Source organism: Cydia pomonella, chromosome 2 (assembly GCF_033807575.1).
Source record: "Cydia pomonella isolate Wapato2018A chromosome 2, ilCydPomo1, whole genome shotgun sequence".
NCBI lineage: Eukaryota > Metazoa > Arthropoda > Insecta > Lepidoptera > Tortricidae > Cydia > Cydia pomonella.
Genome location: NC_084704.1, coordinates 11,815,921 through 12,056,718, shown reverse-complemented (window position 1 = coordinate 12,056,718; position 240,798 = coordinate 11,815,921). Strand labels below are relative to the sequence as shown.

The 240,798-nt window shown below is 35.7% G+C and overlaps 1 protein-coding gene and 1 non-coding gene across 6 annotated transcripts; both read right to left on the bottom strand.

Moving 5' to 3' along the window:
* Window positions 1–1,052: 1,052 nt before the first annotated feature.
* On the bottom strand, window positions 1,053–207,839 carry LOC133534363 (protein trachealess). 5 transcript variants are annotated; one of them, XM_061873468.1, is made up of 13 exons: window positions 206,983–207,839; window positions 159,094–159,126; window positions 127,730–127,777; window positions 94,897–94,917; window positions 36,426–36,664; window positions 21,249–21,325; window positions 18,077–18,166; window positions 14,827–14,992; window positions 10,759–10,883; window positions 7,933–8,126; window positions 7,614–7,720; window positions 4,419–4,566; window positions 1,053–3,990 (listed from the first exon to the last, which is right to left on the bottom strand). In XM_061873468.1, exons 1-13 carry the CDS (start codon window positions 207,114–207,116, stop codon window positions 2,790–2,792), a joined length of 2,583 nt encoding a protein of 860 aa, XP_061729452.1. In that variant the 5' UTR covers window positions 207,117–207,839; the 3' UTR covers window positions 1,053–2,789. The 5 variants fall into 5 exon arrangements, with proteins under 5 accessions (XP_061729452.1, XP_061729453.1, XP_061729449.1 ...); XM_061873469.1 differs by having other exon boundaries at window positions 7,614–7,723; window positions 36,441–36,664; XM_061873465.1 differs by having other exon boundaries at window positions 7,614–7,723; window positions 206,983–207,838.
* Window positions 85,352–85,490, bottom strand: LOC133515658 (U4 spliceosomal RNA). Its single transcript, XR_009799057.1, has one exon. It is a non-coding gene; the product is annotated as a U4 spliceosomal RNA (small nuclear RNA).
* Window positions 207,840–240,798: the final 32,959 nt, after the last annotated feature.

The following is a 240,798-nucleotide window of genomic DNA, read 5'->3' as shown; positions in this document are numbered from 1 at the left end:
CCAAGGGGTTATTTATATAGATTATTTAGAGAAAGGTAAAACAATAAATGGCCCTTATTATGCTACTTTGTTGGAAAAATTTAACGCAGAAGTTGTGAAAAAACGGCCACATCTGGCAAAGAAGAAAATCCTTTTTCGCCACGACAATGCCTAGGGGCATTGGGGCACTCGTCAGCAGTCGCAACAGCCAAATTAGTAGAATTGCGTTACGAAATACTGCCCCACCCACCTTATTCTCCAGATTTGGCCCCATGTGATTTTACTTGCTATAATGGGGAAGGAAACTAAAATCCCTACAAAAACAGTACCATCGTCGAGCACGCAATGTATATGTAGCTTTTACCGGCTTTTCCCGATAGCAGCGGAACCATGTCAACCATTTTAAAAATGCGCGCTCCTAAAGTACATCATAAATCCAGTAATGAAACAAGACATTGGCTTGTTTTCCGAACACACTTTTTGGTCGCAGCCATATATAGAGGGGTGGGTGGTCAAACCCGATAACTCGAGCAAAAGGGTTTTTGAAATTGGAACTACATAATATATATGTGACATACGTGGAGCTCTGATTTAAATGAAAAAATCTCTTAATTTATCGGGTTTGACATCCCTAGAACGTAGTGATTATATTCTCTTTGGACATCCCAGCCCTCGATATAGTCGTCCACGAGGCCGATTCTGATTTAAGAATTTGTTACGGTTTCAACCTTAACGATAGCCCACGCTGATTGGTGCGATGCGAGCGAAACGCACTTATTGCAGTTATTGGTGCCCTTGAGACGTACTGCGAGGTCTCACGCTTTGGATTTTGGAAATTTGTCCGCTGTAGGTACATTACATATCTAAAATGACCTTTTGAGATTGATAACTGTTCTCTCTTTAAAATATGTCTGACGATTATTCAAAGAGACTGAAATACTATTTTAGTTTAGAATATTAATACAAAATTGCGACCATAAATTCGAAAGTGCTAATGAAAATGGGGCAATTGGACGTAATTTACGAAGCACCTTCTTCATTTTGATGAAAGAGTTATAAATAACACAACATAATTAAAAATCTTAATCATTTAATCAGAGAAATAAAATCCTCCATTTTTTGTTCATGTTACAAATAAAATAAACATAAAAATTGTACACGAGAAGAGGCTTAAGTCGAGGTACAACTGAAAACAATCGAATTACAAGCCAAATTCCATGTAAATTACAACTTTGATACAATATTATGATAATTACCTTATTATTACGATACATTAACGAAGCCGTATAAAAATCGAAAGAATAACTTTTGCCACTCGTATTGCACTGTTAATAATAGCATAAATATTACCAATTTTATTTATAACTGTTACACCTATTAAATTAAATAATTCTCTATTTTTGTTCAATTAAATATAAAAAAGTATAATTTGGTTTTAAAGTGTTTACTGGAATGTGTTGAGTATTTTTATTTGTATATTTTGTCATGATGATGTTGATGGCGTTTTATTTACGTAGGTATTAGAAGCATTTTCAGAATAAAGTATACTATTTACTTTTGTTAGAAAAAACATGAACTTTTGGGTTATTTCTACGCATTACGAGGACCCGACAAAAATGTAATTCTTGTGAGGCATTTTCACATACACTGTTTGTATGGATCGTCACAAAACTGACACCCAAAATTTGTATGAAAAACTGGGCACGCATTTCTTCTTTGTTTTAATCAACAGTTCTCGAGATTCTGAGTTGTAAAGTAAATGGTACATATTTTTTTTTTTCTAGAAAATCCCCATTAATGGAGAGTACGTTAGGCATTTTATTCATATTTTAACGTTGAATTTTCGATAATGCAATGTAGTAGTTTTATTACATTGCTGAACATTCACAGTTTGATCGAAATTTTTGTAGAGCAGTTGAGGTATAAACATTTTTGTATACAATTATTATTGCTTTTTGAACGAACTTACGTTGTAACATTTCAATTCAAATACAACTAAAACGTTTTTTTAACAAAATTTGAGCACTGCCAAAATGAACAACTTTACTAAAACACTTACCCTACAATGATATAAGTAGTATGTACAATGAAATCTTATTTCCGACTAAAATAATATACAGTGTTTATTACCTACAATTTACAGTTATCGAGTCGTACAGTAGCCTAAGTACAGTCGTGTAATTATGGTACAATAATTTACAAAAGCATTAACTAGACACTTAAGTTAAAATGATATGCAATAAGCTATGGGTAGCTCACAGATGTCCAAATTCCTAGCTAAGATCTTAGAACCTCGTCGCTTTAAGATTCAGCCGCCAATAGTAACGGCAGCTTCAGTTCACAATAAAACTTAACAGCGACGAAGTTATTAAATCCTTAAAGATAATGGAATAAAATCGTAACGGTTTGGAATGTTTCTGTAAATGCGTCGTTAAGTGCTCAGCACCTAGTTTTTGGCACAGTTTTACCTTACATTTAGAGTATTAATAATTGGGGTCATATAAAAAGAAATTGCCTTTCAAGCTTTGAGTATTAAAATGTGTTAATTAGTTTAGCATTGACATTAGAGTATCCGTATACAATTTTTGAAGTATACATTTTCAAATCAATGTATTTACAGTCTGTCAAATAAGTCGGTTACAACAGATAACGTTTGTTGAAGACAGTTAAAGGACAATTAACTATAACAAAAAAAAACTAAACTTAACAACCAACTTAACACGATTGACACACATTTGAACGCACTATTGAACACACAACGCAATTGCTCACTCCAAGCAATACACATTCCCAAACTAATGTCTATGTGGCTATGAGCCTGACGAGTACCAGTTCGTATTGGGAGGGGCAGATTTATCTACGGACTGGTGAGAGTGAGGTGTGTGGGCCGAATGAGCCTGAGGGTGATAAAGATGGAAGGAGGAAGGGGGATGGAAGAACTGACTCTGATCTAACGAAGACGTGTAGTCCAAAGCGCTAGGGACAGCGGAGTATGCTTGTGGCTTCAGCGGTAACGGCGCTTCACCCAAATAAGAGTGCCTTAATGCCTCGGAATAAGCGCTGTTATCGTAGGACAAAGCGTATTGCTGTTTGTCCCTAGGAGATACGGATCCAGGAGGAGTCATCGCAGAATGGTAATCTGCGTAACCACCATAGGCCAGTGAACCAATATCAGTGCTTTTGTGACCTAGTTGTTCACCATAGCCTGATCCCTCGCTGCCAGGAGGAGTGGGTAGCGGGCCTGACTGACCGTCACTCGAATAATAGCCACCAGTCCTGCCATCACCAAGGAAATTACTTCTAATGACACTCTCCCTGTTAGCATAAAGCTGCCGTAGCAGCGCTGAGGCGGGTGTTGAAGTATGGTTTCCAGGAATCTGCCTGTTTAAATGATTTAGGTGATGATTTTGAGTCCCTATCCACTGTATAGTCGATTTTTGTTGCTGTTGCTTCAAGAGGGCGTCTGTTGAAAAGTCCGTTGGCCTATGTGAGATTTCTTTACCGTCTAATGCAGGTAAGTGCTTCGACATGGCGTTTTCTAGATCTCTAACAGAAGTTGCGTCCGAAGAGCCCTCGGGGATAGACAAGTTCGTTTTATTGATATCTCTTTCAGCAGGTGATATCGCTGCGCCAGGATTGGATGAGCTCTTTCGTCTATCTTCGTCTCTTTCTTCATCATCACATTCCGCATGTTTTCTCTTTTTCATTCTTCTCGCCGGCATGGGGGAGGTTCTTTCCGGGTTGGTGTGCAGCGGCAGCGGTTGAGAGTCGCTGAGCCTAGTGAGATGTGTCACATCGGATGTAGGTACTGGGGCTGTTGAGGCAGATTCGGCGTTATTTGTAGCTTCAGTTCTCTCCGCGGGGTGTCGTGAAGGAGGCGGCGGATTACCAGAGTTGTCGGCGTCCGGGGGCCCGTTTTCAGGGTCTCCCGTCGTCTCTTCTCGCTTCACGCCTTGCACACTTTCCTCTAATTGGCAGCAATCCATTACAGTGTTAGGGTATTCACGCCCGCTGCAACAAACATTTTTATTTATTAATAAAAGCAATTTTATTCGGGTGTTGTTAGTTCAAAACGGAAGCTTATATATGCAAATATTTGTTTCTTGTGAAATAAACAGTTAATTATATCATGCACTTGCACATGTTTTTCCCCCTGACCATAATGCGTATTTCATTTTGTATGCAAATTTACCACATATTACCAGAGGATCGTGTCATTCACACGACATTGTCAATCAGGAAAATACGGAAAAAAAGTCGCGATCAGACAAGGATACAATAAAAGTATTCTAAGACCCCTAAGTGAATATTACGCTACTGCGAATACGCTAATTGTAAGTTGTAATTGTGTGTTCAGTAAGTACCTATGTTTTGTGAAGAACTTAAATATTTTGTATTTGGCGTTGAGGGTCGGAACTCGTAAGATGGTTGAATTTTACCTTATAACATAGTTGACGCAGATGATGTTCTGCTCCTCCGCGTTCTTGGACGAGCAGACGACGGTGGCGCAGGTCTGCATCCAGGTGTAGCCGCCGAGCTTGTTCATAACGCGGTAGTAGTGCGTCAACACTTGACCTTTGTTCATTACTGCAACAAAGAAGAAAAATGTTTATTATGACTTTCACGATTAAACGAACCGTGTTGAGGTGTTCAACTTAACTGCAGTTTTCAAAATACAGACACGTTGAAAATTAGACCGAATGGAATGAGAAAAAAACATTCGACACCATCGGTTCTTAAGGAAAACATGAATAAGTAATAATTGGATCTGAAGACTTGACAAAAGATCTTTACTCCTATGTCCAGAGACAATCGCCGCAGAAGGCAGAGCTGCACCAGCATATTTTACAAATAAACGGCGATGGCTTTCATTATTACGATGTTACATGAAAACTTCAGACTAGATGAAATATTACGTAGTCTAAATTAAAACAAATAATAAATGGAAGGTCTTCTTTTATAGATGTGTCCACTCATAAGGAGACGATTTCATTGTACAAAAACTTAGGCTTGCAACTATCAGCATTAACTTCTGGTGTTGACATTGTTATCCAAAGGCACAGTCCATACCAGCGCGACCTTGCTGACACATGACGTAAAACAAGCAGTCGTATTATATTCAAACCCATACAAATCATACGAGCTAAAGGTAGTAAGACACGTGTATTGTTGTACGTGAGTCATTAAGGTTCTGACGCTTTTTGGTTAAGTCCATGCATTGTGTATTGTCAGTTTTGTAATTATCAATGCGCTTGGGCGTGAGCCAAAGAGTGAAACCGATACTGACGTTTTCAATATAACGTTGGTTTTATAAAGATCTTGTTTTGACTGATTTTCATATTCTTCATTGTCTTGTCAGTAGCGTTATATTGTGGTTCGTGCTCAATCCATAAATATTCGTCTTTGTTTTCACTTTAAACGTTAATGAAGGACGTTTTAACAGTTATTGACAATAATCAACAGCAAATTGAGTAATATTCAACTCTGATTTAAAAATAATTCCTTTTCAGTCAACAAATGACGCATGCCATAAAAATGTCGGAAGTCTTCAACATTAATTTACAACCGAATAAAGCTGTGAGCATCAACAGCCTGCCAACGTACATTGCTAACCAAATTACCCGCTTTCTAGCAAACCGACGGACTTTTATGTTAATAAAACAATTGGTATTCACGGCCCGATATGTCCACATTTGACCGGCATCTATACGTGCATACATACATACGGATTGTATGTTTTAAACGCTATCGTAAAGCTATCAACAGTTTAGGTGCTAGAGAAAAACCATGCTGGACTGATGCGTGATTGGAGTTTTGATAGGCTATTTGGGAATTTTATTGCAGCATACGGTGGGGTGCTTGACGTAATGTAAACTTAGTTACTTACCTAAGGTTTAGTTTAAAATGTAGTTTATGAGTGACAAGAAAATTCAAAATACCTGTGTAATCAAAGAGTAAAATAAGTATATTCGTTTTGTAATTAATCAAAATATAATTTAGGTCTCTTCTCATCTTTGCAATTGCCTACTTAAACCTATTTTAAAAAACTTTTTCTAAATTGCGGATATGTGCAGTACTTATTTATACAAAGGATAAAGATATTGTAGCTAAAATAGACGCAACAATAGCTATCTCAAAGGACATTAAGGCTGACGTTTCCCACGATAGCTGGAGAGAGGAAACCGAAATGCTGGCATAAAAATTATTATTCAAATCACAACCGACAAAGACAGCCGGCGTAGATACGGCGCTAGCTAAATTGTACAAACGGCCACAAACCTCATAGACCTTATATTCAAAGCTACAAAGAATAAATTACAAAATGATTCTTATATACATAATGGGAAACCGGCCTGGCACACTGAGCTTTCTGACGAAAGCGTAAAAAATGTAATAACACTCGCATATGAGAGTCATATTATATTATTTGAATGCATATTTCCTCTTGATGTTAGAATTATCGGTGTGACTGAAATATTAAGGCGCAGAGCCTGAAATTACGTACGTGTTGAATCTACATAAATTAATATGAAGTGATACGTGCTTACTCACTTTTTCAAAATATGTATCTGGAAAATTTTCATTTATATATCATAACCAGTAAATTCAAAGAATTGAACTGTTTTGAGGTTCTAGATTAACCGTAATTCTGACCTTTGAGTCAAACAGGACAGTTTTGAAATCAAATTCTAACCTAGAACAAATTCCGCACTGCACTAGTCATAAATTTTCCTTGTAACAGCGCCTTGAGTGCCGTCTTGACATGGATTTCTACTATCCCCTCTGAATACAAAGTGCGTTACGACACAAGGATTTCACCACATTATTGGGTCGGCGATCGTTACAATTGATGAGTCCAGCAAGGTTAATGAAAACAGGACTTTTATAGAGCCAAGGATGGTGTGTGGTCATCCGTTTCCTATCAACTATGAAACCATCCTGTATGTACATACAGTTTGAAATGGTAATGGCTTTCCGGCCGCTATTGTTGTTTATCAGTCGTCGTTTTAAAAAGAGCTAGCTCTAGCATTTTTTCCAAATGTCTCTAAAGATTTCCGGCATAGTTTTTCATTATTATCATCAGTATTTGATTTCATCTTTACATTTAGTGCCTACAATAAACGTTAAAGTCGTTGAAAATGGTAGGTTAATATAGTTCCTTTGTTTTTCATTTTACAGTCACGAGTTCAAGTGACACAAACTGAAAACAATCTCAAGGAATTGGGTACGATAATTGGGTATGTGTGGTCATAAATAGTAATAATGTAGCAGATTTATGTATTTTCTAATATATTAAATGTGGGAAACTGGAAAAATAACAGTTAAATCTAGAATTTTTTACTTTAAATGTTCTTCTTATGTCCATACTAAAATCGTTCATGCATATATTATTGGTATTGCTATTCGAAAAATAATCTTTAACCCGCATACCTATCAGCGCGGTTCAGTGAAGGGGACGGACTGAAGCGCTGCGCGGTCATATTGTAGTGAAATGGCTAAGCTTATGCTGCGCCCGTTCTTTTTGTCACGCATGCTAATTGTTTACAATATTTTCATATATTTTGTAACTCGTACCATATTTTTTGTGTGAAAATAAATGGTTCTTTATTCTTAAATTTAAGACATGTACTTACAATCTACGTGGCATTTCCTAAGTTTATTTGCATCTTCTCCGTGACAGAGCGCGTAGAGGTTCTTCCCCGTAAGCTCCTCTGCCGTGTAGCCTAGTAGTTCTGACACCCTGCTGAAAGAAATACAACGATGTATCAAATTCAATATTATATACTTGCTTCAATCTAATAATTATCCTTTCCTGTATCTAGTATCTACAATAAATATGAAATAGGTTAGTAGGTAAATATCACTAAGTTTAAGCAAGGGATAATAGGCCTCTTTCGTTATTTTCGGATCCATTACCATTTATAACCTATTAAAACAAACTATTCCAAATACCTGGGCTCGCAGTGCGCGATCCTGAAGTCGAAGTTGATCCTAGTGACGAACATGTCTGACTCGAGCCGGATCTCGTGCACCGAGGGCGGCGGCAGCGCGATGGCCAGCGCCACCATGCCCAGCAGCGCCGGCGGTGACTTCCGGCTGTGCGAGAACGTGTACTGTGGCCGCAGACGGCATAACATTAACACTACCTGGAAAGAAGAGAACACTATTGTTAGGAACATATGCTGGTTGCCATTAAGTTATGGTAGGAAAATGAACAGGGCAGATGTCAAATAGATTAGGTACGAGTATAACAAGCCCAGGATAAAAAAATATTGGTTGATTTAAACCTAACGTTAATAAAATGACATTACCTAAAATTACATAGGTCGATCTAGTATATTCACGATATTGAACGACACGTTAAAATATGTGCCCGGAATACATTTTATCTAGTAGGTACGTTAAGTTAATAGTGCTAGTAATAGTACTAATTGCTGTTGCTCTTAAGCATGAGTTAAGCTCTACAGATCTCTACAGAGGTAGATCTTCCAGAGGTATTTTTAGAACGCCATCAACTCTGTGTATTTATATATAAATAGCTAATTGGCAGCATCGGTAGAAAACATAAGCATTTATCAGTTATCTATGCATTTTAATTAGTTATCTTCTAACATATAAATTATGCATTATCTGATGAGTAAGACAAAGTTGAAATACAGCTAACCGTTTTATACGTGGCAGATAAATTTAAATCTCAACAAGTGAGTACCTGAAGGGAAAACAGATTGTAAATACAAATACAATGCGCATAAAAACCAAAACTAATTTAACATAACTAGCCGTAGTAACATCATTTTTATTACCACATACTTTATTTGAAACAAATTTCCGAGTTCAAATTACGGACATCAACTTCTACAGGCGCCTGTGTAATAAAAACCTTGTTAAAACTTTTAGATGACTTTAAAGCACGTCGCGTGTTATTATACCAACTTTTATAGCAAATCGACAAGGACATACACAATTTTGTTGAGTCAATAGTTACATGATACGAGCACCGTGAAATGTTACAGTTTAGTAGGTATCTAAACTCAAACCCCTCATTTTCATATTCTAATAAGCACCAAATTTATAATTATCTTCCAGGTGAATTCAACTTAAGGGCGCACAACATCGCCAATAAAGCGTTATAATCTGTAAGTTGCGTCCATAACTCCACTTTATCTATATCTTAATGGCTCATACGCCGCTTCGACAGCAATTACATCGTTCATGGGACCCGTAAGCGCCAAAGGCTAACATTTATTGGGATTCCTAATTACTTTACTTGTGTCTGATTTTGTGTACTGATTAGTAGATTCGGTTCCGAACTGCAGTTTGTCTGAAGGGTTGAGGGTTTTACAACTCAGAAATTAGAATTACCTATTGATAAGTATTAACTGTTATACACTTTACTAACTTGTTTAAGTAATTTCGGGTCAGTTGCACCAAAGCGTTCGTAAAATTTGATTGTATAGGAAGTTTTATAGTTCACTATTGGGCGACGTTGATCACTTGATCAGTCAGCCAATTGTGGTTGCAACTGGCTTGTAATCTTTCTTCATAATACCATTCCTTGTCCAAATCTCTTCTCTAAATTTAGTTACAATATATGGGGACGCCTGCATCCGCGAAATGTAGCTAATTTATTTAAACTACCTAATGCTTATTAACTGCAAGGCATGATTCGTACCACTTTTTGTTGGTAAGTTTTTTCTACATTGAATAAAACGAAACAAACCTTCAAATATTAAAAGGAAATCCCAGCAAAATGCTTACAATTTACACCCTGAGAACAATCTATTACGCCGAGTTTTATGTAGTAGCTGAGAAATTCGCGGGTCGCTAGATATAATCGCGTTTTATGGAGTAACACCGAGTTAGAGCAAAAATTATGACCGAGGAGCGCGCCTTGCGGCACCCCCAGCACAGACAATAATTTTAACCAATAATATTTGTGATCTTACTAGGATAAACTGGTCGTATTATTTCATTTATAGGAGTAAACGGGGAAATAAAATTATCTCGGTTGATACGCGTGAGACCACGGCAGTAATTATGTTAACGCTGCAGATTTAGTTTAAGTAAACAATTTTCGCCAACACGTGATCTATTTTGTAAAAGATTTTTAATATGCGCATAAAGTTCACTATTATCTCATACCTAAGCATGGTTTTTCTTGTGTATAATGATTAATTCATTAAAGTACTTTAATCTACTGGTTAAGGAGGTCTTATCTCATTCAGTCTTGAACAATTCATTAATTACATGTTTTTGTATACAGTTCCATCTGAAAACATAATCTGCCATTTCCTGTGTTCCTGACGCTTATAAAATACCCACCCTCCAATTACCGCCCTCTCCTCTGGCCGGCTCTTCTCTCCTCCCAACCTAGATCGAAAACGAAAATTCAGCTTCCTTAAAATGTCTAGATAAGATAAATATCCACAAATTCACGCTAATGACTCGAGTGAATAAATCTCGTCTAGATAAGGTGCTTCCTTTCCTTCCCGGTTATCATTGAATTTATAAATAAAATTCGGTTTATCTGCAATCCAAGGAATGATTAATTCAATGCTAACTGAAGTATCAGTAGATGTAATAATAATGCTGGAATCTAAATTAAAAATACGATCACATTTTTCGAAATCTATTTTTTTTTTACATCAAAGTAAATAGGCATATATGAAAATGTTATAATAAAACACATTGATAACTTAAGTAATCCCAAAAGATATTTTGTCTTTAACGTTACTAATACTTCAATTAGCAATAGGTACTCGTGTTGTCACTGCTTACCCGGTATCCCGACGACTTGAAGTGGCAGCCCCGCTTGGTGAGGGTACTTTTCATTCTGATGCAGAAGGCGCGGTCCATACCTCGGAACAGGCTCCCGCTTGCTGCTAGACTCATTATTGACGACACTGTTAACAAAAATAGTTTAGATTAGCTTAGCTAGGTGCTAAATATGAACAAATAAGTACATTGGGCTCCCAAGTCATCTCATCTGCATATCTTGACATTTAGATTAGTACGTCTGCCTACTGACTCTAAGAACAAATAAAATTACTTTCTATGAAGATAATGTGTTTTTTACAAGTAGACACTCCCCTACCTACTAGCTATTGGTAAGACATCCAACGAAAAAATTCTGGTAGGCAACCAAATTTTCACAATATTTTGGCAAAAAAGATAAGTAGAAGTTTAGTCAATTCATTTATGTTAAACATTTAAGAATATTGGTATTTTGGTCATGATTCCACTACGTTGTCTGAGTTTTCAATCTGTGGCCGATCTGACTGACGTTCGGTTCCACCAATTTAATCGACGATGGAACCATCTCATGCCTTAATTGATTTCACCAAAGCTGAGAAATCGAGCTGAGGTTTATAAAGTATACTTCCAGTTAGGTCGTTGCATTGGGAGACGTTTAGTTGTTTGTTTAAAAATGTTGGTTATAGAATATTCCCTCTAGTTTTTTGCCTTAAAGGCAGAAGCACAAATTGTAATCGCCAGAATATATGATAGATAACGTGTATCTTTTTATTTTAAATTCTTTTTTTGTGCAGATTCTATTTTGTACTCAAAACAACAAAGGCCGATAACCATGCACATAATAGACAGTTTTTTGACAATGCGCAATGTGACACTTGTTGAGCCACAAGGTCGTAATTGTTCTGCATTGAGTCACCATGTCAACGTTGTGTATTTGGTACAGGTGATTCAACTAGCCACTACGAGTTAAGGGTTAACACAGTCACTGATATGTGGTTCTGGACAATACTAAATTCTTTGCAAACCGCAATCGATTGCAGTTGGTCATTGGTCATGTGTCATGTTCAATAAAGTGAATGTAATTTCTATGATTTTCTTGCTGCTTTCTTTGATATCTATCTGCCATAAATAAATAAATATTATAGGAACATTCTTGCACAAATTGACTAAGTCCCACGTTAAGCCAAGTAGGCTTGTGTTGTGGGTACTCAGACAACGATATATATAATATACAAATACTTAAATACTTACATAGAAAACACCCATGACTATGGAATAAAGCAATTAAATGCCCTTACCGGGATTCGAACCCAAGACCATCGGCTTCATAGGCAGGGTCACTAGGCCAGACCGGTCCATTAGCGCTAGATTGGCAATTTACCTACTGAAAGGGGACTAATTGAATTTACCTAGTCATCTCTTTCCTTAAACACTTTTGAAAAAAAAACATGTATATACACCTTTATTTAACCTTCTGTAATTTAACAACAGTAACTATTTAACTAACCCTTAAGTAAACTTTTTTGGACTTACGCTGTATTCACATCTGGCCACGCATTGTGCTTTAAAGTAGAAATTCCTCGGTTGTAAGACTTGTAAACTTAGATTAAGCGGTGGCTTTTTGCGCAATCGATCTGTGATTAGTTTATGGTAAAAAGTTTAGTAATAGATCATTGGAGTCGGGTCGATGGCGAGATAAATTGTTGTGCCAAATTAAAACTTCAGAAATAAAGAATTCGTCTCAGTTCCGTTTAAATGGAATATGTCGTAACAAAGTGTTTTTTATTTATACTTTGAACCATATGAAGGTATTTCCGAGGTCGTAGAATCATAGATACTTTCTTTCAACAAGTTCTATTCGGTAGTGCTCATCTCTTTCTTTCACCAAAGTCCTATTCCAGCCAAAGGGTGCAAGATCTTTCAATAAACTGCACTCATATTTGACAGAACTAGGTGGTCTAAAATATCTGATACAACTCTAATTGCCATGTACACGGAAAAAACAGTTATGTTAAATTTACAGATAATGTCTAAAATTTACAGAGATATGTGTTAAATTTACAGATTTCTCTGTAAATTTTACAAATTTTCTGTAAATTTTAATACATAACTATTTTTTCCGTGTATCTTACAATACAATTTTTGGGCGTATAAATTTCTTGGTGACTGTACCAACACGCAATCGAGCGTTTTAATTATCTCCTCAATCCTAAGTTTAGCCCCGTCCAGCAGCACGGTCATCAGCGCACAAAGAGCCACATCTTTCCTTGCAGCCCATTTCTCCACGCCCGTCACCCTACAATGCCGCCTGTCACATCTTTCGTTCCTGATTGATTTTTTTACACCATTTCACCAGCTTTTTTCGAACACATCGAGTAAATTGAAAGCCCTTCATGTTAGGAAATTAGTGGCAGTTAGAAAATAAACGGTTTTTAGCTGATTGGATGCGGTTGTTCGATTATTAGCTGTATTGTAATTGGCAGATTGGTTTAATTTATGTGATCAATGAAGATCTTGATGTGACCTTTCTACGAGATGTATCGGAACTGAGCAATCCGGTCATTACATTGATAAAAGAATATCGATTGTAGTAGTTAGCATCAGCAGTAGTAAAAGTACCTATGTACTTTCAAAATAACAGTTTTACTTAATGTTTTTTTTTAATTATATTGTATCTATATTTTTATCATTACAATCATTCAAAAAAGCTATCTAGCCAAAACATTAAGAAGTAACCAGTTGGCCACAATAAAACAAACGTCTGTTACTTGACCACAGATGAATATGATAACAAAGAATGCATAGCCACTGAACCGAAGTATTTATAAAGAGTTATTATAAGATTCGACGGACTTTATTTCGTTTCACTTTTTTGCTTATTTAAAACTTCTAATTGTAGTGGGCGCCATTAGTACCTTTTATTATTGCTTGCCTAAGTAGTATGTTTTCACTAAGCGATGCCTACTTGGATATACTAGAACTTATACGTATGAGTATACCTATAATATTAATGTCGGTATGTAGCAGATAATATCCTCAGCAATCGGATGTAAATCATTTGGCACATGCATTAACAACCTTTTTGGCAATATTGGACTCGATCAAATCGATATGGCTAGGATTTAAGGCGTAGGAAACTTTACTTGCAGGTATGTGTCCACTATTTTGAGGTCATCTAGTCTGGGAAGTTCACAATACATAAACGGTCCGGAAAGTTAGAATTCCTTTAGAAACTGCGCCATAAGATACGCAACGCCAACTCAATTTTGTCCCATAGCGGCGCCGTAAAATGAATCAGTGCGATACAGACACCCCATAGACCATTTCATGAGCCTTCAACACCCGTGAACATAATTCAATTTAAATTGTACTATACTTATTATTAATACTATTGAGCGATTCGACATACTGAGCAGTAGGAGCGATACTGTAGTGCTGTTGAACTCAAAAATAAAGAAAGCGTAATTGAATTTTGAAACGTTTGGAAAAAACGTTCGTTTTACTTAGTTTTCGATCTGGTAACGGTTTGTGGTACTTGTTTTATTCTTTGTGATCTACTTTAAATTTTTCTGTTATTCTTTGAATGGACTCAATTAAAACTTTTTCTGGGAGACAGCTTCAATAAAACGTTTTATTTGATCCGAGGTCGATTAAAATTTTATGTAAAATTTTGAATCTCAGGGACTTAATTAATTCTTCACACAAAGTTAATAAAATTACAAATATAATCAAAGTCAAAACAGCAAAGGTTTGTATAAGGTAAGACCGTCTAGAAGCCCTTACGCCGCTTGTAACTCTTATGTTTGTATACCTACTTATTATTACTGCACCTACAGATGGTCGGTAGAGCAGAAGGAGCGAAGTTCTTTCTTTCTGATTGTCTGAACGACGTATGTCGTATACGCGAGTGACGTAAGTTCTCTCCCTAAGTAACTGTCTTCCTTTAAAAATGTTATCGGCATGCCAGTCGTCCGTAGGGTTGATCTTTTTTCATGTTGATGGTTAACACTAAATTAAACATTTGAATGTAGGAATATTAGGTGTGTACATTACACTAAATTAAAGAATCATGTTATATTTTATGACACATACCGTCAGGGTTGTTAGTTCCATGCTGGCTGCCCTCCTCGCTGCCGGAGGCCGGACTGTTGAGCCCAGCGCCCGACCGCCCCGCGAGCGACAGCCCTAGCTGCTCCGCTATCTCAGCGTGGTCGGCCTGGTGCACGTAGTCGAATATACTGCTGCCAGTCATTTCTACCTGCCGAGGGAAAAACATTGGTTAGTTTTTGTGGTTTAGTACTTCGAACAACGTCCAAGACAACGTCCTTATAAGTATTGCTTATAAAATGTATTTAAAGAGCATAACAAATTGCATCGATCTTTAGTAGTTTCATAGATTGTACACTATGAGGTTACGGGACTAGCATGCAGATAGTCCGAAGTAATTTATGAAACCAGTAGAAATTTATTACTAATACAACTAGTTTTTTTTTTGTCGGCATGGGATGGATATCCTATTAAGAGCGCCTTTAGAGACAACTTAGAACATAGAATGTTTTCCTGGTTGTGTATTTTTACCTAGCTTGAAAAGTGTCCCAATTCCCAATGCTGGGTATAATATAAGGTACTTCTAAAATTTGTATTTCTTGAATAGTTCTATCAACTTTCCAACTTTATCGGCCCGATTCGAACAATGCTTATAAGATGTCACAGCGAAAGCGAGATGTCGAATCGGGCCGTATGTCAAAGTCTAGTATCTTCCTGCATGACTTTCTCTAATTAACCCATCCTATACCCCGATAGAGTCAACGCCGTTAGCCACAATCGCGACTCCCGCGCCGGTTCCCCGAAGCCACCTGCCAGGCGATGGCTGATAGTCGTCGTTCATTCATAGCTACGTGACACACACCATAGTTAACCTTTGCCATAGGAATTAACTCGCCAGCCTAGTGCAACTTATGAGCTTTTATGTATTGTATATGTAATGTAGCCTTCAACTCTTCATTTTATATCTCAGCGTTTATTCTCGAATGGCACTGATAACTTGAGATTGGATTGGGTATTGGTTTGTTTGCATGCTCTTATGCGTAATATATACCTACCTAATGTGTGTGTCTAACTCCGAATTAAGATTACGCTAACTAAACGCTGTTGTTTTTGTAGAAAACATTTATTTATGATTGATATAAACAAAATCTGAAACACATAATCACTACTACACTAGACGATCATCAAAGAAATTCAAAAGACGGTTAATAAAAAAATATGCATTTTGAAATAAGATGTCACTACGAGTAATACTTGTAGGCATAGCTATGTGTGAACGTGAATATTTTTGCGAGGAATTTATATTGCGGTAAAACATGCACAAACATTATTAACCTTAGCACAATCAAGGAAGCTAGATCAAATGAATCATCGCCTTTCACGCAGTATGCAAATCGGTATATAAATAAATTTATCAAATATAATTGTGGGACCCTATTACCGATTCAGTCGGTGCGTATCCGCCGCGCGGCCGCGCATGAGAATCGTTACAGACAATGGTGGTCGGTTCTAAGAATGGTCTTTTGGATTTTATGATGTTTGTCGATAAATTTGTCGCCGTGGATGTTGGTGACGTGATTGGTGGAGATATGATGTAAGCTGACAGTAAAGTTAGTGTGGTGGTGGTAGGCACGACGTGTAGCTATACTTAAAAATTAAGAAGTGTCTTTTCACTCAATAAAACAGGATGTATACAGTACAAGACCATGTGTAAAATCGTTGAGGCGTTTCCTTTGGTTAGCTACTACTGCTGCTGATTATAATACTTTTGGGAAATGGAAATATTTTCTTTGTTACTTTTCTTGCACACCAATAACTCTGTAAGAAGTCAGCATCCCGGAGACTATCAGCGCTTTATTTATTCCAGAACAAAAAGCTACACGTAAATAATCCTCTTCAACGAAATCCATTTCCATTTTCGTCTATAAAAGGAAAATACGATTTCCCATTGTCGGCATCATCACCAAAAAACTTGGCAGAATTTAATATAGCTACGGGTTGCTCTTATTTACCGGGAACTTTATGTATTTTTACGCACACCTATATGTAAGTTTATAAGTGTGTGTCAGGAAAGTGTTTAGCTGTTTGACATTAGTGTATATGTATGTATAGTTAGTTATGTGTATGTGTGTGTACGACTCCAGCATTAGGATGGCGAGCACGCGCGAGCCTCGCCAGCTACGTGACCAGCATAGCGCATCGTCCCTTTCCCCCCACGCGCTCTCTTTCACACCACCCCCGAACACGGATCCCCCACGAAACGGCCATGTTGAATTTCCCAGTTTTCGGATCTTTTCAGACGGCCTTTTAATTTTGTTATGTTATTTAATTTCTTTTTTCACATTAATCCACGTCAGGGTTGTTTTCGCTTTATTACTTTTTGTATTATACCTAACTTTTGTTTCCTGGCCAGCTGCCACAAGACTTACGGATAGTGTGTTTGACATGGACTAGCAAGCTGATAATATACTCGAAAGTATACGTGGACAAGAGACCTTCCTTGTAACTATTTCTAAGTAATCAGTGTACAGATTATTGGAAGTAATAAGGGCTAATATAACTTGAGATTGTAAGGTAAGGCGAATGGTTACAATGGTTCAATATTTAGCGAGGTTAATTCACAGCCTACTAGAGAGCACATGTACGTGTCCTAACGTTTTATAGTCTTTTTTTCACATTTTACTATTTATATTTCTCGACAACTTTCGAGCCTGCCATTGACAAAATCTCAAATGTCTCCTATTTTTCCTCTTTTTTTAAATCTTCCCTCGGAACCCGAGACACGTACAGGCCATAACACGACACGTGTATTTATCTGCTATCTGTACATCACCGGATGTCTGTAGCGCCGCCGAAATATGATTTTATCTGCTGACTGCACATGCGTAGGTGTGCTGAAGACGTTGACGTTATTGTTGATAGGGGTTACAACAATCGTTTACTGAGCGTAGCCGAGTCGACTGTGTACTCGAACCATTGTACGGACGGTTCAATTACATCTACATAGCTTGGCACTTGGGGTCGCTTTTATATTGGTTCATTTGAGGCGATGCGCTTGGTAAGTCTGAACTGAAAACTCAATTCACAAATACCCTGTAAGAGAGGTAAAGCGTAACATTTACCTCATTGTTTCTAAATAGATCTAATGAATCACTTCGTCTGGTCTACACGCTATTTACTATGCTGAAGGACGAGTAAGTTCGTAAAAGTTTCAGATTTGGCATTTTATAAATATATTAAAAAACTAATTTAACTTGGTTGCATTTATTTTTAATGTTATCATATAATAACTTACTTGTGATAATCCTAAATATATAGAAACAGTTTCAGATATGTACAGGAACCTCCCATCTGCCGCCACCGACAGCGCGAAACCGTCCAGCGACTGTCAACAAACAAAAAAAAAAAATTAGGTAAGTACATGTCCTTAGTAAATGAACTAGTTGAAAGCAAAAAGTGAAAATAACACAAGGTAAGTAATTGATGAACGATATTCGGATGTCTTAAAGGTCAAAATTTCACCAAAAACATTATATGCAAAAATATGTTGCCAAGACTAAGAATTTTCTTGACCAGCAGAAAATTTCAGCAGATTAAAATGACAAAGTCAAAAAGGCGGAATAATAATCAGACGGCAGAATCCAAATAATCTGCCATGAGTAAGAGGAGAAAAAATAAGCTATAATAACAAAAAAAAACGAATATTTTTTAAAATAGAAGAAGTCAATAAGGAAAATCGTGTGTCTGATCATAATTCGGAAAAAAGCAATAGTTAGTGTCATCTGTTTTTATGTTTAGCTATTTAGTTGATACAAAAAGATCTAAAATGGTAAATGTTACGGTCGGCGCGCGCGCTCTCGCGTGTAATATCTATCTATTGATATTCCAGTACAGTCTACATAAATGAGATTTGATCTCGTTCACAAAAACATTAAAAATTACAATTTAAAATGTCATGATTGTCAAAAGATATTTTATTAAAATATAAATAGATAAATTGAACATATTAGTCAATCTAAAAATTTAACTTCGCGAAAACTTAGTACCTTATAATTATTATACTTGATACACCCTAAACAAACAAGAAGTAAAAAGAAAATAATATAAAACTAAACTACTAGACCCATAAAACTCTAATCATGATGGTTAAAATAATTTAAAAAACAGTTTCTGTCACGGGTCCATCTATCCTTCGATCGCGACTGTTACAGAAACTGTGTTGCATTGGCGATCAAAGGATAGGATATGATACGATTAACAGATTTAATGTAGCTAATTGAATACTTGATGTAGTGAAAGAAAAACGTTGGTATTGGTATATACATAAAATTACACTAACGATATAAAACAGCTCTGTATTGATTCAATTAGTTTTCAGCTAATTGTTTATAAGTCACTACTCTTCAATCATTATGATTAATTACGAGCTCCCAACATGCATCATAATCGATTATTAGTCATACATATTTTGTTTGCTGACGGTCCACTGAAAGTAAAACCGACTCTACATCTAATAGCAATTCCGCGGCGGCGCAAAAAAGCTAAACAAACAACAGATGATGACCAAAAACGATCACCACGAGCCAAAATGACCCACTGATTGAAGAAATACTGGATGAGGCTGATACTTCTGTTGTTACGTGGAACTGTGAAACGGTTACCGAGTACATATTAGAGTTCAATATCGTTCAAACTTTGTTCTATAAGGAGAACTACCTAAGATTAGGCCATGAGATAACAAATTGCGATTGTAACACAGCGCATCAAATTTACATGATTAGTTAGTGATCGCTAATCATCTTCTTTTGACATTTTATGAAAATTGGAGAGCGTTCGATATAAGTGAGTTTCCCAGAATGTATGGGTAGTAACGTTTACTTATTTGTATTTTAGCCAGCATAATATGTCGAATTACCGCACCTATACACCAATTTATTTAGCATTATGCAAAATAGAGTGAAAAACAGAATTATGATAGCCACCGTCAATAAAATATTTTTTCTCATCCTATAAAGCCAACGTCGCTTCTAGTTAAAGTTTGAATCTATTTATAAACTTACCATTTAATGAGATGCACGGTTGACGATAAAGTTTTTTAAAAGATGAATCAAGGTTTTTTGTATGAAATCTGCGTTAAAACGGTAGTAGATGATAGTCAAAAATAACAATAAAAGTTTGGATTATTCATCGTTAATAGTTTCTGTGCGTTAACAAAGCTAACGGTTAACGGTGCACTCCAGGCAGAGGCACCTAATAGATAAAGAACTTACCTATGCAAGTCAACATTATGAGCAACCAATACTAGCGTAATTTGCCTTTTTAATGCAGTTATAAATATATATTTTTTTTTGCATTGGGTATGTAAATAATTATTAAAAGGAAATAAGCACAAAGAAACCACACAATATAAACTTATATGACCTACGCCACTGCACCCATCTATTTATTATATACTAACTACCGATTTCATCTACTCAATCAACAGAGATAAATATCGCGAGACAAATCAATCCGTACTCAATAACTTAGTAATTAAAATCAACAATGCCTTAGGAGCTTTCATCACAACAAAAAAACATTTCGAATTGACAACCTTTCATATACGAACTTGACATCTTGCGCCACTGGCCGCATTACAATTCGTTTTACCAACACAATACCACACATTTACGAAAACTAATTTGATATTTGCTCGATTTCACTCAATTTCATAACAAAATTAATAGAATATATTCTATAGGGCTTGCACTTGTCAAGTAGTCACGTAAATTATCGATTTGTGCAATTTTACTGTCATTATGTTTAGTGGGTGCTGCGGTTTTCTACTTTGCTGAAACGGCTGAATACGTGATTCCTTGATCGGTTTTTTAGCTTAAGAAAAACAAAGACGTGCGTGGGTCAGGTTATTGTTGGCTGCACCGTTGTAATATTGTGGTGTGTTTTTTTTTGTTGTTTTGATTAGAATTGTTCTGCTTGTTTTGTAAAATGGTAATTGGGTCAATTGAGTCCTTGATTATGAAAAGAACTAAGAAATAATCGCTAAATCGCACCCGTTGAATTAACTATTAATTACCTACTCGTGATAGCGCTGCCTCAAGATTGGCTCTCTATGTATAATTGTATATCATTGGCCTGTAAATATGCTTGACCCTTGCTAAAGACCCTAGAAAAGGCTATTTTTAATAGTATCTCTTGCTTGCTTGACAATTAATCGGACAGAAAACCGTAATACGTAAGTTAATTATAATTAATTAATTTTCTACGCTAAGGGAAGGTTCAGAGTTAATAACATAGTTACCGAATGGCCCAGATAGACAAGGCCGTCGACAAAGTGGACCAATGATCTAGTAAAGTTTGATCGCAATCGATAGACGTAGGGAACGTAAGAAGTTGTGTTGGATATCCTTGTTGGAGGCTCATGCCCAGCAGTAGACGTTTTTCTGCATGGGAGATGTAAGCTTGCTTACCTGGAGTATGTGTGTGCCCTGATGCTGCTCGAACAGCTCCAGCGCGAGCCCAATCGCCGTCCGCCGGTTCTGGGCTCCTGCAACAACAAAAATACATTCTTTATTGTTTTCATGTAATACTGATGTCCAAATTGTCAAAGATCTTGCCGGCTATCCTGCTAAAGAAGGCAACGTTGCGAGTTGAAAGTAGCTATTAGGTATAAGCAGTTTCGGTAACCCATACAACGTACGTGTACATAGTTAGAAAATTAAAATTTTATAAAACCAAAAAAGTCTAAGTTACTAAAAATTACAGACTTAACAGGCCTACTTTTTTCAACATGTTTATTAATTTTGGTGACGCAATTACCTAAGCGTATTACAAACATGCTTAGTCTTTCAGCAGTTGCAATTGTCTTTCAGTCAAATTAAGACCATTTACGAGCTGAGCTACATTTAAAGCCTGATATATTATGATCACGCAAGCGGTGGTGGCCGAGTGGATATGACGTCCGACTTTCAATCCGGAGGTCGTGGGTTCAAATCCTGGCTCGTACCAATGAGTTTTTCGGAACTTATGTACGAAATATCATTTGATGAGGTGGTAAATACCACTAGTTTTTCGGTGAAGGAAAGCATCGTGAGGAAACCTGCATACATCTGCGAAGAAATTCAAAGGTGTATGTGAAGTCCCCAATCCGCATTGGGCTAGCGTGGGGACTATAGCCCGAGCCCTCTCGCGCATGAGAGGAGGCCTGTGCGCAGCAGTGGGACGTGTATAGGCTGAATTATTATTATTATTATTTATATGATCACGCGCCATATTGCGGAATTTCATTGGACCTACTTTTTTGGAACGAATCTGAAGTACCACCCTATACATAAGAATAACAGCGCCCTCTTGACAATGATCATATATTTCTGGTCGGGCTTTACGAACCAGCGCACAGTCATAGGCTTTTTAAAGGGATACATTTCCACGTAAATAAGAACTGTCATGACACATGTCATCGCCGCTAGGCTACCCTCTCCAGCGCGATCCGTCAGCTACTGTCGGCCACGAAGATCCTATCGGGCGGTGTCGGGTTGCGCTCGCGACGGATTTACGACAACACGCGGTTCCCGAGTTATTGTTTCTGATATGATGCGCAGAGTTAAGGCTGGAAGTCTTGTCTATTTATTATGAGTGTTTAAATATTTGTTATATATGTTTATTATACGATGCCTTGGCGCTAACATACACGTTTTAAAATCATGTATGAGATGCAAACTAATAGACCGGTATTGATGCCATGCCCATGACCGTTACTAGTCATTCTTCTTCTTCTTTATTTGCCATACCCTAACAACGGACGTCGGCGACCACCTTTGCCATCTCTCTACTGCTCTTGGCCATTCTTGCCAGTATGGCTGCGTTATTCACGATCATCCATTTCTTAATGTTGTCAAGCCAGATGAACTTACCTTCTTCTTACTTCTTAAGATGAGATGATGACTAGTCATTAAAAAATGTAAAACTGGCACGTAAACCCCACTTTCATATTGTTTTTCGATATAAAATAGTTAAATTAAACAAAAAAGCTTTTATTATGAAGGTAGTTACAGTCAGCCTCAATCTACTTAAATACATTTCCAAATCGCAATTTAGCTCTACGATTCGCGTTGAAAGGAATCTGCCACAGACTAATTGTCCTACACATAGATTAAATAATGGTACTATTGACGCGTGATCCGCTACTTTTGTTTTGATGTTGACTGTACACGTACAGCATGTCTAAATAATTTAAATATTTAATGCGTCTTCTTGCTTTAAATGTAGTTCAATATTTTATAATGTTTGTGCTTTTGACATTAGGTGGATGAAAGTGATATGAGGCAAATTTTGTTTCTTTAGAAAAGTACCTACGGTTTGCCACGCTCGCCTATTTGTTGTCGGAGGTTAAAGTGAGATAAACCAATTTATAGATTCATAAATAGGTACTAGTTTTGTAGGCAACTTCTCATGAAGAAATATTAGGTAGCCAGAACACCAACTCAATGTTTTTCTAAGGGTATAAAACCAGCTCGTTCTGCTCGTTTCTCTAAAACCTTACGATGTTGGAAGCGTGAACACGGGAATCTCTTGTCAACAGACCGACCATTCACAAGGACACAGCGGTCGTGCGGCACACTCGTGACGTAGCGCGCTCGCACGACACGTTTGTCGTTCACGTTCGTTCCATCATTAGCTTTGGGAGCGAAATGTGACTTCACGCCGGCGCGGCGGGGTCTTCGATAGTAAGAACTTCGTTGTCCTAGCGTTTGAAAGCCACGTGACAGTGAAAATCACCTCTAACTTAGACCAAGCCAAATAAAAAAAAAACAAATAGTTTTCACATTATTAATTGGAATATTCACAAAGATATATTAAAAAAAAAATAGAAAAATACAACATATTAACAATGCTAGCTTCATAGATAAGTTATCAATAAGAGCAAGAACTTAGCATGATTGAAATTTATCACCACATTTGTACCGCTAACTTTTATCATGGTCTTCCACCTGCGAAAAAATACCTACTAAATAAATACAAGAAAATGCATTTTTTAAAACGCGCTGCACTTTTAATTCTGTCGTTATCTAGATCCTTAACTAACCTTTGCAACAAAGTAAAATAAACAGTTTAAGCGAAATAATATAAATATGATTGTCGTACGCCAGGCCGTAAAGCTTTCAAAAGAGAACAAAACATAGTCCACTATGACTTTATACACGAGCGGGGACACCATGATTCAGGTAGTCGAAGGATAGTTTCTTTTATTTCTTGATAATTAAAATATTATTGAACTTTTGTTTTGTAAAAAATTAAAGGGACGGAAAAATAATGAAGGGAGGGAAAATAAACGTGAAATATGTATTTGACGTGAAATATGTATTTCATACAATTTTTTTATTTTTTTAATTCTTTGACATTTGGAGAACCTTTACACCTCCAAATCTTATTATTGTGTATTATTATTTTTCTCAGACCGTGGGGACCTTATACATCTCCAGATTTAATGTGTTTTAAACCATAGAGACTATACATCTCTATTGTATTGTAGTAATTATTTATTTTAAGATTATTATAATGTAATGTTTACCCAGGTATTGGCTGTTGTATTTATAAAATGTTGTTATGTATTTTTCATGTCACTATATGATGTTACTATAAATGTTGTATTGAATTGTAAAAGAGCCCTTGAGGCCTACTTGCAGAAAAAATGTTTGAATTTTGAATTTTTGAAATATTAAAGGGACATTCTTAAACAAATTGATCAAGTCCCGCGGTAAGCTCAAAAAGCTTGGATTGTGGGTATTCAGATAAAGATATATGTATACAATATACAAATACCCAAATACATAGAAAACATCCATGACTCAGGAACAAATATCTATGCTCATCACAAAAATAAATGCTCTTATGTGCCCTTAATTTAAGTGAATAAAGTGCCAGTTTCTATAAGATTCAAGCTTCATGTGCCTACTTGATTTCACACATTGGATTTGGTGACTGGCTACATCTATGACGGGACTACAGCTAGAAAGTCTCTTAAATAAATAATACTTAATGTACCGTATGGTTACCCTGTGCAGCTTGCAGTCGGCATATCAAAGGCGGTGTCGTTGAATTAAATCGTCATAAAGCACTGCTATCGCGGCATCGGGCCCAATTCGCGTGTGAACCTCACTTGAACTAACCGTGAAACACATGACACACATTGTCCATGTTCATTTTTGTCACTGTCTCTTACTTAGTAAACTGAGAATAAATAAAATAAATATTCAAGGACAAGCCAAAAACTGTGCTTTCAGTATATAGGTAAGTGTATAGTATAAGTAATATAGGTAGCTAGGTACTTATTACTGATGTATCTGTCTCAGTAACTCGCTTAATACATGCAAACGCGTTTCGTTAATTTTGGACTTACGCCCCGATCGATACGGACTATAAGATACTAATACGTCAAACATTTGCTACATATATTGATTAGATATGTCAGCGTCAAAAGTAACGCTTTTTTTAAAAAAAACATCATCTTTGGCACTGACATATCCAATCCATATTGTATCTTCGTAAAGTTTTTGAAGTATCATAAAGTTCGAATCCGAAATATTAGAAAATTAAAATTTATAGGTAATAACGGAAAGGTTTCTCCTTGCTATTTCTTCGTTATAGCATAAATTTTTCACATATTTATACAATTCTTATGAGCGAAGGATTATTCGCAGCAACAAATTAAGTGCAAATAGGGCCATTCCGGCGTTAATAAAGGCAGATGAACAAATTTTTAGTAAGCCCGCTAAGTCTCCGTATAATTTCGTCATTACCGACAGCGCCCGGCTCGGCGTAGTTACGGTCGTCTGCGGAAGGAACTTCCCAAATGTGGGTATTAATCTCTGCCTTATTAATGGTATTTCTGTGTACACCCATCTTCATCTGCAATAATATATTATGACGTGAAAGAATATATGACTCGACACGCTCATATGGAAACAAGGTCCTGTCACTGTCAAGTATCTATTTTTGCACGCTTCGGAATTGCTTATGTATTTTTGCAGGTCTTTACGTCATTTAATGTCATATAGAATCAACGACAACTCCTCTAGCCAGAGCCTATATTCCCCTAGGATATTATATCCAACAGTTGTACCGTGTTTTACAATTCCTAACTTTTAGTTTAAATTTAAATTTTGTGTTTGTGATCGAATCACGGAGTTTAGTTTTACTGTGTTCTTTTTTGTTTTTGTTTCAAATAACCAATGAAGGAAACATGTTTAAGAAAAAAAATCCTTCATTCACACAAACTGAGATATAAAAAAAGCTATGGCAATTCTTTTTACACAAAACTGTCAATTTGGTATAATTGTGCGATTTTGATAGCCCCCTGCGATGGCCGGTTAAACGATCGATTTGACACGAAATAAAGAGGCTTTCACACCTAACTGTAATGCACTCGCATGAAATGAGATGAAGGTTGTTACAAGGCGTTATTTCGGTGAATCTTATGATACTTATTTCGGAAAACTTAAGTCCTATAACGTTATTTTAATATATTCCCCAAATCTTCAATAGGAGATATTGTGCAAATTGTAGATTCAAACTATGAGACATTTTGGCAATCTTTACATTCTTACCTACCTACTGCTACGACTGCAACTTTGTAAACAAAGTACTTGTTTGCATATTATTTGCATATATTTGTACTATATTTTTGATTTCTGACATTAAATTTGAAATAATATGGCTTTACAACGATAACAGTCCGGTGTGACACGAGCCCATATTTGAACGGCCAGCATTTAGTGGGCGAGCAATAATTCGCTCGTATTTGCTCGCTCAGAGCTAACATTTGCGGGGCGCGAAATTAAATAAACGCAGGGGTCAGCGGCGAAGGAAAACCTACGAGAAATCACCATTTGAGGGTACTTTTTAATATAAATGAATAAGCCGAACGAATAGGAAAGATTTGCTCAAGTGAAGTCAGCCGAACAAGTTCAAAAGTGCAATTATTGCCGAGGTGCGTAAGTAGTAGGTACTCAATTATAATACCAGTAATTCAGGAGAGCTATTATATAGATTAATTAAAGGAATCTCTTTGTTTCTACTTCCACTTTGCCAAGTGATGACAACTGAAAACAAAAACTTTTATAAAACAAAATGCTCTTTTAGAAAAGCGCACCCCACGCAAGCGAACAATTGTACCATGGAAGATCTTGCCCTAAGTGACCTTAATGTTCAGAAAAATCATATTTAACCAGGCTAACCAAGCTGTTATAGTCTATGTAATTTCTTACTAATGTCGTTATTTCTTACCATTAATTCAGTATTGAACACATAACAGTACGAAGTATATATTGTCAAATACATGTATATACCGTCCTGTTAGTTCATTATTAGGTACCTACTACATTATATACTACCTGTTCTTTTGGGTAGCTGTCATTACCTAAGAGCCTTATTTACCCACTCCACGATTCATTACTCTGGACTCCAAAGGAAAACGGTATAACCGCAGCTTGAAACTTTTCCCGCCCTCAAAAACAACATAAGTGCGTTGATTACCAACCCCCAGGGCCCTTGACCGGAACCCTAATGAAGAATTACTGCCCTTTGTGGCTCCAAGGGCTATTGATTGGCGCCTTTTAAAATAAGAATACGGAGTTATGGGCTTTTGGAGAAGTGTGAGCCTTTTATCTGTGAATCTTCTTGATTGGTGGAATTTACTACAATTACTTTTTTTCTTTCTGGTTATAAAATAGTACATTACGATACAAGTGCGAAAAATAGGAAATTCGAAACGAGTGGCGATAAATTAAAACACGACCGAAGGGAGTGTTTTAAATCGACACGAGTTCCGAATTACCTATTCGCACATGTATCGTACAACGTTTTACAGTACATATGGCCCTTTAAATGTTCGACACAGTAACATAATATGCTACTTCTCGCACTAGTGCTATAAAGTAGCCCCATATGTACTGTAATATTCTTTAATCTCTATATGCAGAAAATTTAAACGGAAGACTTTTAATTTGATTGAAACAATAAAGCTCGTATATATTCTCCACACGTTGGGTACTAGACATATGTTGAATATTATAACAAAATTTATCTAAATGGATAGAAAATGAGCTATCCATTATAAAAAGGTGGAATTTAAAAAGGCATATTGATATTATAGAATAATATATAAGGCTCCAAAGTCTCAAAAAAATATAATATTAACTTTCAGAAAGAAAAAAGAAAATGGTTTCATTCAATTCCTTGCATTTTATTGAAAAATAAATTGTATGCCAACTGTATACATATACGCAATAGTTAAGGGTCAAAATAACAATTTCCTTGATCTATCATACATTTAGGACAGACTAACGTAATGTGACGTCACCTTACAATATCATTTTGTTAGAGGCGTTTCAATCGTCGAGTGCGAGCGTCAGGCTTTAACTCTCATTTCTGACCTTTGTGTTGCTTAAATGCCATGAGTCCTATATAGACATTTGATCCTGACGGAAAATCAAGATCGATTGACATTATTTACAAAAAACTGTCAAGTAGCCAATTGCGAATATGTGTATAAATTAGTTTTATTGCCAATGAATTTTAGTACTAATTCCCAAAACTATTAAAATTTAAAAATCATCATCAAGCTTGAACACAGGCAACTCATCTATTTGCTTCTTGTGAAATCAAGAAGTCTAAATAATATACAATTATCTTCAAGTTTTTTCAACTAGGTATTCGTGCAAGAAGAAAGAAAGACTATAGCCGTCAATAAGTGATAATACTGCTTATTAGTTAATAAATAATTCTGAAAGGTAACTATGCCTATCTATAGAAGATTCGTCAGCAGAACTGAGAGAAATAGCGGAAAAATCACAGTAGTCCGGTGGTAATGAATTGTAACTAGCCAATTACACACCCGGATAACCCTTCTGGCGCCGGTGCCCGGAGCGGGCCGGCTGACTGAACGTGGGTTCCGTATCGGGAATGTATACTGATGTGTAAAGGAAATGTATTAATTATTTAAAAAGTAGATGGCATTTCTAGTTATTTAAAAAAATACCGATATCAATACATTTTAGGATTATACAAGTACTTAGCCTTCCTGATCACCACTTAAATATAGATAGTTCATGATCAAGACGTGGGAGAATGATTATACCAAAAGATAATTTTGATTATTAGGTACCAAAATGAATTATTTTTCTGCCATTGGATGGTGTCGAAACATATTCTAAAAATAAAACTTTTCCCAAATGAAACATATTATGACATTTATGACTTATAAGTATGTAAATGTAAAAGATATTTTAAGCAATCATTTTTCCAACTCTTTTTACAGCGTCCGGAACCCGATGCCCCACCGAGCAAGGGCCCCTAGTCGGACCTCATCCATTCCACACACGTCCTGTCAATACGCCAATTGTGCAGGGGCTATTGATTGAAACCTTCACTTTATTATGCTATATTAAGCTTTTTTCCAGTTGCACTTGTATTTCTGTCACTATTCGCCAATTGTTGATTGAGTTTTTATTACTTTCCGCCGTGGATAAGACATCACGGTATAAGTGTGAGAGAAAGGAAGTTATTATGCGACTATATTTACGAGTAAATAAGTTAAGCCATAGCATAACTACAGACTCATAGGGTGTGCCTATCATTTTGGTTAATCTTATCTATGTACCTATTATCTCTGCTATTTAATAGAGACTAACCTAAACGTAAGGCAGACTATTTATACCTTAAATAGACAAATACTAATATGTTAGGTAAGTATCCCGATGGTTAATGCCGATACCCAAGATAGGCACCAATACCGATACCTCTTTAATACGCCGGGGTCACGGTTCATTATACCCGGGAATGTGGCCGAGTTCCGTGCCGGAGCAGGGTTACCCTTATCTTTGGATTAGCTTTTGAACTTGCCAATAAGAGACTATTGGCATTTTAACAATATATATTGACAGTTAAAAGAAATTGAGCCAGTAGCTTGAAGTTTACTTATAGTTATAAAATTCTAAAATATTAGGAAATCAACTTTCAACCGAGAATGTTATAAATGTTATAATACTGCCTGTGAGTAGTGCGAAGGTATACTACTAACTTTTTTCAATAACCTGCAATCCTACTTTTTGTAATAAATTTGTGTGTGATTTTTAATCATATTTTTTGTTTTAATATAATATGATTACGAGTATATGAGTAGGTACATAGCTACAATTTTTCATATATTTTTTTTATAAATACACCTAAATCACTTCGCAACGTAAAACCGCATAAGTCAAAAAGACAATAATTCTCAATACAATAACGGAAGACAAGCCAGATAAATTCGACAAATTAACTTCGGGGTAAACACATGTTTTGTTCCCTATATTGCCGGTAGGTGGCAGCACGTGATTTATCGTAGAAGGGTGTCGGCGTTGGCAGAAAACGGACGTTTGGGGCAGATTTTGATGTTGTTTTATGTGTGTGAATTATTCAAAATTCGATTTCGTTTGAGATTAGACATGGAATTGGATCTTTGTACGTTAAATAACCTTCTTATGAAATAATATCCGTCATAAAATATATTATACCTACAAAATATCTTAAATTCTGTTGCTAGCGATTAATTTTTACTTATAAATAAAACAAATTAAAAAAAGCTGTCAAGTGCGAGTCAGACTCAGGCCAGACAGGGGGGGGACACACATTTTACCACTTTGGAAGGGTCTCTCGCGCAAACTATTCAGTTTAGAAAAAAATTATATTAGATCTCAATATCATTTTTGAAGACCTATCCATAGATACCCCACACATATGAGTTTTATGAAAAAAAAAAGATTGAGTTTCAGTTCTAAGTATGGAGAAAAAATATTTTTTTTCTATTTTTGTGTGAAAATCTTAATGCGGTTATCAGAATACATCTACTTACCAAGTTTTAACAGTTTAGTTCTTATAGTTTCGGAAAAAAGTGGCTGTGACATAAACGGACGGACAGACGGACATGACGAATCTATAAGGGTTCCGTTTTTTGGCATTTGGCTACGGGACCCTAAAAAGATCTGTATTAAGAAATCAAAAGTACTTTTACAGAAAACGTAGCATAAAATAAGTAAAGATATATAGCTATGAAAATATAATGAAAAAACATATTTTTATTTTGTAATAGACGGCTAACTTCTATTATTTCTAAGCATTCTCATACCTAACGCCATATTTTAAACATCCCTTGACCGAGCCCGATAACGTTCCTTAATACATTGTACCCGTAAATCATGAGCGGCACATCTGCCGGCGAAATAGAAAAATAACAATAAATAAAGATGGCGACATACGGCGGGAATATTGGAAACTTGGGTTGTGTGCTTTTGCTGTGGAACCATTGCCTGAAAAATAGGATAAACAAGAAAATGGGGTTTACAACTTATTGGTAGATATAGCTATAGTCTATAACTGTATTGGGTTTGCCTTGGGATTACTGGGGTAAAACCCGGATAAATGCCATGCTTTATGAAAAAGCCCTATAACTTCGAAAGTTTTGATCTTACGTGAATACTTTCAGTTAGATTAGCTAGTCTAATCTTTTGTCTTACTCTGAGACTCATCTCTTCTATTCTATAGTAACTACAGTTTATGCAGAATTTTCGTTTTTCTAGAAGATGTTTTTAAGGATAGGTGCCTCGTCATGAAATTGGTAAGCCGGATAAAATAATTAATTTATATCAATATATATTTAATAAGTATAGCCTCTAAGATATTATTATATTATGAGTATCATAACCATTAAGAATTGATATTATTTATTTATTTCTTAGCCAAAAACTATAAAATGGCGTCTAAGACTGCTCGCACTACTCTCACAGGCTCTACAGGCTTTTAAGACCATATTCCACTAACTCTAGCTATGCACATAGTAAACTGATTACACTAACCCACCAGTAGGCCTGTTCCAGTTAGATGGTTATCATTCAATTATGCTATTACAGCGCCGGTTAATTTGACGTTTGTGACGTTCGTAACTCACTTACGGCGGAAAATGTCCAGTTATTTTAATTGTGTAGGGTGTGGCAGGTTTAATATGATTAAAATTGGATTCAAATGCAATGTGGACACTAGTGAAGATCACTTATAAAGAATTCTAAGAAATAAGGATTCCTCATACGATTTTTAATTTTCTTTGCATTTTTTTAACTGATTTCTTATTTAGGTACTTATATTAATTAGCCTTTAATTACACCATACAATAATCAATTTGTCAGGCTAATAACTTTTAAATTTAAATTCAAAAACTTCAAACAAGTCAAACCAAACTTGAACTGTTAATGAAAAATAAAAGGTACGCTGTTTTGAAAACAACTTACTTTCCCAAAATTAAACGAAGACGCACAGTGGTTCATCCAATTAAATGCTCCAGACAAAATCGTCAAACGAACCCCACGGCGATTTGAATAACCACGTCACGTTCGCCAAATAAGCAGTACTAACAAGCGGTATATCGTTTGCACTGATTGTTAATTGATTAGATTAAAAATTTCATCCCAATTCACGGCGTATTGTTACACTGGGGGGGATTAATTAGGTTTTTAATGGCGGTGTCCCTTACGACATATTTGCAGATGTTGGGATCATCTCGCTAATTTTATTTGGATATTTCTTTTAACATTATTGGTGTCTCTTTGTTGCTTTATTTGCAAGAAATTCGCAACTTAGTAACCATAGTATTGCACTGCAACTAAAATCCTAATTAAATAATTAATTTCCGGTTTATGCATGCCTGTTTACCTAAGTGTAAATTATGTTAACAACTTTGTAAAGTACCTGACAACTTACTTTAATAAAACTTACATAAATTTGTATAATCAGTACAAGATTTTCTACGTTGTAAGTTAATAAACACTTTACATAATTGTTTAATAGGTTTTCTCACTTAGTTCAATCTAAACCGTATATACTAGATGACCTAACGTGGTTATGTTTAGTATTGAAATTATATTTAAATAATACAATATTTCATTAAAGCAAATTTGTTCATGATTTCAAAAAAAATTATATATGTCTGGCAGAGTATTGTTAAATGTACAGTAAGATTACAATAAATAAAGCAAGAAACTTGAATACTGTATAGCAAGTATACCAAAACAAGACCGAGAAAGACAATGCCGTTTATTTAAATTGATTGCCTCAGATGTACAATTGTAAATCGAACCCCACTGCACATGAGTTTCAGGGTTTTTTTTTACAAGCGGAGTACATTTAACAAAGTACCCCAATACCTTTATTGCATACGTGAGTATATTTGAAACTAGAAAATTTGCCCTCGAATATTTTGTGAGACAATTTTGACACCCCTAAACGCTCATGTTTTATTGCAAGTTTTGGGATTCCGCATACTTTTTGTGAACCATTTAATATGATAAAACGTTCTGATTTTCTTTATTTGCGAACTTTAAAAAGAAGTAGTTTATTTTTTTATAAGTTAAGACAAAAGAATATTTAAATTATATATGTGAACTTCATTAAATGACTTCTTAATGTGGCCAATAATTTGTATAGCAATGTTAGATAGTTCTAGAATTTACGAATACTAAAAGTTCAGATTGTAATGTTTAATAGCAGGAACACGTATGTGGTAACGCATTCAAAATTTCAATATATACAAAGAAAATCCTGCTTGAAAATTGAGTTAAAATGACAGTGGCGTATGTAGTGATTCGCGCGGCGGTTGCATTAAGCGCATTAGGGGGCTAAATTGGATTTGAGGGTGTTTTATTGGTACACTTGTTACGAATTTAAGACCACCGTGCGGTAAAAAAATATTGGAAAATACACGAAGCATTTGACAAATGTGTGACTGTATTATCATTTTATTTATTTATTAAAGGCGTATAGCACAGTAAAAGTTGTACAAAAGGAAAAGTTAATACCGGAGAGCATTCTCTACCAGTTAACCTAGTACAAATAGAGATCAAAAATAGTAATAAGTGCGGGAAATATTTACAATAGGTATATGAGAAATTTACCGTATTTTAAATATGTGTTGTGGATGTTATATCTGGTTCACTGGAAGAACTGGCAATAATATTGGGTAAATAAAGTTGATATTTCCACATAACGAAGCATAAAAAATCATAAAACGGCTAAATAACTAACATCATTATTTTCTAAGACAATTATATTTTGCAATTAGTATCACTAAAATATTTTAAAATACATTACTTGTATATTTCGGTACCTTCTTAAATTGTTAGGTGTTATACCGAGCGATAAATTCGCTAAAAATATATTTATTAATGCGTCCCCTTCCAATAATCAGGACTCATGTGTAATGTTGGCCTTGAACAAACACCGGTGTTTTTTCCCAACAAACGAATAGGTAATATTTATTTGACGTATTGCGGAGAATCAGCGTCCCTAAGGCGTATTTATTTGCCTGCACGCTTCGACTGACAATTTTATGTGATTTACCCCATTGTTTAGTGGTTTTGTGCGGGAAAAAGCCGGCAGCATCACTGTGTGCTTTTTGGAAATTGTTTTTATTAAGTATATCCCTAAAGATATTTTGCTCGTAAACGTATTTAAGTAGTTGCAATATAGTCCCTTAATATAATCAACATTATACCTACTTTCCTACGTTTCAATGTAAATTACACCTACACATTGGAAAGATGTCTTACTGAAGGAGGTACAATGGAATCACAGTTTGTAGCTGTATTATCAGATTTGGATTGCAAGTATCTACTGAAACTACACCTTAACTATAAAACAACAGACACCTCAACTGTCGGCACTTTAACTACAAAGAGACAGACAGCAATAAACTTGTTTTGCCGACGCTACAGGGGCGGGTAACGTGGTTAGCGCGACAATGACTTGACGAAGGCAAATCTGATTTGCAGACCCTCCCGCTGTTTTAAACCGAGTCCATTTTGAACGTTAGGGCTGTCGCGCCCGGCTGGGGCATATGGTTTTGTGATGATGTAGCACGGCTCGTAATGGCGGTTTTTGGTGACCCTAAATTATTTTAATACTATTGCATTGAATGCGTTATTATAGGATTCGAGTAACTCAATAACTCAAGTGCATGTATGTACACCCAGCTACATAAGTGCATGCACACTTTATGTTTCATAAATTTTGGCTGGTCTGACGTTGAAATTTTCTATGGGGGAGTCAAGTTTTTTCGCAATTTCGGGATTGGCCCCATAATAAAAGTTGCTCAGTATGACCTAAACATGGGTTTAAGTTAATGGTTTGAGACATACTCTGTAAGTGTATAGTATGTTCTCGTCTAGTTAGGCCATTTGGTTAGGCCATCTGTGGTTCTCCTATTTGTAAAAAATAATATTTTAGGTAAAAAAAAAAAAAACGCATTTAAGGGTCCCCCAAGCTCGGCCGAATTTCACCTTCCCATACAAACGGAGTTTCATTCTCATTTTAAAACTACGTGTTGGATTGTAAAGGAAACTTTGCACATACAATTACATGAGGAGAGATATCTAGTCCTGTAATTAGTTTATATAGCTTCAGTTTATAAAACAAACGAAATGGAGCAAAAACAAGTTTTGTATGAGAAACTTAAATTCGCTGTCTTTTTTTTAACTATGGTATCTCAAATGGTATGGTATGGTATGGTATGGTATGGTATCTTATGGAGAATAACTGGACAAGCACCCGTACATAAGGAGATCCAAACGCGCAAATGGCATTGGATTGGGCATATCCTCAGGAAGCCTGACACCCACCTATCCAAGGTGGTCCTGACCTGGAAGATGCCCGGAAAACGGAAACATGGTCGCCCTAAATCTACTTGGCGCCGTTCCGTGGAGCAAGAGTTGCCCAGGACCAGAGTCAGTGGAAGAAAATGGTTCGAGCCCTACACCCCAGCAGGGGGTAACAGGATGAAAAGAAGAAGAAGGTATCTCAAGCTATATACACTAATTGGAGGACTAGATACACCTTATCCTATTGTAAGTACAAAGTTTCAGAGCAATCTAGTTAGGTAGTGGTTTTAAAATGAGAGCTTAACTGCGTTTGTTTGTACGAAGAACCGAGCTTGCTGATGGGGATTTTTAACCGATTTGCAAGACCGAAATGTTCCCAGAAATTCTTCGTGAACAAAGTTTTGTACTTACAGCATTAAAAATCAACAATGTTTAAGATAATATTAATTTACTTAGTTCAATTTCAAATCCTGGAAATATTCTGCAATAAAATTTTGATACAAGAAACACCAATTGTACGAAGATAAAAATTGTTTTTTTTTTTTTTCAAATTATACGGGTTGGAATTTAACAGATCTAGAAATGGCAATCATTAGGGAAAGCAACACGTTTCTGCCAATATACTGACAAATTAGCTTTGAGTTGACACATGCAGAAGTGCAGTAGGAGACGACAATAGGTATGATTCGAACAACGTTTTTTAAAAGTCAAATGCAATTTTATTATGCGATCAAAATAAGCAGCATTAAACATTATTTTTATTGATCCTATTACTGAGTCGTTTGATCTATATATGTAAAAAATATTTATATAAAATTTTTTATTTTGTTTTTTATTAAGACGAATTCCACTGCATCGGGGCTAGTAGCTGATAGCGAGCCGATGGACACCTTGCCCCTTGTTTTGCGTAGGCAGCTGGCATAGAAATTCTCTACATCTTAATGAATGTGTCAACACAACACTAACCTTTAAGCGTCTTACTAGTCGGCGGCGGATCTCTACTCCACGGCGGGTCCCCGTGCCCGGAGAAGTCTCTTAACTTCAGGTAGCTAATGGTGAGCCTGATGATGGATGCCTTGTCTAGCTGGCTGGTGATGGCAGCAGGCAACGGGAGCATCTTCGCTAACTCGTAGAACTCGTAGTTCTCCTTTCCACGGCGAGATCTCGCCGCGTCTCGGCTTTTTTCTTTCCGCAGCTCGAGAATGCTGGAAAGAAAAGGGTAGATTAGATTTGGATGTCCACATATTAATAATTATGTTGTGAGGGTAATTCCCACTGGTTGTGATGGAATCGTAAAATAATTAACATGTAATCTGTTATAGATTTCATAATATTAAAGCAAAACTTATCATTTCATGAAACTACTGGGATGTTTTTGTATAGTAATGATAGGATAATTAAACCTAAAACCTCGCAACCTCACATTTGTATCTTCAGTTTTTCTGATATTGTAATTTACAGAAAACTAAACCCATTCTGAAATACAATCTTTCAGTTTTAAGACCCTCTGTAAATAACATGAATAAAATACAGAATCCTGAATCTTTAGTTATCTAGAAATTGAGTTGATGAAAAATTGTAATGTAATTTTTTATGTTTTTTGCCACGCCACATCCCTCGGGGTTCATGTATTATTATACTATGTATTCTGCAAAACTATGTCATCTAATTATGAAAATAAAAATCATCATAGAGGAGGACTTCATGTCCGGCTGCATCTAGGTATCTAACCAATGTTCTTGTAGGTTTTTAGACTCGAGTAAAGTTAATTTATAAATAAATGCCCAGTGCATCCTTAGTTGTAGGTATACCTGCTGTAACTTCTCAACTAATAATGAACGTTTTTACTCATCTAAGCTAACTTTGCACTACCTTTAATATAACAAAGTGATGGAGTGTCATTATAAACGTCACATTTTCATAGAAATTTGACATTAATGACGTTACTTTGTACCTACGACCGGTTACGTAATGCAACGTAAACAACGGTCTCGGAGCTGCGTCCTATATATTCCCACATAGGAACATTTTTATTTGACAAGTTAATGGGCCTAATTCCGCGTGTCACTCCTGTCACCGTGGTCCTGAAACTCCTCCACTCCTCCAGGTGGGAGTGGCCGCGCGCTCCTCCCACTAATGATCACCGCCATAGCTGCGTATAAATAACATTTGCATTTTTATACCGACTTGATGGAATTCCTCGGGCGCGCCGGTTTAATTTGCGTTTTATGAAGTTTGAGGTTAACGTTCGTTAAAACAAAGAGTTTGGATTTAGAGCTGGTCGTAAATTGTACGATAATATTACCAGACTACTTTATGCTGAGATTAAGGACAACTATATTTTAACCTAGTACTTAATTTGTGGTAGTAGATGACTTACGTAGAATTACTTATTGAGAGTACCTATGGAAAGTTTGAGAACGATTGTGGAATTGTTTTTTTTTCCAAACACTGATGATTGGCGATGATTATTGCGACGACTATCTTCTTAAAGGTCATTAATTGTACTTCAAATCATACCAATGATAACCCAAAACCTATATCAAATGATACCAATATTGATAGGGCGCAAAGACTAAGATAAGAGCTATATTTGCTTTAAACGATTTTTTTGCGAGGTGCGATTTTTATGACGCCGAATGTATACTATAGTCCTAACCACAGGTCTCCTCTCTCTCCTCTGACTCAGTCTGACAAAACTCCTGTGGTCAGCAGCGGAACATAGGCTAGAAAGCCTAGAAACACAGGATGTACATAAGCATTAATCTGGTCATGATAATGACGATGCATAAAAAATAGCTAAGTAACAGCGATAATGCATATGTACTAATTTACTACCTCCATTTAAACGTTATCTAATTTCAAAATCAAGCACCTCCTTAATTAAAATCAAGTTCAGATTATTTTTCGTTCTAATGCAGCTGCTCGTAATGTTTTAGTAAAAAAATAACAAACAAAATCTCAAGAAACAACACGAAGGTGATTTTACATTTTCAGCGTATTATCATTCAACAGTCTCATCACACATTTCACTCCAGATATCCTATTTGGTTCCAAGACGACATAAAACCGTCCATTCACGAATGACCTGAGTAAGGTCAATAAAGCTGGCTACGTAATGGCGTTTGATCGTAAACGGGGGACCAACGGTTAGCACCCCTGTAAACTTTCAGCTGATGCGGTCTAATGTTAAGTCCCGTTGATTGTGTGCTGTAAAAGGTAATTCTGTGAAAGTGCTAGACTCTATGAAAAGTATTTTTACCACAGTTAGGTATCCTTGTCTATGACTATAGACGAGAATGGAGAATGGAGTGTAATGTATATTTGTAGAACTCGCTAAAATTCTTTGTAAAAAACGCTCATAAATACTAATACTTCAATTAGAAAGCATTGTACTTATCTATTTATAAGTCAAAAACTTAAATAGTCCCCTGATCGATGTAAGAGTAACATTGTAGGCAATATATTATATTAATAGGACAGCTTAATATAAGTAGACATCCAGGCCACGCAGCCAACCGATCGCGTCCGATGTCAAATTGGTAAAGAGGTCCTCCGGGCTGCCTTGGAAACGTCTCTTGATAATAAAATAAATTCCATAAAAGACTGTAGATAATAACATAGACAAGGGACATTTCTTAAGTTTTTACCATTTCGCATGTAATTGTTTGTTGTTTCCTCATTTTATCAGCAATTCTAGAGTACTAAATTCGCTTATCAGAGCGGAAGTGCTGCTCTGGGACTAATAACTCTTTAAAGTAAAGAGCCTTTTCCGGCAAGATGGCCGATAACCGAACATCGGTTGTGCTTGATTTAATGATGAGATCGAATGGCCAGTAAGGGCGTGTGCACACGGACGAATGTAATTTTGGTTTTAAGTTAAATTTAGCGCTAATCGTGAGGCTGAGGTGCTTGATATCGTCCACACTGAACTGACACCAAAAAGTCTATCGATGGACTAGTGGTTGAGGCGGCGTAGCGCTACGAGATTTGCTTAAAGGTTAACTTTAACTGAAGGTCTGACACTGAACCCATAATTTTATTCTAAAAATTTATGAAACATTTTTTTAGAAAATATACTTACCTTAGGAAAATAAAATCGAAGAAGATATAATTTCTATTTAAGTACAGTCGCCGTTAGATATATTATATTACGGCCAAGATCCTCACAAATACCTGAACACGCATCTCCCTTATTTCGCTAGATTGCGCGTTCAGATATTTTTGAGCACCTCGGCAGCTCCGATATATCTGATGGCCACTGTAGCTATACAATAAGATAAATAATGACTAAGAGACGCCAAAATTATGTAAGGACACCATTTTAGCATCAATATTTCTGAAACATTGTTTATCGGTCGGTTGTGTGCACCCGCCCTAGCCATACCAATACCATAAGGGTAACAGCATTAGATTGTTTAAAATAACTTTAAACTGACCGAGGGTTGACCGCCCCTGGCCCGAGGGGGACTTATCCTTAATTCCCTTAAATGGAGCTTAATCCCTTTACAATAAAAAATGCAATAGCAATAAAACGTTTTTCTTTCAATATTTCCTTATTGGACGATTTTAACTGTTATTTCATCTGATAGATAAATGACTATTTAGGCAGTTAAGATGATTTTACAGTAAACGTAGAAAAATATAAGTAATACGGAAAAAATTTAAATTCAAGGAAAAGTAAGTTAAAAAAAGCGGCCATGTGCGAGTCGGACTCGCCCATGAAGGGTTCCGTACCATTTATGACGTATTAAAAAAACTACTTACTAGATCTCGTTCAAACCAATTTTCGGTGGAAGTTTGCATAGTAATGTATATCATATATTTTTTTTTAATTTTTCATTCTGTTATTTTAGAAGTTACAGGGGGGGGGACACACTTTTTTTCACTTTGGAAGTGTCTCTCGCGCAAACTATTCAGTTTAGAAAAAAATGATATTAGGAACCTACATATCATTTTTGAAGACCTATCCATAGATACCCCACACGTAAGGGTTTGATGAAAAAAAAATTTTTTTTTTTACTTTTATGAAGTATTAAAAAAAACTACTTACTAGATCTCGTTCAAACCAATTTTCGGTGGAAGTTTGCGAGGTAATGTATATCATATATTTTTTTTAGATTTTTCATTCTGTTATTTTAGAAGTTAGAGGGGGGGGGGACACAATTTTTTTCACTTTGGAAGTGTCTCTCGCGCAAACTATTCAGTTTAGAAAAAAATGATATTAGAAACCTCAATATCATTTTTAAAGACCTATCCATAGATACCCCACACGTATGGGTTTGATGAAAAAAGATTTTTCGAGTTTCAGTTCTAAGTATGGGGAACCCCCAAAATTTATTGTTTTTTTTCTATGTTTGTGTAAAAATCCTAATGCGGTTCATAGAATACATCTACTTACCAAGTTTGAACAGTATAGCTCTTATAGTTTCGGAAAAAAGTGGCGGTGACATAATCGGACAGACAGACGGACATGACGAATCTATAAGGGTTCCGTTTTTTGCCATTTGGCTACGGAACCCTAAAAACTGTGACTAAAATACTGAGAACTTCAAGGCAGAATGCACGTTCGAAAATGGAATGAATAGAACAGTGATTTCGTTTTCCAGTCCGGCAGTAACGGCTTTTATGACGCATTCTGCCCGTTTACTGTGAAATCAGCTAAATGGATAAGTAGTCCCGCCGTAAGGAACACCTCCATTTTCAAAGTCTTGTTTCATTTTCTGACCATTTTTTAGGAAAACGAATCCATACTCATTACGCAAACAATAAAGAAAAATATTCAAATGTGGCATTAATTCCGAATAATCTCTACTAGCCAATCATAACAATGACAATGACTTTGACATGAGGTAGGTAGTGGAAATCTTCCTCAGGTTTAATTTGACTGCAGATGAAGAATGTTTTGTTCCTAATTGAAATATGTAAGTACGTATTTCAAATATATTAGTCGAGAAGTAGGTATTTTACTGCTGTCTTCGACGTCGTCATCTTCCTATGAAACTCTTAAGGGTTGGTGGGTCTAGAAACTTTAGATCCTAGTCCCGAATTTAAGGCCCATAATGTGCTTTGAGTACTTAATATCCTATTAAAGTTTAGCATTGTTCTGATAGGTAAGTAAGATATATCAATGTTGTATTTGGTTTTAGGTAAGCTAGACCTGGACGTAAAAATAAATCAAGCCCAAATAGCTTCTCCTTTATTTTTGTTCCGTCCAATTTTTATGACGGACCTCCCTTCATCTTAGATGTGTCTGTCTTTAAGTGTGCACGTACGTGTCCCGACGCCCGGTACACCTGGGAATCGAACCCGCAATACTACACTAACGCCTTGACCCCCTACTAAAACTTACCCCTAAACCTCACAAACAGAAATCAACCATACGCGCTCGGCTCAAGGTTCATTTAACAAAGGTTCATATGCTCGGAACCGGTCAGTGATGATTGGTAGCCTCTGATAATAAAATAACCTAAAGGAGAAACAGTTGCAAAAGAAATGAAACTCCCACTCATCGCAACAGAGTTGAAATTCGTTAAACAGGAGCCACTAAAAGAATTTTCTTTTGCAAATTGAAAATGGAAAGGAAAAATTCGAACGCACGGGCATCGTAAAAAGCCGGGACTCCGGCATAGTGTCGCTACGGTTAATGTGTCCGGGCAAATTGAGTTCCCGGGAATTAGCGTTCCCGGGAGACCTACGTATGCACTTATGACGATTGGCGATGACGGTTACATTATACCTATTTATGAATACATATATTGTATTGAAAACTCACATTTAATTATTGACAAAATGGCCCTCGGACGATGCTACCGAAAAAGTATCTTAATAGTATGCTGATGTAAAAAAATACGTAGACGAAAATAAAATATATATCACATTATAAAAGTATAGTTGAATAAATGTGTGTATGTCATTGAAGCGAAATTCAACAACCCGCATCTGCCACACATAATACTTTCAAACATCTCATTACAAGAGATTAGCGGTACGACACACTAAAATGTCACATGTGCACTAAAAGAACATTAAAACTTACGTCCATTTTAACCAAGGTAACACAGGTAGCAAAGATTAACTATCAATGCGCTTATTATAAGGGCTAGAAAGGTCACACCTTTGCGGTGGCATTACGAAGTATTAGGGTGTTTTCGTCCCTGGGAATTTCAGCGTATTTGCCGCTTGAATGAGTCGCAATCAAAACATTGTGCCGCTGTGGTTGCATTTTATTGGTATAAATGGATGGTGATAAAAAGGTAGGTACCATTTTTAAAGGATTATTGACGAAGTGTTTGAGATTATTGAATAGTAAAAGGGTTTTTAAAAAGACGACATCATTTTCTATATCGTCTTGGTTATTAACCTGGGGGCAATACAGCAGGAACAACAAGTAGGTATATTAGCGGCAACTTAGTACCAGTCATAATAACAAATGCTTAGCATTTATATAGGTAAATATAGCGCGCGTTAAGTTTTTTAAGTAGCTACGATACACATATAAATAAATTAGGAATAACAAAATATGCATTGGTCTAAAATTACCATAATAATTGTTTTATGATCATTGTGGTTCGAACTAGGTTCTCTATTAATAACTAAGTGAAACTTATAATATGGTTTTATTCACATTAATATCTTCACATGTCATAAAAAGTTTTTTTTTTTCATGATTTTTATTTTTCATTTTATTATAAACGCTGAGAAACGGCTTCGCCAAGCATGATATAAAGTTGTCGGTGTCACCCCATACCCCTTTTGTAACGAGACAAATATGACACGTCACATTGTCTACTCAAGTGGTTATGTCACCAATAAGTACCCACTTATCCGTACAAGGACTCGGTAATAATGCATTTAATAATTCTTTCATATTAATAATAGGGCTATAAGACCGTTTTATATTTTTAGAAGTCTTAGTGTTGAGAATAATAGTAAGACTTTATCGATCTCGTTCTTGAAGTGCGTCTTTTACAAGGTAATACCAGTTTATCATTCTTAGCTCATATCATGCTTAGGGACATTCAGTCGTGTTGATGGCTACGATACTAATGGCTATAATTTAGAATTAACAATAGTTGATAATAATGATGATAATATTAATTCACAATGTATGATGGAACTTTTGTTTAACTTATGGTAACCTTTTTGCTTACAGACCAGCAATTTACCTTTTGTGAGACCTGATAGTCAAACCAAGATACGTTTGCAGCGATTTTGATGGCCCTGACGGTGCACGAGTTATTTTAAACGTCAAACTTCTATGAAATTATGACATTTACTTGACACTTGCACCGTCTGGGCTATCAGGTTCGCTGCCAACTTATCTTTGTCCGGCTCTAGAAACCTAGCTGTAGCAGTGTCCTTGCTCAGTTAAAATAAAATAGAATGTTATATTTAATTCTGTTAATGAATGTACTTAAGAGTTGTGAGGTTTCGATATATTTTTTCAAAGTACACTTATAAGTTCAGATTCGATTTGTCTTTGTAATACATTCCAGACTCATTCACAGATCTTCACCAAAAGAAGGTGTTAAACAAGTTTAAAAGTCCGTCACGGGACGCGGGTCCTCAAAGAGGAATGGACCCTCGGAGGGTAGTTGTAAACCCCTGTTTAGTCAGGCGTCGGCCCCCGGGGGCCACGGTCAGTGCCGGTGAATCAAATCATCTGCATGCACTTTTACACTATCATCGTGCGAGAAGGAGATACTTTTCGTGTTTTAAAGCTATAAGAATACATGATGTTACTAGGCAGAAGCTAAAAAGATCAGTACTTTTGTCATAGTGGCTAATATCATTAATGATGATACCTAAAGAAATTCCAGTAGTTACCACTGATAACCACTTGGTGGTAACTTGTGGGAATAACCCTTCGAGACTGGCTGGAGGGCATTAGCATCGATGTCATCTATTATGAGATAATTATTAAAAGTATTGTTTGGATTTCCTATAGGATGATAAGGACCAATCCAGACCAATCAAGAAATAGCGAAAAAAAAAAACATTCCGAATGATTAACTTTTTTTCATTTCGTTCTTGGTTGTGAAGGGAATCAATTGGGAAATAAATGAGGAAATCAATTATTAAATACAATTCAATTAAAATCTACTTTGAATATTAGGTACCTACTTCCAAAAAAATTCCGCCAATTTTCCATCACAAAAGCTTTCTCACATTAGCTCCAAATATCGCATATAAATACAAAGGGGTCATAAAGAGGGCGACTACGGAAATGAAACGTCATCGCCTTATTACTGATTATTGATACAAGCATTGTCCGCCATGATGAGACGTGTCGCAGGAGATGGGCCAACACGGCCCGCTTATTAACTCTTAATGTGTGAGGCTATTGCAGAAATATGGATATTTCATTAGAGCGGTAGAGGAGGGATTTACCGAGTTATATTATATATTTTTGTTTGGTTTATGGTTTAGTGTTTGATCCCAGTAATATTATTACTCAAACGATATTAATGATCTATTTGGTTATGTTTAAAACCATAGGGATGAGTCCTGTATTTAAAATAAACTCTTTCACACCATGCATGAAATAAAGCACCAGATAATTATTAGAAAAACGTAGACAGCAGTTAAGTTTTGACACAATTCTATTTAATGAATCGAATAGAAAGAACTAAAAAACTTGTGCTATTTTCATATAAATTCCATAAGTAGAGGCTAAAGTGGCTTATCGTTTTGACATTGAAAAGAAACTGATTTGACTAGCAGGAAAGTACCTAATTGGTTATTATAAATAAGCAAAACCATGTAAAGTTGAAGGATTTTCTCTGATTGATACTACGATGTTATTTCAAAAGAAACTAACCAAATGAAATACGATTATAATATTAACTAAAAAATAATAAAAAATCTGTTAACGCCTCGGACAATAACCGTTTCAAGACGACCCCATAGAATAGACCATTCGGGTGGGTCCGCGTCACTTCGGGAAGCTCCGACGCCCTCTAGAATTCGCCGAGTCATATTAAGCTCATCTCGAGTAAACCGTCCCGAGAGACTACTGATTATTTCCGTCTAGGATCCTAAAGGGTCTTAGTACTTTGTGTCAAATGTAAACCAAATTAGGTATTACCTGAATCTAGAAATGTACGCAGGAAAATGCAAAAAATTAAACAAGCGAACTTGACTAACGTACTATAACGAGTTCATCTTTAAATAAACGATTCTTAATATCTGAATGAACGGTAAATATTTTGTTTAAAAGTATCATAACATTGTAGTTTGTCATCTCAGTGATGTAGTCAAGTAATGTACCTACCTAGTTAAGAATTCATGGCTCTCATGAAATGAATTTAAAAAATGCCCAATACATACATATATCCCTATTCACGTCGAACATCAGTGACTAAACTCTATCACCACCTATTATGACTTGCGAAAATAAGATTGAACTGAAAGTATCAAAATCACCCAGTCATCATTACACCTCCGTCGTGGACATCTTGCGTTACACCAAGTCATAATGATGGTCTAGCCATTCGATAATAACCTCTACCCATATAAGATAAGGCTCTCGAAGATTACTATCTAAAATTGGAAGTGGTCATCTTATAGTCGACATTTGACATTAGCTGAAGTCGTGACCTTTACTTAGATTCGGTTCAAATGTACACGGAATTTAGCGTTTTTGTCCCTGGTTTCAACTTTTCATTAAAATTTAATCTGGGGTTGCTATTTGACGATTGTAATAATTCATAATAACATTTTCTTTTTTATCTCAACCTAACCCTATATTAATCTAACCAAACTCTACATAATATGTAATTTTTCTCGCATTAAATTGATTATACTTGTGAAAATGACGCACATTTTCTCCTGTTTTCTCTAATAGTTCCAATAGAAAAATCATGATTTACTGCCCAGTGGTGTAGCGCGCGCCGCCCTGGACAAAATTCTGGACAAAAATAAATAACGCAGTGTGCCCGAGGGACGGGCGATTGGGCAAATTGCGCTCTTTAGGCGGACGCTAATAATCACGTCATATCCAATTTTCGTTTCAAACGGGAGAGGAATACCAATGGGCGTTGATTGAATGAGTTTGTCTTAGACTAAGGTAGTTTCGATGAATAAAGATAGTAGCATTTATGCAGTATTTTGATTGATTTAATTAAGCTGGATCGTCACTCGTCGTTTTTCAAGCAATAGTTTTTGTATATTTTTGTCTTAACTATTTTATTATTTTATTTTGTCAACCATATAATTTTTATTACAAATACAAAAAAAGTATTCTTTGATTCAAGTATGTACATGTCTAAAATCGCAAAAATAAAATACAAAAAATATTAAACAATTCATAATACAATCACAATCCAGAGATTCAAGAGTAAGCAACTCGTTAATTATTATTTTTATATGCTAATACATCCATGTTATAATTAACGCCGTTAAAATAATTGTATGAAGTGTCGAATAGTCACACATTCCATTCATACAAATACGGCAATTAATGAGTAATCATGACTACATACATTACTAACACGCAGTAATTAATTTGCATTAACTGCATGTTTAGCGCCTCCGTGGAATGTCCATTTAATAAGACGACACAAAACACCCTCTTGTAAAAACGAATTATGCAAACAATTGACATATCATTTCATAACATTACTTTGTTAAACTCATGCTATATATGTGAGGTATTAGTAATAAAAACCTTATTCCATACAAATAAAGTTTGTATTATGTATAATACCAGACTAATGTTTTGTTCAGTCAACCCTTGATGAACACACCCCAGTGGGCAGCGATCCAACTTTACGGACAAAAAATGACCAATCTGCTAGACGCGTCGATACGGCTATGACTAATGATGCCCGCAAATTGCCTGGCTCGCAACTGGAAAATTGTTTCATTCATAAAGATTGCCCGGCTTTAAGGATGGAGATTTGATGAATAAAATAGTGGCCCCTTACGCTGTCAGACGGACAAATGTTTGTATTAACATTATCGTGCACGGATTGGATACCATTTTTCTTTGATATCCCTTTTTTGGGGATCGTTAGAATCATTTGACATTGTCTGTGGTAACATCTGCAGTGTCATTTTTAGTATAATGATCTGTAGGATAACTTAATACTTAAGTTATTTTTTGATAGCCAGCTCTAAAAACATTTTGGTTGTACCTAACGTATAAAACGAGTTATCCGTTCTAATATGTAGGTGTCAAAAATAAATAGGTATCTTATAAGCATTATAAATAAAAAATGTAGTCGAGAAAAAATAAATTAAGTGATAATCATGTAACACATAAAACCTAGTAATACATATGTATTTACACTACAAAACATTGCCCGACTCAACTCTATATGACTCAGTTACCAGTCAAAATACTCCTTACGTTTCGATCCCAGACAGTCACAGGCACATTCGCAACTAAACAAAACTAGTCGAATTAGCAATACAAAGGCTGCATTGAGCGGCAATTGAAAGGCGAAGAAAATAATAGTTATTTGCAATAATCGGAGGGACGCTTGATTGCGCCCCGGGCGGACATTTTTGCCAATTTTTGTCTAGTTGTTGCTTTAGTTAAACCAATGGGATTTCGGTGTATTTTGTTCGTTTAAAATTTATTTTAAACGTTGACCAATATAAAGTTTTATCTTTATAAAAAAAAAAAAAGCATTTATTTCGGACAATATCCATAGGTAATATGTGTTTATGTGTAATGTGTGCTTTTAATAACTCAAATGTACATATTATAGGAGGACTACTGTAGCCGTATTACATATCAAACGTGACATACAATAAATGCATTTCAGAGGATATACATATAATAGTCGCCTGTTTTATTGCATACCTATATCATTCTGAGGGCCTACCGCGAATACCGAAGTTTCGCAAGTTGCGAGCATCTTTCTCCTTTACCACAATTAAGGCGTAATTAGAGTGACAGAGAAAAATGCCTGCAATTTGCGAACTTCGGTCTTCGCGATAGACTCTCGGATTTTGAAAAAATATAAAGTCCTACAACAACGTACCATTTTCGCTCCCATTAAGCTTTAACCTATTATTCTTTCAACGTTTCCACACACATCTTAAGTCTCAAATAACCCTGATCTGATCACCCTCAACCCTAAAAGAAAGAATTAAACAAGTCGGGGTCAGCCTGATGAGGTAAAGGGGAAATAATTGATCATTTTCGGGACACTTGTCCCGCTGTTAATCCCACTGTCCAGTGTGATCGATCGGCTCTGAGTAAGGAATGTCTATTAAATTGAAGAAAGACTTGTGTTTTTGCGAAAGTTAAGTTTTGATCAAGATTATAGGTATCTTACGTGGTCCATGTCGTGACATTGCTGAAGTCTAGGATTACTTAAGTAGGTACAAATAAATAAATAAAAATAATAAACTGTATATAGCGATCTAATTAATTTTAGTTAGGTGTATATTACGGTGTAATAGATATTATAAGACAACCCTACAATTTTAAAAACTTGTCGGATGAGTGAATTTAAAGTTTTAAACTGTCGTGACTTTTTTTTGTAGTTTTAAGCAGTTTATCTTGTGTTTGACTCATGTAAAATTAGCTTCATGGATGAGGTTTGTAATCGTAGGTAGGGACCTAAATTAATTTTAATAGCTTGATAAGGCATTGGTATGTCATACCTGTTTTTGCTGTTTTTGTCAATATTTTTAATACGCTTTACATACGCATGTAGGATTTTTTCTGTCAAAATCCAGTCGAGTGCAACGATTGGTATCAGAACATTAATTTTACGTTACAAAAATAGCCCGCAACGCAATAAAATTATCTTAAACCGCAGACGGTTGTCTGGTTTTTTAAAATCGAATGTTTTTTTTATACTTTTGTTCATTTCCAAATAACAGTTAATAATCGATTTGGTTCTGGAAAAAAACTTTTATTCAAAATGAGGTTCGATTGTGACGTTTTTATTTTAGTGCAATTGAAGAGAAATCGTTGACGATTTGGATATCTTTTTAATTTCATTGTAAATATTTTTGCTATGTGCTTTTCGTATACGATATTTATCCAGCGCTTTGTTTTTTTATGTTATATGAATGAACCTTTTCCTCGCCAGAGCATATAAATTTTAGGTTACAAGTATTACTAGGTTGCTAATTGAAAACAAATCACGATTTTTCTGTTTGTCTGTCCGAGTTGTATGTTCGAAGATACAAGGTCCCCATGCAGGACAAGCTTCGGGTGAAGGAAATTCGGAAAATAGCCGGCGTACTTACATTTCCGGCGTATGGTATGAATCATGTGAATATTGTATCAGTTATCATGGAATAGATAGTAGGTGTTTTTTCGGTCGGTTGGTAAAAAGCGGCCGTACGGCGGCGCGGCGCGACGAATCGCAGTGACTTGCCGGTTGCTGATTGAGCTCGGCTTCTGTGCCACTACAGGGTGTTATATAGTCGATAATTCTGCTGGTTGAGTGGTATATAAAAACTGAAACAGTAAAAATGTCCTTCCTATACCCGAAAGTAAGGACACTCACCAGCCACATCATGCCAGACAATAGCTTAGACTATACTTGTACCTGGCTGTTCTTGCTAGTAGAAAAGTAATACAAATGAATAGGAAATTTATCATAATTAAAATATTTATAGTTACAATTAAATAATAAATATTGAACATTCTTACACAAAACTAAGCCCCACAGTAAGCTCAAGAAGGCTAGTGTTGTGGGTACTCATACAACGATAAATATAATATATAAATACTCAAATACATAGAAAACACCCATGACTCAGGAAAAAATATCCGTGCACACCACACGAATAAATGCCCTTACTGGGATTCGAACTCAGCACCATCGGCTTTACTACTTACTTACTTACTACCTGTAGTAAGTAAGTAAGTAAGTAGTAAAGCCCCTGTGGTCACTACCCACTAAGGCCAGACCAGAACCGACGAAAAAGTAATTTACGGACCTAATTAATCAGTTTGTTATTGAATCTTACCTGCAAGTTTAAATAAGGATAGGTCCTTACTTTAGATGGACAGAATTACATTTTTAATCTTTGGTCTATTTTTGATTTAGGTTGAATGAATCATCAACATACTTATTTTTGTTTGGAGTTAGGCAGTTTTGAAAAAGCAAACCAATTCATTATATCATTTAAATAGTGCCGAAGCAATCAATATTAAACAAATATTGGAAAAGCAAAGAAGTTCATTACACGTCAGTCAAGTGGCACCATAAACCAGGTAGAATCTGAGTTAATAAATTTGGGATCAACCTGTACGCATCCGATAAAAAGTAACACTAGACAAAACGTAATAGATCCATATATTTATAAAAAGGGCTAGCTATAATATCTTCCAAAGCATAGGTAACAAATATTTTTATTTTAATGTGTATCTCAACAGGACAGGGTCTATTATTACATGAAACGAATCGTTTTTATGAACTCGATGAATCAAATAATTATGTCTTTGATAGAGTTTGAGATCTGATGTCGTAGTTTGCAAATCAAAATAGTTTGAAGGAAACCATAAAGAAGTCTCAACTAATAGAAATTAAAAAAAAAGTGGCTGTGACATAATCGGACAGACAGACGGACATGACGAATCTATAAGGGTTCCTTTTTTTGCCATTTGGCTACGGAACCCTAATATAAGTAGATGGGTGTCTTTTAAAACATTTGTTTTTGGAGTTTTATAAAGTAACAATTGATATAAGTAAGTACCTAATATGTAGCTACTACATGATTGGTACTCATATTTACTTTTATACATTATTCTCCTGTCACCCATATAGCTAATAATTTAACACAAGAATCTACGGTCATGATATTCATACACAATTGAACATATGACTATTATGGCCGTATTATCTATAGTAACCTATTTCCTATAGTAATTACAAGCCTGTTCAGTCCAACGGGGCCTAGGCAAGTGACAAAATTCCAATTCTTAGTCAAAAGTGGCTGTTCGTTGGTTGAAATGGTTGATTACTATTTTCTTGCAATAAATCTTTACTCTCACCAATAAATCCTGTTTTTACTCCAACATTTTGATCCCTTTCAGTACTTAAACCCCACTAACGGTTGCGTTATTCGTTATAATGTCCCTTAATTGTGGTTACGAGGGCTCCCGAGATTTCTCGATTGCGGTCGAAACACTTTTTGCTGGAATCGATTGAATTCGATTTTCGTCGGAAACGTCGTGATTTGGTTACTGTTTATTGGATAAAATTAAATTGTAATGTTTTTTTGGTTTGAAATTTCAACGTGTTATGAAATAATCGTTTAAATAAATTCTGCAAGTTACCTGAACAAAATGTACAACACGTTTTTTGTGATTTAATAATTAAATACTTTCAATTATAAAAACCTTTGCACTTCTTTCATTGTCAATGACTAGTCTACAAGGACTTAAGAGTTATTTTAACTTGATTTATGTAGTGTATCTGGAGTCAAAACTTCAATGACAATCTAATGAAGTTAGTTTCATAAAAACACTTTTTAATCTAGTTTCTTACATTTTCAAATATTACCTACTTAAATGTGATGGTGAATATGTTGGTCCAGTTTTTTACGCAGAATGCATGCTTCAAAAGCATTTCTTTATGATTTAGACACGGTCTTTATTTTTCAATCAAAATATCTTAGACAACGGATATGGTGTTTTTGTATGAAATTCTATCGGTTTGGAGCGTTTAGAAATTTTGATGAGGTGTGAAAGGGTTTTTATTCAGTGATTGAGTCAAAATGTTTTTGTTTTCAATATAATAGAATTTAAATGAGGTCCTGTTACATTAAGTAGTTTCATGAGTTTTTGTTATTATACATGTGTATATCGATGTTTTTGTTTCAATTAATAAATAAATAATTCAGCCTATATACGTCCCACTGCTGGGCTCGGGCATCGTCTCATGTACGAGAGAGATTGGTTAATAATCTCAATGCTTGTCGAAAGCAGGTTAGAAACTCCACTTTGAATTCCTTGCGGGTGTTTCGTTTCCAACCCGTGTGAAGTCTAAAAGAGGAGTTATAAAATGTTTATAAGTTATAGGTACGTTTAATAAATATATGTCTTTTAACTAATCATTATGTTTTCTCTACATTCTTCGTTACATCATTGTATCTAATTTCAAATACGTGTCTGTCAGTTGGTCCATTCAAGTCTCCAACCCGTTCAGTTTAGTTGGAAATGACGCGTGTTTCAAGTTTATTACTCGCGTGTCCGTCAATGAAACCGGACCGGCGCAGGCGCATGATCTTGATTAAGCTTATGTAACTCTGTGGGTAGACGATTTTGATACTTGGTTAGTGGAACCTTGTTACCTAGTGCCTGAGTGAGCTCAAAATCAAGCTGACGACAATTTTTTTTTTTATGTAGGTACCAAACTTGTTTTGTAGTAATTTTGTAAAGCGTGTTTCGTTTGTCGAAGATCGGAGTAATAAAGTGTGTAGGTACTAGTAATTAAAATATGTACAAAAAGAAAGAAGAAAGACTGAATCGATGAAGCGTATTATGTATTAGCGTAATATAAATATAAAAGAGCCTTCTTCCTAGCATTATTCGCGTCCATTGCTGGTCATTATGCCTCTTTCATAGATTTCCGTGTTGTTCTAAATGCAGCGGTTCTATGCGCGATTCGGTTCGGCGGCCTTTCCGTCTTTTTAATATCGTTCGACCGTCTGGCTCGTGGCTTTCCGTCATTTCAGCATCCCAATCGATGTCTCCTATAACAGGGGGCCTACCGCGAAAACCGAAATTCGTTTCCGAAAAAAAAAAAGAGTTACCAAATTAGAGTGACAAAGAAAAATGCCCGCAATTGACGAACTTCGATTTTCGCGGTAGGCCCCCAGTACTTAGCTGGCCACATCGGTCGTCATCCTGCGACAAATATGGCCGCTTCAATTGCGCAATTCTTATGGTGATTAATCATAACTAGATGTCAAAATGTACGTTCTAATTGGCCTCCATGTCTCACAGGCGTAGACCATAGCTGGGAGGACGCATTGGTTGTAAACCCTGGTTTTCAGTTAGGTATAGCTTCCGTGGTTTCCAGTTATTGTTTCCCTGGTTTTCTATTTCTAGGTGATCCAAATTCAAAATTAGATCCAAAATTAGAAGTTGCAACAGAAATGCCATTTTAAAGGACCGCTGAAGACCCATTGTATAAAGTGCAGTTTTACCCAAGATACATAACCCGCATCTAGTAAAAATCTGTAAATAATTTAGTAGTAAAAAGAAGAGAAAAATAACTACAAAGTTTATCCTCGTCGTCATAGACTACCCACATTTTGTACTAAATGGGTAAAATTCTCAGCCCAATTAACATTTGACTTTAGTCTTTATATTTTGTCATCGGATCTCATTATAATTTACGACTGCTTATTACTTGCCGAGAACAAGGGAACATAGAGGCTCAATTCTCGTTTATTTTGCCGCACAAAACGAATATCAAGATCGTATCTTACTGTTATACTTAAGTTTTGAACAATAATTGGGAGTTACGTAGTTTTGTTTTGCTCTGTCTTTAATACCGTCAAATGTGCATTTGTAGCTATAGCAATATTTCACGTCTCCTGGAAATTATTTTATAAAGCATTTATCGATCTTCTAGCATAGTAGTGACAAAGAGCCTGGGTTCTGTCCCGGGAAGATTTATTCGTTCCTGAGTTATGGACGATTGTTCCTCGTGTAAGCTATGGCGATAGAGATATCCGAGTCCATAACTTTAGTAACCGCTAAAGATGTGTCTGTTTGTATAGGTAAATCCAGCCACATTTGGAGCCATGGCGAAGGTAAGCGGAGTCACGAGGAAGATAACATCTTTATTTCCAGGTCGTATACAACTTGTTATTGTACTTATACAGCCTTTGTTCGCATTGTTGTAGGTACTTACCAAGAAATTGTTTCGGATTAATTGCTTTTAAATTTTGGAAAATTGTGATAGGTAGTACATTGAAGATATTAAATGAGTTGTACAGTTCCTAAGTTTTGATGAACACTTCCTAGTAACAGGATTTTATTGGTTGGTTTTAAATAAAAGTATTATAATTAATTCGATATATGTTTAGGATATCAAATATATGGCATTGGCATCCCACAAAAAATATTCAAAAGGACCCTAAGAAGAATTAGTATGTAGCTGAAATTGGATGAATTTTAATATGTATTCCAATTAGAACGCTTCCTATTGCATCTACTTTTCTACCAAACTTACGCAGGTAAAAATATTTAGATTTTATTTTGAACTTTAAAGCAATAATATCCATTTTTTTTAAATTGTTATGATTCATGAGTGGCTGTGCTTACTTCCTGTTCACATTATTTTCTAAGTGAGGTAACAACTGTCATTAAGTTAGCACAAAATGTTTAGGAACAAGTATGACGGCTTTAGAGATACGAATCAGAATTTTAAACGTTGCTCTTGCGCAGGTTTATTGTCTTGTTAAACGTTTATTCCTTATCATTGTCAAACCTGTTAAAATGCCATTAACGTGTTTTACGGCCGTTGAGTTTTGGCGAGTTGGGGAATGTTTTTGCAATATATGTTAAATCACATCTTATATTATAATATTTGGAAGCGTCAATAAGAAGAAGCACATAAAAACATAATGCCAATTAGTGTTAAATGCAAATTAAATTATTTCTCATATTTGATGGCTTATTGTTGTTTAATAAATATTATTAATGCAGGAAATCTAACAGTTGATTAAGGTGCATTATTTAGGTATAATATGGATAAGACATCAGATATGAGAGTCTATAAAAACTTTTAACACTTCCGTGACCAAGCTTGGCGAGTCCTTGGTATCGAAGGTGTTAACTTAAAAACTAAAAAATAAGAAAAAATGAAACGTGCCCAGGTTCGAGATTGGTTGCTGGTTGCTGGCGACAGATATCCGGGCTTGTCTGTACGAACCAGGAATGGGTGAAGGCCGGGTTCAGCGCCGGGTTGAGGCCCGGGGCCGGCCCGGGCAGCCCCATCACCCCGGGCAACCCGCCCCCCCTCTGGTGGTGGTGGAACCCAGACGCCACTGCGTAGTCCATGGCCACTGCCTGATACGGCAACATCACTTAAATTCCCCGACACATCCCAACTATCAAAACTGTTCCTTGTCTATGGTCACGTAAACACTACCAGCTGTTCCGAATTTCAGTCCGATGTCACTTCAGTTATCAAACAAGCTCTATTTTGGGTGATCATTTACGGGTAGTCGCCGGGGAAATGTCACGCACAACCACCCACTTAATAAATATTCTGGGCATATATCCGTTTTTACGCGGACGTGACCCGCGCGCTACTGTCCGCTCTTCACGTACAGAGACCGATTATCGAAAACAGTTGCATGCGTCCCCCTCCTGCGGCCGCGGACGTGCAACTGAAACGAAGCACGCGCCAAACGCGACTCTATCACACAACCTAGACACCCCGATGCACCTTCGGCTCGCGGAGAGGGACGCCGCTAGCCCACCGTTAAGGATGGCGTCATCGATCGGTCGTCATCGCGAAGTTAAAAGGCTGCGTCGTTACACGGGCCGTAATAGGCGGTTACGTGATTGGGCGTGGCCTGAGCTATTAAGTTGAATAGTCGCGTTGTGATTGGTTGAAATTGGTAGTAGTCGTCTACGTGATATGTTCAGGAATACGTTTATAGCTAGCTCATAGAATATAATAAGTGAGTTGTAGTTTGGATGCGCGCCAGTCGGACCGGCGTGTTGTGGTTTCCATTCCCGTTTGTGTAATGGTTTTTAATTATTAGTTTAGGGCCGTTAATGGGTTAGTTGCGTGTTGTTCGGATGCGTTTAGGTGAATGAACGGGGGCGTGGCTAACTGATCTATTGATTGACAGGCAGTCTGCAGAAGCGATGCAAAAACTAAAGCCTACTAGACGAGTAGGAGCAATATAATTGTACCTTGCCAGTTTATTTATAGGTAGTTTCCACTTTGTTGCCATATTACGTTTTTGTGCGGTTTTGGACCAATCGCCAATCGCTAGTATACAATTCATTGACTCTACATTTAAGTACATTACCACAGTACAAAATCCCTAGAGTCCCTTCAACTTAAAAACTAAGCACTTAAGTATAAAAAAAAAGTATCGGGTTATGGTGTAAACAAAAACTACCGTATTTTGTAAAGTAGGTCTCTAACTATTAGTACCTCTGTACTAAAGGGTTCTGATTGTACAGTGTATACTTATAGGTTCTTTACCTTAATCTATTACAGTAAGGTGAAAAAATGGAAATACATATTTATGAACTCGACTGTAATAATCTAATAATAGATTATGAGTTGTTATACAAATGCATGTTACGATATGTCAGCATCAAAAGTGACATTGCTGGTTGAAGAAACGTCACTTTTGACACAGAAAGATCATATTTATAAAAAATTCAGATAAAGTTAATTACCTGTTTTTACAAACTGATTACTTCTCTAGGATATCTCGCAGTCGTGTTCTGATTTTAACAACCATTTATGACTTAGATCAGATCCATAATTAATCCAGATCTAATTCATAACATAACCTACCTACGTAACCGTTGAATATTAACATTGCATTAAGAACAACAAAAGTCCGTAGCACTGACATTAGATCTACGTGATAATTGTCCTTATCAGTGCTACGACTGCTACGCCGTTTCAGCGTAGAGCTGTAGCCAATGTCGCGAAATTACGTATTAGGAAAACTGCAAATCTTGAAAGTGAATTAAATAATTTTAGGTTCTTTTTAGTTTAACAAATGTAACAGATAGTACTCATATATTCGTCAGTAACTTCAAAATATGTATTTCACGATATGAAATCGATACAATTCACTGAACGGAGGAAAATATCTGTAAAGGCAACTAGCTATCATAGAAGAGAAAGTTGCCAGAAGCACAACTACGCCCTTAAATTTATTGATAATCAAATACAAATGCAATCCGCCACATGCTTCGTCAAAACACAAATATAATCCGCATATGCATCGTCACAAACTTGTTGTACCTTAACACTAAAACAACTTATCTTCCTTACTTAAACATCCTAAATCCTAATAACTTAAGCTGCCTGTTGAAGTGTGTAGTAAGTTATCTACAAGACGTTAGCTCCTGATAGACACATCAAATAAAGTTAATAAATATGTAAGAAATTATTATCTTTTATCTATTAGAAATTGCTCCTTTGAGCCGTGTCATTAAATATGGGACAACGCCAAAAAGATGATGATGAATCTATTGGAAAAACAACTTGTATACATATACAACGTGTTACACCAGCTACTAAAAGTCATACATACATACAGAACAACTTTTACTGTGGGACCAACCCTGAAACCGCGAAGAGCAAATGGACTCCCCCATATATTTTGGCTGGCTGATGTTGATATCTTATATGGGAGAGTAATTTTTTTTTATTGCGATTTGGGGATTGGTCTCATAGTAAAAGTTGCTCAATATGACCTACTTATACAACGTGTACCCACCCCACTTTCAGTGGCTGGTGTAACACGTTGTTTATGACCTTGGCTGTGCCTAAATCTCTGAGGTTACTGTATAGTTAGATTATAGTTAGGTCCAGGAGTTATTAAAAAGTTTACTTTACCTGACGTTAATGGGCAATTTTATATTTATTTCTTGTTGGTTTAAACTACACTTTTTTTTAATTCTTTTTTATTCTAATATGAGAAATTTTGTCTCCAATCCGTTACCATTTCTCATAGACTTTGTATGACGGTAACCGAATAGAAGAAATGAAAAATATATGGAAATGTTGGGTGACTTTTTGCTCCTATTAGGATCAAACGAGCCCACGATTCAGAGTAAAAATAACATAACAAAATCTCAAATTTAAAAGAAAAGTGTAGTATAAAATGGCCCTATTATTAAAATCCACTAAAAATTCTCCATACTAGGCAAGATTTCATCTCAGTACCCACAAGAGGTAGTCCGCAATCAATATTCAGGTTCAAGTTCGCCAGTACGCCGCGCGCCTGGCAATGGCCACGGAACGAGGGTTTTGTTCAGCAGCAACGTGACTGTCCTTAACGGGCTCGTGGACTCGGGCGCCGCCGGATCAGCTGTTTGTCTACGGATACCATCGTTTCGTGAGAAAACTTTCATCTACTGAATTGTAAAGAAGTCTTTTTTCCCTACTTTTCACCTTTGAAAAATTTTCTTTATTACATATTAATATTATTATACGAAAAGCTAAAGATACAACAACACTACCTATAAATTCCTTAAATTTTTTACTCCATTGATTTTCTGACGAGGATTTTAGGACCAAATTTGACGCTTAAACTGACTAAAACTACATTATAAACTTATAATTCGTCCAAACCCGAAACTACGTCGGAATGTGATCAATCAATTGACATAAGACACTTTCAATAACAATAATAACATGACACACTTAGATATTCTTTTAGTATTTTTACATGTGCAGAATTCTTAGGAGTTGAAAGAATGAGGCTTGAATCGTGTATTTTTAATCAGGTCCGTTAAAGGGTTAATTAACTAAATAAAACCAGGTATTCTACAATCTACTAAGCGTAAATCTGGATCTAACAGCAACACAATTATCTAATTCTAACGTGCACCGGACGCTGCGGCTTCCGGCGCGTCCTAGCGTCGGATATGTGCAGTGTTGACCCATCATTACGCCGACGTTAGGTGTGTGTTGACCCATCATTATGGCAAATCATGATCATCGGGATGTGGTAGGTAGTAGTATACCGGATTTAAGCCGCGCAGCGGATTCAAACTTGTTGAGGTTAATGATTATTAAGGCCCAATTTGGGAATAAAATAAAGACTTAGTCTGAATGTATACTAAAATTGTTTGTCTGCTGTGGGCAAATTTACTTTTGGTTGCTAAACTTTTAGGTGACTACTAAGTAGTATTTCTAAACTTGCAATGTAAAAACATTACTTGAAGTAGATTCGTGATCAGTATTTTTTTACTTCAAAAACAAGTCTTAGCCACAACAACACTTAAACAAATAAATAGTTACACAAAAACACCTTTTTTTTGTTTTTACGTGACAAATTTTCCAATATAAAGCAACTTATAAAAAGAAAAAGTTCAACGAACCCTCACACGATTGGTACATTTCAAAAATCGAATGTCAAGTTCGTGGACAGGTTCAAGCACCTGTCGCATTGGTTTAAATAGAGAAAAAATAAAATCACGAATTTAACCAATAAGAAGGCAGTTTTAACACTGGTTTGTAAATGCGGTCGACGCGTAGACAGGGATGCATAGTGTGGGAAGTAGCGGTTCTATTGATTACAAGTTTATTTTTAAATTTGCGACACAACAGAGCAGCCTTGCTATTAGCGTTCTTCAATAATTGTTCATTTTATGGGCCATTTTTCTCTTATTTATTATTATTCACTTTTTTAGATTTTTTTTTTATGTTATTTCTACTCAGAATCACTTGATCCTTCGATCCCACTTGGGGAAAAAAGGTATTACAATATTTTTATTTTCATTACATTACCATTTTTCATAGCATTACCATTTTTCATTTTTCATGTTAGTATTATGATGGAAACGAAATAGAAAAAACGAAAAATGTATGGCAATGTTGTAATATTTTTTCTATTACAATCTAAAGAGCTCGTGAATCTAAGTAGAAATAACATAAACGTTCGGAAATGTAAAAAAGTGTAGTGTACAGTTTAAAAAAATGGTGCAGGATACCTAAAAATAATTAATAATTTTTTCATTTGACCGAAGAATTCATAATATTTTCTTGTTCATATACTGAGAACAATGCAGGCTATATGCCCTATTTATAAGTTTAAAAAAATACTGAGTCATACAGTTTACGCACCTCATGTTTAGTTTACGTTGAAATAATTTAGCTATCCTTTTATGAATTTATCTAAACTAGAATACCTAACTATTATTTAGAATGATACAAATATTACCAACTCAGAAAAAAATTCTATAAAATCCCGCATCGTAGCATGATAACCGCTTATTTCAAGCATTCCGCTACCTCCACCGCTATCGCCACCACTATCATACACCCCCGCGTTTCTCCGCGTCCGTATTTCGTGACCGTGTCCATCTAAACGGTCAGTTCATTGATTATGTCCAGATTCCGCCTTTACGGTACACCTACTTACTGAACCAAAATAACTATTTCGATACTGGAAAAAATGTTTTTTTAGAGAGAGAGAGAGAGACAGAAAGAGGGACAGATAGATATTAAAATAAATATAGCCATTTGGACATTTAATTCAATCTCAGGTCCATTTGGCACCGTAAAGAATTGTCTACTCGAGTGAAGTCTGGGTGATCTTAATACTGATTCGTTTTTCAGAGTAATAGTTTCGGTAATTGATTCGATTTGAATTATACCGGTGGGATTCGTTTTCGTTTTATATTGTTGAATTACTATTTTTTCATTTTTTTCTAACATCGTAAATAGGATTTAAAACTTTCGCGTTGTCAGAGCAGACACTATCACTTGGAATGACATTATTATGACATTCCAATGTTTGACAATGACATTTCATAACATCCCTATCTCTAAACACCTTTCAATATTCTACAATGTAGAATCTACATAATTACTAGCGAAGAACAAAAATTAAATGACTGGTCCTAACTCTCCAAACTCTCGGGATGGGCAACTTGGACGTATATTTTTAGGCCGCCATTTGGTTTGGATGGCAAATTTGACAGTTGTAGCACATTTTATTTAATAGATGGGAGTTTTCAGGAAATAGCGTACCCAATTAGCGTAAGTTGTTATGAAAAGTTAATCGTTGTCAGTTTTGTAACGACAATTAAGAATGAAAACTTTATGGGGATCAACTTTTTGCCTTTTTAGGGTTCCGTAGCCAAATGGCATAAAACGGAACCCTTATAGTTTCGCCATGTCCGTCTGTCTGTCTGTCTGTCTGTCTGTCTGTCTGTCTGTCTGTCTGTCTGTCTGTCCGAGGCTTTGCTCCGTGGTCGTTAGTGCTAGAAAGCTGAAATTTGGCATGGATATATAAATCAATAAAGCCGACAAAGTCGTACAATAAAATCTAAAAATTTAATTTTTTTTAGGGTACCTCCCCTACACGTAAAGTGGGGGTAAATTTTTTTTTTCGCTTCAACCCTAGAGTGTGGGGTATCGTTGGAAAGGTCTTTCAAAACTAATAGGGGTTTTCAAGAAACATTTTTTGATAAAGTGAATATATTCGGAGATAATCGCTCCGAAAGAAAAAAAAAATGTGTCCCCCCCCCTCTAACTTTTGAACCATAGGTCCAAAAAATATGAAAAAAATCGTGGAAGTAGAGCTTAACAAAGACATTAAATGAAAACTATAGCAGACATGATCAGTTTAGCTGTTTTTGAGTTATCGCAAAAAGTTTTCCCTTCATAGTAAAAAGACTTACTTTAATTAGGTACTGATTATGCAAATTTGCCTATTTGTTTAACTCGGGTGAAAGGTACCGCTTCATCCCTTGGTTAACAATTTACTATACTTTAAGCTCCAGTTTAGCTTATTGTGACGGAAGAGTAACTACGGAACCCTACACTGAGCGTGGCCCGACATGCTCTTGGCCGGTTTTTATTTTACTTTGAAATATCGCTTATAGTTTATGAATTTTTTGTCGAAACCTAAACCAAATTTTTGTTAAACCTAATGCTTAATTTTCGTTACAGAACTGACAGTGATTAACTTTTCTTAACAACTCACGCTAATTGGGTACACTATTTTCTGAAAGCTCCGAGATACGATAATATTGTTTATGAATAGTTTTTCGCTTAAACAACGTGTTTTAATTATCAAAACATTCTACTCAACCCAATTCTGTACTGCGGAAACGCTATGAAAATTGCATTAATTTCAAAAAACTGTTTGTTTGACCACCAGGATCCCCGAATTTAACAGTTCCTGATTTTTTTCTGTGGGCCTATCTAAAAGGATGTGTCTATGCTAACAGGCCGATTAACCTTCAACAGTACCTAATTTAATTGTAATTTAATATTATTCACCTGTAATTTGACACAATTAAATATAATTTTAACTTAAATGTATAGGTATTTGTGTTATTTAATTGATTTACGTTGACTTTGTTTGTTTGGTAATATTATCTAGACAAAACTTTTGTATATCTTTAAATGTAGTTTATTTTGGCTTTCAAAATGCAATTCGTTTCCTATTTTGTTCCTTAAAAAAATATTTTAGTTTCAGATCCTAATGGATTTTCTTTCCCCCCCTTAATATTGTATGCTTTAGGTAGGCTACGTAGGTATTTGGGTTGTTTGAGCCGGGTCTAATAACGTTGTTTCAAACAAAAACATCACTTTTGACATTGACTTATCCGATCCATATCGTATCTAGAGCAAATTTTTGACGTATATTAAAATTCGAATCGGGCCGCTAGTTCATATCTGCTCGGATTAACTAACTCAGTACCTGGGCGACCGAGCTTTGCTCGGTTTTAACTATTTATTTTAATATGGTGGTGTATAGGTGATAATCTACATAAACTTAAAAAGTAAAATGTGAACTGACAATTTTATTTACAATCGATTTTAACCTTACAGCACTTCTCACAGAGTAACGCCATCTATTGTCAATTTCTCTTATTACATAGGTCATTTTTTTACTAAATTAAACTTGTCTAAAATAATAAAAATTAAAAAAAAATATATAAACTTGAACATATAAAAAAAAAACAAAAGTTAGTCACCGGGCGAGATTCGAACCCGTAACACGCGTTTCTAGCCGTCCGAGTCGTGACCCGCTGGACCAGACGGACAGTGGCCGGCAACACGAAATTAGCGACCATATTCTGCGTCGAAAGAAAAACGCATGAAAACTCGAAAACACGCGTTTTCCCAAGCATAAGACTAATCTAGATCGATTGTATACCCCCAAAAAACCCCCATATACCAAATTTCAGCGAAATCGTTAGAGCCGTTTCTGAGATCACAGAAATATATATATATATTTATATATATACAAGAATTGCTCGTTTAAAGGTATAAGATATCCCTTTAAGATCAGTCTTCTTCAATCCGTATGTGTATGCGTTCCTAAACTTAGTAGGTATATTGTACAAGTTTTAAAAATTCTAGTTCAATTTGTTTTACTTTTATCCCAGTCCACAACATGGTTTACCTGAAGCAAACTCATACCGCCTAAGCTCAATCTTCGATCCGCCCCAATGGTGGCTGGTGAATTTTAATCAGCCCGATCGATGGCCCACATCCGAGGGGTCGGGCACCGGCCTTCGGGTCACTTATGCTAGCTTCGCACGTATTAATGAACTATTTTTTTAATAGCGCGAACGTGCTAAATGTTTTCCGATATCGACGTCTGACGGGATGTTTCTATGAGGGGTCATGTTGTTTTACCTGTATACGGAAGGAAAGTGTTATTACTGTTTCATTCGTAAATCAACCTGTAATTTGGTTGATTTTTTTTAGCATACTTTCGGATTGGGGACTACGATAATTGTTATCTGAGATAGACAATTTACTGACAGGTAGAGTGTTCCTATATCGACAAATTAAATTAACGATACTTTTCCCTAATACTAGTAATCGCTTTGTGTTGAATTGAATAAGTTATATAAGTACTCCCTAGAATCTGAGGTCTATATACCAATGATACCTATTGTAATAATAGTCATCGTAAAATTTGTCTTTAAATGAGATATGTAAGTGACATACTAATTACGTGTACAACACCGCGTTCCTTGCGTACCTTTTACAATTTTTAATTATAAGTAGCGTTAGGGTGGCAGTTTTCATGAGCAAATGAACGCTTCCTTTTTTGCCACTTTTTTATGGAACCTTTTTTACCAGTTTTGTGTTATTTCTAGTCAAGCTCGCGAGCCCTTTCCATCCTTATAGGTGAAAAAAAGTTTCCCGAAATTTTCATACAATTCTAACTTTTCTTTTTCTTACCGCCATGCAAAGTATATGGAGAAATGCTAACACAATAGATATAAAACTCTGGGACATTTTTAATCCCATTGGGATCGAAAGAGCTCGTGATTCTGAGTCGAAGAACACAAAATTAATGAAAAAAATACAAAATTTATGAAATTGGTTTTTTTAAGAAACGCTCAAATAACTAAAATATTAAAAAAAATATTTAATATTATCCACAACATTGACAATTATGGTGTATGAGGGTTGTCAGTATTTTGTAAACTCTGGTGTCAGTCAAATTGAGTTGAAATTTAATAACTTAAAAAAAGAAGAAGAATAATTTTGTATACTGAAACAAGGTCAAGCATGCCTTGATCACGTCACTTATCAGAGGTAGAGAGGAAGAGGAAGAGTAGGTAGATGCTGCTCCCGCTATCATTTGTGCTCATTTTTTCACCGACACTCGAGTTTGCAAAACGATTAAAATATATTCACCTGAACGTAACACACACATGAGCAGCATGACGAATGAGATGGAACGTTTCGACTCACACATTAAACAGTTATGCAAACTTTCCCACGATACTAATTAACACTTTTACACCTCATCGAGTCATTCGCGTGGCTAATTGGTCTATTGGCAGGTAATCAATAGTCATTAAATATTAATAAAGATTAACAGTGATTAATTTACCTTCTATACGAGTTCAAGTATATACAGTATGTAACAGGACGAAAAGCAAAGAAAGAGACCCATTAATGTTTAGGTCATAATGAACTACTTTAATTAAATCACGACAAACATTTGGCTGTTTTATAGTTACATTTTGCTGGTCCGATGTTGAAATTATCCTATGGGAGAGTTCATTTTTGCGATTTCGGGGTTGGTGCCATAATAAAAGTTGCTCAGTATGACCTAAACATTAATGTGTCCCTTTCTTTGCCTTTCGTTCTGTTTACATACTGTATTTTCAAGCTTCCAATCGAATTACTCCAAGCTTGTGAGTCCCCGTAACTGATATTGTAGAAATTCCATATAAGGTATTTACAAGTATTAATATGTGCCTACCTTACCTGCTGCTCATACCTGCATTCTCATTAAATAGTCACAATTGAACCTAAGTTAAACTTACCCCGTTTCAGCAATTTAACGATAAGTTATGCGTTCAGTCCAATGTTCATTATCTTATTGTTAGTTCACTTGAGCGAAACGCAAAAGTAAATAGGTACATAAATTACAGAAAAATCGTGTGAACATCTACTAGTATATTGATTATCTGAAAAACCACAACTAATCATCTTAGGTAGTAAAAATAGCTGCTAAAATAATAGGCAAGTACTTCTATTTTTAATAAACCTAAAGTCCGGCAATATACCTAATTGCAACTATAAGATAATTGCTACTACTCTACAGTAGAAATAAGTATAACTACTCATAAAAGTAGTTAGTTAGGATTACGCTAATTCTTATATTTGAGCTATCTGACCTTAATAAAAAGCGACCAAGTGCGAGTCGGACACGCCCATGAAGGGTGCCGTACTATTTATGACGTATTCAAAAAAACTACTTATTAGATCTCGTTCAAACCAATTTTCGGTGGAAGTTTGCATAGTAATGTCCATCATATATTTTTTTCAGTTTTATCATTCTCTTATTTTAGAAGTTACAGAGGGGTGGGGGGACATATTTTATCACTTTGGAAGTGTCTCTCGCGCAAACTGTTTAGTTCAGTTTAGAAAAAAATGTTATTAGAAACCTCAATATCATTTTTGAAGACCTATCCATAGATACCCCCCACGTATGGGTTAGATGAAAATTTATTTTTTTGAGTTTCAGTATTTAGTATGGGGAACCCCAAAAATTTATTGTTTTTTTTTTCTATTTTTGTGTGAAAATCTTAATGCGGTTCACAGAATACATCTACTTACCAAGTTTCAACAGTATAGTTCTTATACTTTCGGAAAAAAGTGGCTGTGACATACGGACGGACAGACAGACAGACATGACGAATCCATAAGGGTTCCGTTTTTTGCCATTTGGCTACGGAACCCAAAAAAGGAATATAGGTCCAAACATTTGACTACTGAGTAACTAAATCAAGTATTAAACCTCATACATATCTCAGTCCATACACCAATTAATCACAAACTAACTTCCTAAATATACCAACAAGAGCTACCCAAGTAAACCATTTATCCTAATGTATACAAACACAGCATATCCACAAACAACATAAACATTCACTTACGCCGGAATAAACATGTCCAACTCGCAATCTCCATATTACCCCAGAATTAGGGAAGATCGCGCGTTAAGATGGCAACCCCGATACTTTGATATGAATTAAGATATTCTAATTTTAATTGTCCATGCGAGTGTTGCCGGGGTTCGGGGTAAACGCTTTTATTTTAGATGCGTTAATTAAAAGATATATGATGCATATTTTGTTACATTTCATATTTTTAGTTATAAATTTCAAAATGGTTATGTACAGTCAGGTAAAAAAGCCAAAAATACTTGAGTACTTGCTATTTAGTTTAAATTCTGAGACAGCAAGTTTGGTAAGACAAACTTGTGAAGTATGATCCTCAAATCCCAGAGCTCGCCTAAACTCATAATAACGAGAACTTTACACACTTTAATACTTTCGGCACCTCGGTGTCAACGAACTTGGCAGGGTTATTCTGGACTTAAGCTTAAAACGCATCACTTAATTCAAACTTAACAACAAAAAAGTATAGATCAACGACCTCGTTTTCGAAAACAGAAATAAAATGTAAAAAAAAGGAAATTATTGAAGACAATTTTTCTCATTGTTATTATTTCTCGAGTGATTCTGTAAAATTCTCCGTGATATTTATGCTTGAAATTTATGCCTTAATTCATAAGCTATTGAATGATTATTATTTTTTAAATGTGCGACTGGTAAATGGAGAGATTTTGGTACATTAACCAAGTGCAGTCGTGTTTGGCTCCATAAAACTTTGGAAGGGTGCATTTTTAAAATGGTTGAGAAAAAATATAGAAATAATAAGGGGTGATTTGTCGATAAAATTCATCGTACTATACGTGGTTATCGGCTCCACTATACGTGCCCAAACACATATAATCCACTGATCCAAAGTAAGATTTATTTATGTACCATACTTATTCGAACCTAATTAGTCAAGGAAGAAGCCATGGAGCCAAAATTACATTTTTCTTATTATTTTTGAATGCTATTTAAAAGAGGTTAACCCTTTTTCAGGCCGCACCAATCTAGAAGTTTTCCTAAAAAATAAAAAAATATATTCCAATTAGTCCAGCTTTGATGATTCATTTGAAAACAAGTCATATTTCCCGAAACTGCAATCTAATTTGAACCTTAAATCCGGAGGCTAAAGTTGAAATTCTATTGGCGCGCGTATGTGGTCAATAAATCGCACTATGCCTGCAAAAGGGTTAAAGATTTATTTTTTACTGCCATCATTGCACACCGATATGTCGTTACCATACTTGCGAAAATACTCAATTTATAAATCTAGTTAACTACGTTAAATCCTGAATAAGGGCCCTAAGAAATTTGAACCCTGATAAGATCTCAGCAAAACATAAAACTTTGCATATGGGTGTAATTAGGGTGACTTTGTGTAACTGCAGATAAACTAAATAAATTAATAAAGCAACCCTTAGCAGGGTTAAGATGAACGCGATATGTTAACCCTTTTGCGCTTATCTTGTAAAACAAAATAAAAATTTGCATTTGGTAAAGTAATTTGTTATTTTTTGAAGGTCTGTAAATTATTTTAATATTTTTTTATGTAATTAATGAATAATTAAAAATATTCCAAGTCCCACAGAAAACTTGATAAGCCTTATATTGTGGGTAATTTTTATTTTATAAGTATATGTACTATAATGATTAAGTGGACAGTCTCACGTAATGCGGTGTTCTAGAAGTACTTATATTTATTCACTTTCATATTAAAGATAGGCCTTAACCCCTTAGCACATGTAATAAAAAATATTTGTTGAAGTTTTAACTATAATGGAGTTGAATATCATATCCGCCATATATGGCTTCGTATGCGGCCGTTAATGTATTAAGTAATATACCTACGTATGTTGTAAGTATTATCCACGTAGACCAACTGAATTAAGTATCTATTGGATAATACTTACAATAGGTATGTCTTTATTACGATTAAATTAAAATTATACCACTTTACTGATATCCATTTTTGTATTAAAACTTCTCTAATTCTTAGTAGGTAGTAGTACCCATATTTTGTTCTAAGGGGTCTTACCCATTTAAATGCACGACAATATCTTTCTCATTGTTATAATCCGATACCTTACAGAATATACGTTTATCTGTAACACTTATTAAAGCTCTAAAATCTCCCGAAAACACCGGATATGAGTTTAGCAGCTCATCGCCATGCGAGGCACGGCCGCGCCCTCACCCCTAGCGAGTATACTTATACCTTACTATGTTGTGAGCCTGACGCGAGAATGGATCAAAGGCTCGGTGCACGCACGTCATGTTCCTTCTCGAAGTCATCGTTACTTACCGTCCATCATGTCAGACAGTGGATAAATGTTTGGATGCTTGTTTGGGAACCGTAACCCCTTCTGAAATAGAGTTCAAGTTCTAACATAAATTAGGTTTCAGTCCTAAGAATCGTCTCGGTAGCGGCTGTACGACCTGTTTTCTTAAACATAAAGCATTCTTCCATCTGATGCCGGAAATGCACCTGAGCCCTAGCACCGATATTATAAGGAGTGGTTCAGTAAAAAGTGGCAGTGAATTATCTAGTATATTTTTTTATTTTTTTACTAATTATGAAGTAGTTTATTTTTTTCAGTAATCTGTAGATAAAATACTATATAATAACAATAAAATCATATTGATAAATATCAGATTGTTTGAGTTTTCTCATTTTTATTGCAATGTACTTCGTAACTTTTTGTACAATACAATTTGACAATCTTCATCTGCCGTTTTCCACAATGCCACACTTGAATTTCAATTTTCACAACTAGTATGCTTTTAGGAATATCATCTTACGAATAAGTTATACCAATAAACTGGAGTTCATCTTCGGTAGCCAGGAAGTCTCTCCAATCTAACGTCTGACAGAGGTTTTTCTATGGGAGACAAATTTCTGTAAAAACGGCAAATGCACAAAAATGGAAATTCCATGTAACTACCTCAAAGTGAAGTCAAATAAAAAAAGTGCAATATCGAACATAAGACAATTTAATAATGTATTAAGTAGCTTATCAAACTTAAATAAAAAACTATGTTTATGAGGAACACCTCATGAATTCTCTCAGTAGACGCTTTTCAAAAAGTCTTAGGAGACATGTAATATAAAAGGCGAACATTTCGACATGTAATATAAAAGGCGAACATTTCAATTCGCCCTTTTATTATACTCGTAAATACTATTGTATTTAATTGTATAGAATAGTATGTACGGATTACTGCAAAAATGCGCTACTTAAAAATTATCACTGATACGTTGTGCGAGGAAGCCGCCAGCTTTTCGGTCACCATGTAAATGTGTTACACAACCTTAATATGTACCTACCTATGACATTAGGTTGTGGTGGTTGTAGGTGCTAGGTACGGTCACGTCTGAAAATATCGATACGAAAAAAGTGCCAAAAATATGTATTAACGACTTTATTGCCCATATATTAGGGTAGTGTATACATATTTTTGGCACTTATTTCGTATCGATATCTTCAGACGTGACTGTACGAGTAGATACAGTACAGTAGATAAAGTGTAGGAATGGATCGAAGCTTGATTAGCGTCGAAGGGAAAGTGAAGAATCACTCAGGTTAGGTCACGTCGTGCATGGCTACTCTTTGGTCAGTATCGGTTTCAATTTCAGTATTCCAGATACTTAACTAAGTAAACTAAGTAGGTAGGTACAAGTAACAGAATGGCACAGAAATCCCATAAAGCAGCAAATACAGGTCTTATTTTTCCCACGTAAGAGCTATGGGACATATTTTTGAGTAGGTAAGATGTGTGCACCCATATTTTTACATTTGTCTGTACAAATCTGACTCTATTTAGTGATAAGTACGTATGTAAATAAATCATAATTATAATTAAATGAATTATAATTTATCATTCATAAAATAATGTTCTTTAATTTTCAGTGTAGGACAGGCAAAAAATAAATATTTACTTATTTGCAGGGACAATACTCGCACTTTTAATACAGTTAATGTAACATTGCCTTATATGGCGGAGACTTCGTAAATTTATCCAATAACGCTGACGAATGTAAAAACAAGTAATGAGTCATTACTAATCATATTTTATTGAAGTATTACTCAAGTCAACATTTTTATTGGTAGTTACAGACTTACTACAATGACGGTGTATTTCTTTAAACGAGTGAGTTAGTATAAGGAAAGCGCCAACAGATGTATACTAATATCCACAGGCCATTCGCGAACCCCATCGAAACTTAACACATTTTTCCAACTTAATTCCCTACAAAAAGTGGACAAATTCTTTAATTCGCACAAATTGGCGCTTGCAGTTTAAAGCGCGATTACATTAACCTCCCCTCGCCGTCAAATGCCAGTACATTTTTAAAACGTTTTAAAAAGAAAAAAAGATCGGTTAAGGGTATTTTAAGAGGGATCCGTATAACGTCATGTATTGGGTAAACAAAATTAAATATCAGCCAATGTTATAGTATTGCGAATGTCAAACCGACTAAATTAACCGAAATATACTCGAATATGTTAATTTTTGGCAATTAAATAGGTAAACCCGCAATGAAAACGGTTGATTTTATATGGAGATGTCCATACAAAGTAAGTGAAATGAGACTTTAATTGCTCCTGACTGTGCGTCTAGTGCATATTCATTCATTCTGTTAGTACCATAATATTAATTAGAGAGATATCCACCTAAAAGTGTTCTAGATGGTGGTACTTTTCATTTTTTTGAGAAGACTACGTTTCTGTATGCCTGGGGAACCCCAAAGAAGGCGAGGTAAGTGCAGTTTTTGCGACGGTAAGCGCGGGCCCAATAACGCGGGGTAATTTTTCAATTGTCCGTGTTAGAATTCTCCGACGCACCTTGTTCTTGGATGGTGCTATGCAGTGAGACAACTATTCCATATAGCTGTGTATATAAGTACTCGTACGTAACATGATTATCTAAAGTGTACACACAATTTGCAACGCCTATTTGTTGTCTGAAAAAGTATTCAACTCAGTCAGAATGTAATCCTGAATCGAAACTCCCTACCGGAGCTACATTAATGTTTGGGAAAAGAATTTAAACCATCCGCAGGTACAGTAGGGTTCAAAAGTGCATGGACAGTTATGATTGAAGTCATTCATAAATTGTCCTTGCAAATTTGAACCTGATAGTACATGGGTTTTTTAATTAGGTTTTGTAACTACGTAAAAAAAGTTTTATTCTTATTTAAGTATCTAGAGTAAATATCATTATAATTTAGTAAAATCAACCAACCATTATTTACGTGTCAGTTAAAATGCTTTTTAACTAGAAGTGATGACTTGATGAAAATCGTCGCTTGACTTACTGCAATACATTTTCTTTGCAAATTTGCGTACTTGCACGCTAATATCTTAGTAGTACTTATTTTTTGGGTGTGTATCGGTTGTCTACATTACTCTATATTGCATAATCGTCCCCATCGTCCCGCTGCAAACGATTTGCATACAATTTTTCTCCAGTGTAATTTGGTTTCTTTCATTCGACCCCGTCTGACGATTTTTACAAAGTGACTGTACTTATTGAATTTACTGAAGAGCACCTTTTCCCTTTATTTGCCTTGGGAAAGATTGATAGGTACTACAAAAGGATATTTAGTAAGTAATCACTGAAGTTTCAAACTCACCTCATGAATTTGAATCCACAACCTGCGGTTTGGAATCAAATATATCTTAATAGAAACCGTAACTTGGACCCGGGTACGTCCAAAAGGTAGGTATGAGCACTGCGAATGTCATCCCGCTTTGTATGGTAGGGCACAGCACAGCGGATGTCATTCCAGATCTAGAGCTGAGCCCAACTCGGGAAGTACCTCCACCTTACAGGAAAACGGAGCCAAATAACACTAGACCCTACTCATAGTGTTGTGCCGGTGAGTAAGGTTGCCAGCCCGCGTAGCCAACGCGCAAATGTTCACGCTCCGTGGCGAAGGAAACGAACGCAACTGTCACAGTCGCACTAATATGGAAGAGTGATAGAGAGAGATGACTACGCTACGCTACGGAGCGTTAACGATTGTAACGTTGGCTACGCGGCCAGAGCTCAAGGAGGGTGCGGAGTGTTAGAATCGGCAACGCGCATGTAGCTCCTCTGGAGTTTCAGGCGTATATGGGCTACGGAGACTGCTTACCATCCGGCGGTCCGTATACTTGTTTGGCACCATATAATATAAAAAAAAACTTTAAAAGACCCTTTTAATATAACATAATTTAAAGGCATTTAATTCCCAACGAGTTATGAAATTCTTTTGTTGTTCATTTAAACCTCGATAATGCAGTAGTCGTGTCGCTGAGTTTTTTATTCCATTTCACTTGTAAGTCACCCACAAGTTCTGTGGAATGAGGGGGTGGCGGGTAGAGCTATGCATTTTGTAGACTCGAATAATTCTCCTCGTCTGCAGATGTGTAGTAAAACTGCTGAATGTTTAAGTGCTTTCATAGGCAAAGATTGGTTAACAAAAATAGAGATATGTTGGTGTAGTAATTGTTGTAATTCATAACGTAGACAGAGAGCCTATCCAAAGTTATATACTCGTAGTTATAAGTACCTTAAAGGATGACTCACGCTAGAACCGCCCGGGTCCGGGCTGAGGCGTTAGACACTTCGTTTTCTGTGACGGGTGATCGGAGGACACGTGATAAGAGAACCAATTCGGCATAATAGCCTTGCTTAAGTTACGAAACTGACACAGAACTTTTTAATTGTAATAACTGTAGGTGCATATTTTAGCTTTTGATGTTCTTAATTCGGAAACAGTTTATTTTCTACGTCCTGAATATTGTGTAGGGCAATACGGCCAAAAATACCAAATTCTTAACTCATTTTTGTGATGTCTGCTGTAGTCATTCTCATGTCTGCACGTGTGCGCCGGCGCGTGCAATCGTGGGTCCGCGCCAAACGTCACCGTCACCGGCACGCTCACACTCGCGCAAATACAATTGTACAATACAATAATACAATCGACTAGCTGTTTCCGGACTACGAGCGGAAAACTTTTTCGTGTGCATTTTAATTTTAGGAAATTGAGATATTCAGTATTTTCTTTGTTTTTATAGGTGGGCCGTTTGACCAAAATGGAATGAGGATTTGACAAAGAAAATGCTTGTGAGTCTTGCGACTTCAACGGTGTCTCAAGGGAAAGGACAAATGCAGGTCCTTCGCAACGCAGCGCACCTTTGGGAGCTCTCTGGAGTCTCCGCTATCCTTGTGAGGATACCTTGCCTATATTAGGGAGCTACAATTATTAAAATGCAGATAGAAGTGTATATTTTGAGTACTATTGCTATCTTCAGTATACCTATCCAAATACATTGTTAGATATTCAAAAATAGACTGAGCATCATAGATGATTTTTCATTCTTGTATGTATTTTCTCCTTACCAGTCGGTATTACCTACTCACAACATCAATAATAAAGTTGCAGGAAAAACTGTTTTAGGTATACAATATATTCCTACATGTCAACTCATGAACTAGTTCTAAACAAATGCGGTTAATTCGTCTAATTAGGGTTTTATATTCACATTAAGTCTCCGTACGTGACACGAAACATGGATCGCAGCCGTTATAACGACATTATACCTACTAAATGCTTCATCCATTAACGTCCACGAGTCAATACACAGTTAATGACCGAACAACAGTCTCCATTTTTTGCGCAGTTTGAGTTAAATGAGATTTTTGGATTAGGATTTTTCCTCCATGTAAGCATGGAACGGAAAGCACCAATGGACGATAAAAGGTATATATTAGCCACAACATACATAGTTACTTTTGTATTAAACGTAAACGAACAGAAAAGCTATATGACTCATAAATGTACCACCCATGTAATTAATCAAATTAATACAGTCGGTAATCGTTCGTTAGTATGCTACGTGTCAACTCCACCGTCGCTGTTTTGCAATACGAGTAGTAATCGATTACGCGACTAAAGACATCTAGGCGGCCGTTTTTATAACGCCTGTAACTCAACCGAAAGAAGTGTTGTGTTTATAGGACGGTCTCCAGAGCTCAATAGTTATTTGGACACGTTTAGCACAATGTTTTTTTAGTCACCTGCAATAATTCACGGGGTGAAAATATAGGTCACAGGTACCGAGCAACTTTTACTATGGGACCAACCCCGAAAACTCATAACTAGTATCATTCCCCACCGTTTCCCCAATCGCTTCATTGGATTCTCCAGTTTGTTTCTGACATCATAATTTCCATTTCACACGCTGCCAAACGACTCGTGTCAAAAATTTCGTAAGCCCTCCCATTCACGAGAGGCGTTAAAATCATCATTAAACACGACCGCTAGAACAATGAATGAGCCGGCCGGTATGCTAGACACTCCAGCACTTCGGTGTTATACCACGAACTTGTTTCTTGATATTTTAGGGTATCATCAAAGTCGATTGTATAACAAAGTTATTGTTTTAATAACATTGCGATTATACCTATGCATTAGCCGGAATCTGGCTTAACAATTAAAACCAAAACTTAGGTACATTCTCTTTGATTAAAACTAACAACAAAGACTAGGAAAAAAGAATCCACTAACAATACACAAGATTACTTCGTTGTGTGTATTGCATTAAACTTTCGTTTTATTCATAGTTACCTACTCATAAAAATGTGGTTTAATGACAGTAGCTTACCTACATAGATACACAGTGATACTTACGATTAAACTTACAAAAACTTTTGAAACTCTGTCAGGTGTTGCAGTTTTTATCTTCTCAGTGCTTCAAAGAAACTATCAAAACAAGTATCAAAATCAATCAAACCACAACACAAACCGGGCTCAAAAGTCACGTCCCAACGCGGTCGACACAGCACGTACACCAATCATCAGAATCGCACCCGTGACTGTCTGCTATCCCTCTTACACTCCCGAGAACCAGTATCCTCCGTCCCTGTCCAATACCACCAATCCACCGGGAAATCTCATGGTAAGAAGCTGTGGAATTAGGTACTATGACATTTCTTTAAGGTGATGGAAGATGGATTTTTGTTTACAGACATCGATCCTTTTGAGTCGAGGGATTAAGATATGGATTGAATATTGAATAGGGCTCCGATGTTTGTCTGCAAATGAAAGGATTTTGAAGCTCAAATAATAGGCAATTCGAATATATTATCCTATCATAAATAGCAAAATACTCATATATTAACAGCGCAAAGTCAAATCAAAAAGGGATACAGAATATTGTACAATGAATTGTGTACGCATTACTGGCATAAAGCTGTGTACCTCCATTAAAAAGCAGTACTCATAATTATGTTTTGAAAGTAACCTTTGGAAGTTAATTTAACCACAGCAACCCCAAAAACAGCATTGTACCTACAGGTGTTTTTAAAGGGTCAGGGCATATCCATACCATCACAATGACTGCGATGCCGCCGCTCTTACGTAGTATAAAAAAGTAAGAAGTGCATGAAGAATCTTCTTCAATTGATCTGCTGCTTGTTTTTGTATGTGGCCATTGTCTTAGACATTTTACCAAAAAAAATAATGGAATCATAGCGGCATCACTAGGGCTGCTCCTGACGTCTCCCCCGCCAATGCACGCACGACTGGCCGCTAGGGTTGCTATTTACTTTTGACTTAAAAATAGTTTCGAGATGACACGAGCACAAAAATATTTATTTATTGAATGTATTTTACATCAAATAAATTATTTAGCTATTAAACTATCGATTATACTAGTAAAATAAATAAAAATATGCTAAATAATATTAAAAATGTATCATCTACTTTGTATTTCCATACACAGGCCATGCGATGCCCGTATTTTACATAGGTATACGAATACGATGTGTGTCCAATTCAGATGATTTCCCCTATTAATACTGAAGTATTATTTCATCCGTTGTGACAGTCCCTTGAAATGTACCAAAATATTACACCTATGGTGCGCATCGGAATACTTACTCGAAACAGTTTGCGTGCTTTTCAAGTGGTAGACAAGTACTGTGCTGTGGTACTTTTAAAAATGACTAAAGTTTGTAGTGTTGAATAAAACTAAAAATAATTAGGTACCTTCATATTTCATCCTCCATAACTTGCATGCCTGGTTTAACTGTTTATGTAAGTTGGTGACCAATTAAATAAATAAATAATAGAATTTGGCGATCATTATTTTATTTTCTTAATAGTAAATAATCATGTCATATCGCACGTCGAAGTCCGCATTTGAATTTCCGGTCCGTTCGTCCCCGCAGAAGAGGTTAATAAAGCTCAGGCGAACGTCACTTTGACGATGGACCCAATCCTTCCCACACGGAAGCGCTTTACAGAAAATTCCTTTTCCGTCGTCCCAAATACTTTATGCAGTAACTCTTTGTCGCGTGCCCCTCCGTTTCAATACGTCTAAGAATACCACGTACCCCGATTTTTCTGGTCAAACGAGCGCTGAACGAACGTTCTGAGTCGGTCGGCCATCACCGATCTATCAACGGTCGCGCGCGGAATTCTAAATTCGAAATCACCAATCACGCCCTCGATTTCAAATGGTCTTACGGTCATCTGGCTGAATATTGAAAATCGAACGAATGTTGAACTGATTTAGATTCGTTTCTTACTTGCCAGTTGTGTTTAGATTAGAAAAGTATTGTAAAACCCTAATGCATTTGTTTTAAGGTTTCGAAAGTTGTAAAAGACAGCAACGAATGATTCAACTGTTTTTTGTACCAACATAGCCCTTTTGTTTTAATGCAATGACATCACTTTTCAAGCGAATCATAAATTGGTTGTATAAAAATTTCCTTTTGTCTTCGAGGAGTCATCACGGAAGACAGTAAACTAACGTATTTGATATAAGATAAGCTAATACGTAATGCTGTGCGAATTGACAATGAAGTTGGATACCGCACAATATAAAATATCAGATATGCCTCAAAACAAATGTTTCACGGTAGGTAAAAAAAGAATCAGCAGTAAACGATAAATCTAAGCAACCCTTCACTGCAGGTGGAAAATAATTTATTCAAATAAATCTCCGGGAAATTTCGCAGCGTCTGAAATAGCCCCCTGGGCGCACTTGGCTGCTAACTGCACAGAGTTTTTCGACATTTTTAATGAAATAGGTGACGATGGCGGAAAATTTGAATAGAGGGCTACACGTAGAATGCTATAAAACTGTTGAAAATCCTATCGTTTTTAGTATGTCAATGTCAGTCGTCGTACACACTACAGATGAAGATAACGGATATTTAACTTTACATGAACAGGAACAAGAATAGAGAACTGTTTGGGAGCAACGACAAATAATTAAATTTATTTATATTCAAGCAATGTATGAGAGCGGAATGAATGTTTCTGTTTTCATAGTAACTGTTTATTGTGCCTGTGGTTGCACTTACATAGATACTAACGTATTTTGGGGAATTGTAAAGAGACGCCATCAAATCTTAGCCCCATTTGTGCCGTGCCCGTAAATAAGCGAGATAAAAACATTATCGCTCTCATTTTAATTTGAGCTCGCATTAATCATCGCGCCGCGCGGGGGACATTTATTTTGTAAGAAGCGTTTGCAGGGTTGACTTTTTAAAATACGGAAAATATTAAGTCTTGGAAGAACATTCCTTCATTATTTATGACATGACTGAAATGGTACTTTATCGAAGCTTGTTTATTGTAGTAAACCTACTTTTTATTTATCAACAATATTTTAAGTAATCTAGATGTTAGACACAATGCATTATTTCTAGAATAAACAATCATATGGATAAAATCTCTCATATTTTCTTAGAAATATCAAATACCAACCAAGAATATAATAGCGTAATAGAGCTACCGTTCTCATGGGCTGGGCTCATAAAACCACCATATAATGTGTATCAATAAGATGTTTTGTCCACAGTGCATAGGTAATAAACAAATACCACAATGCAGTTCTATTTTTTGTCAAAATCAGGACAGGAATAGTGTGGATTTGCTAAAACTAGCGGTAGGTAGGTAACTAATGTAACTTCATTGATTTAAAAGGTAGGTTTATATGTTAGTTTTTATTACGATTTAAATTCGAAATATTTTACTGTTCAAAGTAAATTTGTCAAGTGAACATGTTAGTTATTGTTTTGTTACATCAAATTAGACAGTTAAGTAAATAAATAGTGAAATACGTGTATAATAGTACATAACGATACATGTGCGAAAAATAGGAAATTCGAAACGAGTGGCGATAAATTCAAAACACGACCGAAGGAAGTGTTTTTTATATCGAAACGAGTTGCGAAAGACCAATTCGCACATATATCGTACAACGTTTTACAGTACATATGGCCCTTTAGATTTTCGACATAGTGACGTAATGTAGCAATTATCGCACTAGTGCGGTAAAGTAGCACCATATGTACTGTAAATATATTAAATATACACCAAGGACTAAGTAGATATTTTTTCGGTACGTGTAAAAGTACTAACCTTTTAACAACATTTTACGATCATTTACGTTAAAATAAATATCATAAGTCCCTATGTCATTTTTTACCTCTGAGAACATCCATATAATTCTAGCCGTATTAGCGCCATTGCTATAAATCTGCGCCTCACCCGCGATCGCTACAGGTGCGCTACCTGCGCCGGCGCTTGTTCGAAGCAGCATTCGAAATTCAAACTTTAATAATTTTAAATTGATTTGACATCTATTTAAAATTACTTCCAGTGTCCTTTTTTGTATATCAATATATAATTACGAGCGAGATGAACCAATGTAAGTGCTTGAGATGAGTAATGTGAAATCAATATCATGTCTAGTTAAGATTTTTAAATTTCGGATACGGCTCCCGCTCATTAGCCAATGGAATGCATTGATGGCAATATCGGCATTATAAAAAAATTTGGGGGCGTTTACAGATTTTTTGGTGACATTTTATTACTTGCCGTCTCAAGAATTGAGTGACAGTTTCTACTTATAAAGTACTTTTATAAATTCGTAGTATGGAATGCGAAAGTAAGAATTATTATTACTTTTATTAATGGAATGAAATGATTGGAATTTTTAACTTGAAATTCTTTTCTTTTTTTTATTGAATAGGATTTAAGTGCAAACTGTCATCATGATTGATAAGAAATTGGAAAGGAGTATAATTCTTAACGAAGGGTTAACGCAGAGGTGGGCAAACTTTCTTCATAGAGGGGCCAGAAAAAATCCGAGGAGGGCCGGCACTGCAGACTAAATGCATTTTGTATGAAACCGTTATGTCGCGAACCATATACTAATTATTACGAAGGACCGGCGGCGGGCGGGATGAAACCCTTGCGCGGGCCTGTTTCATCGAACGAGCCAGCGAAGCGAAGTTCTTACATTCGACTTGGAACACACAGCTGGCTAAGGGTACGTCCCGGCAATTCCTTGTTTTTAAACTGAGCTATCAGAGGATAGTTTGATGGATAATAACTTGAGTAAATTTGTTCTAAATTAAATGAAATTGGGTAAATGTGTAGTTGAAGGTATTATATTTTAGTCATTAAATTATGAGTAGGCTAGATCAAGGGGTTATGGAACTAGAAGAGCCGAGAAGACCAAAAAGCTATTTGTGAGGGGTCTTGCTATTTTGGTCATGTTATTTCCAAGAAAGTATGGTCGAGTTTGGTATCAAATGAAAGTGCACGGTTTACAATTTTTTTTTAAATTTACGATTTTAAAATAATCAGCAAGATAAAAACTAAATTAAATAAACAAAATATAGGTATTTGTTTATTTTAATCTCTATGATGACAAATCTATCAGTTAAGGGCTCCACAGACCTTACAATAAATCGCAAGCGGTTTTCGATCTCTTGCCGGCTAAGTGTGGATTCAATTGATCTATCGTTTTGGCGAACCGCAAGTTCTCAGTTCGGGGCGAACTACTAGTACTAAGATTGCAGATGTTTTAAGTAGATCCCTCTCAACTCTCAAACAATAACAAATAAAGCAAACCTACACACGTAATGTTGTAAAGATGGTCACAAAGGTTCCTACAACAATCATATACACGATTACACACCTACACCATTCATAAAAGTGACCAAATGCTTTATCCGACGATCTAAACGGTAACATCCTACACGAAATGTAATGAGCCATTATAATAAATGTCAATTGGAGAATAACTTTTGGAGATAATTGGGGATATACAGAGTGTTTTTGTTATGTTTGATCATACTCTAAGGGGTGAATATGTAGGTCATACTGAATAAATTTTAATATGGGGCCAACCCTGAAATAGCAAAAAAACTCACAAACAGCTGATTTTCTTATGATTTTGGGGTTGGCACCATAAGTTGTTCAGTATGACCTACATATTCACACTTCAGAGTATGGTCCGACATTACACAATCAACCCTCTTCATATTAATATGTTTACATAAAATACTAAATTTATCTTACAAACTGCAACAAAATAACACAAGGTGTACATTGTGTATTCTTCGTATTGAATAGTACATAACTGCGGGTACTTAATAACCCATATCCAGCGATAATCATGACTCATTGTTGTTAAATACGACTTTACGAAGCATATTGGGAAAACTATGTTATCGGCCGCGACGTGGCTCTACACACGTAGCTTAGCAGAGAATCATTTAAGAGGATGTACACGACAGCACCTTCATACAAACGTAGCCCCCACTTTCCTCCCTGAAGAGTGAGGAGCGAAAAAGAAACTCTTGTCTTATTTTTAAAGCTTCTACAAGTAAATCTTATAATATTTAATTAATCCGAAAAAAAGTCGAAGTGATACAGCTGTGGTTAATAATTATACTTACATCAAATAGCGTAACTTTTTTTCTATAATGCTAATATCAAGCAAAATGGGGACCAAGTTATTATGCAGAGCGGTCATGTGACCTTGTCCTCTTTTGTCTAAAAAAACTAGATATTTTCGCGATGTACCCTTGGTTGAAGTGTTAACTTTCACGTAATTACACCACTTACACTTCAAAACCGCACGCACAGGGCCGCACATTCTCACTAACCCTTCGAATGTCTACCGAGAAATTACGTAAGCAGATACTTTTTAGATCTTCATCTAGGATTTTTCTTTGAAGTCAAAGTTTTGGGGTAAAATTGAATATTAATAGCAAAATTATTCCCGCCAGTCCCTTTTTGAGTTTTTATTACTTTATTAACGTTTTTTTGTTGTTAATGCGATATAAACAAATCGTTGTGGGCTTTTATATGTTCGGGGAAGGGTGTCAAAAAACAGTAGCATTTTTATAGCTTAATCGTGTGTTTGTTTTATAAAATTTATTAATATTAGCACTTGTTTTTGTTGGTCGCCATAAAAGTTTTTTGTTCAGTTGACTTTCTAGAAAGGTTGGCAATAAATGTAGGTGTAAAGTGCCATTAGGTTTTTTGCCTCCCTACCCTTTGAATATTTTTGTCCTTTAGATTAAGTTCTTACTTAGGTACCTACTAACTCATATGACTCTTCAGTACTAATTCTTCGATTATTGACAATTAGAGATATATTATCGTTAATTTAAAAAAAAATATATATTATAAGGTTTGGTACAAATAATTAGAATTATTGACGATATACTTTGACCTCGCCACAAATTTTCATCTCAATTCAAGGTACCTAAAAGGCAAGGATTGACTATAATCTATTTTATATAAGTATAAACACTATAAGCAGTATTCGTAAACAAAGTTTCTCAGAAAATATACGGTACTAATGAGTATAAAACATTGTTTATATACCTGGTTTATAACATGGTTTATGGACATGGTCCGAAATAAAAATAAATTGAATTGAATTGAATTGAATAAACAAAAATGTTTTTAAAGAATACGTGGCTTAACAATAACCCACTTACTTGATGTTTCTCATTGAACTCTAATACATAATATCTCCCTTATTTATTAGGTAAGGCCATACATACGTAATAAATATGGGAGACGATTGGTAAGACTGACTTAAGCTACCAAAGGCAATACTGGTTCAATAACCAGAAAAAAAGACAATATAATACCTAACCCATATATAAATTATAAACATTATGGTTTGTCAAAACAGTGTCAAAATTAATCACAAAACATAAAACAAATCGGCAATAAAATGAACGGTAAAATGATTTAGACTTTTTTTGTCATAAAAATCGGCTCGCCTATTCACGCATCTCTCAAAACACAGTGGATTAAGTCATAAATTTGTGAAAATTGCCATCGATAAACATCGCGAGTGTAGCATTTCAAAACATTTGAGTTTTTTTTTTCGTTTTGGCGATCAGGTAAGAAAGACAAAGGTCAAGATGACAAATATTGCGTTTAGTATAGGATGAGGATGACGTTTATACTCATATTTTCAGAATTTTTAAAATAAAACTTTTCAACACATTGGAACAAACAATGTAAATCTTTCAAGTTTTATGTTTTAACATACTTGAAATAGTCGTATCATTTTGATAGTTTGCAAGTGTATATGTCGGCGGCCGATCGTAAGATCAGGCAGATCGTAATGTTCCCGAGTAATGTTTTGACGGTAGTTAAACCAATAGATAGGTAGGATAGGTTCGTTAGGTTGCTTCAGATGCCCAAAGGGCTAACTGACCAGATATAGGAGCCCCGCGGGGCTCCGTCGACTCAGGAAACGAGACAAAGATTTTAACGCTTCACGGTTTGCCTAGGAATTTCACGATCTGCCTGATCTTACGATCGGCCGCCGACATATAATACATATAACAGTACGATAATGTGGTAGGTCCCAAGTACAGCTGTTAGCAGACATTTATTTAAAATCTGAAATAATATATGCAGTTTTGGTTGTAAGTAATATTTACTGAGTTTACACTACAGAATCCTAAGGGAGTAAACAGTAAAAAGATAAAAGGAAATACACTTGGAATTCAGTTAGAACTGTAAAGTAAAATTCCACTTAGTGTCGGAATCCGGCCGGTGGCTACAGAGCGGGGACATTTGTCGCTAAACAAATTGTGTGCTAGGTTATGCGGGGCACGGACTAGGCGACCTCCACCGGCGTAAGAAAGGGTGTAAGCGTGAATTTTTGCTTTTTCAGTTTCTGTAATAAAAGAGGAAGTCGCTTCTTTAGTTTAGTGTAGTTATTAAATTTAGTATATAATTAAATTTCGTTGCCATTTAAAAAAACATAATGGGTATGTAACGCCAATTAATGAACATACGTTAACAGTAACGTATGTTCATTAATTGGCGTTAAAATGTATGAGTATTAGGTTACCTATGTAATTACAGAATTACATAGGTAACCTAATACTCTATATTGTAAGTAAGTATCTTCTCTTTATAATTCGTAACATGTAACATCAAAGCAAAAAAAACGCAAGATAGATATTAAGTACGTCAAAAAAACATCTTATAAATATTGTTTAGGTAGATCACAAATATTGTTAACTCAAAAAAATCTAAAACGCAAAAACGTGAACCAGCGAGTTCAGTCGCTTTCCTCCAGGCGTTAGGGTTGGATGAAAAACGAGGCACCAGAAATTAAGTCTCTGCGTGAAAAATGGTTTTCTTGGACACTGTTGATGGCGAGGGCGCGGGGCTATTACCGTCCGTTGTTTAAGGTTTAAACTTAAAGCTCATGTGGGTCGCATCAAGGGGTTTATTCGCTTAGGCGCTTAGCACACTGGATCCGATTCGCACTAGCACAATCGGATTAGCACCAACCTCGAAATCTCTGGAACAGTCATGAAATTTGGTATGTATATAAATTAAAGTCCCCTTTTTCATGCCCACACCATTTGACATTTGGGGACCTCGAGGAATCGCAGCCATCTTGGAAAATGTGTACCATCCAGGAGAAATTCGTGTTTTACTCTAAATCTACATTCTTTATGAAAATATAGTGTAAGGCAACATTAAAGCTTATAAAATTCTACACAAAAAGTCCTGGATATCTTTGCGAAAAAAATACATTTTTAGAAAATACTTGCTGAATCTAAGTTTAACGCTTATACACTTCCAGGGAACATTCTCTTAATAAGAAACTCGGAAGAATATGAATTCCACTTTTAACTATACATTTATACGTGATCTACCCCAATATTAACATTTTATTCGACTGCGACTTAACCAGAAAGTAGGGTTATGGGTTTAAGTACTGACGATTCAGTACACCCTGTAGCGAGATGCACTGCAAGTATCACAATATTAAGGTACAGTAGGTTCAGCCAGCAAAGTTTTTGAGAAATAGTAGCACTTCTTTAGATCACAATACGGTTGCCAATAATTTAATTAGCAATCTCGAAGCCAATCTTTAGTAACTTCATCGGTTCGAAGCCTGAGTGCTTGGTTTTCGCTCGATAGAAAATAATCACGAACATAGGTTTAAAACGCACCTTAAATTCGTAACATTTTTTGGAACAAAGCTTAAAAAATGTGAAAATTACTTCTGAAATTGATCGGAGTCAACGATTAGGTAGGTACTTTATTTTAAACTACCAAAAATTTAAAACATGAAACAACGGGGCCTTAATAATAAATTATTGAAATCTAAATGTTAGATCAAGCAACAATGACCATAAAAAATTTGCTAAAGATATCATATGGATTAGATATGTCAGAGTAAAAAGTGAAGTTTCTTCAAACAAAAACGTCACTTTTGACACTGACATATCCAATCCATATCGTATCTTTAGGAAATTTATGACGGGCCTATATTAAAGTTCGAATCGGGCCGAATATCAAACCGGAAAGGCTATTTACGTTGTTTCGTAGGTATATGGGATATATTATACATACGTAAGGTACACCGACCCGAAAAATAGCGTATATGTAGTATAGGCACTTAATGAAATGTCCTTGCACTTTTGTAGCTCCCTCAGACGGTTTTGTAATTTTGAGGCCTTCACGGCCATTCAAAAATTGCCATAGCGGACGGTATTTCACGTCCACACGGCGGGGTATTGGTAAAGTTTTCAACTAGCAATAATCGCACCTCGGATTAACCTCATTGGTTACGATATTGCCTCTGCGCAAAGTTGACAGCTTCTTCGAACTCCGGCCACCCCATGAAACTACATCGAACAAACGATAGCGTGTTCTATTTCGACCTCAGCGCCATCTGTTGTAAGATAGCAGAACTATGCATTCGGAGCAGCTGATTCTGCGAAGAAAATTGCGACAAGTATTATAAATTTAAATACATTTAAAAAAGAGAAACGAATGCAAATAGCTTTTCCTCGGCTCTGATTGGCTGAATGTTCGAATTTCACCGAATGAGAACGTCAAAATTCAAATTGTAACGCGATCACGCTCCGCGACCGTTACTGCACGTTTCAAAAATAGAACACGCCGGCCATTTTAAGTGGATGGACGGTAGCTGCGCATGAGCGGCTTATTAATCAGTGTGTTTATTTTATCGCGCATATAAGTATGCGGGTGGACACGCATTCTTGAGAAAATGGTCATAAAACTTAAATATGCGACCTCGATGTGCCAGGGACTGCTAAGCCAAGGTTTCAATGAAGTGATAAATATTATAATGGTCATTGCCATATCTAAGTCACAAAGTTCAAGTAGGTTAAAAAATACTACACATTATGCCTTCGTCTTCTGTGAAGCGGAGCGGCGTAATTTTCAGTCAGGACAAAAATGTCCAATGTCCAATATAAAATGTTTATAAAATCATTCACATCTCAAACTTGCCGCATAATAAAATGTAAAAGTCACATCACCTCGTAAAACTGTTACGAATAAAAATGCATAATAGCCGGCGGCATATTTGCCCGCCAGAGTTTGTCAAAAGCCGTTGTTTTAGGAGTTATCCCGACCCTCCAAGTTAAACTGATCCATTTTAGCATCAATACAAAACCAATTCCTTGGGAAATTATACTTTTACAAACTTATCATTTCGGCAACCACTGATATACTTAAAGCTATTTTACCACATTTATTTAAGACTTAAATTACAACTCACAAAATTGTCAGATATGAGAATGCGAAAGTTATTATGTGAATCGAGCAAGGGATAATTCTCACAATTTGGTAACTGATCCAAAGAAATCTTTATGAAAGCAACCTTATGTGGCTCGCCAAAGGTCTAATCTCAAACGTATAAATACATACGATAAGAGCTTGATGAAGTTAATAGTTGGGGGCCAGTTTATAGCGGTTCAGGATACACCATCATTTGTTATGTCAGATCGCCTTGATACGGCGTCAGAAGATCTGATGGCCCGAGATTTGTTTAATACAAACTATGAATATATTTTCAAGGGTTTTCATTTCTTCTCTCGCTAGTAGGTCCGTACCGTGCAGTGCGAAAGATTTAAGGACGCGTATAAAGATCAACAATCCTTATGACGTAAGTAACCGAAACTTTGGTAGATACTTAAAAAAATATTTAGATAGGTAACTTACCTACTACAAAGAAAAGCCCTCAATTCATTAATATTAACCCCAGCCTCGCCAACCCCAACATAAATAATAAATATACATTAGAAAAAACCACAGATCTAAAATATTCATTCAAAAGATTCTTCAAACATCCACACCTCAGTCACTTAACACCGTAGAGAATTTTTCTTTTTTCTTGAATAAGATTTACATATTTTCTCCTTAAATTTATTTGTCGCTGAAGATTATAAGTATGGAAATTGGACGATATGCCTCCTGAGGGAGCTGAGGTTTCGTGTTTCTTTTTCTTTCCTTTGGAACATTTTTGTTTATTCAAATACGAAATATGTTTTAGAATGTTTTTTTAATTAAAGGAATGACGGTGATTGAAACATTTTTACAAAACGATATGTTTTGGACTCACCGTATAAAATAGGCTCTTGGTCGTGTCATATTTGCAATATTTTAGGGTTTTGATAGTAAATCCTCCATGACCGTGCCCTGGCACATACAAGTCCTCAATAAGTAATAATAAAATGAAAAGACTACTGCCATTTCCTATCGTTTTAATCGCTCCTCGCCAATCACTTCCTGTCTCAAATAGTCCAATTTGGTCCAAAGTCAGACCACAACGGCCATCATTTTTCCATCTAAAAAGGCTCCAACATTGCCCAACAGTGCAACAGGAAGCGGTAGTCGATTCGAGTCCTGACCGGAATATGTTATTTGATTGAAGTCTGTATGTCGTCATACATCACTGCCGTAGTTAGTGAGGAATAGTAAATCTTACATAGAGATATAGATGAGGTAGCTTTTGTTTGTTCAATGATTTTTGTTTAAAACAAAGGGAGCACGTGGAAATATGCGAGAGAAAATCGGCAAGGCGTGACCGTTAATGTGAGTCACTGTAGATGAGAATGGGATTGTGATTGAGTGATTGTAGAATACGTAGGTAATTTTTTTTAAATAGCTTTTCCTCGGCTATATATCGTAATCGATACGTAGTTAAAAAAAACCATGACATTATATACATGAAACTTTTGTTTTAAAAAGATTTTGTGTACTAGGAAAATTCTATTCCTAATCCTTACTTTAAATACTGACCATGAGAAATCAAGCTTCGGAACTCAACACACATTTACATTGTTTAGTTAAGAAAAAATAGTACCGTCAAACTAGTCATCGTCATCCATCCACCTGTACGTGAGTACTTACACCCAAAATAAGAAAATTGAGTAGAAATTTTCCTCAATGACATGAGATCCTTTTGAGTGGACCATCAAGGTCACCGAACCATCTTTGTCATCTCATACCTACCACTTAACTCACTGCCACTGTTTCATAGCTGTGCCATAATATTTATAAAGTAGCACACACACACATCAATCTTTAATACACTAATGCACACCATCGGAGTACCTTCCAGAGTAAAAATTAATAAATAAATATTGTAGGGACATTCTTACACAAATTGACTAACAATAAGTCCCACGGTAAGCTACGAAAGCTCGTGTTGTGGGGTGGGTAGAGTAAGTTTCATTTTTTTATTTTATCTACATTTCATGCAATTATTTAATACACAGTATTAGCAGCAGCCGCCAAATATTGCGAGACCGTTTAAAAACACACAAAACACCAAAAAAATCAAACATTCAAGACACATAAAAATCCCCATTACAAGTATTACAACCCCATCCTGAAGCAACAAAAGTTACAACTCTTAAGGGGCCCGGCTCACTTTAAAACGCCCCCACAGATAATAAAAACGCTTGTCTATGATTCGAGTGCCATAGACAATGAGTACCAGCCATAAAACAACAGCCAGTGTAAATCGAACCAAGTCCCGCGAGTTTTCCAGGAGCTTTTACTGGACCTGTGACATTTTTAGGGTTACAATTTTGTTGGTGGAATGAAAGACAATACTGGCGAAAGCAAATGACGCGAGGAGAGCAATTTTAAATTGTCATTACAGGGGAAACGGCGTTTTTATATTTTGTAAGGAAGGTGCTTCGCTTAACATACATTTTAGGGGTGCATGTACAGCCGGATTGTTTTTAGAAACTATGTTTAATAAAAACTTTAAAATATTTAATAAAAACCGGACTCGCCCACCGAGGGTTCCGTACTTTTTAGTATTTGTTGTTATAGCGGCAATCGAAATACATCATATATGAAAATTTCAACCATCTAACTATCACGGTTCATAAGATACAGCCTGGTGACTGATGGACAGACGGACGGACAGCAGAGTCTTAGTAATAGGGTCCCGTTTTACCCTTTGAGTACGAAACCCTAAAAATCTTTATTTGTTTATCATTGCGCCTTAATACTAAGAAATATATATATTCCAGTATTCCAGGATGCTCCTTGTCAGTAAATACTTCTTGCCAGTCCTATAAATTGTATTATATGTTATGGGTGCTACTATGGTCTGGCTTAAGATCTCGTCTGGTCTGGAAGATTGATCATCAATAAAAAAATAGGTATATAATTAAACATTTTTTGGAAGGTCAGATGCTGCTATAAATAAATAATTTAAACATCCTGTAAACAACGCCGCGGAATATTCTGGCCAATAAAAAGCATAAAGCAAGCAATCCTTTTTCCGCGTTAGGGCGACTACACATCCCTCGGGTCTCGCGAATGATTACACCTGTTTACTCTGGGTATTGCGCATCAACAATGCTAAAGACAATTGGTTTTTTTTTTTTAATAAAAACATTGTTGACAAATGAACGCATATACGGTGCACCTGATACGCGCTGGCCCCTGCACATAAAATTACGAATATATACCATACAGAAGCTTTAACACTCTGCAGGTCACACACTTGTCCTTTGCTGACCTTAAACAATTCATTTTTGTTAAATATGAAATTATGACAATAGATATTTCATTAAAACAGGATGTCTTAATATTGCCAACAAATATTTAGTTATCTACAGCAGTTCTATACAAGAAAAATAATTATATTCTGCGTGTATTCTTTTATACAACGGTAAAATAGGGCGCGAACAACGAGTATACCCCACGGGTGTTCGCAAATTACCTATCGTTATTTATGCCGATTGTTTGACACGCTTCAACAGTTGCTTTGGAAAATATAATTGTATTACAAAATCGAATGTAACATTTAATTTAATACCGGTGTCTAAATATAATTACTATTTTTGCATATTTTTTTTATTAAATTTACTTAGTATTTAAAAGAAATCTGTAGAAGAATTAAATAAATATACGTTCTCCTTAACCGTAACTAAATAAAAAATCCTCCCCCACGACCTCACCCAAGATAAATGTCCACGTGTAGATACCGGCAATTTTTCAAAATAAACACTTGATGCCACTATTTAAGCGCTTAGCATATTTTTTCTTTCGTCCCAACAATTTAAACTAATGGTCTCCAAACTTTGCTGAACAAAAATGTTACGGATACAGTAAATATTCAACGGCATTTACGTCGTTTTTGTTTACAATCTGCTCCCCTCGGATGACAGGCCGGACTTATTAACTTGCGATTTGACAGGGTGCCTGTTAAATCCTTTTTATGGTCTTTTTTAAATGGAGTGTATACTAAGTGCATATTCTTTAAGATATTTAAGTTTATTACACGCTTTTATTAATTTTTTTACGGATATTCAAAGCTGTCGTTTTATTAATTTTTTACGGATATCCAAAGCTGTCGTTGTTATCTACTTACCTATAAATACATACCTTCAGGAATAACTAGTAATAATATTTCACTGATTTTATTACTTATTTGATAATTAAAAAGGTAACTTGTCAAAAGAAATATGTAAAATTAGTCGTGAAGAGTAATATTAACCATGTATTCTCATAAATAAATAAAAAAACAATTTAAAAAAATTCGGTGTCTAATCTAACTATATACGACTAACTTACTTGTTCAAAAATCGCTTAAACAAATAAGTAGCACAGTAAGTTTTCCGGACTAATTCTGAGACGTCAAAGGGATGCGATGTGCGGTACAAGAAGCCAATTTGCATATAAATTGTGTCTTGTCGAACTTCGTCTGGTCTGGAATACCTATTTCGACTTTGATGGAGTCGTATACTGTACGTATCACGGCTATGCTTGAACTTGTTAGGAAGGGACAGAATAACTTAGAATTTATGTCGAAACTGCTGGAATATACTGCATATATGAAATAAATAAGATTTAAAATATACATCGAAATCTGTACCCAACCCCCCTACCCAGACAAGCTCTGATATGGTTTACTATGGCCAACAACTCATTGGATATAAATATCATCTTCTATTGAAAATTATGTGCCATGAAGAATCTACTAATAGGTAAAACTGGAGCTGACCCCCCATTTCCAATACAATGCCATACAATTATAATATCTAAGTAATTTTCTATTTGTTATAAAATAATATCACGCTTATGAGTTACCGTTGCGATTAGAAATCTATATAATAATAATTAATGGACTTTTATAAGAATCTCTGAAGAAATCTCCAAATCTTGTACTTTAATATGACATCCCATGAGTCACGGCCCGATTATCTGACTTAACCCTGTCGATATCTGCTCCGCCCTCACTGAAGAGGGTGCATTACAATTACAACTTGAGATCACTATTTCATATGTTATCAATACAACTATTCTAATTTATTTTGAGATTTCTAACAAAACAGACTCTCCTCATAACACACCACACTCGTATTAAAAAGTTTTCCTGTTTTACCTTTCTTTTTTGGGTAGGGGAAACTGGGGAGGGTTGATCACCCCTTTTGATTTTAGACTAAATTTTTTAAACTATTAGCAGTATTGAGAAGCTTTATATACCATACGATTCAGAATTTATCTATTTCTTAATACTTTGAATTAGAACAGAATTGTGCAACAATTTAGACCATTATTTAAAGAAATGCCATAATGTAGACTTTTACCATGTGTCCCCTGTATAAGGGAGACATGTTTACCCCTGGTTGGGAGCCTTGATCCTGGAGGATCAAGTCTCCCAGGTTCTGGGGACACATGGTAAACAGATTTTTACCGTGTCTCCCCATACCAGATTCTCACACATTATATAACCCGAATCGGAACTAGCAATGCATCTAGAATTAGGAAAACACACAACAAACATATATATACTGTATCTTCCATACTTAGCAGTTATATTTCCGCCAATAAGATGTTTTGATGCGAAGGGATCAAGTCTCCCATGCTTGGGGACACATGGTAAATAGATTTTAAGTGACAATGCCATACTTTGAGGGTTGATTTCACGTTAATATATTGAGTTGATCAAAAGGAATTTAATATATTAAGAAATCAAACACATAATGATCCGTATTCTTTCAATTTTAAAAAAGAAAGTAGTTTTATTTTCGAAAAAATAACACAAAACTGGTAATACATTTTGTACCATCAAAAAGTAAAAAAAAATTAAAAAAGTAACAAACATAAAATTTCTTCTAACAAGTACACTTGTCTGTAGAATAATAATTACAAAACGTTAAATTGTTTATAAACAAACTTCCAAATAATCATAATTATTACCGTTAATTGCTCTTATTTATCATTACCACATTTGGAGATTCAAGTAACAAGCTAACTATAATCTCAAAAGTTTTAACAGTCTAGAAATGCCTAATTTGCGAAATTAAACATCTAAGTAATAATCAACAACAATAGCTAATACTTAGCCACATTATATTAATCAGTCTTCATCAAAAAGGACTAACTATTTGGCTTTAAACATCAAACTATATAGATAAACCTTAAAGGTTATTTTAACAAGTTGACTTGTCACATTATATGCACATGCTTATCACAAATATATTCTCAAAAAGCTTGTTGCTCTTGACAAGCTCGTAGCCTCTGGTTTCCTTAGTAACAACTCTTTATGGCGTTGCATGAATCCTCAAAACCAGTCATAACTAGCCTCTTTTTTAACTTCCCAATTGTCAGGAAACTTTTTTTAATTTCTTTTGACAAATTGATAGGCGAAAGTACGAACATTCTTCGGAGTAAGGCCATGGTACAACTTACTAGCTTTCTCTAAATATTTTGCCAAATCTTTTTCTTCTTCGTCAGTTAATACTTGAGACAGCTTGTAGTTAGGTTCATATTATATTTCATCTGTCGATGCTTGTTGCTTTCTTGCATACCGTTTTAAGGTCATAAGAGGTATGCCATATTTTTTTGAAGTTCCTTTAATGGTACTACCAGGTACGAGTAATACTTCTGATACAGCATTTTCTAATCTTTCCTTTTCTATCGGTATTCTTTTTTTTAACCTTTACGAGGCATGATTTCCTAAAACAATAAAAAATTACAGCTCTACGAAACGTTTTGTTAATTACTATGTAGACTTGATCCCTTTAGGGGTGACATGATCCCGGGATCATGTCTCCCCCAAAGAAAAAGTCCAAGTCTCCCCATACATACTCAGGTTATAAAACATGCCGTGATCGAAACTAACGTTCGCGTATTTCAATGAAATCAAAGTTAATTAACACTTCAATAAACAACAAAAAGAATAAGCACACTCACTAACAGCATTTATATCACATTTTATTTAATAAATCCAGTTAAAACTTACCGAAAATTAAATACAGCACGCAGCAAATTTTTCATCGTTCGCCATTTGCAAACCACTGACTTGTTCCAAATGGCGCCATGACATAACGTGAAGTTAGGAACAAATTAATGAGTGTGGCTAGCTTAAAAAATTGTATGACGTCTGGTTAAACTTGAAATGAAGATTACCAAGTGTCCCCTAGCGATCGACCCTCCCCACCTTCCCCTACGCCTTTTTAAGTTTTACGCATTATCAGTAAAATTATGAATATAACCTGGTTTTAATATTGATAATAATCACCGGAGATATGTTTTAAACCTAAATCATAATAAATAAATTAATATTATAGGACATTGTTATACAAATTGACTGAGTCACACAGTAAACTCAATAAGCCTTGTGCTGTGCTGTAGGTACTAACAAAACGATATACAATATAATGTAGAAATATTTATAAATACATAGAAAACACCCATAACTCGGGAACAAGTATCTCACAAATAAATGCCCTTACCAGAATTTGAACCCGGGACCATCGGTTTTATAAACACTAGGCCAGACACAGGTCGTGAAGCATAATCTTTTTAAACGTATTCACTAAAAAAAGATCTCATTGATAGAATAAAATTAGATGCTTATTTTTTATTTGCACACCCTAATAAAGTCGAGAGAAACAAAACACCCAAAATGAAACAACAACAATAAAATCTATAAAAATGATTACACGGTCAATATAAGAAGGCAGTCAAATAAAGTTTCGTAGCTACGAATTAGTTTAATTGTGACGGTCACGCACTGGCTGCGACTAACGGACCACGAACTTCTTTCGTCTCTGGAAGGGTTGCCGTTGGCAGGGTGGCTTTTAAACTAAATAGCGAAGAATTAGTACGAACCACTTAAACGTCTCTTACAGACAGTGTACCTACTCGAACCTACTGATGATAATACTGCCACAAATGAATTATTGTTTTTGTGGATAATTGTATTGTGGACATTATGTTATTTTTTATTTATTAAGATCTTATTAGACATGCATCATAATAATTGCGTACGGTCTGTTGTACGGTGTGTTCCTAGATAATAAGCTAGCCTTTAGATAATACGTAGTATTATATATTTGTTTAATAAAGCTGCCTGTATATTAAATTTAGGTACCCACCACCCACCGGACATTACAAAACAGTTTTTAACGATCCCACTGGTGTATCCTAATATATGATTTATTTAATATCATTAATAAAAAAAATATGCTTACTTATGTACCTAATTAGAATTCATATGTTGTATTCGTGTAACATTACATAAAAAAATACATTAGAATTAAGTATAAACTATATTAAATTTAAACTAAACAAAGCTACAAATGAGAATTACGAGTAAGTAAGGTTAATGAACTAACATAAAGATTATAACTAGTTATGCGCTATCGAAACTGAAAAGAAAATATAAACTAACGTAATATTAATCAAGAAGATAATTAAAAGTGTTACTTAACCAGTTTTCTTGTGGATAGTATCTGAAACAAGTTATTTATGAATTAATAATCAGCATAAAGTGTAACTATATCTAATCTAGTAAGTAAATAAAGTGTGAAATAGTAAACACCAAAATTCATAAACTTTGCAGAGTCAAGGTAGCTAACGCCATCTGTTTGTAAGTAGCGGAACTATTACATACAACGCTCGGCGCTAGTATTAGTACTGCTTATTAACACCCGATGGCGCTAGTAACAGACTAACGTTTAAAATATGCGAGGATTATAAAGACAAAGAAAGGCTTATAAATTAAATTCAAGGGAATAAAGTCTATTAGGTTAGTATAATCAGTAACAAATTTGTTTTGAAAATGCATTTTAACATGTTTATCGGTTTCGATATTGAATTTTCGGTTTTGCAACTTTTATTGAAAATTAAATACTTACATAAGTATACGGCCACTGAGATGTCCTTTATAATAAAAACAATGTAAATCCCTACTTTATATTATAAATGCAACCGTAGGCAATTATGTTAAACTCTATGTATGTTACCTCTTCACGCTTTAACCGCTGAACCGATTTAGATGAAATCTAATATGGAAATAGTTTAAGCTCCCCTTCTCCTCAAATAGAGCTCTTCAAATTTACCAATTTTCATGATAAACTGACAAAAATAAAAATCAGCCCACGTACCTCTATAGGTACTTACTTTAACAATTAGGCAAACTCCCCTTCTAAATAGGTTGAAGCAATTTTTTTTCTTTAAGCCGCGTTGGTATAAAATGACATTAAATGATGTCTTTATGAGGTGACCCGTTCACATAATGCCCATAAAGCGTGTACACCGGAAATATATCGGGCGCGGAGTAAGACATCGTGCATTCGACCGTATTTCTATACAGACGAACATTGTGCGCATTCCGAGCTGCGAGCGTCGCCTTTTTTATGAGATTAAGAGGAAGCGTCTTTTTTATAGTGAATGATGATATTTTAAGATTTTGTTGTATCTTGTCTTATTTTTATATAAATATATGCGTTTTGTTCTTTTAGAATTAAATATATTTTTTTTATAAAAGTGAAAACATCTGAATACTACGTGAGGTCACCTGCCTATCCTCCATAAAAAAAAGGTGCTGAATTAAATACGTGATACTTTCACAGATTTATTTACCGATTATTTCAATGTTCAAAGCGGCCAATAAAGGGCTGATGATTCATGACCTATTCGATATACAACAAAAACGTTAGATTTGTCTTGGTAAATATTACAAACATATCAGAGTTCTATGGACGTTCACCATAGAACTCGATTCCCACTGGCTTGCCTTAATTGAGCACCTAAACCTACCGGTCTTAAGGATAAAGCAGGTCAAATCCAGCTTGTCTGATAAGTATGCTTTACGCGCCGCCACGGATAGATATGTGTGTATAACACATAACTAGCATAACAAATAAAATATAATATACAACATTCTGTTATAAAATACTGTTTAATCGAATTACTATTTTAAAATAATGTCTGTATCTATACAAAAATTTTAAGTAATTACTATAAAAATAAAGTTTAGCTCAAACTTCTTTGGTTGCGATTTGAACATAACAATAATAGCTGATCCCTAAAAGTTATCTTACCTACTTCAAGAGCTGAACGTTTTATATAGGTACGCGGGGTACGCCACTTAAGAGCACCATCGCTATTCGCCAAGATTTGATTTATATTCGACAATAATGCGACGCACTGCATGGCTAACGTCTATTAATATTTTCAACTGCAATACAAGCAAATTTCACTCCTATTTGTATATTGTTACGATTATTTTTTCTTTGAAAAGTAACGTTTAAATGAATACAGGGAAAACTGAAATTAAGACTACTATTCGTAAAATTGACATAAAAATACTTAGTAGGAACGTACAAGATATTTAATATCTGTCACGAAGATAGCGCCCGGGTGCAAATAATGATATCTAGATCTGCATATTCTGAAAATTGGCTTAAATTGCTGTCTGATCTTCTAACAAGAGGGATAAAGCCCTTGTTAGGATTTGGTCGGTTTCCTAGCGATGTTTTTCTTCACTGTCAAAGTCAAATAAAGGACCAAGATTACTACTACTCGCCTACCGTTACTCCCACCTCCCACCACGTAGAATCGAACAAACAGAACCCCTAGTGTAAATTTATTCGATAGCATGACGTGACGTACGCGTTTGCGTTAAGTCTCATTTTGTATGTGATATTGAGTTTCCAAAACGTCCCGCTTGGCGCGCTGTTTCTAAATCCCATACAAAATGAGACTTAACGCAAACGTGCACGTCACATCACGCTATGGAATAAATTTACACTAGGGGTTCTGATTTGTGGTTCACTATAGAACTTTTCACAGTAAGTGTTATAGTAATATTACTTTTTAAATCAGTGTAATGCAAATGACGAAGTTAATGTGAAAAGGTTTGGAACACAGTGGTCAGGAACCAAGTAGTTCCATAGTACCTAGTACCTACGCTACTAGTATCAGAAAATCACGGGAATCATTAGTTTACAAACAGAGTTACTATTAGAAAGTATAGCACGGTCCCACGTGGTCGTAGTTCAGGCGGGGCGTGGGAACAGACACAAGTATAATAAGCATGCGCCGGCGCCGTAATTCACGCGCTCGACGCACCGCGCCATCATACGTTTATCGCTATGGATCCGCTCACCCAACATGCTAATCATTAACGCATGGAAACGCAACTGTCACTGTCACACTAATACGGAAGAGTGATAGAGAAAGATGACTACGCTACGCTACGGAGCGTTAACAATTGGCAAATTGGGTACGCGGGCTGTAACTCTGTGAATCTCCCCCCCCCCCCCCACTTTCTGGGCGAATCATAAAAAGCCTAGAGTCTGGCTAAGCTAACTGTGCACCGTCTTGAACATAACAAAGTGAGGAGATGTCATTATAAACGTCATATTTTCATAGAAATTTGGCATAAACCACCTTATAAATTTGACATTGCCACACTTTGCTTGGTCCCACTCTAATATTGTACATTATACGCATCAAAAATTTGTTGCGAAACATCTTTATATATTCGTTATGACTGGGCACAAAAAACTTGCACTAAATATATCTAGGTACCGAAAAATTTGGTTTCTTGAAAAACGTTTTATTGTCCATTCAAATGACTGTAGGTTATCAGAAATAAAATTTAAGAGCTATGTCTAGAGACCTATTATATTCAGATAGTAGATGAAAATCAGGGAATAAAAGTAATCATAAACTGGAATAGATATGTGTATGATATCTATTCCAGTTTATGATTACTTTTATTCCCTGATTTTCATCTACTATCTGAATATAATAGGTCTCTATCAATCAGGGAATAAAAGTAATCATAAACTGGAATAGATATCATACACTAAAGAAAAAGTGACCAAGTCTACCGGTGGCCGAGGCGGGAATCGAACCCGCGTCTTCACACGTGGCTAAACAAAAAATATTTCACAAAATAATTCGATTTGTTCCCTAGTTTGAATAAAAGTAATCATCTAAGTAAACGGAACGGAAACTAAGACGTCGAATTTTATTTAAATAAAGGAATGCTCTTTTTATTATTTAAAATATATAAATAATTAATTTCAAAATTTTGATAATATATAACTCCTTCACCAATCCGCGGCATGACAAAGTAAACTATTTCGGCTTATCAAAGTAAACATCCTGAGACGAGCTCCCGATATTATGCAAATTGCTAAAATCACATTATTATTCATACTGTTTTTGCAAAGGGCACGCCACTGAGCCCTAATCTTGCACCCAGCTATTTACAAATTTATCCAATATCTTATTTAGAATATTCTATTTAAAATAAACCCTACAGCCTAGCGATAAGGTCGTGAATCTAAGTCATTTTCATATTCGAAGTAAAAGTTTACCGTGGTATTTCAGTAATGTGCGCTATCCGCTCATAGATGGCACTGGAGGCGATGCAAATTTTCGATAATGTAATTTCCTTATGAAAAACTGGGGCTCCGCGTAGATTTGATTGGAAAAACATCTGTAAGTTATTATTCTGTAATAAGATTAAGGTGTCTAATGTTTGTTTGATACGGGTTTTGCTTATCTTGAGTTATTGGGGAAGGAAATTAATTTTGACACGCGAGTGATTTTGTTTTCGAAGATACTCTCAAAAAGAGGACTTAAGTAAGTTTATTTTAATTATTTTGTGACAACATAAGAACAATATATAATATACTTAAGGTAACAAATTCAGAGACCCCATAGGAGACCGAAGAGTTGGCAGTTTTCTCACTCAATTTAACAGCCTGCAGACAATCCAATCCACCTATGCATGTAGGGGGCAGCCGGCATTTTTAGATTTACCTAATTTGGTTTTATACAATAATATTTTTAGGTCTTATCTTTGGGAAAACGCTCATTTTTGAGTTTTTATATTTGTTATTAATTTTACTATAAAAAAAAGTAAAAGGAGAAGTAGGAGTTTTACACTTGAACGGTTAAAGTTAGCAAACTTATTTATATTACCATGACGATTCAAATAAATGACATGTCATTTTATTACTTCCGGACACACGAGTTGCACCCTAAACCAGACATAGGTAAATACTGGCGTCAATAAAACTGACCGAGCTGCTGAATAAATGATTGTAATTCTTAAACTACCCCGGCAGTAAGACGCACGTGGCGAGCACTAGTTGCAGGGGGTTCAAAGGTGTTTGATACTGGACTAAAACTAAAATTAGTGATGACAAAGAAATCAGTATAGTTATGATTTTATAGTGATTACGACTTACTTAAATTGTTAAATGTTTATTTTCGAAGCCCTAAGGTCTGTTTTCACATTGTTTGAGTAGTGTTAAGTGCGAGTTTATACATTTGTCACTAAACGCAAGTTTGTATGAACTCGCACTGAACATTAACCAAACAGGTCCTAAGTCAGTAAAATTTATATAACTAACTATTGTGGCGCAGTGATCCAAAGAGGGTCTTGGCCTCCAAAATGAGAGAACGCCACCTGTCCCGATTTATATAGTAAATAAAATTTTACTTTATTATTTTTTTAGGTTTTATTAAACTTTTAGGGTTCGAAATGTTTGAAGTCATATATATATATATTAATTTCCCAGCATCTGTAGTAACTATGTACTTAATTTACAAATTGTATTCCTATTATTTGAATTTGTCCTCATTAACTATGTACACTCAGCCTAACTAGATAGACGAGGGAGGATTATAAGGGTTAAACTTTTTACCAATATGAAAATTACCAAGACGTCTTAGTCCCCGCAGCCGTAATATAGAGCTGTCCGTAATGACCAAACACTTTGCATAATTCGGCTATCGGCTGACCCCCGGCCGAATCGGCCTCGATATCTATATAAATGCTAACTCGAGCGGATCCGATGGGATATTCGTAACATTTGTTGAGCATTGTTTAGCGTAAACAATGTGGGTTTGTTCAGTATGATTTTATTTAACCAAGTGTTTGGTCAAAAACCAATGACTAAGTCCGAATTACAGCCCATTACACACGTAGGAAAGAAGACATTAATATAAAATAGTTACATGTTTTCTGGATGGGGATTCGAGTTTTCCCCATTTTATGAGAATTTCTGCAACGAAGTAAATAAGCCGGTTAATTCATGTTTTTTTTTTTACTTTCATTATTAATTAAGTATAGTATACAGTTAATTTTGAATAATATTAAGTACTTAATGCAGTTAAAAAATAAAAACAGCTCCAACATAATCGATCTGAAGTTATGGTTTTCATTTTTTCATTGACTGCTTTTACACACAAATTGTATGACATTAATTTATTAATTATTTGAAAATAATGGTACCTATCTAGCTACCATTATTTGCTAAATTATATATATAAATGAAAATGAAAAAAGTAATCGTTGCCTTTATATAATATAAAAAAAAACAAATTGTCGTTTTAATGAGTTATTTCTTACCTCTTATGGATAGTTTTTTTGTGGACTACAGCCAATTACAATTTTAGAATCTTTCGTTTTAAATTATTGATGACCGTTACAGGTCGTTGTGGTAAGATAGTTTTTCATACATTTTACTGGTTTGCGTTGATTATTTGGTAATTAACTGGAATAAGACATCGTCGAACCAAAGACGAGTTTATCTCGATGATTATTAACATTAAAATTATTCATTAGAATGCTTACGCGGGAATTGGTAAAAACCATCCTTGGAGTTAGGGTTGCCAACTTCTTAGTGCATAATATGAATCGCAACATCCTGAATCTAGTTAATGCATCGTCATTTGATAACAAAACTTACAAAGGCATACACCTACTTAAAACTACTTAAGTATTTAATTTTGGTTAGTATGCGGGGACTTATGTGACCTCCGTATTTCCACCATTTAAATAAATGTCCACATGCTATTTTGACAAGTCGAAAAGGAATAAGTTTTTGGCATAATTTCATTTTTGGTACAAGCTTGTATCGCTGACTACTTTTCTTTCCACAAGCAACTAATACTCATGGAGACAATTCTAAAAACCCCAAACACAATTAGGTTATATTGTTTTATCACAGAGTTTCTATGGCCACCTCCTGTCTCCATCATCAGACCATCTCGATGGTACCATAATATTGCATTGTCACCCGACTTATATATGTATGCAAATTTTCAGCTTCATCGGAAACCTGGGATGGGTCAAATTTAATTTGCAAGATTTGATTACAGACCGACACACATCAGACAACGGGACAGTGTGACTAAATAAAAGCTTGTAAAAAGTGACATCTTTTCTTGTGAGTTTAGAAACGAAATTAAAATTACTATTTTTTATTTAGTCCATATATATCTTTTTTATCTTATCGCTAAATACAAAACAAGAATAGAAAAACCTCCACAATAGAGTTTTGGCGGTGACGGTGTTTCTGAACGAATCCAATATTTTTGTTGCGTCCGAAGTACTATCAGTGTATGTGTGTTTTAATATCGATTATACCTATCTAATTAAAGTAGCATGGATTGGTCAGCGCGAAGAGCATAATATAATAAAGGTATGCTGCAAAATTTTACACGAATATGAAGTTACGAGGAAGATGCGTATGTATGTTCAAAAGACCATTTTTCCCACCCTTTAGTGTTAATCCACAGCGTTGCTACGACCTGGCTGTCGCTCCTCGGTACAAGTGTCAACCCTAACGCAATGACGCCCAGCAGGGAGCTGTCAGTCAAACGTCAGTGCCATACATTAAGCTGGCCTGTTCTTGCGCATCGGGCTTATTAGCAAGTACAGCTCTCCCCTATTCAAAAACCGGTTAGCGACGACTGTGAGCTCACCCCTAGCATAAGTTTGCCCATAATTTCACAATAACTGTGCGTAATCTGAGTTCGGGGTTATACTGGACAGAGGATTGCAGCTGTGGTTCGTTTTGCGAATATTATTATGCAATTCGTTGTGGGGTTTTTCTATCTTTACCTGTTTAGTGGATATTTTCTTAGGTTTACTTTAGTACTGGATAGCTTAAATCATAGAGTTGCTAGGTGGACGATAGCTGTACTACCTAAAGGACTAAACTTCAATCGTGTCTTAAAAGTGTTAAAACACAGAACCTACCAATTTTAATTTAATAATAAAAAACCGGCAAAAATTCATCAGCAATTTTTTTGTCTTAAATTTTTGATTATTTACATGAATAATGCCAAATAACTTTAACAACCCATTTAATATCGCAATAACGTTTAACGGTTTTTTTTTTAACTCAATGATAACTCAAAAACAGCTAAACAGATCACGTCCGCTATATTTTTCATTTAATGTCTTTCTTAAGCTCTACTTCCACAATTTTTTCCATATTTTTTGGACCTATGGTTAAAAAGTTAGAGGGGGGGGGGGTTTCTTTTGGAGCGATTATCTCCGCTATTTACTTTATCAAAAAATGTTTCTTGAAGACCCCTATTAGTTTTGAATGAACTTTCCAACGATACTCCACACTGTAGGGTTGAAGCAAAAAAAAAATTCACCCCCACTCTACGTATAGGGTAGGTACCCAAAAAAAATTAAATTTTATTATACGACTTTGTCGGCTTTATTGATTTATATGTCCATGCCAAATTTCATCTTTCTAGCACTAAAGACCACGGAGCAAAGCCTCGGACAGACAGACAGACGGACGGACATGGCGAAATTATAAGGGATCCTAGTTGACTACGGAACCCTAAAAATGTATCATTCGTTGAAACATCTTTACATCATCTGCAGTTTTGTTATGGCGAGGACAATTAAGAGTCTCCCCAATCCGGCTCGAAGGACCACAAAATGAAGTGGATTATGTATTAAACACATATTTTTCACTTGTTCTTTATTATGTCAAATAACTTACTTTTAGTACAAGATTCAATCAAAATGTGACATTATGTATACATGTCTTTGTAAATAATATTTAAAAAAAATTAAAAAATCGAATATAATTACAGCGCCTGAAGGTTATAACACCGAACAAAAACTTTGATCTAATAGTCCCTTTTGGTTTAAATTATGTTACTAATAAAATAACCATCAATACATTAAATAATATGATCCTATAATTTGTTGTCTTTTTTAAAAAGAATGAGCATGGTCGTTAAGTATATGAAAGTAATCGATATGCACCATGCTGCATTTACGTGCAAGTTAAGGCATGAAACAGGTTTAGGATGCAAAATGTAACAAAACAAAAGAGATCAGCCCCCATATAGGTAATAAATAAATACCCTACTATCCCTTTTATTGTAGCCGATTTCCACAATTTAAACACACGTAAAAAGCCGAAGAAAATTTACGAAACTTGACCTTTATGATAATACAAAACAATAAAATCCAATAGCCTAGTAGCGAAACCCACTAAGTGCCGTTTTCCGACTTTGGAGAGCACGTTTATCGGTTGAGGCCATTTTATGAGACATAACTGAGTATCTGATGCATTTTTAGTTGGTTCGATCTTAGGTTAAGACAATGGTTAGGGGTTGGTGTGAGTGAGGAGGTGTTGGTTCATTATGTTCACATTCGTATTCGCTTGATGCACAAATTCGTGGAATTATATCCGTATTTTTCAAATTGGAAAGCGAATCAAATGTTATAAACAAATTATTATTGATACCGTAAAACTACACAACTATAGTCCAATACTGCAACTATGGTCCACAAGTTCGAAAGGAAATTAAGTATCTATACCAATGTTCCTTTTTGTTTACTCCTAGTTTTACCTTCCATTTATAAACATACTTTGCCTTAGAACTACAAAAATATAGTAGAATACACACCTGAACGAGAAAAATTGAGTTTATTTGTGGACCATAGTTGGGAGCTTTGGACTATAGTTGGGTGGTTTTACGGTACATAAAAGTTGGCGAAAACTACGACGAATTATATAGGTTCTTAGCTAGCAAGAAGCATGAAACTTTGCATGCTTGTGCTTTAAACAGTCCCTAATAAAATACTTTTCCTCTTCCTACCTTCGCTATTGTGACTCGATTTGAACCTTTTTTAATTTTTTTATAAAAAACAACCAGAAATTTATCAAAGTAAAAAAAAGTATAATATAGATAGGAACGGTTGGTACACGTCAATATTAAGACGATCATCTCGTCACTTGGACCGCGTTATAAAAAGCAATCGGGCTTAAATTTAGAGCTCGATTAGGACGACGTCCACAGGGGCCGGGACACTTTCAATTCCTCCGCTTTGCGGAACTATCATCGAAGGTTTACAAATGGAAAGGAATTAACTTAAAACCCCTTTGTGACTGACATATACATTGATGTGTTGATTCGGCTTTGTTTTCGTTGGGGAAGTCTATGTACCTAGTCTATTTTTTTTCTATAAAGTACTACGCCATACATCTATGCAAGGGAAAAAACTATAACTTCTTTGGTAACGTTAATAGGTTTACTTGGTCCAACTAAATAAAACTATTTAAACAGGTTTTATTGCGATATTATCCGTTTAAATAAATTATTTTATTTTATGGATAACTATCGCGGTAAACAAAGACTATATTAGTCCTAAATTTAATTATTTTATGAGTGAGAACCAACCACATAAGAAACAATAAGTAGGTAATAGTAATAATTGTTTAAGAAAATTCTTACTAAACACACAATTTATTTATTAAATCTTACATCCATATCCATATAAGACCTAATCGTATCACCACCTATTTGCTAAATTATAAAAACGAGAGGCAGATGCGAAATTGCTCCAATTTCCGAAAAGTGATGTAATAAAATAAGCGGTGCGGTCTGATCAAACCCGCCAAGTCAAAAAGCCCATAAATTATGCACTCGCGCAAAATATCGGCATTATAACAAGTTATTCAGTTAGAGGCGCAGGGGCTGCTTAAGAGCAATTCCTAGCTGAGCAACTTTTCAAATCTCGAATTTTTGAAGCTATGTTTCTGTCGCGCTGCGGTGGGCGGGAGCCGGAGCTATCTAAGTGTGAGTGCGCGCACACAGACGCGAGATTCGTGCGCTCGCTCATTGCGCGCCGTTCCGTCGACATCGCCCGCGAGCCAGACGGAATTTATTCTGCGCTGCCCGACGCAAGTTGTTTTTGTTGTTACCACGTAATATTGTTTTTCATTTTTATATTATACTGTATCTATTACACCCTAATACCAAACACCCTATCACCTGTACTAAATGTATTTTATACCTATGATGACGAAATAATAAATGATTGATTGATTGATTGATATTAATTACCATATAGGTAAAAACTACAAAAAAGAATGATGTCTCAGCTTCGGTTGTCGTCGTACAGTCAAGTGCAAAAATATGTATCGAAAGAATCGTCTCATAAATATGGTACTACGCTCTTATTACACTGGAATAAGATGCTATGGGACATATTTTTGAGTAAGATGTGTACACCTATATTTTTACACTTGACTGTACCTATCCGTATCAGTAAGTTGGGAGTGATCATGGTGTGTTCTGAAATTTTGTAAGTAGGTATAATTAATATACCTATGGTTAAACTACAATCTATTTAACTTGTAGTACGATGGGGCTAAACTTGGGCCGCCTTATTGATGAACGTATCGCAATGACAATCTGGGTAAAGTATGTTGGGATAGTATGTTTTTTATAAAAAAAAATTATTATTAATTTTTAAATGTTTCTGTTTTTATTATTATATTGTGTAATAAGTAATGTATGGGTCTTGTTATCCGAAATAAATGATTAAATAAAATAATGCCGGACAATTTTGGGACCAATTGAGAGAACTCGTGAAAAAATGTTTTTTCGTAATCTCAACACGTGACAGATTCTTGAAGTACGTAGCGAATCGTTAAATAATAACCGTAGATTCGGCCTGAATTTTGGTAATCTTCAATATAGAACGGTTTTAGTTTTGTACCTGTGTAAAGATGCGACATACTTTTTTTTAGGGTAACGAGTGTTTTGCCATCAAGGGAGAACATTGGATGGTGAAAAAAAGTTGCTTCTAATGGAAAGAGAATAAGGTATCACAAAGAAATAGGTCCGGTGTCTACCCTTTTGTATCCGATCTTAACCCTGATACAAAAATTGGTAAAATTGTGGCTCTCAAACTTTGATGTCATAAGGCAATTTGATAAGTAAACAATGTGCTAAGAAACCTCTTATTGTAAGGTTTACCCGAAGTAATAAAAAAAAACCACTAAAATAATAGATACGTTGCGAAGTTTTGACAATTTAAGATTTCATGAACTGTACAGGTTTAGGGAAAGTGTAAATGTATTGTTTATTGAATGGAATGTACTGGAAGATATTAAGTACTTAAGTAGGAGGGACAAAAATCATAATAAAAAATAATCGTGCCCAGTCATTTTTAATGAAGGTCGCCAAAAAATAAGAATCAAACTTAGAAATCAAAAAGAGTAAGTATTTCTTTAACAAGGTCAAGGTCACTGAGAGCCCATCTTGAAGTATCGAAAATAATTAAAATTGCGATTTTGTTGGTTTAATTTTGCAATTATGTATATATATATATATAGTTGATATACAATCTTTTTTTTTTGATAAAATGTAAGGATCGTATGTAAAGAGTAAAGTAAATATATAGGAAAAGAGAGCCCTCTTGAAGCATTTTAAGGAAACTAATTTCGAAGCCCTATCTCTATTTTGTATCCGAAACTAGCAATGTATGTATGCGTGCACATCTACATATGCATCCGTATGTGTAGGTACTTTATTGCGAAAAATTGCTCATTTGCTATCTATTTTACTCGATTTTGTTATAAATTTCAACATGTATCATCATCCCTATACAATATAAATACTCTTTATTGCACACCTCAATAAAAGAAAACAATACAAAAGAAAACATACACATAAGCACAGGTAAACAACATGCGGTCTTATCGCTAAAAGGCAACCTTTGGGTTGCGGAAATTAAAAAAATTACATTGTCAGTAACCGTCGCGCTGGTAGTGGTACTGGATAAAAAAAATAATGGTACGAAAGTGTGATCAAGAAAACAATAAATGTGTTAAGGTCAGTAGGTAAATTGAAGAAAATTTGATGAAATCACTGCTGTTTTTTAAATAGGTAAAGATCTGATTGTTTCTGGTCCGATCTTTACCTGGAAGGGTCAAGATCGGATATCGGTCTACAGCAGTGCTAGGTCTGTTAACACAATTACAAAAACCAACACAGTTTCATCACAATACGCAAAATAAATTACAGAGCGAAGATCGGATAGAAGGAAGAATTCGCGAAATTTACCTTGCTCTCTGTGATTGCACATAGCACAAGCCCGACTCCCTGAGCGACGCGGGGACACTGACAGTAGAGGCGCAATGAAATGGCGTCTTACACAATGTTGCCAACATTAAAAAATAAAGCCAAATTAGGGGGAAATGAATGTCCTACGTTCTTCACCCGCATCCGGTATTTACCCAACATACCTTAATCGTTGAATCGCCGCATTTCAAAATGGCCCTTATTTTGATATCGGCTAGCCGTAATGTAATACGGCGGATTATACAATACGACTGCGATACTTATATATAAATCCCCTCGTCAATGTAATTTCATTAAATTTGCTATCTAGTGGCAAACATCAAAGTAGTTATATTTTACTTGTGACGCACAAGTGTGAGCAATGTAAAATACTATATTTCTAAAAAAAATGCCTACTTCGTAATAAAAGAAAATGTGAACATTAAATTATACTACGAAAGGTGGTCAAATCGCAAAATGCTGTCGTTTTATTTAAAATAATGAAATAATTAGACCAGTTCCGATAGTACCGGGAAATCCCGGTTCTTTAAAACAGTACCGGTTCTGCAATCCCTATAAGGATGTTATGCCCATCACTATTCTTTCTGTGTACGTATATTTAGAAACTGTCTCCGCCTCCAATTCGTGCGATAGGGACAACTGCAGCTCGGACCGAAATTCACTCGCAAAAAACTCAAAAATCGAGGTTTCGCTCTCGACTGTTTCCTCCTCCAAAACGCAACTAATCATTATGAAATTTTGGAAATTGCAAGACGAAGAAATAATCTATGCCGCTATGTTTTGATTTTTTGGATATTTTTTGTCATATTTGTATAATGTGCCTTTTTTTACAGCCAATTCAATTTAGCCGTTTTTGCGATTTTCGAGGCGCTGTATCTTTCTTCAAAATAAAATAATCCAAAAAAGCAAAACATAGCGGCACAGATAATGATGATATTGATCTTATTTGAAAAAATCACTGCTCTAGGTTAAAAATCCAGGGAGGAATCAGTCGATAGCGTTTGTATGGAAAAATCGCAACTAGGAATTCCTCTTAAACTTTTTCGATTTTTTATGAAACTTCATTTAATTGAAGCAACTTAGCGACAATTTTGCCTCACTACCAATAACTGTAAGCGTAATAGCAAATAAAACGAAGTTTAAAATGGGAGGGCAAAAGTATCACAGATGATAGTGACGTCATAATATTAAAAGCGTGGCGGTCGCATCAAACCCACGTAAGTCAAAGAGCCCATAAATTACGCACTTGCGCGGGCGCAGGAAAAAAGCGCAGGGCAGAATATCGGCATTTATAAGTTACTCTACTATACTCGGTGGTCCTTGGCGTACATATCTAGAGCTTGATTTCTTGCTCGGTGGACATCACTTTAACTGATGAAGACTATTTTTTGTAGCTCTGTTTATTATCATATGCTATTATGTAGCTAAGACATAATATTGGCCATGTATGCCGCTTTGCAAATAAAATAAAAATGTAAATGTATTTATTATAACGTTTAAACCGATTGAAATAATTCGAAAGCTAGATATAGTCTATGCTGTATACGCAGGGAAATTGTATCTAACTGATAAATATATTTTTTTAACAATTCCACATGGCATGAACGATTCAGTTAACGACAAGTATTAGCTACATATAGATCTACAGTACTTAAATCGTCTTTATATCGACTCTATTTATATCTAATATAAAATAATCAAGATTAAAATTCTCCACCAACGATATGTACTTACATAGATAATAAAAATTTAGTGATGTTTGCCAAGTGCTAATACTATTTTAATGTTTACACACAGTAAAAACATACTCTTAAGTTATTTCGAAAATATTCTTGAAGACGCACATTTATCTGTATTATGTACAAGAAACAGCAATACAAGTAAACCCGGTTATCGGAGTAGTTCGCCAATAAATCGAGATGCATAGCGGCGGCGGGTCGTAAAAGTGACCCCGGCCCATTCCAGGGGTCAGGCCGCACTCAAGGATATTCCTATTCAATAATTTATACAATTGATAAATAATAAATGGAGAATGACCGCGGGCGGATCTGTTTTATTTTTATATTCTTTGAGCCTTGCAATATTGAGTTCCATTGCAGCCGTATGGTCGTGTTATGCGGGAAAAGTACATTTTGTTTTGAGATGATTATGAAATTGTTGGAGATTATTAAAAGGTTTTTAAACATATTGTGAAGACTAATAAGCCTTTCAAAGCTAAATTAATTTCCTTTGGACAAATGAACATTCATTCTGACCAAATGAAGAGCATACTTATTTGAGCGAATAAACAACACATTAACTCCTCAAAACTAATGAGCATTCAACGCAAAAATCGACTCAACCGTTACTCGATTCAATAATCGATCAATTAAGCCGCCTCATCCCGCTTCGAGAATTCGAAAACGAAATAAATGAACACCTAACGCCTCAGTCCTGCCAGTTTTTCGCACCGAATCGCGCGAACAATCGGCTCTTGTATAATAATATCGGATAATACAACTTTTTGTCCGATTCGTTTTCTATATGATTGCACATTTTACTAAACAACGCGTCGACACTGACTTCCAATGGCATTCCTTTTCTCGGCTCCGCTTTTTAATTTCATCTCATGCATTGCATTCTCTATTTAATGTCAAATCAAACAAAACACATTTTCCTTTACGGTTCTACTGGTGGTCTTGATGGATCTCAGTCGGGCTTCAATTATCCTGACTAGGACGTTCGTGCCTGTTCGTTAAGAGCGATTATTGCTTGCCAGGTGTAATATTAGCGAATAGGTTGTAAGGTCATAAATGAAATACTCAAAAAGGCGTTCTATCTCATATAAGGCGGAATCAGTTCTTCATAATGGCGATGCAGCATTGTTACGGATGCCTCGCGTAGCGCGAACGGTGTTATCGGAAAATACCTTTTAGGAAAAAGGCACTTTTAGATTTCCATTACGTTTTGTTGTACACTTGATCTGATCATTGTTGGCGTCTTTTTCATGGCGTGAGGTATTTCTTTTATCTAGATGATAATATGTGCGACTCAGTACGCATTATGGGTTTTGGGGCGATATATCCGAGCTTCTTTTGATGTTTGAAACGGAATCGCACTTTGTATTTTAAGTCTGTTTTATTTGTGATTATGTGATTCCATACTTTAAGGTTTTAGATAACTACTACAAAGTGCTATTATTACTATTTAGTGTTATGAGAACAAGAATAATTGCATAATCTGGTACAAAAATAGTAAGAAATAGGACACTTTTAAATCTCCCTGTCATAAACAGATATCTATCTGTTTATTCTATCTGATTCTCTAGATAGATTTGCACTATATGAGGTACTCCAAAATTATAATAATTGTTTCAAAAATTATATAAAAAAGTACAAAACTTGGCGGACTACTTAAGAAGGCATTACCCTTTTAAAAGTTGTGAGTTAAGGCGGCGACTAGGAATCCCCAGTGAGCCGTGAGCCTCACTTCGCTCCTTCGCGGCTCGTCTTTACGGCCTGGTTAATGACACTCTTGCCTGTTTTAACGACAGTTAATGACATCGGATTGCTCTCGGTTGACTCAGGCTTAGAGAAGACATGTTTGTTTTCAGGGTTTTGGATAATTTAGATAAAGATGTTGGATTGTATAGTTTTGATTGCGAAGTCATAAGAAAATAAGTTATGCTTATGGATTGAGTAATAAAGAAGGGCGATGCGTCCGTACTTATTAACGGATACATGACCTAATCGCCGCCTATAATAATCAAATATCAATAAATTATACAACCTTTACGATTGTTGAATCGAATTATCCACTAAGCATCGGCTTAGTGTACGAAAAATTTAGTCAAAAGGAATGTAGAAACACAACACCGTACATAGCTAACATTTTTTTTCTACAATGGTCAAATCAGTAAAAAATATAAAGAGATAGATTTTAAAACATAAATTTAAAACATGGATGATATTCAATTCTTAAAAAAAAAAATAACTTGGCTGTATTTTTCCCGTACCCCCGGCCTCTATTAGCCGAAGTCGCTGAGCGGGGCAGCTCGTAAAAGCAAATTGTGTTCTCCGACTACCCTCCGAGGACGGCGTTAATTATTGTAATACTAGTCCATTACTAGTCTTATTACTAATGGAAAAACCTTTGTTCCGACTGATATTGACCCTTTGACTGACAATCTATTTCATATGCACCTAGTGTAAAATAAATAAGTAGGTTTAGTTAATTCGCTAATCTAAGTGAACATTGAGATTAAGTAAATTTTAGTTTACAAGATCCACTAAATTTAGATGCAACACAAAGAATTGGCACACTGTAATTCACCTATAGGTACAATATTTATGTCTCTTATTCTTATTTTTTGTGTCTTCTTATCTAAGTTTTCTTAATATACTACTATACAAATTTCATTCTGCAAGGCACAATTTCTAAAATTAAATCACAATATCAAGGAGTTATTAACTGATAAAATGTCATATTCAGAAATAATTTGAATGTAGCTGAGTTATAAATTTGATCAGTACCCCTAGTGTAACTTTGATCGACATTATAACGTGACGAACGCGTTTGCGTTAAGTCTCATTTTGTATAGGATTTTGAGTTTCCAGAACGTCCCGCTTGGCGCGCTCTTTCGAAATCCAATACAAAATGAGACTAAACGCAAACGCGTACGTCACGTTTGGAAATCGAATTTATTTACACTAGGGGTACCGATCTCTATTCCACGTAATCATTATAAATTACAGTGCCAATCGGATTGTCCGCTATCATTTTATCTAATTCCGCCTTCAAGGCTAATAATTATTGGCTAATATTTCCCTTAACCCATTCGCATGAATCACGCAGTTACCGCAGAATTCAATGGATAACCTTTACTTGGTTCTATACCCATCGCGATATTCATACCGCATATTTATGGAGAACCAGTGTAAAAACGTTTCCTGATTTTTAATACAGATTTCGAGTAGGTGGAGGAGGTGGAGGTTCACTGGTTCAGTGACCCAAATAGGATCTTGGCCTCTGACACAAGAGAGCGCCACTCTGCCCTATCCTGCGCCACTTCACGCCAGTTGGGTATTCCGAAGGCGAACAGGTCTTTTAGGACTTCGTCACTCCAGCGGTACGAGCGGCGGTTTCGAGTAGGTACCTACCTAATATGCTTAAAACCATTGCATTGTTTATTTTTTACACAAAATCAGCGTTATACTCGTATCCGATCCTATAAAAAATATTTAGCAATTGTTTGTAATTTCCATACAAACGTTCTAGTATGTTGAACTTTCCATACAAATATTTTAGTGTGTTGAACCTTAGACTAAAACAAATTTACCCCAAATACTTTAAATATCGAAAATACCTGGAAAACCGAATACTTAACTAAAATATTTTTCTACAAAAAGTACCTACTTGTTTAAGATTTTAAGTCACTAAAGGTACAATAGTGCTAGCTTCCCTAAGTTGAGCTTACCTTATCTGACTTTATTCCTATCTTACTCATCTTGCCTGTGATTTGTAAGCGTTGGGAATACATGGCTGATATATCAAGCTAATCATACGAATATTCGATACCATCAGTAAGTATTTAATATCAAACGTCGTGTAGTCGAAGTTCTCAATCATTATGCAAGAATGACTATTGGAGAGCTAACGTGTTTACATATATCATAATATACATATATTATTGAGTATTATCTACAATGTTTTATAAAAAGTGCGAGTGCTTGAATAAGTTTTTAAAATAGATACTTAAAAGTTGTAATTATATAATATGAACTGCACAAAACCACCAAAAATTTCAAATTCAATATTTCATATGCGCATACATGTGTCACGTAAAATTATCCTGTCTTGTTAGTTGGTACCATTTAAACTTGATTTATCACTACGCCTGTACCACTTCACTAATGAGTTGCCTATTACGAGAACATTTATTATTCACAGCGCACCTTAAACAAATCAACACTTCATCTAATTAATCACTCGTATCAGGAGTCGTCAACCCAACGCAATTAATATTGCACTCTATTCGCTCGTCTTCCTGTTCATTTCCTTTATGTAAATAAATGTTCGCCACCCCTGCCCTCTGATCTTGAGGGAAAACTGATTAAGATTTTTTTTCCAAGAACGCGTGTGTTTTGTTTTGACATATCGCAATAGACAACTTTTCTGAATATATATTAGGGGGTGGTTAGAAGCTTGGTTTGGCTTGTTTAATAACTCAGCATTCTCATCAACGTAATATTAAAACAAGAAAGTTTGATGGAAACAGTTTGGAAATATATGGATACGTATTACTTCAATTGAATATTGAACAATTATGAGTTTTGTGACACAATACACTCAGTCAAGGCATTTTTTTTTGTATTGTTTACATTACACAAAGTAACTTCTCGGCGTTTTTCTACTTCTATTTATTCTTATGCTTAAACGTAGAAGCCATGCCATGCCATGCCATGTTTCGTGCTTTCTGCCGGATGGGAACTTACCTCCATGCTGAATCGAACTAAGGAGCCGCGCTACTTACTTACAGTTTTTAGGGTTTCGTACCCAAAAAGTAAAAATGGGACCCTATTACTAAGACTCCATTGTCCGTCTGTCTGTCTGTCTGTGTATCTTATGAACCGTGACAGCTAGACAGTTGAAATTTTCACAGATTGTGTGAGTGTTTCTGTTGCAGCTATAACAGCAAATACTAAAAACAGAATACATATAACAAATATTTAAGTGAGGCTCCCATGGGCGCCGGCAGCGGGATGCAAGGGGGTGCACTTGCACCCCCCTGGCAAGAAAGAAAATATATTTTATTTAAAATACATTTTTTTTAAATATATTTTTTTATACCATTTATAGAGATGATTTTGATAGCATAACTCGGAACTATATAACACAAGGAAAATAAATATAGGTAAAAACTTAAGTAAGTCACCTGTTGTATGTAGTTGTGGCGTGTTCGAATAGACAATACAATACATGTTTAAAAGACACACACAAACAAAACAAATGTCTATTCGAACACGTCACAACTACATACAACAGGTGACTTACTTAAGTTTTTTACCTATAACTGCATCGATTCTCCTATTCTATTTATTATACACCTTCCTGAAAGTAATCCTGGCGGCGCCCATGGAGGCTCCCATACAACAAACGTGTTTTTTTTTGCAGTTTTGGATACAAATATCTAGGACATTTTTATTACCTAGTATAACCATTATTAACATCAATAATGTTTATGATAGCCAGCAAGAACAATATAAAAAAATTAAATACGTTGTCCCTACTCTTAAAGTAGGTATAAGTCGTGTAAAATATATTATAATTTCCTTATTGTCAGTGTCTTAAAGGCGTGGTGACGTAGTGCAGTGGGTTGTAAAGATGATTGTGAGCTCAACTGTACATACTTCTTATTAATGTGTAAGCATATTTTTCATGCTAAAACAAAGTTATTTGCCATTAAGCTAAGTGCCGTCATAACTTAAAGCCAAGTTGAGTTAAACGGAGCGGTAAGTCGAGCCGTTCCAGTTATGCCCGGTTTTAATCAAACTCCTAACGGCCCCATTTGCATATGGAAAACTTATTCCGTCACATTTAACTTCACTTTTAACTTATGGTCTACTTAAGTTGGCAGCATTTTTTGGGACGATAAAAGCTAAACAAAGTACGAGTATTATAAAATGCAACGAAACTTTTTTCTGAAAAAATTTTGTCCACTTCAACATTATTTATTACTTAGGAGTTCACTGTTCATAAATGGATTTAAATTGTTAAATGGGTACATAAATCATTTAAAAACATATTTTCCCCAAAATTCGTAACCCTTAAAATCAGATTCAGAATTGCGTCTATTGCTAAAAGTTACGTAAATCAGCTCAACACATGCGTATTTTAAAAACAATACCAAAATAAATCAAACAAAATCGATCTAATAAACTCAATAAACGGCAACACTGATTTATTGCAAACGGGGAAAAAACTGTTCGAGGTTCTTGACAAATAAGTCCAATAAAACACGCGTATTGGCTTAGGAGTCACTTTATCACGCGGCACGCGGGACGTCGCGCGGGGAGAGATCGAGTGACGAACTTGGCTTACCTCTACCGTGCGTAGTATCTGCCCGATAGGTTGTGGTTTAATTGGTTAGAACTTAGCCAATTTACTTGTAAGTAATAAAATTACAATGTCATTAATATATGAACCGTAAACAAATGAAATACGATTTACCAAGGTATAAACACTGACAATAATTTGAAACCATAATACGTAACAGTTTTATTGTACCTTATTATATATGTATAAAGTTTATTGATTAGTATTAGAAAATTTTAATAAAATGAATTTGACTAACATTGCATACACAAATATAATTAAAGAAATAATAAACAGAAATCAATAAAACAAATAAGAATCAGTGTATGTAAACTGGAGTAACCCGTGATTTTCAAGAAATCTTAAAACAAAAGGCAACGTCTCACTTCCTCCCAGCTAGGGGCGCCCCTCAATAAATAATTTGGCCGTATTAGCATATGTCGATTTATCTCGCTCCGAATTATTATTTATGGCTGCCAACCCTACGGTACATATGTTAACTAAATCCGTAAGGATTGCCATAGAGCATAGATAAGATTTGGTGGAGACGTTGATTTAGAAGAACCGGGACCTTGTGGAGGTTAATATTTTTACACGATTTTAATATTAAAATATTTATACTATTACTATTTTTTTGTAAAATTCAACATTTGATTCAAGGTATTTTTATTTTACAATATTATTTCACTACGCCTACGGGTTTTTCTCTACACCTTTGTAACCGCTTTGTAAACAATCTCAAATCAATTTACGAAAAACTTTAGAGGTTCATCAAATTTAGGGCTTAACCATTAGGTATATTGCATAGATACACAGCGATATTCATATGTGAAAAAATATCATCAAATATATAATCCTCGCGCTATCATTAGCATCCTTTTCTAGGATGTAGGAGAGAGGAAGTTGAATTTATAAAACCGAAAAATATTTCGCAATTCAAAATACTGATCCGCATCGCATGGTTATTTGGGATATTTCCCCCAAGATATTTATTTATAAGTATGTACCTATTCATTTTAGAATAACATTTGATATGATTTTCGATGTGTCATGTTTAGTGCCCGCGCGCCGGTGACTCCCTTTGATTATTGAAGTTTGATGTCTTAACCAACATCGGATTTGCATTATCCAATCTGTTTACATGAATACTGTGAGCGAACTGCGACGCAGATCTACTGCTTGCTATTTATAACTTTATGGGTAACCATATCTATCGGTAGTTAGGTACTTAAATCGGGTGGTGTATTCTGATTGTAATTAAAGGTTAAAAATTTGATCTGCTTTTGCTATAGATATGATCTATCAATGTCATTTGTCAGAAGTGACGTTTCTGGTTGAAGAAATGACACTTTTAACACTGACGGATCACTTCCATAACAAAACCAGATCACATTTATTTTATACCTTTTTTTATACTACGTCGGTGGCAAACAAGCATACGGCCCACCTGATGTTAAGCAGTATCCGTAGCCTATGTACGCCTGCAACTCCAGAGGAGCTACATGCGCGTTGCCGACCCTAACGCTCCGCATCCTCGTTGAGCTCTGGCAACCTTACTCACCGGCAGGAACACAACACTATGAGTAATTGAGTAGGGTCCAATGTTATTTGGCTGCGGTTTTCTGTAAGGTGGACCTTTCATACAATCAGAATACACCTCTGGTTTAAATCTTCTGAAATCTAAAATCTTTTTAAAATATTGTATTGTGAAATAAAGCGATTTCAAATAGAAATGTGCAATGATAGCAAATGCCTTAAAAATATATAACTTGACACCTACTCCTGTTTTAGTTGTGTAAGTATTATTATAATAACATGAGCTTAAAAACCGTACTACTTCAAATTCTACAGATAAAATAAATGTAAGCAACTATCCTAAAATTCATAAGTAAACCTGCCGCCGTTACCTATTTAATCTATCATCCCTTACAAGACCTGCAACACCAATCTGTCATAATATGTAACACATTTAAACGCTTGTCATCAAGCAACTTCAACCAAAAAACTTTTAAGAAGCCATTTTAAACCTTCAATACGTCGGAAACCCATACAATTAAAGGCCCACACCGACTCGAATCCGAAGCGGCAAATTCTAATAAATATTCATGTCTAGTATTGTGATTCTTTGATTAAGTGGCCCCCCGATGAATGGATGTCGCGATTGTGAGTTGACATGACACGATGTTAAGAGACGCTACCGTCTTCTGTCTTTTTTTTTCTGGGGTGGTTGTATGACGTCGATTTGTCACAAATATGGATTTGTAGTGAAACGTTCAGAAATGGAATCGTAGTTCCGTATTTCGAGAACTTTAATAGAGAAATTGAAAGTCAAAATTAAACAACTACTTATAATAGTATTTGTTATAGGAATATACGAGTACCGATTAACCTTTGTATTTTTATTCATGTTACAATACAATACAAATACTCTTTATTGCACACCTCAATAAAAACAATACAGAGCGAAAAGAACATTAGAAGTAGAGGTAAACAATAGGCGGTCTTATCGCTAAAAAGCGATCTCTTCCAGACAATCTTTAGGTAGCCGAAATCGATAAATTTACACAATGTTAGTAGGTGCTGCAAATCCAATGAAAGCAATCTATCACTAAATACACATAAAACAGTCAATCTAACATGCAAATAATATACAAACACATATATATTATATATACATATTCCTAATAGTACCAGCCATAGAAGAAGAGTAGTGAGAAAAAAAGTATTATGGTGGAGATAAAAAGTGTAGTGGTGTTAAACGTCGAAATAAACAATAAATCGTCGTAAAGAATGACGAAAGCTCATTTATATTTCCGATAGGGGGCAAGCCCCGTTGTTTGCTTTAATTAACCCCATCAAGTTATTAATAACGGCGATGTCGGCGTCGTGTCGCAGTCATGTCGCGCTAATCGCGCAATCCGTCTTGTGTCGCACTCGCACCCTTAACGAGAGCTAAATTGCTTTATGGAAATTTAATCAATTGTTCTTTTTAAATAATTTTATTTTTTAACTAAAATCCTAGTTTTAAGATAAATCGATAGAAAACCCCGTTTACAGATAAGGAAAATTAAAAATAAAAGAAGTACTATTTTTTCTGAACTTAATTGCGTTCAAGTACACTTATTCACGTTGAAAAATCTAAATCAAATAGACATTTTAAATAATAAGTAGCTATTTATAAACTCAAGGTTTTCTTATAGAAAACCTTCTTACTCTCCGCACATAAATTATTAACCTACAAACACTCGATTCTATAATTCCAATAGAAGACATACTGGTAAGTACATAAGTAGCCGAGTAAAGTCAAATTGATCCTTTTAAAACACGGATCTCGTTCACCTAACCTACGTTTAATTAAGCCAAAATCTCATTTACCCCTCAAGCCCGCAAACAGAAATGCGAATAAGTGACCAAATCCCAGTTTTAATACCGTGACGTGGTCACCCGATCGGACTCAGGCTCTAATCCAGGCCTAATAGCCCGGACACTTCATTTCACCGCGATTGTTGAAACTCGAACAAAAAACAAGCTTAAAATAAGTTCACTAAAGTTCAAGTTAACTTGCCATGAAGATTAACAGCATTTGTGCTGATAACAGAGAAGAATGAGTCTTATATGCAGAGTTTTAAGAAAGAAATCAGATTAATGATAGTTTTGGAAAATACTTTTAGGGAGGCCTCACGACTAGTGAAAGCATTTCTATGTAAGATTATGATATTAGGGAATGTGTAGTTGCTGGACATTAGTTATCGTGATGTTTATTGTGTTTTTACTGCGTTTTATGAAAAAAACGTAATGCATTTCGCTAACCATGAAGATGTGAAGCGAATTGTAACGTCGGTCGGAAAAAAATACACCCACACGTTTAAATGGCAAAGAATGCCAGTATTGAAACTTTGAAATGACTTTATTTAAGTGCCAACTTCAACTTCAGCAACAAAACGCATCCTCGTAGCAAACGCAATCCAAAGAATCTAATTAAAAGTCCGACACCTTTTAAACAAGAGGAGAAAAATGCGAATTTTCTTATTAAGAGCAAATAAATTACTCGCCCCTACTAATTGGGGAGCTTGAAAATAATTTGAAAAAAAAAACAGTCAAGTGCGAGTCGGCTTTGTTGTTAGTTACGTAATTATATGGAAAGTATGTAATATGGCATGAGGATTTAAAAAGCCTACGGGTTTTGTTAATTGCATTCAAGCGTAACGAAAGAGGCATGTGGTCGGAAAATTCAGTTCAAAATCAATATATATATATATAAATTGAGATGAGACACTCTTTCAAAACGACTTATTTCTCTATGAAAACCAAACAAAAATAAGCCCTTTTGAAAAGACACGCAATCTATGTTTTTAAATGGTCGTTCCCTTTAAAAGTTCGTAATTTAATCTGTTGTGGCATTGCTTTTTATGTAAATTTCTATAACACCAATTCTGTTAAAGCTGTAGCTACAGGTATTATTAAAATCTCTTCTTATTTAATTTTCTATCCTTACACTGGATCTTGAAACTAAAGAGTGCGGAACCCTAAAAAAAGAATTTATGCTAAACACCCGCAAGCAAATTAAAAGCGCTGACGAATAAATTAATGCAATACCGTCTGTTTTAATAATGGTCTCGATAGTCAGAAACGTGTGGACATGTTTAGTTTGTTCGTACATTTTGGACGCAGTTTTATAAAGCTAATGCATTTTATACAGGTTTTATGCTGTTTTTAACCGACTTCAGGATGTTTCTAGGATTGCGTAATTCAGTCGGAAAAAAGCGAGACTCTTATAGGATTACTTCATAGTCTGTTTGTCCGTCTGTCAAGATCCTATGTCTCAGAAATGCTTGGAGTTATCAAGCTGAAATTAATGTCAAATATCGTTATCTTAATCAACATTGCCTACCATGCAATCTATACCTAATTACTAATAATGGGTGAATCGCGACCACCGATGTTGAGGAAGTTGACGGTACTCAAGTCTGAGCAGTGAAAAAGCCAAACTTCTAAGTCAACGCAATCTAAAGATACGGCCGTTTGCTGCATTTATGGCACATATTTTGCCTCTAAGAGCAAGGGAATTAAATCCTAGAGTTCCCGTTGACCTCTTGAATTTCGAAGAAGCAATGCAATGTAGCACAAGTACAGGAAGAACTCCGCAAATCGTAAATTTGTATGTACCCAAATACATTTTTTTTGCGGTTATAAACTTAATTGACGATTTAAAATATGCTGAGTACGCTGAACAAACAACGGAAAATCTGCCAAATGGATAGTTGAGATTCGGCTTGACAAGACCGGTTACATTATTTTTGTCTCTTTAATATTATCTATTTTTTATATTTTAATCTCATTGTATTGACATATCCATGTTATGTTCACTAACTCAACTTGTGATCGGGGCGGGGTCAAACAGCAGCAGGAAACAATCTTAATCGAGGCGATAAATCTATCAGAACAATGTAGAAGCCGACAATTTGACAGGTATGCAGTTTTGACTACTGCTGTCATGCCCAAGAATTCCTCAAATTGCCTTATTGCATCGCCTGGTTTAATTAGGAGTGAGTACTGTTTTAGTAGGTACTTATGTCGGGATTAGTCCAAACCACAGGACACTACAGTTAATGCTAATAAGAAGTGAGGATATTTAGCTCAAATGGAATTGGGCGGGACATGTCGCCAGGCAGAGTACGTAAGTGGCGTACACGAAGAGAGGTCTATGCCAAGTGCGGGCGGACTGAGCGGTGGGCGACACGAGAGTAAAATTTTGGTGAAGTTAGAAAGATACTTATTACTGAATTAGATTAGAAACCTACCTTACTACCTACCTACCTACTTTTACGTGTTTTTTAATTTCCTGTCTATTTTTAACTGTATGGTGCACAATAAAGAATATTTACTTACTTACTACCTTACCTATACGTATGTATATATATTAATATCCAATATAAACATTTATTTTATTTTATCTAAATAATTCTTAGCACAAATGGACGAACCTACAAATTGCACTTGATCACGCTTTTTGCGACCACATGCTCACCTTGCAGTTGAGTTCAGGCATTATTCCAATCGCTGCCAACTTTGTTTACTTATAGTTGTTACAGAGGTCAAGACCACTCTTGCTTAAACTAATTAACCTGCAAGCGTATTAAAGCAGCTTTTAATAAAAAGAGATCTCTGTATGTAGAACAATTGGAACTTAACAAATACTTTTGATCGCGGACTGTAGAGATCTATCTCTATTTGAAAAAGTATTCCGGGGTGGCAGATATTTTTGGCGCGTTTTCATCCGCTACTATCGATGCTGACCGTACTATGTCAGGTCTTACGTGACAGGGTCGGCCATAATACGTCAAAACAACATGTGACGTGGGGTACTTACCTATCGTTTCGTTATTAATATTACAGGGTGTGTAATGTTACTACAGATCACATAACACTGGTTCTCCCAAGAATTTGACTCGTCAGTCCTCGCGCAATCCATGGAAATACATCTCGTCCCCATATATTCATATGGCTAATGTAAATGCACTGCTATTCGCACAAGCTTAATTGGTCGCAGATCGCTATCTCGCTTATCTATCGCGATAACGCGGTGCAGATAAATATTTAAAACAAAAGACCAATTAGTCCAAAAAAAGTCTCCTATTGATAATTTATTCACGGCGAATTAACAAAACACGGCTCGTTTATTGCTGACTGAATGGCTAACATGTTGGTAAGAATGTCGGATCATAACTTTGTACGAGTACCTTTGTTAGCTAGTTAGCAATGGCCGTGGATAAAATTCTGACCAGATGTTATACATACCCACACATGTTGAACAACAAAAACCTAGGTACATGTAATTTTATTCCATTTCATAGCGACGCTAGCGTTCAGTTTAATTGCACTGCACACATAAACTAAGCCTAACATGTGCCCATGTAGGCGTTCAGAATCCAACTATTAATACGCACCATCCAAAACAATTCAAAACCTCAAAAGCAAAATTTGATAATTTCATTAGGCTTGTATCTCCATTTCACGTGTGATGTGACTACAAAGCAAAAAAGTTCAAACTTGAAAACTGATCAACCTATATACCTTAACTTAGAGTAGAAAGCTGTGGTGCATTAGTTGGTCAAAAAGATGCCGACGCATTATAATGTAATTGCTAGATTTTGTAATGCCAATATTTCTCACTGCTATTTCGTATTGCGTGTGTGACCCCTTGTTCATAAACTTTTAACCTGAGTTGAATTTTTAACATGCAAATTAACAATTGAATTCATTATTCTGTACTATCAACAGTATCAACTTTTAGTTTGGGTAATTCAATTTTGATTACCCTCAATGGTATATATATAATTCTATTATACATATTAAATAAAAAAGGCAAAAAATCATCATCATCAAAAACCATTCAGGGTGTGTAAACCAAAGCTAACCGTTTAAACTCTACTCATTATGTTTTGTCATTTATATTGACTTATGTACCTACATGTAGATGAACACCGCGCTATGTGGCACCTGCATATTTTCATAAGCTCGAAGTCGATATAATACTGTAATCCTAAAAGCTCATTTGGCCGCCTGGCCAGGTAATTTTTCACGGAAAAGCCATAAAGTAAGGAAAACTACGAAGTATGCTAGTCACGCTCCTGTATGTGCGAGCGAGAGGCCCGACCCAAGTGTAGATTTGGTGTTAGTATGACAGAGATAGCCATGATGCATGGATGCTGGTTGAATGAATAATATCAGGCGAATTTTTATAACGATAGTTTAGATTGAAATGCATTTTGACCTAGAGCAAAATTTTATTTTATATTTTATTCGTAGAAAATTCACGAATATAAAAATTTTTTTAATTCATCTAAAAAAACAATCAAAAATTAATTATAAATCATATAAAAAATCAAAGATTTATTCCCACAACTGTTTGTAAACAGCACATTTATCGCTCCATATTTTAAACCGGCACAAGTTTTATATGCAAATATGTTTGATTAAAAACAATAACCGCTCGCATAAGGAATCGATTCGATCATCCGATTCATACGATCCGAGTTTCGATTACTGTCCCTACTAGGTAACTCGTAATTAGTCGAGCTATTGTATTATTCGATTTATGCCCAGTTCGATTTGTTGTAAATTCTAATAATAATTTATGGCTGGGAAAGGAGGAACGGCTAATGCGACTATTACGAGTATAATGTTATCTTGCGCTAGGTTTCTTTGCCATTGACATTTTTTTTTTGTTACCTTATTTGGAGTTACGTTTTCCTTATGATTTCTTATCTATTTTAATTTTGTAATAAATATTGATTGAGATAGGAATGGGTTTAACTAAGTTATCGGGTATGTATTAGTTAAAATATTTTTTTGGCAAAAGTTTCATCTTTGGTACAAGCTTTTATCGCTGGCTGTAATTTTCTTTCCACGCTCATCGAGACATTTCTAACAACCCCGAACGCGTTTGCATTGTATTGATCACAGAGTTGGCATGTCCACCTCCTGTCTCTATTTTCAGGTCAGCTGCATGTCATCATAATATTGCATTGTCATCCGTTTTAGGTAGGTATGTATGCAAAATTTTAGCTCAATCGGGTTCGGGAAAAGTGTCAAGCATAGCTTCCAAGATTTGACCTACACTAACATACATACATACATACATACATAAATACTAACAGGGAAAGTTAAATAAAAGCTAGTAATGGGGAAAATCATAAAATAATATACATACCTCCACAGGCATTAAGTCCGCCTTTTGTACCTTCACGTATTGTGCAATAAAGATTAAATAATTAAATAATAAATACCTCTTTTTTCGTTGTTTCCCAAAAAACTGAGTAAGTAGATAAAGTTTAAATCCGATATCAATAAAACCTTTCTTTTTAACAAAATGAGTAAAATTCTTAAAATATTTCTTGTCTTTAGCGGTTGAGACACTTATAGATCAGTTGGTAGAGCATGTGGTAGAGCTAGGTCCCGTGTAGCTAAAGGTACTACAGTCTCCTGTCCTCTTCGGATCATACACCAAAAAATCCGTAACTTTAATTATGATATCGATTTCTTATCAATACTTTATGTAAATATAAAAACTGTAAACACTGATGATAAATGTTTAGATATGATTATAATTTAATTTGTTATCATAAATAAGTGCGTAGTGCGCAGAATCCATATTTGCGTTATTGATAAAGCGTACGAGATTGCCTCTGGGCGCGTTTAAATACGGCTATCGTCGCACTTAATAAATAACGAGCTGACGTTTATTTTTCTTTGCTGTGTTATTATGTGGCCAACGTAAGAGGGCCATTGTGGAATCATATGCAAATCGTAAGATGAATTTGCTTTCTTCGTCTTATTTTTTTTTAATGGAGGATAGGCAGGCGTTTTACCACGATCTCACCTGATGGTAAGTGATGATGCGGTCTACGGTGGAGCACGCTAACCTATGAGATGCCCATTTACTCTAGCCTTGAAGAGATTCAGATTGTACTCATGCGGAAACACAGACTCGGACAGGGCATTCCACTCCACATATATGTAATATGAAGTTTCTTAACAACATTTTAATCAATAAGCACTAATGTTGTTAATTTTACTCAATATCATCTGAGATAACCTGGCCATTCGATTGAGCTTGATGTAGAGTGCGTCACCAGGCGCCCCAGATTTCCGCGTGCTGGACCACACGAATTAAATATTGAAGGCCCTCGTATATGAAAAAAAACTTATTGCCATCAACTTGGTACCATTTTACGTACATCTAATGATTATTAGACGCGGTATTATTTTAAGTAGGGTTATGCTTCTTCTAGATTAGGTGGGCCGTTTATTATCACATAATTATTAATAAGAATAACCTCCAACCGCGGACAGTGGCGAGAAATTGTACGGCAAGCAACATCTGTGCCTGATGTCAGCAGTTGATAACGACACTCTGTAAAGAGTATAACGACAAAGAAGAAGATTGAGTATTATTGTCATACTTTTGAATATGTTAGTTACATGTTGGCAAAATGTCCAACGTTTTCCCCTCGCGCCAGATCTAATTTGTCCGGGCTTACAGCGAGTGGTGGTTTTTCATTATTTTCAGCCAGTGTCTTAAGCCCGGCTTACCGCGCGCTTCCCGCATACTAAATAGCTTAGAAAAATACACACTTTTATGCTGTACCTACTGACTCGAGCACCAACTAACGTATTAGCTTGCAGTTTAAATTCTTACAACAGGTTTATCAATATGCATATGGGATTATTTTTAACACATATTTAAACATATCCTAAATTAACCTAAGACATGTATTCTATAATAAATTTGTGGAATAAGCCTGCACCAATTAAAGCAGCATGCAACTTTTGATTACACAGGCTGCTAATATACAATAGTTGGACCTAATTAAAATTCTATGAAAATGTTCACCTATCTAATACAAAATCATGGTGAAAACATTGTAGAAACTATAGTATCGACAATCGGAAGCGCTCAGATGGCTCTAAATAGATTTACCCCTCATTTCATCCTGATTTTAATAACATCATAGATTACGACCGTTCGCATCTCGGCCGATTGGAAAACGAAATTACAGTGCGCGCGGCGTAATTTTATTGTGATTGGGTACCTTTTTTCTCATTCAATATTTAGCTCTTTTTTTCACTCAATCCTTTGTTTCGTTCGTGAGAACTGAGTAGAAATTACCATTTTTAGAGGCAGGATTATCGGATAGCGTTTTGGAGATCCGCTAAAAATATGCGGTAGAATTCTAAACTACCGATTTACAATTTTATATTTTGACGCTCACATCATACTAATAATCTTACATATTTTATGAATGATATAAGTTAACAATGAGTATGACTGGATGCAGGGGATCTATGTGCTTAAAAATCAAATCTCATGGACTGTTTCGCTCTGCTAACAGGTAAACTATGTGAATCCATTATTCCATAAATAGGCAACGGAACTTTTTTTTGACTGCAACTCAATAACAAACTCATATTCATCATTGGCATTGGCAATAAAAAATAAATACACGTGTTGTTCAAGCCCGTTCTTATTATAAATTATGGAATTATAAATTATGAAAAATATCGTTAACAACCTTAGTTACATTTTTATGCCTAATTTGTGTGTAAGTATAGTGTTTCTATGTTATTGGTTTACAATAAAGAATGTTTGTATTACAATATTACATATGTTGTAACTACTTTTCGAGAAATGAGTTTTCCACGAAACAACTACTTACTGTTTCTTGATTTCTCACTAAATATACAGAACCACCAAACTCCCGGGAACCGTCCCGCTCGCCCGTCGCCCGGTTATTTGGCCGGACGGAACGACCGCTGATCTGACGCGATGTCGGAGCAACACGTTTTGGGCGTGCTGCCTGATCCCAACTTTTTGGTCACCGGCTAATGAAGGAACGCAAATTGCTTACTGGTTTTACATTTTTAGCGATATCTGGATATTCTAAACCTCTGCTCAACTTGATTTTGCGATTGGCTACTGGTTATGTGCCCGCGATAATTTTTCACATATACACCTATCTATTTGGCAGTTGGTCAACAAAATTGGAAATTTATATTTAAGTTTATTAGACTTTTGAATCGACCGTATTATACACACCTATTTAAAAACAAATGGAACTAATTTGAACTCAGAAATGTCGGTGTTTTTCCAATGTAACTTTTTTTTATACTACGTCGGTAGCAAACAAGCATACGGCCCGCCTGATGATTAGCAGTAACCGTAGCCTATAGACGCCTGCAACTCCAGAGGTGTTAAATGCGCGTTGCCTACACTTAAACCCCGCACCCTCGTTGAGCTCTGGCAACCTTATTCACTGGCAGGAACACAACACTATGAGTGACACTACACTATGAACTTGTAATGCTTCTGAAATTAATTACTTAATTTATTTAACTCGTGCTTTTATACTTAACTTTTAAATGTAAGTATGTTAAACATCTACCTAGTTTTGACAGTTATTCGTTCAAGGTACTATTGATTATACTTTGGTATTTAATATAAGTATATTAAACAAAATTACTCACCGACTGTTGACGGATGCAGTGTTCCCTGCGCCATCTACCGGTGGCTTTCTGAAACAAAGAGAATAATGATTAGAGCTTGCATTGCACCTCTTCAGCCTTTGCTCGAAATTTCAAAAGATCAAATATAGGACCACTGGTTAATTAAAGTCTGATCAGTTCCAAATAGATACACCGACAATAAACCAACGTCTAGTAATATTCTGAAGATCTATACCAAATGATACCGTTGAAAAGTGGGTAAGTCCCAGCTACAACAACGTATAAATGCCAGGCTGATACCTGACGACGTACCAGTAACATCTTTAATAAAATGTATCTGATCCCAGGATCCCAGCTTAACATCTAGTTTTGGTATCCAGATAACAAAAACTCAAAATTGCCTACGGCCCTCATAACGCGGTTTGGTTACTTTTAAATAATGTTTATGATTTTGGACCCATTAAATATGAGCACATTTCAAATAATAATTTCAAGGTACAAAATTTAAGGTACGGCACCCGTTTGAGCCGTTGTTGTAATAGGTACGCATATTCCACTTATTAGTTCAAGCTATACACTTAGACATGAAAGTAGTTAATTAATTTGTACGTTTAATTATTCTGTATAAATATGTACGTATTACGTGGTAGGGGTCCTGCAGGCTGGACGTGTGGGGCCCATAGCTGCACAGTTGGTAGGGCCTGCAGAAATTCACCATCGGTACGGCGTACATGACTACACTTGCACTATTAAGTCAAATATGTTTTAATACGTACATCCAATAGGGGTCCTGCAGGCTGGACGTGTGGGGCCCGTAGCTGCCCAGGTGGTAGAGGCTGTAGAAGTACGAGTACACCATCGCTACGGCGTACATGACTATTGTTGCACTATTACGTCAAATATATTAATACGTACGTTCAGTGGGGGTACTGCAGGCTGGACCTGTGGAGCCCGTAGCTGCCCAGGTGCAGAAATTCGCCATCAGTACGGCGTTCATGACTATAGTAGCACTATTACGTCAAATATCTTTTAATACGTACATCCAGTAGGGGTCCTGCAGGCTGGACGTGTGGGGCCCGGAGCTGCCCAGGTGGTAGGGACTGCAGAAGTTCACCATCGGTACGGCGTACATGACTACGGTAATACTTTTACGTCAAACAGAACATTACGATCGGTTTTTTAGGCTTAGCGTTATTTTTTACATTAGTGCCTAAAGAGTTATATGAAAGATTAAAATATAATAAAAATAAAAATGAATTTTTACAATTTTAAAGTATATAAGTGTTCAAAGATAATTTGTTTTGGTTATTTTTAACCATTATTCTAGAAAGTAAAATAAATGAAAGTTTATCTCGAAATCGCGAAAAAATATCGCTGTCAAAGGTACATTACAGCCGATCAAATAGGTATTGATGGTTTCTATGTAAGTAAAAGTAAGTAAAAATTTCATGTTGTCAGAGTTGTTCCGATAGTGAAAAACTTCCGTATAACCTAAACATTTACCTAGCAGTGTGTGGCCAAGGGTAAAACAAAAACGACCTGCAACTATGAACTCCTAGCGGCACCGGCAATTTTAACTGGCCCCTACAAATACAAACAATCAAGCATCAACTCTTCTATTAACAACCTTCCTAAGCAACATCTATTCATCATATCTTCAATCTTAAACAGATCCTATGGGCTAAAAAATAAAGATAGAATTTCAACAACCTACACCCTCAATTGATTTAAACATTTCACTGTACTTGCCGACAAAACACATTCCAGATTTAAAAATACGCAACCGTCACTAAATAACGGATAGTTGACAGAAAGCCGACGAGCCAAGGAGTTAACCGAATCGAATTGGACAATAGTTCTACTTAGCGACTCAGAGATGTCGTTAGCGCCCGCTGTGACCATGCAGTGATTCGAAATTGGAATCTTTTTGATTTTGAATTTCCTTTTTAACAGGGCTAACAGGGCAAACAGGTGTTCAAATGAACGAAATTGTTGGGTCTCTATAAAATTGAATATGTACAAGTGCCTATGCTTTTGTATAAACCAAATAACCGCGTATGAGGAATGAGGACTTGCGACTCCAGTGGTGACATTCACAACTTATATAAGGGACTAAGTGCGAGTTACTTACCCTGTTAAGCAAAGAAACTTAATATCTCTAGGGACGTGCTAACAGAGTAAAAATTTGTTGAATGATGATTGTTGTGCGTATAAAAATGTACCTAAACAAAATTTATGAACACTGGAGATTATAGGACGAAATCCCTTACATGGGTAAGTTCGCCTTTGTACGAATGTTCTGTGTTTATATGTCTCTCGTTATGTTATTTTGTGTAATAAAGTGTTTTACTACTACTACTTTGAGAAAATTTAAGAAACCATTTAATAATATGTAGCAAACCACGAAAAAATCCACACGGGGGGCATTTTTTATCCTTGACTTAAAGACTCTGAAACATAATAACCCTAAGGGACAATAGAAACATAGCTGGAGGAACCGAGTTCCATCTTTTTTGTATATTTAACTTGATTATTAACGCACTGAATAATTGTGACGACTGCTGCTAGAAACATTTTGATACTTTACTTGAGCAACACACATATACGAGTAGAAAATTACTAGGTATACGGTAACTATAAGATAAAGATACATTAATCATAAACCGTAAAACATACTGTAACATTCTAAAAAAAGAAAAAATAATCAGCAATTTCAATACACTGAGACCTAGGTAATATATATTCCAATAACAAAGTAATGTGGTGAAAGATAGAACTGCATGCCACTACTGAGTTAAGATATTTCACAGGCAGCAGTGATATATGACCATTTCAAAAAGTCATCAAAATATCGACGACATAAAACTATTTCCAACTGCCAAGACCCTTCCAATCACGGATAATCACAGTCAATCTGAAATCGATCTATTCGATGGCAATCACACCGATTTACTTCACTCCGAGTCCGATTCGAACACTTTACGATTGTGGTGCCGCACTCTCAAAGGCGCCGCTGACACATTCGTCATGGAAACGCTACCGTCAATTTGTTTTTTTAGGCTTGTAGTCAAATATGATAGGAAAAAGTGTTTAGGTAGGTATGATTAAAGGATCGTTGATGCCTATTAAGAACAGTGATATATCTATCTATAACAATTAATGTCAGTAATGCAACTGAAGAAAAAAAAATTGAGTGCGTTTTTGTATACATAGCGAAGCGTTTGGTTGACGTAACTGATGACCGAAGAGCTGGCGGCTCCCTCGCACAACGTATCAGCATTGCGATACAGCGAGGAAATGCCGCCAGCATCCTTGGTACAATGTTAAATTATTAATAGTAATACCATAGTATATATATTTGATATTATTAAAGTATACCAATGCAACTGATAGTTAAAATTAGCTTAAAAAATAGAGATCGTAAGATAAACTGTTCTAATATTTTAAAAGACAACTTTTGAATATATATGTATAGTAACAGAACAAGAAGGTCAATAATCTGCTCAAGAAAGACTGTAAATGCTTTTTCTAAATCATTCCGTTTCACAATACACGGAACAATTAATTAGCCAAATACAAAAATGTACATTCCGAAAATTATTTACGCAGGCAACACGTCAATACAAATCTCTTCATTAAGTGAAGTTTGGCATTCGGAGAAAAAAGCCCAGGACTCCCACATCGCGCTTCGCGGAAAACTCAAAACACCAAATTCCACATTAAACGAATAAGGGCACAATCCGGGGCACAGGAATAAGCAATCGATCAGACATGTTTTCATGTCACTCAACTTGGACGTAAAAACATACAAACACTGGCAAAAAGTTAAGTTACTACCGAGATCGCCAAGAAACACTTCTTACTTTACCCGCTTAAATACATGGTAATTCCGCAAAAATGTTAAAGACTACTTTTTAACACACATAAAACTTCAAAAGTAGTTAAAATGAAAACAGACACTGTATTTATCTTAATATAGGTAAAAAAAACTGAAACTAATAATAATAAAATCCTAGCGCGATTTTAAACTTTAAGTTCTTACGTTTCAACTTTCTAACCGAATTCGAATAGCCAAATTCCAAATGTGACTTGAGTTCTTTCGAACTACTTTCGCGGAACTTTTCGGGTACGCCAGCGCTCGCCACGGCAAACCACGTGCTAGTGTCACACCCTCGGAAAATTCGTCGGTCCCCTTTTCTATGTTTACATACAAATACACATATTGTGTTTGTGTGAGTGGGCCAAATCGTATATCCCAGTCTAATGATTCATTAATAGATTTTGACTTTTGACTTTGAAGTTTGTTGTTGTTCAACTGTAGTTTGATTCGAGTTCTGTTCAATTGAAAATTAATTAGTGTTTAAGCTAACAGTCGATTATTTATTTTACAGATTGTTAAATAAATACCATATATGGGCTAAACTTTTTATGAATAGTGAAGTATAGTTAAAAATTAATTCTAGAATTTAATTATTTTTTGCAACGGTTTTTTTATATATTTTGCATCCATTTACAAAAAAGTGATTTTATTAGCAAACAGCACTGCCAAACCCCTCAACCTTAATCCTTATCCTCTAGCGTTCCACGGTCCTAATACTAGTACAAAATAGCCTCCAATGAAATTTAAATGGAACAGAGTTGCTTTTGTTTGTTTGCTTTATTTTGTTCGATTTTAAAACGAAAAATAGTCTATTTTCTAATACCATTGATTCAAATTTGATCGGCAAGTTTTCTTGTATGGTGGGCCGCTAGAGGTTGATTGTGGTGCTTCATATCATATGCACTGTGCATAAGGACCCTCTTCTGATGGAAAGTCACAAATATGTTAGTACTCTTAGCTTATAATGCTCATAATCCTCAAGAAAACTAGGTAAGTAGGTAGTACCTACCTAGCATGCCAAAAATGTCTTACAATATAAAAAGAAAATTAAGGCCAAAACTGCGTAAAATTTTTCCTTAAACAAAAAACTTAACCCAAACAAAAAACAATAAAGAATGTATCCAAGTTGCCAGCACTAAACAACAGTAAAGGCCTATAAGCGTGCCCCTCGCGCCGCGAATATTTCCCCAATATCGGGGTAATATGACAGAACACTGGCAACACAGCGTGAATAATAAATAAATTGTTCGGGACGCTACCGTACTGTCAATTATTTATGGGGAAATTATTTATGTTGCTTGTTTTTCTTACATATTTTCGGGTAAGTAGTTGTAGCAAGTAGCTGAAATAATATTGGTGGCTCATAAATACACCGAACTCAATAAACTCGAATATATATTGAAATATACTAATACCATTGAGATGAAATTACTATCAAGTACATGATATAAGCAAGGTAATGATAAAAAATGTACCTATTACTTAGTTATTATTTCTATATTGAGTAGATTCTATAATTATTAACGTACCATGTTAGTAACTTGAGTTGAATAATATTTATCAGAGTTAGTACTACCGTTTTAACTTTCATCCCTAGTCAAATTTTAGATTTCAAATTAGACAATTTTATTCAGATTAATTTTATTTGCGTTCACATGTACATGCAAGTACAATTATAAAGGGTACCCTTGTATACAATTATTTGCAATGTTTACAATAATTACTTAATCTAGCTAAAAATATAATTTTAAAATAATGTCAAGTAGTATATGAATGTCAAATATTATTATTATTATATAAAAAAATTTAACCTTACATTATATTACTAAAATCATTTTAATCAAGAGCGTTGGCAAAATATTCGGCAATTGTGTAGAACGGTCTATTTATACAATAATATCTTACTTTAATGTCAAAGTTCTTTCTTTCTTTCTTTTAGCTCACTCAAAAGAAGGACAGACACCTAATGGAAAAATAAAATTAACCACGGGTTCCAAGTGATACCAAATGTGACAGTTACAGTAGGTACTCTATAATTTATGTTTCTTTGGATCTCAGAATAGTTTCTTTGGATTTGGCATATTTAATGACATATTTTGATATTAAAAGATTGCTGCGCCATCTGCGTTTGGTTTTGCGCGTTCATCCTCATTAATTAATTAATCTCAACATGAGGAGTCATTTTCAGTAATACAAGCCAGGTTTAGCATCTTCCTCGCATTGTCCCGGCATTTCGTAGCGTAAGCGAATTGTCACCTTGCCGGCACGGCCGGCAGGTTTACCAAAATGTCTAATTTAAAAAAAAAACTTAGCATATTCCATACTCTATGACTGCCGCACATCAGCTCGCATATAGTTATGCGCATACGCACCGGCCAGCACGATAATCACCTACTTGGTTAAGTATGCAAATGTACGCAGGCCGGTTACGGTTTTTTGCTTAAGTAAAACATTATCCGGGCAAATATCTCGGTGGCCGCGGGCTCGTGATGGTGATCGGCCAGAACATGTCTTCCTATCGCTAACTGAAAGGAGACTAACATTTTAGTTTCATTTTGTACCCAGCGAATGAATAAAAAAAAGAATATTTTAAAAATAATAATAAGAGCATATAAAAAATTTTTGAATAATTTTGCGTTTAAGTAAACCATTCAAGAGTAAATTCACGTTAAAAGTTTTGTATTACTCTGTCGTCTGTAGTATTTTGGAGATTGGCAGTGTTGTTTGGAGCCCACATTTCGGCATTCGACTTTAAAGGATTCAGAATTTCTTTTGAAAGTCCCTTGATTATAGAACCGGCTGCTGTAACTGTGATTATTTTTCGTCAGCAGCTAGACATAGTCTCCCTCCGGTAACTAAACCTATGTAATAGCTTTTTAGTAACATAGGAAGCTTTAGGCCTATTGTTAGTTCATTTATTTAAGACATATTTGTAAAAGGCTGTTTGTTTACTAAATTGGTATATTTAAAAAAATATATGGATGACCAGTCCTGTCCCTAAAATCACGTGAGCTAGCGCAGCCCAGTGAATCCCTCCATTGCTTCTTTATTTGTTAACATGCCAGGGAAGTGTATCTATCATTCGGATCAATAAGGTCTAAATCTACAAGTCTCTCATTTTCTCCTCTAGTCGCCCACGAAACAAAACTTGCCAAGACAAATGTCAAATTGTGCACTTTGTTAATTGTGTATTCCTCTGTTTACCTATGTGTTTCTAAATTGTGTGTATTTGCAGCAAACAAATAAACGCTTTATCTATGTATCTATCTACAAATGCAATTTTGATTTGTCAAAATAAAGATTCAAAATACAATAGAACGGGAGGCCTTTTTATAGGTCTCTGGGCGTCTAGGGGCTAAGTATATATATATATGGACCCAGGTACGTCCTTAAACTACGTCTAAAAGAGAGGTATGGGCATGGTGTACCTCCATCTTACAGAAAATCGCAGCCAAATAACACTAGACCCTACGTTATGTTCCTGCCGGTGAGTAAGGATGCCAGAGCTCAACGAGGGTGCGGAGTGTTAGACTCGGTAACGCGCATGTGACTCCTCTGGTGTTGCAGGCGTACATAGGCTACGGAGACTGCTTACCATCAGGCGAGCCGTATGCTTGATTGCCACCGACGTATAAAAAAGTATAAATATTTTTATTAATATACAGTTAGATTTCGTAGGAAGCCTGACAATTTAATTGGTTGGTGAAACGACAAAGAAGGAGAAGTGCAATACTTCTGTTCTAGTGAGATGAAGGTCGCAGGCTCAAATCCCGCTCGTACAAAAACTATCTACGTATTTGCAGTAAAGATATAAAAAAAAAAACAGATCGTGAAAGATTGGCAACATTTTATGGTAAAATTCTTAATTTAAGTTTTCTCAACATAAATAAATTAAAAAATTATATATATCAGATATAATTTTTTAATTGATTTTTTATTTGAATTTTTAAACGATAAGGAGACTACGAGTACATTATGGGTATTTAAAAACCCGTTGGCTCGTAACTACTTGCAGTCCTACCCCATACATTTCTCCAACATCTTGGTGCTCCCGTAACATTAACGATTCCTGCCGATATTAGATATTACCTTACTGATGCTTACGTCAGCTTTATGAATAAACTACCTATATTAAATTTAATTGTATGATAAATTATAGCGGATAACATGTTTTTAGTCGTGTATATAGTCGCCTTTTAGATCACAATAAAATGGATGTGATATACGGACGAACAGACTGACATAACGGCCACATTTTCGACATTTTGCCTACGAAACTTAAAAACCATAACCCCAGAAGCCGTAAGGTAAATCTGTACAACTAGATCCAAACCATTAAAATACATTAGATATATCTGTTTAGTCTCAGTAGGTAAATACTGTATTTGCTCCTGAAATACACACAAAATTAAATATTTTTACGAGTTTATTTTTATTTCGATGTAATCAACCACTAATCAAAATATACGTCCAAAAAAACTCACATTTGAACATTTTCTCCAATCACTCAGTTCTTAAAGTCAGGGGTAAGCAACGTCTCGGTTACTAGCGCCGTGGGACAGGGATCGTAAACCTTCGGGGGGCTAATAAGGATTTATGCGCGGGGCGCCAGGGCAGTGCAACTCGTGATTTTGACGACAACACCTGCATTTTTCCAGTTGCACTTTTTAATTGAAGAAACTTTAACGTTGTTATTCCTACAGTTAAATTTTATTATTACGTTCTAAAAATTAATCTTCAATTTCAGTGTGCATGACACAAGCGTTCTGAATGGATGGAGTGGAATGAGGAGATATTATTTGTACCGATGAATGTTATCGCTAATGGCTCTTTTACAATAGGGTAATAAGACAATTAGCCACTGGTTTCGTTTCAAGTATACTTGAGCTAAACAATCTTGATCCCAGTAACTTTTCTACATTTTTATTTTTAAGTTGTTCTGGTATTCCAACTTTTCAGTGCGTAATCTATTATTGTAAATAAAAGAAGATTTATGTAAAGAAACATTAATTTCAAAGTAAATACGATTTCTGCCGAAAAAAGTTTCATTTACCCAATAACGTGTCCATATTATCCCAGAACACAAAGTAGCATACCTAGTTATTCCCACTATATAGATGGGACGAGCGGTAAAGCACTTCACACCTCTTTGTCCTTTTGTATTCGTAAGAATAACGTTTTATAACCAATCGGTAAAAATTATATTTAGTCTACTATAATCGTTTGTACCAATGTCATGTTGAATTCAGAATCGGACATACTTGTATTAAGAAATGAAAATTACTTTCAACTAGCATACATATTACAAAAAATATTATTAAAACTAAAAACACATCATGATTGCAATAAAATCCTTAAAATTTTATTTTTGTTGTATTAACCAATAGTGCACAACCCCTGACTCAGTACTCGGCAGACAATGCCGATGATGCGACACTGCCCTCTTACCTTTATTCCCGTTTTATTGCGGGGTGAGCCAAATGCAGGTGAAATATTCAGGCGAGTTCAACAATTTGGAGTAGGTACCTATTGTTGTATAGAAAAGAATACAAAATTACGTAATTTAAAGCATTACTTGATGTAGGCTTACATTATACTTGATATTTGTATATGCATCATTTTTTTTATATAAAAATGACGTACATTTTAACTACCCTCAGGTTAAACGTAATGTACATAAAATTAATGTCAAAAATAATTGGATGACATAATCACATCACTAACTTTGAGCTACCTATTTCTTGTTTTCGGGACACCATTTAAAACGTTTCGACCAAAACAAAATTAAAGAAAGATTTATCAACCACAACAGCGAATCCGAAACACCTGTAACCGACAATCAAACTCGCGATCACACACAAAATTACCCGTAACCCGTTTCGCGGTTGACCGCAAGAGTGCCCCTGCACAAAGTTTACCCCAAACCTGACCTCTTTCGGAGCCAGTGGGCTCCATCCAGCCCAAGAGAACGCGTCACATGATATTAAAAAACCGGACCGACGGTTTCGACGCCCTGCAATTTGATACTCTTTAGAATTCACATAGAGATGATGATACCTCTGAAATACTAGTGCACATAAGACTTTTTTTATTATCAAAGAAGGAGCACTAAAAGTAATTTTAAGATGGCAATGTTGACGGATTTACATGAAATAATGCTTTTAAGTTAATTCTTGGGAGATTTAAGATGCTGTTTTGGAGTTTTGGGGAGATAATGGCTGCGGCTTTGAAACAGTGGTAATGCTCGAGTTAAGCACAAAGCCTAAATACGCTGTATATTACGCAAGAGATTTGAGACAAACCCGTATTTTAATCTTGAAAATACCACATAGGTGCCATCACGCTTAAAACCCTGGCGCGTCCATCTTCCATTGTTTGAACAAACTAATAAAATTAATATTACAGAAGATTTTATTGCACAAATTGACTCAGTAAGTTATATAAAGCTTGTGTTGTGGGTACTTAGATAACAGCATCTATATATAATATATAAATATTTATGAATACTTAAATACATAGAAAACACTCATGACTCAGGAACAAATATCCGTGCTCATCATACGAATAAATGCTCTTACCAGGATTTAAACCCGGGACCATCAGCTTCATAGGCAAGGTTACTACCCACTAGGACAGGTCGTCAACTAACTACCCCAACAAACCAAGTTACGCATCGAAAACCAGTATTTTATTTAGTCGAATTGTTAGCAGATTAGTTAATGAATAAGGTATACCTTCAGACTTAAAACTGGCTATAGATAATACTATGTATGCTTTAATTTAATATTTGGAATATAAAAGATTATAAATTTTACAATAATTGAATAGTATTTGGTTGAAAAGTAAACAGAGGGCAATTGCCGTCACGCGGCGCGCGATATATAAGCTCTGACGGACGCAATGCGTGCGCTTTGCATTTCAAATGCAGGCATTGTATGCACATTTTTACCGACTTATTACTTTCTAGCCAGTACCGTAGGCAACGCCGGAGATGCTGGTATATGGGAATTTCGCCTGGCCCGTTGAAACAGGGTTACTTTGACACGGAAAAGTTTCAAATGTCTATCTCTAGCACGCTACTGAAACTATTCATGGCACTAGACTATTTTATTTTGCACCGGGGATTTTTCCACAAATCAATCAAATAATAATTAGTAAGAAAAAAAACCGACTTCAATGTAAGAGACCGGTCAAAATAAGATAATTGTTGATTTTGGATTTCATACAATGAAATTTAAAAAAATGTCTTGCAAACCTAATTTGCCTAACAAACATAACGAAGACGACAAATCGCCAAGCGGGAAATATGCGTCGTTGAAGAGTTCCATTCTGATTAGCATCAGCAGTTCCACTTCATCAAATGTCACTTTTTTTAATGTAAGTGCTTAACTTGTTGATGAAAATACAAAAATCACTATATGTATGCCTTTCACATTTCAAGAGTTCCCTCGATTTCTCATAGATCCCATCATCAGAACTGAGTTTTGACAAAAAACGGGACCAATCTGTATGTATATAAATTCAATCAAAAAAATAATTTTCAAAATCGGTTCAAAAATGAAGGAGTTATGAAGGACCCACAGTTATGAATACCCGGACCCGGGTACGTCCTTAAACTACGTCCACAAGAGAGGTATGGGCATTGTGAATGTCATCTCGCTCTGTGTGGTAGGGCACAGCATAGCGGATGTCATTCCAGATCTAGAGCAGAGCCCAACTGGGGAAGTACCTCCACCTTACAGAAAATCGCAGCCAAATAACACTAGACCCTTCTCATAGTGTTGTGTTCCTGCCGGTGAGTGAGGTTGCCAGAGCTCAACGAGGGGCGGGAGGGGGTTAGGGTCGGCAACGCGCATGTAACTCCTCTGGAGTTGCAGGCGTACATAGGCTACGGATACTGCTTACCATCAGGCGGGCCGTATGCTTGTTTGCCACCGACGTAGTATTAAAAAAAAAAAACAAACATCGTGTGTCGTCAACCGGTCTTCGTATGAGTAGGTACTTATTATGTTGCGCCAACAAGTATAATACGTTCAGTCAACTACCTCTGCAGCTGACTGTATACACGAACCTATAAACGCACCAATCGTCTCACAAAACATGATGCCGAAAAACGTGCGAAGTTGAGAAGAAAAACTCGAAAATTGGACCCTGGGCTCCGAAGCAGCAACTGAGGACGCAACCAAGATATACGCTAAGAGAGTGCGAGAGACGTATACGGATGGATGGTGATGGATGGTGGACGGATGGAAGAGTGCCCGATCTTTCGAGTCAAATAAACTTCAGAATCAAAATTGAAAACTCCCTTTTTCTGCAAGCCCTACGAAGTAACAAAGCGAGTCGCATCAAGCGTATTTTTGTTTAAATTGTGACTGATGCGCCGTTAGCCACTCGTAGGGTAAGGGCGCGCATAATGGGCGATCTCCATACGTCTCGGTGGACGTAATAAACTGGACGCTAGGCCTTGTTTACGCTAACAAGTGTATTTGGACGGGGATAGACGCAAAAACGGCCGACGACACGAACAAACAAACTAAATCTTTAAATCATACCGAGTTTAAGTTTCTCGTCAACATAATTACAAGTACGGTCAAGGAATTTAATTTCTGTACATTTCGTACCTTATCCACAGTGACAGTAGTATGAGGTCCCTAGCGACTATGACACACTATGACAAAGTACGAAATGTCACGGAAGGACAAAGGCCTATTTTGTTCCCGCGGGAGTTACAGATTGTGAAAAAAAACTTTGACTCCCTAGGGAGTTATAGTTTTTTTTAATTATGTCACTTATACATGCAAACCAAGTATACATGAGTTTTACTTTTAAAATACTAACGTTTATAATTTAATATTTTTGTTTATGTTTAAAATGACTTAATTTGATTAATTAAAAAGCCGTTTAAAATATTTTTACATAATTTTCAATCGTGGCTGTATGCCGAATAGGTCTGTGCCTTCGATATCTAACCTGTCAAGAAATTACAAAATGGCGGACGAATGTTTGATATGTCACCGTATTTAAGAATTCTTTCGCTTATAATTTAGTTTTTTCTTCGCAAGTGTGATGAAAAACATTGTGTGTAACTCCGGGGGTAAAAATATTGCAAACTCGGGTATTTAATTTCCTCCAGCCTGCGGCGACGGGAATTACCGCCCTCGTATCCAAAATATCACTTACCCCCCTCGTTGCACAATGTACTATATCTTGTTCTTTGTTTAAATTAGGAACCGCCTAATCGAGGAAACCTAAGAACTCACTTTAATAGCCCCGATGAAAATTAGTTCGTCTAGTTCCACACAAATATTTACATAGTTTATTATAATAAATTTTACACATGTAGATCAAATGACTCAGTAATAGAAGCCATAATAGTAATGTTTAATCTAGTTTATTTTAATCCTATAATAAAATTGCATGAGACTTTTATTGCTGAATAAATGGACTTTTTAAAAACGTTGTTCAAATCATATTGTCCTCTCCTACAGCTTTTCTGCATGCATGGGCTCGAAACAGCATGTCAGTACAGAGGCAGAACCGTGTTGCTTTCCCTAGTAATAGCCCTTTCGGGTTTCGGGACATCGGTTAATTTCCTATCCAAAAAAATAAATAAAAAATCATATTTTTTGCTATCAGCACAAATGGTCATTCTTGTGTTTGGATTTAGTTATTGTAAAATATTTCCATATAAAATTAGACTATATTAGTATTAGCATTAAACATTAGTCATTTTTTAAATAAAACAATATTTTTGAAAAAACTGCAGTACCTCAAAAAATGCTCTGACTAGACAAGAACATACTCGTATGTAGCGGGGAGTACAATACATATAGAAGCGGCCAGAGTTCTCAACTGTCAACCCCGAATCCTTATACATATACCTATATCTATGGTCGTTCAGAAAAATATTGCTAGCGCTCATAGGCTACGGTATCTTTCACTTTCAGACGAGACATGTACAGTGAGTGTATACTAGTTTGCAACTTGTATGTCTCTAAAATCAGATACTTCATTTATTTTAAATTCTAATAAATGGTCCATTTCCTATCAACATATTTACCTACAACTTAGAGTCCCTAACAATGAAAATAAAATAAAAGAAAAGGAAAGTATTGTCCTTAAGACACAATTTGAAAAAATACTTCACGGTGAAGAAAGGTTGTTTAAACACTTGGAGGCTGACACATGTCATAAAATAAGAAGTAAAACACTCGTTGACCGCGGTTGGAGTTGTGATTTATGTCTTATGTTATGAGTGATAGAAATCGAAACGTGAGGGTTCCGTATCCGTATGCACAAGTATAACTACGAATGTGAAGTCATACACTAGGTGAATTTTTTTGGTGATACAAGATATACCTATGTTCATGATTGTACTCCTTTCTAAGATCTACTTTTACTATAAGCAGCAGCAACTCTGAAATCACAATAAAAAATCTGATCTTCATGCTATTGTCGTATGTAACTTTAATATGGAACATCTGTTTTTTTTTTTGTGATTATAGGGTTGATTTCATAACCAAATTTGCTTACAGTAAAGAATACAGTCACGTATTATATATCTTTTATTACCTATTTTTTTACTTGTATATATTTCAAGTGTATACCAACTTAATAAAGTGGACACTGTAAACAAGTAGTAACACTATGATTAGTAATAATTAAATTATCTCTAAATATGGACCTTACTATTACAAACTATCATAACATGTATTGGCAGTGTTAGTAGTAGAATGAAATGAATTATGGAAATGATGGAATAATATTGTCAACGTTACTATGGTACTATAGTGTCTGGCCCGCAGGGATTTATGGGCTGTGGCAAAACCTTAACTTGCTTGTGATTATTATCAACAACCCTTATTTAGTGGCCGGATATTTTATTACGAGCGCAATGACGAAGAATAATTTTGAAATAAAAGATAATACAGTGAAAACAGCGCGATGCTTAAAACCTAATTTTATTCGATCTATTTATTGGCCTTCAATATCTATTACTGAATGACTAGCTCTATGACTAGCTTTTGTAAACACGGAACCCCAAAAACTAATCATCGGCATTAATAACCCCTTTCGAAACGAGACACTTTCGAGTTTCAATCGCGTGTTTTCCAATCTGCATGTAAAGCAGCGACATAAAGGAAATTAACATATGTACGGGGCTTTGTGCGCAGGCGACGCGGACGGTCGTCGGCCGGCGCGGGCGTGTCGCGCCGTCCGATGCTTAGGCATTGGTATATCACTAACTTCTTCGGGTTTATTTGGGTCTGGCGTCGCGCGCTGCTGGGAGTAGTCGATCGCGCGCTGTCCCGGGGAGATAATTCATAGATATCATGAATGAAAATTACATATGGGGAATTTTATATGGAGAATCAATAACCGCTGAACAGATTTAGTGGAAATTTGGTATGTAGAATTTATTATTATGTGGAAGGATATATAATTTCAACCCCAAAGTTTCAACCCCAAAATCACCCCGTAAAAGTGAAAAGGGCGTTAGGAGGAAAAAGCTCTTGTACAGCCAAGCTTCTAACAAAGAAATGAACTGTGAATTATTTTTTTCTCCTTATGCTCAAGTGACTGTAGCGCAACAGTCAAGCCACATATTTTGACGAAGGTACAGAGTTAGTGAAGTTAGGGCTTGTAGAGGAGGGCGTGTAGAGTTAGAAGTTTAGCCCTACATAAGATCTGATAACTTATTGATATTGAGAGCCATATTGTCTCGTCTTGACAACATTTTACATGAAAATGATTTTATTGGAAGGTCACTTCGTTTTTGTAAGATCCTTATGTATGACAATCCATTCCATTCCCTAATTTAAAGCGTTTATTTACTAAAAATCCTGAAATATGTATTTTATTATTTATAACAAGGAGTCTCTATATCAACTTTCCGACCTCTAGCGTCAAAATTGGCGGAAGTCTCATACAAACTTCCATCCCCTAGTTTAAGGGGTTGGGTATAAGTTCAAAGTATTAGATTTGTTTGTAATTTTTGTGGTAACACTAGCTTACATACCAAATTTGATTTGGTACTTGACCAATTTGAATCTTGATTATATGTTTTAAAAGATCCACTATTGACATCATATCTCTCTCGAGAATATTACTAATCAGATAAAATCCAAATGCAAGTTATGAGAGTTCAAAACACGACGAAGCGCTTCGAGAAAAGGTAGGTAGAGTACCTTTGCGCTTCGTTTGGCTCGTCTTGGTGAGATACAGTGACATCACTGTGAGTAACTGAGAGTTCTTACTTCGGTCCGCATTATGACTAATATACAACGCGACCCACAATAGATATAAGTAGACAAGCGTTACAGCTTGTGTTGTAGTGCAATACTTTTTATGCCTCTACTAAAAAAAATAAAGAATAAGCTCGACGTCCACGCTTACAACAAAGCCATACAATTGCTTTTTAAGAATGTTGCTGAATCCTGAGAGTCGCGCTACACTCCCATTGGAAACTAGGTAGTTTTTTCTAGGTTTCCGCAATACAGCTACTTAAAAATCACCCTTATCAGATACGCAATCTATCGATTTGTTGCTTATACTTAAGATATCAACCTATTCAAGTAACCTATAAAAACAACCAATCAACTTATAAGTATATATGTTCAAATCTTTCACCACCGCCTTCCCTTTTCAAACCCAAAGGGAATTCTGGACTTTAGGTATTGGACAAAGCTAACTGTCTTTTCTAAAAACCCCTGCGTCGAAAATGATCGATTGGAGTGGACATACCCCGCACATACTCTTTACAAACAATGTGAATAAAAACAAAGTCTTAAATCGCTACATCCTTAGCACACAATAAAACACCTGCATCGTTAAATCAGCTGAATAAAATATATACATTAGGCTTCGTATGTAAAAACACAGATGTCCGTCCGTCCGTCTATCCGACATTGCTCGATATTTTAACTAACTGCGCGCTTTAAATTATTTCCAATTGAACGCACGCGCATAGCAAAGATATATAATTCAGAGGTGATAATACACCAACAGAAGACAATATGACAAATGTTACGTTTATGCACATGTGATTTCAATCCTATCGCTTTATATGGAACGTAATATTATCATCATTTTTCTCTCATTCTTTTTTACCATGAAGGCGTAAATTTAATTAATTTCTTTGGGTCTCCTCAATGAAACACCATGAGGTTGTTATTGTTATTCCTCGACATCAGACTTTCAGGCATCAGCTAAATGCTAATTAATTACATCGAATTTACTTCTAATAGTAGCTGAACTTGAATCACTTGAAACGCCAGTTCATGAGCTGGCAATTTACAGCATGTCTTTTGTAGAAATTACATACAGGGGTTACAAATGATCCGGTGGTGGTTGTATCAGCTGTACAGCGATCCACCTGTCACGAGCGGGATGCAAAACGCCATTGTGTCCGTCCGGCTAACGACCACGTTACAGTCCTCATATCGGTACACATTTGCTTATTATATTTATAACCCACTCAAAAACAGTTTTCCGCTTTTTTCTAAGTATCACAACTATTGTTATCTTAGGGTTTGTCATTACTGAAGAGGCATACACGACAGTGATAGCAACGGGTGACGGTAGGTATGTATATTGACGGCTGTCAAGCACTATCTCATTTGCGTTATCATTTTTTTTTATATATGTTTGTGTCGTGTTAGTTAGAATAATAAACCAAATTTTAAAGGATCTTAGTTAGCAAAAAATCATTATTATTGTTTGATTACGTTCATGCGTCTGGTTTACCTATCCGTTCATCTTTGTATTTTACTTTGGATCTTCAATCATCTCAATATTCAACTAACTTGCTCGGCATCGTTAGTTACGGAGCGAACGATCGTCACCTTGCCCCGTTCGCCTTTTTTACATGCATTATTAAAAATCTACATTATGATAAGTTCCCTACACCGACACACTTTGGCCCCCATACATCAAATTCGCGAGCCTTATACGAACGTTTAATTAGTCGATTAAAAACTTTATAAATTTACACTCGGCTATATCGGATCTGTTTGAGCTGGGTCTGCGCAAAAAGCATTGCGTTCGGTCGGCGCAGGCGCGCAGGGAATCCGAGATGGCCAAAAACAAGGAATCCAACAATGGACGGATAGTATCTACATTGTTTGTTAGGCCCAAGTGTTATATTGTCGGAGCTATCCGAAAGTTCGGTATGAGAGGAAATGCTTGTTGTGGGGCATATAAAATCATCATGCCGAAATCCATTAATAAGTAGCGCCCGTATAGCTAAATGTTGTTTTCCTTGGTTTGAGGTTTTATTCCATTGTAATCTTCCCGGGTATATTGCAACTTTCATGGATATCATTAAAGCCGTTTCCGTACCCATATTTATTTATTTAAACTTTGTACAAATGTACAAATGGCGGACTTAATGCCAAATAGCATTCTCTACCAGTCAACCATAGGGCCAAACAGCTACCTAGAAACCTAGAATTGGTGCAGAGAATGAAATATATTGAATGAATATAAAAAGCAAACCATACTTATAAACTACATAAATAAATAATAACAATATAAACTACCACATATTTATAGAATACATACTATAAATATAATGATGGATATTATTCGAACTCTTGTTTTAGCAAATGCTTACGTAACATCCGCTTGAAAGAAAACTTACTTAGAGCTTGTCTAATATTTAGTGGGAGTCAATTCCAAAGACGACATACATATTTATATACAGGTAAAGGGTTAAATACCTGTGTTATGTTATAATGAAAACTCTGAAATCTTTAGTTTTCTTAATGAATTTGGAACCTTAACTTATTTAATAAAACAATTAAGTTTTGGAATAAAGCCTTTATAAGGGCGTCTGGGGCTCAGGAGCATAAAGTATTGCTTATCTCGATTACCTATTTGTCACCGGACTGGACGTCTGTCATCTCAGGTGTAAAAGTTTTGTTATATTTGCCTCGGTTGCAAAGTCTAAAATCTCTCGACATGACGTTAGCCTAATGCGAGCATAAGTTACGTCTGAACTAGCCATTCCGAGTTTCCCAATGAAGCAGGTATTACTAGCTCTGGGTAACAGATTGTGATAACTCCTTTAGCGGGCAACCTTTAGCTTTAGTTTAAACTTAGGCTTGTTAAACGGGCATATTCATTTATCTTGAGCATAATAAATGGCTGCGTTTCTCAGCACGTCATACTAGCAGGTTTTACCTATAAATCATTAGATATAGGTATCCAAGAGTGATCAACCGGGTCACTTTGTATGGAACTAATATTTTGTATTAATGATAATATAACTGTAGATCTAAAATATCATTTGGTGAACTAAAAGTTTTTTTCTTCATTAGTATCTTAAATAGAGTTAAGATTTAAAAGTTCATCTAGATTGAATATTATAGACTTTTATTTTTTCTGTAAAACTTACAGTTTTTGTAGTAGTTCATCTAGCAGTAGCACAGTTACCACAGAATTGGGTTCACGCTGTTATTCTTTTTTAATCTTAACTCTTGACTCGACTTGTCGTCTAGCCTCAGTAAGTTAATATATAGTTTAGGTATTCGCATAAATACATATTTTGAAGGTGCCGAGTTTTTGAAAAATCGCGCTGCATTTTTAGATCCCAAGACGGTTGCCAAAAATTTAATTAGCAATCTTAAGGATATTCTCTAGTGACTTTATCCAGTCGATCCAGATTTTTTGACTTTCGCTCGGTAGAAAAAAAAGACAAATATTGTAGGTCTAAAACGCATTTAAATATTTGTAACTATTTATTTACAAAAGCCAAAAATATGAAAATTGCTTTTAAATCATCGATTGCTTTTTGTTAAAACTTACAACAAATACAAATTCAAAAACATGATACCTTTTCACGGTCCAAATCCAAAGCACGTACATCCATCTCGCTTACGCTCAATGAGAGTGGGAGAAGAACACGAATCTACGGGGTCTTAATTAATAAGATGAAAGTGGAGGACCCGCGCGAAATCGCCTTTTCATACAAACCAAACGTAGTCCTCATTTTCCACTCTGAATATTAAAATTATTGAAAATATTTTGACACAATTTGTTGTATATCAATGCCACAGCCATGCCCATACGTTTGATTTTATTCCAATTTATGATTATTATAAGAATTAAGAGCATTTCAAAATTTGCATGAAAACGCTCCTAAATTTTACAATAATCATAAATCCAAAAAAAGTAAACGTGGGTGCATAGCTATTATTAATATACATCCAATTATGTAAAAATATTTTCCTAGTGTCAATATCCAGACAGAAAAATACGTTTGTATGAAGAATTGGCCGTCCCCTTTCCTCTTAAGGATTGTGAAAGCAGCACACACATTTAATTCGATTATACATGGAAACTCAGTTAAAGCCTTAACTAACTTCAACAACATCCAAGCTAATCAATATGTCAATTTTGATAAAATTAAAATCAGTAAGCAAGATGTTGACGTCCCTATAAGCTAAAGTTATTTCCATCCTATTTCCAAGTATAATGTCGGAAAAAATCGATAGGTACCTAGAATCGACTCCAATCCTCCTTCGCCGGTATCGAATGGGCCCTTATTATTTTTTCTTATTCGATAATAGGTACTGTCATGATGGATAAATACACCATTTGGCACGGTCATCCTACTAAACCTTAATTACTGAGACGTTAAAGTTTATTTTTGTATGTTTTAAGTGTTGTTGTAATGCTTGTAATGTGCTAGACTTAAAGTATGTTATCCTGCAATTATCTGAAGGATAATTCACTCGCTGCGGTGACAATTTTGTTCAATTGTCAGGGCTGACTGGTGGCGTCTCTCGACGAAGAGGAATTGCCGACTGAGCATTCTAAATACTAAAGCCCTATTATTGAATTCTATGTAAAAAATATGGAATGTACTGCTAATAATGAGACCCATTGATAATGATGTACTTATTCTATACTATCGCCTAGTTGTTCGAAAGCGATTAATAATACTCGTAAAGATATACCTACACTAATTATACTAAGTACAGTCAGCGTCAAATACTTTGTAGCAACCAAAGTAGCCAAATAGTTCGGTACACCATATATTTAGTATGGTGTACCGAGCTATTTGGCCACTTTGACTGCTACAAAGTATTTGACGCTGACTGTACAAGGTTTGATGAAAGACTTAATATTTTTGATTTTTCTTTTTTAATTTTTGCAATAAAAAAAAATAGAAAAAAAGCGAAACCTATAATCCTAGAATATATTATGCTGAAGCGATCGACATAAAAATCAAAGTGATTTGTTAAGAGTTAGTTAGAGGAAAACGTTTTCTCCCGAAATGGAATTTCATAGAAAAGTACCGATATTTCGCTAGCATCGCAAAGCTATTCTTCCCTATTAAGTACCCATAACACAAGCCTTATTGAGCTTACTGTGGGACTTGTCAATTTTTGTAATAATGTTCTATTATATTTATTAGGGTTCCGTACCAAAAAGGTACAAAAGGTGCGACTCTGTCCGTCTGTCACACCGCTAAATATCTCGAGAACCAGTTAAGCTATCGATTTGAAATTTGGAATGGTTATGAACAACGCTAACCCAGACACATTGAAAGTATTATTTTGTTATTTTATTTTTAATAGCTATGGGAAATGCCCAATATGAAAATGGGGCTAAATTTCATAGTCTAGTGACTAGGTCAAGTGAAAGTCATGTGAACACAAGCTCAAATTGTCCATTCAAAAACAATTATTTATAATTTTTTTGTAGTGAAAAAAAATGATTTATGATATCTCCGAAGTTAACCGAAGAAAAAATATATTTTTTTTAAATAATATTACTTACTATACATTTTACAGGAAAAATATAATAAGACCTCTATCTCGGTAACTTTTTTTATCAACAAAAAACATTTCCTAATTAAGTTTGCAATTTAACCACCTATAAGTATGTTTATTACACTGGAAATTACTATGAGATTACATTAAAGACACCTTTTTTCAAATAAAATAATAATTGTTGAAATAGATTCACATGATAGAGAATTATCCTCGAAAAACCAACATACGTGTATTACATCGCGCAAATTAGTTAGACAATTTGCCGATAGATGGCGCTGTACACAAGTATACTTAGTATAGGTACTTCTGATCAAAATTCTTTTGCCTTTATAGTTACACAAGAACCACAAGATAATTCAAAGTTTGTACGGAGCCCTCGGTGTGCGAGTAAAACGAACTCCCACTCGACCGGTTTTTACTCATCACGGAACAATGGTGTTCCAGACATTTGGGAGGCGTGCGCGGAGCCGAAGCCAAAACGTTGAGTCCCTTTGGACACTTCAATTAAATGTAAGGGGAACACCTGTATATAATTAAATTACATACGACTGAAGCACCAACATCAAGGCTATTAAATAAATATATAAGAATTATAATCAATTAATTCAATCATTGGTTGTTCCGTCCAAAAGGTAACATAATTAAGAAAATTATTCGACGAAACGTCAACAAAGTACCGCTAGCAAAACAATGTCGCATGAAACTCGGGTAGTAACCGCGAAAAATAAAATGCAATTATTATTCTTTATAGACCTGCCAGCATATATCGGAACAGATCGATGGTACAGTACCTTCATTGGAACCAATGCTGTTAAAATTAAACCGACAATTATAGACTATAAAGTTATCGGAACAAAGTTCATAACCAATCAAAGAAAATTCGTAATTTTGACCAGTAACCGACCATGATAACTACTTATTACAACCATATTAAATACACCTACAATAAGGCTTATCCCATGACCTTAGAGTTTTATTTACAATACCGGATAGTCTTTAAGAAATATGCGGGAACGAGCCAACGTATATTCTTGTATGAGAGTAAAGAGGATGCATAAACTTGTTATTACGATCAAATTGGTGCGTTTATAAAAAAATCGCTTTGCGCATCTGCGGATCCCTTCTGTAATTTATAAAGAATTAACTTTTATGTCATATAAGTAGATTTTCCTTAGTTTTAAAGGTATTAACTCGATTGTAGCCAATTGTAGGTCTCAGTGGGGCAAAATTGTTTAATCTTATAATAACTATACGTTTTGAGCTTGTAATTAACTTGTAAGTTACAATGTCATACTTATTAAAGTTTGGAGGGATGTAGACATAAATTACTTACTATTTTCATTATTTCTTTAACGGTACAGAAATTATATTGATATGCTTCGAATTACAAAGCTAGTACTTAACTGGTGGGATCACACCCTACAATTTGATAAAAAGTAACAAAAAATTGAGGCACTTTGCGTCTAAATCGCCCGAGTATCAGAACATTGCGATCGGGATAGATGCCGATGCCGTCAGCTGTGCGAACAGTCAGTAAATCAAAATGGCGAATGTCTTGTTTTTTATCTTACACGTCAAATTTTTGGTTTTCTTCTATGTGGCCATTGATTAAAGTGCGAGATCCGGCAGAAGAAATATATATCTACAACTGTTATTTATTAGTAATAAGAAATAAATGATAGATAACATTCACATTGACACATCCCAAACAGGTTGCTTATAGTCGAAGAAAGGTAAGAAGTAAATTTTGACAGATATTAATTAACCCCTATATGTACATATATCAGTTAAACGGTACCTAGGTCTTAGCTTTGTAAATATAAGGGTCAATTTGTAACTGTCAAACTTTTAAATCATAAATTATTTATTTGCGTGAATAGGGTAACTATATATGGTTAAATTTCGCATGGATACTGTTAAATATATTTATTTTATTAAAATTATTTAATCTACTTCCCTGATTTATTATGTTAAAAAATAAATAGTTGAGTTTGAATAACTAATGACAAAACTGCTGTAATTGTTCTAAAACATATTAACATTAAACCATTATTATTAAAATGTTATGTATTTTTTTAATGTCCTGCGTGTATGAATTATTAAAACTTTAATCGATGACCAGAAGCATGGGCAGTATTATAATATATGACTTCATTATAACCAGTTATAATTACAGAATGTATTAACACCTGTCCTCAATAAAACCAGAAAATATACTTTTGCTATTTTTTGTCCTTTATTACTACTAAACTAAGAAAATGCAAAATGTTTCACATTTTACTACCAGTTGCACAATAATTTCTGATTTATAATATATGAGCCCCTGTTACTGTTAATAAATAGTCAAAAATACATAACATATGATTTTTTTTTTCAGTACATCAGCAACGGCAAAGATAAGCTTAGGTATCTGATTCTACATGAAGCATGCTTTTATCATAATGATGTTGACACAAAACACATGTTGTTATTGGAGGTATTATAAGTAGATAGTATTATTATGACAAAAACTTCTGTATAAGTATTTAATGAAATTTTCCGTAAGTCTGTAATACAATAAATGTTAACTGCCAAAGCTACAAAATGGACAAGATAAATGTTGTGTCCCAAACATAGATATAGATAACGATAATATTACGCGACGAACAACACTTTAGAGCAAAGCGTCGATTAAAGGATATCGATACTCGATCCTATTAATTTGCAAAAGGTTGCAGAGTAAAAAAATCGATGTATCGAATATTAATTACAAAATTGTCCATCCATCAGTTTAAAGCCACTTGATATATGGCGCAGCTTATAGTTTTTTTTTTTAGTTACGCTTCAACCTTAGCGATACTGACATACTTTTAGGTTACGTCTACACCGACCACTCAATTTTTTACTTAGTTATTTGGAGTCATACTCGTATCCTTCATCTTCAAGAAATATTAAGGATACGAGTAGTATGAGTTGATAATTAAACTAAACATATCTGAAGAACTTTATATGTATAAATACATTTTTCATCACACTTGCTCGAAAAAGATCTTATTTCATGCAGGTGTGCTAAAGGACAAAGGCCTATTTTGTTCCCGCGGGAGTTATGGATTGTGAAAAAAGCTATAACTCCCTAGTTATAGCTTTTTTTATTATGTCACTTATTCATACAAACCAAGTAGCATAAATGAGTTTTACTTTTAAAATACTGACGTTTATAATTTAATATTTGTGTTTATGTTTAAAATTATTTAATTTGATTAATTTAACAGCCGTTTATAATATTTTTACATAATTTTCAATCGTGGCTGAATGCCGAATAGGTCTGTGCCTTCGATGCCTCACCTGCCAAGAAATTCCAAAATGGCGGATGAATGATTGATATGTCACCGTATTTAAGCATTATTTCGCTTAAAATTTAGTTTTTTCTTAGCAAGTGTGATGCAAAACATTGTGTGTAACTCCGGGGGTAGGAATATTGCAAACTCGGGTCTATAATTTCCTCCAAGCCTGTGGCTGTCGGGAATTACCACCCTATCGTATTTCACATACCCCCCTCGTTGCACAATGTACTCTTAATATATCATTCTGACGAAGTTAAGGTTCCTCCTCCAGCAAAATATCGTAAAACTAAGTTACTCTGAACCATTTTTAGGGTTCCGTACCTCATAAGGACAAATTTCTCCGAAACTACTGGACCAATTTGGTTGAAATTTGGTACACATATGTAAATCTGTGACCCAAAGATGGACATGTATTTTAAATAAATAAAGGGCTTATTATGAAAATTTCAAAAATATATTTTTTTTATTTTAAAATAATTAGCTTCTGAAGTTATTCAAGAAAATAGGCAAAAAATGACCACCCCCCCCCCCCCTTTATTTCCGAAACTACTGGGTGTAAAATTTTGAAAAAAATACACGAAATAGTTCTTTACAGTACATATGGGGCTACTTTATAGCACTAGTGCGAGAAGTAGCATATTATGTTACTGTGTCGAACATTTAAAGGGCCATATGTACTGTAAAACGTTGTACGATACATGTGCGAATAGGTAATTCGCAACTCGTGTCGATTTAAAACACTCCCTTCGGTCGTGTTTTAATTTATCGCCACTCGTTTCGAATTTCCTATTTTTCGCACTTGTATCGTAATGTACTATTATCTAAAGATTACAGGAAAACCTATTAGAAATCTGTCAGTTAAGGATAAGGCGGACTTAAGAAAAAAAACTTAAGTTACGAGTTAATTGCCGCTGTGAAGGTGTTACAGACTCTGATGAAATTTTGTGAGCAGGTTTGATAGTTACATAGAACTTCTCTGTTGTTTAGTTTTTTGGAAATTGTTCAATATAGCATAATCGGCTCAAAATAATTAAGCGCCTTAAACGTCTATGGCAATTAAGACCATTGTGAGTTCGCGGTGATGACTTAACGAAGTAAATATCCTATTTTTTATATTTTAGCTGACTACAGCAAAGCAAAAGCAGTATGTATTTATCTGTTTCCTCAAAAACTTCTAAGATAATCGAGCTAATCTGATGATAGAGACAGGAGGTGGTCATTAGACATTAGAGGTGGTATTTATAGTTGTCTGTGGAAAGAAAAGTACAGTCAGCGATAAAAGCTTGTCCAAAATTTATTTTTTGATAAAAACTTATTTTCAAGTAGGCATATTACAAAGCTTTTATGAATATCGAATAAAGCTACGCCGGCTCTAATCCTCTCTCTCTATCTCTCTTTCTCTCTAAAATTGGTACTAATTATAATTTGAAAAATAAGGTGTCATTCGAAACGTCTTTATTGTAGCTAAATAAATAACGTAATTGAACAATTTTTGCCCTTATTATATCCTAAGTCTGTCATGAATAAGAAAATAAAATCGGACCAAAATAACTCCGCATGGCAAATTTTGAAGGAAATAAATGATGTTTAGGTATAATAACTCTTCCACTCTTTGTGCTATTAAAGGCGACTAACAAATCAATACAATTTACTACAAGTCATAGTTCATTACACGTTATTAAAAAACGGCAAGAAGCATCAATTTCATTTATACCCCATAACATTTCATTGACCGTGCAGCAGGCCAGGTCCGACAACTCATACGCATCGTGTACAGTTAGGCTAGTGTCGGGCCTGTCCAACCAAACTGGCTAATTTCTCGTCATCCGATAACATACCCGCGCCCGCGTAATAACAAGCTTGCGCAGACCTTCGAACGTGTAGACCTGGCTTTGAAAAAAAATTAGGAACAATGGTGACTTGTAAAACAGCAAAAACTGTGCTTTTTACTCGAGCATTGGTCACAAACACTGATGGATAGGTATTACATACAACACGTGTTATTCCTATCTAAACGATAAAGATGTATCTAAACAATTTTTGCCCGCCACTTACAAGTAAAATTGAGTCTCGGGACTATTCACAATTTATTCTTAAGCTACAGAAAAATGTTGTACCTACAAAGATATCACCTGTTCCATTTACTAAGTGGATAAATTACATTTCATAAGATGCGTTTCACTATAAAATGAAAGCGCTGTGTGGACCAATATAGTACAGTAATGAGACACGTGCCACAATTTAATTTGATATTTCCCAAATCAATTGAAAATTGTAATTGGTTTTCGGGTACACTACTTTCTGCTTCAACGAAATTTATTAATTTTATATAATCTACTATACCCACCTAACTATTTATCGTTTTATAATTTTCCATCTTACTTAATACTTACTATTTTCATAACATAGAAAAAGGTTTTCTTAAATTATACCTACTTATGTGTGTATCTATTGCCTTTCCAAACACTGCATATTGTAATTGTTTTCAGGTAAGTAATAGTAGCCCCGATACAATGGAAGTCGTCTAGTGAAATACAAGTATAGATTTTATTATATTAATATTTTCGGTAGTTTTAGTACATCATATGTGTGCTTTGCGACTAATAGATAAATAAATACACTCTTTAAACCACGTCCGACAGGTAATTATTGCACAAGCAACCATCAATCACCACTCAATAAAACTGACGTCGACACTGATAGAATATTAACACTACGCGGGGACATAATGAAAAAACAATTTAACTTGATTTATAGCTTACTCAGGGCTCCGCAAATTGCGGAGGCTTTGAAACGTTTAACTTAAGTACTGGGTAAGTAAAAAAAAGTAATCGAAATTTTGAGTAAAAATCCAACGCGGTGTTTGCGCCTTTTCGGATAATGGCTGATGTTAAAAACCACGCTGTGCCGAGGGACTCGACTACTCCAAGTTATAAAACACTGGGCTGTAACACTAATTATTAATCATACACTCCTCTAGATGACGTTAGGTTTACATATCATTCCTACTGCTAGCAGCCAAGGAGTCAGTGCTCTCAGTTCTAACCCGATCGTACCGACCTCAGATCGGGACGAAAAAGAACGCTTGCAGAGAATTCACTCAGAACGTTTTTTTCATAGTGAACGCATTAGGTACCTACTTGTATCTACCTAAGGTTCGACAACAGCTGCTTTGGATGCGTTCAAGCATTGTATTTTTTAATGGACACCGTTTTGTCATAACAACGAGAGTTTAGACCGAGACTTTTACTCTGATGCTGTCACGGTTTTCGAAGTCCCCAAAACATCCTCTTAATAACCAAAAATAATACATGCAAATAAGAGAGCTGGATGTTTACGATGTAACATTAACTGGTATTTGATCGGCGCGGATGCCAGGTATCGAGGTTCGCTCCCGGCGAGTAATGCATGTATGTATTCGTGATGTGGGAAATTGATACTTTAATCAGGTCACTTATTGGTGGTCATTTACGAAATTGCGAAAAGTTCCCTTACAAAAACATAAATGTGCAAAAATTTTTTGCTACACACTTTTATTGTTGACTGGGAAGACACCAGAAAAAAAATCACATGATTTTAAACACTACCTATATATAACCGGTCAAGTAAAATACTATTTAAAAAGGTTGCGCTGCACAAGATAAATTAATGCACCGAGTGATTGAATAGGTAAGTATAGAAATTTTTACCTAATATTTAAGCAGTTTCTCTTTAACAATGTATTCCCGTTTTGTCTACAAACATGTAAGACAAGGTCCAATCTGACAAAACTTTTACCTTAACATTACTTGTGTCAATATTGTTCTCAAAACATCACACATGCACTCCAATATAAACTGTCCCATCATATAATCAAGGTCCACATTAATTTGTGACATACTTTTATTAATTAAAAACCTGTCCCTTAATGCGTCTTCATCGTCTTCATAGATTTGTTATTCCCACGACTCTGCAAATAAGCCTAAACTAATCAATTATAGTGGTCATTTGATAAATGCACTTTAATAATAACTCTTAACGCTTGAAGAATTTAGTCGTGAATCGAGTGACGTATTGACATATTCATCACCAGTAAAATCTATGAAGGAAATTGTTAAATGGGAGCATTACGATTTAAGTCGTAATGGAAATAGAATAAGGTGCATATCTCATGAATGACTTGAATTGGCATTATTTGCTTCTGTGATTGAATATTTTGATTACCGGTGTTGTGGAAGTTTTCACCCAAGTCGTAAGATTAAGAAGTATTTAATGATCTTCTGTTGAGAATATTTAATTATTGAGCCAATACGTTGACTCAACGTCGTTGAGTCAATAGGTACCAAAAATTAAGACGTAAATAATCTTTTTTTTACCATCGGTGCAGTGGGTTCTGCCAGTTTTTAAATAATCGTAGCGCATTTTAGGGTTCCGTAACCAAAGGGTAAAACGGGACCCTAATTTCAAATCTCCGTTGTCCGTCCGTCTGTCTGTCTGTCCATTTGTCACCAGGCTGTATCTCAAGAACCGTGATAGCTAGTTGTGACAGTTGATTTTTTCACAGATGATGTATTTTTGTTGCCGCTTGCCGCTATAACAACAAATACTAAAAAGTTTGGAACCCTCGGTGGGCGAGTCCGACTCGCACTTATCCGGTTTTTTTAGATCATACTCTTAAAACGGTTGTCAACGAATGATTATTTCAGTCGATAAAAATATCACTGACAGGTTTAAAATGCACCGTTAAAAATTTGCAACTATTTTTGCACAAAAGTTGCCCTTTCCCAGACCGCACCAATCTGCTACATTTTCCCAAAAATCCAAATACATATATTCCAATTAATCCAGCTTTGATGATTCATTTGATGACAAGTCACATTTCCCGAAAGTGCCATCGAATATGAACCTTAAATCGGAATACATAGTTGTACCTAGGTAATAAACATATTACGGTTAGTAATTTAAAATGGTCTTATAGCTTTAAAGGGATCTTTTCCAGGCAAACTTTTGGAATGACAATATCGTATTGTTCAAGCCAAGTAAGTGGTTTCGTGGTCACTAAGTGGGGTAATAAAGGGTAGGGTTGGCACAACTGCGAATGCGATGTGTATCCGATCCGCGGTCACCCCACAATTACGAGGCTAATGCCGGACCCACAGACTTTAAATCTTTTTTTTTTGTATACTTGAATTAAAAGTTTTCAGATATGAGTTTAGTTGATTTTCGGTCGATTAAAAGAGAAGTAGGTACTACTTTTGATTTTATTATAGATACTAGTCGATTAATATTATAGCAGGACATTTTTAGATATGTACTATATATACATAGCATTCGGGGTATATATAAGTGTAAAATTCAGTGTTTAATGGACCAACAATGAGAGGTATCTACCTATATGACCATAGTTACTTAATAATATGCACACTTCTGACCTAAAATAAGGTGAAAATAAGTTTACACTTTTGCATCTTTTCAATGGTTTTGACGTCTATCGTGGTCACAGGTAGATAGTTATAGAGGTAGATATGAGTAGATCATAAGGCAGCGGTCAAACAACGGTAGGGTTACCACAATTGCGGTTTATGGGTATCTGTTCTACGCCCGCAGCAAAATTAAGCACAGGGATGTGCAATCAATGTATATAGTTTTACGGGCCCTGTGTCTAAGATTTACTTGCATTATCCTACCAGGATATTATAGTTTCTCTATAGAATTTTATTGTACTAACTATATGTACCATCGTTCGCAATAAACGTAAATATAAATATGTACAGTAACAGTACTATCGGATTTATTTATATGAATACCTATGTTTACTTATTTACTTACCTATTATTTATATTTAAGTAAACAAATACAGTATCAGTCCGATTTATATTAAGGTAAGTCACATTTTATTGTATGCTTTACTCCTTCGCGTGTTTTTTGTAGATATCGTAACTTTGCGATATCGAAAGCTCAATCTTATTGTGCACATAGACGGGATACATTTTTGCAGTACTTGAGACTAAAAAACATGATATCATCCACAGAAGATACATCTTTCTGAAATGGGTTGGCCGCACCTATATTGTTTTAGATTCACTACCCGAATGTTTTATTGACATGGGCCCAAATCCTAAACAAAGGATTAGACCGCTCGATCGCGTGGCCGCGATTAAAATATTATAGTGGTCAAGCATTTGCATAGTTTGCGGAGGGACTTAGCCTAATCTGCGGGGCTTTGACAGAAATGTCAAATTTGAATTAAAGGAATTAGGTTAAAATTTTAATCGCTATAACTTTTTGTGTTGGGTTACTATAATAATATGTAATTATAATTGCCCCTTTTCGCAAGCTTGCTACATACAATCATTATTTACTGATTTATTACATTTAATGTACTTAATAACCTACACATAATATAAGTTAGGTACGTACCTGTCTGACCAGCACAGCGGATCGTCTCGATATCTGAAAATAACAGAATAAAACTAGTATTTTTTTCTATTGTTGGTTAATTATAATAATTAAAGAATTCGTCCTTGCCTTTTCGTTCTTGCCGAGAATATTCGTCACGTTTGAAAAGTCAGGAAAAAAAAGTCCTAAAACAACTAATTTTTATGTGGTAGAACCTAAACAAACGGACACTGTCAATAATGAACCAATAAAAGTAAACGTTAACTGATAATCATATAGTCATATTATTTATTACATAAGAACCGACATCTTTCAAAATAATTATTTTATCTAAGAAAAGAGCAGTACCTCTTAACACAGGTAAAGATTTACTTAAAAAGAGGTACTAAACACTATATGTTATCTGTAAATTACTCTTGATTGAATAAATAATTTTTAATTTAATTTAATTTAGTTTTAATTTAATTTTTTAATTTAATTTAATTAATTTAATTTGAGCCAGCGGTGTAAATTTTCTGAATGTTACAGTAACAGGAATCACAAAAAACAATAGTGTAGGTATTTAATACACTGTGTAGTCTAATAACCCCCTTATTCATAAACGTGTACTAAAGTTACGATGCCGCTAATCATCGTTTGTCCCTTTCCTACGTATTGGTATGATGGAAAGGGACAAACGATGATCATAACTTTAGTACACGTTTATGATATGTAGTGTAACTAGTGCAAGAACTCGCATGTGGTTGTATCGTATGTACAACACGTAAATATGTAACAAATGAAGCGAGCTAATACATAGCTCTTATCCTAAGCTCAGTCTAACTATTAAAAACAGACTTGACAAACATTTAAAATTATCAAAATGAACATTAATCGTACAAAAAAGTGGCTGTGACATAATCGGACAGACAGACGGATATGACGAATCTATAAGGGTTCCGTTTTTTGCCATTTGGCTACGGAACCCTAAAAAAACAAGTGCAGTGATATACACGCATCAGCTTTCAGCTGCTAGTGTATTGTAATTGCTGGTAGGTACATATTTAAAAACGAACTTGACAAACATTTACAATGTGCAAAATGAACATTAATCGTACAAAAAAGCGGCCAAGTGCGAGTCGGACTCGCCCATGAAGGGTTCCGTACCATTTATGACGTATTAAAAAAAACTACTTACTAGATCTCGTTCAAACCAATTTTGTGGAAGTTTGCATGGTAATGTATATCATATATATTTTTTTAGATTTTTCATTCTGTTATTTTAGAAGTTAAAGGGGGAGGGACACAGATTTTACCACTTTGGAAGTGTCTCTCGCGCAAACTAGACTAGAAAAAAATGATATTAGAAACCTCAATATCATTTTTGAAGACCTATCCATAGATATCCCACACGTATGGGTTTGATGAAAAAAAGATTTTTTGAGTTTCAGTTCTAAGTATGGGGAACCCCCAAAATTTATTGTTTTTTTTTCTATTTTTGTGTGAAAATCTTAATGCGGTTCATAGAATACATCTAATCGGAGAGACAGACGGACATGACGAATCTATAAGGGTTCCGTTTTTTGCCATTTGGCTACGGAACCCTAACAAGTGCAGTGATATACACGCATCAGCTTTCAGCTGCTAGTGTATTAAATAATATTAATAATAATATTATTTATTAATTTCGAGTACCTAGATTCATATAAACCCTGTAGAATGAGCGTTTACTGTTCCCTCCTTATATCAGGCGCCACGATTACCTGCATTGCAAGACTCATTTTTTCAAAAAGACCTAGTGGGAACCGCTTCATTCGGTGTAAGTACATCTGCAAGTAGACCGGCCTGCGCTTGCGACCTCCCAGGCACCGGATGAATAATGCAGCGCCAGCAGCTAAGTACACGGCAATTCCAGTTAAGAACGACTTATATAACTGAGTTCTTCTACTAACCTTGGCCCTTTAAACTTTGAATTGCACTGTCCACATTAATAACATAACTTTATTTCCCTCTGGCGAGACGGTAGGACTTTACGGGAGCAAAGGGGCGGTAAATGTTTCCTTAGGCAGCTGAAATTAAGACGACGCATTGTAAATATTGGCGTCAGGAATCTTGTATCAGCAATCGCAAAACTCATGAAAGTATTGTGTGGTGAACTAGTCATTCATGGCATCGACTTCATTTCTGCAGTTTCCGATACACGATTGGTAAACTTTTATAGCAGAGAAAATCGTATCAAATAATATGCCTCTTTTTAAACAAACATTTTCATTATACAGGCAAATGGGACCAAATCAAGGCTCAAAATTTTCCATATAGATGGAAGTAGAGTCTAAACACCCACTTTATGTAGTTGTGATTTTACGTTTAATTCTTGTTTTTTTTTTACTTTACGCGGTAAAACCCATTTTGCCTCAAACAAGTTCACTACGCGCGAAGTATCGGGATGAGCGCAGGTTTCGGGAAGCAAGCAAGCAAGCAAGTGCCGCAATTTTAGATTTAATTTTTTAACGATGCGTCACATTATTTTGATAGTTTGGCACGCTTTTCCTGAAGTGTAAGCGCCTTTATAGAGTTCGTCCACACTAACAGAGCTATTTATTTATAAACGCGCACGCGGTACAACCCTTAAATGGCTATTAAAGGTTTGTTTTAATTTCTCATTTTGACTTATGTATACATACAAATATATAGAAAGGGATAAAACATAAAATAACGAATTGAGGCTAAAGTTTTATGAATAAAGGAGGTAAGGCCCCGTCTATGGAGTATGGCGCGGATAGGTATATATTGTCACTGCTAAACGCGCCAAGTCGGTGAAAAGATTATTTCGAGCAATTCGCGTTGTCAAATAGTCATTATTATTTGAGCAAATAATCATAATTGAAACAAAAATAATAATAGGAAAATCGAGTATCTGCACAACTTCACTACACCTTATAAAACAAAGCGCGTCTGTCTGTCTGTATATCTGTATGTTTGCGAAAAACTCAAAACCTACTGAACGAATTTTCATGCGTCTTTTACTTATCAATAGAGTGATTCTTGAGGAAGAATTAAGTGTCTAATTTGTTGAGGTTTACCCGTGCAAAGCCGGGCCGGGTCGCTAGTACGTATAGGTATGAAATCCGATCAATAATTAAAAATGTTTTCATAAAACGATTTTCTTATGGTATTGTGAACATTGAATATGACATCACTCCACGTATTACGTTATGCATAGCTATAAAACACCGATTTGCCAGTTTTAACATCTTTTCAAAGTTCATAAGAATCTAAGTAAATAAATATTTGACTAAAGCTGTTTAATGTAACGCAACACACTACGGATTTTTATGAAAAGGATCGCCGATTTTCACTGTTTGGTGCTAAAGCAATTTTCACACCATTTTACATCTTGTTTTAAACTAATAAAGATGTTAGTTTTACGTAAACAAGAAACTAGTATTTACGGTTACTTCAGATTTACAATAACAATACGGGGTTTAATATTAGTTTTGCCGATTGCTTCAAAGTTTGGGTACAAATAACCAATCAAAAACTTCATGTTCCGATTGACTTTCGACCTGATTCGAAGAATGATTAAGACACGTTTAAGATCTTGGAAAGATCTTTAAAAGATCGATAACTTAAGGACATGTCAAAATTGACGTTTATATCGATTCCGTTGTGATCTCAATAAGATCTATCAATGATATTTCTAACGTCAAAGTGACATTGGTTGCCCGAATCGAGCTGCTTCTGTCAATTATACGACATACGATATCTAAATGAGAACTTATCTAAACTAGAACTTATCGAAACGTATCTCATTCTTCAAATCGAGCCGTTTAATTTGGTCAGATGATCGCAAAAACATGTAGGCAAACTTTTGGACAGCTGTGGATTGCGGCAGTGAATATAATTATGAAATTAATAAAAAAATACTGTAGGTACATACAACGACTTTAACACATCAACATGTAATTGGGCGGTTTCACAAAAAGTTGTTGGTGACGTATAGGAATTCCACTTTTGAAAATATTTTAAATTATTTTCAATTGTAGCTAATTTGATAGTTTATTGTATGAACAGCTTAAAAATATTAAATTTATTAAGATATAATTACAATTCAAGTAAATACTCTCAATTATACTTCATGTTTGGTGGGAAGAGGTTCCATTACGTCACTGATTTAGCCATGGATTTAAAAAAAACTAGAAAGTTTAAAAGCATAATACACTGTATTAATCAAACATAAACAAAAAATTCTTCACAAAAAAAAGAAAATCGTTTAAAAATGTTAACAAAACCAGTCACTTTTATCAAAAATCTTTCCTTAACGCTACTTTTCAGTACTTTTCACTATATATTATTGCCCACAGCTTGACAAATACTTAAAAAAGAAAAAAAGTTTTATCCATCTTTGATAGCTAATTAAGTACAATGTCTTTTAACAAGTTATCATTTCAATATCGTTAATATATTGTACAATATCTTAGAAAATAAATCACAGCCATAAAAGGACACAATTGACCAGTGGCGTAGACTGGAACACAAAATGGCGTTTAGGAACTATAAGGTAATATTCACATTGCTAGGCTTTTTGCACTTTATTTCTAGTTAATACTACAGAGGCAGATCATTGAGATCATAACAGTCATGATATATAATATATAAACTATAAAAACTTTTTTAATCACTTTAGTGTGTAAACAGGAGAAGGGATAGGTACCATTTATTTTTGTTAATTTTTTACTATAAGTATAGAGTATCTGGCAGACGTCGAAAGGCGATTCCTGAAAATTTTCTAAATAGAAAATATCCAAAGATGGTCTTTCCTTTTTTATCTTGGCTTACACTAAAGGTACAATATAAAGCAATATAAAAGTTAAAATAGTTATTTTGATTAGTCTCAAGAATTATAGAAGCGGCATTAGCCAAAACTTAACAAATTTGCCTGTTTTTTCGCGATCTATTAAAAAGAAATACTCCCAGAGATCGATGCAGCCATTGTTTCGTGCACAAGAACCATTAAAATAATTAATAAGCGTGTCTCTCACAGGTGGTATTAGTTTAGCAGTTTAGAAGCCATCGCAAATAAATACGTAATCAAACCAAGACTGGCAGATTAGCAAGCAAACAGGCTGACGATGAAAAACATTGTGTGTAACTCGGGGCGTAAAAATATCGCAAACTCAAGTCTTTAAATCGCTCCTGCCGGAGCGATTTAAAGACTTGCCGTCGCCTTTTAACTATTCTCTAGTTTGCAATATTTAACTTACGCCCCATGTTTCACAATGTACTATTATTAACGACGACCTTTACAAACGAGAATTTAGATAAATAAAAAAATATATATAATATTGCATTTGCAATTGAATGAACTATTTATATGTATTACTATTGTAGATTTTCAAACCAGTTTATTGTACTGTCACATCCTGATTTAAATAACGTACAGTGTCATGTAGGTACCCAGCAATAGCTTCTTTATGAAACGAGCCTTAGAGTTCCATTACGTCACTTTTTAGTTCCATTCCCGCTTTAGTGGCGTAATGGAGGTAACGTATCCACGACTTCGCGACATTAAAATATAATTGCAAATAAAGTATCAGATTTACAATGAATATCACTCTTTATTCTGAATCTTGATTAAAACGGTTAATAACACGCTAAAAAGTTTTAAGTAAAGAATTATCTTACCTTATCAAAATCAGTTGCTTAGGTGGAACTCCTTTTTTTGACTAAGAGCCACGCGACCGCTCTTTTCACATATTGCGTACGAACTGCTGTCATTTTCAACAAACTGGCGGCTGATACAGGCTTGAAATGTTGGTAGAATCGAAAATAACTTCGTATTGCTTTGCTTTATTGTTGCCAAGGTAATAAAAATGCGGTGGCGTAGGGGAGAGGGGGGCAAGACGGGGTGGCGGGCAAGACGGGGCAACGGCTGTATACCGCGCTAGAATCGACCAATCAGAAGCCCGCTAGCGCATGACGCTACGCCGCCATGATGTCTATCAGTTCACGCGGTGAGCGGCTAGACTGAAGGTTACGCACGTAATTTAATCTCAAAAAACTGTTTTTTGTCGTTTTGCTTGTTATTTTTGCGTTTTGTTTGGTGTGTGATTGCTGCCTTTACATACGCAGCACGGAATCGGCGTTAAATAATTGCTATGGAGCAACAACCACGCAAACAGGTACGTACTTGTCGTTTTCGAACGCGGCAAGTGTCATTTATTTAAAATTTGTTGAATCTGTTTAAGCACGCACGGGCAAGATGGGGTACCGTGTACCCCATCTTGCCCGTGCGTATTTTTAAGAAAGTTTTGAAATGATTATAAAGTTGTGGATTTGAATATCTTTAAATATTTTGTTGTAGAATGGTGAAAACGTATAAGAGAAAAACAAATAGAGCAGAATGGTCAGAGGAAGCTATGAAAAATGCGGTGGATGCTGTAATAGAAGGAAAAATGGGTTATCTGTCGGCAGCAAAGACATTTTCTGTCCCTCAGACGACTTTAGAAAGAAAAGTCAAAGTAGTTAGAGAGAAGTTGTCAGACGGTACTTCCACTAGCTATGAATTGAAAGTTCGTTTAGGCCCTAAAGATACGGTTTTTTCTAAAGAAGAGGAAAAAGAGCTGTATAATTATATACTAGACATGGAAAGTAGACTGTATGGTCTTACAATAAAAGACTTAAGGGGTCTAGCGTACAGTTTGGCGGTTAAAAATAATAAACAACATCCATTTAATAACGAGAAAAGAGAAGCTGGGAATGATTGGGCACACAACTTTCTCAAGAGACATCCTGAATTGTCTATTCGACAGCCTGAGAGTACTTCAGCAGCTCGTGCTGCAGGATTTAACAAGCAAGTTGTAGATCAGTTTTATAACTTTTTGGGGAACGTTTATGATGAAAATAATTTAACTCCTGACAGAATTTTCAACTGTGACGAGACAGGTATTTCTATTGTTCCAAAAACCAAATCAAAAATAATAGCCAAAAGAGGGCAAAAGCAAGTCGGAGCGATCACTTCTGCAGAAAGAGGAACAACAATAACTGTTGAAATCTGTTTCAGTGCAAGTGGCCTATACATGCCACCCATGATGGTATTTCCTCGAAAGCGTATGGACCCGCAATTAATGCTAAATGCTGCACCAGGATCTTGGGGAGTATGCAGTGATTCGGGCTGGATGACAACGGAACTCTTTGCTGGCTGGTTTAAGAAATTCGTGGAATTTAGTGGAGTAACAACAGAACGACCTGTCCTGCTGTTGTTGGATGGACATAGTACTCACACTCAAAACATTGATCTCATCAATGAAGCGCGATCTCATGGAGTAATCATTCTTTGTTTTCCTCCACACACTACTCACCGACTTCAAGTTGCTGATGTTGCATATATGAGGCCACTCAGCACGTATTATGACCATCAAATCACAGCATGGCTACGCAGTAATCCGGGGATGATCGTCACGGTGCGGCAAGTCGCAGAAATTTTTGGAAAGGCTTTTATACAAGCATCAACGATGTCTACAGCAGTAAATGGATTTAAAAAGTGCGGAATTTGGCCATATGACCCCACAGTTTTTACTGAAACTGACTTCGCTCCATCTCTAACCACAGACATCCCTCAACCAGAGCCGTCACCAGTTACTGAAACACCAATAGCGGTTTCTGCAGAATCCAACAACGAAATACCAATGGAGATCGGTCTCACGGGAGCGACGTCATCGACCACTGTATCAGACAATGCCGTACTAACTACTACTGTCGCGGCTTCCACAGCCGAATCGTTGTGTGTGTCTGCGTCCTCTGTGGATTCTCAAACAGAATCAAGCACCGTTTTGGATGTATCTCAGAGTTCAGCTATTTTACCAGTATCATCAGCACCTGAAGATTTACAGTTGCAACCCTCCGAAGTTGAAATGGAACCATTGATTCAAACAGCAGCAAAGTCACCAGAACCTGGATGTTCTACTTATAGACCAAGTACGCCACGAGAATCTAGTTTCATTGTTGCTAGTCCCCAACAAGTTATGCCTTTTCCTGCAACAAGGAAAATTACAAGAGCACCAACAAAGAGAGGAAAAACCGCTATTATTACCTCATCGCCCTACAAAAATGAGTTAGAAGATAAAATAAAAAAGAAACAAGAGGTGGTTGACGCTAAAGAGAAAAGGAAGGCTATAAGAGAATTAAAGAAAACTCAAAAAAATACCGTTGCCAATAAAAATAAAGTGACCAAAAAGAAAAAAAATACTAAAGCTACTCGAAAATCGACTGTAGGATCGGAAAATAGTGGTAGTGAGTCAGAAAATCCTCCGTGTTTATATTGTCACGGTCTCTATTTAGAGTCTACAGAAGGCTGGGTGGCGTGTTCAGCATGCCGAAAATGGGCACATTGTAGCTGTGCAGGTGTTGAAGACGAGGATGAAGAGACTGCCTTTAAATGTGAAATTTGTCCATAGCGTTTTACTGATTAATGTCGTGCAATTCCTTAAATTACTAAAAATTCCTATCGCCTCATCTTGCCCTGTAAGTGTACCCCATCTTGCCCTGTAGGTGTACCCCATCTTGACCCATAGGGTGCCCCGTCTTACCCCACTGGGGGGGCAAGATGGAGCGATAGGTAGGTTTGCGATTGTTGATTTTTTTAAATTTTATTATTACACTAGAGTTCCTAAGGAGTATTGATTATAAAAGACTAATTACCAAAGATGATTCTAAAAATAAAAAAATGTTTAAAATATTAAAGTTTTTTTTTTTATTCGATTTCAAACCTTAAGTCCCCCGTCTTGTCCCCCTCTCCCCTAGTATGGGAATTCCGCTAAACGCTATTTCGCAGGACAAGAGAAAATCTGTTGTTTTTAATTAAATTTGAACCACACTGCTGTGTTTTAAGGTTTAAAATTGTAGTTTGGGTTATTCTTTATAAGTAAAATACCCGTTACTTTCAAATAGTCTTGAAATTGTATTATTTTTCTTACTCCGATCTTGGCATGGTTGGTATAGGACACGTCAAAATTAGACCACTCTTTTTACTTTATTTGGTTTAATTTAAAATTGTACAGAGCAAACTACATTTTTTAAGGGCTAGTAAACAGTCTATAAGTTGTTTGTTAATATAGTCTTCATCCTTCAACATAAATTTAGGTAAAATTCATGAAAATGGCTAACAAAGTCATGGGACATGACTTTTTCGGCCCAACAACTTTTTGTGAAAACGCCCAATTAACAAGTTCCATTTCCGAATTACAACGGCCAGGTACTTAAGTTACAATGCATAATTATGCGATTTAATCATTTCGCAAAATTAAATATGAGTATAGGTATAGTGAGCTTTTTCCACTCATGCATTAATTAAATTAATTAATAGTACATTACGATACAAGTGTGTAAATAGGAAATTAGCAACGAATGGGGGTAAATTAGAACAAGACCGAAGGGAGTGTTTTAAATCGACACGAGTTGTGTATTGCCTATTCGCATATGTATCGTATAACATTTTACATTACATCAAATTACAATTTAAATTTTCGACATAGTCACATAATGTGCTATTAAATCAATGTTCAATAATTAAAATCGTAGGTACCCATAACATTAGCATGTGATACAATATGACATGACATTACCCTGCCATCAGTGCGCCGACACCGCAGGATGCATGTTATTGTAATTTTATTCCGACACCTACCAACTCCACGTGCTGCGAACGCGCTAAACGTGTGCCGAATTTCAATTGTCAAATTCGGAACAGTTTTGACTGTGATATTTGATATTAATAATTGAATTAAGAAATCGTTTTTAATGGCTTTTATTTGTACTTTAGATACAAACCGGGGTTAAGGTGCTTATAAGTAATAATGAAATTAACCTGATATTATATACCGATTCTGAGTACGCCAAAACTTAGCTGCCTCGTAGATCTGATAAACTGAAATGTAAGAAGCGGCCAATTTTTTGTGATTTCAAAGATGGTCTCATAGTAAAATTTGTTCAGTACAGCATACGTAAATATAATCACCTTGCACAATAAGGTTAAGGGCTCACAAAAAACATTCTGTATAATTAGTCACAAAATCAAACATTTGCATACAAGTAGTGACATCAGGTGCGTTTTATGGCGTAAGTTTGGGCAGACTGTTCGCAAACGGGCCTGGGTCATGGATGAGATGTAATTACCCGTTTCGAAACGTGTCCTAGTACTTCATGCATAGAAATCTGGATAAATGGAATCTCGAAGGAAATAAATGGATTACAATCAGTGAAATATGTCACGGACGGACATTTTCATATACCATGTTTGTACAACAATTTCACCTATATAAAAAAATGTGTTGTTAGGGTTGTATTGTTGTAATAAAAATGAGTTTTCATTACAACAATCATAAAATCGCCTATTGTCTATTACATTTCTTATATGGGACCGACCGTTTTTCAACAGAGTGAAAATCCAGAAAAACTAACAAATAAATATACTCGACCCATTTCTAAACGCAATCAATAAAGAATCTGCCATTTACAACACCCGTGGAAATTCAAAACGTGCAAAATTGATCGTCACATTAGCATGTCAACACCACTCAGAAAAGCTAAAAGTGCCTTTCGAAATGACAGGTTCGCAATCGACAAGACTTTCTGGGCTGAATTGTGGCAGGTGAAATTGAACTTTAAGTCGAACATGTTTAGTAGAAATGAGTGTAGAGAATGATATGGATTTAGTTCGTTTCTCTGTCGGAGCGGTCTGCGTTCCAAAATGCAAAATGGCGGCACGGCTGTTGACAATTGCAGCGTTCATCGAGAGCCGGAGCTAAACTGAATCCGATTGCTTTTTACGTTTGAACTTGGAATGCGACTTTGGAAAATCTCAATGCATTTTTTATCTTGAGTGATTTTTGATTGTGGAAGTGAATGGTTGTTACAGGCATATGCGGAATGATTATAGTTGTGCCATTCTCGAGATTGTTCTGCATTTTATATGGGGAATGTTCTCGTCCGAGAACTTTCCCCATAGTAAACGAAGAACGTTCTAGAGAACAGTACAACTAGAGCAAAAAACCTACAAGCCTATATTAAGGAAATAATACTGTGTGCCATTACAGGGTGTCATGTACTACCGTCTATGCTTGTAACACCTTACTGTATTATGAACATGACTACAATGAAATAAAGAATAAAGTAACATTGCACATCCTCTAGATGTTATTCAAAATTTGCTACCAATAATTGGCAAGATTTTCAAACAGCGTTAGTGCTTCTTTTCTAAAGAGAAAAAGAAGAGGTAGAGCAAGGGTAGGTAAAGCCATTTGTCCCGTCACATTTATTTTGGGAAGGTGTGTTATAAAAAAAACTACGTCTAGCACTTGTCCTATAAAACTTATGTTACTAATAGTTCAAAAAGTGTACATATATCAAAAATGGATATAGAAAGGATGCCGATGTGTATTTTAATATCTCAAAATAATAGTCCAAATATCTTAAATCTTTATTAAACGTACCTATACATTTATTTTATGATCTCACGTATAGCTCGCTTATGAGGATTACATACCTTCAATATTTCATTGTATTTTACACACGCCAGATTCGAGGAAACCATTTTCTGTTCTAGACGGAATTTCATTCGAATTTAAGCTTTAAAACCTAGGGTATATAGATGGACGGCATTCTCAATGCCGGCAGCATAAATTTGTAATCTCAGAAGGTGTTTTATTAAATTCTCTATGGGGTGTAAACACGTGTGGCGATATTGGCAAATTTGCCGTCTCGGTCGCTCTACACATGTTTTATGGAACATTCTGAGTTCGAAATTTGAAAAATTTACGATATTACAGTATTCTGTGTTGATAAAATTTGTTTGATAATGTACGTAATAATCAGCCGAATTCAGATTAATGCAATAATTGTTATTATTCCTTAAAGTTGAATATAAACTTATATTTCAATACGTTTTTAAAACTACAATATTTATTTTATTTTTCTTAAATGTTAAATGTCTTACTTTGATATCAATAAAGGCTCGGTTAAAACATTACCTACATTTTAAAATTTTCATGTTGTACTTTATACAAAAAGCGGCCAAGTGCGAGTCGGACTCGCCCATGAAGGGTTCCGTACCATTTGTGACGTATTAAAAAAAACTACTTACTAGATCTCGTTCAAACCAATTTTCGGTGGAAGTTTGCATGGTAAAGTACATATATTTTCTTTTGTTTTATCATTCTCTTAATTTAGAAGTTACAGGGGGGGGGGGTGACCCACACATTTTACCACTTTGAAAACCACCAAAAAAAATGATATTAGAAACCCCTATATCATTTTTGAAGACTCTATGGATAAGTCTATCCCACACGTATGACAAAAAAAAATTTTTGAGCTTGAGTTCTAAGTATGGGGAACCCCGATTTTTTTTTGTTTTTTTTTTCTATTTATGTGTGAAAATCTTAATGCGGTTCACAGAATACCTCTACTTATCAAGTCTCGGTACTATATGGTAAGTACATACATACATACATATAATCACGCCTATTTCCCGAAGGGGTAGGCAGAGACCACGGATTTCCACTTGCTACGATCCTGACATACCTCTTTCGCTTCCTTCACTTTCATGACATTCCTCATACACGCTCGTCTGTTTAGGGTGCTCTTGACCTGGCCTTTCTTCAGGATTTCCCCGATTTGATCAGTGAAAGTCCGCCGATGTCTACCCCTTCCAGCTCCCTCTTCTACTTCTCCCTTATACACTCTCTTTGTTAACCTTCTTTCACTCATTCTTTCCACCTGTCCAAACCAATCTCAACATACCTTTCTCAATTTATGTCACTACATCTTCGTTCCTAATTCTATCTTGTAATTTTACACCACACACACTTCTCAACGCTCTCATTTCCACTGCATTCACTTGACTCTGATGTTTCTTCTGCCATACCCAACTTTCGTTACCATACATAAGTGTAGGCACCAACACCCCTCTATGCACAGCCAACCGTGCTTTTTGCGACACCTTCTGGCTGCTCATAAAAGCTTTGAGTGCCCCATTCACACGATTTCCAGCATTCACTCTCCTTTCAATGTCTTCATCATGTTTACCGTCCCTAGTGAACAAGGTTCCCAGATACACAAACTCTTTCACTTGTTCAACTCTTTCTTGACCAATCAAAACTTCACAGTTTGTCATACTTTCTCCCTTTTCAAATACCATTACTTTCGTCTTGCTCACATTTATTTTCATTCCTTTCCTTTCAAAAGATCTATGCATTCTAGTAACCATCTCCTGCAATTCTTCACCCGATGACGCCAGTAATACCAGGTGATCAGCGTAAAGAAGACATTTGACAAGTAAACCACTCATTCTCAGCCCACATTCATCATTTCTCAAATCATGCATACTACTGTCCATGAATATATGAAACAGCCAAGGTGACGCTAGAGATCCTTGCCTACCACCCTTTTCGATGCTAAACCACTCAGTGTACGATCCGTTTACTCTCACACAAGCACTGGAATCCTCATAGAGCGATTTCAGTGCCTGAATGAGACGACCGCTCAATCCATACACCGACAGTACCGACCAAAGTTCATTCCTCACCACTCTGTCCTAAGCCTTTTCCAAATCCACGAAAGCGCACTTTTTATAAATCCTAGTTATATGCAACTTTTAACAAGAATGTACCGAATAAAAAAAACTGATGCGATTGAGAGCAAACTAAGGTTTTTAGATTAACTACAATAAAAAGCGACTTTTAATTTAGATAATTGACAGTTTTGTTTTATTATAATTCTATAGGAGTGATAGGCAGCTTCTTCCTAGTTAGCACATTCAGTGGCAGGTTTTTACGGACCCATTTTTCATATTTGCCTGTATCAGCACATCACCTGCTGGAATTGTTAATGATTTTTGGCTGTTTCGTTCTTCTCTTTTAATATGCTTTTGATTTGAGCCCAATAATAGTTAAGAGAACGACACTGCAGGATGTTTGGTGCTCTTACTCTGCTCTTCGACAATGACCAAGTGCGATTTTTGTACGTAGGAAATTGTATGATTATCGACGCCTAGAATAAAATAACGTAAATTTTCAATTACTTTTGCTATCCTAACCTTCGTACGAAGAACTGAACTGACTTTCGTAGTAGTTCGTTCCACTTTAGCCGCATTTGCATTTGTACCCCAGTTTTTACGATAAAGATGACAGGCATGCTTTGTTTTCGCAAATTCTATTAGCAATCTTTCTCTTGTTCCTATAGGTCTCCCGCTTCGAGGACTCTGTTCAAAAGACAACATACTAAATTCGTTATTTATTTACGTTACGTAATACACGTAACTTCGAGGCAATTTTAAGTGTTTCGAAATCAAGCATTTAGGATGCTACAAAAAAAGACCAATTTTCAGTAATATTTTCTATTTACCGGTGCAAACGTCGCACACCGTAAAACCAGAATTATTCATTCATTGGAATATATAATATAATAACAATACTTTTGATCGCGGTAAGAAAGTCGTTGTCATCTTTCTTAGAAACAAAGTTACAGTCATTTGAAATTTACAGTTTTTTTTCGGTATAGGCCTTAGTCTACACGCAGCGGATGAATACTTAGCGAAATGAAGACTTTTTTTATACACTGTGATTATATTTCACAACTTATACGTTTATAAAACATACTACATATAATTACAAAAAGGTAAATTAACTTTCTCCTGACACAGTTACAGATGTTTATTGCAAAAACCAGCGCCAAATATATACATAAACTGACAAATAAAAGACAAAGATATGTGTGTTGTGAGATATGTGTTATAGATATATGATCTACCTACCTTATTACTATAGTTTTAAGTGGGGAGCTATTCAAATAATAATAATACAGTGTCTCTGTAGCTAGAATTTTAATAACCTAAATTGCTGTTATCTTTACTGATAGTTAGTATCATAATACACCATGAGGTGTGTTGACAACGTATGTACGTATGACTTTGAAAGGGCGGCCACACAAAAGCTTTCTACCTTTTCACGCAAGTAAAAGGACTGCTTTTAAGGCTTCGAGGCTCACGCTCAGAACAAATAGATACGTCTTTCAGTTTCAAAATAGTTCACCTATTTAGGGCAATATCCTTTATAGTCGGTGCTTAAGCTTAAGTTAAGTTAGCATGACAACAACAGCGACTTGTACGCAGTAATTCACACGCATATTCAAGCAGAATGAAACCGATGAGAAATTCTAACATTAAACTAATTTTACGGTTTAAACTCACGTGTTTTTAGTCACTCGCGCGACATGTTTCGGACAGCCTAGGTCTCCTTTCTCAAACGCGATGCAAACATTACGCGAAGCACGGCCGTGAACGCCACTCGCACTGTTAGTGCTTGAGAAAGGAGACCTAGGCTCTCCAAAACATGTCGCGCGAGTGACTAAAAACACTTGAGTTTAAACCGTAAAATTAGTTTAATGTTAGTATGTCTTACGACAGTTTAAATTTGACGATGAGCAATTCCTTAATTTTTATCCCCTTATTCATGAAATCTAGTAACCTCTTACAAACTATTGTAAAATTTTGTCTCTTTTTATAACAAACAGACATTTCACATTGACGGATAGGTACAAACGACTATCTACGGTTTGTTAGATTTGACAGACGATTAAGATAGAAGTACTAGTGCTCGACGCTGCACTCGTACTCGACATGGGCACTTTATGTCAAAGTGACAAGGATTAAGTTCGAATACAGAAAAATCTTCGTTGTTCGAATTTAACCTATACTGCCATTAAATAAAGTGCTCATGTCGGTGACTAGTGCAGCGTCGAGCACTAGTACTTCTACCTTATGTATAACGCCATTAGAAAACTAAAAGTTCGGTTTTTGATCAACACATACATGAGGTAGATCAAACTCATAGGGATTAATGTAAGCCAATCTTAAGTTACATATCCTAGGTGGATAGGATAGTAAATGGACATTCTGTTTTGACGAAACCTATACACCGTGTTTTTTTTGATTTGCGTTAATTTCGAGGGTGCATTCCTGAGCTTAAATTAAGTAATTTTCTCAAAGACACCGATATTCTAATTAACTCCATTTCGGAGATAATCAATCATAATTTTTTATATTATAAGGCCCTTACGAGCGTGTACACTTGCCTTAGGGCCTGTTTACTTATTGATTAGTGTTTAGTGCGAGTACATACATTTGCTACTAAACGTACGTACTATCTCGGACGATCGATGTTAGAAATGACATTGATATATCACAGTTTTCAATTGTTTGGTTGAGTTAAATGTAATGCCCATGTTACAACAACGCTATATGCAACATTTAGTTACTTTTTATAAATATAAAAATTGTAAAAAAAAAACAAAAAATTTTTTTTTTTTTGAAAATTAACTGTGCCATTTAGTTTCCTTAAACGTACTTACCGAAACCCCGGAGTTAACGCAATTCAATAAAAACACGGTGTATAAGTACCATCTAAATGTGTCGACGCCTATTTATCGTAAAGTGGCGCCAAACGCAAAAAAACTATTATTGCAAGCTAAACAAAAGCATGTTAAATGCCTGCATAAAATAATTAGGGAATAAGTTATGCCGTGGCGCCGCTGAATATTTAACATAATCTTATCTCGCACAGTACACAGCATAATTGCCACTAATAGCTTTTCGCTGTCGCCACAGTAACTTGGCACTTCTGTTTGTCTAACTATGTACACGTGTCAGCTTACGCTAAGGTTTTATGGCTGCTTGAGCGATGGAAATCTGGTAATGGATTAGAAATTGAATGGTAAACGTGTAAACTTTAGAGTAATGCAGACTTTAGAAAAGGACACACATCAGAATGCAATGACTTGCGGAAATCCTATGTCAGAGAAATGCATAGTTTTGTAGACGGTCTTGCAAACCTCATGTCCTAGGTTTAAACCCTACTCATACGCATGCCCAACACTACACCCTACTCGTAAGATGCCAATCGCTTACGTTTCGTAGCGAAAACGCCTATGTCTCTGTCGCATACAACTAATATAGAAGAGTGATAGAGAAAGACTACAGTTCGCCACGGGGTGAACGAATGGCATCTTGGCTACGCATCCAGTAATCCTTCTCCATATACGATCAACGAATACATATTGACGAAGAGATTTACACCAGTCCATCCAGATAAATAATATATATATGGATATCTTATGTTAATATAATTTGTATTATGTGTACCTAATATAATGTGTATTGCAGCGGTTCCTAACCTGGGGGTAATTACCCTCGTTGGGTGTAAAACTGGTATTTCACGGGAGTAATAAGCTTAATTAAAGATAACAAAGATTAGACCTATAAGAAAGATTATTGATGATTATTGGGAGGAGGGGTAAAATCAGGATCCCTAGTTAGTCTTAGGGGTGAAAGGACTGAAAAGGTTAGGAACCACTGATGTATTGTGTGGACCATTGTTGTATGTACTAAATAAATGACTATGATTATATAATTTACATCTGGATGGATAAAATAATTAGTCCAGCCAGATATCCATAAATTATATTTCGTTTCTGCCGCACACTTCGAAATAAATCTTTAATCAATTTCAATAAATACTCTAATTCAAGAGAGATCTGTCGTCGGATGGGATCCGAAAGGTCCATTTCGCCACCCGTGGCCAATCACACGCCGCGATGGATTCGCTATCGACGCGGCGCAGACAATGAACGTGAGGCGGTACGATAAATTACTTATTTGGAAGTAGAGCGAGCGTTATTCGGAATTCGTAAGCTTATATTATGGAATAATACAGGTATGGTATAAGGTCAGTTTTGAATGTTTTGACATTAGCGGTAGTTTTTTATGTATTTATACGGGGTGATTTATAAGATGCCATAATCCGTAATATTTATATTTGGACTGTAGAAACCGCTGGGTGCTGGTGTGCCGAGGCCAAGGCCTTTTTCGAGGAAGTGGAGAGACGCATGCGAGGGAGAGGTTTGGATCCTCGCTCAGGGACCTTCCTGATACAAAGGTTATCCATAGCCGTTCAACGTGGCGACGCGGCGAGCGTCATGGGTACTTTTGCGTTGGGGGGGTCGCAGAGTGAATTTCTAGTGTATAGTGTGTTATTTAGGTTAGGTTAGTAGTAAGTAATTTAAGACGTTAATTAAAAAAATACGTATGTATTTTTCTGTTTTTATTAAGATCATAATGTTTGAATGAGGTATTTATTTATTTGATTGTTAATCGTTTAGTTTATTTTTCAGTTAGTAATGTATGTTCAAGTAGATTAGTTTTGGACTAGGAAATAAGAATCTCTCTAAAGTTTGCAAAATTATTATACACATATTTTTAAATTTATTATTATTATTTATGCTATTGTGTTCAGGACATTTGGGAGCCATGTGTGGAGCCGAAGCCAACATGTAGAGTCCCTTTGGACACTTTAATAAGTTGTAAGGGGTACACCGAGCGGATGCTGCCCTTGCCCGTATCATGGAATGCACGCAGAGGCAGTACTCGCCAGGGTGTAAAGACTATTGAAAGTTGATGGAATCTAAAATGAACTGGGCTATTGCGTGAAAGCGATGGACTAAATACTGGGCTATGGGATAAAAACCCGGACGCCTGCCTAATAAAACGGTATGCAATTTTATAAGCGACATCTAGGATAGCTCAAGGGCAAAACCGATGTGAGGGCTAATGGGGAGAGGTATCACTGGACTTTAAACATATAGCCAACTCGCCACTTATGTTTCCACATCTACCCTCGAGACCGCAACTCTCGCGACTCCACTCTGGATTGCCGGCTAAGGCAAGCCATAGGCAAAGAATCCACCCACCCTCCTTCGAGTGATAGAACTCCCGGGGAGCACTCAAGTACTTTCGTGATCTGGTATAACCAGCGGACTATGGGGTCGTCACATCCCTACGCCTGTATTATTATTATTTATTACTAAACAAACAATACAATTATGTTGCAGACAGAAACCTTGCAAAACTGTTAAAACAGTTCTGTTTATCTGCAAATAAACTAATAATAAAATAAACCGAAGCACACAGGCTTGCCAGGTCAGAGCGGTCCGTGTACGTTTTAGGCCCCTCCGTTTACAACCGCCTGCCTGACACTATAAGAAATGCAACTTCCATCGCGGCGTTTAAAGTCAGACTAAAAAATTGGTTGTCGCAAGAATTATTTTATAATTATCAAGATTTCTTCGATTTACCTATAAATATTTAAACCAAAAACATACTGAGATTTGCATTTATTACAATTAAAATTTATTAAACTAATGTAATTAATTTATATACTATTGTATAAATATTATTAATATTGTGTAGGACAGCGAGCTGCAGTAAAACACTCAAGACACTTTAACAACTTTTATTCACTTAATATCAACCATTGAAAACTGTTAACGGTACATGGATATCAATTAACTTGCAGATACTGTCTTAGTAATCGAACGTCGGTTCACGTCAACGCATACTGCCTCATTGTGAGAACCCCGCCGGCCGACGTTGGTGGACGGTGCATAAAACTATGGCGCCACTGTGACAGTATGTGTTGGCGGGGACTTAAATCTTCATAACAGTTTAACTTCTTAATTCTAAATTATGAACATTATAACGTTACCATATTCATGATAAATCATAATTTACTTAAAATAGTATTTACGTACGGAATTCAGTGTTGGACATCAATGAATTATATCATACAATGTCCATAATTCTAACAATTCGGCCATCCGCAACATGTACACGTCCCGTGTACAAGCACAAAATCATTACTGTAAGGATCTCATACTACAAAAAGTTAATATCCCGACTTTACTCCAGCCTGATTTTAAGCCACCACAATATGTAAAATTTACATAACACGTATCGCTTCTATCTAAAAATCATAAATAGGTACATTAGAACAAAAGACATCTGAACTTATAAATGCGGTACAAGTCTCTTCTATCTTGAAACCGCAGCAAACTTATCTAACCAAGAAATCAGTGGTACAAGTCGCTACTACCTTGAAACCACCTCAATCATGGCGCAGTCCAAGTCTCGTCTACCTTGAGCCTGCCCCTACTGACTCTATATAATACTTTTAAATGCGGTACAAGTCGCTTCTATCTTGAAACCGCAACAAACTTATCTAACCACAAAATCAGTGGTACAAGTCGCTACTACCTTGAAACCACCTCAATCATGGCGCAGTCCAAGTCTCGTCTACCTTGAGCCTGCCACATACTTTACAACTAGTGACGGTTCAAGTCGCTTCTACCTTGAGCCTGTCAGTCTCTTTATTTGATATCATAACACATTTATAACCATCTTACGACAAGGCATAACAACATGATTTCATACAAAGTCAACCACTAGATCATACTTTTAGCTACAGATCATTACATTCAAGTTATTACTTAAATGACAAGTCAACGCCTGGATACAACAGCACACAAAATAAGAGTTCACACAGAACATGTTATAAAAATAGAAATGACAAATTTAGGAAACACCTAATACGATCAGAGATACAATAGAACTGAAACACATTTGATAAACAAAACAAAGGTATTACTCACCGGTATTATTTTGTTATTAATCTATGTCAACATTATTATACATTATTATTGTATGTCTGGAACTTGCTACGTGAAATACGATTCGTTATCTGAAGTTGTCCGCTTAGACACACCAAAGATACAATTTATATAAGTTTAACAGTTCTAACAAATCTAGAAACATTGAAACTTATATCACTATAAGCCAACGAAAATGTGTGTTTGAGTTCTTCAGGCCCGAAATGAACTCATTGTCTTTTATTTTTAATTTTTTTTTTTTTTATAATACCATACCGACAAGTGGCCATATTTCCCATAACTGTCATACATGCTACATACGCTGATCTCGATTCTGTTACCATAATATTAATACTTTCTATCTCCGAATCAGGGCTTTGTATAGTGCAACTTAACCAGTCAGGGTACACATATTATAACGTTACTACTACTATGTATATGTGACGTTATCAGTCAAAAGGTACCACATTGTCGGTTTTCGATTAGGTTGATTTAATATTGAAGTTTCATGGAAATAGCGTTTTAATGACAACCGAAAATAAGCACCAGTTTGGTTGGAAACGCCACATATACTAACTTTGTGGGAATACCGCTAGGTGATGGATTTCTGCTAAACGCGCAGCCATTCTATGTTTAATTCCTCAATCAGTAGCTGCTCAGCTCTGTAGCCGTACTTAAAAAGATCCACCGCCCAGCGACTCTCGGTACTACGTCGCGTTTGAAAAGGTCTCTCCCAGAGAATTGAAAACTTACACAACCAGTAAATATTCTCAATTCTTTGTAACTAATATTTGGAGCCCATAAGACTTTATGCATGTCTGTACGACAACTGCAAAGTTTCTCACAAAAAGTCAAATAAACTACAAACCCCTACAAACTGCCTAATACCGTGTGGATTGTGAGGTTAAGGTAAATCATGTACCCCCTAAACTGCCTATATTTCACAAGCACCCTCTAAGTTAATTTAAATCCAAGATATTCTACACTTCTATTGGAAAAGTAAGAGTGTTTAACTGTCAGTACCGTTTTTATGATAATTTTAAAACCGATCCTAAATAAGATTGTTATACATCGGCATTAACATATTACGCATATAAGCTAATTACTATCAATTTATGGTGACATAACATTGACAAGGCACTACCCCTGTTTATATGATTTGCCAAACACTTAGACCTTACGCAGGAAAGTCAAGCACGCGTTAGTGCCCAAACTCAAATTTCTCGTTGGGCATCGCCAAATTCCCTCTCGATTAATTACTTATTAATTTCAGTAGAGTCCTATAATTTGTACCACGCCTATTATCATTACCAGTCTTCCTAACGAACACTATATAAGTCACAGGGAGATGTCGAAAACTGGATTACATCACAATCTACCAAAAATTGTAGATTAACTATGGAAGGTTTGCGTAGATAGGTAAATCTAGTACCATATGGTAGTTTCATGGTCAAGTAAATGTATCGTTAACTAAATATTCTGCAACAAAGGTTCGCGACGGCTGGACTACATTAACGCACACAAATTTATTTAGCTTATTATTACCAGGCTTGGCCTCTTTTGCGCTCTGCGCCTCTTCAGACCTGGTCAGCGACGATCCTTTACCTCAGTTGCTATAGATAAATATAATTATATATCCATGTGTATATACTGCTCGCGCCTTGGTTAAAACGCTTAATACCATCGAAGTTAAACTTATCCCGTATACTTTGGTTTCTGTTATAATCAATAGTCAACCCATCAAATTTCGTAATAGACGCATAAATTAACTGAATCCTACTATCTACATCATTTTCGAACTACTAGTCAGAAATAACTCCTATCTGGATATCTCTAATTACTGTTTATTATTCCTTTGTACCACGACATTGGTAGTTGTATAAGTAATTCTACCTTGGTCGATGTCTCTACGCGCTACCGAAGTCAAGAAAACACTCGCAAGCCGTTTTTATTAACGAATATTATTAAATAATTATTGATAAATATTAATGCTCGCTTAAGCATATTAGGTAGCTATGTTAGTATATTGTATCTAAAGTTCGCTACTTTAGATCAGACACTCCTACATACATACTCGGTTATGATGGTTTGCTAGTACTGTCAATGTTATTAATGTTATTTTTCTGACAATTTTCGGTGGGGTGCCCATGACGCATACATGTACTACATTTTATTACAGGTTTAGGACACTGGGATTTATAATGACCGTCTTGTAAACAGTTAAAGCACTTTATCGGTTTATCACTACTATTAGCTGTGCTCTTATTACCTAAATCTGATTTAATTTCGGTCTTAGCGCTGACCTTTTGATTAACATACGAACTATTCTTGGCGCTCTTTAAGAAAGGTAATAACTGATCCGGACTATCGAAACGAGCCGCTTCAGCTCCTAGGCGGACACTACGGTCATCTATTGGGAGCGTGCACGACTGTCACGCAACCTAGTGTCCGCAAGTCTAGGGGAAAACGTCAATTCACTACATCTTATAAAACTACTCCAAAACTAAAAACTACTGAACGGATTTTCATACGAATTTCATATATCAATAGAGTGATTCTTGAGGAAGGCTTAAGTATATAACTTGTTAAGGTTTTGTGTAAATTGTTTGAAATATAACGATGTTGTCGGAAAAAATCACGTTGGCTAGGAGCTTTAATCGAAAACGCTGCCTAATCCGTTTGAGCTATAACAACACGATGTATGGTGGGGTTGTTTCTCATTCATAGGTCTACAAAAAAGTCCGCGATGTTAAATGTCTATTATCTTTTAAGGATAACTTACTATACATATTCGTAACTTCTAGAAAAAGATCACGTAATATGTGGCATTTGCAAAGCTATTTACATGGATACATTATTAACAATTATCAAAATAAATACGTTAGTTATATTAAGCATTTCATACAGATTACCTTGGTCCCTTACACCATACAATTTAAATGAATATTTCAGGAGTAATCGTAACTCGAAGTTTCATTTCGAGCCATATAATTGTACGAAATGTTAAAGACTCTATCCGCAGTTAGTTCAAATTTTTACCACCTTATGCGCTGGGATCGCTTTACTTACCCCCACCATGCACTTCGCACGGTCCCAATCCCGAACACTAAACAATCAACGGCTTTCTTGCCAGTAATACCGCAACGGTTTAGCAACATTATCTTATCATAAAAATATTGTTCTAACGAATCACTAAACCTAGCACGTTTGGCAAGCATTGTCGTAAGTAATTGTCCATGATTATCATTGCTAGAAAATTCTGGCCAGGAAAACATAACAGTTGAGAGGCCAGCGTACCATTTTTGAGCTAGACCTTTAAGTTTTGGTAACGCAAAGTGAACGGTTTGACGATCGTTCCAGTTATATATAACTGCGCATTCGTTCACTTTGTGTATCCACATCGCGATCGTTTGTTCCTTACAAGATGGATCAAATTCCGGTATTGTGTTTTGATTTGACAATTTTCCATTAGAACCCTTATCACTAATGGTACGCAAAGCCTCAACCAGCTGTAACATGGTAACATTATTACTGGGAACAGAGTGGGTATTCAGAGACTCACGTACAAGTCCATGATCGCGTCGCCTTCCCTGTGGTGAGGCCGTCACGGTTGCAGCCCTGCTGTGAGACCGTCGTCTCTCACTGCGCCGCCGCTGACCGCACGAACGAGACATGCTTGGACGACCGCGCCCCCGATGGCTGCTCCGCCTGCTGCGTGCCCGGCGCCTGTCGCTGCGAGACCGACGTCTGCTAGCGCGCTCCCGTGCCCGCTGACTGCTCCGGCTGCGCGGCTACCGCGTGCCGCCACGTGGACTTCGCGATCGGTTGCTCCGACTGCGCCTGCGACGACCACCTCGTCCGTCAGCGTGCCTGGTCCTGCTGCGTGACCGGTGCTGACTAGAAGGTGGCGTCGTCAGTACACGCCACCTTCTCTGATCGCCCTCCATTTCCTGAAATGTAAATTTCTAACGCAAATCTCTGTCTTCAAATTAACGCAAATATGAGGGTAGAATGAAGCAATCATCAAAAGATACTGCATGATATTAAACTTAAACAGCATGAACTGGTACTTTTATTTATACTTTCCCCAAATATATGCACCCCATTAAAATATGATTCTGTAACTCAAAACATCAGCTTAGCATAAATAATATCATTAGTGTACAGTCAGGCAGTAATAGAAAGTATTTAGCAAAGTACTATCGATATCATTTTAATACATAGGTATTTACAGTAACCGCAACTTCAGTAATCATCTCCAAATACACCATTTCTATTTTTAATGAACCTTGACGTTTGATACGTATTTAATTTGTTGTATCAGTATTTAATATTAACCAAAATGAATATAACGAAATATGAAGAAAAAAAAAACCAGTTCAATTTGTAACACTATTTACCAAACACCTTCGAATACTTAATATCCTATGTGCACAGTAAGCAATGCTATTATTTATTATTATATTACATTTTATCTCTTTTGTTTATCATAGCCGTAGCAGTTTTGTGCATTTAAGCCCGTATTAAGCATTTACCTTGGCTACTAATTTAATAGCTTCCTTACGCATGAACACCACTGAACACAATTTACGAAAACGAGCAATAATAGTAAAATCAGATCGATACTTACGTTTTTATTATTTGTTCAAACCACTGGTTCGATTCAAGGAGTTGATACTTACAATTCCTTTACATCCCTTACTTCTGAATTTGTAGGACAGCGAGCTGCAGTAAAACACTCAAGACACTTTAACAACTTTTATTCACTTAATATCAACCATTGAAAACTGTTAACGGTACATGGATATCAATTAACTTGCAGATACTGTCTTAGTAATCGAACGTCGGTTCACGTCAACGCATACTGCCTCATTGTGAGAACCCCGCCGGCCGACGTTGGTGGACGGTGCATAAAACTATGGCGCCACTGTGACAGTATGTGTTGGCGGGGACTTAAATCTTCATAACAGTTTAACTTCTTAATTCTAAATTATGAACATTATAACGTTACCATATTCATGATAAATCATAATTTAATTAAAATAGTATTTACGTACGGAATTCAGTGTTGGACATCAATGAATTATATCATACAATGTCCATAATTCTAACAATTGTGATATTTAAAATGTGGTGACCTGTAACTCTGTTATTAATAATAAATTTCATTTCATTTCATTTCATTTCATTTCATTTCATTAATATAAATAGTTCAATATTGGGGCAGAGTATTTAATAAATATCAGTAGTTTATATGTTATAACATATGTATCAATTGACATGTGTTCTTTCAACGTCCTGTCTCGTCGCCCGCTGCGTCTTACCTCTCGCGCCACACCCGAGCCAATATGGGGCCCGGCCCGCCGCCCTGTAATTCCAATACTTACCAACATTACCCCGGACTATTATAATGTATTAAGGAATATTATTTTACGACTACGGCCGCATTATAGCGCTGCAGAAAATACCGTGTGTAAGCACCTTTATGTGATAACGGAGGACATTAACACGTTCTAATAATGCTGATAAAAAATATTTTAAATTGCGTTTAGACTTAATTTTGCCAGTAAAGTGTATGGGAGTGCATGAGGTCAGAGTTCGACCACAGTTTTATTGAACGTCAGAGAAACTCTATATTTATTTCTATGAACAAAACTAATTTAAACGCATGTATGAAATCAATAACAAAATCAAAAACATTACAATGTGTACACAAAACAACACGACCAGAACTATGAACTACCTACACGTAAAAAGTACTAAACAAACTTAAAAATCAATTGAATGCACCACTGCGTCAAAATCGACGGTCAATTGTGTCAAATTCCGGTTTTCTTAGCCTTGCTATGGTTTGGAATGAGAATAATTAAACTTTAACTTTATTAGATTTTCATTAAGTTTTATCGCGCCTTAATTGCTGTGATTACTACATTAAAGTTAATGGGGTTATCAAATTTTACGAGATTTTACATGGAAGAGTAAAATACGCAACGGTATATCACAAAATGTTTAATTAAATTGCAAAAAAGATATAATGGCCCAAACGCGAACCAGCAAATAGCTCGATAACTGTGTTGGTTGGTAGAACGCTACCTCCGGTAAAACTTACAGTCGCGGGTTCAAAACCCACTTGGCAGAATAGTTTATTTTCGTAGTTTAACTCAATTTTAGTTTTGTGACTAGATGGTTCTGGTTAAAATTAAATTACAATCACGATATAACGTGTGATAATCAACTCCATCGACAGACAGGTAACCCAAGTAAGGTAAATGTCTAGTGGAACCTATAAACAATCAAAGCAACGTGTTTGCCGCAATAATCGCGCCGGTAATGATCGCTGTAATGACCGCCATTACTTGCTAGCGGGAACGCGGCACTCTTACACACGAATTGTTATGATTTTTGAGAATTTTCGTATGCATTTGCTCTCAATAGACAAAAGGACTTTAGGAAATATTATAAATTTATAATATTATGAAATTATTAATAAGTATTTAATACAACTCTGTGATTATATAAGTGAGTAGTATTATGTTGTAGGTATATTGAAAGTAGATTGTACATTAATTATGATATATAGCTAAATATTGTACGCCTTTGTAAGGCAGGATATGGCGAACATGAACGTGTTATTACCTAAGAAATTTGTAAACCCATAATCATATAAAATTTTAAATAAAATATTTTGATTTGAAAGTACATTCTGCCTGACAAAAGGGACCTTTTTCAGATTACATTAATGTATTTATTTAACACGCTCTTCAGCTTAAATGGATTGACAGAATTTTACTGTAGGTAAAATTAATAAAAGGTAAAACTATAGAATAAAAGTCGTTTATCTGCACTAGATTTAACTTGACTGTTTGGTTAAATAAAGTTTACATTTAAACGACTTTTATTCTATACTTTTAAATTTACTTGTGAACTTAACATTCACTACGGCAGTTATGGGAGCCCACCACTCAGTGTACACTTATGTACTACCTTCTATTTATTTTTATATACAGACTATACATACATATTTTGTTTGATAATACAAACAGATTATACCTACTGACGTACTTTTTTATCCCATTGCTCTTGAGTAGTATAGTTTTTACTCTTTTCTCTGCTCTCAGCTCTCACATTTAAAGGTTTGAAATAAAAACCGTTACCTTTCGTTGCTATAATTCATGGTTTATAGTACAAACCATAAACCCGAGTGAGTCAGCGTGCACACGCAACACTACGTACCATTGCGCAGGTGTGAAAGGTTACCGTGGATTACGAGAATTATCGGCGCGGGCAGACTGCGCGACTAGCGACCTGTTGATACGCCGACTAGGTACCGTCATCCGAATGGAACTCTAGAAACTACGTCAAATTGACGTTGCACAATTTATTTACGAATTCCTTACTAGGAATGGTCAGTTTGAAATGGATCCTGTTAAAGTGACACAGCGCAGGTTAACAGGTTCACGTGCGTTACGAGAATTATCGGCGCAGGCAGACTGCGCGGCAAGTGACCCGTTGATACGGCGGCTAGGTACCGTCATCGGAATGGAACTCTAGAAACTAGGTACGTCAAATTGACGTTGTACAAAATTTTTTAGGAATTCCTTACTATCGGTCAATTTGACATGCATCCTGGTAAAGTGACACTGAGCATATTGACAGGTTCCCGTGGATTACGAGAATTATCAGCGAGGGCAAATTGCGCGGCTAGTGACCTGTTGATATGGCGGCTAAGTACCGTCATCCGAATGCAACGTTGGGAATTGGGAATTATGTCAGATTGACGTTGCCAATTCAATTGCTACAAACCGTTACATAATCATCATGGATCCTGATAGTGTCACTATTTTACTATTCATCATTGATCTTGGTAAAGTGTCATTAGGCAGTTTTGAAAGGTTGAAGGTGAAAGGTGCAGACTAATGTGCGGTTAGTGACAGTAGTGAACTCCGGGAACTATGTCAGATTAACGTTGCAAACCAATTATATTAGATTACCTACATGGTTTATCTTGCCATATCACTGACAAAAATTGGACATCAGAAGTACCTACTGCAAATAAATTACACTGATTCACCACATTACATATACCAAATAATCGGCCTCATAATCCCATATTTCCCAAAACCCTTTGATTTATTCATGGGCAACCTGAACATATGTGTCTTTTTTATGAACAAAAAGACCATATCCACAACAACCTATAGCACGGCAATAATCTCCATACAGTTATTGTTTTTTCCCGGGTAATAAGCGGGTGGTCATTGATAGAAAATTATTGATTGCGCCGGCGTCGATGGAACTGCGATAATGGCGGCCGGCCTCACGGCGCGAGGTGCCAAGTCGGACCGAGGGGATAGACAAAATAATCAACTGTAAAACTGAATATTATTATTAATATAAATTAGTATGTAAAATCGGGCGAAATTGGCAGCGATTAATCAATATGACCTAAGCCCTAGAATTTAATTTTCACTTTTGATAAATAATTCTGGATTTAAGTTTTATTCTGTAGGTACACTTTTCTTTATAATTTTGTTACGTACCAAAGACACTGACAGCATTCCGCATTTAGCAAAGTTTTGATCTGCTTTAATTGATCTAATTATATTGAGCATTAAGAAAAGTTAGTTATCTCTGTCGTAATTTAAAGATCCGTAAATGAAGTTAATTAATGTCTAATTGACAAGTGTACAAGTCTTAATTTTTATTTATTTACATTTTGTAATCTGATCAACCTCAACCGACCAATTAAATTACCATCAAAACTACATAAAACATCAAAAACATCGCTACCTCTCGTTAAAAATTAACAAACGAATAATTAAGTGAATACACACAAATAAATTGACTCTTGTCGCCCCAGATAACGCCCATTCACAAATTATTCAACTTTAAAGAGAAACATAATAAATTGGCCGCATTGCTCTTATACAATAATATTTCATTGGTATAAAAGGAAAAATAGCTTTAAACCTTAATGTAGTACATTTATATTAATTGATAAAGCACTTTTTTAATTCATAAGACCTGTGATATAATTCCTGCCTTATATTTAAAAAAAATCTCTAGTCCCTATCCTAACTATAAATAAATTCGGATTTCAAATTTGAACTCTATTAACATACAGACATAGCATATTATGAATTACGGAGTGTCATCAATTTTAAGGTTATATGTCAAAAAGTGTGAGATTTCCCGCGCTCTCCCGCCGGTAACAAGGGTTACGCCACCACGTTATTTGGAAATACGTCGTCGCCCTTACATTATTGAAACAAGGTCTATTATAGCTTAATCTGAATCAGGTGTAATTTGGTGTGCCCATAGTAAACGAGGTAGATACGTTACGTTTCGTTTCACGCTGTGAATGTCCACCCGATGTTTAAATCGTTGTTTCTGTTCAAGCATTTGTTAATAAATTTGTTACATGTTTCTCCGAACGTTGTAAGGAAATTGTATTGATATTATTCAATTTGGTTTGGATTATGTTCGATTAATTTATTTTGTCGTTCATCCTTGCCTCCATGGGTAAGTATTTTTTTACTAACTTCTTAAAATCATGGGAAGTCATAAGACATGTAGCATAAAACGGAAATAAAATAAAACTCTTCAAAAAGGTCACTCTCATCAAAATAGGCAGGAACTCTTTAAATAAAGGCGCGAACTGGCAAGCTTAGCTTCTATGAAAATTGCTGACAATTTACAAGATTATTATAATATATAGCTAGCGAAATCTCAACGATCCTATAGCTGAATATGTAATTAAGGTTTTTTAAATGAAGATAATGTTTTTTTTTTACTTTTCATAATTACTTTAGTTGATATGCCAGTCTTTGGGAGTGATTTAATACATTTAAGTTTTTTTCCTACCATTTTCGTTTTAAAACCTACTATCTCTTTCTTATCGCGCGATAGCCCGCGCCTCTTAATTAGTACAGTCGGCGGCAGATTGTTATGCTAATTAAAGTGCTAAGTGCCGTTTTCGATTTGTCATCGATTAGATAAAGGTGTTAAGTTATTATACCCGATTATAATAGCTACCAGGTACAATCAAAACGATATACAAAAAAGTGAAGTAAAGGTCGTGGCACAATCTACCTAGTGATTTTTTTTAATACTACGTCGGTGGCAAACAACCATACGGCCTGCCTAATGGTAAGCAGTCTCCGTAGCCTATGTACGCCTGCAACTCCAGTCCTGATATAGTGTATTTTGCTTCTTTAGATCCCGGGAAATCAGGAATGTGTGGTTGAAATCCTTAGAGGTTCTCCCGAACATCTTGTATGTTGTTTTTGATATAACAAATAAACAAATGATAAATATAAAAAAAAGTTATATACCTATACATATACTGTAAACAGTATATTAGACAAATCATTCCCCTTTATCTAAAGGCCAAACTTCATAAAAAACTATAAATGTGCAATGTTAAAGTGTACCACCTCGAGCCCCCGCCGCTAACGCATGTATTTGTCTCTCACCTCGCGACACTAAGTGAAATCACCCTATAATTCTTTAGGCCATGGAACAGCCACAACGCATAAGTACATTCATTTCTAAGGAGTCCTGTTGCTAGTCATAACATAAACATTAAACATTTGTCTGTTATGATAGATAAACTTATATCGTAAATAAGCCGCACAATTTGCCGCATCCACTGTACAGGAAAACACGAGAAACATAGAACATAAACGAAACTGAAACAGAGCCAACAAACGCTTGTAGCAAAATCTCCTAATTTACTTTTAAAATGTTGGCAATAATCAAAACTCCTGCTAATAGAGGCGACGACGTTTATTCTTACACCCCATTTAGGCTGCAATTGTGCAAAGGTTTGGGGTATCATGGAGTCGCAAATTTTACAATCTTAAAGTTAAATGTTTTTCAGTTCCTACGAATTACAACTTTTAACAAAGTTTTAGTTAACTTTGCTCCGTATTATTTATGCATCAGATATATTTGAATAATATCTAAATTAAGTATGTATGTTTAGTTTAGTTTATTGTACTGTATAAGCATATTTGGGTAACATCTCATTGAACGCAACAATTCAATAGCAGCTAAAGTTAAATTGCAACAAATGAGTCCCTATTAATTGGGGGTCAAAAATAAAAGCTTCCCGAAAGCTATAATTTTTTTACCATCGTTAATTTATAGGGTATGTTTGAAATACTTTAAAAATGTTAGTATTTTTTTCTAATATCCTGGTAAGTATACCTAATATTACCGTGGCAAATTATCTTCATTTTTTTACACAATTTTCTGACAAAATTTTCCTTTTAAAACACACTAATTATTGTAAACTGTATTTAAAGCCCCCAAATAATATTTTAAAGTGTCAAAACGAATCCCACGGGCCCAATCTGAAGAAAGTTTTACTAAGTAACCACTGAAGTGTTCCACTATCCATCTCACCGCTCCATCATCAGATCAGCTCGACGGTGCCAAATTATTATATTGTTATCTGTATTCTTTAAACTAACATGTAAAGATTCAAATCAATACATCTATTAGAAGTTGGTTAAGATCGACTTGCAAGATTGTATTACATTGATAGTTGCATAGTTAATTGCAAGTGAAGTTCATATAATTGTGTTAATACAAGATCTTAACTAACAAGACTTTACTACTACATTATCATACTACATATTATCTTGGAAACCATTTATTTTTTATCCTTTCCGTTATTTCGGTGACAAAGTAATATGGTCAATACGGATAAGTGTGGCTTGCCTTTACACTGGGATTCATTAGACATTGATAGTGTTTAAGAGGGGGCGTGAAGTCAGGAAATTAGAACGGAATAAAAGATATGGTACGCCACGCGAATCTTGCGACGAAAGATTTGGCGATCGTGCGAGTCTTAAAGCGATTAAAATGTGATATCAACAGCCACATTTAACTGTACTGTAGAATTTTCATTTACATTATTATTAAGCTTTACATTCACGCTTTTTTTTTCGAATCGTTTATTTCCCAAAATGTTCCCTTCATGAAAAATCGTCATTGAAAACACGTAGGTATTTGTTTTTAATTACTTATCTATCGACACCCCACACCATAGGGTTAAAGAGAATACAAATATTCATCCCCATTTACATTTACGTGTATGGGAAGGTATATACCCTAGAAAATACTTTTTTACTAGAGTTTATTTTACTACTTTGTCGGCATGATTGATTTCTATTACCATGTCAAATTGCAGCTTTCAAGCACTAACGATCACGGAGCAAGGCCGCGGACAGACAGACAGACATTGCGAAACTATAAGAGTTCCTAGTTGACTACAAAACCCTAAAAACGCAAGATTTGTAATCAAGAGTTGCGTCCGCGACATTCCAGCAACTACCTTAGTTTAGTTCAATAAATACTTAAGTGGGTAATAAAATTACCCAGACCACCATAAAAGTGCATTCAAAGCAAAACAGTCATTTAAAAAACCTATTCTGAAATGACAAAGATGGCTGCTGTAATTAGACAGGATTACATAGACATTGGGCGATAAATAATTACAAAGATAAGTACTTATTTATTATTATTATTAGACATAAAAACTGCTCGAAATGTAGCTTCTTTGTCAAGTGGTCTTGCAATATAGGTTTTTTACACGAGTCTTTTATAGAACATATTAAAACGATAAACCGATAAAGCAGGTAATTACTAAATAAGGATTTAATAATTTTAGTGGGGATCCATTGTATGAAAAACGTAACCTATACACGACAAGAAGAATAGTATATAGTTAACCAAGGGATGAAAGGCACCCATTTCTGTCGAGATACTTTGCTCGTATTCAAAATGAAAGTACAGGGTCTAACTCGGGTGAAAGGCACCATAGTAAATAAAATACATGTGCATTAATAAAAAACACAGTTTAAAAAACTTCAGTAGTATTTCTTGAGGGTACGTTCAATTAACAATTTAGATAAAAATATCGTTATTTAAGGAATGGGGAGTTAATTATCATAATGGAAATTGTACAACAAATTCGTTTAATACAAAATTTTTATTGCTTATTGTAAAAAAAAGAAAAAAAAATACTTAGAAAGTACAAAGCTCTAGTGCAGAAACGTATCATTTTCTGCATACTTCTTAGAACAACAACGACCCTCTTTCAGAGCATGAGAAATGAAAATATAATTTAATGTACATACAACGCTCTTGTAAGTGAATAAGTAATTTCATTTAAGTTTTTAATATATTAGAGCTGAGGTATTATAATAATGAATACTTAAATTTATCTAGGGAAGATTATAGATCCTTATTGAATTTCCTAATATCAAACTAAAACGTGTTTCAAGTGGCAAGCTCCTTTCCTTTCTCTGTCGCTGTCGCTTCTGCCCTGTGCCCTTTCATTTGTGCCCAATTGCCTTGTCCTTTGGCACGTTTCTTTTATTTCTACCTTTTTATTTATCTTTCTTTCCCCTTTCAGAGAATGCGACAATTATTTGTAATTATGCAAGCAGTTTTTTCAAATGATCGATTACTTTGAATTAAGAATTCAACAAAGTGGTGGACTAATTATCGCTTAGGTCGCTTTTCATAAAAGTTGATCAGCCAATACTTTTAATTAGTTGTTTTTTTAGAATAGACAGTCTTGCGGTATCCACTGTCGCTTTACTTTGTGTTTTATATAAGGAGTTGACATTTATGAGTTGAGACAGTAAAGTAATTTAATTTGTCTTTCAGCCGGTGATGCGTGACGAATTTCAAACGATGTCTTATTTCTTTGACGCTAAATGCTAAATACCATAAGTACTGTGCCCACCCACGGATATTGACGACACCGACAACCAGAGTATAACGGTCGAAACACAACCAGCGATCAACTATAATGAAATATGGTATAAAGTTCATATACCATTACCAACTGTTTTTTTTACATGATTAATGTGGCAACACTAAATACCATCAAGTATCGTCTGTCCGGGGTCAGAGGGGTAAATCAAAATTTTTTTTTTTGGCTATGAACTAATCTAGGACTAGTAAAAACTACACTGCTGTCAGCCACTTTCATATAATTGGGGAATATTCCCTTTGCCTAATGTTAGCTCTTCTGTTGCCAGCTATCCCACTAGACATCGCAAAGTTACGGCAACGTAAAGCTAATTTTTACGAGGCACCTTTACAGGCGGGGTAAATTTTTTCAGTACTTGAGACTGAAATAAGAAAACGGGATATGTATTTACCAGAGTCGTTAACTTTGATTGTATTGTCCACGGAAGTGACCTTTTTAGAGTTCCGTACCTCAAAAGGAAAAAACGGAACCCTTATAGGATCACTCATGCGTCTGTCTGTCCGTCTGTCCGTCTGTCACAGCCTATTTGCTCCGAAACTACTGGACCAATTTGGTTGAAATTTGGTACATATTTGTAAATCTGTGACCCAAAGATGGACATGTAACTTAAATAAATGAATCTCAAACATAGGGGCCACTTTTGGGGGGTAAACGAGAAAAATAAAAATAAAAGTTTTGCAAAGTATATCGTGTTATATGTCAAATGGAATGGCTTATTATGAGAATTTCAAAATTATTTTTTTATAATTTTAAAATAATTAGCTTCGAAGTTATTAAGAGAGAAAATAGGCACAAAATGACCATTCCCCCATTAAGGGTAAGTCGGACTTAAGAGAAAAAAAACTTAAGTTACGAGTTACACTGATTGCCGCTGCGAAGGTGTTACCGACCCTGGTGAAATTTTGTGAGCAGGTTTGATAGTTACATAGAACTTGTCTGTTGTTTAGTTTTTTTGGAAATTGTTAAATATAGCTATGATCGGCTCAAAGGACTTAAGCGCCTTTATGGCACTTAAGACCATTGTGAGTTCGCGGTGATGACTAAACGAAGTAAGTATCTTTTTTTTATATCTTAGCCGACTACTCGTACAGCAAAGCAAAAGCAGTATGAGTTTATCTGTTTCTCCAAAAACTTCTAAGATAATCGAGCTGATCTGATGATGGAGACTCCTGCTTGCACCTCCTGGTGCAAGGTGGTCATTAGACCTCTGTGATAGAACAACGCAACCTCTCTCGATGAGTATTTATAGTCGCCTGTGGAAAGAAAAGTACAGTCAGCGATAAAAGCTTGTTTAAAAAATGTATTTTTTGATAGAAACTTATTTTCAAGTAGGTATATTACAAAACTTTTAATGAACGTCGAATAAAGCTACGCCGGCTCTAATCCTGTCTCTCTTTCTCTCTAAAATTGGTACTAATTATAATTTGACAAATGAGGTGTCATTCGAAACGTCTTTATTGTACCTAAATTAATAACGTCATTGAACAATGTTTGCCCTTATGATATCCTAAGTCAGTCATGTCATGAATAAGAAGTAAAGTCGGGCCAAGATAACTCCGCATGGCAAATTTGGAGAAAATAAATGATGTTTGGTATAATAACCCTTCCACTCTTTGTGCTATTAAAGGCGGTGCAAAATTATTTCAGATGAACTCTAATAATTACAGAATGATACCGTGTACCACATTTCAGAGTATTGTTACCATGGTATTGTTAGCTCTTGTTTTGGGATTGCTTGCATGCACCTGATTGTTCGACTAAAACAAGGATTTCGCAGGGAAAGTAGATTTTGAATCCGCAATCGTCGTAGTCGGGTTCCTATACTATACCTACGCGCGTAATCCGATTTTTGTAAAGCAAAATAAGTATTATGGTTTTTGTTTACAGTTATATAGATATACGTAGCATGTTTTAATTATGATATTGTCTTCCAACCACGGGCCGCTGGCGTATATACAACTACTTCTCGGGCACGGTGCCCACATACTACAAAGTTGAACTAAGCCTGCTGCGAGCGCTCCTGTCCTGGGGTGCCCTCGCCTGCAGCGCTTTAAGCGCCCTTGACCCTTCGACTGATAAGCCTGACGTATAAGACGCGCTGCGCGCAGACCAGTGTCAGGCGGTTACGAGACTTAAAACGTGGAACATAGGAGATAATGATAATATTTTGAATTCGTCGCGTTTTTCAGGTTTAATTTCCAAAATATCGATCCTAGAAGAAAAATTGTGAGGACCAAACTTGTAGAGAATCAAATTTTCTACAATTATTGTCCTCACTGTCTTACTGTAAAATCAAAAATGGCCGAGTTATTCAAGAAAAACCGTTTTTTGGAAAAAAACATTTTTCCAATATACACAGGAGCCTGATTCGGTCTACTTTTTGAATTTACACTCCCAGTGACCCCCCCACCCCACCCAGGGACCTACGAAAAAAAATCCAAGAACTGATTATTCACGGGTATAGGGCGGTTTTTTGGATATAATGACTGTAAGTAAAAAAAAAACACTTTTTACGTGAGTCAAGAAGAGGTTAAGTCGGTACATGAAATCATCATTTTTTTCTGCTATACCTAGTAGGCTGTTTCGCTTTTGTTTAGGAAAAAAAAAACATCGCTCACCAAATGATTACGTTTAGCGCTCAAATCAAAAAGATAGAGTGAGAACCCCATGGGTGAAGATTAAGTATGTATAACTTGTAAAATTATTATTATTGTAATAAACTAACACTAAAATCTATTAGTATTTTGCGTTTAAATTACTATTTGGAAAAAAAATATTACACATTGTAATTAGATCATTAATTAAGTAATCAAATTCCAATTTATTTTTATCAGTGGGAACAAGAATTCGAGCGAAGTAAAATTAAAATTGGAAAACTCCGAAAAAAGAAGCACCTTAATATCCACCTTTCACGTCCATGCACTTTCCACATTTGAATTTAATTAAAACAGAAACGTAATAACCGCAATGTCAACAGCGAAACTACCCACAACCGCATAATATCCATTTTTGTCAGGTACGGTAAATGACGTAGTTATGCTTGGCTTAGCGAGATTCCTTACATCATTACACAGGCTAAAATTGCAGAGTTAGTAAAGAACAGCAGTGCATTATTTGCCAAGATCAAATTCCTACGCATGGTGAGTTTTTTTCTAATTTTAAACCCTGCATTTTTAACGAATTTTATAGCGTCGTACGTAACGTGCGTTCAATCGTGTCAATTATTGTTTGCTTCTTGTAAAGTCACGGATTATTAATATACTATTTGATTGATAATGAAATCTTACGAAACTTTATTGTATTTACATTAGACAGTTTACAAACTATAAACTAGCCACTGCAAAAGCTCATTTACAATTTTTGGAAATCACTAATATTTTCGCACGCCTTGTAAAAAAATACGAGTGAAATATACAATTGTACTTCAATTTATTAAGAGATTCCACACAGTACACGCAAAAATTTTGAACTTGATTAATTCTTAACACAAAAACTTTTGCAGATCCTAATATGTATAAACACGAAGTTACCAACCTACTAAATACAAAAATCACTCCGCAGTTTGATGAACAACCATGTAGTTCGTCGATGTTTCTACACTAATTTTCCATACAACATTGACCATTAATGTCGCTAGTTCCCACCATTCACGTGACAATCCACGCGACAAGACCAAATTAATTCTATGGACCAATTAAGTACCGTGCCCTTAATGTTATCTGCCTACAAAAGTTCAGGATTCAAAGACGTTTAGTGTCGACTTAGCACTACTGTTACTTATCTTGGGATTTATTACGATAGTTAATTAGACTTAATTTGCTATTGGTGCACTTATTGAAAGCACAAGATGAGTAGAGGCAACGTGTTTCTGTAAATCTCCTATTAGCAGGTACTTGTAGGGGCCGTTAATGTAGGTAATGATTACTGTTGTCAACTGAAAATTTAATATGGTCATATTTGCCAAACTCCAGTTTGTATTTAAGCTAACGGGACGTTTATTTAAAATTAGGTTCTCAATATACCCGGATATTGATATCGTTATTTATACAAAAAATATTTTAGCGCAACATCCCAATTTCCGTAAATACCTTTCCATAATTATAAGGCTTAATGCAATCAATACCTTCGGCAAATTGGGTTTGAAAAAACAAAATCAACACCGGGCCTGCGTAGTCTACATGGATAAGCCCTCATTTGGCAACGGCATCGGTCTTTAAGGTTGACGTTTTTCTTCTATAAATAAAGCACGTCTTTACCAGACTAATTGTGACGTATTTTACGATCGAAGCAGTGAAGGAGAATTAAAGCCAATTGAAGATAGTATAGTTTTTTGAGTTCGGCCTCGATTTATGATGGTAGAGATTCTGAGCCCGTATAAGGTGCATGTTTGCTGGCTTTTATTGAGCATTTTTGTGCGCAAGGTACTTGAAATAAAGGTTTCAGCGGAAATGATCGTAATTGTTGCCCTGCATGTTTGAATATCGATGGAACTAAATTTATTTTTATCTTTATATCTTCTCGTAAACAACTAATTCCTTTCTTGGAAGTAATCCAACCTAAAAAGCTCCATTTAAACGACTTAAGCGAAAATTTTGTAGAAATCCATCGAATTTCGTTCACAATCGAGTAAAACACCATAAAAGGATACCCATACGGGTCATTTGTGCCGCATTGGTATTTTTACAGTCGTTCGTCATTAATTATGGATGATACATGTATATAAAGAGAAAACAGGAGGCAGACTAAATTCGTTCCAATCGACACCAAACGCTAATGAAGCGGTCCCAAATGCAACAGGCCATACTGAAGATCAAAATAAGAACAATTTTTGAAATTCAAATTGGTATTTTTGTTGTTTTCATAATATTTCAACATCAAAGTGCTGTCCAAATTTGACTCTTATTGTCCTAAGAGAGTGTTGAATTTTCCTTCTGTTATGTTGAATTGATTAATCGTCAATTCTGATTTGACGGTGGAACTTTTTGGCAGCAAGTAAAAACTGAACTATCGTACTATACGTCCGGTTTTCAGAAATTGCGGGTTTATAAGAGGACGGCGTAATGAAATGGCATGTGTAAATAAAATGCAGAATTTTGGACAACGGCGAGCCACCTTAGCATTTTCAATCCATTATTTATGCATATCATACCTTCAGAAAGCATTTTACATGCAAATTAATGACCATTTTTATCATCGCTGACTAAACAAAAACTAACGACACGTGCGACATTCATAAATTGTTGTGTACTTTGATAAGTTTGTTGCATTGCATCCAAATACGGAGGTATATACATACTTTCCTAACTTAATCTATATTGTAAGGTTTTGGTGCCTGTAAGAGATTGAGATTGAGATTCAGAGAGAGATATTTCCCTTTATAAGTCTACCTTTCGCGACAAATGATTATTACAATGTAACATTTAACATTGCGAAATAAATTTATGTGCTAAATTTCGAAAAAATGTCTACAAAACATTTTACGTGACTGACAGCTACCTCATGTAACAATGAACTGTCATAGGGACACTCATTCGTTCAACACGAAAGTTATATTGCATTTATGATTCTCAACTAAACGAATAAATTACAGTCGGCTGCAGGGAACTGATCCTCTCTAGATATTTAAAGAGAAGACACAGCAAATCGGGGTTAATATATGCAGCTGGTTGTATTTTTACTAAAGTAAAATGTGATCTTAGCTTACTAGTATTGATCATTAATTTTCCCTGCATGAAGACAAAGTTGCTAAAGGCCTTCATAGCATTAAAACTTCGACATCCACAAATCAATTCCCCAAACCCATTCGGCCATTCGAATGACTGTCTTAAGAGCCGCTGTCCCCGCCATTATAAACTTGCGTCGTAATAAGCGTATGCGCAGCGCAAATTACACCAAAATGGCCGCAACCTTGTCATTTCGCTGGTCATCGGACAATGATTACTATACACGTTCCATTCATTCGTGTCGTTCGGGTTTTAGGTCCTTTGATGATAGCAACGGGATATACCTACATAACGACTGTCGCTTAAAATGAATGATCGGAGGCTGAACAATGAAAGATGTCTTGATATACCTATATATTTTAAGTTTTAGTTACCTTACTGTTACTTTGAGGAAACTGGCAGTCGCTTTTCAAACAAGTCAATAAAAACTCTAAAAAACGGACTGCGATAGCAAAATATTAAATTTTTGTAGATCCTAAATGGTAGTTCTAAATTAAAAACCAAGAATTATTTATTTAATCGTATGGCGATATAGTCACATAGGCAAAATTATACATATACAGTATTATTTATAAGGCAACATCCAAGTTTTGCAACCATTGCACAGCATCGGGCGTCAAGTCTAATAGATCATCCGGGCTACCCGAGTATGCGCGGAGTGGGCACCGCTGGATGATGTGCTCCATAGTCTGGTCCTCGATGCCGCAGTCGCATAGCGCGGAGTCTCTCCAACCCCACTTATGCCGGAAGAAGTTGCATCGTCCGTGCCCGGTTCTTAAGCGGTTTAAGCGACACCATAGTTTCCTAGGAAGGTCGGTCCCCTTGTTCATGATAGTCGGGTCGATATTCCCGGCCGGGGTGCCGTCAGCTTGCCTCATCCATTCTTGTTTCCAGAGCTGCTGTACATCGAAGGAATTTTGTGTGAGTGTTGCAGCGGCTGCGTATGCCGGGCGACGGGACTTAAGTCTCGCCATAGGCGGAAACCAAGAATGAAAACTAAAGATATAAGGTAGAAGTACTAGTGCTCGACGCTGCACTAGTCACCGACATGGGCACTTTATTTCATGGAAATATAGGTTTTTGAACAATGAAGATTTTTCTGTATTCGAACTTAATCCTTGTCACTTTGACATAAAGTGCCCATGTCGAGTACTAGTGCAGCGTCGAGCACTAGTACTTCTACCTTAAATCCCTACTTAAACATGACTTGACATTGAATGGTGTTTTCTTTTTCTTTTTTAAAATATGGCGTCTGATTATCGCCATATTGTTAACAACTTTAGGGTCTTTAGCGACACTCTGACAAGTAAGAATAATCGATTGATGAAGGAATCATTAAAATCAAAACGCCACCAAGGAATAATAAAGACAATAAACTAGTTTTACGGTTTAAATCACGTATTCTTAGTAAACCATATAAAAACTTTGCACAAAAAAGAAAAAAGGAAAGGAGAATATGTTATGCTGAAGTGATCGTCATTAAAATCAAAGATTTAGTTAGTGGAAACCGTATTCTACCGAAATGGAATTTCATAAAAAAAACCGTTATTTCGTTAGGATCGCAATTCGAAAAGCTATTCTTCGCCCTTAAAACTTTATGGGTGACGCGTGACGCATAAATGAAAAACATTTATGATTAAGCATTTAGTTCCTCAACTTTCCTAAAAATATTTGAGTCCATCTGGGTTAACATTCTTGTCACTAAATCCATCCTCCGCCCCACCGCTGATCTAATCTCAAACTCGCAACCCCTTAACCCCTGATCACTGAACCCCTCGACTGTGAAACTCCAACACCATAACCGCCAATCCCCGACTCCTGGCTTCTCGACTCCTAAACTCCCAACCCCCGACCCCTCAACTTTCAATACCGAACACAAAACCTCCTCCTTCTTGGAATTGAAGTCAATTAAAAATTATCTTAAGGCTGTTTGACTCACGGCAGTTTAAATTCAAACAAACACACATACATACATAGACTGATAAACCATTACCCTCCTTTGAGTCGCACTGTCGGGTAATTACCATCGTTTGCGTTACGCAGTCGGATAGAAACTAGTGCATACACCAATTCTTGAGAATAGTTGCCAAGCTCACCCCATGCTCTCACGAGCCGTGGCAAAAAGCCAGAACAACACCAGGAAGAAGAAATAGAGTAGAGGGAGTTGATGTGACTGCTACATAATGAAAGGCATTAAAATACGAAAGTGGAGGTTTATCGAACCAGCTGAAAGCGAGTTTCATAAACACAAGTATTTTAATGGCTAATTATGGGACAATCTCTCACAAATCGCAATCGCCACAGAAGGTCAATAAGGGTTATGTTGTAGGCACTAGACGACGATATATATATCTAATAGATAGATATAGATAAATACTTAAATACATAGAAAACACCCATAACTCAGTAAGAAATATCTGTGATAAACACACACAGAAATACCCTTACCAGGATTCGAACCTGCAGCCTCCTGCTTCGTAGGCAGGGTCACTACCTATGTATATATGCCTAATTATGTAGGTTCAGTTACATACTTACACTGTTTTATCTACACATATATTATAATAAGCTTATAAGCTTTCTATTTATGTGTTCAGAAATCATATGTTACGAGTACAACTGCCACTGCGGCATTTCATCACACACTCAACAAATCTCGACTGACACTAAAAATGAGGTCAAATCAAATTGTTTTTTAGAGATGTTCGAAATTTGAATATGTTTATTAAATCAATATCGATGTTATTATTAGGCAATAATAACATTTCACAGATAAGAAAGTTGTTATAACAAAAAAAAGTTTATCTTAATCATCATAGAGGGTTTATGATTTAGTATGTGTGTAGATAAAACGACCAAGAGCACCTAAGTACGGACTCTAATTTTCTCCATTTTCATATATGGCGCAAAGACATGGACCCTTAGGAAAGCTGACCGTAGCCGAATTGATGCCTTTGAGATGTAGTGTTGAAGGAAGATGCTGAAAATACACTGGACAGCACGCCGCACTAATTCATCGATCGTAGATGAACTGAACATCACAGCCAGGCCAGGCTGTCTACCATCTGCTTATGCAAAGTGCTTGTGTATTTTGGCCACATTGTCAGAAAATACAGTGATAACCTGTACAAGTTGGTAATCACTAGTAAAATCGAAAACGATAAGCCGCGACGCAGGAGCTCAATGAGGTGGGCAGACCAAATTCGCTCAGCCCTTGATGTAAAGCTCCAGTGCCCTACATTCGGCGACAGACAGAAAGAGGAATCCATGACTCAGGAACAAATATCTGTGCTCATCACACAAATAAGTGCCCTTACCAGGATTCGGACTATATAAATACAATCTTAAACCTCGTCGGTAATTTGTTGTGAATACATAATTATGCAGACGTTTCACAACACATAAGTCAGGACGAGCCTGTCTCTTACGGTGTCCCTCGGGGTAGTGTCTTAGGTCCAAAATTTGTTTATTTATTTATTTAAACTTTATTGCACAGTAAAAATATACAGTTACAAAAGACGGACTTAATGCCACAAGACATTCTCTACCAGTCAACCTTTAGGCCAGTAACAGAGAACAGAGTTGCAGAGTAACAGAGAAGCAAAGTTGGTGCGTGCAACATTATTGTTGGTTTTTAACAATGATCTCTGTGACATAACTATTCCTAAACGCAAAACTCTTTTCCTACCCTGACGATACTGCAGTTGTTTATTCCGGTAAATCGTAGGAAGAAGTTAAAAAGCCAGTCCTGAGTTAGGGTTTGGGTTGCTCAGATTGCTAAGTGGTTAAGAATAAACCTTTTGACACTTAACACTATGTGGTTTAGTATTGCCGCTTCCTCGCAACCTTCACGAGATTCGGATCTCATAATACACTCTGATCTCCTGTATTGGCTCCGATTATAGAGGGATGGGCATCCATCGGTAAAATTGCTCAAACCAAATATCTATTAGTTTGATTTTAAACAGGTGGTTGCCAGAATTAGGAAACTTCTCTGGGTTTATAAGACTCTGGGACACATTGTGCCAGGAAAATGAACCACGAAACAAACGTAGTCACGTCACATCCTGAATGAAATATATGCAGCGTTGGCTCAATCGGTTTTAATATACTGCATATCTGTCTGGTGAGGTGCTGCTAAAAGCCGTTTCATAGAACTTGAACGTGCACAACGAGCACTTTAATAAGTTCTTCTTCTTCCTCGCGTTGTCCCGGCATTTGCCACGGCTCATGGGAGCCTGGGGTCCGCTTGACAACTAATCCCAAGATTTGGCATAGGCACTAGTTTTTACGAAAGCGACTGCCATCAGACCTTCCAACCCAGAGGATAAACTAGGCCTTGTTGGGATTAGTCCGGTTTCCTCACGATGTTTTCCTTCACCGAAAAGCGACTGGTAAATATCAAATGATATTTCGTACATAAGTTCCGAAAAACTCATTGGTACGAGCCGGGGTTTGAACCCGCGACCTCTGGATTGCAAGTCGCACGCTCTTACCGCTAGGCCACCAGCGCTTATAAGTTATGATGAAAAAAATACATTCCCTACTGATCTATTACATGAATTAAGTGGACTTCTATCGGTTTAGAAATTGTACATTGTGCACAGGCACACCAAAAGCCAAAAAGTCTACTTTTCAAGCCCAATTGCAAAAAGAAAAGATTAATTGCTAACATAAGGATACGTCCTAAAACCAGAACAAAATTTACTAGCTCATAAGTAGTACAAAGTACTATCGGCTTATCTTTATAATAAACTAAACAAACTACTGGACTTCGACTCTAAATCGTATTATGAATGAAAAAGCGCCTTCTAAACTGGTTAAAAACTAAAACCTAGCTATTAATATTCCTCATATTACCTAAGGTAGAGCGGAGGCTCCCAACATAAGCTATTTTTTGCTTACAGTGAGGCATTCCTTAGCTTATATTTACCGAGTAACTTATAAAAATAAAGAATTTTGTATTTGTATGTTGTTTCTGCTTGATATAACATTTAAAAAACTGGCCCGTCTCTACCTCCTAAATTTTTGGGGTAAAGTGCATATCAGCAACACAACACAAATCCATTTTACTTAAGTAAAAACTCTATATTTAGTATCGATATAGAGTGTCACCTTTGACGAATGAATAGCAAGTAATTTAAGTACCTATATTATAATTCTTAGGAGTTATAAATGACATGTATGAACTTTCCCGCCCTGTATTAATGTCACGTATATATAGTATCATATGACTTATCGTTTTATAATTGTTATAAATAAGCCGTTCTTGTCACTGGCAGGTGAATGTTTGATGCGCAGTAAATTGTCAAAGGTATACTTAGCTAAGTAGCTAATTATATTACCTACTTATTAAATTGATAACTGGGTGGTTAGTTATATTTCTATGTAATTTTTCACTATTGTGCAAAATACGTTTTAATATTAGGGATAGAACTAATCGACCATGGACATCACCATCATAATTTTATTAGCATTTCCAATAAACATTACGCTTTTCTTGACGTAACAATCTTTATTAAATAAGATGATAAACAATATATCATTTATAATTCTCAATAAAACACCTAACCTAAATGATAACGAAAACTAGCCAAGAGTGTATCGGACTCGTGCTTCAAAGTTTTCTTATCATACAAGTTTAACGAATTTTTTTTTTCTGAAGGCCAACTCACGCTTGACCAGTTTAATAATTTGTCCTTATGCAGTAGTCTTTATGACATCATATTCAAAGTTCACATAATAGTAAATTACTAATTCGAAACTCGTGTCGATTGAAAAAAACCCTCCCTTCGGTCGTGTTTTAATGTATCGCCACTCGTTGCGAATTTACTATTTTTCGCACATGTATCGTACAACGTTTAACAGTACGTATGGCCCTTTAAATTTTCAACATAGTCACGTAACGTGCTAATTATCGCACTAGTGCGGTAAAATAGCACCATATGTAATGTAAAATTGTTTACAGTACATATGGTGCTATTTTCCCGCACGTGTGCGGGAATGAGCCTTTTCTGTGCATATGTCGAACTTTAAAAGAGCCACTGTAAAACGTTTTACGATACACGTGCGAATAGGCAATTCGCAACTCGTGTCGATTTAAAACACTCCCTTCGGTCGTGTTTTAATGTATCCCCACTCGTTGCGAATTTCCTATTTTCCGCACTTGTATCGTTAATAGCTATTTCACCACACCAGCGGTTAAAGGCTTTCTTGATACTTCAAAAATATATGAGAAAGTTACATTATATCCACGAGATTGGCAAAGTAATTAGATGCAAATTTGAGTTGTTAAATTTTGAACGCTTAGTATTAATATTAGTACGAGGGATTAAACAACAACTTCGCCCCCATTTAAAACAAATAACTATTGATTATTACAGAAATAAGAATAGCAAAACAACAAAAACAATAAAGGGCATTTATACATATATGGGAGCCGCTTTGCTATAGTGTAAACGCTCAGGCCATTTCTTTAGTACCGTCTTTTATTTTAGATCAAGTATCATTCAATATATCTTAAAAAGGCAAAGGTATGCGCTTTAGTGCAGTCTACTCAAATCAAATTAGATAATCATTTCACTATCCCGACGATTTCCTTAAACCGGCAGGTTATGCGACAAGTTATGTCGACGACAAAACCGACCGGCGTGCCCGCCGCCATATTTAAGCTTACCGCTTTTTGTCGCTATCGGCTTTTTCGATTACCGCTTTTTCCCAACCCTAGCCAGCGCTCGCCGTGATTGGTAGTGTTGCTATTATAAATGGTTTTTAATTAACGTCGATGGTGTAGTGGGGATGTGAGACATACCTGCTAATACATAAAGTATCTACCTAATGAGGCGTTGATTGCATGTACTGATCAGTTCCATACTTTAGTTACTGTCAGACAACGCTCAGCCAAAACTGTTTGATGTAGGATATAAATATTCTTCAAATATGGTAGCTCTACCTACCATATTTGAAGAATATTTATATCCTCCACTAAGAAAGATTTGAATTTCAACACCCAGGATCACCATCCTTAGGTGGGAAGTTTTCCCAAAGTTAGGTGGAAAGTTTTAACGGCTTCTACGGAGACTTTTCGCGGAGAAAAATTCGAGGGCGGAAGCCAGTTTATAATAATAATTAGCAAAGGGATGTGTACGAGTAAATATTCTAATTATAATGTATAAAATAAAAAGTACACGTAACCACACACTAGCGTCTTTTGAGCGTCGGCGTTTAGTCAGCGCTATGGAAAATGGGAAAATGGCGTTGCTGCGAAGTTGCGCCAACGTTGCGTCGAGCAGCAGCCATAGAGTTAAGTACACGCCTACGCTCGGGAGACGCTAGTGTGGGGTGGCCTTTAATTTAAAACTCAGGTGATGCTGATGAACTTTCTGAGTACATATTTATAAATACCTAACCTCATAACTAATTATTCACATCTATGTCAACAGGTCACACCTGTTGTCAGGTGTCTGTTATGTTATGCGTATAATAATTTACCGTTTATTTTCATATCATTGGCACTTGATGAAGATGAAATCGTCGGGGATAGTGCAATACCGCGTAAATAACAAATGCAGTAAGGTCCAATTACCTTGTACATTGTTTGAATTTCGAACTCTTTCGACTTTGTTAGTTGCGCGGTATTGCACTGTCCCCGACGAAATCATTCATTAACTGTCCAGATAATTATCGCTAAGCATCCAAGTTGCAACACTTAAGGTTACCCAGGCCATGATCTTAAGCAAAAAAAGATCCATCCGTTCGTATCATAAACTCAAACTTACCTGTAATAAATAAGAAAAGAGCTGTGTCATAACGTGTGCGTACCGTAGTAGCCCTACACCATGCCTACCATAGTGAGCCAAGAACTCACAAACAACAACACAAACTCACCGGTAGTAGGGGAAGGGCTGCGGCACGTGCAGGTCCATGGGCATGGGTGCACCGTACTCGTGCTGCACCATGCCGTGCATGCCGTGGCCGAGCATGGCGGCCCACGGGGACGCGAACCCGCCGGGGTGCTCCATGCCTTACGCATCCATCAACGTCGTTTGCACCATTTAAAAGTCACTCGAGCACTTCCATTGTACTATACCGTCCAACACTTCAGCACTAATCAGAATAAACTCAAAATTTTATGAAAATGTTCTATAAAATCACTAGCAAGCACTGGATTCGAAGTTTAAACTGAAAATTCTGAGGCATTTAATAGTATGAAAATTGTTAGAACATTCACACGAGTCGACGTTCAATACGAAGATTTTTATTTTCTTTTGTGTTATACTCGTAAATATTCTATTTGATCATTTTGACCTGCGAACTGTTACTTATACGACATATGACTGTTCTAGTCATTTTATTATATAACTTACGACTAGTGTGGTTTACGACATACAAAATCATTAACTTAATATTGAGGTATTTTTTCATGCGAGGCAATGTAATTTTCCCAGTTACTAATTAGTTTTGATTTTGTTAAATTACTGAAATAAAACAAAATACTTATTGTGGCTTTTAAACTTCGTGATAAAAAAAATGTGCGAATATAGTTTATTTAACAATTTATTATTGTTTACCATATGTTACCGTCGCGCGGTAACACAATACTTAATTTTAACGTATTTTATTTATTTATAATACATTTTTTATCATTCTCAAAAATAAGATACTATTTTTCCATTGACATGTTTATTATCTCAGGTGCCATGACAACGTCAAATATATTTCAACCTAGGTAAGGCGTAAAAAGGTAAGTAGGGTCTTGAAGAGGAGTCCGCAACACTATATACCATTTGGAACAATCGATGATAGGTTATTATTTCCAAGGTTAGGTTACGATACTTATATAGGTATATACCTACATAACTATCGCAAATATATATATATATATATATATATATGTGTGTATATACACATATATATATATATATATATATATATATATATATATATATATATATATATATATATTTGTTTCGTAATATTACAATCCGGCCGGTTTATCTCGGCTCCGCTCTCGAAACGGCCGAGTCAACAGCGGCCCGCTATCACAATCAAACCTGCCGATTAGCAAACATCTTAGATGACAGCTCGCACCAATACCCAGAATCCAATCATCACACAATACTATTAAAATATGCGATGCGATTAAATAAACATGACTCTAATTAAAAATCAACATTAGGTGCTGGAGCTATATTTTTCTTTCTTGTATGTTGTTCTGCAAAGTTATTTAAATGATCATTCATACTTTTAGATTTTAATGACGAATTTAGAAAACTATCTATTCTTCACGTACCACTCGACTGAGAATACCTACTTCACTTTCTAGGTTTATTTTCTATACTTGTGAATATTGACCTCTGATATAAATAGAAGTAAGTAATATTATTTCGTATATATTCTACTTTTATTTGAATTATCGCCATTGGTTTATATTCATACTTCTTGTTATATTCAGGAGAATGATCTCGAATGACAGGTACGAGTAGTATTATGTACTTGAAATACATTTTTTCAACCACAATATGTGTAAATTATTCGTTCAGTCTGGACCATTAATTGAAGTCGATTTCAAAAAGTCTAAACACCTTATAAGGATTACTCAACGTCTACTGGAGCAATTTTATTGCCATTTGCAACTTTTAAATTAAGTAAATTGCTCATTTTAAATTGGGCCTTTTTATTTTACTTAAGTAATTCATTTTTGTATCTGTTTTTATGATTCGTACGTGCTTCGTTATCTACTTACTAATGGCCCATAAAGTAGGTAACTCTACTTACGTAAACAAGCAATTCATGAATTCAAAATTGGCACGAGTTCATATTTCGATCAGGAAGGTTTTGTGAGTACGATTACATGAATAATCTATAAAACCATTCTTAATATTTGAAATGCTTTTACGTCCAAGCATACAGTAATTCAATTTTCTTATAAAGTTTTTATACTAAGCGTTAAAACTCACAACCGCGGCACGCTGTTACTATAAAACATATATGAAAGTTAACACTATGAGAACATTGGACCCCAAATGGAGAGAGAAGAATGCATCAAATCTTAATATCGTGTGCTACATTTGTTTCCATTTGTTGAAATTCAAACTTCGTAATTTATAGTTTTATTACTACATATATTGATTTGTAATTAGCAGTAGGTAGCTAGTAATATAAAAGTATATAAATATTTTTTTATAACACGTCGTTAATAATTTTATAGCAAGTTGTAAACTTAGAAAGCATTAACATTATGAAAGTAGCTATATATTTTGTTAGTAAATATTATATAGCCCAGCAAATTAAATTTCTTCTTAAGTAGGCAGTAAAAAGTTTGTAATAAATAAATGCACTGAACAGATTATATTTATATTTATAAATATGTATTCATAAATTATTCTAGAGTTGTTTAATACGTTATGAATATGAGTTATCTGGTATCTAAATACGTTAATAAAAACATTAAATTTTGGCGATAAACATTTAACTTTATATAAACTCTTTTTATTAAAATGTCTGTTATTGATAAAACGACTTGTGACTGTAAGGTCAGAAAGTCCTTTAGAAGAAAATACAGTGCTATACAACAAATTACAAGCCAAGTCGAGTTTTGGTTATTAAATCTCATTCCATTATGATACTGATCTGATACTGTGGGGCTAAGATGGTCGGTCTTTTATCATCTGTCATCATGCATGTCACGTTCTAACAAGTATGTGAGTGCGAAAGTGACGCATGACATGACAAGGGATAAAATGCGACCATGATACCACCGCTGGTCTCTCAGTGTCAAAAGTGACGTTTAGTTTTAGTTATTAGATCTCATTCCAATTCCAATATGATACTGATCTAATAGGTTCAGAACTGTTTGTTTCTTTATTTTGTTTGTTTGTTGTGTCAAAACTGTCGTTTTTGGTTCAAGGTTGATATAATGCGCAATTCAGCAGGTCCTCTAAAAGGAGATTGAAACCATCTCATATTGGAATGATGTCATATCCATGTTAGAACAGCACTGAAAAACTGTCCGCAGTTTTAACTTGAGTTTTACAATAGGTAAAAACATTTACATTTTAGACCGCTTATAGTGTTGAATATTGTCAGCCTACACATACATACATACTTTATATATTAGGCAAGACGGTATATAAACTAGGGCGCGTCATAGTACCTATCATTTTAAGAACATATATAGCGACCTAATTGTAATTACATGTAGATTGTAAATAGGTATTAGTAGAGCAATTAACACTAGACCCTACTCATAGTGTTGTGTTCCTGCCGGTGAGTAAGGTTGCCAGAGCTCAACGAGGGTGCGGAGTGTTAGGGTCGGCAACGCGCATGTAACACCTCCAAGGTTGGTGAGGCATTAAGTCCGCCATTTGTACCCTTTTTTGATGTGTAATAAAATTTAAATAAATGTAGGCTGCTTGTTTGCCACCGACATAGTATAACATTTTACCCGTATGTCCCCCGACTTCAATTTTCCCCTTTAATAATAAAACCTTATCGCTAATGATTCTTAAGCAACTGATCCAAGTCAAACATATGTTGTTACTTAACAAACACCAAACTAGTCCCTTGGTACGCAATGAATACTTTGCTGAGCAAATACAATACAACAAATACAGAAAATTCGTCTCTAATAGCCGGCACTGCGCGCGCACGTCAATATTGTCCTATAGGTGTGTGTACTGTATGTTTTTATTTTAATTCAATATATTTAAATGTGTTTATTTATGATATTGAGCAATCATTACCATTTTATGTCTATGTAATCAATTTACTGATATGAAATTAGTCAAATAAAGGTTAATGTATTTTTTGTTCAATTTTAAAATAATCGGGCCAAAGCAAAAAAAAACATTTGTTTATGTTTTTAAGCGACATCATGTTCACACGTCTTTAGCATCGATGGAGTAAAAGTTTGAATACGACAAATAAGTTTTTGGTCAATTATAATGTATCTACATAAAGATACCTACATCCTACACTACCGTCCTTCCATACGGATTCCTATTACTATTAGTACAAACCTTATATACCTACCTATAACTACAAAAGTTTTTTTTTTAGTTTGGATCCGGAATTTCTGCATACCATCGCATTAAATATTCATGTACCTGTATACAGCACATTAGAAAATGCACTAAAACACTTCCAACCTTATTGCGCACTGAAAAATATTATGAAAGAAAAACTATCTACAGATAGGTAACAACCCCCTTCTTAATAAAAAAAAAGTTTCAAGAAAAGCATGAAAAAGTACCTCAATATCTATACTAAAAACAGTGCTACTAACCACACAAAACACAAAAAAAACTTTCACTTTTCCAAAAACACTAGCAGGCATCGCGCGCGGTCCGAGTCGCGAGCATGCATTTTAGACGTGTGCCGGTCGCTCCGACCCAGCGGTCATTGAGAGCGCTCAAAACTACGGTATGTGCGGAACCGGCCGGCGAGCATACGAAACAACTATACTCCCTCCAGCTCAAAAAGACCTAACTCCTATTATTCTAAAACAGATCCAAGCTTTTATGGCACTACCTGGATGTGGCGTCCTGTCGAATTTGGTGTCACGTCGGGGTAATTGGGTTACGTTACGTGACGGCGGGGAGCGTCACGCGCGAGGCGTGCCCTAATTACTTTCGCTATGCGGAATTAAAAAAGGATTAGCGATTCTTTAAATTATTTCTCTTTAATTATTGGTTAGTTTAAAATTGATTTTAAGCGAATTCGTTTGTTGTGTACCTAGAATTTTAAACAGATATGCTAATTATAAATATTGTCAAATGCAGGTAATATGTAGCTTCAGTGTCTTTTTGATAATTAATCCATCCAACATATTTAGTTATAAACACTTGGTATATGAACTAATGGACAAAAGAGTCGAGTCGATTTAAGTGGGCATTGATGTTTATCAACGAATAACATAATTAGCTTGTGAATATAACTCGGTCATTACATATTCATTTACATTTCAAATTTACCTCACTGCCACAATAATTAATATGTCCTTGGGAAATGAGATAGTAAATAAAAGAGTCAAGTTTATTTACCAAATGGATAACTTACCAAATAAAAATAGCACTAATGCCAACATACGACATAGCGCCATAAGTTTTTTCTATAAACAATATAATAACGCAATATTGATTTGCTAAACAAGTACAAGGATAGGTCATGAATGTCATGATGGCTTGTCTATACTTAATTAATTAAAATGTGATATCACAGGTCCTCTGGTGTGGTAAATAAGTAAGATAAGCGCAGTTTTTGTAAATCACTTTGCGAAAACCAATAGTCTCTGTTCCAAGATTGTAAAAATAACAAATATCTGAAGTTTTTAAGCATGTCTATGCATTTTAAAATGGTTGTATATAAAGCAAACAGTACTGTACTCGTTCTATCAACAAATTAAGAAATTAAAATATTTGGAACGCGCTATTCCCACGATTCACATTTTCACCTCTAACCTGCAGTCATTTTGACTTAACTGTCAAAACGACATTTAAGCGGGAAACGACATCCAACCGTCCACGACCTCCGCCACTCTCTCATCTTATAGTGCGTTTGTAGATCACGAGGGGTCACGTTCCGTGGTCGGTTAAGAAGTAATTGCTGAGCGAAATAACACAGGTGTGACTAACACCTTAACGGTATTTCTGAGTTGCTATTGACGACTTTGTCGTCGCGGTACGTTTACATCTTAACGTGTGTATTGCTGTTTTGTAATGGTATGACGAAATACATTTATTGTTTTTAAGAATACTCAGTTAAATACTTTCTTAGTCAATAGAACTATTTAGTTTTCTAACAGAAACGTTGAAATAGAATTACCATCGAATGATAAAATTAAATTAAAGTTAAAATTAACAGTTCAGGACACATATTTGTAAAGTTTATTTATGTTGATTTTGTTCTGGTAGTAAATTTGAAGTTGAAAAATACTGTCATGAAAATGGCACCATTTTCTATCTTTACCCTAAAACACATGAATCCTACTTACAGCCCTTCATTCATGGCCGCACATCCATTCAACAACTTAAGGTTTTTTCATAAAAAATTCTCTTTATATTCACGAGTAGGGGTAACTAAACCATCGTAACTCGAACCTGGGTTTTTGATGTAACGAAACGAATGCGGGCCCAAGTTATATTGGACATTTCATTGTAATGGTCACTTTAAACGGAAGTAAGACTGATTTACTGCCTAAAGGAGTATCGCTGACGATTTGCTTATGGAAAATATGCTTTTAGAATTAGTATGAAGGTGATATGAAGAAAGGTTTAAAGAAGAGTGCCAGGGAATTTGAATATTACATTTTTTTATATTTTCATGTTCAATATTTTGCATAGGTAGGTGTAAAGATTTGAAATAATGTCTCCAATGAAATTTTGTGCAATTTATATTACAAAATTTTATTATTTGGTTCTTTAAAATAGTCCATCGAGAAACACAGAAAGTGATACAGCCAAATTTTCTGAAATTATTTCCTTAGAGCTATATTTCACAAATCAATCTCGCTAATTAAAAAATACATTGTTGCCTTCCAAATTCAAAGAAGCCGTCGCCGCGCGAACAGGACAGACTGTATTCGAGCGGCGTCATTTGAATTTTCTACGCCGCGCTCTGATTGGCGGCCGGTCAGTGAGGAAGGCGTGGGGCGGCCGTTCATTGGTGGGCGTGGTAGGTGTAAATTCTGGGTCAGTGATAGATATAATAAATTATGAGAATATGCGGGTTATGATCGTAGCGCTACGGAGCTACGGCGTAGCACTAGAATATATTATAGTCAACCATGGCGATGAGAAGTGCTCTAAAAGTATGTTTGTAAAGCTTAATATTGCTTGTCTCAACCGCGAATTGAAAGCACTGTGTCGGGAAGTTACAACCATTTTCTGCTTTAAGCCGAAGTTTCAGACAAAGTTGCAATCTCATCGTCCAGCTAGATAATACGAGCTAACGTAGCTATGTAGCTAACCCAGTGTAACGATGATAGGTTTCTGTACAATTAGCTGAACAGAAAAGTGACCCCCCGCCCCCCTCCTACCCTTAGAAGTTTGTATGCAAAGGTGCTATAGGTAAAAAACTTAAGTAAGTCACCTGTTGTATATAGTTGTGACGTGTTCGAATAAACAATACATGTTTAAAAGACACACACAAACAAAACAAATGTCTCACACACAGTCATGACAGTTTCAGTTCACTACCTAAAGGTTGTCTGGAAGAGATCGCTCTGTAGCGATAAGGCCGCCTGTTGTTTACCTCTATCTTCATGTTTTTATGTGTTTCCATGTACATTTTTTTCAGAGGTTGTACAATAAAGAGGATTTGTATTGTATTGTATGTCTATTCGAACACGTCACAACTACATACAACAGGTGACTTACTTAAGTTTTTTACCTATAAGTAAATAGTATTGCTGACTGTACTTCTCTCACTCTCACTGAGCGTATGCGTGAGCGAGATGGATGTGCTCGGCACCGCGGATATCATGTTTTTGAATTTTAATTTGTTGTAAGTTTTAACAAAAAAAAAAGTGATCGATAAGTTTCCTCAAAAATAAAATGATGCATTTTTCATTCAGAAGCAATTTTCATATTTTTAAGCTTTATTGCATAAATTGATCCAAATTATTAATGTGCGATTTAGACCTATTCGTTCGTGATTATTTTCTATCGAACGAAAAACAAACATTCAGGATTTGAATCAATTAAGTCCCTAGAGAAAACCCTGAAGATAGCTAATTCAATTTTTGGCAACCATACCTATTTTTTTCTAAAAAAATCGATACGATTTTTCTAAAACTCCGCTCTCTAGAATTCCTTAGCTCTGATTTTTTTTATTTATTTATGTTACATATTTTAGAAATTAAAAGGTAAATTGAACAGTAATGTCCAGTAAAAAAGATATTTAAATATAACGAGTACAATTTAGAATTAGGAAAATAACAAACACAATTTTTAATTATGAATTTAAAATTTCAAAGGGTCAGGCAGGACCGCTTCCTAACTTGTCCACTGTTCTGATTTGTTAACATTCCTATATCACTTTCCTGTCTTGTCAGAATTCCTATATGGTCCACAGTGCTAAACATTCCTATTTGGTCCAGTACTAGCATTGGGGGAGGTCAAAATGCCAGGCCAAAAACTTTGCAATTGGAAATAAGCAATACAAAACTAAATGCAAAGTGCCGATGTTGTTTTACTTATAGAAGGTAATCAGGCTGACGAGCTGGCACTGTAGTCAAAATAGGAATGTAAACGATCTGGACTGTAGTGAAAATGGAAATGTGGACGAGTTAGGAAGGTGACGATTTGGGAATTGTATGCTGACGAAATAGGATTGTGGACGAATCGGTCCTGAGACTTTTTAAACTACAGTTACAATAACATTTCAAATACAATTTTGAGTTTAGAATAAAATAAAACAAATTTGCTGTTCTATGATTTATGAATTTTGTTTGATGACAATGATGACACAAACAAATCTACTAAAATCCTTCTGTATCAAATCAATGTGTGAATATTTCTTGTTGTGACTAAATATTGCAGACTCTTACAAAAAAAAAATTTGCTACTGAATGGAACAGAATAGCAAAGCAGTGGACCGAGTACGACACGTAGGACATCTAAATAACACCTTGCTGAGGCGATCTTTGGAATCAATGAAAATATTTAATAATTTTGTTTTGTTTTGTCTATTTATTTTTTTTATGTGGGACTGTAGCCAACAATAACATAAAACTGTAGGTAAATTATAAGTAGTCGATTTCCTGAGTTCTAGAAGTTACTACGTCGGTGACAAACAAGCATACGGCCCGCCTCCAGACAAGTTACATGCGCGTTGCCGATCCTAATACTCCGCACCCTCGTTGAGCTCTGGCAACCTTACTCACCGGAAGGCCACAACACTATGAAGTTGACGAATTATCAAGCATATTAAATGTGTTGTCCCGCGAGTAACAGTAAAAATAGATAATAATCTCCAACAACTGTGTGGCATTACATCTTTAGTCATGTTACATAGTGTTACCAAGATATATTACCAACAGCTGAGGGTGGTTAGCAGGAGTGTCACGTCCGGTACTAATCGATACCCGGTGAGCCGCCGCGTGAAATGGGACATCTTTATTACTGGCGTACCCATTGATGATTATTTTATAGCTAAAATATTGCCATGGTATACGTCAAGTTCCAAGGATTACGTTTTAAAGATAAGAGTACTTCGAGAGCGTTTTACGACTTCGATGTACTTAAAATATTTTTGTGTCAGTGTAACTTACTACTCGAAAACAAAGTAGCCAAGATATATAGAAGATTGACGACCGGTCTGACCTATTAGGTAGTGAGAAGCCGATGGTCCCGGGTTGAAATCCTGGTAAGGGCATTTATTTGCGTGATGAACACAAATATTTGTTTGTGAGTCATGGGTGTTTTCTATGTATTTAGGTATTTATAAATATTTATATATTATATATATCACAACACAAGCCTTAATGAGCTTACTGTGGGACTTAGTTAATTTGTGTAATAGTGTCCTATAATATTTATTTATGTATATCGTCCCGTTACACCGTGTACAGTTAAAGTTGATTAGCACTAGCAGGAGTGTCACGTCAGCGCCGCGTGGATCGGACATCTATCACTGAGTATCCATTGATTATCATTATTGGTCTCTCGGTCTTATGGTAACACAATATTACCATTATATGCTGCGACAAATTCCAAAGACTTCATGTTTTAAAAACAAGAGAATTTGAATTTACGACATCAAAGTACTTAACACATTTTTGTGGCAGTGTTACTTAATAATACTACTCAGTATCACAAAGTATCCAAGATACATGTCCCGACAGTTAACGTTGGTTGGCAGGAGTGTCACGTCCTGTGCCAATCGATACCCGGTGTGCCGCGTGGAACGGGACATCTTTATCACTGAGATGCCCTTTGATGAAGATCTTATAAAACCTGATGGGGATTAAATACTATCACTGATCTTTTTTGAAAGAGAAGATACTCTCTGAATTTGGGCGCACAGTAACAAGACAAACCAAAGGACATGAACGTTTCTACTCATTATTTTTTTTCATTAGCACAATATTTCTGTGGGTGTCTGAAACATTTAAAAATATGACATAATGAATATATGAATTTGATCAAGATACAAAGTAGTTTTGAGCAAAACGGCGAAGGTATAGAAATTATTGATAGCGACATCATAAGTTTCTAATTTAAAAGTTCCAAAGTTTGCTCTTCAGTATCTGGATGATACTTTTACACCTAAGCCCCTACACAATCGAAGCCATAAATCTTATATTAGGTATTCATTATTGCGTAGTTTTGCGACCAATATATTAGCAGTAGGCGTGAAGCCCTGGAGCATCGGTATGTGCCTCACGTTGTCAAGTGAAGCGATATACGACCGGCACGCACTAAACGACGGGTTATATTTTAAACCTCGTGTCAGTTACGACTTTCTGTATAAGCAGTGTACAACAGACGCCGCCAAGTCTGTCACGCGCGTGAGATGTATTACCTGTAAGATTAGTATACTGTACTGTTTAATAAAGTTCGCACTCAGATTTTCAGGAGACATTTGAATATTGGAAGTATTTTAGGGGAATAATACAAAGTAGCATTGAATTACTAAGGAAATCGGCGAAGTCATAGAACGTTCAAATGGGAGCTGACGAGAAGGCCGGTGGACCGACGATCTGGTATAAATAATCACATTTGGGGGTCAGTGGGTTTTTTCAGCTAAAGTATAATGTGCCTGATAATATTGTATGATACCATCGAACAGAGCAAAAAACGACTTTGACTTCTAATAATTTTATGTCAAAAATTTCATTTTTGGTACAAGCTTTTATCGCTAACTGTACTTTTATTTCCACAGGCAGCGAATACTCACCGAGACAAGACGTGAAATAATTTGTCTCGGTGAGTATTCGCTGCATGTTGTGCATGATAGTCCTATTTTGATATTTTGTGTGTATATGCCTACAGATTCTATGAACAATCGTTTAGAGTTTAGTGACTGTTTGAGCGAAATTGCGGCTATTGCTGAGCAGAGTTATGTGGGACCAGTGTTTATTCTGGGGGATCTAAACGCTCATCCTGGCGAGTTATTTGGTAATGATATGTTGAACTTTTGTACTGATCAAAAGTGGTCGTGAATTGATATGCAGTTTTTTGGAGAAACCGCTGATACTTATACTTTTATAAGTGAGGCCCACGGTTCCGTTGTAGTCGGTGGCTCGACCATTGCCTAGTTACCGAATCCGCTAGTAAATTGGTAGAAAACGTAAAAATTCACAACTACATCTTTTGGTCAGATCATTTTCCAACGGAGCTACAATGTAACCTAGATATAATTAGACCTAGGAAATTAATGTCAATATCTTGTACAAAATAACGTTATATGGGGAAATAGAAATGCTATTGAGATAGATAAATATAGGGAATTATGTCAAAGGTCACATAGACAAATAGATTTTCCTCAGGAGCTTAGTAGCTGTTGTGATAAAATGTGTGACAATTCTGACCATAGGCAAGTGATAGATTCCCTGTATAGAAGAATAACTATGTCCCTGTCCGAGGCTGCGAGTGATGGCCGTGACGCTGTGAGACGTGTTCGCGGTAGGAGCAAAGCTGGCTGGAATAAACACATCGGGGGCGCGCACTCGGAGGCTCGTCGAAGCTTTCTCAATTGGGTAAGTCATGGTAGGCCAAGCTCTGGTCCGCTATACGACGAAATGGTTAGAACCAAAAAATGTTTCAAGAGTAAACTGAAGTTCCATCATAAAAACGAGGAACAAACAAGAATGGACAAACTCGTTAATTCTCATAAGGAAAAGGATTTCAAAACTTTTTGGAAAGAAACAAATAGTTTGAAGCCTAAGGCGAGTCTACCGGTGTACGTGGGCGGCTGTGATGACCATAAAGACATAGCCAACATGTTTCAAAATCATTTTAGGATAAAGCCGAGGCTGGCCAGCGATGTGCAGGGTCTTGATGCTGCTGCTGACGTTGCGAGTCACCCTGTTCTTATTACAGCTAAAGATGTTGCCTCTGTAATTAATAAAATGACTCGGGGAAAATCTCTAGGGCACGACGGGCTAAGCATCGAGCACCTGCAGCTCTTTACCCTTGGTTTAAGACACTCCTACTTACCAGACGAGTTTTTGAAAACGGTTGTTGTACCGATAATAAAAAATAGAACCGGCGATGTATCTGACGTTAATAATTATAGGCCAATCTTTTTGGCCACAATTGTAGCGAAGGTTCTTGACGGTGTGCTTGAGCGTTACCTCAGTAGATATGCAGTGTTAGATGATAGACAATTTGGTTTTCGTGCTGGTCTGTCTACTGAGAGTGCTATTTTAGTTCTTAAGCACACCGTCAGGTACTACACTGACAGGAAGACCCCCGTGTGCGCGGCTTTTCTCGATCTTTCGAAAGCCTTCGACCTAGTGTCGTATGAAAAACTATGGGAGAAGTTGCAGAAGGCGGGTCTTCCTCAAGAACTGATAAGGCTGTTAAAATATTGGTACAACAATCAATATAATTTTGTGAGGTGGGGGATGTCGTTCTCAGACGGTTATAGTAATAAAAATAATTGTACCTTCGCGTTTTTTTTTTTAATTAAATCGATAACTTGAAAAATTATAACGCCTGCAAAATTGTAATAGCAAGCAAAATATAAAATGAGTAAAACTTGGAAACCACAAATAAAATGACTCATATTATAATTGAATATGAAGGTACAAAAATTTGGCTTTTATAGGATTTATCAATAACCACGGGAACATAGCGTAATAAAGTACACCCGCCATTCTTTCACTTTCAGGATGGCGGGTGTACTGTTTTTTGATGATAACTTTATGTACCGTAAGGTACAATTTTTTTTAACGTAGGTACTAAATAGTACAAATTAGGTACAAAAATATGGTATGCTTTTCAATTATTTTTATTTAGGTAGGTACACCCGCCATTCTTACTCTCACTTGTATGTCATGTATATTGTATAGGTTGTGTAATGGATAAGAAAGAGGAAGAATACCCATTAAAACATTTTCAAAAACCGCCACTTACGAGTAGGTACATTAACTTTATAAGTATATATACTTGTTCCGAGTAGTTATTTTTACAATCCGATTACTTCCTTTTCATCTTATACCGATATTTTTTTACATGTACTTTAATAATTAAATTTGTTAATAATAACCAATGATAAACCCGATACAATTCACAATTGATTCAGTTTCAAATTACTTTCCCGCCTGCACTCCTTAATATCTTCTTATATTGTTTTTAGTACATATTTCGTTAAAAAGGAAGAAATTCGCTGGCACTCGCCCGGTCGTTAGTACGGCAGTCACGTTTCTACCAATCGATACGGCCCGGAGCCGCGCGTGGCTGCAGCCTCCGGAGGCTTCGCTAGCATCTGTGCGTATTTACACGAAAAATGTGGCTCAACGTACCTACTGTAACGTGTGCTTGAGCAATTACTTCAGTCAATTGTGAAAGTCTAATGTCTATGCTAAATATGCTTCTTGCATTAAAATTGCTATTGACGAAACATACTTATTGTCATACTTATAATTTGGCTTAAGTCGATATTGATAATTATTGATGATACTGATTCTTTCGGGATACCGCTTGGCTATTGGAGCTTGAAATTCACTACTAGAGGGCAGAGGGCCCGAGAGGGATAAAAGAATATTTTAAAGCTATAAAATATATTTTACTGCCCGTTCCTTGCTTTTTGTGTCCATCATGATCATCTTACCAGTGTTTCGCGTGTGGATTTCCGCATCCGCACCCAGCGTGAAGGCTTCAGCGGTTAGTACGTGCCGGACCGGCAATCGATAGTATTCGGTGCCCGCAGGCCAGAGAGCTCGGACAGATAAATTAATAAGGTAAAGGTAAAATATCATTTATTTGGTAGGGATTATGGAATAAAACCGGGTTATATAATGACATTATTAATTATTTTGGATCGATATATTTCTTATTTTTTAGGGGACCATACACGGAAAGTGGGGATGAAATTGTTACAAAATATTTACAAAAAAAATGTGTATATATAAGTATATAAGGCCTATATGGGGGGTCCATTCTGAAAATGTTAACATCTGGCACTATCATATGGCACTGAACTATGGGGCCGAGCATCGGATTGTGACCATGCCTTTCGAATACAGAAGCGCGCAGTGCGAAGCATCATAGGTATCCGCAGTGATGAATCAGTCCGCGACCACTTCAAAAACCTACGCATTCTAACACTACCAAGCATGGTAATCTTTCAAATTGCTACCTTTACCTACACAAGTATAAGTAAGTTTAAACGTAAAGGCATAGTGACCTCACATAACTTACGAAGCAATGCACATCGAGACCGCCTAGTTGCACCGCTTCACAAACTCACAAGGTCAGTACAGTCGGTGTACGTCACAGGCCCCGCGATATACAACCGCCTCCCAGAAAATATAAGAGATGCAACATCTCACCAATCTTTTAAAACAAATTTGGAATCGTGGCTAATCACAAAAAACTTTTATTTTTTTAACGAAATGATGGAATTGCCACTGACTATATAATATTTTTATTTTATTTTATTAAGCATAACTGACATTACTAATATTTCGTACGAAATAAGTATTCTGTAATGTGGAATTTGTATGTTTGTTGTACAAAATTGTTTTTTGACTTGTACTAGCACGCTACCAATAAAGATTATCTTATCTTATCTTATATGTCACTCACCTTCCAACTCACTTAAATGGGATCCCTTTCTTTCCCATATTCTTATTGTTCCGAATTTCGATAGTCAGAAATTGATATCCATATAATTAAAGAAATTGATATCCATATAATTAATAAATATCAATAGTCATAATTTTTGCTAAGCATAACGTTTAATAGTTCGAACATTATCATTCTATAATATTAAATACTATAATCGCAAAAGTTATAAAATTGATTAGTATAACATTCTAAGGCCTATGCATTATTATTCAGAAATATTTTAAGGCATACATTTTAACGGACTAATGGTTATTACTCATATAGTTTTAATTACTAAACAAAAAATCATGTTTTAATTAGTAAGCCAAACAAAAAATCATGTTTCCCCAGGTAGGTTCGTTAGTTACCTTGTGTCCCTCAGAGCGAAAATAGGAGTCCCGCGAAGCGGGGCTCCGTCGACTCGTTGGCGGCACGAAATGTATTAATAAGTTACATGAAATATAGGAAACGGAGGTAAAGTCAGTAAGCCAAACAAAAAATCATGTTTCCCCAGGTAGGTTCGTTAGTTACCTTGTGTCCCTCAGAGCGAAAATAGGAGTCCCGCGAAGCGGGGCTCCGTCGACTCGTTGGCGGCACGAAATGGATTAATAAGTTACATGAAATATAGGAAACGGAGGTAAAGTCAGTAAGCTAAACAAAAAATCATGTTTCCCCAGGTAGGTTCGTTAGTTACCTTGTGTCCCTCAGAGCGAAAATAATTATACCTTGCGAAAATAGACCTTACGACAATTATTATAAACAAGTTTATTACCTTCTACATTATGTAATGATATAGAATCTGAGCTTTGAATATTATGACCGACAAATATTATGACTAACAATAATGATGACCTGCAAAAATCGGATCTACAATTTATGTCGTTTAATTTTATGACTATTAACAATATGAGTAATAAAAATTATGGTAGAAAACGTTATGGACTGAGAAAATCGGAACTAAAAATTTATGGGAACCAATAGAGACCCCACTTAAATACTTCCCGGCTACGAATATCACAAAGCCTATCCAGCACGCTTCCACATCACCACCAAATATTCATACTTCCGCTGTGACCACGAGTTTCTCTGTGAACTACATAAAATTGACCCGTATGATGTATCTAAAATAATAGAAAAAGAAGTAACAAAAACATCGTTCGAATAATGTCTTAATAAAATAATAAACAAATTAATAATACATAAACCAGAACATACTTATACTTTTTGACGACCGCTCTGGCCTCGTGGGTAGTGACCCTGCCTATGAAGCCGATGGTCCCGGGTTCAAATCCTGGTAAGGGCATTTATTCGTGTGATGAGCATGGATATTTGTTCCTGAGTCATGGGTGTTTTCTATGTATTTAAGTATTTATAAATATTTATGTATTATATATATCGTTGTCTACGTACCCTCAACACAAGCCTTATTGAGCTTACTGTGGGACTTAGTCAATTTGTGTAATAATGTCTTATAATTTGTGTTGAGGGTACTTAGACAACGATATATATAATATTTATTATTTATTTATTTATATATTCAACAAATATTTTATATACTAATACTACACGATAACGGTAATAAAGATTCATTAAAATGCTAAATATAAACAAAGTAATAAGAGTTGTAGGCCGCCCGTACTATAAGCGAGGACCTATAACTTTATACATAGACGAATAAAAAAAATACGAACTTAGAGGTATTCAACGATATTTTTTTCAAAAAGTAAATATTTTCGGAAATAGTTAATCGCTCCGAAATAAAACAATACCCCCCCCCCCCCCCCCTCTAACTTTTTAACCACGAGTCCATAAAATATGAAAAAAAAAAACATGAAAGTAAAGCTTAATGAACACTAAAATACAATTAGTAAAACGACGTAAAAATTAAATACATGATTAGAATTGAACTGAATTGAATTGAAATACATATAAAACACCCTTAACTCACGAACAAATATCTGCGCTCATCACACAAATAAATGCTCTTACCGGGATCCGAACCCAGAACCATCGATTTCATACTCTTCATAGGCAGAGTCACTAGGGCCAGATCAGTCGTCACTAAGGACAAAGCGTTTCGTTGTCGTAGAGATAGCGAGTGCTACCTTGGCTAGGCCGGCAAATCACCATATAAATATATCGCGCGAGAAGGTACCTAGCGGGGGACTCTAATTTAACATTTTTATGGTTTTGATACGACCTTGATGATCGCGTCTTGATTGGCGCGCGTTTCACGCACGAGTTACACTTCATTTCGCATGCAACAATCAGCATGAGTGATCATCAAGGTCATATCAAAACCGTAACAAATTGTTAAATATGAATTGCGCTCTTAGTCGCACGCGCATGATGTTAAAATATTCTAACTTTATAAGCTGAGAATCACTCCACCCCGACGTGTTTGTCATATCAGAACCCTTCTCAATGCAAAGGCGATTTGGTGACCATAGGTATAATTTTTTGTTTAGATATACGAGTATGTCATAACATCATGAGCGGGTGATAACTCAAAGTATTTAAGTAATTGTTTCACAGAGCCTCTACAGTCTGTAAGCCAACTCGCCTCGCTGTTTCCATCATCGGAGCCGTTCCTGTGATATTTTGTCTAAAAGCCAGTTCAAAGGCCCTCGCCTCGTTAGTAGGTTCGTCACGTGCCGCGAATCGATACCGAGTACTCGCGGCCAGCCTCTGCCACCGGCATCTGTGCGTAGCCGAGCAAAGCTTATCTGACTTGCTGTTGTCGGTCGCTTAATGTCATTTCATTTAGATGAATTTAATATAGACTCTTTATCTCAATAACCTCGTTATCTCAATAAGGTTGTTTTATAGGTTTTATTCGAGAAAAATATTTGCCAGTCAAACAGTCGGTAACTTACAATTCCAATGTATTGCATGTAAAATCTCAAGCGCAACCTGAAATTTAACCCGTAGTTAAATTATTAGTAATATGACAGTATTATCTCTAAGTAACAGACCTACTTATTTGAACGTACACTAACATCATAATGTCCATGTATTTGCGTGAGTCGGGCGGATACGAACTTTAAGATAAATCAAACATGTTCTAAATATACGATATAGATTATATATGCCAGTGTTCAAAGTGACGTTACTTCAAACAAAAACGTCACTTTTGACAATGACATACCCAATCCATATCGTATCCTTAGAAAATTTCTGACGTATCTTAAGTTCCGATCGGGCCGATTGAGACGAACGATAACTAAATGACATCATTTAGATATCATTCTGATGTCGGTGTACGTTCAAACTGACCTGTAAAGTACCCAAGCAATCGGTCTAATTAAAATAAGATTGATTAACTAAGGTTTTAACGAAACACAGGTTCATGGTAAAAGTCATAATTCACGTAAAAAAAAAAATATATTTTGCCGAGTCAATTAAACCCACTGTATACCCTGATACCTACCTAGACTTAATAATGTGTAACAGCTCGAAGCGCTCAGTATGAACCACACGTACTGCGAGTTGATCGCGCCCCCGGCGTTACGGAGTCTTATTAATCCTGCTTAACAACACATTGTAACTAATACTACCATTTCATTGTACGTAGTATACAATACGACTACTATGTTACACAATAAGGTAGTTTTAGGAGAAGGCGTCGTAAGTATAAATAGGCCTTTTGGAGTTCAAGTCACGTAATTATATTTTTAAACACTACAAGAATTATACAGTTCTGATTTAAATCTCTTACAAGTGCTCATGCTCTAGAGCATGAATATTATTATTTCACATGAAATCGTATTTAAAATATGTATTTTTTATACTAATCTAAATGAAAATAAAATCTTTATTTTCAGGCAAGTATTGGCTCATAGATAAATAATACCTTTGAACTAGCAACAAATTATAATAAAATATATATTAAAACTAAAAACACAACATTATGGCTGCGATGCAATTCGCAACCCCGTAGTGTCAGGGAGTCGGCCGCGGAACCGCCGGAACTTGACACTTTTCGGCCAAAACTCCTCTTTGGTAAAGGTCGCTAGATGTTCAGTCTGAACGCTCACAACAAAAGGATTAAAATTCTCATTATGTCGAGATTCCAACTTCACGACCCTCAGGACCAATCCGGACTTGACATACTTTACGATTTGATACGAGTAAGCCTAAATTACGCTAAGATTTATTTTCTTGTGACCTCCTTCCGTCTCAGACTTTGCACGTATAGTCGTATACTTAAAACACAACTTGAAACAATTTATTTTTAATAATTACGTTTCGTTTGCGGTAACGTGTAAAAAATAATATCGAATGAGCACCAATACTTACTGCGATATATATCAGCATCGCAGTCAAAGAGCCCTTTCAACCCTTCCATATTATGCACAGAATATATTTATAAAGTTTCCTAAGGCCAATAAAGTGGATCGGGAGCGAATCAAGATTCACAAATTTAAGAAAGGAAGGAAAAAGGTTATGAGCCCGAGCGCGAGACAGACGGACGGACGGCGCAAGAAATCATTATTGCAGCGGAATCCATACAAATAATTGGCCCGTAAACATGTCAGGGCGGCGTCTCTGCCATGTGTATTAACGGTAGGGTTGCTACTTTCCGGATTTACTTGTTATTATACCTATGAACTACCTTGTATTATGTAGATTATTATTTCAAATTATTGAAAATCGATACTATAACCACTTGATTTATTAGACACATTTTTACTAAGTTACACTTTAGTTTATAAATTTTCATTAGGCACAACTTCGTAGATTGGTTAGATAAAGGACAGGCCAAATCAAAAACTCGACAGTGCATTAAACTTAGAACAGCTTTAATGTACAATTTATTTAAGTTATAAAATAAATTAAATTAAATACATGTTCATGTGCCTGCTGAAATATCTTTAATGGCCTTTTTTTCTAAAAACCAATCAACACTATAAATCAAATTCCAATTGATATCAGTAGATAAGTGCGCGTGGAATGCGCGTATACGCCGGTGCAAAAATCTCGCGCGAGATATTATCTGACCATCTAGTTGACTCACAAAAACTAACTTTAAGTCTCAAACTTGTAACAACATAGCTATGTTGTTGGTACAACTCACAATATTGTTCGTTGGGAGACGATAACGTGTAGTATTTACTTGCTCATACATGATTTACCTACCCGTAAATCATCTTTATCAGAACTCTACTTCAAAGGTAGGTAATAATTTTAACGATTATCTAGTTTTCTACCTAATTACCAATGTAATTTTTTTTTTACCGTGTGCCAATTTTTGTGGAATTTAAAGAATAAAAACTTAACATTCTTTACCTAATATGGAATACCAGAAATAGATGGAGTGATGCCCAATAAAGACATTCTGACATTTTTAATATCTAAATACCGTAGGGCTATTAAAATAAAAGTAACTAATTTTTTTATAAAACGCGATAATATATCATCAAAAACCTGCCAAAATCTTAACGAATTCCGAATATGACTGTAATATCAAAATTTACAGTTAAGGTGCTATGTACCTATAAAGGTCTTTATAACGTTCATAGAAAGGTATTCGGGAATATTTTAGTGATGGACAGCCCTAGCGCGGTCCCGAATCCGTCAATGTCGTATCAATAGAGCGGCGCAAGTTTTTCGCCGCTGCTCGACGCGCGATGCCGGCATTGTGCCCACGCGCACTCAAAAACATTTAATCCTAAAAACTTCATAGACTAACACTCATTTATAAAAACTTCATACCAGGAACAATATATAAATCTCATAGCTATTCTCTTTGAATAACAAGAAAGTTTAATGCCCGTGTTAAGACCGTTGTTTTTTTCTTTCTTAGAATTATGTGCATTTTATTATTTATTAGCTAACACTGATGAATTCAATCGAAAAATAGATTTTTGCAGCGAGGAATATTTTTGCACAAATTTTCATGAAAAGCAAATGGAAAGTCGAACACTTTATATAACAATACTTTTAAGACTAGCGAGCACTATTTAATTTTATAAAGATTAATACGAGTATAAATTTTGTAAATTCTTTATGAGATAATAAATGTCTTAAACCATAAACCATAACACTTTATATATCTGTATTAGGTTACCCCTAAGTATTGTCAAACTGAAGAAACACATTACGATACAAATATAAAAATGAATTTTATAATGCAAAAATAAAACGGAATTATAGATATTAAACAATCTTAAGTAACTTTCCACAAGGTGCAACTCAGGTTTTTACTCAATTTTACGCCTCATAATGATCACTTGTGATATATAAAAATTGCTATACCTAGGCGATCACTGACTGGAGTGATGTAAAACGGAACTGGATAATCTTTTTTGTGATAGTTGAAAAACGCACGATCTAAATCTTCTGACAGGATTGCTAAGGTCTCATTGTGAATTATGCCCATTGCAAAACTGCTGCGCGTTGAGTAAAATGAGATACCGACGTACCTACATATTTCAGGAACATAATATTTTATCAACTTGAGAATGACAATTTGCCAAATATTTCTAACCCATAAAATTATGATGGAATCTAAGTACGAGTATAATTGTATTACAGTCATCATCGTTATATTTATGTGATAATGATAAATGTCATGTTTGAAAATTAACTCATTTAGGATATTACCTAGTAGGTATGGTTAAGTTGAGTTAAAAGTAATTATCATATTTACTAAGTTTAACAATCCTTTTTAATTTTTGGTTCATTAGGTGAGGTCACAGTCACAATTACACATTAATATTCATCATGACATGTTGCAACGCAGCTCAAAATGGATATCGGATGATTATTCCGTTTATTTTCTTATCTGTTAAATGAATATATTCCTCGGACATTTTTTTATGCCCCATAATTAACGAATAAAATAAAATTACATTTAGTTGACATAAAACTATCTGACGTCTGAAAAATCACGCTTTTATGCTTTTACTATCCTGATAAACTGTCGGGCAGCGCGCGCGCAGCGATCAATACATCGATCGTTAGTTCGGCATCCGAAAGACAGGTGGCGCCATTGTTCAATGTAATTATATCGTAATTAATGTACGCTTTAATTAAACGACTCAAAGCCATCAGATAACTCCCGGCTTATTGATGCACCAATTAAAATCATTAAAAGTACCGATCGCTCGATACAGACTTAATACGCGTAACAAAAACAAAAGCATTATCCTAAGAAAAATGTTTCAGGAGGTACATTACGTAAATTTATGACGAAGCTCTATTACGTACCAAACGATACTGGCTATAGGATTATATATATAATTAAATTTCAATTGCATACAATTTTGACATATCTCGCATGTTAGTTTGTATCGAATGATACGGAAATAGGCCCCCGACTCTAGTTTGTCTCTGAATTTCAAAAAAAACTATATGCGTGAAAAAAGATTTCATTTACCGCCATTTGACGTACAGTTTATCTTTTAATTAGTTTTAAGTATAAAATGAATATGTTTTGTTGTTTTAAAGGTAACTATAGCAAATTTCATGTAAAATAAGCGGTAAAAAATTTCGGTGACGCCACCACATATCCGCGAGTTCCGTCAAGAGAGGAAAGATTTGGCAAAATCTGCGCCCGTTTGGGCAACGATGCCCTAACGTAGGCTGTAATTTGGGTTAGTGAATATTTCATAGAAAGTTTATAATATGTGTGTAGATAAAATAGTGTATGTAACTGTACATAATTAGGCATTAAAACACTCGTGTATTTTAATGCCTTTTATTATGCAGCAGTCACATAAACTACTATTACCACTTCACTAATTTAATTATCAACGCCAAATCGTATCACCGGCATGCCGCGGCAACGGCATCACCGCTCCGCTCCCTGCAACGAAACCAACATGTTATTGTTATTATGAAGGAACTGAAATACTCACAATAGCCCGAAATTCAAAATCTGTATGGTACTAAAACCCTTTGCCCCCACATTTTCCGCCTTTTTCTACTTAAAACTAAAACAAAAAATGTTACTTTGCTAATCCGCGAAAAGATAACGTGCTAGCCAATCAGTGCTAACCCGTTATATTTACTTGCGTATGTTTACATGCAATTAATTTTCCCATCCACCCGAAAATAGAACACTCGACACGTGTTTCGCCTCTACGAGGCATCCTCAGGAGATGTTGACGGTCCGAAGTCCGACGATTGAATCATCTCTCCAAATAATATGCTCTTTTTCTACTGACAAAATTGGCTTGCTAGTTAATAATAATAACTGATAAATAATGTTTTCTTTCTCAGTCATTCATTCCATCAAAGGCATATCTATGAAATAAATCCTCAATGAAACTAATTCAAACAATAACTCGAAGTTAAAGAAAAACAAGCAACAAGCCGCCAAACACCGGCCAATAAATAACAAAATGAAATCTAAAATCACCACCTTTTAAGTCTACACAGCAGCAGTACCTTTTATCTTTTGAATCTCGAGATAAGGGAGTACTAAATCAAAGACCGACGCTTTTTCCAGCGCTATTCTTATTCATTAATGCTTTAAATAAGCTGGAAAAAGAGCTTGCGAGTGGGGGGTTGACATAAACCGTTTGGACGCAAAAAGTAAGATTCCTACGTTTACCATAAGCCTGTAAAAAGTGGATGGACGCTGATTTTCTGTAATATTGGATACAGCGGCCTTGGGGGCAAGGAACCCGAGCTCATTTCGAGACTCAATAATTCGGGGCGGAAATAGAAGAATTTTCCCTAGAAATAACAAAGTACACAATTTTATCCTTTATGAATGTAGAATTTGTACTTGCTCTCAAAGTTGCCAACATTCAACCACACCCTTTGTAATAAAAAGCTACAGTACTTAAACATCACAAATACACCTACCTTGGGGCGTGTATATGAGCAAATACATATTACATCGTGTCCAAACCTCAATGGCAACAACAGCAATTACCAACGAAATCGAATGAACAATCGCCCGGCACTCACAAAGCGATCGCAAATGCAAAAAACATCGCAATTATTTCACTCAAACAGTAATTTCGTGTCATTGTTCTTGAGAAATCCCAATTATATACAATTACTTGTATATGACATTGTCTTTCAATGGCTCTCGATCGATAGCGGATCGATGCCTGGCATTGCTCGGATGCCGCTCGGGTTTCAAGTTAGAGGAAAAAGTACTACAATGACTTGAAATGCCCTCCAAATAATATGCTCGGTTTTATGCATTCTGATGATCGATACTCATAGGTGTGAAAAATGTTGTAGCATAAAGTACTATGGTACTTTTTAGACGATCTGAGCAGGCAATGTAAGAATGTTGTTCTGATTTTATGGCTTTGATTGATAAGAGATCAATATTCAACGAGTTGCTTAGCTGCACCAGTGTGAAGAAACGCAGCGCGCTCGCAGCAATATTAGACTCACAATTACTAGCGAACATTGTATAAGTACAATAATAGATTCACACTTCTATAAACTGCGGCCATTTTAAAGAAATATCGGTAGATTAATTCAGTCAGTTCTGTGTCAAAAGAAACAACGCTTATCTTCCTTATTTATCAAACTACCTCACTAAATAAGCCAAATGCAACTATAAAGTTTAATGTAGCATTCGAGGTGCAACAATAAAAGCCTTATTTAGTCTCCCCTTACCAGACTACACCTAGTCCACACTTTGCAACATAGTATTAAGTGGTATCATCCTGACATATCTCCAACTTGAGACAAATTTATTTAACTTAAAAGTTATCGCCATTCTGGAATGTGTGTGGTCAGCAAAATAATCGCCAGAATTAAACTGGAATAAAACAAAACAAATTGAAACTGTAACATAGATGTAGGTACAACAATATTGCAAGTTTTTTGACATTACTTTTCTCTTGGATAACATGCATATCACCGTGACAAAAGTGTTCAGCTAAATTTACATAAATGTACCGCAAGGTGCTTCAAAATTAATGCAAAGCTATACGAGGAATAGAAAAATAGCCGGTAGATATTATGGTATAAATAACAAAACCAATTTTTTATCTCAAATAGGAGAATTTTAGAGAATAAACGTCCGTGTCGAACTAAATGTATGCTTCCTAATAACCTAAAATCTACTATATCCTCATCGCCGCAAGTTTGCAATGCGTGTGTAGATTTGGTGCTGACTTTACTGTACGTGCTGCCACCGCCTTATAAGTCTCAATGATCTACAAAAACCTCAACGACCGCTGGATTTATTATAATCACCAAAGAATACCGATAACGACGTTTTATGATTGTCATTCGCTAATTAGGTTTGGTTATATGTATATACCTGCATGTGTAAGGAACGTTTAAGTTGTTTCATTGTTTGGCTTCTTGGGTTCTTTCTTGAGGCACCTGGCATAACAAAGTTGACCATGTTTGTGCTCGAAAGTAACTAGATATAGAGATTTATTTCAGCGTCTCAACATTGTAGCGAGTAACCCTATTAGTTAAATACAAATATGCATTTAAGGTAGGTAGGTAAGCTGAGAAACGATGAAATAAATTATTTCATTATTTTTACAAATATGAATTTAAAAATAAGGTTCATTCACACTTTTTTTGATAGGGTTTATTGAATTTGTATGAATGGTTTTGTATGCGTATCGTATAGAGACATTATGCCAGAAAGAATTTTAATTGGGCGTGGCAAAAGTATTTATACAACTTTAAGTACTTTTTTGTCCAAAAATGAGACAATCTCCTCGCTTTTCCATATGGGAAAGATAATTTCATTTCGCCTTTTTGCTTCCGGCAATGCCCTTAGAGGGCGGGCGCTAACCGTGAAAACGGGCAAAAAGCTATTTCAATTAAAATATTTATCATTTTCTCACTTACGCTGCTTTGGCGTTTGGCGTTGAGTTATTTACGAGGGCCCATGCAGGATTGAACCCGGAATATCTCTGTCTGAGTTATAAAGTACCTGCCCATGTGTGAGAGTAACGAGTTCGAGTTATTACCTTTTTTTAAATATAAATATTTCATGCTATTTTTATTTTTACTGCTTATTATCAGGCAGGCCGTATGCTTGTTTGCCACCGACGTAGTATAAAAAAAAATATTATTTTTATATTTCAGAGCAATTTTATTCAGATTGCCTGAGTCCTAAATACTATTCAAGGCTTGTGCAATTACTAGGCTACGATTCAGGTATCGGATACCGGAATTTCCTTCATACAATTAACCGGTTAATAATTTCGGTTAATCGTAAACTGTGTCATTTTTTGTACTTTAAATAATGAAGTTAATAGATTGAGGCTAATAAACACCCATTTTTATAAAAAAATAGAAAAATGTAAAGTATTTAAGAAACATATTCCAATAAAAACCGGCCAAGAGCATGTCGGGCCGCGCTCAGTGTAGGGTTCCGTAGTTACTCCTCCGTCACAATAAGCTAAACTGGAGCTTAAAGTGTAGTAAATGGTACCTTTCACCCGAGTTAAACAAATAGGCAAATTTGCATAATCAGTACCTAATTAAAGTAAGTCTTTTTACTATGAAGGTAAAACTTTTTGCGATAACTCAAAAACAGCTAAACTGATCATGTCCGCTATAGTTTTCATTTAATGTCTTTCTTAAGCTCTACTTCCACGATTTTTTTCATATTTTTTGGACCTATGGTTCAAAAGTTAGAGGGGGGGGGATACATATTTTTTTTCTTTCGGAGCGATTATCTCCGAATATATTCACTTTATCAAAAAATGTTTCTTGAAAACCCCTATTAGTTTTGAAAGACCTTTCCAACGATACCCCACACTCTAGGGTTAAAGCGAAAAAAAAAATTCACCCCCACTTTACGTGTAGGGGAGGTACCCTAAAAAAAATTATATTTTTAGATTTTATTGTACGACTTTGTCGCCTTTATTGATTTATATATCCATGCCAAATTTCAGCTTTCTATCACTAACGACCACGGAGCAAAGCCTCGGACAGACAGACAGACAGACAGACAGACGGACATGGCGAAACTATAAGGCTTCCGTTTTATGCCATTTGGCTACGGAACCCTAAATTGAAACATGTAGCTGCCCTCAGTGCTACATTTTAAAAATCCACCCTGTATTTTCGCACCAAAAAATCATAACCACTTTATTGGCCTGTGCAAAGTCAAATCATAGACAAATATTTGTTTTACAATCAAAGGATTTTTTCCTTAACAATAATAAAACGATGATTGCAAAAACATTTTTTTAATTAGATATTATTCATACATTTTTCACAGCACCCATCAAAATGTATCTTTTCCGGCGATCGTAACGGCCAGTTGATCCTTATACCGACGGCAATAGAGGTGCTAGGCTTGCGGCGTCAGAGACGGATGGAATGATAGACAAACGTGATTTATAAAGCGTCAAGAAGACAAGACAATAGTATAAACGCTGTAAAGTACAACGCACACTACTGCAGAGCTGTCTTGGAAATTATTCGACATAGGGTTGGTACTGGGAAGTTGTTCTTAACATTAACTATCTTGATAAAGAGATAATTTGAGACCTGCTAAACGATGGTGGTGTACGAAAGTATATGTATAGGCTGAGATAATTTAATTAAGGTACTAACTTTCACTGTTGTTTGTCAAATTCACGTTTTTATTATGCTATCGAAGCTTTTGCTTTTATGAACTATAATATTTTATTTGTCGACTATCTGCCACCGCAAGTCTTATTGCACGTCTGAGCGAGTTTATTGAATTTAGTGCTTTTGCAAATCATTAATAATTAGAACAATAAGCATCAGACAGAATCTATGTAGCAACATCTGTCAATAATTTGCTCTGAATTAGCTCCATAACTTCATAAAACAAATCCATTCCATATGAACCTATACCAGTATTTATACCAATATACTTCTTACAGGTACCAAGCTCCAGCTTGCCAGCGGCCACTACGAGTATACCAAGGTATAGTAGTCGCTGGCAGCCCTGTCCCCTCGCAAGATTGTTTTTACACCGAACTGCGAATTCATCGCATACATTGTCTTAGTATGGACAAAATAAGTGAGTCGGAACTACACGTAAGAAGCCGTCGCTCCACTTGTCCTGGGCCCTTTGAAGTTGCCTTTCACAGCTCAAAAACAACCTTAAATCTATTTCCATAGATTCCAAATTCAATCTAAACCAAAGTTAGTGTTTCGTGTCACAGTGTTAACATGAATTCTATCTTATAACAGTAAGGATAAGATAGGTTTTTGGTTGATAGCTGTGGACTTTTGATAACAACGCATTGAAGACAGGATAAAAACTATGTGATGATCCAGGAGTAAGCAGAAACTTATTAAGCCCTGACGAAGATGCCAATTGGCGATCGATTTCTTATTGCGACGGATTTATTTATAGATTTCAATCGAGGATTTGGAGGATTTAAGAAATAACAAAAAATAGAATAGATATGTTAGTACGTAGGTATACATTCCGCCGGATATTTTAAAGAACAGTATATCAACTACAATACCGGTAAAGGATATTTATGACTTAGTTACTATCACAGATACTGTTATTAATTAATATGCTATACAGACTTTACACTGATTTCTATGAGTAGATTATCTTTATTTTATTACATCACACCACATTATCTTTATTCTATTTCAATTAAAGTGATATCTATAAGTACATATAATTGAAAAGACTTGGTTCAGTTATACATAGCCGCGACTACTAACTACCATCTGTTTCGAATATAGTATTTATTCGCTAGTAATGATTAATAATAAATAAACACGTAAGCAATTAATAAATAAATATAAAAGGCCCTTTTTAAATGTTTACTTCTTTGTGGTCATATCGGAATCCGATATCGGATCGGACAAATTGAAAACGGTCTGAAACAACATGCAGCGAGTCCCCTTCAGCGACGAGGCCATCGAATGACTGACTAGTATTTATTTAAATGATTTTTTTGTAGATACTGTTTGAAATGATGCCATAGAATTAAATAATAAACCAGCAAGCAGCTTCCCTCCTCTCTCTCTCTCATTCCGGAATATTACACCCGTCCTTTTACATAGGTAGATGAAGAAATTTAATTCTCGAGGTATACGAATTCAAGTAATCCATCCGTAATGAATTACAACGTTCTGTCAATATTAACCAGTTTTTAGGGTTCCGTAGCCAAATTGCAAAAAACTGAACCCTTATAGATTCGTCATGTCCGCCTGTCTGTCCGTTTATGTCACAGCCACTTTTTTCCGAAACCATAAGAGCTATACCACAGAATAACTAATAGTACTACCGTAGTTATACTGTTAAAACTTGGTAAGTAGATGTATTCTATGAACCGCATTAAGATTTTTACACAAAAATAGAAAAAAAACAATAAATTTTGGGGATACTTAGAACTGAAACTCAAAAAAACTTTTTTCATCATACCCATACGTATGGGGTATCTATGGATAGGTCTTTAAAAATGATATTGAGGTTTCTAATATCATTTTTAGGGTTCCGTAGCCAAATGGCAAAAAACGGAACCCTTACAGATTCGTCATGTCCGTCTGTCTGTCCGATTATGTCACAGCCACTTTTTTCCGAAACTATAAGAGCTATACTGTTCAAAACTTAGTAAGTGGATGTATTCTATGAACCGAATTAAGATGTTCACACAAAAATAGAAAAAAAACAATAAATTTTGGGGGTTCTCCATACTTTTTGAGTTTCAGTTCTGAAACTCAAAAAATCTTTTTTCATCAAACCCATACGTGTGGGGTATCTATGGATAGGTCTTCAAAAATGATATTTAGGTTTCTAATATCATTTTTTTCTAAAATGAATAGTTTGCACGAGAGACACTTCCAAACTGAAAAAATGTGTGCCCCCCCCCCCCCTGTAACTTCTAAAACAACACAATGAAAAATCAAAAAAAAATATATGATATACATTACCATGCAAACTTCCACCGAAAATTGGTTTGAACGAGATCTAGTAAGTAGTTTTTTAATACGTCATAAATGGTACGAAACCCTGCATGGGCGAGTCCGACTCGCACTTGGCCGTTTTTAGGGTTCCGTAGTTTATTGTTTTATTTTGCCACTGTCCACTGTGGACGAAGCCAGTATAAATAAAGCCACCTAGACACCTAGCCTGCAATCAATATGGAGTCGTCGCCCCAACCAAACTCCAAGACGGATTAGTTATGATTTACGAGGCGCGAGGAATGTCTGCTCCATTACAGGCCCCGGCGCGGCCATTAGTGGGCCACGCAGAGAGCGGGGTGCGGCTAAAGGAAGATTAAGGGTTCATTCGGATCTGTCATTGTGTTCCGACTGCGGTCAAAAAAGTTGAACTACTTGTCTACTTTTGTTAAAAAGTTGAGAAGGACCCTCAATTCCTCATGGAATCCATCATGAGAACTCAAGCTTGACAAAAATGTGCCTTGAAAACCTAACTGCTTCACAGCCATGCAAAGAGAACAAATTGCCAAACGTGAACTATGCGGCGTTGAAGAGTTCCATTCTGTTCATCATCAGCAGTTCCGCCTCATCAAATGTCACTTCTAAAAATGTAAATGCTTGATTTGATGATGAACATACTAAGATCACTATATATATATGCCTTTAACATTTGAGGAGTTCCCTCGATTCCTCATGGACCCCATCGTTAGAACTCGAACTTGACAAAAATTTGTCTTAAAAATCTAATATGCTTCACAAACACAGCGAAGAGAACAAACCGCCAAACGTAAACTATGCGTCGTTGAAGAGTTCCATTATGATCATCATCAGCAGTTCCACTTCATCAAATCCGACCATCCACCATCCATCCACCATCCACCATCTTGAGCTTCTCGGAATCTCGCTGACTTCGAAACTCAACTTCGGCCCGCACATCGAGTCGAAAGCACAGTTAGCAGCAAAAAAGCTGGGCATCCTCAACAAGGTGAGACAGTATTTTACACCTAAGCAGCTGCTCGACCTTTACCTAGCACAAGTGCGATCGTGAGTGGAATACTGTTCGCAACTGTGGGATGGTTCAGCAAAATACCAGCTTGAGGCGCTCGAGTCAGTTGAGAGGAGAGTCATTAATGATGACGATCTGACGAATGCTCGACTCCAAAGTCTGGAGCATCGTCGCAAGGTTGCCAGCCTAACGATCTTTTACAGGATACATTTCGGAGAGTGTGCCGAGGAACTGCACAACCTTATTCCTCCGTCCCCATTTCACCATCGGACTACCAGACAATCGGCACTCCGGCATCGCTTCATGGTAGGTATTCCACAAATACGCACGAAGCGTTTTGCTTCAACATTTCTTATGCGAACTGCCAAGGAGTGGAATGCCCTGCCCAAGTCTGTGTTTCCGCATGAGTACAATCTGGGTCTCTTCAAGGCTAGGGTAAATAGGTATCTCATAGGTAAGCGTGCTCCACCATAGACCGCATCATCACTTACCATCAGGTGAGATCGTGGTCAAACGCCTGCCTATCGTTATATATAAAAAAAAATATCACTTTTTAAATGTAAATGCTTGATTTGTTGATGAAAATACAAAAATCACTATATGTCTGCTCTTCACATTTGAAGAGTTCCCTCGATTCCTCATGGATGCCATCATCAGAACTGAGTTTTGACAAAAACGAGACCAATCTGTATATATATAGATTCAAGCAAAAAATTTATTTTCAAAATTGGTTCAGAAATGACGGAGTTATGAAGTAACAAACATTAAAAAAAACATACACACCGAATTGAAAACCTCCTCCTTTTGAAATCTTGAAGTCGGTTAAAAATACAAGAATGACAGTCACAGCACTTACAACGATTTCATGCTTCTCACACAGACACACACAGACTACATTACAGATTTTTTAAGTAAATTTAAGTCTATGGCCAAGACCATACCACGGCAGGCCGAATAGACTTACCCAGTGTATATCACATCTTTTCTTTTATATATATTTTATATAGTGTATTCATCTGATTCGCCTTTCTCATGGCCCGAAGTGTGTGTCCACACGTTGCAGCAATCGTATTGCAGTTACTGTGCTTTTTAATCTCCACAAAAACTGTCCAATGTCCTCCCGCCTGTCGCAAAACAATCTGTTTCAACTTCTTAGCTACGATTTTTTGGGGTTTTCTTTTTATTAATTTTTGTCAGGTCAAACTTCTTATCAGGTCGTGTCAGGTCGGTTATTTAGTTGCTATATATAAAATTCGAATCTTGTTAGTAGTACAAAAGTAGTGTAGATGTAGTACAAAAAATTATTATATTTACTTACAAACGTGTTTTTTTATTATTAAAGAACAAAGTACCTTAATTTAACTTATACACTGACTCAAAATTTCCTGAAAATTCACGCCGAAACTCCCAATAACCCAAGACAGGCGCATAAGGGGGCACTATCACCTACTTAAGTAGGGGTGGTAATGAAATAAAAAATAAACCCCCTCCCCCTACCTGGGTACGCGGGCGCATAGTAAGAATCGCATTAGAAGCATATGGGAAAGCTCCCGTGCAAGTTAGAGGTGACTTTTAAGTGGTAACGACTACTAGGATTTCATAGCTACGTATAATGCAATGAAATGCAATGATTTTGATTTCAATATACAACGAGCTGCAAAATTGCATTCTTTCTAGCCAATTTATATTTGAATTTCCACTAACGCCATAGTTTAAAATGTAATATATTATTAAAACACTCGATGACTTGACGAAAACAGCGTTCCTACTCTGGCTAATGATTTTTGAAGTCAAAATTTAATTGTTTTAACAACAAATAACATAACAGTTGTGTAATTAATCACAAAGTACACCCAGGTGCAAAGTGCATGGCTAATTTATAAATAAATTCATTCATAATGCGGCCATTAAATTGTGTAGCTCGCTGTACACCCGTGGTCAGTTAAAAGTATAGCTGATAGTATCTACAGGTTATTAATTGGTGCGACAACACGCGTCCATAGCTACAGCTCCGACACGTGGTGGCAGTACGTGACATGCATCCATTCTAGGGACGTACGGCGGCGTAGCCACCTACACCCTGTGAGGGTGTAACACATGCCAGCTGAAACAAAAAACTGAAAATATAACAAAAGCAATTACTTAAAAAATAAATTTAAATCATATCTTGCGTAGGACATTCACAGGGTAGAATAAATGACGTACCTACGTAAAAGAATTGTCTGTGTTCCGAAGATATCTATAGAAATGAAAGGCAAGGTCAAAAGAAAATATGTGAAACCGAAACATGGGCTATTTATTTATTTACACTTTATTGCACAAAAGAAAAACTTAGTGTACAAAAAGGGCAATGCCATGAGGCAATCTCTACCAGTCAACCTATGCATGTAGAATAATCCAATGAATCCACCAACAAAATTTCACACGACCGATATGCGAATTCTGGCCGAATGGGGTATAAAATGCATAATGAATTACATATGTAAACACGGGTAGTTTTCAAAAATAGTCTATCACCGACAAACTAAATAATTCGCGTAATTTATTGTCTTCGGTTACCGCGATAGTTACTCATGGAATAAAAATATGAAAACGGATTATAATTATCGCGTATCAGAGGCGAGGTATGCGGGTCAGAGGTGTATAGATAGAGCCGGCGTAGCTTTACCTTTACTTGAAAATAGTTGTAATGTATAACTAGCCTTCTGAACCGATGTAGCCTTAAAATTTACAGTGTTTATGGTTCATACATACGGTAGTACGTACGTACGTAAGTACGTACGTTCGTAAGTACGTAGTACGGTGGTTTAGTTTCACACATTGTAATTTTTCCTCAGTCACCCGTTGACTGTATGGATGTATTATAATATTATAAATTAATTATACGTGATATAATCCGTTTTCATAATTTTATTTAATAAATGATTCGCGGCTAAAATGGGAGTATCATGTATCCAGTGCAAGAACACGGCATGAGAAAGTGGTTTTTCATGGCTGTACAAGAAAGAAGAAAAGTAAAGATGAGCAAGTTGCAGAAAATTTCCGAAACCTTAGAAAGGCCGTCGGAAACTTTCAGAAAAT

Bases quoted from the DNA above. Each gene is read 5' to 3' on its own strand.
- LOC133534363 (XM_061873465.1), bottom strand. From the start codon at position 207,116: ATGGAGCACCCCGGCGGGTTCGCGTCCCCGTGGGCCGCCATGCTCGGC. The intron at 21,326-36,425 runs GTTAGTGTTGTG...TTGTTGTTGCAG, and splicing joins GACTAGTAAGACGCTTAAAG to GAGCCCAGAACCGGCGGACG. The intron at 7,724-7,932 runs GTATTTGGAATA...TATTTCTTTCAG, and splicing joins ATCGCGCACTGCGAGCCCAG to CAGGGTGTCAGAACTACTAG.